Consider the following 282,683-nt stretch of genomic DNA (forward strand, 5'->3'; position numbering starts at 1 on the left):
AGAACGGATATTAGGTAGAAGATTGTTAAAGCAGCTAGCAATGATGTTTTTAAAATAATTGTTAGATGTTGTATGCATATTGTTAGATGTTGTATGCATATTGTTAGATGTTGTATGCATATTGTTAGATGTTGTATGCATATTGTTAGATATTGTATGCATATTGTTAGATGTTGTATGCATATAGTTAGATGTTGTATGCATATTGTTAGATGTTGTATGCATATTGTTAGATGTTGTATGCATATTGTTAGATGTTGTATGCATATTGTTAGATGTTGTATGCATATTGTTAGATGTTGTATGCATATTGTTAGATGTTGTATGCATATAGTTAGATGTTGTATGCATATTGTTAGATGTTGTATGCATATTGTTAGATGTTGTATGCATATTGTTAGATGTTGTATGCATATTGTTAGATGTTGTATGCATATTGTTAGATGTTGTATGCATATTGTTAGATGTTGTATGCATATTGTTAGATGTTGTATGCATATTGTTAGATGTTGTATGCATATTGTTAGATGTTGTATGCATATTGTTTGTATTATGTGAGTTAGTTGAGTGGAAAGTCTGTAGCCGTCATGTAAAAGATGAAAACATAAACCATGAAAATTATTGGAGCCTGTAATTTACGTAAAATTAAGATTTATTTAAATAAACTTAAACAAGCAGTTGTTCCATTATACCAAAAAAAGTTTCCAGGCTTAGATATAGTCTTATCATTAAGGCTTGATAAGGTATTTCAGAGTACACCCTCTTCCTTCCTATACATTAAGTCAGAAAGTATGCTTGCTTCTGAATATCCTAAAAAAACAACATTTGCTAATTGTTTTTATTAATTCTATTCCAGTTGCTTTGATATAATCAAAATATTGTGAAAACATATACCCTATTATATGATAACATATTATAATATAGTATGTTATGTTGTATTATAATATATTATAATATATGTTTTAATATTGTATATATATCTTATTATAATATATTATAATATATAATATATTATAATATATTATATTATAATATATAATATATCATATTATAACATATTATATTATAATATATAACATAATATATCATATTATAACATATTATATTATAATATATAATATAATATATATAATATATCATATTATAACATATCATATTATATTATATAATATAATATATATAATATGTTATGTTGTATTATAATAAATCGTATCATGTCATATCGTTTTATATTATACGAAATTATATTGTATTATAACATAATATAGAATAACACAAATTGCAGCAGAAATATTATATTAAATTAGATAATTTATTGAAACAGAACATATTTACCATTTTATGAGCTAATAAAAATTATCGTGGATCATGTCATATGCAAGTCCTGGGCTTGAGTCAGATAAAATGTTTTTATTGGTTGCGAACTATTATCACAAAAGCCTAAATTAAAAATGTATTTATATGTGGAAAATAATATATGGATATATAGCGATGCACTTAATTGATATTCTCGAAAAGAAAAATATTTGTGCAAAGCATTTTAATATGCAAATACGATAAAGTTATATGCATGTTTTAGTTTTCTTAAAAACTGAGACTCAATAGTTTAAAAAAAAATTTCATGTTAATATTATAAAAAAATTTAAAACTACTGTGCGCAAGCTATGTGGCACTGTACACTATTTGCGTAAAGCAACAAGCTTGCATAAAATGCCTTGAGTATATGCACTGGTTACAAAGTTTGCCTTCACAACTTTCTCTTTGCATGTTATTTAGTTAAACGACCGCACCTTGTAGTCATGTAATAAATTGCCTCTGATACGTTATATGGATTATTTTGCATAAGCCGTCTGGTCGATATCCACAGCAGACATTGGCTGAATGGCTGTTGTTAACGCTAGCGACATTGCAAAAATAAAACATTGCCAAGATGTTGGATATTTTCAAAGTGAAGGTCAGATGGAGTGTTTGTAGGATGATTCAATGGCTAGGATGCATCAAACTGCTACAGCTGCCAGATCAGAGCCCAAATATGAGCATAATTTAAAAGCTTGTACAAAGAGGCAGCCTTCTGATCAGCGCAGGGAACTTGTTAGCCAGGCTGACTGTGCCTCATTGTTGTGTAAAACCCTACGAAACTGATAAATGCTGCCAACCTGGTACAAAAGTGAATGATCAGCCAAAGGTGAGGCAAATCATGTAAAAACACTAAAAAAAAGAAAATGCTGCCAGAAGTGCTGCCAGAAGTGTGGTCACCAAATGCTTCTCTCTAGTGCTTATTTGAAGGTTGGAGCTGATCAGTAGGGACTCACTCAACTATCCAGTAGCTGCTCTGTGCTACAGTTAACACTGCTCTGTACTACAGTTAACACTGCTTTGGGCTGCAGTTAACACTACTCTGTGCTACAGTTAACACTGCTTTGTACTACAGTTAACACTGCTTTGGGCTACAATTCACGCTGCTCTGTGCTACAGTTAACACTGCTCTGGGCTGCAGTTAATACTACTCTGTGCTACCATTAACACTGCTCTGTGCTACAGTTAACACTACTTTGTGCTACAGTTAACACTGCTCTGCACTACAGTTAACACTACTCTATGCTACAGTTAACACTGCTCTGGACTACAGTTAACACTACTCTGTGCTACAGTTAACACTGCTCTGTACTACAGTTAACACTACTCTATGCTACAGTTAATACTGCTCTGCACTACAGTTAACACTGCTCTGTGCTACAGTTAACACTGCTCTGTGCTACAGTTAACACAGCTCTGTACTACAGTTAACACTACTCTTTGCTACAGTTAACACTGCTCTGTGCTACAGTCAACATTGCTCTATGCTACAGTTAACATTGCTCTGTACTACAGTTGATTTTGATGTCATTCTTGTTTATAATTGCTGGCAATTTATTATTTCTGCTATTTTCATTTTTTACAAAGTTATAAACCCTAATTGATTGAAGACAATACAATTGATTTATTAAATATTTAAAGTTTCATTAATATGGTCTAGTGACATCCTCAAACCATTTCGCTTAAAGTCTTTTCTCTTATCAAGATAGTTAAAAGCTGAAATAGAACCCTGTTCCAAATATAGACAGGGAACCCTCAAGAAAAGTCTTTCAAACATTACTTATTATTTCCTCCTGTTCATTTAAAGTGACTGAAATTTTTTTCCCGACTCATGTGAGCAGAACCTAAATAGTCTAAAAAAATGAAGGCTGATTTTGGACCGAGCAGAAATTCGAAGTTGGCTTGTATAATAGCGATGCAGGAGGCCGAGCCATGCACCACAGGCAACAGCTACTGGCTCAAGTTAGTCTTAGACAAGTTTTTATAAACGTACAAGACAATGTTTTTATAAACGTGCAAATACATGCTATCTGTAGTTTACTGTACTCCGTGCAGCAGCATGAAGGGAAATGAGCTGTGATACATTCTGACATCTTTCTTTTACAGATCCATTGTAGATCTATTCAGTTTTACTCACAAAAGATCAGATCCCATGATTGCTTTCCACTGAGTTTCAATGCTTCGAACTGCTTCGGAGTTGCTTCCACTCCAAACCATAGAAACAGTAAAAGCCAAATGCATTCGATACTATTTGCTGTGCTTAATTTGTGTGAAAACATTTGCTGTGAGAAAGTAAGTCTTGTTTTGAAAAATACATCTTGGAAAAATCTATACAGAGGGACTTTGAATCTTTAAAATGGTAGGATATGAATTCATCAGAAGTGGGCAACTCCGAATGCATTCAAAGCATGAAAATGCGGTGCATAGCGTAGCTCACCTGCCAGTTATTGAAACTTTTGAAAAGGTGAATGAAAATGTAACAGCTACACAGTCAGTCAGTCAGTTAGTCAGTCAGTCAGTCAGCCTGTATAACCTGAGCATACAATTGACTTACAGTAAGGTACTGTAACAGGTGTGAGATTCTACGTTTTTAATAATTAATTCACAGCTTCCTCAAGACAGAGAGTGTATTAAGTAGCTATCTTAACAAGGACTTTTAAAGTTTTCTTGCGTAAATCTAATGCTAATGATAGACAGAACAAGCTTGTTCTCAAAAATCCGTATTAAACTTTCAAAACTGATCAAACAGCTTGGCAGCAACTTACCTATTTTAACAATGATACAATTTTGCTCTTGCTGCCATTAAATGGATTTTATATTCTATGCCCAGAATATTTGTATTTATCCTTGTACACAAAATTTTGACAAACTTCTTTTTCTATTCTGCAACACCAACATATCATACCCACCATTGCATGTTTAAGTTTATGAACTTTATGTTACTACAACTTTCAATTCACTCTTCACTATTTCAACTCCTCGGCTTCTCGATTACAAACTTTTCAAACATTTTTGTTTGACTTACTCAATAATTCCTGATTTCTGTCTTTCTATTTTTTCAATGTAACGGAAAACATTATTTTGTTGATGATTATAAATGCCAATAAAAAGTTATACATATATACATACAGTTATGGATAAAGTTATGTATATATGTATATATATACATATATATGTATGTATATATGTACGTATATATGTACGTATATATGTATGTATATACATACATATATACATACATATATACATACATATATACGTACATATATACGTACATATATACATACATATATACCTATATATATACATACATATATACATACATATATACATACATATATACGTACATATATACGTACATATATACATACATATATACATACATATATACGTATGTATATACATACATATATACGTATATACAAACGTTAAGGAGGTTAAGGAGTAATTTTGATAATGTTTCCATATATAGTTTTGTTTATATTTCTTATCAACAGACAACAACGGTAAGAATAACAACAGTGTCTAACTTTTGTTCTGTGCTAGGTGAACACCCAGCGTTGCACTAGTAATAAGAAACAGCTTATAAACAGTGGCAGGTAGTGTAGTTGCCATTGGCCAAGTTAACTAATTAGCCAATGACAAAATTAGCAAATTGGCTAATTTGAGTAACTTAAGCTAGCAACTTAAGCTCGCTTATATCACTAAACTTACTATAACAAGAGCGGTAAAGCCGTGAAGCCAGCAAAAAATTAGGTTAAATAATTCTACATCTTTTCCCCCAGCTTACCAGGCTCGAAAGCTCAACAATTAATCACAGAGAACTGTCACAGAGTACAGGACAAAGTGAGATTTACTGCTGGGAAGAATGATATTATCATCAGCCTGCAGTTACTATCGGGAAATAAAGCATTAAAAGACAACTCCAAGAGTTAGCAGTGTTACTACTTTTCAACAATTATGTCAGCATATTCAACAATTTTTGTACCGTGCCATGGTGGTAACGACAGACCCACCTTTCTAAAGTTCTAGAAACCCTCAACACATGAGCATCACATTAAACTCACAGTGTCACACATCATTGTCACATGTCAGAGTGTCCCATGTCCCAGTGTAACTTTGTACTATTATAGCAATCTAGTTATAGTCCAGTTGTAGTTCAGTTGTAATCCAGTTATAGTCCAGTTATACCAATAAAGGTTTAATGAAAAATCTACCTCGTACCGGATTTAAACTCACTACTTCCTTGTCTGCCTGCAGTCCTCTTGGCCAAGTAGCTACATAGCTATACAATGGAATAATGCTGCACATACTCATTACACCAGTAAAAACACGCATGCTTGAAGTGCCTGTGAAGATACTATTGGTTACAACGACCATGCTTGAAGATCATGATGGATTGCGTAAGAGATCATAACGCAAAACGTACAAGCACATTGTATGAGCACAATTATAAGCCGAGCTATTATTATAGAAAGTAAATTTACTAGCTTATAAGCTAATTATAGTTAGCTTAGGTTAATAGCTTAAGTTACCCAAAGTAATTGAAAAATTAGCTAATAACAACTTCATTACCTGCCACTGTTTATAAGCTGCTTTTATTACCGGTGCAATGCCAGGCATTCATCTAGTACTAGAATAAAAGCCATGTCCATTTGTTTGCCTGTCAGAAGTCATGGTCAGAGAATGGAAAAAAATAACTTAAGATTACATCCTTCGGCATTTGATCTCAGAACTTTCAGCATGGTAGATCACCACTCTAACAACTGCACCAATCAACTATCCATCAGATTTTTGAAATAACGATATGTATAGTTATTCCACCTGAGGCTTTTTTACGACACACTAGACTGCCAGGGTACTACAGATAGACTGCAAAATGCTATACAATTATAAGAATGCTAGTAATTAAAATCAAACAGAAGATTGTACAGATTATTGTATCATGCGATAAATTCAAATGCTACTAACTGCACCTTCAAATAGATCTTTACAATCAGATTACAGCTAGATTCAAAATCTGGAAAAATATCTTATAAGATTTTTCAATATAAATAATATTTATTTTTTGTTTCATATAAAAAAGACATATTTTAAAATATTATATATTTTATTTAATATTTTTTCAACTGCACATAAAAAAGCGTGTTTTATAATTTTAATTATTTTCTAGATATGCTAAAAATTAAATTTCATATTAAAAATAATCTATCATAATATTCAATGAACCACGTGCAAGTTGTACATTTCATCATCGCTGCTGATCATATTTGAAAAAGTCTCCAATATACGACGAGCTGCTGAAATACTTTTTGTAGTTTCTGAGCAAATAAATAGTAATAGATAAATACAAAACACTTAAACCATACGTGGAGTTCATCACTAAAACATAATAATGGTGGAATGTAAGTACCACAACAAATATCTCCCACTGACTACGCAGCTTAAAACAAGTTAATATCAGAAATTACTAACCGAACATTTTAACATTTACACTCTAACACTTTAGCATAGCAAATATTTACCTCTGTGAGTATATCTATGGACCTTATGCGGAGCTATGACTATCTAGACATAACAACTGGGCTGCTAGAATCACTGTTTATTTCTACTAAGAATGGCTGCAATCCTTTTCCTTTGAGCACTATCCATCGACTTGAGTTCTTGCAGCGGCTTACTCTGCGCATTGTCTTTATGAAAATTTAAAGTTTTACTGTTTCCATTAATGATTTTTGAAGGGGCTCTTTTGTCACTTCCAGCGCTGCTACTGGTTGAAGCCGTGCTGTTAGATGGCCTACGAGCAGAGTTCTGGTTTGATTTCTTAAACAGCATCAGCTCTTCCTTACTAGCTGACTGGACACTTGACAGGCTGGCAGCGGGAGATGACGGTCGAGCCGCTGACTCTCTCAGAGATGTAGTCTTAGCTGGGAGGCTTGCAGGTAGTTTAGGACTAGGATTTCTTGAGCTGGGATAACCTGCTGTAAAACAAACAAAATATTTTAGTTTGAATGACAGCTTACTATCCATGAAGTACATATTACCGATAGCAAAGTAGCTTTTGTAGACCACAATTCTTTGACAATCTTAATAATGGATGACATAAAAACCGACCCCTAATCATTAAGTTTTTATACAGTGATGTGGATGTTTCCATCCATGTGTAGTGTATCATACAGTGATAATGATAGGGTATCATACAGTGATGGTGTACTGTATCATACAGTGATGGTGTAGTGTATCATACAGTGATGGTGTAGTGTATCATACAGTGATGGTGTAGTGTATCATACAGTGATGGTGTAGTGTATCATACAGTGATAATGATAGGGTATCATACAGTGATGGTGTAGTGTATCATACAGTGATGGTGTAGTGTATCATAGTACTTGTGTGCAACAGAGCTGAAGAGCTACGCTGGGCTCTATTATAGGGCTCTATAGTAGAGCGATAGTCATGTGAATGTGAGGGTACTATGATAATGGTGAAGATTAAAAAATAACAACTAATATATTACTAATTAATTATTTTTCATAACATTTGCTTAACATTACTTATAATATAATATTGAATACAACCATATAATATTTTTTATGATATAACAAAAATAATAATTATTATTATTATTAATTTTTATATTAGAATTAACATTTTTATTTACTAGATTTCTTGGCTTCATTTAGCAGATTGTAATACTTAGAATTCCTTAGTTTAAACTTTGTCTTGCAGTGCATTGGAACTTTAATGAAACTATTGTTGGCCCACAATCTCCACACCTTTACATACAAATCTAACATTTTGCCTTTTATTATTTGAGACTTTGTAAGCATTGTGCTCAACCATTGGTAGCCAAGGAACGTTTCAGTTTTGGGTTTGGTCCACACAACCTTCTCTTCTGCCATTTTCAGTTTCAAGTAAAAACAGATAAATTAGAGCGATTCAACAACAAATGATTCTACAAAATAATCAGCAGAAAAGGAAGACCTAAATGTGATGCCATTGGCCGCTTTCATGGTATAAAGATGTCACATCACACGGGTGTTTTGCTTTCAAACAGCGACACTGAATGACAACAGAATGAGAGACACAAGCGTCTCTATCATGGCATTACAGCGCCACATAGGGGTGTATCGCTACGCTATCTTTGTATGAAAGGTGGGTAAAAGTCACCCATACAACTACAAGCAAGGCTATAATTTGTAACACATTTTTGTATTATTCAACCAAACAAAAATGTTTTTAAAAGTCAAAGGCCATGCAGAAATGAAAAAATCTCCTGCGCTAGAAAAGAAAGCAGCGACAATATTGTACAGATGTTCAGAGAAGTCAAATCATGCATCGATTGAGTCATATGAAAAATAATAGAATCTATAACCATGCACTGACCTCTGACCTCTATAATGCACTGACCTCTATAATGCACTGACCTTCATCTACATTCCACACTTTTAAAAATTTTCTATGAATTCATTAACTTGATTTTTAAAATCTATTTTGTCTATTTTCATATTTTTAGTTATTCCTTTAAAGGTTGACTTGCAATAAAATTCACATTACAGTTATTTGGTATCAAAAGGTTCACCATGTCTTACTCTGTTGTGTTGTAGGTGAAAAATATGTGGAAATGGGATTACAAGCTCGTAAAAGCTCAAAAACGAACAGTTAATCGCAGCCATCAGGAAAACGCCATAATTTGGAATCTCTTTATTGCGATGACGTTCTCAAGCATTTTGGTTATTGTCTTGTCACGTGATGTTCTCACGTGAATTGAAAGGGCAATAAAAAGCTCAATATAAAACCTATCGTAGCACTAGTTTATGACAAACACTTCGAGTTTTACCGAAGACCCCGTATCAAATATAGATGCTCGCTACGTTACAGTTTTGTTTCGGCCTGGTCTAATCATCTAGTCGTAATCTGATCATGTGACCCAATACTTCCTGCCAAACAGCGCGAATAATTTCTGCAGCATTTTTCGACTATCAACAGGCTCTTCATGTTTACCAGAGAATGATATGCACTCCTTCAAGCTAAGGTTAAAAAATTAAATGAATTTTTGCGCTAGGTTTTAAGATAGCAGTGCTCAAAATGACAGCATTACAATGATGATGAACTTCAGGAAATTTACTAAGGAAATCGGAATGAGCTAAAGTGGCAAACAACCTGACTAACCCATAGTCTTTACTATAATAAGAGTCGTGTTCGCTGTCTGAAGCCGGGTTAGGTTAGAAAAAGATTGCAATTGTATGTGATTTGAACTCGCGACATTTAACTTATTAGACCAATAGTCTACCACAGGAATAATTGTACACATAGTTATTACGCCTGACAATCTCCCACAGCACTATAGACTGACAGAGTTCTACTAGCATATTAAAAGAGAATCAAACAAGAGTACAGCTGTAGTGATCATAATAATGGGACCGCCTGGTAATTCCATAATAATCTTTTTCATTTATAACATAAACTTCCTTTTCCTATAATCTCGGACCATACATATTATATATATTATATATATTATACATATTATATATATTTGAAAAGAAAATTTTTTAGACATTCTGTCTACCAGCAGAGGTGAGCTCTAGTAATAAAATCGAATTAATGGGCACCCATTATATCCTATCAGGTCAGTCTAGGCTTATGGTGTCATACCAAATACCAGAATGCTAGAAATACTCTAAAGGAACTTAAAAGCATCACTAATTAACTTTTATAGAGCTATGTTCTAAAATTATGTCAAATTAAGTTGAGTTTTCCACAAAGTAACAAACAATTTGTTTTGGATTTTTGTACCGCTTTAGGCCAAAAATGGCATATTGCACCAAAATCAAACCAATAAAGCAAATATCAGTTAGTCTTACATAATATTCTTATCCAGTGCATTCTTAGCTTTCCATTGATGTGCATATTGTCATAATTCGCGTAGTACCCACGGAACAGTATATGAATTAACAACAAAAAAAGTGTTTATGTCAAGTGGTCTCATAATTGCGATCACCACTGTAAATATGCAAGACACCTGACGGTTTCTTGAGAATGAGAAGTTGTTCTCTCGCTTCTCCCAATGCATCAATCAGCTCCATCCTCTCTTCACACTCCCTGCTCACTGTATCCTGTAAGACTCTCAACTACAATATAGATGCTGAAAGTTTATAAAAAGTAACATGCCCTAAAATATGCAAGCTGCAAGAGGGGAGCCGTGTAAGATCAATCATGGATTTGTAACATTTATGTAAATAGCAGCGCTACTTTACTGCAAGAAAACACAAGCTAATATATACTCGCTTGTGTCATCTCAATTACACTATGCATCGGGGAGCAAACTATCAAATAAATGCATTATCTACAGCGTTCCACGCTGCCGCAGCGTCATCCACAGTGTTCCACACTGTCACAGAATCATTCACAGTGTTCCACACTGCCGTAGCGTCATCCACAGTGTTCCACACTGCCGTAGCGCCATCTACAGTGTTCCACGCTGCCGCAGCATCATTCACAGTGTTCCAAACTGCCGTAGCGTCATCCAGTGTTCCACGCTGCCGTAGCCTCATCCACAGTGTTCCACACTGCTGTAACGCTGTTCACAGTGTCCCAGGCAGTTGCATCGTCAATAAAGTAGGAATGAACCTAGGCACCATCTTTTGATATCTCGGTTCTCTCCTCAATGTATAAGTATAGTTTTCATCTTGGCGATGTACTTGTGAATGGCACAGACACCATCCCACAGGCTTAAGCGATCAACTATAAGGCGAGTATGGAGCCAGTGAAGAACTTGTTAGAAACAAAATACATGTACCAGACTTCATCAAGTTCATGTTCTCTCTAATGCTCCACCATATATATCTTCTGGCACAAATTGAAGCCCATAAAGGGTGGTTGAAACTGTCCAATGGCAGCTCGGCAGCAAAAGCATACCCTATGTACTAGCGATGGATTTAAAAAAATCACCTACTTTTTCTCAGTCTGTGATACCGAGGTCGTAAGGTTAATGATGAGGTCATAAGGTTAGCCACATTAATTTATCAGTGTTTACTTTATTTGAAAAGTTTAAACCTAAGATAAAGCATGAGAGAATTTGGAATGAATGAATGGAATTTGGAGTCTGTCAGAAGAAGAGTCTGTCAGAGGAAGAGTCTGTCAGAAGAAGAGTCTGTCAGAGGAAGAGTCTGTCAGAAGAAGAGTCTGTCAGAAGAAGAGTCTGTCAGAGGAAGAGTCTGTCAGAGGAAGAGTCTGTCAGAAGAAGAGTCTGTCAGAAGAAGAGTCTGTCAGAAGAAGTCTGGTGGTTAAAGATAATTAAAGATAAACTTATACAAATTGTAATAGATTTCATCAGAAATTATCAGTATTTTTCTATCAATTGATGTTTGAGGTGATCTGTCTGCCAGGATGTTTATAGATTAAAATCGACAAAATTTCATCACGGTTACAACACTCAGATTCAGCGAAAGTGTGGTTATAACATCTGTAGTTGCAAAGAGATCGACAGAACAGAGACGTGCAACGTTGCAACTTTAACTCAATAGCCATTATCAGTTACAGCAACAATAGTGACTAGTGACGTCATTTCATACGTATTTTCTTTTGAGGGTTTTAACCGCGATCAAGTTTTGTCAATTTTAATCTTGAAACATTCTTGTTTCAAGATTAAAATTGACAAAACTTGATCGTGGTTAAAATGCTAAGATTCAAGATGCGATTGTGACATTTATAGTGGCATTTTGGCAAAGAGACTGAATAGAGACGCGTAACACTACAAGTTGAACAGAATGGCCAATATCAAGAATAAAAAAGACAGGCAGAAGGGATACTAGTCATTTCGGCATGTATTTTTCTTCTAAACATTTTAACCACAATAAATTTTGTCGAATTTAACCTTGAAACATCCTGGCAGTCAGACCATCTCAAACACACAAAAAAAGCAAATGATTGAAAAATACTGATATTTTCTGATGAATCTACTAAAATTTGTGTAAGCCAACCAGCTTCCTTTGTCATCCTTAACAACCTTTGTAAATGCCTCCACGAAGAACCTGGATGATGAATGAAAATTATACACAAAACATAGATAGAAGAAATAAAAAAGCCCATTGGTTAGGTTGGCACCAATGTGGCATACTTGAGTATTTTGTGCCATGTGAATGACCAGTAAAATGCTAAACAAACCTGTTCTTTGAAGCTCACAATTTCAGCCTCCTGCGAACGTATTTTATCACTGCTATCTTCCAATGACCTCTCCTTGTCACTCAACTGGGACTTCAAACTCAACATATACTCCTTGTCTCCAGGATCAAGTTTGCCTGTATACAATTAATTAGCAAAACATTAAAATATTTTTTGTGAGAAAAGATACCTACATGTAGGTATAATTGGCTGCCAATTGGGTACCAGTGGCTGCTAGACTTATTTTAATATTTCTATATTAGTGATTAAATTCTTATATTTTAATAACTAAAAATTCCCCTGTCATACAGCCCACGACCAAAGTGATATTGGAAAAAAGAAAGGGTACTGATGGTTGAGAAATGCAATATTAGCAGTCAAATGGCACTGCAGTGCAATAGGATAACTGCAATGGTAGCTGTAATGTACTGGGTGTGGGTGTTATTATATACAACAAACAGCAATAATGAAAGGAAAAGATTATATGTTAATATCTCTCCCCCTGCAATAGGAGAAATGCCATATTGGCCAATATTAGAAGTAAAATGCACTGATATTATTAGAATAACCAATATTATTAATATAGTAATAATATAAAACCAATGCACAATTTTGTTTACATTTCAAAACGTCATAGCTAACAATATCACGAAGTTGTGATATTTATATAGATTTTTAGAAAATCTATTTAAAAAATGTTTGGTCATGACAAACAGCAATGATGAAAGGAAAAGATTATATGTTTATATCTCTCCCCCTGCAATAGGAGAAATGCAATATTAGAAGTAAAATGCACTGATATTATTAGAATAACCAATATTATTAATATAGTAATACAGTAATAATAGAAAACCAATACACAATTTTGTTTACATTTAAAAACGTCATAGCTAACAATACCAAGAAGTATCAAGAAGAATATCTAAACTTATAATTAAATATCGTAATCTCATAAGAATCGTTAGAAAAAAATATCATCGTCATTTCCTTTACTTACGCTGCATTGGACATCAGTTAGAATACCAAAGTACTCAAAATTGTCTAAAATGTCAAGTTACTTTGAAATCCGCAAAAATGAAACGATTTCAGTACTCCTACGTTAATTACAGAAACCTTCGGCAATTCGACAATGCTATAGACTGGTGAAAAGTGCACGTTATTTTTTCGTGAAATGCGCCCGACTTAATCGTTCTATTCTCTGTCGCTCGGTGTTTCAATTTCCGGTCTTAACTTTTTATAAAAGTGAGGCTTAGCAAGTTTTAATAACGATTTTCGTCCAAATAAATCTGTCTATTTTGTGTATAATGCGATCAGATGAGTAAGTTTTAAGATAATAACGACGGTTTACAAAGGCTTGGTAACATATTTAAATAGGCTTATATGTGTTTTGTATCATTATTATACTTTAACGATTCTACAAAACGATAGTTAAATTTGTTGATGAAACTTCGAGACAAAGGTTCATCTCATTGTTGATGAATAATTTTCGGAAGTTGTGTGCACATGTGCATTTATCATAAATCTCCCAACCAATCGCTTCGCTCGTGTTTGGTCGTGGGACTAACATATTTGAAGTTGTTTTCTGATGTAACAGCTTATTCTGTCTTCTTTGAACTATACAAGCGTCCAGGGTAAGCAAAGAACAGTAACATAACAGTAATTTATTAGGAGCAAAGATAGCCTCTGCTGTCTATAGTCCACCTACAAACTATAACTATAGGGTATAACTGAAAGTTATAGTTACTATTACCATGGAACCAAAGCTATTATAATAGCTGACACACTTGTAACAGTTGTTAGTATCATTGCAGCAACTACTATCAGGACTGTAAAGATTGCATGAAATAATGTCACACATTTAGAATCTGTAAAAATTACATGTTGTTTGTTTTAGGCCACATATAAAGCCCATATTTCACACTATTTCTGCCGAGGTTAATGATGAGCCATGCTGTAATTGGGCAAGGCGTTACCCAATCAATTGAGATATTTTGTAATTTTTATTACCTCCTTACGTACCATGAGCCGTGTAGTGCGGTTGGGCACAGTAGTACTATAGTATAGTAGTACTATAGTAGTACTATACTTTAGTAATACTATAATAATATTAGCAATACTAGTAGTATATCAGAAAGTGAAGTGAGTGAAAGAGACACTGAGACCAAAGCCGGTAGTAGCAGTACAGAAGCTAACCATGCTGAACAAATTTAATTAAAAGCTTTTATTTTGGTTTCAGCGAGTAGGTATTATAAACCTTGCTTGTATATGTCACTTGCTTTTAGCATTTTATATATTATTATTACTTATTTTATGAATTTGCAGATTTGTCTTATCGTGTTTAATCACTCTGAGGCCATAACAAGCAGTAAAAGCTCCAACTCAGTAAAAATGACCAAAAACTCAAATCTGTACAAATAATTCTTGAGTGAATGTAAAAGTTTACTCTAGCCCCACTTACCTAGCCTGTGCTCCAAGTTGGCAATTATACTTTTAAGGTTTTCTATTTCTGATCTCAGTCTGGCCTCAGTTCCCAGAGCATCAGCCTTAGCAGTTTCAACTTGCCGCTTTAATGCTTCTAGCTCCGATTGGTTAGCGGCCTGAGATCGCAATTGACTTTTCAACTAAAACAAAGGAGTAAATAATGTGAGCGAATATTAAGGCGGCCTGAAAATCACCTCCGACAGTAGGTTTTTAAATACACGATTTCCATATGAGCTCTTACTACAGAAAATTGAATCATCCAGAGGATATCAAGCAGACAGTATTTAATTAATTACTGTGAAACTGTCCAGTTCGTATCAAGAAGGGCACATTAGGTATCCTTATGTACAACTAATGCTTCCTCTACAGCTAAAAGTGTCATCTACTTTCTTTGACTAAATTGCCACTAACAGAGTATTTATAGCCAACCTTCGATGTTATCACGGATAGTCATCCTTCACCTTGTCAGCAAAGCTTTTATCCACATTTACAAAAAGGGTAATGTTGTATAAAGAAATGTTAATATTTTTTTAACATCTATTTTAATCTGCTTACATGAACTATTTTATTATTTGTACCTTCAGATTTTCACACGGGTGAAGGATTGCCAAGCTGCTTTTACATACTTCGCGAGGGAGTATAAAAGTGTGCAAGGCCAACTCACCCTTGCTATTTCTGACAAGCATTGCAGGTGAGTATAGAAGTGTGCAAGGTCAACTAAACACTGCTAAATCTGACCCACATTGCAGGTGAGTATAGAAGTGTGCAAGGCCAACTCACCACTGCTATTTCTGATACACATTGCAGGTGAGTATCGGAGTGTGCAGAGCCAACTCACCACTGCTATTTCTGACACACATTGCAAGTGAGTATAAAAGTGTGCAAAGCCAGCTCACCCTTGCTATTTCTGACAAGCATTGCAGGTGAGTATAAAAGTGTGCAAGGTCAACTAAACACTGCTAAATCTGACCCACATTGCAGGTGAGTATAGAAGTGTGCAAGGCCAACTCACCACTGCTATTTCGGATACACATTGCAGGTGAGTATAGGAGTGTGCAGAGCCAACTCACCACTGCTATTTCTGACACACATTGCAAGTGAGTATAAAAGTGTGCAAAGCCAGCTCACCCTTGCTATTTCTGACAAGCATTGCAGGTGAGTATAAAAGTGTGCAAGGTCAACTAAACACTGCTAAATCTGACCCACATTGCAGGTGAGTATAGAAGTGTGCAAGGCCAACTCACCACTGCTATTTCGGATACACATTGCAGGTGAGTATAGGAGTGTGCAGAGCCAACTCACCACTGCTATTTCTGACACACATTGCAGGTGAGTATAAAAGTGTGCAAGGCCAACTCACCACGCTATTTCTGACACACATTGCAGGTGAGTATAGGAGTGTGCAGAGCCAACTCACCACTGCTATTTCTGACACACATTGCAGGTGAGTATAGGAGTGTGCGGAGCCAACTCACCACTGCTATTTCTGACACACATTGCAGGTGAGTATAGGAGTGTGCAAGGCCAACTCAACATTGCTATTTCTGACACACAATGCATGTGAGTATAGAAGTGTGCAGGGCCAACTCACCCTTGCTATTTCTGACTTTGAGTCATTACTGAGACTATCAACGAGTTTTTGATGTTTCTGCTTTTCAATTTCCATTTCCATGACAAAATTCTCTTTCATACCAGACTCTAACGCTGACAGTTCAGCCCGGTGCTTGTTCCGCTCTTTCTCAAGTGTCTCTTCCATCTAAATGAATAACGCTCAAGATCAGGGATCGGCACTCTGAAGGTTCTTTGTGAACTAATCAAATTCTATTGAAACTTGAGAATTATAAAGTATAATGGGACATTACGCCTATATAAATAAATATTAACTAAGAATACTTATAGTTATCGTTACTACAACGCTGTTTCCTAGAAGTCTTGAGCTCACTCGACAAGAAACAGTGTTGTATTAACTATAACTATAAGTATTCTGATTTATACTGAGAGACAATAATCATATAACACTCTAGTAACGTTTCCTTTAGTATTGAACTGCTCTCTTCCTAACACCACTAACTTAAAACCATTTATATATATATTTATATTATATATAAATATATATATTTATATGTGTATGGACATTTCATATAAACCTCCAAACAGCGAAATAAAGTTGCTAAAATTTCAGTGTGTAGGTAGGCTACTAATCTCTTGCACAAGTTCTTAAAAACTAAATTTTCAAAATTGTACAAACTTTTCAAAACGTTAATCTTAAATAAAAAAATTGTAATAAATAATGTCTGTGAGTTGCCATCTTGAATTCTTACAAATACAGTTAGTAAAGAACTCAGAAGACAAATTTCGCTATATAGAGAGCTTTATCGATTTTAAATATGCTCAAATATGTAAAATATAGTTTATTTAAAAATTCATCAACTAAATTATTGTAGCTTTTTTCATTAATTTTACTGTACAGAACAATTTCAACGTTTTCAAATAAAAAATTCACCCTGCGCTTCCTGATTCACACATTTCATTGCTTGTACTATAAATTTTAATAACTAGGAACTTTTTATTATATTTCAAACAAACAAAATGAAAACTAATATGCAATAATGCATTTTCATCAAATATAGCTGAACATAACAACTGTTTTGAGATTCATAAATTGTCATACTTTTTCATAAATTTATTGCTACGAACTTATGTTAGTTGCTTGCTATTAGTATTGATTGTAAGTCATTTTCTGTGTCTTCTGTCTTGCAGAACTCGATTATCTTAAATCAGAGACCCCTGACCCTACCTCCATCAGCAACCGTAGAGTTACAAATAAACATCAGCTCATATAGTAGATTGTATACATTCACCTATTCTTAGAGAACGTGAAACAGGAAATTATTAGACAAAAATACTAGCGAACCTTCTTTGGCCATTTGTCAGCTTCAGCAACCTTTCGCTTGAAGCTCTCCCTGAGATCCTCAATCCGATTCTGGTGGGCGGTGATCATCTGCTGCCTGGCATCAAATAGAAGCATAAAAAGTGCACCACACAAGTTGCCTATGTTTCACATTTGATTAACTAGCAGAATGCCTAATTTAAATATATATTTTCCACATACAGTGTGACCTCTGCTTACGAAAAACTACATATAAAATTTCTTATAACTTTCTACAATTTATTGCAACATGTTTTTACGTAGAAATATTGCTCGACTTATGAAAGAGGTTTCTAGATACGAACTGAAAGGCCTTTTGTATTTCGGCTTGTTTCATTTGTTTGAAAAGCAAAACAAAAATAAACAATGAATAAGAAAAAAGAAAGAAATTTCAATTTTATTGCGTGTGCTCCATTTGAATTTACTGTGTATGTTTTGAATTTAGCGTGTGTTCATTTTCGTATACTACATTTTCTCTAAGCTGTCAACCGCTGGCTGTCTCCTCCCACTGTTGTATAATTTGAAGTTATCATATACCGCATACTGAGTAAGACTTCATTGGTTTTTAGCAGTTCAAATTCTGTCTTTTCTGTATGATGACACAGTTTTTCAGTTTGTAGTGATGTAAATAAATCTTTCTACTTACATTCTTAAAACATTTATTCAAAGAGAAACAAAGCCAAGGAACAGTACAACACACCTTTTCTGAGTGCTGTCCTACCCCTCCCCACTGATTTCACTTAGCCTCGTCTAGATGAGGCTAAGTCTAGATGGCCAACGCCAAAGAAAAACAAAGCATGCATAGTTTTTATTCGTTATTTCACAGTTCTAATTTTTTTCCATGTGTACTTTTTAAATTACTAAGTAAATATTTAGATAATTCTAACATTTATTAGATTTTTAACCCTTACGCGTATTAATAATTCATACAAATATTATGTCTGAGTTTTATGGGAGATTGGAATGGATTAAGGCATTTATATGGTAAAATGCATTTCTACTTACAAAATTTCCTACTTACTAAATAGTTTCCGGAATGAATTAATTTTGCAATAGGAAGTTCTACAGAAGTAAGATCGGAGATGGTGTATATGACTCGCTCATTTGTCTAACAATTATGAAGATAATAGACTGTAATGATGTTGAGCGTGCAACCTTAGCAATAACTGAATTTGTCTTCCCCTTCCGTAGCAACACAAACTTAAGAATTATCATTATTAATACCACTATTGTTGTTCAAGCTTGATTTTAGAACTCACTAGAAATATATGTGATTTATATATAAATCTCACTGTTTGTCTGTCTGTCTGTCATCTGCTCAATTATAACTAACATCTATATAGTTACACAGTTGCAGTTAAAATCACCTTCATAGTGAATTTGAACTCACAAAACTCAAACCACAAGTCTGCTAACAAGCACTACAAGGCTGCCGTTCTTATCACACCCATCGCTCTTACCATATATGGTACATCCTTTTCGTGATTGCACATGCCAGATGTGCAATTTTTATTATTCATTAATATAACCTTTTGCGTTAAAAAAAAGACAATTTTTTATTATTATCTATTTTTTCAATTTCAAACTTTCAAATGTGCCGTTTCAATTTCGAGTGTGCCCGGTTTCTCCTGAAGGCGTTAGCTAAATCTATGAAGTAGCTACATAACTAGATAAATATTATACTTCTCACATATCCAGACATGTAAAGATCGTGTATTTAATTGAGTAAACAGTAATGATTAATGGTTATACTTGTTTTTCCTTTTTAAACTCAAGTTCTAGAGTGATAACTCATCAAGTTTTTGTTAGTAAAAGATTTGAGTTTAGTCAGCATCGACCCAAACACTTAACAGAAAAGAGCAAGAAAGGATATAAATTGTGCTCTGACCTTTCAACCTTATAAGCCTCCAAGTCAGCCAACACCCTGTCTAGTTTACTACGCATATCTTCAGATTCACCTGCAACAAGACAACAAGATAAATGCTACAGAAATGGTGAAGAGCAGGCGGTAGACACATGCAATGTCTACTTGACCCGAACTACTATTCTGGACATCGAACAAACTTAATATGTCATTCATATTTAAATTAATTACTAGTATTTATTTTATTACATTTATTTATCTATGCTAATTGTTGTGGCAGGATATTAATCTAGCTATTAATCTATGTTAACCTATTAATGCATTAGCTAGCTGTTAATCTAGCTGTTAATCTAGCGGTTAATATATTAATCTATTAGCTAGCAATAAATCCAGCTATGATAATCTATTTATCTATTAGCTTGCTGTTAATCTAGATATGCTATCCTAACCAGAAGTTTGACATACGAATAAAAAGATGCTGGTATGTTGAGGCAATGGTTCGTAATAGGGTTCGTTAGGGTATCTTGGGTATCGTTAGGGTATCTTGGGTATCGTTAGGGTATCGTTAGGGTATCTTGGGTATTGTTAGGGTATCGTTAGGGTATCTTGGGTATTGTTAGGGTATCGTTAGGGTATCTTGAGTATTGTTAGGGTAATAATGGTTCGTTAGGGATCGCTTGTCTATCAGTTGTTGCTGAGATATACTTGACTCACATTATATTTGTTTATATCGTTACTACCTGTATGTGTATGTAGTCTGCACTTAAATATTTAAAGTTGAATGTACTTATATATTATTATACACATTTAATTACAGCAATTGTAACCTCGACCAAAAGCACTAGAGTCTGACTGAAAACACACAGTTATTTCATAAGTTATGTTGCAAGGATGTTTCAAGATTAACAAAACTGACAAAACTTCTTGATTGTGGTTCAAACACTGAGACTGTGGTTCAAACACTGAGATTGTGGTTCAAACACTGAGATTATTGTAGCTATTATAACATTTATAGTTGCAAAGAGACTGACAGAATAGAGACAGATAACACTGCAACTTGAACGCAATAGCAAATATAAACTATACCAATGATATCAACTATAGCAATGATAGCAACTATAGCAATGATAGCAACTATAGCAATGATATCAACTATAGCAATGATATCAACTATAGCAATGATATCAACTATAGCAATGATATCAACTATAGCAATGATATCAACTATAACAATGATATCAACTATAGCAATGATATCAACTATAGCAATGATATCAACTATAGCAATGATATCAACTATAGCAATGATATCAACTAGTGAGGTCTTTTCAGCACATATTGTACTTCAGAGCGTTTCAACCGCGATCAAGTTTTGTTGATTTTAATCTTTGATCTTTTAATCTTAAAACATCCTGGCTGTCAGATCACCTCAAACATCAAAAACCATCGCAAATGATAGACAAATACTGATACTTTCTGATAAAATCTACTAAAATTCTACGTATGTTCATATTTAAAACACTCTTATCAACGATGTAAAAATGTGCGAGAGCTATTTTATTACTCAAAACCTTCCTGCTGTCCTTCCTTCCATAACTTATCTATGCAGCCTGATTACTGTAAATATTACTTTGACAACTCTACAAATAACACATTGACAGCAATATTAAGCAATGAAATACCTGTAGTGTCATGGTGAAGGACCTCCATAACTGAACTTCCAAACTAACTATACTGGCTCTTACTAACTCTATAGCAATTACGAAAGAATAGGTCATTTACCTTTCGACCTCGCCGCTGCCCTTTCCTTGTCCACTTTCTCTTGTATGACCGATTCATTCTCCCTTAGTATTTGAGAGTAGAGCTGTTTAAGCTTGCCTAATTCCTCTTCGCTTCTCTCAAGCTCATTATCGAGGCGAGCAACACGCCTTTCGTACGCCTCCTCATTAACTTTCATCTGTTTTCCTATGCCATCCAACTCCTCGCTCTTCATTCTGGAGATGAGCAAAGGTGAAAGCATTCAGATCTCGTTATATAGGATGAAGAATGTTTACAGCAAAAATATATTTGCTATTTTTTAATCTGATGGAGCATACTAAAGTGATCTAGATATTATTATGATCTCTGCTGCACGAACTACACCAAATACGGTAATATGGTGAGGTCCAATTCAACTAAAATTCATGTACTGTACTGTATGGTCTATGTATATTATTTGATTGTTCTCAGCTCTATTATTACAGTCAAACCTCTTAGCATTACAGTAGAACCTCTTAGCATTACAGTCAAAACTCTTAGCATTACAGTAGAACCTCTTAGCATTACAGTCAAAACTCTTAGCATTACAGTAAAACCTCTTAGCATTACAGTAAAACCTCTTAGCATTACAGTCAAACTTCTTAGCCTGACAGTCAAACCTATTTGCATTACAGTCAAACCTCTCAGTCATACTTGCCAATTAGTTGAGAAAAAAACGCATGAGATTGACGGTAAATGTAGTAGTTGAATCTGAAGCCTAGATTTCTTTGTGAAGTTTTTTTTCTTCATTAGTACCTACATAGGAGGCCCTCCCACAATTTTATCCAATGTTTAGGTACTCTATTATCAATGTGAGGTCATGGTCGTTTGCCAACGATATGTCACAGTTCCATGTATAATCTTTGTTTATTGATGAAAAACTGTAGAGCAAATTGTTAGACATCAGTGCTGCTAAATCTAAATAGCCCAGGTTTTATGGCAAGCATACGGTTTAATAGTGGTCGGTTTCATTGTTGCTAACTTCGTATGATGATGAGGGCTCACAACTAGCAAACAAAGGGAAAACGACAAGTAAAAAAATTAAACCACTACTTTTATTGAAAAAGCTGGAGGAAAACGGGAGATTTTGTGCAAAAGGGAGACTGACTTAAAAAACTGGAGGGCCCGGCCAAACCGGGAGACTTGGCAAGTATGCTCTCAGTATTATAGTCAAATCTCTTATAATTACAGTCAAACCTCTTAGCATTACAGTCAAATCTTGACTTACGATTACCAAGAAATCTTAATATACAGTCATACCCCAACATACTAGAAAATCAAGACACGAGCTAAGTTTCGAGTAAGTTTGCCTTGAGGTACGAGAAACCTTTGAGATACGAGCATACGAGCCGGTTCTTGATGGCCAATAGATTGCCAGGTACATGAGAGGCCACTTTCGAGGACAGCATCGCTTGGTCTTTCTCGTCGAATCAGTTTGAAAAAAAGTTTTTTAAAAAGGTTGGCTAGAAGTTATAGTGAAAGAGAGGCAAAAAGCGTCCAGCTGAAAACAGACAATACAAAATTAAGACTGACACAATTAAAGTTAAATTTAATAAAAGATTAAAACTTAGCCTTAAGTGTGTGTTTAGTACGCTCAATTCATTTAAGTTAAATTCAAAGTTTGTGTTACGTAGTGTCACAAAAGTCTAGTGTACCGGACAAGTTGCTGTCAAGTCTCTCTCACACCGCCATTAGCCACTACATCTGTCTCCAAGGTAAGAACTCCATACAGTACTGTACATAGTAATGTTATATTTTATTGCAGATCATAATGACTAAATAAGTATTTGTTACTTTGTTACTACCGGTTATTGTTAGTAATTATTGTTAGTAGTTATTGTTAGTAGTTATTGTTAGTAATTATTGTTAGTAATTATTGTTAGTAATTATTGTTAGTAATTATTGTTAGTAGTTATTGTTAGTAGTTATTGTTAGTAGTTATTGTTAGTAGTTATTGTTAGTAGTTATTGTTAGTAGTTATTGTTAGTAGTTATTGTTAGTGTTGCTGTTAGCTAGTAGTTGTTGTGACAATGATATGAAGGGACAAAAGCTTGAAATTCCTGAAAGTAGAGAGCCTGGCCATGATAGAATTTATAGCAAAAATAGTTTGTCAAAACTACAAAAGCAAACACTATATAAAAAGTTATGTATTGTAAATTTTCTGTAGTCCAAGTTAGACTAGCTCCATGTCTCTACATTCTCCCCACGCCCCATTAGTCTCCTATAGTGCCAAGGCTACATCTAGATTTGCAAGTTGTTAATGTAGAAGAAAGATAACAACATAAGCCTCTCTTTACTAGCTCTGTTTCTTATGAACAATTTTAAAATTTTACATTCTGATTCTACATAGCTTCATATAATTTATATAATATGTATTTTTCGAAATGATATATATATATAACTACGTAAATGGCTTATCATTACTGTTTTATTTAAGCTAGAGAATGAAGTAAACAAAATACAGACTATGCTTATAAAATATCTGAGCCAAAAAAGGAGCGTTTTGCCATGAAAAGGAGCGTTTTGACATCTAATGCGAGGAATGAGCCATATCTATGACATATATAAGCCATATATATGTCATATATAAGCCATATATATGTCATAGATAAGCCATATCTATGACATATATAAGCCATATATATGTCATATATAAGCCATATCTATGACATATATAAGCCATATATATGTCATATATAAGCCATATATATGTCATAGATAAGCCATATATATGACATATATAAGCCATATATATGTCATAGATATGTCAAAGTTTGGCTAGTGGTACAGAATTCACAAGCTCAGATCATCACTTCTCATTTAGCTTTCTAACTTTGAAGAACCTGAGGCTACGAGTTAAGAATTTATATTTAGTAAAATCGATCTATGGTGAGGATCCGTAGAAAGGTACCGCAGAAGCAATTAAATGCCATGTGCAACAGAGTACAAGAAAAATACATTTTAAAAGCACAAAAGTGGGTGCGCTGACATCACATCTGATTGTTGATTGCCGTGAATTTCATGGTACTTTCTGTCTTATTTCACAATCATGTACTCCAACCCATAGCTTAGCATACAGCTATTCATAAACTACTAACCGATGACTTTGTTTTACGCTTTCCATTTCTGAGGACATACTCGTCAGTTTAATTTTCAATGTCTGCATTTCTTCTCTCTCATCTAAAAGAGCAGTGGATATGAAACTTAAAAGTTCATGTACTTTTAATGGTTAGCTATTTAAAAAGGACTTGTTCGTAACATGCTCTTCACAAAGATTCTTTGATTTCATCTTTTCGAGACATTTCAATTAATTAACGCATTCATCACACAACATATCACTGCTTTCATTCAGTTTGCTATATAAAAAGTCAACCATAGAGCTAACTAAATACTAACCACAGAGCTAACTAGATACCAATCATAGAGTTAACTAGATACCAATCATAGAGCTAACTAGATAACAATCATAGAGCTAACTAGATACCAATTATAGAGCTAACTAGATACCAATCATAGAGCTAACTAGATATCAATCATAGAGCTAACTAGATACTATTCATAGAGCTAACTAGATAACAATCATAGAGCTAACTAAATACCAATCATAGAGCTAACTAGATAACAATCATAGAGCTAACTAGATACCAATCATAGAACCAACTAGATACCAATCACTGGGTTGACTATATATCAATCATGGAGCTATCTAGATACCAATCATAGAGCTAACTAGATACCAATCATACAGCTATCTAGATACCAATCATAGAGCTAACTAGATACCAATCATAGAGCTAACCATATATCAAGCATAGAGCTAACTAAATACCAATCATAGAGCTAACTAGATATCAATCATAGAGCTAACTATATGTCAATCATAGAGCTAACTAGATACCAATCATAGAGCAAGATACCACGCATAAAGCAGACAGCTTTGTCTTTCTCTTTCTCCAGTTCAGATATTCGAACCAATAGCTTCTTGTTCTCTGAGTTTGCAAGTTTCTCAGTATTAAGCTGGTCTGAGAGAGTACTTATTGTAGAGTCACGTAGCAAGACATCTTGCCTAAGTTGACTCACTCTTTCTTCTAGCTCCTTTTCCTCTAAAGCAACCATATCAAACTCAGCGATTTATGATTATATCTCATATGAGTCATACCTCAACACACAAGAAATTTGAGGTACGACGAAAATTTCAAGCAATTCTTTGCCTTGAGACGTGAGACAAATTTGAAACTGTTGTTGATGTGACCGCTAGGTGGCCGAGTATGCAAGAGGCTGCTTACCGCTCACAAGCATCACTAGGTGTCGCTCATCGGGTAGGTTTGAGAAAGTTTTAAAAACGTGAAAGTGAAAGCAAGGCAAATAAAGCTAAAGGCAATTAGGAAGAAGACAATAAACAACAGCGGAGACAAAATTAGAATTAATTTTAATGCAAGATTAAAACTTCTTCTTAAATGTGCTAAAAGTAAGCTAAATTTAAAGCTTATGCTGTGTTCCATAACGTCCCAAAAGTGTTGCACACTAAATGTGTTGCTGTTCGCCTCTGCCTTGAAAATACGAAACCCATACAGTACTGAACATATAATGTTGCATTTTATTGCAGATCGTAACCACTAAGTAATAATACAATGCAATAATACTGCAAATGGCCCAATTACTCATCTCAGACTAGATTTTAATAGCCATTTGCCGAATGGACATTTTGCCATTTTCCGTTGATGTTTGAAATCTTTTTAGCCAGGTTTTTAAAGAACACAAACCTTTAAAAAATTAACTAAAATGATAACGAAATGCATATGAGTAGAAAAAGCTAAAGTGTGAGCATTTAGTTCATAGGGCCTAGATATAAATCTCAGTGTTTGCTCTATAAAAATAAAGTTTTCATGAAACTGAAAGCAAAAGTGCTAAAGCTAAGCAGTCAGCATGCGAGTGGAAAAATACAAACTACAAATAAAACTTTTACTCAACCTTGGAGGCTGTGTAACATGCCTATCATAGCCTGAGTACCAGCTCTATCATAGCCTGAGTATCATCTATATCATAGCCTGAGTATCATCTCTATCATAGCCTGAGTAACACCTCTATCATAGCCTGAGTATCGTCTCTATCATAGCCTGAGTGTCATCTCTATTATAGCCTGAGTAACACCTCTATCATAGCCTGAATACCATCTCTATCATAGCCGCAGTATCACATCTATCATAACCTGAGTATCATCTTTATCATAGCCTGAGTATAATCTCTATTGTAGCCTGAGTACCATCTCTATCATAGCCTGAGTATCGTCTCTATCATAGCCTGGGTAACACCTCTATCATAGCCTGAATATCATCTTTATCATAGCCTGAGTATCATCTCTATCGTAGCCTGAGTACCACCTCTATCATAGCCTGAGTATCGTCTCTATCATAGCCTGAGTAACACCTCTATCATAGCCTGAATACTATCTCTATCATAGCCCGAGTATCACATCTATCATAGCTTGAGTAACATCTCTATCATAGCCTGAGTATCATCTCTATTATAGCCTGAGTGTCATCTCTATCATAGCCTGAGTAACATCTCTATCGTTGCCGATTTGTGATATGTCAAATTTGTGATTATGAACTTGAAGGCAGAAAGCTCAGCAATAAAATAAATAACTACGAAACAGTCAATAGACTAACTCAGAATTAGACTGCCGCAACACACCCTTGCACATCTGACAGTCTGCATACTTTCAAAGCTTGAAACAATGTCAAACCATGATTATAATTAATGGATAGTTCAATTCTTTTTGAATACTTATACCAACTTTTAGTTGAAGCACCAAATATTGAATCATTTGACGAAAAGCGTTTCGAAATTATGCTAATACACCTACATATATACATCTGCCCTACTATGATATCGTACTTCATGATTTCTAAGAGAAAAGAAGTGCCTACTGAAAAGTAAATAAGAAATCAAAAATGATAACAAGTTGATTAGCAAATAGAACCTCAAGCCTAGACTCACTGAGTATGACTCACTGTGTATGACTCACTGTGTAAGACTCACTGTGTATGACTCACTGTATATGACTCACTGTGTAAGACTCACTGTGTGAGACTTACTGTGTAAGACTCACTGTGTATGACCCACTGTGTATGACTCACTGTGTAAGACTCACTGTGTAAGACTCACTGTGTATGACTCACTGCGTATGACTCAATGCGTATGACTCACTGTGTAAGACTCACTGTGTGAGACTCAATGTGTAAGACTCACTGTGTATGACTCACTGTGTAAGACTCACTGTGTATGACTCACTGTATATGACTCACTGTGTAAGACTCACTGTGTAAGACTCACTGTGTGAGACTCACTGTGTAAGACTCACTGTGTATGACTCACTGTGTAAGACTCACTGTGTAAGACTCACTGTGTGAGACTCACTGTGTAAGACTCACTGTGTATGACTCACTGTGTATGACTCACCGTATATGACTCACTGTGTATGACTCACTGTGTATGACTCACTGTGTATGACTCACTGTATATGACTCACTGTGTGAGACTCACTGTGTAAGACTCACTGTGTATGACTCACTGCGTATGACTCAATGCGTATGACTCACTGTGTAAGACTCACTGTGTGAGACTCACTGTGTGAGACTCACTGTGTAAGACTCACTGTGTATGACTCACTGTGTAAGACTCACTGTGTAAGACTCACTGTGTGAGACTCACTGTGTAAGACTCACTGTGTATGACTCACTGTGTATGACTCACCGTATATGACTCACTGTGTAAGACTCACTGTGTATGACTCACTGCGTAAGACTCACTGCGTAAGACTCACTGCGTAAGACTCACTACGCAAGACTCACTGCGTATGACTCACTGTGTAAGACTCACTGTGTATGACTCACTGTGTAGGACTCACTGTGTATGACTCACTGTAAAAGACTCACTGTGTAAGACTCACTGCATAAGACTCACTGTGTATGACTCACTGTGTAAAACTCACTGTGTAAGACTCACTGTGTAAGACTCACTGTGTAAGACTCACTGTGTAAGACTCACTGTGTATGACTCACTGTGTAAGACTCACTGTGTAAGACTCACTGTGTAAGACTCACTGTGTAAGACTCACTGTGTAAGACTCACTGTGTGAGACTCACTGTGTAAGACTCACTGTGTATGACTCACTGTGTATGAATCACTGTATATGACTCACTGTGTATGACTCACTGTGTATGACTCACTGTGTATGACTCACTGTGTATGACTCACTGTATATGACTCACTGTGTGAGACTCACTGTGTAAGACTCACTGTGTATGACTCACTGCGTATGACTCAATGCGTATGACTCACTGTGTAAGACTCACTGCGTAAGACTCACTGCGTAAGACTCACTGTGTAAGACTCACTGTGTATGACTCACTGCGTAAGACTCACTGCGTAAGACTCACTGCGTAAGACTCACTACGCAAGACTCACTGCGTATGACTCACTGTGTAAGACTCACTGTGTATGACTCACTGTGTAGGACTCACTGTGTATGACTCACTGTAAAAGACTCACTGTGTAAGACTCACTGCATAAGACTCACTGTGTATGACTCACTGTGTAAAACTCACTGTGTAAGACTCACTGTGTAAGACTCACTGTGTAAGACTCACTGTGTAAGACTCACTGTGTATGAATCACTGTGTATGACTCACTGTGTAAGACTCACTGTGTAAGACTCACTGTGTATGACTCACTGTGTAAGACTCGCTGTGTAAGACTCGCTGTGTAAGACTCACTGTGTAAGACTCACTGTGTATGACTCAATGTGTATGACTCATTGTGTAAGACTCACTGTTTAAAAGTTGATCTACAGAAGACTGCATAGTCCTGTGCACGAGTTGAATAGAACTGGTCGAGTCAGATATATAGTTACTCATATCGCTTTTAGTTGATGCTATGGCTTCTTTCTGTTGCTTCAGTGTTACGAGAAACTCTGCTAAGACTTGACGAAGATGAGAGTTGTCTTCCCTATCAAAATGAGATGCATATACGTTAAAACTGAATATTGACAACACCAGTTATGAGACGGCCAGTGGATCAACAACAGACTAAAAAATAAACAATTTTCCTAATTATTTGAGGTCTTAACACGGTATTCTTCGAACACAAAGTTCCTGAGATTATCTAAACCTCTAAAAATATTTGAGATTAACTAAACCTGTAATCAAGACTCCCTGAGATTATCTAAACCTGTAATCAAGAGTTTCTGAGATTATCTAAACCTGTAATCAAAAGTGTCTGAGATTATCTAAACTTGTAATCACAAGTCCCTGAGATTATCTAGGCCTCTAAAAGTGTCTGAGATTACCTAAACCTGTAATCACAAGTCCCTGAGATTATCTAGGCCTCTAAAAATCTCTGAGATTATCTAAACCTGTAATCACGTCCCTGAAATTATCTAGGCCTTTACTCGATACAACTTGAAAGAGATAACGCCTTTGTTCTAGCGAATTCTCATAAGTTTAAAGTCTGATGACATACCTCACTTATGATATGACTTACCTCATAGATATACATTGACTCTCTTTAGATTTGAGAACATCCGCCAACTCTGATTTTTCAGCTTGGAGGCTTATATAGTCTGTATCTTTCTTTTCTAACTCTGCTTGCAACATAGCCACCCTTGAACATAAATGCTTATGTGATACTATGAAGAGTATCTACTTCGTTCGTGAAGACCAGCAAAATAAAAAAAGTAAAAAATACAAGTAAACTCACAATTTGTCTCTTTCTTGCAGCTGTGATTGCAGGAGATCATTTGAACTTTGTGCAGTGGACAGAGATGACTGTAATTTCTTTTCCCTCTCTTCACTACCTATATATATATACTACATATATATACACTCAATGCATATACATATATAAATGTAGTGTATAGATATACTACATAAATATACCCTACATATATATATTATATATATAGATAGATATAGATATATAATATATATATGCAGTGTATATATACTACATATATATACACTGCATATATATATTATATATATATATAGATGGAAATATATATATATATAATATATATGCAGTGTATATACACTGCATATATATATATATATATATATATATATATATATTATATACATGTATATATATTATATATATAGATAGATATAGATATACTAATATGTCTAATGGAAATCTTCTGACTAAAAAAGTGCTCCATGCCATAAAGGCAGTGCATATAGAATAGTTTACAAGAAGATAAGAATTTTGACTATCATATTTACAATACTAATAGTTTCGTGTTAAAATTATATACATATATATTATATATATATATATGTGTGTAGTGTATATATATAGTGTATATATATATATACACTACATACATATAGTAGCATATACATATATCACAGTGGCAAGTAATATATATGCATATATATACATGTATATATATACAAACTGATGGTGGTATAAAAAGACACAACTCGCCTGTTTGGTCTCTTACCTCGCAACACCGCTAATTCGGATTCAACCTTAGCCAGCTTCTCCTCTAGTGCCTTAATCTCATTGTGAATCAGATAACTGACTCCACAAAACTGACAGACCGTGTCATCTCTTTCCATAGATTGAATTTCTTCTGGCAGCGGATGCTCTGGTTTATAATGATCCATACTTTAAGATATTAACGCCTGCAACCAATATTTATAGCCAAATATAACTTCAGAGGTCAAGTGGTTAGATGCCACAACTGTGGTCTTAAAACACAATGATGAATAGTTTGTACCTTGCTAGGTTGAAGTAAAGGCTGTTTGAATTTAAGAACTAATACTTATTCACTGACACCATATTGTATTATTACCTACTAGTATTTGCAACACTCACTCATTCAACTGGTTCATTTTATTAAAAGCGTTTGCTTGTACTGACAAAACAAAGATGCTTCCTCATACAGCTGCTACTGTACACTACCTGTCTGTGTGGTTCTGGCTTAGCAGAAGTGAGCGGGTGCCACGTTTTTTGTGTAATTATATAATTAAAAGGATTGCAACACATCACTGAACTATAATTAATGTTTTCAAGCTTATAATAGTTTGAATGTTGTAACCAAATATAAATTATGCTCATATAACAAAAAAGCTTATGAATTCTGCGACAATCCCTAAATTGAATTTTGAATTAAAGAGGTATTTTATAAAAGCCCTATGTTGATTTGACATTTATTGATAATTAGTCAAATGGCAGCAGTGCACTGGTATTGAAAAAACCGCTTTTAAACAGTCATATGTAATGTAGTTGCCTGCTATTTGCCATGAGCCTGGCACATCGCCAATGACTAATTTAAGCCGTGAGAGCAAGCTTCATTAATGTTGCCTAACACAGAGTGCTATGTGAATTTTAACCGACTTAATTACTCATATCGCCTAATGAAATCATTGCATATCGCGTAGCTTAATTGGTTAGATTGGTAGATGGTTCCTATGGTTCCAAGATCGAATCCAGCATGAAGCAGATATTTCTTTCCTAAATTTTAATAGCTACAGCTAAACATACCAGACTTTACATACCTAAACATACCAGACTTTACATACCTAAACAACCACCGACTTTGAGATATATATATATACGGAAATGTAACACATTTTTTATTGTAATTGGTGCCATCCTTGTTTGACTTTAGTATAAAAGTTAATCTTTTTTCGAGAAAGTCTCACACATCCTGTTAAATTTGGGTTCTTGTTTGCATGAGTTGAACATACCAGTAACTAAAAATTGATATGACAGCGGACTACAAGGCCATCCACAAAAGCAACTGAAACTGCTAAAATCTTCCAACCAATCTTCCATCTTCCAAGCATGACAATCTTTTTTAAGGCCTTCAAGCTTCTTGGGTACACCTCATAAATGACTTTACTAGCGACGTGTTGTGTATTTGTCTTCTCAAGCCATAATACATGCGGGATTGCATTGCTTTTTATGAACACCTGCAAGGGTATGAATGTTGAAGTGCTTGTGAATATGTAGATTTAATGCTGTCTTCTCAACAACTGCTGAGTGCGCACAAGTTCTCATCCCACGCTAGAAAGATCTGCCTGTCTGCAGCCACATCAATCTATCTGCAAAAACCTATCTCTATGATCTGCCCATGAAACTTGTCTGGCTTCTCCGTCATCGCCGATGCTTTAAAGGTAGGTGGAAGTTCCTCTTCTGAATTCTGATGTGATTTCTCCTCAACATTTCCATGAACATACAGCGTAGAAGAAGTGGCCACAAAATTTATGCTGGGTGCCTCTGCCTTAACCTTGACACCGCAATTATAATTATTAGCTAAAGACTCAGCATAACTGAAACAAATGGAAGAGAATGGAGCACAGACAAAGGAAACAGGTGTCCTAATGATCTAATTGGCTGATTCTTGTCTTCAATCTGTATCGTTTATCTAGCTTGCTGCAAGGGTATATGACAAAGGTTCATCCTTTTCACTTCTAATCTTAGGAGCGAACCTCTCTAATTTTTTTGATCAGGGTTTGTGGATGGTTGTGGCCATTTCCTCCGTACTCTACAATTGCTCATCAAGTCTCTCATCTAAAACTACGTTTGACATGGTGTGAGTTAACATTGACTTAGCGATTGCTTTGTCAGTTTTCTCTCTCTAAAACAGCCATCCTTTCAAATTGATCTTTAACCAGCCTCGGCTCTTTTGTCAGTTCTAATGACATCGAGTACAACACCTTAGCCAATTCTGTCGGCTGCCAAGGTTGCTTCCTCCAAGCTCAGATCATCTACTTGGGTACTGAATGTCTCTAGCCATTGGTGGCCTTATTGGTTGATGGTCAGTTAATTGATAGCTCTTTGTTGTAGTGAAAGTTTGTTCAAGATATTGTGCCTGGATCAACAGTAGGTGCCATTAAAGACCACAGCAGTCTACAGCTGATTAAAAATGTTACAAGTGTATTTCATTTTCAGCAGCATACCCCGACTACGGTAGCATAAAAAACCTCTGCCCTCTGTTATCCAATGATGGAAACCTTCAATATAAACTGTGTAGCTCTCCTCTTGCTTCAGACTAGGACAATTCAATTATATGCAACAACTTTCTGTTTACATTAGCGACTGATTCGAATCTACCAGTCTTGGACCATTTTCTCTAAGCAGGATTCTAATTGTACCAGCAACAACTTCATCATTTCACCCACTCAATGCACAGACTTCAGTAACCTGCTTGATAAACAAGTTGATGTCTCCATACTTATCAAAGAGTAGTAGTTTGAGGTCTACTCAACCACCTACAAATATGGTATAACCATTGCCTATGCTCAACATCACATCTTTGCAACAAATCGGTTGGTCAAGAATTGGGGAGAACAAAGAATGAATTTCCGAGGTCATCTTTTGGTGACGAATATTTGCAGTCACAAGCAGATAGTCAGCCCTGCGATTCCGACACATATTTCTGGGGCATCTCATCATTCAAAGTTGTCCCATCAATGTGTTTCGATGTGTTCGAGCTCAACATTTCTTCTGCTTGCGCCTGCTTGGAAGTTATCACCAAATAGGCAGTAATGGATAAAATGGGTTCATCATCTTCAAAAGTAGATTAGTATACATTTTGATATTTTGCCTTCAGCCACATCTCATTCAAAACTTGATCAACAAGTATTAGATTTTACATAAAGCTAAACTTCTATCGCAACAGGAATAAAAAATCCCTTCATTGCCACCGATGAAGTGGAAGTCAGCTTTGACTAGCCACTTTCAAATGGGCTTTGCATACCATTTGTCTTATAATAAATAAGTAATAGCTCTCGAGCACAACTGTGAGAGCAGCATATAATGTGGCTAGTTGTTTGGTATGGCCATTTATTGATAAACATTTACAGTAAACTAAGAACAGGCAGATAACAATTGAATACAGTCTAATGCAACTGCAATCAAATGTAATGCTGAGATAAGTAGACAATAATAACTTTAAAGGAAAACAGTCCCAACATCGACAAGTCCGAACCTAGACAAGTCCCAATCTCGACAGAGGTTGGTCCGAATCTAGACAAAGGTTGGTCCGAACATCGACAAAAGCTGATGCAGTTTTACAATAATTTAATCTTCAACAAATAATAAATGTCTTTTTGCCGTTATATCCTCACGTCAAGAAATAACAATCAAAGCTACTCACTGAAGTTTAGATTTCAAATAAAACATTTTGCTAGCTTAACAGTCAACCATATTTATGATTGTTACTTGTTTTAGCATTCGTTCTATATTTAGGTTGGGCAAAATATTGTTAGGCCTACAAAAGCTGGAGAGTGCTGCATCAAATGGATCACAAGATATTTTTGCACAAATAAATCTTTTACATATAAATCGCTCATTTATTATGAAAATAGTAGATGGTAAAATAGTAAAACTGCTGTCGAGATTGGACCAACCGTTGTCGATATTCAAACTCGTCGAGTTTCAAACCAGTCGAGGTTCGGACTATAAACCCAAACAGAACCCAAACAGTTACACATGTAAATGTACACAGGTGAAGAGATAAGATCGTATTTTTTTTCTTTTCAACAAATTCCAATGCAGTTTCTTGCTCTTTGTTTTTTCACTACACTATTTGCCTTTCTCTTCACTCGTTGTTCAAGCCAGACGTTTTCTCCTCATTAGTGCTTCGGCCCAGCACACTAGAGCATCGCAGCTTACATAGGCAAGTGTTGTGCTCTAATCTATTAGCTTTCCTTGCAGGTTAGATCACGTATAAACAGGCTATTTACTGAAAATCTGAGCTTTAAATATTTATCGCGTTATACAGATGTTGCAACTTTTATTAAAAAATCAATTACACATACATCTATTATTCTATCGCTCAAAAAAGAAAGAACTCAGTATCGTTCGCTATCACCAGCAAAAATGTGAGTGAGTTAAAAATGATAAAAAGAAACAATTTAATTGATAAAACTCACAAAATCGTCAAAGGTCTGAGTAGGACTACAACAACAAATATCAACCAACGTTACGGTAATGAATATTAGAAGAGAGTTATTAATGCTCGAATTATCGCATTCGATACGCTTTCGTCTGAACTGAATTTCTATGGAGATGAACGCTGAGGGCATAGTACACAAACACACACTTAATATATTGTGTGAATGTTTTCGCTACTACTTGCCCGTATTAATAATAACAAAAACTTAATCTAAGGTCATTATTTATGCGCATGCGTTAACAAATGAAGTTTTTTCTACCGGAAATATATATAAATCGCACTAAAATATTAGCCGAAAATTCAGCGTCCGACTAGTTCAACGCACATTTTTAGATTATAACTTTGTCATAACACGTTTAATTTGCCATTGCACCGCCTAATTTGTTGGCATACTCTGGTTTTAATAAGAACCTGGTTTTAACAAGATACTGGTTTTAAAGCGGTAGGTTATTTGTTTACATAAATCAAATTACGCGCTGATAATTATAGCAAATTGTTTAGCGATATTCTGCTGTGATCCTCAGGGCTGATACTCTGAAAGAAACACCCACCTGGATAGGCCCAGACTTGGATATTGTACCCCCAATCACCTGGTTGGTCAATTGGAATTTGGATAATGTACCCCCAATCACCTGGTTGGTCAATTTGAAATACACCCCCTAAACACTGGGAGTTCCCTAGAGGGCGCCTAGGTTCCAGGCTGCGCTAAACATCTAATATGATTCATGTATTAATAAAGCAAAAACAAGCTACAAACAAAATTCCCAATTTTATTTAATTACGTTTTTATTTCGGATTTTTTGTTGGTTTAGTATTGCAAAAACGATCGTTTTTCTTCTGAAAACGGCTTATTTTTTGTTTCTAACATAGACCAATATATTGTAGTTTACTATTGGTAAAAAAATTAAACAAAAAGACAATTAGATAACCATAAATCAATTTATAAAAACCGTTCGTGTGGTGACATAATAGTCGCTCTGTTTACTAGCGTCAGTATCGCAAAACGACAAAAATGTTGCTATGCCTGCAAAAGGGTTAATAAAACTTATTCCAAACACGAACCATCAGATCATCATTTCATTTACAAAAGAAAACATAATAATACCAATAACAGAAATATCATATCATTCATTCTGAGTATACTGCTAAAGGGTTGCTAAGATGATGCAGTGTCGACTGTCTCTTTTCCCTTCCTTTTCCGTCAGCAAGCATGCAAGTTTTAATGCAATCTGCATTAAAATGAAGACTGTGGACTTTTGGTGCAATTTATTGGTATTACTTTGGCTGAATAAAACCTTAATGAGCATGGGCCCTTTTACTAGCTTGGTTGTGGAAACCCCCCCTAAAGTAGCAAATTCCCTGACAGTGCCCCATGGTCTGAAAACCCCCCTGAAACGTGATTTTGGGCCGAACCTAATGGGCCTTTTGAGGGGGAGTATCAGCCCTGGGCTGTGATCTACATGGCATTTACTATTGCTAGCTACAATTATCTGCTAGTATAGTGCTAGTTGTAGTGTGGTTTTATATTGTTAATATGTGATAAAACTGCCACCAATGTAATGCAGTACACTTGGGAAAAAGGAAAATTATTGCTGGCATAGCGTAAGTGTATGCAATGATATACAGCCATGTATAGTAACATGAATTATAGTAGTAGCATTCAGTAGTTTAAAAGGAGTTGAGTAGGCAATCAGTATTAGAACATGTTAAAAGTATCTTTTTCATCACATGGACTTTATGAATAACTGCCTAATAGGCAGAAGTGCAAGAATTTTCAAAAAATTGTTATGACTTTTAGTCATAGTTATCAAGTTATAGCTGCAAGTTTTTTTATTCAAATTTATTAAAAAAGGCTAGGCCCATTATCATGTTTATATATTATCAATATCCTGGGTAGTATTGCTCAACTGCAGTTCAAAATTTGAATACTTTGCAAACAGTTACACATCCCGAAATAGATTACATGTCGATGCAAATAATCAGTGATACACCAACAAATAAAATGTAGGATCAAGCAAGTGATAGCATTTGCTAGCAAAGGTCATGAGCTAGAGGCGTAACAAGGAAAACAACCGAGGGACATAGCAAAGTGCCAAAAAGAAGGCCTAGTAAGAGTAGTACATTAATTATCTAACTGTAAGGACGGCTGTAATTTACCAATAAGCACCAGCTCATCAGGCAGCCATAAAACTCCATGATAATAATTTATCTAATGACAGCATTCAAGGAGCTCAACCAAGACTGATGAAATGAAAAATAAGTACTAGCTTAATTTATTCCTGACTGAATCATAATTTCTGCTTGGGTTTTGAACTACTGTCAGAAACAATTGCTAAATCTGAAGTTGTTATTACTAAAAGTTAATTGATACTTGCTATTTAACATTCGGATCCAAAGAGTCTTGCACCTCATAATGTCAATCATTATTAACATTGAGTAAAAAGCAACCTCATTCCCTATTAGAACAGGGATATTGGTACAGTTAATTTCAGCAAAGATTTGGCAGTGGCTTTGGGCTTGTGAATAAAAGTAAAAAGCTCATTGATGTATGGCCTTATAAGTCAATTTTCCTTATACCATTAAAGGTTGACTTGCAACAAAATTCACATTACAGTTTTTTGATATCAAAAGATTCTCCTTGTCTTACTCTGTTGTGTTGTAGGTGCAAAATATGCGGGAATGTGATTACAAGCTCTTGAAAGCTCAAAAACGGACAGTTAATCGCTATAGACACCGCCGTAGTTTGGATTCTCTTTCCAAAACGACTCAAATGTGACGTAATTGTGGTAGATGGTTTCTGTTTACACTTTCCTGCAACCTTATTCGTCGAAATATTTTCACAAATATACTTCATGCATTCAATAAAACTATGTCTATTGTTCTTACGTGTCTATTTTATCGTCATAGTGATGCTGTCACTTTTAGCACTGATATCTTATAACTTACCGTAAAAATTCGTTAAACTTTTTAACCTTAGCTCGTAGAAGTGCATATCACTGTCTGATAATCATGACGAGCCTGTTGGTCACCTGTGATAATCGAAAAGTGCTGCAAAAATTATTTTCGAAGTATTGGGTCACATGATCAGATTATGACTTGACGATTAGTTCAAGCCGAAACAAAACTGTAAAGTAGCGAGCATCTATATTTGATACGGGGTCTTCGATGAAACCCGAAGTGTTTGTCATAAACTAGTGCTACGGTAAGTTTGTATTGAGCTTTTTATTCGCCTTTCAATTTACGTGAGAACATCACGTGACAAGACAATAACCAAACTATCATAACTACGTCAGAGAAATAAAGAGATTCCAATCTACGGCGGCTTTTCGTTTTTGGAGCTTTTAAGAGCTTGTAATCACATTTCCACATATTTGGCACCTACAACACGACAGAGTAAGACATGGTGAATCTTTTGATACCAAATAACTGTAATGAGAATTTTGTTGCAAGTCAACCTTTAACATTTTTGTATCTATAGTTAAATGGGAAAATTAAACAAAAAGGATAGTCAGTGTCAATATCACTAGATATAGCTTTTACAATTACTATTAATATCACATGAGATCACTATCAATAAAAACTGCATTAATTTTAGTTCTAGCCAAATGTTACATTCTCCCTGACATCCGTTGCCATCTGTTAAAGATCAACTTGCACTAAGTTTTTTGTAGATTTTGTCAGAGAGTATTCTTCTATCATTTGTGATTGTTTTTAATGTTTGACACAATCACACATGGTAGAAGATTACCGATATTTTCTGATAAAATCCCAAGTTTGTGTATGTTCATTTTTAAGGCTTCTCAATTTCAAACTAATCTTTAAGCCCGGTTGTGCAAGGGTGCAATAGTCCCTCACTACAAAAAAAATGAAGAATTACTGTTGTAGATTTAAGGATTTTACCATTTAATTGCTGACAAAAGCTACAACTAATAGTTAACAGGGTGGTAGAGACATTCTCATTGCTGAGTCAGTGAAGCCCGTGCAAGTGTAAACTGCTGTAGTACTGATTGTCTTAGCATCACTACTGTTGCTGGAAATGAACAGTTCATGCAGAGAGTGACAAGTATTAGAAATTGCTTACACACCTTTTAAGGAGCTCTTTATTGCTTCAATTAGAATTAATAAATTGTTCAAAATATTTTTTGAGGCCCTCTAGAAAACTCTTTTATCAATTATGATCACATAGTTTCTGTTAGTGGGTGAACTGCAAGCTTCTTAATCTCTGTCTGCATTTTAATATCTTCAATATCTAGGTTCATAACATGGAGGTGAGCTGAGTAAATATAACACTCTCAAGTACAAACCCACCAAGATCAACGTCATCTACTTGAGTAAAAATATGTTTTTTTTGTTCATGATTTTATAGGCTAGTTACAAAGATACAACCCTGAAAATGCCCTATGTTCAAATATGCCTCTATATGGGATAGATGTCTGAATATGCCTCTATATGGGATAGATGTCTGAGGTTGAGGTATCTTAGATTAGTTTAAGCATTTGAAGACAGTATATCAAATATGGTAAAGGATTTCCCTATAAGGTTCATTATATAGATGCATTATAAAAGAAAAAGGGTTCTCCAAAGTACGGAACTCTCTTTTGTCTTACATCGCAGTGCTGTTCTGTTTGCAGTGACGGACGCAGCACTTTTTAGACGTAATTCCTAATTGGCATGCCCACAGATAAACAAGAATCTTCAATATGGGTGTGCCGAAGTTTTACAGATGGATTAGCGAGCGATACCCTTGTCTAAGTGAGACGGTAAAAGACCACCAGGTGAGCTCACCATTCGTGTTCTTCAGATGACAAGGTTGTTATATTGATAGTTGATAATGGAACCATAAAGAGATTAATAAAAAAAGGGTAAATGGCCTGTCATCTGTTGGTGTACACATTAAGTTGCGGACTCCACTAAACTTGTGCTAAATACATATCGTAAAACCTCTAATTGAACGTCATAGCGCTCCATTTTTCAACCCTTCAATGGTGGTGGTCAATTAGAGGTGGCGTTCAAATATAGGCTGGCGGTCTATTTTTCAAATACATGTAGCTCGTCAGAATTTTCGGAAAATAAATTTAGCCCTATTACGGGCGAAGCAAAAGTCGCCTATATTATGACCTCTTATTCCGGTGGACCGATATGAAACATTTGCAATGCAATAAATCTTATAAATAAATAAACAAATAAATAAACTTATCACAAACGTGTCAAAGATGTTTTAATAAATATGCATCAAAAAACCGACAAATATTTCTACCAGTTGGTATCTATTGCTTGAAATTGACCTGCAATTATATTATAGCCTGTGTCCTTTGCAATTTGTTGGCATTCTCAATTTTATTTTATTCCAAAGTTGAAGATATATTTTATTTTATACCTATATATAAACAATCTTGCATAAAAGCTCATTGCACTCACTGATGTGTTTGCTAGTTTGCAGCCGAAACTAGCTTTGTACGTGCATTAGAAGTGGAGTTGTGAGCATCGATCCATTGTAAGCAGTGTTAATATAGCCGCAAAATGCTATTAATTAACATGTTATAAATCTGCATATTTATAAGTTATACAACAATAACCTATAAAATGATACAAGTAACAAATATATATTAATGAAAAAGTGACATAAACGAACCACACTTATATCACATGCAGAAACAAAATTTAACGTTTTTAAAACAAAATATTTTTCCATCGTTTGCTCAGATAGCTGTGTTCTGATTGTTGCTTTCGATGAAATTTTTCGGCAGAGCAAAACTTTCACGTGTTGCATTTAGCACTGATGCAGTGCTAAATGCAGTGCTAAATGTTTGCTCGCTAAACGTATAACGTTTGGTCCAAAACTTGTGAACCGGTTTTTATATGCATGACCTTCGTAGTATTAGGACGGCCATAAACAAGGAACTACTATTAGCCTGAGATAGTAAGTAGTTATTTCTACGGCGTTGCTTTCAAAGTTCCATTTACCATCGTTAATTTAAACTGTTTTGTATATATGTAGGCTACTTCGAAGTAGAAAGACCGCGTTAGACAGAGAGCTACCACTAGCCTCAGAGCTCGAAAAAGCTCAGGCTTGCCGTTATGATTATTTCTATGACATTGTTCTCAAAGTTATAACGAAAAAAAATGAAAAGCTTTCGAGTTGGACAATGAGAGAATTAATTGTTATTGATATATACGACTCATTATTATTAATACGATTTTGTGGACACTTTTCTATTGATCAGTTGATATTATGAGCTCGAAAACATCAAACAATATCAAAATGGTGGTCAAATGGAGGTAGCGTTCAATTGGAGAGTGGCGCTCTATTTTTCAACCCTTCTAACAGGGTGGCGGTCAATTGGAGGTGGCATTCAAATAGAGGTGGCATTCAATTACAGGTAAAATCACTACTAGGGCCTATAATAATATTTTTGTATAGCTAGTTTCCAGTAAATATTAGATTGGAATGGCATTTACACAAAACCAATTAAATTAAAAAAAATGTGTATTACATGTATTATATATTGGAATCAGATTTACAATTTTAAGAAAAGAAAGTTAATAATCCTTGTAACTCCTTGTAAATCAATGCAAAAAGAATAATCATTACATGCAAGGAATTTACTAAAATGCGTCTATATATTACTATGCGGAATCAGAATGGTTTAATTGTAGCTGCATCACCCAAAGCCTGACAAGTTTTTTTTGGTATTTGGGCAATGTGTTTGCACCATGTATTGCTCTTGTTCCACCCAGCTAATGTTGATAAATTTTTATTTGTGTTAAGGTTTTATTTGGACTCTTTCATAGCTGGTTGTCAAAGAAATAGTCATAAATTTGTGAGTTCTAAAATTTTAAAATTTCTAAAATTGTACCTCAATTTCCACATTATATGTACTTAAGTAACATCTGCTTCCAAATTTGCAAAATTTCTAAAACTCATATAAAGACTCATTGAGCATTCAAACATTCCAATAACTGATACAAATTTATTGGATACAAAACTTGTATTGTTTCAAAGTATTGAAAGAAATACAAGTTTTGCTATACTTTGTTTCAATTCTATAACTGAATAGTCTGATGTCATAGCAAAAACACTCTTCATGCAGCTAAGCAAGTTATTAGGAATATCCTTCGTTTTTTCGTGACATCATTTTATCGTTGTCTGCCATCTTTATGGACAACTTCTATCGTTGAAAACACGAAGCTTCTGCAATTAATTATTGCAAACAATGCTTTTGTTTGCAAATTTTTTATTTTAGTATCATATAAACACCGAAAAATACTATTAATCAAGAGAATGTTGATCGTTTTCTACAAAGATGGCGGCTTTTTCGTGAGTGCATGTGCAAACAGGGTGATGACGTAAAAAAAAACGATGGATTGCATATGTTCTAAAAGAACTATACTTCTCTGAGGAGAGCTTTTCAATTGGTTCTTTTAAATACAGATACCCGAGTTTGATAATCTCTATCTGGATATGAATGGAATTGTTCATGTTTGCTCGCATCCAGATGACTCCAACCCGCACTTTCGAATTACAGAGGAGAAAATATTTGCTGACATTTTCCATTATCTGGAGGTGAGTTCGTTTGGAGTACTTGCAATCTCATTATTACTTATGGTTTTTACAATACACTGTGTTTCCATTCATGATGCAATTAATATGCAAGTTTGTGGCATCAGCAAGATGGAAACAGGAAACAGGACAAGCCCGCAAGTAAAATGAGTTTTGTTACTTGTAAATTTTTATCAAATGTTTCATGCTTGCAAAAGATGGATATAGCCTATGCGAATGATGCGCAAGAAGATGCCGCACAAGCTATTCCATTTTAAACATTTTTACACTTGAGTTATTCCTATTTCGAAAGCGTTCTGCTAAGCGAGACAGGAGTGTGCCCTATGACCTCTGGCATAGAATTCCATACCTTTTTGTTAACAAGCTCAACATGCGAATGAGTCCTTTTGATTACGCTTTCGATTGTAGGCTTTCGTAATGTCTTGAAGGAACGCAGGGTTAGTTCAACACGTATATGTATATTTACATGGTGCACAGGCTTAGTTCAACACATACATGTATATTTACATGGTGCACAAGGTTAGTTCAACACGTATATGTGTATTTACATGGTGCACAGGGTTAGTTCAACACGTATATGTGTACTTACATGGTGCACAGGGTTAGTTCAACACGTATATGTATATTTACTAGGTGCACAGGGTTAGTTCAACACGTATATGTGTATTTACTAGGTGCACAGGGTTAGTTCAAAACATATATGTGTATTTACATGGTGCACAGGGTTAGTTCAACACATATATGTGTATTTACTAGGTGCTGTTCAGGATGATAAAACCTAAGAAAGTTTTCTTCATGGCCATAGATGGAGTTGCTCCACGTGCCAAGATGAACCAGCAGAGGGGAAGACGATTCAGGTGTGATCAGGCATGGTCTTGCTATTTCATTGGATGTATAATTAATAAAAAGATAACATTCCTATGGAGGCTCTGTAACGTGAGATAAGGTTCGCCTAGACTTACCAATAGCCACCACTCGGAAATGTAATGTTGGCCTCGCATGCGAACGTCTTGTTCGCTAGAAGGTTTAATGACCCTGAAAATAGAATATATCTAGTTCAAAGTTGCAGGTTCTTCTGCACAATGTTGCTAGCTAATCTGTTAACTTTGCTAGCTAACGTTGCTTGCTAGTTGCTGCTAAGTGTAGCTGGTCCACAAGCAATAAGGAACAAACAAGCCTAGCTAGCTGCTCGTCTACTGGTGCCTCACAATATTACAAAAGGATTTCATGGAAGAATTCCAAACTTATTTTGTTTCTTCTTTACTGTGGTAGCTTCCTGTCGAAGGTTAGCTGTTGGTTTGTTAGTGTTACAAAGGATTTGTATAACCCTTTCAGCATATCCTCCTCAAGTACATAGCGGTTCCAGTTTGTAGGTCCAAGGCTAGCTAAATGATTGGACAGAGTGTAACATGTAGGATGTAAACTATCAACTGCTATTTGTTTTGGCTTGTGGGACTTGCTGAATATGACTGTTTAATTACATATGAAAACATCGGCTATTATAACGCTGTGAGGCATTGCTGACTAATGGTTGCTATTATTTCAGAACTGCCAATGATGCGGAGGTGATGGAGAGACTAGCCAAGTCTCGCGGTGAGGAGCTACCAAAAGAGGCTAGGTTTGACTCAAATTGTATTACCCCTGGAACAGCCTTCATGGATCGCTTGCACAAACAGCTGCAGTACTTTGTAGTTAGCAAGATTAGCAGTGATGAACTATGGCGCGGAGTCACAGTCTATTTGTCTGGCCACGAGGTTAGTAAGCTAGTCATCCAGCTGGCTCTTCCTTTCATATCTACTGCGTTTCCATGCTTCGAATTGGTTCGGAGTTGCTTCCACTTGAATCGTAAAAAGGGTAAAATCCGAGCGCATTCAATGCCATTTCGTTTTGGTAAATTTGTGTGTAGGCGTTTGCTGTAAGAGTACTATTCAACGTCATAGAGAATCTCACTGCTAATCCAAATCAATAATACTCTGCTAAGCTCTCCTCAGTAGAGGTAAAAAAATTCTTCTTAGACTTAACTTTTCAAGCTTCAAAAAGGTTCCTTACTAGAAGTGACTGTTGTTCATGTAACCTTTGAAATAATAACTGTATACCAAGTAGTAAATTTTGTTGATATTCTGTAATATAGAGCACAGCAATAAAGAAAATAAATAAAATTGTTATCAGGCATCCTGGCTTAGTTTGTGCAACTAGTTGACTACGCATGAATTGTGAAGGAACCCAAATGTGAGTCTACTTTACCAAGTTTTGTTGTGAGTGATACATCACGGATCTTGGAAAAAGATATATAGTGCAACTCCGAATCATTGAAACGGTAGGACATGAATTCATCGGTAGTGGGTAACTCCAAACTTATTCGAAGCATAAAGTGAGTTGGGTGTTGCTACACAGAGATGCTGAACAGTTACTTGGTCAGTATTCACATGATCCGGATAGTGTGTCAAGCTTGTCGGAAGCGTGATAAATTTTTAGTTAGCACTTACAGAGGTTTTCAAAAATGAGGCCCAAGCCATATAAAATGTAGTTCTTTTCACCTTATGACATCCATTCCAGATACACAGCTTGTTACTCCCTATCATATTCAACATTATTGTCTGTAGAACCAAATGTTTCTCTAATACATTTGTGATGACAGTAGAGCTGTTTGACTGGGGTTTTTAAAGTTAAGAATCGTTTGTATAAACAAGCTTTGTTATATATTTGTTACACCATTTTCTTTGTGTAAAGGTTATCTAGATTTATCGATTTATTTATCGTTTAAAGTAAATTAAAAATAAATAGCAGCAATAGTATGTTTATATTCTCTCAAGCGACGCAGCACACCCTCGCTCACAACCGCTACATGTTAACTCTGGACACTAGCAACCTAGTTACCATTATATTATGGCCTTCTATGAGTTAACTGTTGATCGGGTTGATCAAGTTGAGATACAGGGTTGTTGAGGCCAGTTTTACCGTTGCGGTACTGATTCACACCATATTATCGTATGTCGACGTTAATCACACAATAATTCGGTGACCGTCTGGGATGACAATGTTCACACTGTCACAAACTCATCTGCATTTACATCAATGAATAGTCTCGGCATAGCTTATTCATTATACAATGCACACTCGAAAATGATGAAACAGTAGTCCTGCAGCAACTGTGATGGAATAAAATATAGATCTAGCAATCTGCGACAACCAATCACAATCGCCGAAGCAGTACATATTGCACAGGCTGTCCAAGATACTCAGGGAACTATCGGGAAAGTTTGACAGCTGCAATCTTTTTCGATGTATCCATGTTTCCATGACGATGCCATTGATTTACCGCGCACATAGTCGATGAATAACCTTGTCTAGAAGACAACTCCGATATAGTGTGAAGCAGCCTTTCCTGGGGTGTAACTTTATATCCGGTATGCATAGTTTGTACACGTAGCTATGAATATTATTGCTTACAGACTCCGGGAGAGGGTGAGCATAAGATTATGGACTTCATACGCAGTGAAATGGCCAGGCCTGATTTTGATACGAATACGCGCCACTGCTTATATGGACTTGATGCTGACCTGGTAATGCTCGGACTCACCACTCACCAGCCCCACTTTGCCCTTCTCAGAGAGGAAGTGAGATTTGGTAAACAGACCCAAAAGCGGTGAGACTGGACAACTACATCTTCTCTAATTATGCGTTCTCCGCTACTCTTTAGCACACTTAAAAGTGTTCTATAGATGATTTTCAAAAGTAATTCGCTATTTAATATTTTTGTTAGTAATTTAGTCTGATATGATGCAGGCTGAAAAGTTGGACACTGACAGGGGCCGTAAGCGTGGGGCGAGCGAGTAGCCTAACTAATTATTATTAGACTAATATCCTGGCAGTCCGGTGCACTGTGGGAGATTGTTAGGTGTAATAATAAAGCGCACATTTATCCCGGAATCGGCAATGTGGTCGAGTAGCACAGATGCTAGAGTGCTAAGGCGAAAGTCGGAATTCAAATCACAGGCGATGCAATATTTTTCACAACATCCACCGGTGGCTACGGACAGATATGGCTCTTATTATAGTAAAGATTGAAATAGCGAGCTGCTCAGCTAGACAAAATTATGTATACTTTCATCATCAGTTATATTCACACCTAGTTTATTATTATTGCTATTTGCTTAACATATAATTTACGGTGTTAATAAATGTTCCATTTTTATTATATGTTCAAGAATGCCTTGAATGTTTATAAGTTTTATTACATGTAATGTGATCCCCCAGTCTGTGACAGTGAATAGTGAAGTCAGCCAACGGAGTGAGCTAGCTCATCGTGCGCCTGGCTCTATTCCTAGCTTTACTCAAGGAACAACTGTTGAGAAGGAAACAAGGAGTTGTTTACTCCTTTTTTGTAACTTCTTGGCGTAAGGTTTTATTATTTTCCTTGTGTGGCTTTTCATTAGGCCCAAGGGCTTTCATGAGCCCCGGGAGCTTTCATAAGCCCCTGGGGCGCATAGATCTTCTGGCACTTTTATATGGTTAATCATTGAAGCTTATTATACATAATCATGTACAAGCTGTTGAGTATTATGGCTGCTTCAAGCTCCTCATAATATCAACTCACTTACAGTATAATGAATTTAGCGGAATGCCTGGCGTTGCGCGGGCATTAAAAATCAGTTTGTAAACAGTGATAGCAATGCCACACTTATAAACTCGGCTTATAAACAACGCCACGCGCCATTAGCCTGGCACATTGCCAATGGCTAATTGAAGTGAGCTCTTACTAATACATAGAATGACGTTGCGCCGTAATGGAGAGCGGTAGCGTATTTTCACCCACATAGCGACATATATCGCCCACTGAATCCATCGATCTCACTGTAGCTAAGTTGGTAAAGCATATGTCTGGCTAATGGGAGGTTCTGAGATCAAATCTTCTGCGATTCTTCATTCCAATATTTTAATAGCTATAGTTGGAACACATATAGACCTACTGAATTACACACAGATACGCACACAGAATTTGAGATTTATATCGTTATCTATAAATATATATTTATAGATAACAATGTAAATATATATAACGATAGAAATATTAGACACCTTTCACATTTATATATACATGTATATATATAGAGATGAAGGTAAAAGGTGTCTAAAATTTATAAATAGTATTATATGTATACACCTACATTTATATACCACAAAAGTTTAGTCTATGGTTTCATTTTATAGTTAATGTGTGTCAATGGAATCATACACCTCCAACAACAAACATACTGTGTACCTCAGACTAAAGCCTTCATGAAGCTTATCCTAAGTTACATTGTGGAGTTGTATACAAAGGCTATGCAGAGAATTTCTATGAGTATTTTTACTGTTTCCAAGTTTTTCTACTGTCTCTGAGAGGATGTAATAATAAACATGTAATAATAGTAAGCATAATAATAATTATCATATCATAATATTTATTATATAATAACCTATCCTACAATAGTTACTAAATTTCCTGACCTTAGTACTCCACTCGAACAGCGTTGTAACTAAAATGCTTTACTTGTAGCTTCATATCTTGCAGATATCAAGTTTTTATCTTTGTCTAATTTAATAACGGACTCATTTTTCAAAGGGAACCGATAACACAACATACTTTCTATTCCATGACACCAAAATACTACATCCACTACTGTATGTTTCAGTTTATAAACTTTCTGTTACTACAACCTTCAATTCGCTATCCTACTTCTCTACAATACTATTAGATTACCAACTTTTAAAACATCTGTTCAACACACTCAATAATTCCGGATTTTTGTCCATTTTTTGGCATATACCGAAACACGCCATTTGGTTGATGGCTACTAACATGGCCGATATACATGCAATAAGATAACCCTAAGATATAACCCTAAGATATAACCCTAAGATATAACCCTAAGATATAACCCTAAGATATAACCCTAAGATGACAAGAGTGGGTAATATAAAGTTGTTACTATCAATGGTGGTCACAAAATATTTTTGTAAACGTTAATTGGTAATGTAATTCTACTACGGTAATGCAATGAATATGTTCTATAATTTTTTGTTCAACCCCCTCAACCCTACATCTTCCTACACCCCCTCAACTCCTACACTCCCTCAAACCCTACACGCCCCTCACATCCTACACCCCCTCACATCCTACACCCCCTCACATCCTACACCCCCTCAACCCCTACACCCCCTCAACCCCTACACCCCCTCAACTCCTACACCCCCTCAACCCCTACACCCACTCAACTCCTACACCCCCTCAACTCCTACACCCCCTCAACCCCTACACCCCCTCAACCCCTACACCCACTCAACCCCTACACCCCCTCAACTCCTACACCCCCTCAACCCCTACACCCCCTCAACTCCTACACCCCCTCAACTCCTACACTCCCTCAACTCCTACACCCCCTCAGCCCCTACACGCCCTAAACCCCTACACCCCCTCAACTCCTACACCCCCTCAACTCCTACACCCTCTCAACCCCTACACCCCCTCAACTCCTACACCTCCTCAACTCCTACACTCCCTCAACTCCTACACTCCCTCAACTCCTACACCCCCTCAGCCCCTACACGCCCTCAACCCCTACACCCACTCAACTCCTTCACCCCCTCAACCCCTACACCCCCTCAACCCCTACACCCCCTCAACCCTTACACCCCTCAACCCCCTACACCCATTTTAACCTCTCTAATAGATTCTAAGTATTGACGCTCAACATGATTGCTCTACCATCAACTTTCATGTTGTCATTCCGTTTTCACATATTCACCCTGTAAAGGTTCATGTGAAAAACATGTTTCATATGTTTTATGTTCTTCTTGTTGTTTTTGCAGATCCAATACAGTAGAGGAAACAACATTTCACCTGCTGCACATATCAATTCTGCGGGAGTACCTTGACCTTGAGTTTGCCAGTTTGAAAATAGTGAGTTAACTAGCTATTGCTATAGCCTTTTTCTACCACAAGGATCGAAGGTACAATCATACCTCAACATATGAGCTTAATGCAATCCCTGGACTGAGCTTGTATGTCAATTCTTTCATATCTCAAATCAATTTTTATCCATATAAAATAATTAATTACAAATTAATCCATTATCACTCTCTGAAAAAAACCTAAAACTGAATAGTACTATGGAAAAACAGGTTTTTAGTTGTTCCAATTCACTACCTACACTCACAAAGTAACAATTATCTATTTGGCGGTTATAATCTGTAATAAAATGTAACATTACAATGTACAGTACTGTATGAAGCTTTTACCCTCGGGACATACGGTAGCAGCTAACAGCGGTGTGAGAGAAACTTGACTTCAACACATTTGACACATCGACACATTTGACGCATCGACACATTTGACCATAAACTTTTGTGACACTGTGTAACAGAACAAAATAAGTTATAATATTACGTTTGGCCACTAAACTTTATTCTAACTTGGTTTTTATTTTCAGTTTTTACTTTCTTTTACCGACTCAGCTCTCTTTTCCTCACTTTCACCTTCACTTTTAGACAGTATTTTTAAAATGTTTTCAAACTGTTACGATTAAAAGGACTGAGTGGTGCAGTTCTCGTAAGCGGCCTCTCGCGTACTTGGCCATCTAGCGGCCGTATCGAGGACCGTCTTGTATGGTTGTATATCAAACTTGTCTCGTACCTTCAAGCAAAGTCTGTTCGGAATTTTCCAAATACGTCAAATTTCTCGTAAGTTTAGACACTGGCATGTCGAGGTATGACTGTATACTGCAAGCACTGAGAGCTTTACCCGCTTTATGGAAGCATCGAAAGGAGACAATTCTCATTCTTCATTCTTATTTGTTCTTTTGTTTAGTTATTAATTGCTGATCTCCCGTGTGAGGGAAATAATGAAATTTACAGTTGTGATTTTATTGTGAATTTTAAATTTATAGCAGTAGCAGGTGCTGCTGGAATCAAACATAACAGAGGTAACTTCTGGCAAGGTTATGATTTATGAAATGCTGTAGAGGCGGCTGAGTGATGAGCTTAAGTTACTGACAATGTTCCTTTTATCATGGTTTATATTGTATGTTCAAGTTTCACCTACACTCATGGTGCTTGGGATTGAAATAGGTGTCAATGAACTCTTGTTCTTCATAAACTATTAATTTGAGAATTGACTTTTACAATGCTTGCTTGTTTAGTCTTGTTTAGGACAGTCTGTAACGAGTAAGCATATTTTTGTTTACAAAAGGAGGCTTTTATTCCATTTTAAATTCGTGTGTTATTTTGAACCTACATGTAGATTTGTCATGTGCACAATCCAATAATATCTGATGGTACTTGACTGTTTCAATATGTGTTAGCAATAGCTGATATTGTCTTGCAAGGATATGCACGAATTTGAATACGACTTGGAGAGAATAGTAGATGATTGGGTGTTGATGGGATTCCTTGTTGGCAATGACTTCATTCCTCACCTTCCTAACCTACACATTGCCCAGGATGCCTTGCCAACCATCTGGGCCACCTACAAGGCCACACTTCCTAAACTAGGTGGATACTTAAATGACAAAGGCCAGATTAATATGCACCGACTGGAGATATTCTTGAAAAAGTTATCAGAGGTATGATTCATTAGTTTCAGAAAGACCTAGTATGTAGTACAGTGACTCCTGTTAGTATCACTGCTCGCTAATCTGTTGGCATTACAGGACCTCTAGCTCATGCTTTATACAGGAAGTTGTAAATAATGTTAAATGTAATTACATGTATAAATGGTAGCCGATATTCTACTCAGCAAATAATAGTCCATGTTTGATGATGTACATGGTGTTGTAACGTATCGCTCTGAGTCCCTGTTCATTAACTGGGGACGGTAGGTTACTAGTCACAGTAGGTTACTAGTCACAGTAGGTTACTAGTGACAGTAGGTTACAAGTGACAGTAGGTTACTAGTGACAGTAGGTTACTAGTGACAGTAGGTTACAAGTGACAGTAGGTTACTAATGACGGTAGGTTACTAGCGAAGGCTGTATCCGTAGGTTACTGTTACTTGCATAAGCAGGTGCTGAGTTTAACACCAACTATGGCTAATTTGTTGCAGTGGGAGTCGGATAGATTCTCAGATGGCTATGCTGATATGAAATGGATGGATGGCAAAACGTCCTCCAAAGGCCGGAAGAGCAGAAACCACAGGAAGGGTAATACAGTTTTTCAGGAGGCTATGGATGACTTAGAGGATTTCGAAGAAGGAAATCTTATTGATGGTATGTATGTGCCAGTCAAGATTCACCTGTATTACAACAGCATCTGGAGTGGTAGCTTGCAGCGCAATTTCGTAGGCACAGAAACTGGTATGGCGGGTTATTGGCTAGCGTTCCTTAAACTTAGGAGACAAAACTATTGTTGCTATGTTATTGTATTTTAAATTATTGCGGTAACCAACTGGTTACCCAAGAGGAAGTTCCTCACAATTATGCTGGCTCACTTTTTGCGATGACAACAGACTTTTCTGTTATCTTTATCTGCCCACTTACTATGCATTGCAACGTGATGGTGATACTGGTTAATCTGTATATGTCTCAAAGTTTGTGTGTATTCCGTAAATCGGTGTGTCCAGCTATAGATATTAAAATCTCGGAATACGGATTTTTGGAATCAAAAGTCCGTATCGCGTAAGATTTAATCTCGGAACCTCCCATTCTCGAGGCAATATGCTAAATTATTGAGCTACACAAGATTAATGGATTTATTGGGCGATGGGAGTCTCATGTCGATTAAAATACAAATAGCGACCCTACATTAAATTACAGTGGAACATCGGTAAAGTTTGCTCTCACGGCCGTCATTAGTGAGTTTAGCAATAGAGATACTAGCTTACTCAAATTAGACATTGGCAATGTGCAAGACGAATGGCAAGTGGCAGGCAACTACATTACCTGCAACTGTTTATAAGCTGTTTTTAATATCCCGCAACGTCAGGCATTCGACTATATATATAGATATGTGCATATAGTTAGTATGATGACCAATTAGTGGTAGTTTCTGACCGCGGATGATTTTGTCTTGTCGTGGCTTTCTTACCAATTGTCAGCTGTACAAAAAGTAATATGTATTCTATTGTTACTTTTCACCCTTAGATTGGCACTGACACACATGGAATAGTGATTCAACTCGCTGAAATTATTGACTTCTGTCACAATGATTCGGAATAAACTCTTTTCATAAAACTAATTCAGTGAAACCTCTATTTAGGAATATTTCATTATATGAAACATCTTTTGATAGAAACTTTGCTTCGTCTTACGAAAGACATTTTTAGACACGAAAGGCTGAAAGGTCTTTCGTACTTTGGCCCATTTGTTAGTCTCGTGCCTTGGTCCATTTTCTTCCTATATGTATGACTTATAACATCACTCACTTCATTTCCTTTGCTAGCGAAAGTCAGTAAATGACAAGTGTTTTGTTTAAGTTTTTGTATAATATGGAGTTGTTATATACCACATACATGGTATGACAACTTTTATTTCTGGCAATTTAAATTTTGTACTTTTTTATCATGGTAGTTTTTTAGTTCTTGCTTTTTAAAAAACGCGAACATTTGTTCTGAACAAAACCTTACAAACATTACAAACCGACATCTGCCAACCGCCATCCTCCAACTTCCCGTGGTCTTAGCCTTGTCTAGCTAAAGGTAAACAATCAAACATAATGTTCATCGTTTTCTTTCATTATTTTTTTGTGTTTTTTCTATTTATTATGTAGTAATATAATTCTAACATGTATGTAATAGTTGATTTAACCATTACATGTATTTATATTTTATATAAATGTTCTCTGTTTTATGGATGCTTAGAGCAGGTTAGGGCATTTATATAGCAAAATTGGTTCTACTTGCAAAATTTACTATTTATAAAACGGCTTTTGGATCAAATTGCTTTCGTAAGTAGAGGTTCTACTGTAGTTGTTTTTGCTTGCTGTTATCATGTGTAACCCAAGAAGAACATGCATATTATTTCACCATAATTGTTGCCAGAAATAGATCTGCCAAAAGCCTTTGTTCCCGAAAAACTGGAGGCTGAAAACACCATGGCATATGAGTTTAGGAAATACAAGTCTTCCTACTACTTTGATAAGATGGATCTGCAAGCTACCCCGTAAGCACCTTTCTCTTTAAAATTTGCCTTTTAATGATGAAGTTGCTCAAAATTTTAGTAGATTGTATCGGAAAGTGTCAGTATTTTTCTATCATTTGTGATTATTTTTAATGTTTGAGGTGATCTGACTGTCAGGATATTTCAAGATTAACAAAACTGACAAAACTTGATTGTGGTTCAAACACTGAGATTGTGGTTCAAACACTGAGATTGTGGTTCAAACACTGAGATTGTGGTTCAAACACTGAGATTGTGGTTCAAACACTGAGATTGTGGTTCAAACACTGAGATTGTGGTTCAAACACTGAGATTAAGTGAAAGTGCGATTATGACATCTATAGTTGCAAGGAAACCGACGAAATAGAGATGCGTAATGCTGCAACTTGAACACAATATCAACTATCTCATTAATAGCAACCTGTGACGTCATTTTGCACGAATTTTCCTTCTAAACATTTTAACAGCGGATCAAGTTTTGTCGATTTTAATCTTAAAACATCCTGGCAGTCAGATCACCTCAAACAACAAAAACAATTGGAAATAACAGATGTAATAATTGTTTAAAATTTGCTTGTTTCAAATAATCTTTGTTTAAAATTTGCTGGCACAAAATATTACAGCAAATTGTACAGATGTAATAGCAGGGCAACATTAGTGAAACCAAACATCATGCAAAGGCATGCTATTGTGTAAGAGGAAGGTGTCAAAAGCACCACAACTTCACTTACATAATTATGAGAAAAAGAACATTTCCACTAAATTAATCTCTTATGTACTGACTCCATCTAGAGCCAGCTCAGTCTGCATGCATGCCGCAGTCAAGACATAAACAACCATTTTGTTAGCTCTCTATAAAACTCTCCGAATGGAGCTCAATATGTAAAATCTGGTTATGCTGATTGATTTGTCATTTGTTATAAATAGTTTGTTAAAAGGTCAGAGGTAGTACTAGACTACTAGTGTAGGAAAGAAAAGGGAGGAGCAACGAACACAAGTATAATAGTCATAAGGCCTCAGTCATTTTACAGTATGTTAGTTTTATGTCTTTTAGTGGATAGTTGCTTGTTTAGTTTTGTCTGCCTTTAGTGACGTGTTGGCTCAGCAAGCGGAAGACTACGTTCTTGGGCTACAGTGGATTCTCCACTATTACTACACAGGTGTGCCTTCATGGAGTTGGTACTTCCCTCATCATTACGCTCCATTTCTCAGTGACATCCACAGCTTTAGTCATATCGAGTTTGACCTCAAGCTTGGCACCCCTTTCCTTCCCTTTCAGCAACTGATGGCTGTCTTGCCAGCGGCTAGCAAAGATCTTCTCCCAGAAGCTTACCAGGTCTGCAAACGTATCTTTATTTTGTTTTTGGTTTTTATTGTAGTCTGAGTTGTTTGGTGATTTGTTTTGTGAAAGATGAAGTAGGATGATCACTAATATGTCTTGCTTTGGTTGTTTCTTGCGAGTAAATTGATGTACAGAAGTCTTATTGAATCAACAAATACTGATTGCTATGGTTGAGACTAGACCCTCCAACTTTTCCACATATTTAGTTTGTATATCTAGAGTCGGCGATAAGGTTAAAATATATTACATTTTATCTAATGCTCGAATCATTTAAAGGAATTTTTTAAATAGTACTTTTGTAGAAGTTTGTTGGACAACTGTTTATAGAGCAAGGTTTTGCAAACTGTTGTTTCAAATTTGTACTTGAAAAGTATAAACGCAAGTTAACATTAACTTGCATTAACATTTCCTACAGAGCTATATTGAGTTGGCTAACACTTCAATCAGTTTAAAATGATCTGTTGGGCTTTGAGCGAAATGTTACTTGAATCATGCTGTTACCTCGACATCGCGTGCTTCAAAAACGCTGCAAAGTCACAGAAATCATAAAGTACCCACTGATCAAAAAATTTTACCGTTGCTAGGACTGACACGCGTACTCATTGCTGTCAAAGGTTGTCAGCAGTTTGATGCTAGCAGTCGATTAAAGCGCTAGCTAGAGTGTACATCATCAAATAAAAGCCATCGTTTGCAGTAAACAATTCCTTTACACTGTCTCTGCTGTTAGATCCTCAGTCTTTGGTAATTGTAGCCTCTGATGCTGAGTGAGACGTCTCCCATCATTGATTTTTATCCGCGTGAGTTTGAAACGGATCTCAATGGTAAGCAACAAGACTGGGAGGCCATCGTACTAATACCTTTCATAAAGGAACCTCGGCTGATAGCAGCTATGAAATCCAGGGAGCACAAGCTCACAGCAGAGGAAGTCGCTCGGAATGTCCATGGGCCATGTCTCATTTTTAGGTAATACTAGCGGAATGTTCAGCGTTGCACAGGTGTTAAAAATCATCTTATAAATAATGAGCAGTAATGTAGTTGCCTGCTACTTGCTATTAGCCTGGCACATTGCCAATGGATAATTTTAGTAAGCTTACTAATAAGAGCTACCTACGTTATGCCATGAATTTGCGTCGTGACTAGAAGCGGTCGTCTATTCGCTCCCACATAGCGACATATATTGCCCAGCGAATATATCAAATTTTCTGCTTTACGGATTCGTTATTCCAAGATTTTAATAGCTATAACTGGACACGCATATACACATATATATATACACAGACAAACTTTGAGAAATATATAGACGCGGTTGTTTGCCGAGCAAGCTCATTTACAAAATTAGTATTGAGGTCATACTAACACTTCGTTGTACTGATAAATGATCTGAATTGTCTGACCGGTGAGTAGTCGAGGTTAGATGGCTGATAAGGCAAATGGTAGTCGCATTGCAGCCATCTAACCTTGAAGTGCACTCTCTTCTTAAGCAACATGGCTACGCAAAAACAACAGATTTGTTGAAAGAAAAGAGAATCATCATCATGGCTAACTATTAACTTACAGATGTTCTTAACTAGTTATCCAGATGTTAATAACCTGTTACCGTGATGTTACCAACTAGTTATCAATATGCTAACAAATAGTTATCTAAATGTTGGAGATTTTGTCATTCGTGAGACTGAGGGTTAAGGAAATCTAAGCTATTGTAAGAGTGAATATAAAAAGGGTGTGAGACCTTTACATCACAAGGCATTTACATACAGTATGTCATATTAGGAATTCATATGGGTAGATGTTGGGAGAGTGAGAGTTGTGCCCACACTGCTGTGATTGATAGTGATGTCATTTTTCAGCTACTCTGAAGACTCGCAAGGAAGTTACAAGTCATTCTCACCAGGATACCCTCTGATCGCTCATAACCACTCCTCGTGAGTCTTTTCAAGCTATTGTGTAGTGACGTTGACATCCGCTTTCAGATATGCTAATATGCATAGATTACGTATCTTGACTAGTCACTAAATATTTCCAAAACTAGTTTGAAACAATACATCTGGCTCAAGTTTCATTCATGTATTAATCATGGGGGAGGGGGTTATCCTGGTGTCCGAGATATGGGCTGGTGTCTGAGGTATGAGCTGGTGTCTGAGGTGTGAACTGGTGTCTGAGGCTTGAGCTGGTGACTGAGGCTTGAGCTGGTGACTGAGGCATAGACCTATTAACTATACTTTAATAGTTAATAGTATAGTATATAGGTCTGTGGAGTGGGGTATGAGGTCAGTTTGTGAAGGGGAGGCAACTACTTGACCCACCATGACATGGTTGCTACGGAATATCGATGCTCATGGTTGTTAAGGTCATAAGCCGCTGCTACTGATCATACTTGCATGTGTAGCAGTGCTCCTATTAGGCATAGTTGGGCTGGGTATCTGATAACCCCTAGTGGACGCGGTGAAGACTATACCGAGTCAATTACAGCCTTCCTGCTTCTGTATGCTGTCTCGTTGTAGTGCACATATAGCATATCTGTATGGACAAATACCATTTGTAGGGTTGCAACAAAGAACTGGCAGGATTTTGTTGTGTCACTGGAGCAGCTGCGGGCGGGCGCTCATCATAATCATAAACCTATCCTCTACTACCCAGGATTCCCTACATTTGCTCATATCGAAATCAAGTCGTATCTGCAGAAGATGGGAGTAATAGTTTTCCAGCAAGCCTCGAGAAATGAGAACAGAATTGTACAGATTTTGGATGATATGGACATAGTGGGTTTCTATTGGTTGCTCTGGGTGCATTAGGCTGGGTTTCCCATCTAGGTATCACCAGAGTAGACAAGTGCTGCAAGTACTTGCATATCATTGAACTGTACAAAATGTAATTTCATTGGTTGAGCTGGTCATACATGTAGGTTTATATATGCTAGTGCTGTCTCTCTTTTTATGTCTCTTTCGATGTCTCTCTCTCTCTCTCTATGTCTCTTTCGATCTCTCTCTTTCGATGTCTCTCCATCTTCCTCTCCATCTTCCACTCCATCTTCCTCTCCATCTTCCTCTCCATTTTCCTCTCCACCTTCCTCTCCACCTTCCTCTCCATCTTCCTCTCCATCTTCCTCTCTATCTTGAGGAACAAAATGAACTATTAGCTCATTTTGTTTCTTGCTTGCATTAAAACTAAATTTGGATTTGTTTCCACTTTGTCATGTGTAATCACTCCTGACTGTATATTTGTTACAATTCCTTCTGCAATGGCTCATGTAACCCTCCATAGAGAAATTTTGGCAGGTTTTTATTTGTTTAAGTTCTCATATGTAGAAGAGTTAACTTAATTTGTTATATTTAACACATTTGGTTTAAAAAATTGGAAGTGAATTTCCATATTTTGGGAACATGCAACAACAACGGTTTGATATGGTTTGCAATGTAATCAATAAGCATGAGTCTTCTAGAAATAAACTATTCCTGTACTGTACCAAAAATAACTATTACATGCCTTTTGCAAATATTTACAACTCATTGCTATTATACCTTGAAGCCATCCAAAGGGTTTTTCACTAAACGTTAATTGGAAACACATAAATTGTTGATCTACCAATTTTCTAGGATGACATAGATCTGGTGAAGCTGGGTGAGTCTCTGCTGGGGAAAAGCATCTGGGTGAACTGGCCACACATGTTCGAAGCTAGAGTGTACTCTTTAGAAACAGATGAGGAAAAGGTTGAGCTCGGAGGAAAAGATGGGGCTGAGGTCGTCAAAACTGCAAGCAACGACAACGCGCAGGCAATATTCCGTAGCTTGTCCGAGTCCATCGCTAGCAAGTAAGCGCCTAGTTGTGATCTGCTCAACTGCCATGGCTTGACAGGTGACAGCAGGTAGCTTATTGGAGTTTCGTGTCTGTTAGTGTCATTTCTTGAGCAGTTTGGGCAAACCGCTCAAGAAATGACACCAAAATTGATGGAGTTAGTGCTGTTAGTTAGCTTTCAAGGAGGCCCAACACTAAAGCCTAGTCCTGTATGTATGTACTAGCAGGTCGCATGGTCCTAGACTATATAACAAGCTTTTCATCTGTCGTGAAATCACTGAGAAGGAAACTTTACTTCCTTCTCAGTAAGTAAAGAATCCTTTTGAAGTAAATATTCTTTTGATGCTTTCAGCTTGTAGAAATCAAGGAAAAACAGTAATCAAATAGAGTGAATAGTTCTTATTTCACTCTCTCTAAAACTGTGATGTTAATCGAAGAAACATTGTTGTTGTACTACAGCTAATTCGGTATATGGTGTTTGTTTTTATGGATAGAAAAACAAAGTTTTACTATAAAGCTCTTGTTAGAAGAACCTTTGTCTATGTCTGAGCTTTCATTACCTTCAGAACTTCAATCAGTGTCATCAGAAACTAATGTTCTGTCTGGGACCAGTTTTTATCTCTCGGCCCTCCAGATTTGTTAGTTCAATCCGCTTTCTAATTATACTGTATCACTCACAAAGCTATGGAATTACACTGAAAAGTATCACTCACAAAGCTATGGAATTACACTGAAAGCGTATCACTCACAAAGCTATGGAATTACACTGAAAACAAATCACTCACAAAGCTATGGAATTACACTGAAAATGTATCACTCACAAAGCTATGGAATTACACTGAAAACGTATCACTCACAAAGCCGCCAAATTTTCGTAGTTCTAGCTAAACCGGAAGTGGAGAAAACAAAGCGAAACTGCGCAGTTGAGATTTCTCAGGGGTTCTGGTAAGAAGGCAACTCCTTCAATTATCTCCGCTCCAGTCTATATAGTGTTAAACGAGTTGATTTAGTTCAGCATGAAAGGTATTTGTGATAGACTAGTTGACAATAAGCTTGCTTGCCGTCTACGCATAGCGTATGCTTTCACAAAGTCTCCATCTCCATCGTCTACATCATACGTCAAGGATACATGTGATGGTGCATAGAACAGTGCTATAAATGTTCATACAACATGTAGGTTGACATATTGTTATCATATAGCTAACGATCTATAGCAAAACTGTGTGTCAATGCTATGGGATGGAGCTAGGCCTATTCTCTAAAACCACATTCTACATGTATGTCGTGAATCTTTTCCCGTAGCAGGTCATTTTTTTCTCCTTAATTGGTTAGAGTTCACTGGCAATCTAAGGTAATATATGTGATTTTTTGTACAGAGTGCAGTGATACTACATGAATTAGCTTAGGATTGCGATCACAGTGGCAATCGTGCGCATGTTGCAAAGTTTGCTTGCTAGCTTTGATTGCGATTCTCATTAAATGGAGCATTGTCTATAATGATATGTTAAAAGATTAACATGCCACTTGAACATGTCGATTATAATTTGGGCCCTTAGAAGAATAACCAAGCCAATCTCTGTTGCTGTAGATCAGTTCCATGAGGAGGCAACTCGTCTTATGGTTCACTTTTTAAAGGGTAATATGTGACCCATTTTGTGACATCTCATTGGTAGACCATCATTACTAGTGCTGCACAATGTCTTTACATGTACATTTGATTATTTGATGTCTAAATATATCGAACATTGGAGTTGTCTTCTTTCGATATATTTAGTGTTAGGCTTTAATATAAACAATATAAAAAAATATTAGTTAGTATCGGTTATTAAACAGGAGTTGTCCCCTCTTTACCATAAGGAGAATGGACAACTCAAGTTTTGCAAAATGAAATAAGCCGATATTTTGATAGAATATCGGCTTAGATATTCATATCAATTGGAAAACTGACCAAATATAAAATCATCCACTGTCATATATCGTCACATCGAATTATACCGTTTTATCATGAATCACCAATCATTACTATTCCCTCACCTGTCGTGATAGGATGGAAAAGAGACGCGGTGTTGACATTGGTCCCACATTTGTTCTCGTCCATGCTCAGCCAATCACTGGAAGGAAGTACAACTACCTAAAGGGCGGAAGAGTCACTGTTGATAAAGAGTGGCAAACAACAACAGAAACCTTTGCCTTGCAGGCTTGCGTCAGAAACGAAAAGATGTCTATGGTAGCCTACTTCTTTCTCCTTTGGCGAACAATTGAGTCTATGATTTTAGTTGTACCTACAGGCTAGATAACTCATGTTTGACATAAACATGCCGATCTTTGAAGGCAAACATTAAAGTTTTAAAGACTTGAGCAAGTAAAAACACCTTGATTCAGATTTTTGTCAAGATAAAATATAGCTTTATTTCTTAGCTGCTGCCTTGTTCATCGAAGGGCAAATAGTGAACCTTAGCAATTACCTTATTCTATGCTTTTGATTTATGCAATATTTATGTAAGACTGACTAGAAGACAAAATTGCCTATGGAACCTTTGCTATTGCTCGTCTTACACTTGTTCCTCTGTTCGCACAATTCTGATATTAAAAATCGTCTGGTGATGGCGTCTAACCTACCAGATAATTGTTTGTTGGCTTACATTGTGACTACGATAACAACACCAATATGCTATTGACCTTTGCAGCTGCTCATTTGCAAACACGCTGAAATAAATACATAATATTTATATAAGTAATAAAAATTTAATACATATATGTAATTTTTATGTAATATATAAAAGTTTATGCCTTCATTTTTGGCTATTTGTCATGAGAGTTCACGTTTGACTCTATAAACATCGGATATGCCATATGCAGTAAAACCTCTATCTGAACGCCATGGCGCTCTATTTTTCAACCCTTCCCTTAAGGTGACACTTTATTCGCGGTGACATTCAAATAAAGGGTGGCGTTGTACTTTCAAACACCTCATCAGAATGCTGAAAAGATGAATTTAACCCTTTACGGGCGAATCGAATGTTGCCTATAGGTTGTACTTTCTTTTGGGCGCTGCGACATTAACCCTATTGGATGCAAGAAATTTGCCAACTAACCTCCAACTTGTCATAAACCTTTAAATAAATATACACGAGGAAGATGATACATGTCTCACTACCAGTCGATATCTATTGCTTACAATTAACCTGCGGTGATCTTATAGCCTGTGTTGCAATTAACCTGCGGTGATCTTATAGCCTGTGTTGCAATTTGTTGGAGATTTAGCGTTTTCATTTCTTTTAATAACTATATATAATAAGATTGCATAAAAGCTCATTGCACTCATCAATATGTGTGCTACAGTGTGCAGCCAACACTGGCTTTTATGTGCAATAGAAGTGGAGTTACTAGCGTCGATCTGTTAGCTGAGTTCAGATTACCGCACTCATGCTATCAAATAACATGCTAGAAATATGCTATAAGTCTGCAAATTTTTGAATTTTATAATAATAAGAATTTATTAAGTGCTAGAAGTATATATTCAAGAACAAGTGACATCAAACCATAATTATAATACATGCAGCAACAAAAGTTAACATTTTAAACCAAAAATATTAGCATCATTTGCTCAGCCAGTTTCATACTGATTGTTGCTTCTGTTTGAAACCATTTCATGTTTTTTGACTGTTCAATACCTTCCACAATGTCTTCTGACCTCAGCCCATCTTCTGAACAGCTGAGCTGGTCGATATTAGCGTTCAAGCAATTTTTTAGCAGAGCAAAACTTTTCCGCGATGACATTGTGAATTGAACCTTCTAGCGCTAATAAAGAGAAACTGCATGTAATCAAAATAGCCTCAAATGTTAGCCTCTAAATATCTAGTAGCACATTTTTCAAAAAGGTGTGAAAACCTTTTCCCACATACATACATCAAAGTATCAAAACCACATTAAAAAGACCATTTCCTATCAAATCTACTACAATTTTGTCTAAGTTCACCTTTAAAAGGTTAGATGAGAGTTGGAAGTCATACCTTTCTATTAAAATATTCATGAGATGTTGCTTAGGCAGTTTAAATGCAAAGCTATCCTAATGTTAAACTTTTAAATAAGAAATAATTTTAGAAATACTTTGTTTTTGGTATAACTTAATATGATATTGCTTCAAGATAACAAACTCTAGAGAAGTTGTTGTGGTTGATTTATGTTTACAGGGTGCTGTTGAGGCGCCTATTACAGCCCAACTTACTCTACAGGAAGTGTTTCCAACAGGCAGCACTGTTTACATGCTTGCTCACCCCTACTACGGATGCCAGGCTACGGTGCTCGAACAGCCTGATGGTAGAGTGAAAGTCAAGGTCATTCAGCTGGCTGAGCCAGATCTCAAGCCAGCCATAAGCTTCAAGGTATGCAGGCTACCAGCTTCTGGATTCCCCATCTACATACTATCAGAAAGTATGTACCATCCGTGGGGGTCTGTGTCAATTGACATACACCTGACGGAGGAGGCAATAGACTAGAACTGACAGTACATGCACCTTGTTGCTGTAAGGGTCAGAACCTCTTACCGCCATAGGTTGTCCGTGTGTAGAGCTGACATTTTATAAAAATGCTAGCTCGAATGGCTAGCAACAGCCAACAGCAATGCTAGCAACAGCATATACCTTTGATATGTCGGTTGGTCAGTGTTTACGCGTCTGTCATTTTTGGTACATGTACGTAGATGTTTTTATGGGTGGTTATGTATAAATTTTGTGTTTCACAGGAGTCGTCACGTTACATGAAAGCATATGAACTCGCTCAACATCTCGGAGTGAGCAGCCATTTTATATCGAGGATTACCGGCACCCTGTTCATTATGAATGGCCGGGAAAGCCTTAATGTCGGACTTGATCTCAAGAATAACAAAAAGGATGAGGAGGTAGTATTTTCCAATAGATTCGAGAGAGTTTGGATGTTATTTCTATGTATGGAGCTAATTTCTCATTATCTCTGGGAATTTATCTTCTCAACTCTTGCATTTTGATAAACTAATAAACTGGTAGTGTGAGAAATAAGTTGCTGTTTTCTAAAAGCCATTTAAATATTTCTACAGCCTGTTTCTGAAGGCCAAGTCTGGTGGTTACAGCTGCAATCAAAACCGTTATGTTCGAATATCCGCTAAATTATTTATCAGGAATTTTAAATGCATTTGAGGTTATTAGTAAAAGTAAGAAGAGTTTTTTAGATTAAATGCTTTTTTACAAAGTACTCATACATAAATATATTGTTAAACGAATTTTTTGATGGGCTATTTTGCTTTCATGTGAGCAAATCTGCAGTTTTTAGGATTTGTAAAGACCTCACGAAGCTAAGGCAAAACCTTTAAGTTAGAGGAGAATACGAGGCTCTGTTATCTTGGCTAGACATGGTTGAGTCCAACAGCAAAGGAACCTTAATGACTGGAGACATGCCCATTTGCAGAGAGCAATTTAAGGGGGGATGGCATTCCTGCCACCATCAGAGACCTTTCTTGGGAACTGAACCCCAATCTTTTATTTGCAGGTCACGCATTCTACACTACTAGGCCTATCATAAGTACTTCAAAGTGTTGAAGTCAGCCAATTCTGATAAACAAATCTAATTTTTAACCTTGTTTGTTTTTAGTGCCCAGGCTTTACGAGGAAAGAAGGGGCTGACTGGCTTTACTCTCAGGCTACGGAAAATGTAATTTACGAATACTTGGAGAAGTTCCCACATTTCTGCCAGTATGTTCATGAGAATCTCAACAAAGATAAGATCTCAGCCGAAAGCGCCTTTGCTGGTAGCAGGTAAGAGCTGGTTACATGTTTTGATATAGTCTGCGCGTGCTGCTATCTCATGCTGTCTGTCATTCAAATCACAAGTCTGCTAACAAGCACCACAAGGCTGCCGCTCTTATCACACCCATCGCTCTTACCATATATGGTACATCCTTTTCACGATTGCACATTCTAATTGTTCAATTTTTATTATTCATTAATATAGTGCGCCCTTTGATGACTCCTGTTATGCGATTTTTGGTGTGGAATTAGTATGGAATAGGATGTTTTTCCGTCCTCAACATACGAGGCGATAAAATTTTAGCTGATGACAAAGTCGAAGCTTAGCTTAGTAAAATACACACTAAAATATAGCATCAAGTGTGTGTTTAGTAGCTAAATTCATTCAAGTTAAATTCAAGGTTTATTTATCTGTCTGTTTATGTTATACGTCTGTCTCGAAAGTAAAAACTCCAGATACTGCATACCATAACTCTTAAACACACTAAAGTTACTGCAGGTAAAAACAGTATAGTTACTAAAGTTACTGCAGGTAACAACAGTATAGTTACTAAAGTTACTGCAGGTAAAAACAGTATAGTTACTAAAGTTACTGCAGGTAACAACAGTATAGTTACTAAAGTTACTGCAGGTAACAACAGTATAGTTACTAAAGTTACTGCAGGTAACAACAGTATAGTTACTAAAGTTACTGCAGGTAACAACAGTATAGTTACTAAAGTTACTGCAGGTGACAACAGTATAGTTACTAAAGTTACTGCAGGTAACAACAGTATAGTTACCAAGGTTAGCATGTTGTTTTCTTACTGATTTTTAATATATACAGTAAGTATATGAAATTTTGATGACTTTTACCAGGGGTGTTTGCATTAGATATTTACTATGGGTTTCTAGACACCAATATACAAAATTTTCACTATCATTTAACATTTACATCGAAGCATTTTTACAGCTGTTTTATTTTTTCTCTTAATTTATTTCACATGCTCAAAGCACTTTTTCATGATACGAAGTTTAAAAGTTACAGTTGTTTGAAAATGTTTGAAAACCTTTACAGTTGTTTTATTTTTTCTCCCAATTAATTTGAACTGCACAAAACACTTCTTTAATTGTAAGATATATGAAAGTTAGGATGGTAACTGTTGTCATTTGTTCAATAAAAATACATTTTCTGTGCAAAGATCTTTTATTCTCTGGTCAGTGCCAGGCATTCACCTAGTAAATATATAAAATAATCACTCTCAGTAAAACTATTGATCAATGAAATCTCCCAAAGACCCTTGATCCACAATTAGTGAACCCTCTGTAGTTGTAATGAGTCTGACACGACCGGTCCTTGCTAAGAAGAAATGGCTAGAAAAGAAATTGAGTTTTTACAAAGCGAAACTATACTCGCAAACGAACTGTAAACATATTTTCTATTGGCTCCAGTGCATGCCGATAATTGTTTCTTTTCATTTGAGTACGGCTACGATAGGTAAATAAATTAACTACTCACTAATCAGAAGTGTTTTGTACAAATCCTACTTAAGCCGCACCATGTGGCTCTTGGTCATACGTATACACTGCCAAGCCGCACTATGCAGCTTACGGTAAATTTTTTCAACATATGGATTTATCTCCCCTCATTAAAATGGCTTGTTTTGCAGAGACCAGACTACTGCAGATCTCGTTCTGTACCTCAAGTCTCTCCCCACATTCAACTGTCCACGAGCCAAATGTGGTAATGAGTTCCTCGAGGCGGCAACTATAAAGGTGATTGAGCAGCAGGTGGAGATGTGCAAAGCCAAACCAAGCCGGCAGCATACTATGATAGTTAAGCCTTCTCTCATTTACAAGGTATAATTGATTACTTGTAGCTATGCTAAGTTTCTATACATCGACAGTAGCAGCACCAGCACACCTCCTTATGATGTTGCAATGTCATCGTGAAAACAGCCGTGTCTCTCATTCTGTCGTGATTCAGTGTCGCTGTTTAGAAGCGAAACACACGTGCATTGCGCCATTTTGATGCCATGGAAACGGTCTTAGCGACCAACGGCTTCAAACATTTGCTTGCGTATAGGTCTTGCTTTTCTGTTGTGTCATCTGCAGACATATACCTAGAAATAATTGTTCTACTATACCGCTCTATGGAAACATGATCTGTTTGTTGATCGCATAGCCCATCAGCACTGATGCACTCCGTTGTGGCTACACTAGCACTGTATAGAGACTTAGTAATAGTATCCTACTCTTAATACACTCCTCTTTTAAACTTTTTTATTTTTAAAACATTTTATTATCACTAAACCTTATCATCTGTCTGAGGCAAACTCTACTAGTAATTATAACAGTGGTGCCGCAACAACAGCACTAGTTAATGCTACTATGCTAAGCATGGCCTATGGGTATTAGATGACTGACCACAAACTGGAAATTTCTGTATAATTATGGAAATATATTCATGGTATTCATATCATAAGCTAATAGCCAGGTGGTACCAATATAAGTTGGAGTATTATATTGCTGGCAGGTTTCTATAGTTTTTAATAGCTGTGCTGCCAAGGTATTGAAAATCAGCTTATAAACAATGAGAGGTAATGAGAGTTGCTGCCACTTGCTATTAGCCTGGCACATTGCCAATGGATAATTTAGGTAAGCTTACTAATAAGAGCTACCTCTTCTCATGATGCTGCGTCGTAATGGAAAGCGTATTTGCTCCTATATAGCGACGTATATCGCCGAGCTAGCTCATCAAACTTGTGTGGCTGAATTGGTAATGCGTTGGACTGGTGAATGAGAGAGTCCAAGATCAAATCTTTTGCGGTACAGATTTTTTATTCCAAGATTTTAATAGCTATAGATGGACATATACAAGGACAACAGATACACACACCAACTTTGAGCAATATATATATACATAAATAAATAATTATAGAACGATAGACACAACCTTTAGAAAGCAAATGGATATAACAAATATAAAAATATAACAATGTTTTTGTATAGGTACTAAGGCAAGCCGTTGTACAACCTTTCTGGCGGAATGAATGATTTGCATGAGAAAGAATTAAGAATTGTCCTTCGAAAAAGATAACTGTAGTTTTTATAATTGAAATAATTCATATCTTAGGCTCGTTTACAGTAATAATGGTGTTTGGCAGTTATCGATTAATTACAATGTTTCATGAAGCCAGGTTGTGCAAACAGCCGGCATCTGATCAACTGCCTATTTACACCTAACTGACTAGCTTGACCTTTTTGAATTCATGATTTGTTCAGTATCACGACATCGAATGCACTCGCAGGCATTGCTTTTGTGGCAGCAACGTTAACTCATAAATAACCAAATATATTCACTGCTTAGTCCAGTAAGTAGACTGCACTGTTATTGACACTTCGTCATCACAAACCAGTCGGAGTGATGTACTTCTTAATTTTTGACCATGTTGCCGGTTTTTTAATGTTTTACTATTGAAACATGGATGACATTTTCAAAGTTGAAAAATTGGTCTTTACTATGTAGAAGTGCAAGTTGTGTAAAAATTTTGTAAACACATCTTCAGACTTTCTGTTTGTCAGCTATTTGGCTCTGTATTCCCCACCATTCCTCTATATTCTCTCTTATACTACAATAGCTCAGCAATGTTCTATTTATTTCAGCAATATTCCCTCATATCAACCATGATGCCAGACGTCGATGCTAACTTTCAGCTATTTGACAGGGTGGTCAATGTTCGCGTTGGCTACACAGTGCCCCACGGACTTCATGGCACTGTAATTGGTATCATCAGAGCGTCTGACGCTAGGGACACACAGATAGAAATTATGTTTGATTCAATGTTTTCGTGCGGACTCACGACCAGGTTGGCTTCACGAATACTTCATTTTTGTCCATAAAAATTTATCATTGCAAATCACTGCTGAAGGAGACTAGATTAATCTGATATTCGAGCCTGTTATTAGTCTGTGTGAGCTTTCATCACAAGCTGACATAATAGAGTTCTTTTGTCTTGTTTCAAGTCAGGGTCAGCAGATAGTAATATGTACTTATACATGTGTGTTGTATACCTTATTTCTTCCTTAATATACGTAGATGATGTTAATGATGATGTTAATGATATGTAGCCTACTTGTACCTTAATATATGTAGATCAACGTTTTGTAGCCTACTTGTACCTTGATATTTGTAGGTCGATGTTTTGTAGCATACTTTCTCCATATTTAAACCTTTGTTTAAAATGATTTTCCACACTATCTGAAAATAAGCTGTAAAGTAGACTCGCTGTATCGAAAGTCTCGGTGTATCTGAAGTCTCGATGTATCTGAAGTCTCGACGTATCTGAAGTCTCGATGTATCTGAAGTCTCGGCGTATCTGAAGTCTCGGCGTATCTGAAGTCTCGATATATCTGAAGTCTTGACGTATCTGAAGTTTCGACATATCTAAAGTTTCGACGTATCTGAAGTCTCGGCGTATCTAAAGTCTCGACGTATCTGAAGTCTCGACGTATCTGAAGTCTCGACGTATCTGAAGTCTCGACGTATCTGAAGTCTCGACGTATCTGAGGTCTCGACGTATCTGAAGTCTCGACGTATCTGAAGTCTCGACGTATCTGAAGTCTCGACGTATCTGAAGTCTCGACGTATCTGAAGTCTCGACGTATCTGAAGTCTCGACGTATCTGAAGTCTCGACGTATCTGAAGTCTCGATGTATTATCAAAACTCAAACCATGATCTTTATGTGTCATCTGAAAAAATGGTTACTAACCATATTTTCCTCGCTGAGAAGAGTTTTAACAGCTAATATATGATTGTTGTGTTTCATGCGAGCCGATAGAGTATGTAGAGAGTAACTTATTGTCTGTCTTTTTTATGCAACGCGTAATTTGTATTAGAAACCATAAGGGTCCTTCCTATTTCAAGCTCACTTCTTTTCTATGACCAAGCTTTGTTTATTTGGTAATAAATCATTAATATTGTTTTCTGCACAGATGTTCTCCTGGCAAAGGCTACCGCTGTCCCCCACACAGTCTCATTAACATTTCATATGGCAGCAGAATTGCTGCTGCAAAGGGTTTCACATCAAGCAACGCAAAGAGGTCGGTAGCATCTGACAAGCCGACTCGCGGATCACCACCGTTCAGGCAGCAGACGAGTTACTCATCAAAGGTTGCTACCCAGAGCAATCCTGCTGAGAAGAATTCAGTGAGTCAGCGCTAGTTGGTGCACTAATATCAGTTTGCTGCGTTAATATTGGCTTATGTGCTAACTTTGGTTTACATATATAAATATACAATATATACAATATGTATATACAATATATATATATTGTATATACATATACAATATATGTGTATGAATGAATATGTATATATATATATACACATACAGTGGAACCTCGGTTCTCAAACATAATCCGTTCCAGAAGGTTGTTTAAAACCGAGTTGTTCGAGATCCGAAACAATTATTTCCATTAGAAGTAATGTATGTAAATTTTAATCCATTCCAAGCTGAGAAAGCAACTTCGGTAAAGTATTTTTTTTAACATTTTGCACTATAAACAGTACTGTATATTACATACTATGAATAAAAACAGGTAGATATAGATCGTGTTTAATTTTAATAAAAAAATTTCTATCCAAGATGATTAAAAAAGAAAACAAAAAGTAAACATTTTGTATGTTTCGCTTTTAAAACATAAAAAACATTTTAAGTTAAGATACAATATCAAAAATTGCAAAAATGGATAATGAAACAGCAAAAATGCAGCAGATCAGTTGCATCAAAAATCGTGTGAAAAAGAAAATATAAACCGCAATGGCACATTTACTTCACATCTTTGAAGGAGAATCTTCATCCAAAACAATTTAGGGTAACTCAACTAGAAGAGTTGTCTCCCTAGCAAATCTCTTCGGTAAAGGGACGGCGTCCCAGACGGTTTCTTCCATTTTGTAAAGAATTTATAAAGCGTAACTTGATTTTCCCTTGGTTAACGAATGTTTCCATACTGTTTCCAAAGCTATTCCGAATGTTTAGTTCCAATGCGCATGCTCCGGCTTGGTCGACAACCGAATTTACGTTCGAGATCCAAGACGAACAAATCTCAAATTCTTTGGTCGAAAACCAAATTGGTTGAGAACTGAGGTTTCACTGTATATGCGTTGTTATATGCGATACATATATATATTTATGTACCGTAAAACCTCTAATTGAACGCCATGGCGCTCTACTTTTCAACCCTTGCTCTATAGTGGCGTTCAATTAGAGGCTGGCGGTGTATTTTTCATTCAAATGGTTTGTCAGTATTTTTGAAGGATAAATTTGGCCTAGGCGAAATTACTGGCGAAGCGAATAGTATATTTGCTTATATTTTGCTCTCTTTTTCCGTTGAAGCAATGTTAAACCTTTTGGATGCAATAAATCTTCTAACTTACCTCCAACTCGTCAAAGATCTCTAAATAAATATGCATCAAGAAACTGAAAAACATCCCTACCAGTTGATATCTATTGCTCGCAATTGACCTGCGATGATATGATAACCTGTGTCCTTTTTTGCAATTTGTTGGCGTTTTCAATTTTTATTTCTTTCTAAATTTGAAGACATATTTTTATTTTATATCCTTATTTAACAATGTTGCATAAAAGTTAATTGCACTCATTGATATGTTTGCTACAGTTTGCAGCCAAAACTGGCTTTTTATGTGCAATAAAAGTCGAGTTAAGAACATCGATCCATTGTAAGCCGTGTTAAGATAGCCACAAGGATGGTATTAAATAACATGCTCTAAATCTGCATCCTTATAAGTTATATAATGACAATCTATCATATAATACAATTATATATTCATAAACAAGTGACTTAAACAAACCATACTTATATTACATGCAGAAACAAAAATTTACGTTTTTAACACAAAAATATTTGCATCATTTGCTCGGATAGCTGTGTTCTGATTGTTGCTTTCAGGCGTCTTCTAGCTGTCCAATACCTTCCAAAATATCTTCTGGTCTCAACTTTTCTTCTACACTGCTGAACTCGTCAATATTAGGGTCCAAACAATTTTTTGGGAGAGAAAAACTTTTATGCGTTGCATTTAACACAAATGCAACACGTAAAAGTTCGTCGCTAAACGTAACCTTTTGTCCAAAACTTGCAAACCATTTTTTATATGCTTGTTTTTTGAAGTATTAAGACTGTGTTAAACAAAGGACTACTATTAGCCTGAGACAGTAAATATTTCTATGGCGTTGGTTTCAAGGTTCATCTACCAACGTAAATTTGAACTGTTTTCTATATAGGTACATGATTATTGCTATGGTGTTGCTTTCAATGTTTTAACGAAGAAAAGCAAAAAGCTCTGGAGTTGGACGACGAGAGAATTGATTGTTATTAATGTAAATGATTCATTATTAATAGGATTTTGTAGACACTTTTCTACTGATCAGTTGATATTGTGGGTTCATAAAGATCAAAGATAGTCAAAGTGGTGTTCAAATGGAGGTGTTGTTCAATTAGAGGTTTTACGGTATATATAGTTAGTTATATAATAGTTTATATATTCAGTTCATATATACAACTGAATGAATGTGGTATGGTTGTAGCACGTGTTGAATCTGGTTTGCTCAGATTTAAAGATGTGCTTTTAATTATATTGTAAACCATAGGAAACAATGTTGTCGTACAACAAATGTTAGTCACTCTATAACCTGTTTTATATGTTAAACTTTATATCTTATATAAACTTATTTGTGAGAAACCATCTTCTCATCGTATGTATATGAACATAACTTCATAACTTCCTGATGACATAACCATACAATGGTACCCTATGCCTGTATATGTTATATACAGCAACTTACGACATAATCAAACAATGGTACCATATGCCTGTATATGTTATATACAGCAACTTATGACATAACCAAACAATGGTATCCTATGTCTGTTAACTGCTTTTGGTCATATTTTACACTTCATTTCTTACACTTCATTTTGTAGTCAAGCAATGCTAACTCAAAACAGCACACACAGTTTACCGTGTTGAAAAGGCCAGAGCCAGCCAAAGGAAATTGTAGTGCATCAAGAGGAGTGCGAACAGATCCGTCTAGCGATGTCAAACAAGCTGCCCAACCGGGAAGGAACGACTCCGTGAATACCTCAAGAGGATCACCCGATTCCCGTAAGATGAATAGAGCTTCTCCATCAACATTCAAAGAAGCCACCATTCGAACTAATAAGGCCAATCAAAAATCTCCATCTAGAAAACCTAGAGATAGTCCTGCTGCCACTGCTCACGGGTCAAAAACGACTGATATACTGATGACACCTGGAGAGTTTGTCTTGCCCAAAGCTCAAAAGGTTGATGGGAGGCGAATTTCTACAGAGGTTAGAGCATTCATCATTTCCGTTTGGAGAATGAGATTTGCTGAATGTTTACAAGTACAGTCAAACATGGATAACTCGCCGATAGCTCTAACACAGTGTTAACTCTAATGGATTTGTCCATTGCCACGCCATGTTAAATTGCTCGATACAACTCGAACTTAGCATCATTAACTGGAACAGTTTTTTGCCCAACGACTACCGAGAGGGTTCTTATCACTGTAGGATATCACTTAATATAAAGATAAACATCAACTTTTAGTAGTTCTTAGGCGTCGTTATTACCACCATCGGCAAAATATTTTCGGTAACGTCTTTTCTACAGGTTTGGAAAAGGCCAAATTTCACCAAACATCCGCTTTGCGGTGGCCCATTTAAAGCAAGAGAAAGCGCGGAAACTTTCGGATAAACAAAGTAAAATCGGCAAAATTGCTCAGAGGAAAAAGATGCATTTTTCAGAGCGTTTTAACCGCGATCAGGTTTGCCAATTTTACTCCTAAAACATCCTGGTAGTCACATCACCTAAAACAACAAACAAATATCAAGTGATAGAAAAATATATATTCTTTCTGATAAAAAATTTTTAAACTTTAAATGAGAGGCCCTTTAACTTGCAACAAGCAATCTATGCTTTTGATTTATATATAGTTTGGAGATGTATATGTATCTTCTGATAAATACGTGCACTTGTGACTGCTCTGATAACTTGAACGCTCTGATAACTCGAACACTTTCGTTCGGTCTCGTGAAGTTTGAGTTACCCATGTTTGACTTTGTTATCATATATACTGTATATCTATAATATATACAGTATATGGTATGCATGATATATATATATATATATATATATATATATATATATATACTAGCTGCATTACCCGCCTACAGGAATAGATTCACGTGTAGCATAAAGTCTATTGAGAGTTGTCTTTCATACTGTATAACAACTTCAAATGTGCAGTCTACTAAAATTGTTGCCCTGATGTACGTATTATTATGTCAATTGTCTACTGAAATTGTTGCCCTGAATATGCATACACATATACATGTCAACAATGTTGGGGAAAACAATGGAAATCTGCAATGTGTTTTACAGCTAGATGCGTGTAAAATCTAGTAAATATTCTTGATTCGTGTGTCTAGATTCATGCATCCGTTCATACCCGTCTATATTTGCAATTGATGATCGCGCACTCTGCCGCCGAGCTCCCGCCTTGGCTGACCAGTCTTTACCTGTCGAGCAGTTGACCATTGCGCTCTTGCACTCGCCTCGCAATCAACCGCCTCGCAATCAATCGGCCCGCCTCGCAATCAATCGCCTCGCACTCGCCTCGCAATCAATCGCCTCACACTCGCAATCAATCGCCTCGCAATCAATCGCCTCGTACTCGCAATCAATCGCCTCGCACTCGCAATCAATCACCTCGCACTCGCAATCAATCGCCTTGCAATCAATCCCTTCGCAATCAATCGCCTCGCACTCGCAATCAATCGCCTCGCACTCGCAATCAATCGCCTCGCAATCAATCGCCTCGCAATCAATCGCCTCGCACTCGCAATCAATCGCCTCGCAATCAATCACCTCGCAATCAATCGCCTAACACTCAATCGCTTCGCAATCAATCGCTTCGCACTCGTCAACTCATTCATCCGGAAAGCCGCGCCTGGATACTCTCGCTACACTCTGGGCGAAAAGGTCTTTCCCACGCATCCCCGAGTGATGCCACGGTCACAAACCGCTAGCTGCATTACTCGTCCACGGGAACAGATTCATGTACAGCAAGAGGTTTATCGAGAGTTGTCTTTCATACTGTAAAACAACTCCAAATATGCAGTCGACTGAATTTTTTTGCCCCGCTCACACTATGCATACACATATGCAGTCATATATGTCAATAATGTTGGGAGAACAATGAAAATCTGCAATACATTTTATGGCTAGTCTACAATGCATGTCTCAAACCACTCAAATCGGCATTGCCCTATTTGTGTACAGAGAACTGATAATGAAATTGACATTGCTAGGCAAACTAGTTCTTCAAACTGGCAGTATTGAAAAGTTTTGCATCTTTTAAAAATTATACAAAATATTTTGCTATCGCCAGCATTTATTGAATGGAGACTTCTACATTCTTAAAACACTAATCATAGCTCACCAGCTTTTCGTCTATAGCTTGTGTTTTGACATGGTATATACAAACAGTAATGAGGTTGTGTCGATAAAATTTATATGTGTAACAGCACAGACAGTATGATGTCAAGGCAGATACAGCATTAGCACCTTACAATAATAAAACATAGCGCTAACATGATAGCCTTTGTATGAGATACAATAAGGAAAACAAATGCATGAAAATATATATATACTAAAAAATATGTTAGAAAATGCTGCATGTGGTACAGCAGAACATGAAGAACATAACATTAACACAATGTTAGTTCAACGCAACACTTGCAGATAGACAACATTTTTGTTTTTCTGTCGGGTGTATGAACAAACAGTTTTCGGCTTGTGCCTACTTTTGAGCAGGCGACATACAGCTGGTCATGGCTAAAGCAGGGTGACAGTAAGTCGATAGCAGCTGCTCTCTTGCTTTTCACCATCGCCTATCGCAACCCTCGGAGTACTCGTGCAAGTTCTGTAGTAGCTGTAGTTCTGTGTACTCGTAGCTGGAAAAAAGTAAAAGTAACTCGGCTGCGGAAGGAAATGAACATGTTTACTATCACTAACAGTGGCAAATCCAACGTTTTTAACCCTTTTACTGAAGTAGACTCATTTATGCGTTTTCTATGGTCGACCGCAAAGACGCATCTTTGCGATTTTAGCAGCAATTGCTAGTAACTGAAGTTTCTTATTCGTTGACAACATAACCAACAGTCTTTAGGACTTTTATGGTAGTGACAGTGTTGTCCTAAGGATTTCTTTATAAAATTAGCCTAAAGTTTAATACTTTAATCTTTGTTTGGAGATTTCCAACTTGAAAACAAACATTTTTCTGTAAGTTCATGAAAGGCATCCAAGTTAGAAAACAAATAACAACTTATGTTGATGACATTATAACCGATTCAGAGTTTTGTGATTACAGTTAATTAAAATAGCAATAGCAGCACTGACTCTGATGATGGTGAAAGTAATGGTTTTGTAAGAATAAGGAACATTGTAGAGGATCGTTTTAGCTTTGTAGCTTCACATCGCTTTATCAATGCACAAAGTATAGATAAATGAATTTTTTGCACAGCAGTACTTGTTAAAATGTTGGCAAAATGAAATATATAACCAAAGCAAACGTTCTAGAAGGAGTTTGAAATTGAAAAAAATATTGTATACATATTAAGCAATATTGGCAAAATGGCTGGCAGTAGGCCGATAGCTAAATTTGTACATGAACGCAAGTGAAGTGAAAGTGTGGCGATTCATAGACAACACAACATTGTATAAGAAGTACTTACCTTTTTGATGTGTAAATTTAGTAGGTGAGAACTGCGTTTTTCCGACGTTTACGTGATTTTCGTGGTACACGTTGGCAGTAAATATTATTGGCATGTAAATCACTACTCATTAATTTATTTTATTTAATGAGTAGTACATTTGTATAGCTGTATAGACACCTTTGTATAGGCCGCAGAACTCAGGACGGTGCTTTTTAACACGGCAGCAACTTTGATGTTTTAAAAGCGTGCTAACTGGAGATTTTGGTTAATGCGCTCTAGCGGTGAAAGAAAAACAACAGAATCGCCGCACTTCTATATAAGCCGCTTGGCGCAAATCGTCAGACAAAAGTAACGGCTAATAGTCCGAAATTACGATATTTACTACTCATATTTATTAAGTTGGCTTCATACAACCAAATGGAAAAAGAAAGACCGCTCTCATAAGTTATTTACTGTCAATACTCAATTACTCATAGCGTATTCAATCAGTTCGCTTCGTACGACCGAAATTCGAACGACGATAAAAGGAGAGACCGCTCTATAAGGCGGACAGACAGACAACGATTGCTGTTTATATAGTAGATATATGATATATATCATATATACGATGTATATATAAATATATATCTTATATGTATGAGATATATACGATGTATATATATATATATCATATATATATTGATCATATATATTAAAGTTATATATAAATACATGTATATATATATGATACCATATACCGGTAAGCGTTTTCCTGTTTAGTTTAGACCTTCACAGTCTTGCTGGCCACGCTGTCCTCTCAAATTACCGATAAGGATGGTTAATAGATTTACATGAAAAGCTCCAACCTGACAGTATTACTTGCTCATTACTCTGAGAGATCTTCCTTTTCTTTGATGTCCCCAGCCCAAATGTGGCTGATTTCCTATGGAATCAGCAGTATTGTTTCTACTTGTGACAGAAAACAGACCACGCACAGCTCTGGCACAAGATGAAAGCTGGCAAAGGAGGCAAGGGTAAGATGGACTCGTCTGACGCTGCTGGCTATCATAGCGCTGCTACTAGCTTTAGCTTGAGCCATGCTGTCGCCGCGTTGAGGAATGTGCAACCTCCGTCCAACCATTCAAGTAATTGGCTAACAGTTGGTTGCATGCCGCTTGTCTCGCTGTTCTAACATGCTCTTGCTCATCCAGGTGTTCTGCATCTGTGTATTTCTGCTTGGTAGATTTTGTCATCACTGGGATAGCATTGCGTTTATTTGGCATGTTTGGATCACAGCGAGTCATCGTTGTAACACATAGCTATAATACATTAGTGTGAAGTTTGCCTGTTCTGTAATGTGGTTTGAAGCTACATTTAGTTTTGCCCTATGTAGTTTCATTTTTCTCGTGATCAATGTTGAGCTTTTGTGATGTGATAATGCTGTGATGTTGTGGTGCCATGACACTGTGATGCTGTGGTACTGTGATGTTGTGGTGCTATGATGCTGTGATGCTGTGGTACTGTGATGTGATAATGATGTGATGTTGTGGTGCCATGACACTGTGATGATGTGATGTTGTGGTGCCATGACACTGTGATATTGTGGTACTGTGATGTTGTGGTTCCATGACACTGTGATGTTGTGGTATTGTGATGTTGTGGTGCTGTGACACTGTGATGTTGTGGTACTGTGATGTTGTGATGCCATGACACTGTGATGTTGTGGTACTGTGATGTTGTGGTGCCATGACACTGATGTTGTGGTACTGTGAAGTTGTGGTTCCATGACACTGTGATATTGTGGTACTGTGATGTTGTGGTGCCATGACACTGATGCTGTGGTACTGTGATGTTGTGGTGCCATGACACTGTGATGCTGTGGTACTGTGATGTTGTGGTGCTATGATGCTGTGATGCTGTGGTACTGTGATGTGATAATGATGTGATGTTGTGGTGCCATGACACTGTGATGATGTGATGTTGTGGTGCCATGACACTGTGATATTGTGGTACTGTGATGTTGTGGTTCCATGACACTGTGATGTTGTGGTATTGTGATGTTGTGGTGCTGTGACACTGTGATGTTGTGGTACTGTGATGTTGTGATGCCATGACACTGTGATGTTGTGGTACTGTGATGTTGTGGTGCCATGACACTGATGTTGTGGTACTGTGAAGTTGTGGTTCCATGACACTGTGATATTGTGGTACTGTGATGTTGTGGTGCCATGACACTGATGCTGTGGTACTGTGATGTTGTGGTGCCATGACACTGTGATGCTGTGGTACTGTGATGTTGTGGTGCCATGACACTGTGATGCTGTGGTACTGTGATCTTGTGATGCTGTGGTACTGTGATGTTGTGGTACTGTGATGCTGTGGTACTGTGATCTCATGATGCTGTGGTACTGTGATCTCATGATGCTGTGGTACTGTGATCTCATGATGCTGTGGTACTGTGATGCTGTGGTACTGTGATCTTGTTGTGCTGTGGTACTGTGATGCTGTGTTATTGTGATGCCGTGGTACTGTGATGCTGTGGTACTGTGATCTTGTGGTACTGTGATGTCATGGTGCTGTGGTACTGTGATCTTGTGGTGCTGTGGTACTGTGATCTTGTGATGCCGTGGTACTGTGATCTTGTGATGCCGTGGTACTGTGATGCGACGGTACGGTGATGCCGTGGTACTGTGATGTTTTTAGACTGGGGCGCTGTGATGTTTTGATGCTGTAATGTAATGTTGTTCTTGTGTGAATGATGCTGGCTATTGGGTGTCAAGTAGTTTTGTGACCAGCCAGAATCGAAAAGGAAGACACTCACAGACTTGGCTTTCTATGGCGCTCGAACTAGACAATCTGATTATAAACCTTGATAGGTTTTGACACAGGGACTGGGAGCTGCTTGATCATAGTTTAAATTTGTTAACTCATGATGACATGTCGACAGGCGGTAGTCAGCCCGAGAGGAATGTACAGGTAGAGAGAATCTCATCTGCCCCAGCTACACAGCTAGCCACACATTCAGCTACACAGGTCCTATCACCTAAGGTTGGTAAGCTAAAAGACCCTTCTTCTTTCCAGTGTCTTGGCTTTAGGTGCGTTTGCTAATACTGTGTCGCTCTCTAATGCTTCCTCGTTACGTTACTGTTGTAGAATGGAAACAACTCTTTTACATTTCCTCAATAGTATGATGTTCTAATCAGTTATTGATCTTTGGTTCTAATTGGTCAGCGGTCTTTTTTCTAATTGGTTGGGTGCTCTTTGCCTTGACCTTGTTAGTAAGAGGAAATAGCTCAAGATTTTGTGTTTTTTCGAGTTAAATATGTTTATAATTGTAGGCGGGAGAAAAGATAGACCTACAGTCTCTATTTAGTAAAACAGACCCAGATTCTAAGTTTAAATCAGATTCTAAGTCTAAAACTAAACCAGTCAAGTCTTGCAAAGTTGATGGTAAACAAGTAAGCAAGGAACTATATAACGCTGGCAAGCATAAATCACAACCGGCTCTTACTTTGAAACAGAACTCAAACAAAGTAAGTGTTGATTGTTCTACATATCTTTACCCTTGATATAAATTATTCGTATCTAAAGGACGGAGCATGAGAATTCTTACTGCTTCCTTGCTACATACTACTTTATTACATTGTTAGATAATTATGTTGAAATGCTGATGATCATGGATTTTTTAAGTACTGAGTTTGCCGTACTTCCTATATCCAAAAAAGAGTTTGTGTTCTTTGCAGCTATAAATGAGAGATCTTGTGTCATGCTGTGTATAAGATGTATAAACATGTTTTATAAAAGTCAAGCGGAAACTAAACTATTATTAAACTTGTTTGACTTTCGAGCTATTAAAATAGTGAATTAATTTTACAATAGTTAAATACTATTGCTCGTGTTGATAAACAGCATCACGTAATGAAAAATTAAGTAGATTGACCTGATTATTTTTGAAATAATATTTGTTTTTCTGGCAAACATTAGGCTATCTTAAACTAAGTTTTAAAAAGTGTTGGGCAGCAAAAGGAAGGGAATTGCACTGCGCAGTGAATAATGTTTTTAGTTGGGCAAGTAGATAGCTGGCTACATACTGTATATGTAGTTATAACAAAATTACTTCATGTTTGTCATTGACCTCTATTACGAGTAGCTCCATGATTGTGTGATTGTTTACAGTAAAGCTGTCTGGTTCATAGTTATTGTTTTAAGTATGTATAATTTATAAGCAGTTAAAAACACAGAAGTCGTATATATTGAAGAAAAAGTCAATGCTGTAATAAGGAAATTTGTTCCATGACTTGGCTATCAGATTGATCACATCTGGTTTTGTTGTTGAATCTTTATCCTACCTATGACCAACAGTGAAAAACCCATTTTGATCTCTACTCAGTAAATTGCATGCTAGCCACTAAATCCAGCATCGACTTCAACCTATCATTTTTAAGAAGTCAGTTTTCATTATAGATAACTTCACGGTCTCCGACTGCCACGGATAAGGAGGGTGGAGATGTGACAGCTAACCAGTCAGATGGCAGCTTCGACTTTCAATCGCTTGTCGCTGCGATCGAGCAGAACTTGCCTCCACCAGGTAGAGGGGACAACTCAAACACCAAAAAAGACCAGGTCTGCTTGAAAATGATCCTATTTGCTTTAATCTTTGCATTTACTTTACACCCTACATTTGTTGTTTTTAATTTTTGTTTTTAAAAGGCTTTCGATTTTAGATTGGAGACAGTATTACTGATGCTCAAATAGAAGGTGCTCAAGTTACATTTGCTACTTCTCAATTGTCACAGCAATGTCAAGTGCCACAGCAAAGTCAAGTGCTACAGCAATGTCAAGTGCTACAGCAATGTCAAGTACCACAGCAAAGTCAAATGCCACAGCAATGTCAAGTGCTACCGCAAAGCCCAGTGCCACAGCAAAGTCAAGCGCTACAGCAATGTCAAGTGCTACCGCAAAGCCAAGCCCTACAGCTAAGTCATGTATCACTGCACAACCAGGTGTCCCAGCAAGCCCAAATCCCACAGCAAAACAAAGTACTGCAAAGCCAAGTACTACACCACAATCAAATACCACAGCACAACCAAATACTTACACAAAACAAAGACCCACAGCAGGTGGTTGTGCAACAAATGCAAAACCTTCCGCTACAGCATTCACTACAGTTCCATCCACAGCAGACGGTGCAGTCCGGAGTATATCCTTATTCTGGAAGTGCTCAGTCGGTAATAGCTAGGCCAGTTGTTCAGGCCCAACCCAGTCCTGATGCTGCTCTTCTGCAGTGGACCATCTCCATGAGATTGCCTCCGCCGCAGTACAGTTGGACACAATCTGTGGTAGGAATTACTGTGCAGTTGCAATAGCCTGCCTTCTCCAACTCGCAAATTACTGTACAAATTAGTCAGAGAGGTTGATTACAAACCATCCAACTGCAGTTTTTTAATGTATGAGATCTGAATCTATCAGAGCTTGAACACAAAATTCACTTTCTAATATTCAACCATTGATTAGCCTTTAATATTTTGACACCACTAAAAATAAAAGATGATTTTGATGAAAAGTTTTCATTAGAACAAAACACAAGCTATTGCTACACATTTGTTATCGCACGAAAATATGAGGAAATAAGGCTTGAGTACAAGTTTCTACTGATAAGGCAACTTCTACTCGAGTTGCCTTATCATTATCATCATTGCCTCAAGTACTCATTCTTTTTCTGCCAGGTCTTTTGGCCAATAATGTCCAATATATATGCGTCTATAACACGCCTCTTAAAACCAAGTGATGACTGATTCAAAGTTAAGCATTTTAGGTGCTTTTTTAACATTTCACTTTTATATTTTTTTACAGGATGGATGTTTCTACCAGGTCACTGTCAATGTAGGAGGCAAGTCGTTCCGAGGTAACATCTTTAAAGACAAGATTATGGCTCTCCATGATGCTGCTCGGCAGGTCATATTCAGCATATATCACAGCCAGGCTGGGCTTCAGCATGCCAACCTAGGTGAGAAGATTAGTTGTTTGCATGGATAGTTTAGTTCGGAGTTGTCATATCGCAGGCATCTCTTCAATGAGTATCCAATCATGTTTCAACATTCGTGCATGGCAGTCCACTATAATTATATACAGTGAAACTTGGATAACTCGCCCTCGGATAACTCGAAAACACGGTTAACTCAACGTATTTGTTTGGTCCGTTCCCATGCAATGATAAATGGCTTTAGATAACTCGACCGAAACTCCGTTAACCCGAACAGTTTTTCGCCAAACAGCTACCGAGACGGTTGTTACTATCGCTTTAGAATATTACTTTATTCCAAACCATAGAGATAAACATCGAATTTTAGTAGTTCTTAGGCCTCGTTATTACTAACATCGGCAAAATATTTTCATTAACGACTTTTCTAAAGGTTTGCAAAAATCAAATTTTACCAAACATCCGCTTAGCGATAACCCTCCGAAAGCAAGAAAAGCGAGGTAAAATTTGGATAAATTTAAAGTAAAATCGGCAAAATTGATAATGGGTTTTTAATAGTAAAGCAGTTTATAATAACTGACTTACTGCAAAATTGATCTTGGTTAAAACACTCGGTAGAAAAATACGTATGTATTTTTTCTGAGCGTTTTAACCGCGATCAAGTTTTGCCAATTTTATTTGAGAACGTCCTGGCAGTCATATCACCTAAAGCAACAAACAAATCTCAAGTGATAGAAAAATATCTATACTTTCTGATTAAAAATATTTAAAACTTCACTTGAGAGGCCCTTTAACTTGCAACAAGCAATCTATGCTTTTGATTTATATATAGTTTGTATATGTACATGTATCTACTGATTAATACGTGCACTTATGACTGTCCTGATAACTTGAACGCTCTAATAACTCGAACACTTTTGCTCGGTCCCTTGAAGTTTGAGTTATCCAAGTTTCCCTGTATATATTTATATTACTTTATTGGTAATAATTTTATTTCAAATAGAAATGTTTGTCAAATTTTGCCATGCAACAAGAAAACCAAAAAAATAGGGCAACGGTAAGCCGCTAAAATCAAATAAATGGCTTGACAAAAAGGTTTAAAAGACCTTTTTCTGTTAACAGAACGTATATTAGATGGAAAATTGTTAAAGCAACTAGCAATGATATTTTTAAAATGGTGGTTAGACGTTGCATGGAATTTGTTCATATTACATAAGTTGAAATGAGTTGAAAACCTTCAACTGTAAAAAATGAGGACACAATGAAAAATGTTGAAACTTTCAGTTGAAGTTAAATAATTTTAGCATGGGTAAAGTAAGAAGATGCAAAGATTTGAAAAGATCATTTGTTTGAATAAGATATGCTGGAATATGAAGATGATGTAATAAAAGTTTATTACCATGTCTACTATAAGTGTAGAGCACTTTGATATTTCGTATTTGGTTATTTTAGGTTAATTTTTACTAAAAACATGCTCATGAACTAGATTCATGTTAACGAAAGGTTTTGACAAACCAAACTTGCTGAGGGAGTATTAGTATTTTTTTATTCATAGCTGTGGGAGCTGACTATAAAATGATAGCATTTCCTGCTTTGAATTTGCTTTATTGTAGCCTTTGCTCCGGCTCAACCACCGAATAATTTATCTCATCTTGCCCTGGCCCCGGTAAACTGCTTACCAACTGAGGCTGCCTCTTCCTTTGTTCCCCTGCAGGTATGACACTCATATTCACCATGTTTCCATGATACGGTCAATCCGCAAGTTTGCATCGGCAAGATGAAATTGGCAAACTCCGCGAGTTTTGTTACACGCAAGTTGTCATCGAATGTTTCATGTTTGGGAAAGATGGAAATGGCGCTTTCGAATGATGCATAATAAACGCTGGGCGAGCTATTCCATTTAAAACATTTTTTGCACTTCAGTCGTTCCTATTTATAAGCGAGACAGAGTGCTTTGCTATGACCTCTAGCATAGCATTCTATATCCTTTTTAACAAAATGGCTACGTTAATCCGCAACATGTGACTGTCCATTGAAATACTCCATCGCATGCTAAATCGATGTGCGCACAACTCCAAATTCGCATCATACGCACAGTGGAAACATAGTGATTATATACCTGGTCTACTAAGGTATTGTGTGTACTTGCAGGACTTGGTAATGTCATTAGTTACTAGCAGCGAGAATTTATGTTCATATCGGGCTGTGATAATTTGGAAAGGGTAAAAATAATAAACGCTGTGAGCTTGCATGGCAGACCATCTTGATTAAACTGGTTGGTATTTTAACTGGCAACTTAACATGAGATTCTTTTGATATAGAGATCAAGACAACTACATGTAGAAGCTGTTTTGGATTTTGGCACCCAATTACCAAAGACTATGAGTAGCAGCCTTAACAAAAGATTACTAAACATTTCTGAAGGTTGAGAATTTTTGGTCATGACTGTTTCACAAATCTATGTACAGTAGAGGCTCCTATAACTACAGTAGGCGCTTCTATAACGTCTACCTTCTATAAAGTGAAGTCCAGATAACGTAAAGGATTTACGTGACGTTTTTCCGTTTTGGAAAGGAATTCCAACCTACGGCGTTTTCGTAATGGCTGCGATTAACTGTTCATTTTTGAGCTTTTAAGAGCTTGTAATCACATTCCCACATATTTTGCACCTACAACACAACAGAGTAAGACATGGTGAATCTTATGATACCAAATAACTGTAATGTGAATTTTGTTGTAAGTCAACCTTTAAAGAAGGTAATACAATGACAACGCTGATAAACATTGTCTTAGTACATTTCAAACTGTTCCAACATACAACAGTTTGAACATTTTCTTAGTAAAAAAAATGTTATCGACAGCTTCATTTCAATCGAGTAATTGCATTAGCAGCATAAATTCTTGTTGCAGCATTTGAGTGTAACCAGTACTAAATGGCAAATCTGTGAGCAAAGTCAAATTTAGTTTTGGCTTAAATTGTAATTTGAAAATATTAATTATATTACGGATTCAGTATAAAAATATGCTTACCTTTCAAAGTGGTTAAAGTTTTCATTCTAATGCTTATTTAAACCCTTTGTCATGCTCGTATTTAGAGGAATGATAGCAGTAAATATAAGTTAAAATACTGAATTTGTCTAAACTTGTACTAGTTACTTTGTCTTAAAAACTGGAGAGCTTTTTAACTAACAGTAAGAGAGACTCGACTATGAAGTAAGGACTGACTGGTTTTTTAGTAGATTTCTCCAGCTGCGCTACAAGGTAGTGTCACACGCTTGCATCAATCCTTTGCTTAGATTAGAATTCTATATAGCTTGATATGTCCATTATATAGGTATTGTTTCCTAGATTTCTTAATGACATTACTGAAGATGTGTGTGTAAAATAGCCTAGTAGATGCGCTAGACTCGGGAGTTCGCTTTTGGCTAACCAAGCCTTTCAGATTATGAACTGGTTTCTGTCAAGGTCACACACCGGATCGTGATTAACAATTTGTCTGCTTCACCTGTCTTGCTTCTATGTATTATTCAGCTGTTACATTCACTACGAAATTGCAAGTACATGTACATGTAGTTGATCCATGGCTACAGATTTGTATCACCGTAATTGCAGTGAAATACATCACTCAGTATACGGTGTGATTTAATCTAAGGGTAATATTTCGAGCTAGTTAATAGACAAATCAATAGTGGTTTTTGATTGCTAATGATCTTAGATTAAACCGGTAAGACTAGTGGCTGACATGCCGGTAAGACTAGTGGCTGACATGCCGCCTAGATGTGGTCAATAACTACACCCTTGCTGTTCAAGGTGCTAATATTCCACAAAACAATCTCAAATTGTTAGGATTATATAGATCCTCTGCTCTAGATAATAAAATGCAGTGTAATGGTCATAAAAGTTTTTAAAACTCAGATCTTAGGTCACATAAATTTGTATATTTTTCATTTCACAGCCTCTTTTTAACCTCTAAATTTCCAATAATTTGATTGTGATTGTCGACATGTTTTCATAAATAGAGAAAATGTTTGCAATGCTAAAATATCTTGTTGTTCAATCTGACCTCTCATTATCAATTTGTTACACTTTACCAACAAATAGTGATATTTATTATCCATTACATGTATTTAACATCTTAGGTGACGCGGCAAAGGGCTCAGCAATCTGAGGAGCAGCAGACCTCAGAACCAATGACTCCTGCAGAAACCATAACCGATTACGAGGATGCAAGTAGCAACATATGTTCAACATCCCCGGAGCAACTGGTTTCTGCTCAAGAAATGCTGATCAAGAAGAAAACTAAGAAGACAAGTTTAAATAAAAAAAAGGCTAAATCAAGACTGGCGGCTAACTTTGGTCAAACTGACATGACTTGAATGGTTGCTGCAGTATAAAATATTCGCTGATTTTTACTGTAGGCTAGTGAATTATAAACTAGAATATGCAAATTCCTTAAAGAGCTGTAGTGTAACATCACTCCTGTCCATTAGGTTTCTTGTAAACAAGCCTAGCTCGATTCTCAACTGATCAGCAATTGCTTCCACTCATTTGATGGTAAACAATTTTATATCCCACTTTTAACGTTTAGAAGGGTTTAGTATTGTGTAAATATACTAGATATTTGGAATCAGTGTTGGCATAAAGCTGAATAAATAAATGGCATTAAAAATATCACAATATAAATATGCACACTAACATGCCTCTCAGCCAGTCAGTTTCACACAGTTGAGAAGTTTGGAAACAGGTGGAAAACGAGGTGTATAAACTCTGAAATAAAAATATAATCTGCAGGCTTGCATTGATTGAGCTTTAAAGACGAATTCGGAATGAAGTAACAAAATCAGGGGCTTTGGAAATGACATGTTCAAATTCGGCAAACGAGAGGGTGTCATCATCATCCAAGTCAGCCTCGGAATAAATATTCTCAATGAGAGTTTTCATGTCATCTGCAGACAACTTCTGAGACTCATTCTCATCACCTCCTGTCAGGCGGTTTATCACCTGTGATACAGTTATCAAAAGTAGTAACAACTAAAAGCAAACAGCAGTGATTGCGTGAGCCTTATCTTTGGCATGAGTGTCTGTATAAGAGCATTACATCAGGCCTTATGCAAAACAAGGAAGAAAATACATTCACACTAGGGACATGTTGCAAAGCTATTGTACATGTATATGAATGTCCGCTGAGGTAAATGATTGCATATGCTGTGAGAGAAGCGCAGACGCGCATAGTAATTATTGCAGCATATATTTTGTTGACATGGAAGCAAGCAGAAGCCACGATGATAGTCCGCGATATAGCCTTCTCATTATACAGCGCAGTCGCGGATACGATAAAATACTAGTCCAGCAGCGACTGTCATGTTAGAAAAAAAAGATCGACCAATCCCCGACAGCCAATCACCATTGCCGAATGGTTGTCGTGGATGCTTGGCAAACTATCGGGAACGTTTCACAGCTTTCTTTCCCGATGTATCCGTGTTGCTTCGACGATGCCATCAGTTTATGGTGCACATAGTCGATGACTAATCACAGACTATCACCTACCTACGGCGATGTAGTGTGAACCGGCCTTAAACCATAACTGCCACGTACAACTTATATTGTATTATCTAGATAAATCAGACACGCTGATTCCAATTCTGTACTCAAAATAAAGACTGGTCCGCTAACTTTCAAAGTTGTACGTGACAGTTATGGTTTAACATGACAAGCTGCTATATTAACCATTGCATTCAATCAACTAAGCTCCAGCGGCTGGCAGTAATAGTTGAATGGCATCTTACATTACAGACTAGCATATTATTTGAATGCAGTGACATTATACTGTATTTAATGCCTACAAATGTAACCGTTAGTAGGATTGCCATGCTGACTGCAACGTCTAGCGTCATTGTAACAAACCTGTTCAAGATCGGAATTTGAAAGCATGTCATCATCATCAAAGTCATATATCCTAAAGGCATATTCCACTTTAACATTTTTAGGGGCATGGTCACTGAAGACTGACATCATATCCAAAAAATCCTCGAATGTCATGTTGCCAGTGCCATCAGTCGAGAACACTTTGCACATTCGATCACCAAATGGGTTTTCCTGAGAAAAGATGCGAAATACCTTTTTTCAAACTAGCCAAAGAGCATATTAGGTGACATGAGAGTGGTGTGTGTTGTCTGGCTGTACAAGGCAGTGACTTGAACTTCAGTAGATTCCGAATGTGAGCTTATAATTTATACCCTTGATAACATTCTGGTTACAAGTAGATCCAAGCCTTGAAATGAGTAGCTAGCGTAGTTGTGTAGATTTCAAACACTCGTTCAAGCAGATTATTTTGTGGTTGATTTGTATCATACAAACACATAACTGACAAAAGTGATCATTGCGAAATTTGTGACAATTTTGAGCAAAGAAAATTCATACCAATGCAAACCATGAGATAAAAGATTCATGAGTCCGACACTGTTGGATAAATATGGATGGTTGATCTGCATTCAAGCCAACAAATAATATATTGTTAACCATAAGATATCTCCAAACTTTACTCAGAAAATAACAGATTCGAAATATGTACGAAATAAATTTTCGTCGAATGGGCATGGTGATGCCCCCGGCGAACATTAGACTTCACTTATAAGGTCATCAAATTGAAAATCATGATGTGACCTTATGTATCATAACAAAACATGACAAAAGGGCAGAGGAGCTCTTCTGCGAGTCAATGGCTAGCTAGCTAGAGATAGTGTTTCAATAAAAAAGAACACCCAACAGAAGGCAATGGCAAACCACTGTTCAAACCTGAAACATCATGGTTATAGGAAGGGAAAGAGCCATGATCGCCTACATCCTCACAGGACATGGTACACAAAAGAGACCGTATAGGTCACCATAATGTCAAGTAAACAATATGGTCAGCATCCGTTGCAATGATTATAAGATGAGATTAAAAAAAGTAAATAAATAATGAAATTTGTGAATAATTTAAAAAAATACATTTTGGTGACTGTATAAAATGTCGGTTAATTAACTTACCTTCAATTCATCCAATTGTAGAATTCTATCCATCGGAACTTTCAAACTGATATCAAATGTAGGACCTTGCTGATTGGGGATAACTTCCCGGAACCGCTTGTGAACATGAAGAATTTCTTTTTTGGTAAAATATGTAAGTTCTTGGTAGTCCTCAAGAGCTTGTTCATCAAGAACGCTGTTACTGGCTCCCATCTTCGCCATTGACAAAAATAAATTACATTATAACAGTCAAGTCGTATCATGAGCACACAAGGATTAAAATATATGGAACGCATTGCATGAGTAAAATAGAAACAATCATGGCACAAAGAAAGTTCAAATATTAAGGTCCAAAATACCATCAATGTTAACTATAAATAAAGACCAACAGTATGAACTATAAAAAAATTATTGATTACAAGATTGCGAATTATTCTCGGTATAAAGTTATTTAAAAAAGTATCTTAACTAGTATCTTTACTGACTCTGTCTGCTCATTAGAATTCTTCAGAATGAAGAAAAACACCATTCCTTCTCTGAAGCATATGATGAAATCAACCAAGACAGAGAAATATGACAATAACAACAAGAAGAGCCTCCAGAGGAGAACTTAACTTTGAAACAACAAACAAAAATATCTACCACAATAGATTTTTGCCTCGAACATTTCGAGACATCAGAGGGCACACAACCAAAACTCAATAATCCTAAGCAGCAGTGTGCTCATACCTGCCAACTCTCACGCATTGGGCGTGAGACTCACGCAATCACCCCAAAGGAAAAATGAAAATGCGTGAGAAATGCATGAGATTTTGCCCCAATTTCCACAATTTTATATATACTATCATTGATACATCAATTGCCCCAAAACCAAATCTCACACATTGCCCCACTCTTGGGTTGGCAGGTCTGACTGTGTGCTGCTCTCCAAATTATACCCCGACTTAAAACAAACCCAATAAATAAAGGCTTTCCTTTGGATTTAAATTAAATCGCTAGGAAGTTCTACCTCGTCTGAGGTAAGAGACAGGTAGGAGTAGGAATAGCTACAGACTTTCCCCTAGCGTTTGTCTGTGTTCAAGGATGGTTGTCTTTAAAACAAATGTAACTACAATCCTTTAATTCTCCAAGAGATTGGTGGCTTGATTTTCAATAGTATATAAAGTTTCAACCCTTTAAATTTATTTACGTTCTTTCAAATATACAAGGCCCAATTGCTCTTTTCTTGAGTGACTCTGTTCTTTCCCTTCAAATTACATACTCATAAAACGTGTTGCCTCGCTCTGGAGCATCTTAAGTAGTTGCACATATTCCTCCACTCTTAATTTACACATCACAACGACTTATTTCATCTTCGGTCAGCATAGGTTCTTATATGCGACCAATTTTATTTCAGGTGGTGCTGAACTAAAAGTTCGTTTAATCATTCCGAGAGTCCGAGCAGCTTCTGAATACTCTTTAGCAACATACACAATTAAATTAGAGGTTCTAATTACTCTTAAATGATTGATATTATTGACCGTATTTAAAATTACATTTTTCAATCCATATTGTAGACTGAGTAGTAAAGATTATTACGAAACACTTATATATACATTGTTGAAGGTTTTCAAACTGTAAAATTAGAAAGAAAACTAAAACAGATAAAACTGTCAAATCACTACAAATATAAAGAAAATAGTTGTTATTTAAGTCTTTAATTGAACACAATGTGTATCACAACGCAACAAATTATCGACTCGAAAAATCGTCCAAAAGTTGTCCGTACTAAAGCCTCAATAATTCTATCGGATATGACCTAACCGTACTGTGAGGTCATTTGATTAGGTTGTGGAGTTTTTCTACGCTACTTCCAATGCAAATTATTCCAAGCTAAGTGTGTGCAACAGACAGTTGCATTTGTGAATTTGACATTAAAAATTTTAAGTCATTTTATAAATTGACATATCCTTATAAAAATAATTAAAATTTTGTGGACCTCATTACTTACGTTTGTAAGTTATTTAGCCTGCGCTCTCATAATTTATACTACTTCAAAAATGCACGACAGTTGCTGCATTCAGATACGGGGTAAACTATCATTGAGCCAAATCTACAAAAGGCTTTATTAGAAACCGCTTGGTGATTTCGAAGTACTGCCTTTCTACAAAGCTGAATTCAACTGGTAATCAAAGATAATGTCTACTCATTTATTCAAACATATATATTATTTGTTGTTACTATTGAGCATATGACTTAACACCTTTATAGCAAACCCTTTACCGTGTCTGAAACTTTGTCTGTCATACTATTTTATCAACTCCCAAACCTTATAGGCCTAACAAAAGTGACAATCTAACCACAGATACAAACCTCAGTAGACATACCACATTAAAGCTCCACATGGGGCGACTGTAATTAACGTGAAGAAAAAGCATTTTAAATCTCATATATTTTTATCAAACAATAATTTAATAATATGTAAAGCATAATGTTCGAGCTGCCATCCACGCTCGGTAGTTTCGTAACTTTTTCTTTTAGAAACTGTGGCCAAGTAACCAGCGCATAATGGCTCCCAACATTGATTGGGAGGCCATCATGGCTGCTAATGCTGAGGAAATTCAAGAGTCTGAAGATGAAAAGCTAGTCGCGGACTGGTGTGACAAACTATCTGCGGTAAGTGACAAGTAATACGTGCATGATAATGCCTCTGCACCTACCAGATCAATTCATCATTAGCTATATAAAGTTGAGATATTTACATTAGTTATGTTAATGCATATATAAATGCTAACCAATTTTTATCATTGTTTCACAAATTTGTGATACGTTTTTCTAGATGGACGTGTCTGAAGTTACAGAGGAAGAAAAAATTCGAAAAGCATTTATTTTAGTGCAAACTTTAATGTCACGTAAAGCTATGGAAGCAGATTTGTACAAAGAGGAAAATGAAGATTTGGTAAAAACAGTGAAAGAGCTTGAAACAAAAGGTAAGTTGCTGGTTAAGTAACTTACCTTTTGTTAAGGTAAGTTGCTGGAATGAACTTATTGCCACTTATTCTATGAATCTCTCCCACGAACCATCACTATTAGAGGAGAGCAAGAAATGGCGTTGGCGAAGAAGAACTAATTGTGTCGTGAAGTGATGGAGGGCAGCTATCCAAAGCTGGTGTTTGGTGAGCATGGTGCATGGTTCATGAGAAAGATTCATAGAAAAGATTAATTTATGTATCGAGAGTGCAGTTGAGAGTTTGTGAAGGTGGTGATATACAACCCATTATGAGAGGTAGAGCTATGTTAGTAACTTTATTCATACAACAGATATGACATGCAGGCTGAAATTTGATGTTCATTAATCTAGAAGTAAATTCTAGATGTAGCCTAGTCTCAGAATTAACAAAAATTCAAAATATCTACATAGAAGGATACCTTAATCTGATATTTCAGTCTTCATGTCGTATCAGCATTATCAATCAAAGGATATAGTTTATCATTGAATGGCCAACAAATAAACTCTTCATAGGAAGGTTGATAAATAAATCAAAACAATTTTTGCATTTAACCATGTGAATTTCAGAACGGCAGCAGAAGAATGAAATCCATGTCCTTGACCAGGAACTCGTCAAGTTAAAGGTATGATATAAAATATTTGCTTATTTACAACGTAAGCTAAAGTATAAACAAAAGTTTTTTGTATTGTCGGGCCATAAATTACTTTGTGTTAGTTTCTCATGTATATTTTAGAAATTGACCGGTGACGCTCCAGGAGGGAACATAGATCATATGAGAATTATTCGTCAAGAACTAGATGATACGGAAAGAGAACGGGATATGATGAAGTCAGAGCTGACTGAGAAAGAACGAATGTTAGAGAGAGAGAGAACCAACAATGATCAGGTTTGACTTCGCACCATCCCATTCAATTAACTTTTTATATCAATTCACTACCTGCTAGAAATGCCTATGTTATGGACCCATGCTAGGGATGCCTATGTTATGGACCTATGCTATGGACCCATGCTATGGACCTATGCTAGGGATGCCTATGCTGTAAACCCATGCTAGGGATGTCTATGCTATGGACTCATGCTAGGGATGCCTATGGTAGGGATGCCTATGCTATGGACCCATGCTAGGGATGCCTATGCTATGGACCTATGCTAGGGATGCCTATGGTAGGGATGCCTATGCTATGGACCCATGCTAGGGATGCCTATACTATGGACCCATGCTATGAACCCATGCTAGGGATGCCTATGTTATGGACCCATGCTAGGGATGCCTATGGTAGGGATGCCTATGCTATGGATCCATGCTAGGGATGCCTATACTATGGACCCATGCTATGAACCCATGCTAGGGATGCCTATGCTATGGATGCCTATGTTATGAACCCATGCTAGGGATGTCTATGCTATGGACTCATGCTAGGGATGCCTATGGTAGGGATGCCTATGCTATGGACCCATGCTAGGGATGCCTATGCTATGGACCTATGCTAGGGATGCCTTTGGTAGGGATGCCTATGCTATGGATCCATGCTAGGGATGCCTATACTATGGACCCATGCTATGAACCCATGCTAGGGATGCCTATGCTATGGATGCCTATGTTATGAACCCATGCTAGGGATGCCTATGCTAGGGATGCCTATGTTATGGACCCATGCTAGGGATTCCTATGCTAGGGATGCCTATGCTAGGGATGCCTATGTTATGGACCTATGCTAGGGATGCCTATGCTATGGACCTAACTAGAATTTTTAGCAAGTACAATGTTAAAGACATCTCTTAACAATAAATAGACAAATTAGTAGTACAGAGGCTATGCTTAGGGTTATGCTGCCTCGGTCTATCACCTTTTGTAAAACGGTCTCATGATGCTGATAATAACTTTCATGGTTTGTTATTTAGCATTCGCATAATTTGTTATGGAGACTGTTTGGCCGGGCTGTTGGAATCACAAGCGTTACAAGACAATGTATTTTTGGATGATTTCCAACCGCTTCTTCAGAATAAACATTGTTTGGTTACAGTTTCAACAAAAGATAAAAAGGCTGGAAGAGGAGTGTGCCAGAAATGAGCATCTTCAACGAGATGTAAGATAAATTACTGAAACAAACATATTGTTGTACATAGATATTTTTTCAATTATAATAGTATTGTAAAAGTAGCTTTTAAACTTTCACTATGGCAGTTGTTATTGAGTGAGTTGCAGCGGGTTGGAGCCCAAGCTGGTTAAGTTAAACAAACATTTGAGCAACTCTTTTGGTGGTTCATCGAGAAGAATTGATAGCGTCTGGCATCTTTCAACTATGATATGACATCATTTAGGGAAGTTTAAAAAAAATCACTGATTCATGACTAAATGGAGGCCAATCTTTACTCTCAATGTGAGTTTATATCTAAATGGAGGTGAGTTAGTATTCTCTACGTATGTTATTATCTAAAACATAGCCTATATAATAATTCACATAACTCAATAAATTAGTATGCCTTGTTCTTTTACTAATGTAAAATTGTATGTATTGTTTCATGCGCGTGATTACAGGTTGAAATGCAGAGGAATGATATAAATATGTACATTCAAAGACTAAAAACTGTAACGGATGCTGGTGACAGTCGGAGCCACGACGATCTCCAGCTGCGAGAGAAACTGCAGGCTAAGACCAAGGAGCTTCTCGAGCTCAATGATGAATATCTGGTGAGTCTGACTCACCCGATAGACTCACCATAGTACAATCACTGCTGGTGTTTAGTCGTGAGGCTCAAGTACTACTTGATTAGTTCACTTAACTTCTGCTCAGATCTGTTTGGAAATAGAGTATGAAAAAGATGATGCTTCATTCTACTACTAGATCCTAACTTGTGTTCGCCACTCTCTTTTCTCAGCTCTGAGGTCTCCTTCCATTTCTCATTTCATTCTCTTCCTCATATTATCATCGCTCAGTTCCTAGCTCACATGTTCAAACACTGAAGTTGTTTTCCTTTAAGTTTACCTTTTTGATCACTTTTGTATCTCATTTTTCCTTTTATCTATTATATGACTGATGCTGAGGCAGTGTTGAGTGTAGTATTATCTTGGGAGACTTGGATTGGCTTATGTGCATGGGGAGGGGAGGTGCTACTCCACCTGGTGTGAATGGGGAGGGAAGGTGCTACCTATCCTGGTGAGGAGGGGAGGTGCTACCCTTCTGGTGGGGAGGGGAGGTGCTACTCCGCCTGGTGTGAATGGAGAGGGGAGCTGTTACTTATCCTGGTGGGGAGGGGAGGTGCTACTCATCTTGGTGTGAATGGGGAGGGGAGGTGCTACCTATCCTGGTGGGGAGGGGAGGTGCTACCCATTTTGGTGGGCATGGAGAGGGGAGGTGCTACTCATCCTGGTGGGCATGGGGAGGGGAGGTGCTACCCATCCTGATGAGAATGGGAAAAAAAGCGCTACCCTATGCAGTCAACAGTGAAGTAAGTTATTAAAAAGGAGTTGTCAAAATCATATTAAGTTATGGATTGTGTTGGGTACTCAATCTCCTCACAGCTTCAGACACAAAATATAAAACTGAGCCTACAATGAAGACAGTCTTTAAACTATGTACTTTTTACTTATGAGTGTAAAATTAACTTGAGAGTTGCTGCCTCTAGAACCTGATCACCCGCAATCGAGACCTAGAAGACAAGCAGCGAGATATGGAGCAGAAGTACAATGCTGCCATTCTTGATATGAACCGCATCACAGAGGACTTTATCAAGCAGAGTGATGTCATCAAAGGAAATGATGCCGTTCTGGACAGTCTTCAACGGGAGAATGAGTTGCTTAAAATGCAGGTGAGAAAAGATTGTTTTGTTTAAAGTTTGTTTTTTTAAATAATTTTTGTATATAATATTCTACACTATTAATATAAATTATTTATATCTTAAATGAATTATATATTTAAAGTAGGTATAGAGCTGTACACTAGAGGGTGAAACAAAGCCTGTGTTACAGGTTTTTAAAGTAGGTATAGAACTGTGCACTAGAGGGTGAAACAAAGCCTGTGTTACAGGTTTTTAAAGTAGGTATAGAACTGTGCACTAGAGGGTGAAACAAAGCCTGTGTTACAGGTTTTTAAAGTAGGTATAGAACTGTGCACTAGATGATGAAACAAAGCCTGTGTTACAGGTTTTTAAAGTAGGTATAGAACTGTGCACTAGAGGGTGAAACAAAGCCTGTGTTGCAGGTTTTTAAAGTAGGTATAGAACTGTGCACTAGAGGGTGAAACAAAGCCTGTGTTGCAGGTTTTTAAAGTAGGTATAGAACTGTGCACTAGAGGGTGAAACAAAGCCTGTGTTACAGGTTTTTAAAGTAGGTATAGAACTGTGCACTAGAGGGTGAAACAAAGCCTGTGTTACAGATTTTTAAAGTAGGTATAGAACTGTGCACTAGAGGGTGAAACAAAGCCTGTGTTACAGGTTTTTAAAGTAGGTATAGAACTGTGCACTAGATGGTGAAACAAAGCCTGTGTTACAGGTTTTTAAAGTAGGTATAGAACTGTGCACTAGAGGGTGAAACAAAGCCTGTATTACAGGTTTTTAAAGTAGGTATAGAACTGTGCACTAGAGGGTGAAACAAAGCCTGTGTTACAGGTTTTTAAAGTAGGTATAGAACTGTGCACTAGAGGGTGAAACAAAGCCTGTGTTACAGGTTTTTAAAGTAGGTATAGAACTGTGCACTAGAGGGTGAAACAAAGCCTGTGTTACAGGTTTTTAAAGTAGGTATAGAACTGTGCACTAGAGGGTGAAACAAAGCCTGTGTTACAGGTTTTTAAAGTAGGTATAGAACTGTGCACTAGATGGTGAAACAAAGCCTGTGTTACAGGTTTTTAAAGTAGGTATAGAACTGTGCACTAGAGGGTGAAACAAAGCCTGTGTTACAGGTTTTTAAAGTAGGTATAGAACTGTGCACTAGAGGGTGAAACAAAGCCTGTGTTACAGGTTTTTAATGTAGGTATAGAACTGTGCACTAGAGGGTGAAACAAAGCCTGTGTTACAGGTTTTTAAAGAGTTACTCTCATCAAATTTAAAAAAGTTTTATCACAAAGTTTAGATATTTATCTATCATTTAAGGTTTTGTTGTTGTTTTATGTGATCTGACTGCCAGGATGTTTCAAGGTTAAAATTGGCAGAACTTGATCGCGGTTTAAACGCTCAGAAGAGAAAGGCCTTTTCAAAAATGATGTCAGTAGTCGTTTTTCCTGTCGTCCCTCTTGTTATGACATCAGCTATCACATTTAAGTTGCAGTGTTTCGAGTCTCTATTGATATGTATTATATTTTGTATTTGCTGTAATTGTTGGAATAATTCTTCAAATCTAACTTCAGATACATTTCTATAAATGTTTTAAATAAATTAAAGATAGTTGGTTAGAAGTTGTCCTATCTTTTTCTTCTAAATGCTGTGTAATCACGTAAGTACTTGATGCCAATGAGACTGTATATTTATCACTTATAGACAATATGTATGACTAACTACTGATCTTAGTTTTGGAGAAGTCTAGGCACATATTTTCCTTTTGAACATTTTAACCGCAATCAAGTATTACTGAGTTTAAATTTTAAAACTTTCTGGCAGTCAGATCTCTTTAAACAACGAACAGAATCTCAAATGGTAGAAAAATATCTTTTTTGATAAAATTTTTTAAAATTTCAAGTGAGAACCCTGTAAATGATATCAGATGTTTTCTTATATACCTCTACAGTAAATTGAACAATTCTATTACACTCTCAAAGTATTACATAACAGTATTGAGTACATTTTGTATCATTTAGCAACATGAAAGTGGGCATGCTGGCTGTCAGACTGCTGGATGTCAGGCTGGTTATCCGAGGCGTTAGGCACTGTTTCCATGATCTTAGTATTATCACGAAATTGTTGCATTCTTTATTACTCTTAGGTAAGCTAACATGGTTTGCACCGCTAAATAAAAAAAACTTAATTCACGATTAATTCAAATTATCATTTATTATGTATAAAAGTATATCTCAAAATAAATATAGGAACTAATAATAATTAAAACTAAATAATAGGAACTAATAGAAATTAATAATGTAGGAAACTTTAAGTAACTTTAAATAATTAAAAACAATAAATATTATATTAAACCCAGTGATTTATTCACACTGCTTCTACTCTGAAAGATCTAAAATTATTATCTGATGAGAGTCGACCTACGTATATCTGCGTGAAAAACATTTGTAGTGATCAACTAACAGCTAAGCACTTTTTATATTATATATTATGTATACATACCATTAAAGCTCTAATTGATTGCCACTCCTATTTGACCACCACTATAGGAGAAAGGTTGAAAAATAGAGCGCCTTGGCGTTCAAGCAGAGGTTTTACGGTATATATTATATATTATCATATACACATGTATAGCATCTTATACTAAGTTGGTGTCAGTCCTTAATTTATTAGGACAAGGTGTCTGCTGATATACTATATAAGAGGATGCAAATACTAGGAAGGCGGACTTTGTAATATGTAAATAGCTGTAATCACCAAACCTAAAGATGTAATATTTTGCGTATCTTCAGTCGACTGCCAATAGCATTGCATCACATCATGATTGTAATATCTAGTCGTACTTAACAATAGACAATTCCAGATTGAAGTTTAATCAACGATGGATTATTTTTATTGCTTTATTTAAGCGTAGACGATAAACAAAACTTTCCGACTGGAGGTCAATCATTTCGGTCTTGTGATCATAACAAGAAGATAACTCCAACACATACGTATATACATAAATTGTATTAGATTTACTTTACACAGTACTACAATGATGTCACCACGTTGCTCAAGAACAGACAAATATTATGTGGATAATTTGAAGGCCTTGTGTAAATCCAATTTTGTGTTGGATTTGAATTTTAAAGAAAGTTACCTGCATTTGAGGCACAGCCCTACGCTTAGCATTCTACTTTCAGCTCCCGTGTGTGATAATCAGTTAGTTCTGCTGCAGGAAACATGCAAACGCCTCACGAATATTGCAAGAAAACTAGACATTAATATCTTGCTGAGAGCAAGAACAACAACAGCCTCACTAGACCAATATATCCAAAGAGAATTTTAGGTTTGCTCAGTTTAGTTGTAGCACAAACTCTAACAAAGCTGATATTTATTATAGAGAATAAGTTGTGGAGTTGGTCCTGTTCAGTTATATAGCTAGTCAGAATCTTTGCTAGATGACAGTCCATAGGTAATCATTTTATCAGGTTAAAGACATGACGGACCAGGTGAAATCTAAAGGTGATGCTGAAGATGAAATTATGGTGGCTGTAAACAACAAGGTCGAAGAATGGAAGGTTAGTTTGTTACACTCTGCTACGACTGTCTATTATGCTTATGAACATTTCCTTGATATGCCATTCTCTTTCTGAAGTCAGCATTCAGTGATTTTCTCTTAGTTATTTTCTTCCTGTAGCGACATGGAGTTAACACTTTGCCCTAGTCGTTCTCTTCCTGTAGATAGCATTAAGTAATTCTATTGTCTTGGTTGTTCTCTTCCTGTAGTGAGCATTAAGTAATTCTATTGCCTTAGTTGTTCTTTTCCTGTAGACAGCATTAAGTAATTCTGTTGCTTTATTTATTTTCTTCCTGTAGTCAGCATTCAGTAATTCTTTTTCATGGCTGATGCTTTTTGCTAAGTTTTAAAATGTAACCGAGTCACCACGTAGCTATGTGAATGGTCCCTGGTGTTTAAAGCAATGGTTTATGCAAGAATTTACCTTCAAAGAGTTATCTATCCTTGCTGATTATAGCGGTAACAATAACAACGATAAGCTATTAACATGGGTTGGGGAGCACAACTCTATCAGTGTTTACTTTTATGCATGCTTTCTATGTATGAAACTATTATTATAAGCATAGCTTGCAGAGAGTTGTTACCAGCCATATGAAACATGGGCAGTTTTGTGGTGAAATATCTTTAGATAGCTTACCTACCATGCTTTTTCCTGTGAGTGTGTACATACATGTAACTTATTTCATGTATCTGAAATAGTTGAGAGATGGCCTTTAATCAAACTGTCAGCTGAGCAAGTAAGTAGTCAGACTTCTACAGTTTTAATCATTTTATTTTCTGTTCATGTAGAAAGTGCTAGCTAAGAAGGATGCCGAGCTTCTAGAGTACAGGGAACAGGTGTTGCAACAAAAAGAGCAGATAATTGCGATGTCTATGGATAGTGAGAGAACGAAGTTGTCTGCTCTTGAACAGGTAGACAACATTGTGTTTGCAATCAGTTGTTGATTGTGTTTGCTTAGGTTGGTATTGAGTAGGAGCAATAGAATGTATGTAGTTGTAGGGTAGAAATAGTATGTTTAGTTGCAGCTTATATACAGGTCTATATAGGTATATATACAGCTTATATACAGCTTATATAGGTCTTCAAGGATGAACTTACGGTGTTTTTCTATAATTTCTATTGTGTTTTGATGTTTGAGAAGATCAGATTCCCGGGATGTTTCAAGATTAAAATTGATAGAACTTAATTGCATTGAAAACACTCAGATCAAGCGAAAGTGCGATTATGACGTCTACAATTGCAAAGAGACCAAGATATCAGAGACGCGTAATGCTGCTCTGATATTAGCCGATATCGACTAGAATAACAACTATTGACGTCATTTTGCACAGAATTTCCTTCTGAGCGTTTTAATCGCGATCAAAATTGATTGATTTTTAATCTAGAAACATCCTGGCAATCAGATTTTTGCAATAAAATTTAAAAAATTTTGTGTAAACTCATCTTTAAACATCTAGTATAAATCAAGTACACTTTGGCCAGAGTTATCTGCTCCTTTTTTTAATAAGGACCAGAGTTATCTGCTCCTAGACTAATAAAAACAAGTTTAATGTTGAAATGCTTACTAGGCATCCATTACAATCTTCTGTGAAAACATTGTTAGTTTTTGATAAACATTCCCGATGTTTTATCATGTCAGAGTTTAAATGTCAGAGTTTAAATGTCAGAGTTGACAGACTTTTGTAATGGAGTTTTGGTTTTGTAAAAAACTTAAATTTTGGGAAACTTCAAACATCATTAATATTAACCATTAATATTGAGCCAGAAGTCCAGAAGTCATGTATGTTATACCAAGGCATTGAGGAGAGACATAAGTCATGTATGTTATACCAGGGTATTGAGGAGAGATACATAAGTCATGTATGTTATACCGGGGTATTGAGGAGAGAGACATAAGTCATGCATGTTATACCAGGGTATTGAGGAGAGAGACATAAGTCATGTATGTTATACCAGGGTATTGAGGAGAGAGACATAAGTCATGTATGTTATACCGGGGTATTGAGGAGAGAGACATAAGTCATGTATGTTATACTAGGGTATTGAGGAGAGAGACATAAGTCATGTATGTTATACCAGGGTATTGAGGAGAGAGACATAAGTCATGTATGTTATACCAGGGTATTGAGGAGAGATACATAAGTCATGTATGTTATACCAGGGTATTGAGGAGAGAGACATAAGTCATGTATGTTATACCAGGATATTGAGGAGAGAGACATAAGTCATGTATGTTATACCGGGGTATTGAGGAGAGAGACATAAGTCATGTATGTTATACCAGGGTATTGAGGAGAGAGACATAAGTCATGTATGTTATACTAGGGTATTGAGGAGAGACATAAGTCATGTATGTTATACCAGGGTATTGAGGAGAGAGACATAAGTCATGTATTTTGTACCAGGGTATTGAGGAGAGAGATATAAGTAATGTATGTTATACCAGGGTATTGAGGAGAGAGACATAAGTCATGTATGTTATACTAGGGTATTGAGGAGAGACATAAGTCATGTATGTTATACCAGGGTATTGAGGAGAGAGACATAAGTCATGTATTTTGTACCAGGGTATTGAGGAGAGAGACATAAGTCATGTGTTTTGTACTAGGGCATTGAGGAGAGAGATACACAGATACAAGTGCTCACCAAGAAGCTGAATGATGCAACCCAGGAAATGGAAGCTGACAATGTTGTAATGGAGAATCTTAGAGCTCAGCTCAAAAAAGGTAGAAGAAGATTCCATTAGTAGATTCTAGAAAAAAGCCAGCTTTAACAATACAGTTTGTTTTTCAGTTCAGCAATAGAAGTATTAAGTTATCAGTTTGCTAATAAAACTAATCTCTGACTATGTGTCTCTAAATGATTATTATATTAGCCTGAGATTTTCTAGGTGTTACCTGTAATCATCTCATAGATGTTTGAATATCAATTTGAATGTTGTATGTGTTGAAGAGTTTTCTGGGCCAGGTGCATCTGATGTGCACATAAGAAAGATCAAGGAACTCAATGCTATTGTCAAAGATAATGAAGACCGGTTGAGAATTTCTGATAAAAGGTTGCAGCAGGTGAGTGAATTCTTTTATTTGTGCATTCATTTCTGCCCTCTGCGCACTCTGCCCTCTGGACACTCTGCGCTCTGCCCTCTGCACACTCAATTGACAACCTGTTTATTTCTCATTCTGTCTATTTTCATTGCCACTGTTTATCTGTTTTAATGTAAAGGTGAAGGGCAATAAAATATCTCGTTACTCACTTTTACTTTTTTACATGTACTGTATATCCTCGAATATATATGTACTGTGTATCCTCGCATATATATGTACTGTATATCCTCGCATATATATGTACTGTATATCCTCGCATATATATGTACTGTATATCCTCGCATATTTATGTACTGTATATCCTCGCATATATATGTACTGTATATCCTCACATATATATGTACTGTGTATCCTCGCATATATATGTACTGTATATCCTCGCATATATATGTACTGTATATCCTCGCATATATATGTACTGTATATCCTCGCATATTTATGTACTGTATATCCTCGCGTATATATGTACTGTGTATCCTCGCATTTATATGTACTGTATATCCTCGCATGTATATGTACTGTATATCCTCGCATATATATGTACTGTATATCTTCGCATATATGTACTGTATATCCTCGCATATATATGTACTGTATATCCTCGCATATATATAAGCTAACTCTAAAAACCGAACTAAAACGCCGAATTTTATAGAAACATTTGCTTATAAGTAGCAGAAGAGGATTACCACATTGCGTACCACGAGCCGTGTGGAGTGGCTCAGCATAGCATCTGCGTATGGCCAAAAGCCACTCAAAATGTTTCTAATTAGTGAGTAGTTGATTAATTATTTTATTGTGTCTGTACATAAATGAAAGGAAAAAGCCATCTTCCTTCATAAAGCCAATAACAATATGTTTACTGCCCAACTTGAGCTGAGTTCCTCTTTGCAAAAACTTCATTTTCCGTCGCAATTTCTTTTTCGCGGATGATCAGTCGTGTCAGACGCATTACAACTACGGAGGTTTCACCAATTGTAGATCAATAGACTGCTGATCTGTATCTATTAAGCTATAGTACTACTGATGGTGACTATTTATTTTTAGAACTAATAATATTGTCGTAAGCTGTAGTAATAGTGATAACACATCTGACTCGAGACACGTTCAACTTGTTACCCACGGTAGTAAGAGAGGACAAAAAGTAACTTGCTGCCAGCTGCAGGGTTAGCATGGTTAGAGTTGTGGAAATTAAACTAGCATAGTGAATTTTGTTTGCGCGCTTGTATAAGCCAAACCATTATTTTGGTAACTTTTTGCATTTTAAACGTTGTTTTCTGTCGCTTGTATGGACCTTCTAAACAAATGCCGTATACAGTACATGTAGTTTTTGCACAGCTTTTGATAATGCATTTGTGTTAATACTATTACATCTCATTTAATGTTTATGTCATTAAGTTCCGGAACTGTGAATTATCTTATCACTATTCTACTATTACTTTATGAGTATATGAATTAGAGTGTATTACTGTGAGAATTATTGCTACTTTTTGACATGTTAAAAAAATCTAGGAACATTCGAATTACATATGTTGATGTTTAACTCAGTCAATGAACATTAAAATATCTCCTCAAAGTAAACTTGGTTAATAAAAGCTGTCGGCTGATAGACAGACAACTGAACGATATCTCATTTCATGCTGGTGACTGATTATTGTTACTTGTTACCTGGTATAAGGTAATGCTATATATAAGTCATATATGACTGCTCAACATAGACTTCCTCCTCAGGTGTGGATCTACTTGATGACACTGCTATCTTCAAAACAGTGTATGACATGTTCGGATGGAAGTTGTTCGCCTTGTAGCCTGGTCTAGTCTATTGCTGTCTCTGACAGCGGTTGTCTCCCACCAGCGGCCTGAGAGTTTTGAGCACCTGCCTCAAGAATTTAGCTGTTCCGAATAGCACACTTTTCTGCAACTCACTTGTGTTGATTGTTGCCGGTGTTTGGACAAACCATGGTTGGAACTGTAGTTGGCTGTACATGGCAGCACTTTTCAACCTCCTCCTCAAGTGGGAGATATTTCTCCACTTTTTCTTTTCTCTGCTGGTCATGTTTTAGTTATTTGGTACCGCTATATTTATTATAGTAGCCCTCTTGTTCTCCTCGTTCATGGCTACAATATTCATAGTTCTTTTATTCCTTTGAGGTTCACTCTAAAAGTAGCAGTGCATGAAGTACGTCTTATCAGTTCATGTCCATTTCATCCATTTTAGACCAGATAGGTGGCAAATATAGCGGCTCCTTCCACACTGTAAAATGTACAGTAAAGAAGGAGTTGTCATCATACAAAGAGTGTTTAAAAGTACAAATACACAGTTATTGAAAGCTGTTATTATAGTACATCTACGTTGTTAACGTTCCCTCATAGTCTTATATATAAATTTCTTCTAGATTTGTGTAACTTTTTGTTTTGATTGTTCTTTAGCTTGCAGGATTCTAAGTTCAAATATAAAAAATAAAGTTTTTACATTACGTACCGTCTGCTTCTTTTTGTCATAAAATTTGTTTCCTTATCAACATTTAATCAGTAATATTGATATCCTTACTGTATTCTCTTCACAACTTGTGTGGGTTTCCTTTTGATTTTCAAACCTAAAGGGTCGTTCAGCACTTATGATTTTGTGGTTTAGATGTATTTATTTGTCTAGGCGGAGCAAGATGCGAAGGAGAAGGAAAGGCAAATGAATGAGGTGATGGAGAGACTCAACGGCTATGAGAATAAAATTATAGGGCTACCTGAGGCTGTGGCAGAAATAAAAGAAGGCAAGTTGCAGATACAGATTCGAGACAGGTTGGTTATTTTTCAAAGTGTTTTACATTCATGTAGATGGATTAATAGAAATCAACTGTCAGCCATGTAGACAGAGTATTTATTATAAATTAACTTCTTTTATATCTGATTTAACAGATTAGCTCGTTAAGGAATTAATAGTTTACTACATTTGTAGTTGCTATTATCTGTTTCCTTTTTCTATTATTTTGGTTTTATTATTTCCTTAGGTAAGGTTCCACATTTGGATCCATGAATCCACATTTGAGTCAAAGCTAGTTGAGTTTTTAAAAAAAAATGGCTCATGTTACTCCACCAGGTCTTTGAATTTTATTTTTGCTTCCCAAATGTAAATGGGAGGGTCCCAACATAACTCTGGTAGTAATATTATATTATTTTTATGATGTGCACATTTGTGTAGCATTTACGGAATTGTAGAGCTGTTGTAAGGAGTTATGATGTAACATCCTGTGTTCAATCAATGATATACAGTCCCCCAAGGATAGGCGACGGCTATCATATGGGCGGGGTTTAATGATCGCGCTCTGTTAGGATTGTGCTAGCCTGGGTTTTGGAGTGAACACAATTCCCGGGGGCGGTCTCGTTGCCTTGTTAGGTTTCGAAAAACATGACTCGCTGTTATTGTGTCATTAGCTCATTCAGTCAGTAGGCCCCGCAATTCACAATAGCAAACCTTGAATTTCTACAATGTAAGGGTAACACCTAACTAAAAAAAATGGATCCATAGAAAATAAAACATTTCAAATTATCAACATTTACTAATTTTGAAATTGGTAGGTTTCGTAGTATATGCTTAAAGTTAAATAGCATTTACCCAAAATCACCCGAACAACAGACTTTTTTTCCTAGTTTTTGATTAATATTTTGCCTACCCTAATATAAAATGACAAAGTCTTTCATCGTTGTCACATTGTTTTACTTGCCCAATAAGATTGGACAGCAGTCAAAGCTGTGGAGTGTAGTTTTTATACTCAAAATCTAAATATAACACCGAATTTGAGCTATTTTACGATTGCGACTATTAATATCGTGATTGCTTGTGAATGGCAAATGACTGATCATAACGGTGACAATATTGGGCAACTATATTTATTTGACAACAAAATGAAACCAACAGATCAGTAAAATAACCACTATTGTTCATAATATTTGTAAATTTACAAGGGGCTTTATTCAGCATATTTGTTTGTTTGGGTGCCGTGTTCGGGTTCATCGCAACAGATCTCGATCATTAAGCCCCGCTCATATGATGCCCGTCGCCTATCCTTGTGGGGGCTGTATATCATTGGTTGAATATAGTCGAGTGGTAGAGCTGTTGTAAGGAGTTGTAACATTCTGTGTTGAATATAGGCAAGTGGTAGAGCTGTTGTGAGGAGTGGTAACATCTTATGTTGAATATAGGCAAGTGGTAGAGCTGTTGTAAGGAGTCGTAACATTCTGTGTTGAATATAGGCAAGTGGTAGAGCTGACCCAGAATGTCAACGGTCTTGGCAAGCCTTCTGTGTTGAATGTAGGCAAGTGGTAGAGCTGACCCAAAATGTCAATGGTCTTGGCAAACAGATTGATGACTTGGCTGATGAGAATGATGAGTTGAGAGACAGGCTAGGCCTTGACCCTAAGGAACCCATTGACCTCACAGACTTCAGAAGCCGTAAGCTCTGATTGCATAGCTAAACGTTTCTTGACTGTTTGTTGCATAGACCTGTTAACTATACTATTACTATAACTATCAAGTATAGTTAATAGGTCTATGGTTTGTTGTATGAAGTCGGCAGCTGAGGTTATCATGATAGTCCGCGCATAGTTGACTTTGGACAAAAGGAGAGTTTAATTAAATGCATGCCTGTTAGTAAGCACAGTCTCGTGTATCTTGCTTGCGTAACCCTGTTATCACCTGCGTTATTGTTATCTCTGTTATCTCGTTATTGCCTGCGTAACATAAATAGGTGTCTACTTGTTTCTGCTGATTGTTATCCAGGTACATATTGTTGTAGATTGCTCTGAACTTCTGTGAACTTGCAATGTTTGCAATGGAGTGAAATGCAAAAATATTCACTGTCTATGATGTTTGTTGATTTGTGGCCTCTATAAGTAGCTAGTTGTTATATTGCAATCGACCAATCTATTGGTTTGTATTTTCATTTTGTTCTTCACTATTTGTTTACTTTTAGCTACATATTCCTTATTGATTATACATTTTAATTTTTTCATAAAGCTTGTTGGAAAATGCTTCTAACACTTACCTTGGAAACCGTAATCAATTCCTAGCCAGTCATGCAGAGTTTGTTTGCGATTAATTTGTTAACGAATGTGAAATAAAATGAAAATGAAACGAAACTGCGCGATGGGAAATGATGTGAAACGGAAGTGCACTATGTATTTTTCCTTTTTAAATAATCCTAGAAAGGCAACTCCAAGTACATTCATATAAGTACAAAAGATAGCCTTTTTCATGAGCTAATTTTTCTATATCCCTTGATGTAATAATTATGTGCTCCATGTAATCTCATTTGATGTTCATATGCTCCTCATTATCTCATATGGTAGGTTATAGTCCAATGAAATTCCCTTTAGGTAAAATAGTAAAGAAAGAGGAAGAGCGAGCTGTGAACCAGGTCCTTCAGAAGGAGGTGGAGAAACTGGAGGAAGAGAGACTTGATCTGAAGAAGCAGATCAGAAAGCTCGCTCAGAGCACTGGACAGAGGTGGGTCAAGGCTAAAGGCTGGAATGTCTTACATCTTATTGGTTTGTGGTTCCAAGATGAGGTTATAACCGGTGAAAGTATCAATTGCTAAGTTTCCATACAGCAAAAGTCTAGTGACACCTGGGTGACAAAGGGCTACACTGAGCCGACAAGCTGATCATGTTTCCATAGAGCGGTATAGCAGAGCAGTGTTTGTACAATGCTTTATGTTAAGGCATATGTCTGCATATGAAGTATCAGGAGAGCAAGACCTCCATGCATAAGTGTGACACCACTAAAGTCGTTTCCATGACACAAATAAGACGCATAGTCTGAGTGTTCCATTTCCAAACAGCAGCACGTATGGGGGTTTGGGTCACTACGCTATCACTGTATAGAAACTTAGTATATACCTTATAAGATCAATGCTGGTTGAAGTTATAGCTAGGACAACCGTACTCACTGTACAGGACTACCAAAACTTGAATAGACGAAAGAAAAATTGTGGTTCCAGGAAACTTTGTTTGTATAACTTTGTCCATGAATCAACTAACTTTTATACCTCTTGCTCTCTGTCAATCTGCCTGTCAATCTGTCTGTCAATCTGTCTGTCAATCTGCCTGTCAATCTGTCTATCAATCTGCCTGTCAATCTGTCTGTCAATCTGTCTATCAATCTGCCTGTCAATCTGTCTGTCAATCTGTCTGTCAATCTGTCTGTCAATCTGTCTGTCAATCTGTCTATCAATCTGCCTGTCAATCTGTCTGTCAATCTGTCTGTCAATCTGCGTGGTAGTTATTATCATTCAGTTTGTAATATAGGAAAATGATGAGTTCATAGTGTGGCATGTAATTGACTTACAGATATAACTTACATGTATATATCTTATATATAGCTTATATATACATATATATATATATACTAGGTGAATGCCCGGCTATTAATATAGGTAATGGATAGTTACCTAATGAATTTGAGTAATTTTCCTGAAAATCTACATTTTTATTAAAATCCTTACTGAAACCAATGATATACAGTCCCCAAGGATAGCCGACGGCGCTCATATGGGCGGGGTTTAATGATGAAGCTCTGTTGGGATTAACCCGAACACGGCACCCGAACAAACAAATATGCTGAATAAAGCATCTTGTAAATTTACGAATATTATGAACTATAGTGGTTATTTTACTTATCTGTTGAATTCATTTTGTTGTCAAATAAATATAGTATCCCAATATTGTCACCGTTATGATCAGTCAGTTGCCATTCTCAAGCATTCGTGATATTAATAGTCACAATCGTAAAATAGCTCAAATTCGGTTTTGCATTTAGATTTTGAGTATGAAAACTACACTGCACAGCTTTGCCTGCTGTCCCATCTTATTGGCAAGGTAAAACAATGTGATACCGATGAAAGACTTTGTCATTTTATATTAGGGGTGGCAAAATATTAATCAAAAACTAGAAAAAAAATGCCGTTGTTCGGGTAATTATATTCAACTTTAGGCATATACTACGACCTTTACTAATTTTAAAATTACTAAAAGTAGGTAATTTGAAATGTTTTATTTTGAATAGATACATTATTTTGGTTAGGTATTACCCCTACATTGCAGAAATTCAATGTTTGCTATTGTGACCCGCGGGGTCTACTGGCTGAATAGGCTAATGAAACGATAACAGCGATTCGTGTTTCCTAAAACCTAACAAGGCAACGCGACCGCCCTGCGAGAGTTGTGTTTGCTCCGAAACCCAGGCTAGCACAATCCTAATAGAGCTCCATCATTAAACCCCGCCCATATGATAGCCGTCCGCTATCCTTGGGGGGCTGTATATCATTGCTGAAACAATACCCGTGTTTTGGGCCAGCTCACATGTCATAATCATTACACGTAACAGTCGTAACAGCTAGTTATCAACCCCTAGCAAGCGCTCTAAGCGTGAGTATCTTAACCAATATTAGGACTATTTGCCCGATGAATCCATTGTATTCCGTTTAGCTTAATAAATAAAGATCCGGAGGTCTCGAGATCAAATCTTGTGCCCTGCAGATTTTTTATTACTAAATTTCAATTGCTATAACGTGACACAAGGTTTAAAAAAAAACACTAAGATTTATATATATATATAGATTCAGAGAATATTAGAGAGTGGAACCAAGTACCCTACGATTGACTCTAGAAAATTAGTCATAAAAGAGCTTTATTAATAATCGTCCATCCTAGAGTTGTCCACCTTTGCAAAAATGTTGGCTCAATTATGTTAAACTTCAGCTCCAAGACATGGGCATTTCTTCTTCGCCGCCATCATACTTTCATTTTCTGTTGACAAAAACCTATCACTAGTAATTTGTTACTGATTTTTTCTACTGTGATCCCAACTGCATGCTCTACATTTACTACACGATCCCAACCGCATGCTCTACATTTATTCTTGCTAAAGTTTGTTTTAAAAGCTGTTAGGAGTTATCCATTCATACAATTAGTGCTCGCAACATGTTATATTTAATGACAATCCTTTACTGGTGGGAATAAAGGTTTATTCATTTGAATAACAGGGCTGTAGCTTTGGGACTTAGCACAGATGATGTGCATGCTATTGATGAGTACACAGAGACCCTTAAGAAAAAGAGGTCTCCATATGACGTGAGCCAGTTGAAAAAAGATGCGGAAACAGATGAACTTAAAGTTCGGGTAAATTGAGTAAGAATTCCCAGTTGACCCGCTGACCCGTGTTATTAACTATTTAAAGTGAGTTCTTTAGGTGAATTGTCATTTGGCATTATTAAGGTTCTGTGGCAACTCTATGGTGAATGCAAATACTGATGGAAATCTATGCAAGCACAACTCCTCACAGATGCCCATTCATGTTAGTTAGTCAGTGAGTTGAAGGAATTAGAGACACTTGAACTTTGCATTGCTCCGATTATGTATGACTAGTACCCTGGCTGTCTTGAGCGCAGTGAGAGAGAGTAAAGTGTGTCAATAAAGTACAGAGCATAAGTATGTGCACAATAATTCTACATCATGGAAAGTGAATGATTGGTGCTGGTGGTGCAGGTGGGGGTTGGGGTGGTGATGCTGGTGGTGCAGGTAATGCTGGTGGTGCAGGTGGTGCTGGTGGTGCAGAATGTTGCAGGTTTGAATCCTGTAAGCTACAATCCTTTTTTCCAACCTCCAAAGATGGCTTCAGACAGTTGGACACATCTCTTATTATAGTAAATATGTAAAAGCTTGTTTCTAGGATTGCTTGTATGAGTAATGGACAATTCCTACAATCGTAAGAGAGGGTTGTAAGCCATTACCTATAAGTAACCTTAGCCTGGCTTTATTGAAGACAGTTTTACAAGGAAATCACATCCTACACTACAGATACTGCTAGAGCTGATCAGTCCAGATCATTTCTGAAACTGTGATTTTCAAAGGTGTAGTTCATATGTTGTCTTAATTGTGTAGCAGGAGAGCATGTAGCTGGTGACAGTGTTGGCAGCATGTGGCAATGAGTTATGAAGGAAGAGGTGACAGTGTTGGCAGCATGTGGCAATGAGTTTTGAAGGAAGAGGTGACAGTGTTGGCAGCATGTGGCAATGAGTTATGAAGGAAGAGGTGACAGTGTTGGCAGCATTTAGCAATGAGTCGTGAAGGAAGAGGTGACAGTGTTGGCAGCATTTAGCAATGAGTCGTGAAGGAAAAGGTGACAGTGTTGGCAGCATTTAGCAATGAGTCGTGAAGGAAGAGGTGACAGTGTTGGCAGCATTTAGCAATGAGTCGTGAAGGAAGAGGTGACAGTGTTGGCAGCATTTAGCAATGAGTCGTGAAGGAAGAGGTGACAGTGTTGGCAGCATTTAGCAATGAGTCGTGAAGGAAGAGGTGACAGTGTTGGCAGCATTTAGCAATGAGTTTTGAAGGAAAAGGTTACAGTGTTGGCAGCATGTGGCAATGAGTTATGAAGGAAGAGGTGACAGTGTTGGCAGCATTTAGCAATGAGTCGTGAAGGAAGAGGTGACAGTGTTGGCAGCATGTGGCAATGAGTTTTGAAGGAAGAGGTGACAGTGTTGGCAGCATTTAGCAATGAGTCGTGAAGGAAGAGGTGACAGTGTTGGCAGCATTTAGCAATGAGTCGTGAAGGAAGAGGTGACAGTGTTGGCAGCATGTGGCAATGAGTTTTGAAGGAAGAGGTGACAGTGTTGGCAGCATTTAGCAATGAGTCGTGAAGGAAGAGGTGACAGTGTTGGCCTCATTTAGCAATGAGTTTTGAAGGAAGAGGTGACAGTGTTGGCAGCATTTAGCAATGAGTTATGAAGGAAGAGGTGACAGTGTTGGCAGCATTTAGCAATGAGTCGTGAAGGAAGAGGTGACAGTAGTATTTTGAGCTGAAAGTGGTTGTAACTTATTTTCACATTGTGCTCACTTCAGGCTCTGCAGTTGGCGCAGGAAACAGAAAAATATCAGAAAGACATGGACAGGATTCGACAGACAAATGCTGAGCTCAACATGAGAATTAAGAAGGTAGACGAGGAGAACAAACAGCTAGAGCAGAGTTTAGCTGAAGTCTTGAAGTCCATACGAGAAAAAGGAGCAGGTATATATTTTATATTTTGACAGCATATTATCATTTATTCTGCAGCAGATGTACCAAGTTCTCCAGTATGGTTGTGGCACTTTAGGAATCTTTCCCAAGGTCTCTTCAGAGCTGACCTTTAATTTCAGCTGAGGTTAAAGGTCAGCTCTGAAGAAACCTGAGAAGCCTTTTGATTTCCTTCAGATTGGCTTTACTAAACAGTAAAGTCAGCAGATATTTTACAAGGAAGGAAACACCTGTGTAATCAGTACACATGCCATAGGCTCGAGCGGTTCACATTAAAATTCTTGGTCTTTTTAAAATCTTATGATTTCATTGTTGTTTTACCTCTAAGTTTTTGTTGAAAGTTGCTCAAACTTCTATTATTCTATAATATATAAAAAGTTCATTGTTTAGTGGGTGGTCTCATGATTTTTAATTGGTGGAAGTAATGGCGCAGGAGCAGTACGTACTGCTGGTCTGTTCTGTTGCCTTCCACGTCATGTATTCATCACCACAGCTGCTCATGTGTAGAAAAGTTAAACAAATGCCAGGGCAACGGCTATCATCCAATGAACAACATTAAAATAGTTCATTGTTGTATAAATTGTACTGCATTCAATTGTTTTAAATTCAAGTTCAATTTCAACTCGTCATTACCACTATTACTCCAGAGGCGTATCATGTACTTTTAGATGGTGCGCAGTCGGTGAATGTACAGAGCCCTACTCTCGAGAGAATGTTAGCTGTATGTATACGTGTTTTCTATTTTATATCATATTCCACTTGTCATTATATTTATTGTACATGAACGCAAAGGTTGGTAAGCACTATATAGCCGTACGACGGTAAATCATCCACTAATTTGGTGATCGTCTCTAATAACAATGTTTACACTATCACAAACCTAACCGCGTTTACACCAACGAATAGTTCGTGTTAATGTTTTCGTTATTCGATGTGGTTGCGGAAATGATGGAACACTAGTCCCCCAGCAACTGTCATGAGAGATCATGGAGATCAAGTAATCTGTGACAACCAATCACCATCACCGAAGTGGTGCACATTGCACAGGCTGATACTCGGCGAACTATCGGGAAAGTTTGATGACTGCAGTTCTTTCTGACGTATCAGGCTGCCTTGATGATGCCTTCAACTTATCGCGATGGACATTGCCGACATTGGGAAGACAACTCCAACATACAGCGATATAGTTTAAACCAATCTTAAGTTAGTCTCTTCTGATTCTTATGCGATAAGAATGTACGAATACCACAAATCTTTGATATTAACTTTTCTTGGTTTATTAGCATTTATGTTTTTACTTAATTACAAAACCAAAGGTTTTATTCAATTCAAATCAGGTAGTTGATTGTTCAATTTCCTAAACAAGAGCAAAACAGAGGCTTGTGAGTTGAGTTGCCCCATTGTAAAAATTATATTACAACCATATATGTGCTCTGGCAGGCAAATGTTGTTTGCGACATTTTGTGAACGAGCCCCACCAATGAGATAATGTATCACAAAGTGAACAACAAGCCCAGCCAATGAGATAATGCATCACAAAGTGAACAACAAGCCCAGCCAATGAGATAATGCATCACAAAGTGAACAATAAGCCCAGCCAAAGAGATAATGAATCACAAAGTGAACAACAAGCCTAGCCAATGAGATAATGTATCACAAAGTGAACAATAGGCCCAGCCAATGAGATAATGTGTCGCAAAATGGACAACGAGCCCAGTTAATGAGATAATGTGCCACAAATTGCAGTCATTTTAGTAATCCATAATATATATGTGTTTTGTTGCTAGGCAATAGAAGCGAAGCAGATAACAGGAAGCTATGACGCTGCTTTGCACCTGAAGGCTCAAGTTGACAACTTGACAGGTAGAAATGATGAGCTTCGCAGAGAGCTGAGGGAAGCACGTGTGGAAGGAACCAGGGCTAAGCTAGAACTAGAACGTGCTACCAGCAAGGTTGGTCTCCGCTGTTCTCCACAATACCTGCGGTAGTTAGACACGAGTTAATCTGTATGGTGGAGCTACAAGACAGGCTTGTGTCTGCTGGTATTAGGTGGCTCACTGGTCTCTGGCTCAAAACTTACACATACTGGAATTTCCTATTTTACTAACTAATTGGAGTTGCTTTTTTTTTTATTGCTTAGCTTAACTCTATTGCTACCAGATTAATTTTTTTACCGGAACATAATTATATATTCAATCAAACCTAATATTTAAAGAGAGTGTATAAATCGTTATAACTTGTGAGCCAACCAGTGTATAAAAAAGATTTTTTTATAATAACTTAAGCATAAAATTTGACATTAGTTAATGCCATAGAAATGCCACAAATGTGTTGCTGAATGAGCTCAGACACTTTTTCAGTCCTTTTTGCTATGACCGGGGGCATATCAGAGTCAGACGATTTATCAATATTATTACAGCTTACGGCATTATTATTACGGCAAAAAATAAAATAATCACTCTCAGTAGTACTATTGTTTAATAAAATCACCACATACATGTAGTTCATAGATATAAAATCAGTGAAACTCCATAGCTGTTATGCGTCTGACACGACTGGTCATTGCTAAAATAGAAATTGTGAAAAAAAATAAAGTGTTTGCAAAATGAAACTGCGCTCAGGATGAGCTATAAAAATATTTTCTATTGGCTCAACGCATGCAGATATTTGTGTCCTTTCATTTAAACATGATAGGCTAATTAATTAACTTCTCACTAATCAGAAGTGTTTTGTATGAAGCCTACTAAAGTCGCACGACAAGGCTCCATGGCCATAGCGCTACGCCGCACCGACAAGCAGATCATGTTTCTATAGGGCGCTATAGTAGAGCGATGGTTGTGCATCGCCGGTGGTGTGAAGATCTATGCACACATACAATTGTGACGCCGTTAGTCGCTTAGGCAGTTTCCATTGCACAAAGATGTCACATCGCGCAGGTGTTCCGCTTTCAAACAGAAACACTGAATCACGACAGAATTAGAGTGACACAGATGGTTCCTTGATGGCATTGCAGCATCATATGAGAATGTGTCGCTACATTATCACTGTATGGACACTTAGAAATCATTCTCGCAGCTGGAGTTTTCTTTTCTTTCAAGAGCATGAAAAATATCAAAAAAGCATGAATCATGAACAACAAGCATGAACCAGAGTTTTTGATTCATGTTTTTTAAACTTGAACCAGAGTTGAAGACTATTGTTGTTACAATCGTAACGTAATGCAAAGTTTTCCACATAAGGAGCCATGTTTAGCCTCGTCTTTCCTCACCAATGTTTTTCCTCACTCCCTGAAGTTCTCGGCTATTTCTGCAGGTTGATAAACTGGAGGAGGATCTTAATGTAGTGAGAGTTGCTGGAGGGATGGGCATGCTTTTCCAAACACTGACGCTGCCAGAAGGCATGGCTGTCTCTAGCGCTGATGTAATAGCCAGTCTCAACGAGCATCTCGTTCAGACTCTGCATGTGAGTTTCTTGTTGGTTTTAAATTTCTATGATATAATTCAAATGTCTATGGCGTAATTGACTTGTGTCATACGAGTAACTGGTACAGTTCAGATATCTATGATGTAACTCAGATGTCTATGATGTAACTCAGATGTCTATGATGTGATTTGGGTATCTATGATATAATTATTTGTATCATACGAATAACCGCTACACGTCAGATGTCTAGACATTTATTTTCATATCAACATTATTATATGCTTCTTTGACATCTGCGTTTTGTTTTGCGTTTTTGCATCTTAAGTTGTTATTAAATTCTTCTTATAGTCAATGGCAACCTGCTATTGCCTTTCTTTGTAGTGTGTTTGCTAAACCATGACAGGAACAAATATGATGCAGTTTGAATCTGTTTAGCTTCTGATCATGTGCTTTACTTTTCAAGGAACTGAACGAGCGAGAGGCGATGCTAGGTAAGTTGGAGGAAGGGCTAGAGGCGTACAAGGGAAGGTACGCTGTCGTGCGACACCAACTTGGACTCGTCTATAAGCAATTCCATGAAGAGAAAACCGAATGGCAGAAGGATAAGGAAGCAGTTGATAAAAAGATGGCAGAAATCTCAGGAGCTATGGCTGAAGACAAGGTCAAAGTTCAAGAGTATGATGTGAGTACCTTTTGTGGGTCAACGATTGTTTTTAGTGACTGTTATGCTCATTCTGAAGTATTACAATGGAATTGAGTGTTAGTATTTGCTGCTAGCCAATAGCACAGCAATGATGTTCGCTGTTAGCCAATAGCACGGCATTTATGTTTTTGTTAGCCAATAGTACAGCATTTATGTTTTTATTAGCCAATAGTACAGCAAGTATTCACTTTTAGCCAATAGTGCAGCAATAGTGTTTGCTGTTAGTTAATCGGTAATGTTGACACACTTTGCGTTTAAACTAATGATGACAAGGATAATTATTTACTCTCATAAGGAATGACTAATGTTCTCTCAGAGATACTCTCTGGCAGTCGGTTGCCAGCCCAGCTTCTGAGCCTGAATATCCTTAGTAACATTTTTTCTATTTTCTCTTATATTTACCTGGTCTGTTCAGCAGAGTATTAAATGACTCTCTATAACACAAATCCTACCATAAATTCAGTACATATTTTCACTCACAAACCTAACTTGGTCTTCTAGAGCTGTACATACCTTCACTCATATACCTAACTTGGTCTTCTGTATCTGTACATATCTTCACTTATATACCTAACTTGGTCTTCTGTATCTGTACATATCTTCACTTATATACCTAACTTGATCTTCTGTATCTGTACATATCTTCACTCATATACCTAACTTGGTCTTCTGTATCTGTACATATCTTCATTCATAAACCTAACTTGGTTTTCTGTATCTGTACATATCTTCACTGATATACCTAACTTTATCATCTGTATCTGTACATATCTTCACTGATATACCTAACTTGATCATCTGTATCTGTATATATCTTCACTCATATACCTAACTTGGTCTTCTGTATCTGTACATGTCTTCACTCATATGCCTAACTTGGTCTTCTGTATCTGTACATACCTTCACTCGTATACTTAACTCGGTCTTCTGTATCCGTACATATCTTCACTCATATACCTAACTTGATCATCTGTATCTGTACATATCTTCACTCATATACCTAACTTGGTCTTCTGTATCTGTACATATCTTCACTCATATGCCTAACTTGGTCTTCTGTATCTGTACATATCTTCACTCATATACCTAACTTGGTCTTCTGTATCTGTACATGTCTTCACTCATATACCTAACTCGGTCTTCTGTATCCGTACATATCTTCACTCATATACTTAACTTGATCTTCTGTATCTGTACATGTCTTCACTCACGAATTTGGTACGTTGGTGATTATTGATCTTATCACATTTTGTGCATGGCTACATAATTGAAACATTCAACCACACTGTTAACACAAATGGCAGTCAGAAATGCAGGATTACCAATGTTGTACCCCATTTAGTTATCAAAAATGTAACAACTAAACTAAAACGCTTAGTTGACAGAGGCGATTCATTCATATGAACTACAACATTAGTGAGTGTTTGTTGCTAACTTGCACGACTGCTTTGTCTACCCCTCAGAAATTGTATCTTTGACTATTCCCTATTATAGAGGCTTCGCGAGACGCTGGCACAAGATGATTCTGAGGTGAGACGACGGCTTGCCGAAATGTCCCGAAAGGCAACTGTTTTAAGGGTCAATGAAAAAGCTCTGACACGACGCTACACGATGATGCAGGACATCGAGAGCAGTCTCAGAAGAGAGAACACCAAACTCAAGAATGAGATCATCTCTATGGAGACAGCAGTTACAGAGCGGCTTGGCTACCTTCAGCGATACAAGGTATGTAGATGATTTACGTCATCTTTTTAATTCACCATGTATTTTTGTAATATAGCATTTAATTTATTTTATATTTATGCATATAATAGCCTACATACCTTATTGCATATTTATTGTATTTGTATTATCTTTACAAAATTGTTTGTCATTTGGGCATTTACATTGTATTTTTGCCATATAGCATTCAATTCCTTTTATATTCATGCATGTATTTATTTAACCATATTGCATAAGCATTGTAATTTAATAGTTATATTAGCTTTTAAAAGTGTTTGTCATTTAAATATTCGCAATGTATTTTTGTAATATAGCATTTAACTTATTTTATATTCGCACACATATTTATTTAACTATATTGCGTATTTATTGTATTTTCACATATACTATCTTTACAAAAATGGTGTGCTAAGTGGGTAGGAAATTATTTGTTCATTCAAATTGCTTTTCAAGTTTATACATGGCAGCTGAACAGTTTTCTAAATCATATTCCTAGACCCCATCATTAATTGGTGCTCTGTACAGGAAATGGCATCGTTTAAAATAGCGACACTTCAGAAAACTCGTGAGGAGTCGGTTCCACTTGGTGAGTTAGAGACGGCCAACAAACAGTACCAAGAGCTAACAGAAAAATATCGGGACCTGCTGGACAGAAGCAACAATATGATAGCTAAAAATGAGCACTCGGCTACTCTCGAGGTGAGTTCCGTCTTGCGTTTTACAGAAATGGTAGTTAGTGATTATAGTGCACCTAGCTTTTTGAGAACTGGTTTACTAGTCTACCTTTCATCTGTAAACATGTGTTTACCCCAAGACGATTTATCAGAGGTGCTTTTATACCAAAAAGGTCGTTTTGGTATAAAACAAAAAATAGTTGTGAAAACGGCGTTGTCCCAGTTGCCAATACAAGATTGGTGAAATCCTGTATAGTATGTTTGTCAGTTTTTGATGTCCGTTATTGACAGAGTACATCATGGATTCCACCAATCATATCTCACAATAGCATCAAAAATACAACGGCGATATATTCTGTTCTCCCAAAGGATCAGTCAAAAACATCATTAATTGCATTTACGCCAGCACGATTTAAAATCAATACTAATAAGTAATTACTAATTACTATAATTGTTACGCATACATGTACAAGGCATGTAGCAACAGAGTGAGTTTCTTTTGTGTTTATGGTGATAAGGAGTCAAAATGGAACGGCTAGCAATGATATAGATATTGTATTTCATTGGCTAAAAAAGGGTGACCCATTTTGTATAGTCATAGTTTGTTGGTCTGGTGTAAAGTCTTTGGAAAAACGTATTTCAAATCATAAACGGACTGGGGACCCGACAAACACAACTTCCGCAAATCATCCTGGTATAAACGCTCTTTGAATGTGAATAGGCAACACCACGCTTACTTGCTAAAATATAGTGTCATTTAGGGACCAAGCTGTTATACTTGGATTTTTAGTTATGGAATGTTTAAAGTGGTTGCGTTCTGCAGACATTCATATCATCCAGCTTTGTCACTTATGCTAGGCTAGTAGTTTAGGTTCTGATGAAAGCAAAGAGGAATGGGTTGACACTGGTATATGTTTATAGATGGAGGTGAAAAGACTGCAGCACGAAAGGGAGGGACTCGCCAGAGAACTCGAGATTGAGAAGGAGAAGACACATGCGTATCAGTCTTCATTTGAACAACTGCAGAGACAAGGCATCCACATGACAGCACCTCTCGATCATCAGGTAGGTTTTCGGTTATAACATAAGGTCTAAGACGACATCACGCTTCTCTTAGTTGCCCTTTTTGTAGCATGGTCTATGTTCTAGTTGCTTTGGCAGCATTATAAAATTTGTTATAACATTATTGCTATAGCATAATCCTCATTATAGCTGCAACTGCTATTTTTTACTAAAGCTGCATTGCTATATCATGATCTCTGCACGACTGCTTTTTGTATAGTAATATTTGTTATAGCTGTCATGCTATACCAGGATTACTGTTGTATATTACTGTTTCCATGGTACGTATTATGTGGATTTGGAATTGTGTGCACGTTGAGTTATCATGTGATAAGTGTTTTAAGAGACATTTGCATGTGGCAGATTAATGCGGGTGCTTTGTTGAAAAGATAGAGAATTCTATGCCAGAGGTCGTAGTTGCACAGTTGAACTGGTCAAATCAAAATAGGAACGACTGAACTCTGGAAATATTTAAAATGGAATAGCTTGTCGGCATTTTCTTGCGCATTATCGCATGTGCTGTTTTCATTTTTCCTAAGCATGAAATATTTGACAAAAATTCGTGAGTGACAAATCTCGCTTGTTTTGCGGGTTTTTGTCATTCTGATCTTGTGGATAATGCAAACTCGTGGGTTAACCACATCATGAAAGCATAGTACATATATGTCTCTAATATAATATAATATTTTATCGCTGTCTATGCTATAGCATTATCTCTACTATATTTGCCTGTGTTGTGGCATTATCTCTTCTATAGCCATGCATAGCTTGAAGAGATAGAAATCAGCCATCCCAGAAAACTCCTAGTTGTGGTGGCACTTGTGTCTATCAAACTCATAACAGTTCATTTAATTAACAGACAGCCAGACAGCCCGATAATCTGAGAAAATACATGCAAATGCATCGGGTATCGTTTTTGTATATTTTTGGTTAAAAATGGTGACCCATTTTGTCTATTCAGAGTTTGAGTTGGTTTAGTAAACAGTCTTTGTAAAGAAGTATCTCAAGCCATAAACAGACTAGAAACCGTACCAAATCTCTCAGTGGAAACACAACTCCTACAAATCGTCCTGGTGTGAACACACCTTAAATGGGAATAGGCAACATCATGTTTATGAGAGGAGAAGTTTCTACATGTGAATAGGCAAACACCATGCTTATTAAAGGAAAATTTTGTGTACGTGAATAAAAAACAAAGTCAAATTTACTAGGTGAAATATTGATGCCATTTAGCGACTGAGCTATTATAGTAGTGTTTTTAGTTGTGGAGCATGAAGATGGAAAGATGTATGCTGTAGTGACAGCCCAAAGCATGGCATCTGTAATCTTCTCATTATCAAATTGACCATAGCCTCAGCTCTCTCACAGGCTATGACACAGGCCAAGAAGCTTGCTACACTCGAGATGAAGGAACTCAATGAAAGACAGCGAGCAGAGCATGCAGTGCGCATGTACGAGCAGCGGAAGGAGATGATTGCCGAGCTGGAAAGTCGTAACAGCGAGTTGGAACAGAAGTTTGCCGAGGTTACTCAGATGAATCTCGAGGCGCAGCGAGTGGAGAGACAACTCCGAGATGAACTCTCAAGTATGTGTCTAGTGTATGTTATGAGAGTGATAAAAAATTTGTCAAACGTGATTGTTCAAATTTTTTAATTATTTTGCTACAAAATGCCAATATAGCGACTTCCCTTACTACTTATACAAACAGGTTGATCACAGATTATATAGTTAACTGGTCCACCCAAATATTTAGGATATTGGGTAATCATTTTGCCACAAAACACAAACCAGTTAGTTTTCTTTTTACTCGGAATTCACAGCGTAATATCGCCGTTTACAATTTTTTCAATTTTTGGATAAAAAAATTATAGGAACGACCTAAATTTCTGCTAGTGAAATTCTTCCACATTGAGCCTCAGATATTTCTGGTAAATATATTTAAAAAAAGAGAATAAGAGTCTTAATTTTAGTGAAACTGAAAAAAATAGCATTTTTATTTTGCGGTTGGTTTCACTAAACTAAAAAAAAAATTAAACATGGCTTTTGTTTGTCAAATTGATTGATTCTCGTGCAAAGTTTTCTGCTGAATCCAATAAAACGTTACATCAAAGCTCTTTGAGACAAACTCTAGTTTTTACAGCAAAAATATTGAGTAAGCGTCAGAAAAAACTTTTCGGCATGAATTAATTGTGTCAAACCAAGCAAAAATTTTGCAGTGAGAGTTCACAAATTTATAAATCAACTGCTTTTGAGAATTGACGGCCAAATCAATTTTCATTTCTTTAGTGTTTTATTTTCTCATGTTGATTTTGAAGGCCTTGTTCCGAATTGTTTAAATTCAATCATTTCTTATCCTATGAGTATTAATCATTTAATTGGATCGATAAAAGACCAACAATTTTTGTCTATAGACTGTGTTCTCAAATCGGTTAGCGACGCTGATCGGGAACACATATCAGCTCTGGAAGCATCAGAGAACTCATTGAAAATAGAGAGCTCACGACTAAAGGAGATTGCTGATGTAGCCATGAATCAGGCCTCCGCCATGGAGCAGCAGAAAGTCAGTCAGGAGAAGGAGTTGCTTTCTCTCAGGCAGCAACTCATAGACATCCAAGCTCAGAGTGATGAAAAGAAGGTTATTGGTTAGTGTTCCCTATTGCTCTCATTTTATTGGTTACCATCCACCATATGTCTCATTTTATTGGTTACTATTCACTATTGGTCTCATTTTATTGGTTACCGCTCACTATTGGTCTAAACTTATTGATCAGTTTAAATTTGAGCTTTCATTTTATTGGTTTGGGTTTACCAATGCTCTCATTGGCTAGCGGTCACTAATGCTTTTATCTCGTTAGTTAGTGTTCACCTGCTTTCTCTTCTAATTTCACCCAACTTTGCTTCAAGCTACCATAGTAGCCCTTTTCCACGTGTTTATAATGAGTAAGTAGGTTTAGTTTTCTATGGCGAAAGCTATACTAGTGAACTCCAGCGACATTTATGATATTGTAGCCACTAAATTAGATGGTTTATTGCAAGCTTTTGCGTAGATCTGTATGCTTGGCTTGAATGGCCTGAATGATCAAAGAAATTGTTGCCTGTTATTTATTGTTGCCTGTCGAGGAAGTCAGCCTGGCCTTTTACTCAACGACACCAATTTGCACGAGCATAGCTCGTAGTTGACGTTCCATAATTGTGTTTACATGAATATAATATATGCGCTATAAGAGATACAAGTAATTCATGTAGAAGTGCAGATCCTTCTGCTTTTAATGGAGTCGCTACGCCCTTTATATATGTGGGATCAATAGGCCTCGCCCTTAGCTGTAAGCCCAGTCACTCATCAAACTGTCCCAGTTATACTCTGACTTGGTGTTTCTCTGGGTTGGCTATCGCACTGGCCAGGCTGTAAGTCAGCTGTCTTCCACCACAATAGCATCTAGTGAAACGTCAAAGACTTTTCTTCACTAGTCAGTTATAAATGTGCGGCAGGACACGGTGGCCACTAATCAGTCACTTGAAGCACTTGTAGCAGTGTGTCATATTTTTATACACGATTGTATCAAAGAAGTGCGTTTTTTGTAGGTAAGTTGCACAGACACATTGTGCAGCTGCAGGTCTCTGAAGGAACAGCTGTTAAAAAACTTGAGGATTCCCTTAAAAAGATATCTAAACTACAGGCTCAGATGCTGAGACTGGAACAGAGGCTAGATGAGAAGGAACAGGCTCTGTTACATCACCGCGCAGAGAGTGCCAATAAGAGCCGGCACCTGAGGTACTTCTAAAAACTGCTCCTAATGGTTGTTAGTAGTTTCTCTCCTTGTCAGTTGTGTGTTTGTTTTGATTTATCCTCTCTTGTTTCATCTGATATTACAATGAGCATTTAGTGAAAGCTTGATTTTGCTATGTCATTAAGGAGGACCATACATGAGCTGAGAAGAATGTTTAGCGGCGCTGTGCCACTCTCCAAACAAGAGAAATTTGCGAAGGCTATGGTTCAGCTACAGGAGGATAAGGAAAGTTTTGGCCAGCAGCTAAAACAGGTTTGCCCTTCGACCATTTCAGGTCTAATTGTTTATGTATATTTTAGGGCAAAAAGACTGCGGTAATGTAGAGCCTTGATGCTAAATTCATACAAACCTTCCAACTCATTACGAGAGTATATAAATCTCAGTGTTTGTCGAGTGTCTGTTGGTCCATTTGTTGGTCTGTCATTTGTGTGTCCAGTTATAGTGATAAGTTTTTCAGGTCTGCAGACAAGCTTGCTAAACCACTAGACTAAGTGTCCAGCCAGCCGTAGCGATGAACAATAGTGCACATCATACTACACCTGCCAATCCTCAATGCCAATTGGTTAATATACTCGCGCTTCAGCTTAGCACGCTTAAAAAGCACGACGCAATTTTTTTTCTTTACACTGGCTTAAAGGCTGACTTGCAACAAAATTCACATTACAGTTATTTGATATCAAAAGATTCACCATATCTTACTCTGTTGTGTTGTAGGTGCAAAATATGTGGAAATGTGATTACAAGCTCTTAAAAGCTCAAAAACGAACAGTTAATCACAACCATTACGAAAGCGCCATAGATTGGAATCTCTTTCCAAAGCAGCTCAAATAGGATGTAGTTGAACAAGATGGCTTCTGTTTACACTTTCATGCAACTTTATTCGTCGAAATATTTTTACAAATATACTTCACGGATTCAATGAAACCATGTCTATTGTCCTTACGCCTCTATTTCATCATGATTGTAACGCTGTCACTTTGAGCACTGATATTTCAAAACCTACGGTAAAAATTCGTTTATTTTTTTTATCAAAGGATGATATGCATTCTTTTGAGCTAAGGTTAAAAAATTAAACAAATTTTTACAGTAGGTTTTGAGCCTGTTGGTCACATGTGATGGTCGAAAAATGCTGCAGAACTTGTTCGGGCTATTTGGCAAGATGTACGGGTCACATGATCAGATTACGACTAGATGATTAGACCAAGCTGAAACAAAACTGTAACATAGCGAGCATCTATATTTGATACGGGCTTTTTGGTAAAACCCGAAGTGTTTGCCATAAACTAGTGCTACGAGACGTTTTATATTGAGTCTTTTATTGGCCTTTCAATTCACGTGATAATACCACGTGTCGAAACAATAACCAAGTTGGCTTGAGTACGTCAGCAAAATAAAAAAGATTTTAGTCTGCGACGCTTTCGTAATGGCTGGAATTAATCGTTCGTTTTTGAGCTTTTAAGAGCTTGTAATCACATTTCTACATATTTTGAACCTACAACACAGCAGAGTAAGACATGGTGAATCTTTTAATACCAAATAACTGTAATGTAATTTTTGTTGCAAACAAACCTTGAAGTTATAATAACAGCTCTTATTATAGTAAAATTAACTAGCTACTAAGTTACTCAAACTCATTGGGTAAAGAAACTTGACCAATTAAAAATACATTATCTATGCTTTTTATTATTTTTTATTATTTCTGCGCAATGCCAGGCAATCAGCTTGTTGAACTAAATAAATGAGGCACTATTAACATACCTCTTTTGCAAGGAATAAGTGTTATTATGATTAACTTTACTTATGACTACTAGCGATTCAGTTGCTGAATCACTATTATAAATAAAGTCGTGGCAATCTTGCATGAATGGCCTGGTAACATTGTGAGAAAAGAAACATCAACTTTTTTTTACATAAGCAAATAAAGCGCAAGTGAAGATCAAACCAGAAGGTATTTCTCAAAACATCCGTTATTACACAATCTTTTATTTTGGGCAGAAAATCACTTATATAATTAAGCATGGATGCAACTGCAGCATTTTTACTTGATTACTGATTACACGGTGTAAGTCTGGTCTGAAAGTAAAGGAGTACTAGGTGCAAGTTATGTTTGATCAACTTCTATCATATGTTGCTATCTATGCATCTGTTGCTAGCAATATGTTGCTATGCATCTGTTGCTAGCAACAGAATAAATCGCTATCACCAATTCATCTTACAGCTTTTGTTTCTTACGCTATGTGAAGGGTCTTTTGAACCGATCATTTGACAGAGGTTGCTCGGCATGCTGTGAAAGCGTTGGTGGATCTTATTCAGTGTCATTTCTTCTCCATTGTTTCTTGGCACTATATCATCTCTTTTTGCTTTGCATTTTTGCACCAGTGCAGTTTACAAAAGCTTAACAAATCATCTGATGCGTTTGTTAATATCGACCATGTTTTCTGATATGGTTAAAATAGCAGCAACGTAATGCAAAAATATAAAAAATGAAACTTTATTGTAAACAGTAGCTCACTGGGTGATGTATGGTTGCTCGCAGGTAACTGATGATCGTGTCGCTGTGGAAGACAAACTGGCTTGTCTCAAGGTGCAGTATGCGTCTCTCCAAGAGCTCATATCAACTCTCAAGGATGGGAAAGGTGCCAACAAGATAGTGGAGTGGCACGGTAAGATGGAGGAGCTGAGGCTAGAAGAACTCAAGAAGACAAGGCAGATACAGCGGCTAGCTGATCAGGTATCTATTGCAATCTACTAGCAACTTATATTGACTAGCCATTGTCATCATTACCTAGCCTCAACCTTTTCCTGTGGTCAAGTGTGCAAGGCTTTTACTGTGACATAAAGTACTCTTATCTATATAATATATATATCTAGATGCATTGTATATATACATAGGACATATAGGACTCGTGTTATCAGTCCGAGTCCATTTCATCCGTTTTGTACCAGTAGCCCATTTTTCGCTGCCTTGTTCTGGTTCAGCTACAGGCAGCGCAGACCTTGTTTGACCGGGCGACGTCCGAGCCGGCATTGCTTTGGTTATTGCACTCATCATAGAGGTTGTAAACATTATACAAGCAAGGCTCTTGTCTAAGGACCACCAGAAGGGTGCAGTTGTTGGGGTTTGAACCTAGGACCTAATGATCACTGTCCATATACTTTACCAACTGCACTATCTGTCCTGTATTATATATATATATATATATATATATATATATATATATATATATATATATATATATATATATATATATATATATATATATATATATATATATACAGATATACCGCAGTCTCCATGGCCACTTCAGATAAGTTGCTAGCTGAATTTCAATCGGCTGCTCTTACAACGGACCTACGCCCTGATGATGAGGAAATTGACTGGCACACGAAACCTCTTCATGGTGCTTACCACCAACAAATATCTAAGGTTGGCGATCTTCACCAGACATATCTGTGGCTGAACAAAGGAAACCTAACGGCCAATACAGAGTCGCTAATCATGGCAGCCCAGGAGCAAGTGCTCCCAACAAGGCAACTCCAAACAAAAATCTATCACACTAGAGACGATCCTAGATGCAGACTGTGCAAAGACGCACCTGAGACCATCCAACACATCATCAGTGGATGCAAGCAGCTAGCAGGAAATGCATACACTGAGCGGCATAACCATGTCGCAGGTGTTGTGTATAGAAGTCTATGTGATGAGTATGGCCTTAATAAACCACAACACTGGTGGGAAACTCCTGGTAAGGTCAATGAAAATGGCCGCGCTAAGATCCTCTGGGTCTTCTACATCCGGACTGACAAGCATGTCCTAGCAAACCAACCAGATATAGTGATGGTGGACAAGGAGAACAAGAGAGCTACTATAATAGATATAGCAGTACCCAATGACTACAATGTAGACAGCAAAGAAAAAGAAAAGGTAGAGAAATATCTCCCTCTTGGAGAAGAGATTGAAAAATGTTGGAATGTAAGAACAACTGTAATCCCAGTAGTCATTGGGGCACTGGGCGCAATAACACCGGCACATAAAATGTGGCTTGCCCAAATACCAACAGCAATCAACTCAGGTTAGTTGCAGAAAAGTGCCCTACTGGGAACAGCTAAGATCTTGAGGCGAGTGCTCAAACTCCCAGGTCTCTGGTAGGAGACCTGAGTTAGAGCAGAAACTACCACCCATACGGGTTAACCGGGGTGAGGAAACAATTTTTTATATATATATATTATATTTATATATATTTCTCAAAGTCCGTGTGTTGGAATTTCGTCTGTTGGAAATCCGGCTATAACTATTATTAGAACAGCTGAGCTGGACAACAATACAGACTCAAAGTCATGGCTTACCGTCATTGGAAGCTTAACCTTATTAACTAGCTTAGTGGAGTTTTCCATTGGCAATATGCCAGGCTGCTAGCTTGAAAGTTACAGTTGTTTGACAAAGTTTTAAAACCTTTACAGTTGTTTTTATTTTTCTCTTAATTTATTTCAACTACACAAAACACTTCTCTCATGATATGTACTTTGAAAGTTATAATGGCAAATGTTGTTATATGTTAAATACAAATCAGTTTTCTGTCCAAAGACTCTTCTATTACACGGGCAACGCCAGGTGGCACAGCTAGTACTAATATATATACTAATATATCTAGTGGAAATCTTCTGACTAAAATAGTGCTCAATGCCGTAAAGGCAGTGCATATAGAATAATTTTAAAAAAGATAAGAATTTTGACTATTATATTTACACTACTAATAGTTTCGTGTTAATATATGTATATATATATATATGTACATGTATATCTTTGTTTGCTGTTCCGTTTGTTCTCTATAATTAAATATAATATACATGTATATACATTTCGCATAAGTATATATAAATACATGTATAGAATGCATGTGCATTACAAAGAACAGCATGCAAGAGACTGCCAACTATCCCTGGCTTTTTTAGCTTATCTGGCCTACTTATATATGCTTCTTCTTTTGCTTGGCTCCGCCTCCTGTACTCTCGGTTGGTCTTGCGTACGTGACTCGGCTCCAGTATATAAGTCATGTGACCGGTTTAGCCGAGCCAAGTATAGCCGAGATAGCTGAGCCAACCTTGGTCCTGTCAGCTGAGCTGATTATAGCCGTGACAATTGTACTCAGCAAACTGAGTAGTTTTTGCTTGACTGATAGAGTATGCAGACAGTTGTTGACCTCTTTGCCCAAACACTCAGTGCTCGTGTTCTGCTGGTTTCCTCCACAATTGCTTATTTATACCTTTGCTTTGTTTGCTTTGAAAGTACTAGAATAAAAAATAGAAACTAGAAATTGAAGATGTATTTCTCACTCAGCCGCTACAACCAGATTTGTCTGTTTGTAGGCCTATAAAATGCATGCGTATACTAACATGATGCACGCATAGATTTATATAACACATTTATAGATTTATAAAATATATATGCCTTTTTTTTACTTTTTTTCCATAGTTATTTGTTGAGCTCTAATTAGTTTCAATCTTTTTATAAATAAAACACACTGTTGTAATCATATGAGGATACGTATGCTGCCTCTAGTATATTAGCAATCTAAATATATACATGTATATAAATAATATATTTGTGTCATCAAACAGACTTTGTCATTTCAGATACAGAATTTTACTTGATAGCAATTGATGCTCACTGGTGTCATTTTGGTTCAATATCTCTGTTACTCCTACAGAATTCATTCATGCAAGGCGCAGTTCGGCAGCATGAGGTCACCATCAGCAACTTGGAAGAAGAACAGGTCAAAATGAATAGGCATTATGAGGAAAGACAACTCCAATGGGAGCAACGCGAGATGGAAATGGAGAGAATTATCAACAAGTTGGAGAACCAGCAGCAGGAAATTGCTGGTGCAGCATCCAAGGTATTTTACAGTTTTCTCTATGTCTATGGGGTATTTTACACTTTCCTCTATGTCTATGGGGTATTTTACAGTTTTCTCTATGTCTAAGGGGTATTTTATAGTTTTCTCTATGTCTATGGGGTATTTTACACTTTCTACTATGTGATATGTTACATTTTCCTCTATGTCTTTGGGATATGTTAAAGTTTTTTTATGTTCATGAGGTATTTAAACTTTCCTCTGTTTGAGGTGTGTTACACTTTCTTGAATGTGTGTAAGAAAACATGTTTAAATGTATATATGATATGTCGCATATGCCCTAATATAGGGTATATACAGTTGCATATGCCCTAATATAGGGTGTATACAGTCGCATATGCCCTAATATAGGGTATATACAGTCGCATATGCCCTAATATAGGGTATATACAGTATGTTAACTTGCAACAGACCAATTTAGTATTTTGTTTATACACTATTTTTTTGTGATTTTTAACTGTTTTCAGTTGTCATGATTACTTACAAGGTGTGCTATTCCTGCTTAAGTGCTTGCAAGGTGTGTTATGCTCTCCTGAAGTTCTTACAATATTTATTATGTTCACCTGGAGTGGTTGCTAGGTTTATTATGTTCACCTGGAGTGGTTGCTAGGTTTATTATGGTCACCTGGTGTGGTTGCTAGGTTTATTACGTTCACCTGGTGTGGTTGTTAGATTTGTTATGTTCACCTGGTGTGGTTGCTAGGTTTATTATATTCACCTAGAGTGGTTGCAAGGTTTATTATGTTCACCTGCAGTGGTTGCAAGGTTTATCATGGAGCGCTAAACTGTTTCTAGAGTGCATTACCTATTATTTATTTAATTTATTTTAGTATTATTCATCCTATTTTTATGCACTTTTATTTTTTCCGCATAAATTCAAGTAGGGAGTCTTGTTTTTATCTCTTGCGGAAAATATTTCATTTTGACCTGTTTTAATGAGCTGTTAATATTGTTTAAGTTTGAAGAGGCTACTGGCACTCTCCCAGACATCACCCTTCCCATATCCGATCAGCTCGAACAGGCTATAGCTACTATTAAGAACAATGTCAGAGTCATCATAGAGACCCAAACTGAGTCCAGGAGTATAAAATCAGTATGTTTTCCTATGTTTTTATTTGAGTACATCATGTGAACCAGTGTGTATATATAAGGTAGAGCTGCTCTACTGACGAGCTATAGTATGCACATGTCTAGGTATTATATGTGTAGTTCATTCGCATTCTTAACATTCACATCCTTAAAATGTCTTAGAGATAGTTTTCAAATTTGTTTAAACCAGCCATTGGCAGTCTATGTTAAATTTTTAATGTAATGAAAACTCTTATTTCCAAGTTATACGTCCAACACGTCAATCAATGTTACGAAAAGATTCCTTAACGATGTGTTCATGTTCCCGGTATATAACAACAAGTCTTGCAAAGGACTCAGTTATGTTATTGACATCACCTATCGACTACTTTTTACATTTACTTTCAGCCCATTTTTAAAAAATTTTGACAAAAATTGGAAAATTGCATTAAATGGTTCGACTAAATATTGTTTGTAACAACTTTCATACTGTTTAGGTTGGACAATAAAATAGTTTGGATGAATTCTGCTCTTTATAGAAACTTGCCGATCTTGAAGTGAAACTAAAAGATGCTGAGCATCATTTACTGTCACGAGACAGGCTGATAGCAGAGTTGAGATTGAGGATGCCCGCCACGGCTGAGAGAGACGCTGCGATAGCCAAGGCTACAGCCAATTCTCAGTACCAGGAGGAGCAGTATGAAACAAAACAGGCCCTGCGAGTCGCTCAGAGCACTATTGGCAGCCTCCAAGTAATCGTCTTAGTGATCGTCTTATGTGTTTTGAAGAAATCCATTTTAATTTTTATCAGTTTTTGTTGTGAAGTTGTTATCGCACTTCACTAGTTGTATTGGAGTTGCTCTCTCATGTCAAAGGAAGTTTTAAAGTTAACTTTTGTAGAAGGAAATTAAAATGCAGTCCAAATATATAATCATCTTTATCAGTAATTAATAGTCAAATTTGATGTCATAGAATTATACATTTGGAATAAATATAATTTTTGTACTTTTTCACATTATTCAGTAATGAAAAGGGAAAACAGAAGAATATAGCATCAGCTGTTAGTCTGTTTTTTTACACCTCAGTCGTGTCAACTGTATGTCCCATTATATACAGGTTATTATATACAGGTTATTATATATTATATACAGGTTAGTATATATTATTATATACAGGTTATTATATATTATATACATGTTATTATATATTATATACAGGTTATTATATATTATATACAGGTTATTATATATTATATACAGGTTATTATATACAGGTTATTATTTATTATATACAGGCTATTATTTATTATATACAGGCTATTATATACAGGTTATTATATACAGGTTATTATATATTATATACAGGTTATTATATCTAGGTTATTATATATTATATACAGGTTAGTATATATTATATTCAGGTTATTATATACAGGTTATTATATATTATATACAAGTTATTATATATTATATACAGGTTATTATATATTATATACAGGCTATTATATACAGGTTATTATATACAGGTTATTATATATTATATACAGGTTATTATATCTAGGTTATTATATATTATATACAGGTTAGTTTATATTATACACAGGTTAGTATATATTATATACAGGTTATTATATACAGGTCATTATATATTATATACAAGTTATTATATACAGGTTAGTATATATTATATACAGGTTATTATATATTATATACAGGTTAGTATATATTATATACAGGTTACTATATATTATATACAGGTTAGATGGTGTAACTGAAACATTTTAGAATTGCACTTGCCCAACTTTTCAAATCATGCATATATTCTAGTGACAGCTTATTAGTGTCCTATGCATAGATGCTTGTGTGTTTAAAAGGCAAGAATAACTCAGAAAGAGGAGACAATTTCCAAGCTACAGAGCTTGCTGCAACAGGCCAGAGATGAGATGTTTGACATGTGCAACAAGCATGAGACAGACATGAAACTGGTTATGGATAGACTTCACATCAAGTCTGACGATGCGTTTGCTAAGTTCAGGCAGACAGCCATGTTCAATGCTAACCAACCACCTCCGGGAGCTCCAAGTAGCAAACAGGTTAGTTGGATGGATCATGTGAGTGGTTGGCAGTTATTGGCTAGATTTTTTACTTAACAGTTTAGTCTTGTCTGAGCGATGCGTCCAAAATTGAGTTTAATGTCTCCTTTTAATTTCTATCAGCGTAATTCATAATTTTTTAAGTTTAATGTTTTTAAATGTAGATAGAGAGAACAAATTTGATTGTCATCTTTAGCTGTTACATAGCAAGTTTTTGATTGGTCCACCAATTGATAGCAGGTTTGTGATTGGCCTACCAGTTGGTAGCAGGTTTCTTATTTGCCCACCTATCACTAGTAGGTTTCTGATCAGACCAAAGTAAAATGATTTTTTAGTTTTTGTTACAATAGATCTTAGACAGGGTCTTGCATATTTCAGCAAGTGGTCTCAATGTTTAGGATCTATATTTTGTTGCCCAAGGGGTCCATTTCGTTATTAAAATTCTTTTGCGAAAATCTTTAAGGTCATAATTAAAATTTGCTTCCTTTGAGATCACACACAATCCATTGTGACATTGTAAACAGTGGACTAGATGTTTTACTGCAATCTTCATGGTCAGTGTTTGTCAGTAATACATAAGCTTTTTTAATGGTGTTTATTATCCTGTTTCTCTTAGCAAATGTCTTCTAAAAACTGGTTTTTAGAAATATCTCCTAGTAACTGTTTCCTTGTAAATTTCTGCCAGCAACCGTTTTTGTGCAAAAGTTTCCTAGCAACTAGCTATTTCCCCGCAACTGTCTCCTAGCAACCATTTCCTTGCAAATGTTTCCTAATAAACAATTCTTAAAATACCATAAGTCTTCATGCTCAAGCCGCGCGGCTTGTCGTTGGGCGCGGTTTCTGGTTCAAGGTCATAGACCGCGGCTAAAGGCCATTCTTTTAAAACTTACTTGAGGCTCAGGGCGGCTTCTCGATAAATGCGGTCTCTGCTCAGCTCCCGCGCTATAACCATAGAATTACATTCATGATACACTTTTATGTACGGGGTTTTGGTGACCTACCCAATTATTTTCAAGGTCATGTTTGTGGAATACTTTAGACTAAAGAAGAATTTATCGCTCTGAGTCGATGAATTCGTGACATCTGAGTGAGAGACAAGTGGTTGGGAGCGTGTTAATACCTGCTGACATCGAAGCAGAATCTATGGACCGAACTGAGTGCAAAACTCACCACATCAAACAAATTGCTGCAAGCCACAGGCGTTCAGTTATTTCACATCGTTATCAGCAGCAAGACTGAACTCATTAACTTGATACAATGTCTACTGGTGCTTCCATGTCTACTAGTGCTAAACCTTCACGGAAAACCTACAGTGTAGCTTATAAGCCCTAACAGTGCAATAAAAATCTAACTCAGACATGGCAAGTAAGTTCTTGATGCAAGGGTTCAGGAATTTTTATGTGAACTTGGAAGTAAAAGAAAAAATTTTCACATGTACTGATGTAGCCTGTTTTCTTATTCAAGAGGACGGGGTATAGCGAAACCTGTCTCAACACTCTCTCTCTCTCGAAGGGGTCAAGGACGACAAAACTTCAGTCGTTAGCCGCGGTCTGTGGGCATATGCGGTTTGTTGGTAAGGGTGGCTAGATACCACAGATGGCTTGTTAAAGGGTTTCCTTCTTAAGTCATCTGTTTGTGAGCACAAGTCGCGCGGCTTGAGCATGAGGACTTACGGTACGTCTTTTAGTAGATCGTTTTCTTGCAAAGATCTCGTAATAAGTGATGCTAGTGACAAACTCTTTATTAATTCTGCATAGCTCACAAGGCTTAATGAGCTGGAGGATACCGTGGTACAACAGGACAACCAGATAGCTTCTTTGAGTGAAAGAATCCGTTCACTCCAAGCAGATGTTGAGTGCTGGAGGCAGCGTGAGGAACACACCACTGTGACTGCGAGCAGGGAGAAAGAGAGACTCATTGAAGGTGCTTACATGTAACTGCCCAATAAGTAGTAGTTATTGTGGTAGTTATTGATAGTCTCCAGTAAATATAATTAATCACGCAGCTGCAATTTTAAATTAGTCACGATAGAGTAGTTGTAGTTTTTTTTAAATATTTAGTTCTTGACTAGCCAAATGTCCAGCGGTGCATGGGTATTAAAACAGCTTATAAACAGTGGCAGGTTATGTAGTTGCTATTGGCTAGTTTGAGTAAGTTAGTATCCGTATTGCTAAACTTAGTAATAAGAGCTGTGAGATCAAGCTTTAGTGACTTAACACAGAGTCGATATGCATATTCTAACCCAGATAATGTGTGTCTGTCCAAGAATTCATTACATCTTGTATAGCTTAAAGGGTTAGCTTGTCACCTTGTGAACGGGAGGTTCAGAGATCAAATCCTTTGGATACAGATCTTTTCATTGCTAGATTATAATCGCGATAGCTGAACATGATAATAGCATAAAATGTCAAAAAGACAAAAATACAAACACTGAGATTTATATATATAAATTAGTAATGTACCCTGATTGTTCATCTACAGTAGGTAGTTGTTGATTAATAGAAAATATTTTTTGTCGATGATTAGGACATTGTATACAACAGTGTGAAATGCTAAGGCTAATGGATGCAGCTTCTCACACTATATAAGCTAAGGCTAATGTTAATGGACGCTTCCTCTTACGCTTATGGAACGTAAGAATGTTACAAACGTTGTTTTGCATACTCAGAGCACCATGTGCTTGTGCAAAAGCTCGATCAGGAAAATGATGAACTGAGAGGAAAGTTGGCAGCTGCCAAAGAGCAGGCGAACAACCTAACTGCTGACTTGAAAACAGAAAAAGATTTGGCCAATCGTGGTCCGACTGCAGCGGCAAAGGAACAGATGCAGCGACTTAAGAATCTGGTGCAAGAGAAGGATGAGGAGCTGGAGGTTAGTATTTATTAAGTTTATTTGATGTCATATATAACCTAATATACTGTTTAATATATATATATATACTAGCTGAATACCCGCACATTGTACGGGTAATAAAAAAGTTTTTGCACAGAAAAATCATTTTTATTTAACATACATTTACCATTCTAACTTTTAAATGAAGGCGCTTATTTATTTATACATTTGATTGGTTTAATATTTAGCCAGTGTGTTCAAACTGGCTAACACCTGCTTGTCATTTTCACTCCACCAAAAGGTAGACAGATGGCTCATTACACATTTTTAGGGTGGCGGCTCTCCAGTAGGCTTATCAATCACCAAAACTCTACACAATACGTAATTCTACAGATTTTGATTGTTGTACACATAGCTTATTTTATGAAAATAGAACTCCCATAAAACTTTATATCATGAGAAAGGTGTTTGGTGCAGTGCAAAAAATGTACAGAAAAAATAAGACAACAGTAAAGGTGTTTAAATGTAAAATAATTAGTAAGTAATGGCTAGATAAAGTCTGTTCTACTACAATGATTGCGATAAAAATATTTAATATTGATACAATTAATACAAACTGAGAAAACAATATAAAAAATCATGAATATTTTGAATTAATAATAACAATGAGTGTAAAGAAGTGTGTGTATAAAAAGATTACTGTTGCTGTAGAAGTCATTACTGTTGCTGTAGAAGTCATTACTGTTGCTGTAGAAGTCATTACTGTTGCTGTAGAAGTCATCAAAGTTTTAAATGCAGCGATGCCGGTAAAAATGGGGTATCAGAATTAAATACATCACTGAAGCACACGAGGGTAAACATTCTTCTCTATCTCACCGAGCAGAAAGAAAATGTGAATCGCAAATCTGTTTGAAGGAAAACATATGTAAGATAAAACGTGTGTAAGATAAAACGTGTGTAAGATAAAACGTGTGTAAGATAAAACGTGTGTAAGATAAAACGTGTGTAAGATAAAACGTGTGTGAGATAAAACGTGTGTAAGATAAAACGTGTGTAAGATAAAACGTGTGTAAGATAAAACGTGTGTAAGATAAAACGTGTGTAAGATAAAACGTGTGTAAGATAAAACGTGTGTAAGATAAAACGTGTGTAAGATAAAACGTGTGTAAGATAAAACGTGTGTAAGATAAAACGTGTGTAAGATAAAACATGTGTAAGATAATGCACAAACAAATACTGTAATGAGCATTCAAAATGAACGCGTGTAATAAACTCCATAGAAAATTGTGCATGTTTATGTGCTATATCCATATTAGATTGAAAATTGGCAATATTTTTAATATGTACAATTTTTTGGCAATATACATGTTCATGCAAACAACAATGTTTTGCAGGAAATTCATGAAAGTTGGTTATAAACAAAATTAATTTCAATTGAAATAAATAAAGAAATGACGTAAAAACGATAAATAAAGAAACGAAGCAGTTTTATTTGTATTCAATAATTGCAGTAAGCTAAGAGCCAAGCGTGCTATTTTTGCAAGCGCTGCCTAAGAATGTGCCCAAGTCATTTCTACTCTGGCAAGATTAACGTTAGCGTGTAATAATGGTGAAGATAATAATGGACATGATATGGATAAGCTCGTTTCCAAAACTGGAGTCACCGAGTTCAAATCTAGCGTGAAGTGTATCTATCTCTCCTGAAACTTTATTGCTGCAACTGGATAGTCGAACAACAACAAACACTGAGACTCACATATGTATATCTAGTATATATACCTACATGTGTCATCAAGCCTTGTTTTTTTCTTTCATTTGTTTATTTTGGGAAAAATTCATAAAAACCATGGAACCATGCTGCTGAGGTTGGCTACTAAAAAATGCTTTGATGATATCCGTCAGCTTGTACCTTGAGCTGCATACAATCCCATCTGATAAGTTTTAGTGAACAAGTGCTCACACTTTTGAAGTGAGATTGTTTCCTTTGCTACAATTAGTAGATGAAAAGTAGATAACTCCCGCTAATGCTTCCCTGTCAGATAATCCAGTTGCACTAAATTTGATTTTTAATGTATCAAATTATTGGAGATATCTTCCATTATTATAAAATTGAACTCAAAATGGCTTATGACTAACATGGTATTCATTTTATGTCATGATATTATCTAATACTTATTCATCTATGTATATGCTGTTCTGTTTAGTTTCTTTTTCTTTCTTTTGTCAACAAAAAACATCATTTTGTTGATGATTACTAATACCATTAAAAGGTTATACATACATATATATATATATATATATACATATATAGATACATACATATATAGATATATACATATATATATATACATAGATACATACATATTTACATACATACATACATATATACATGCATACATATATACAGACATACTTTTTTACATACATACGTATATACATGCATACATCTATACAGACATACATGTTTACATACATACATATATGCAGACACACATATATACAGACATACATATTTACATACATACATATATAGATACATACATATATACATGCTTTCATATATACATATATACAGACATACATATATACAGACATACATATATACATACATATGTACATACATACATATATAGATACATATATACATCATACATTACTACTTGATGGTAACAATATTGACCTGTATCTTTCTAATAATTCAACCTTCTTTGTCATTATATTGGTGCAATATTAAGTTGACTTATCTTCCCATGAGGTAAGACAACTCCAACAGATCGTTTCAGTATGATTATTTCTGTAATACTATTTGCCATATACGACTCAACTTACTCTCTTTTCTAATCGGCTCGATTTTAGATCGGCCGATCTTATTTTTCCAACAGTTTCTACTACACTTTTTCTATAACTTATTTTCATTACTTTGTTGTTTTTACTGTCTCATGAGCTCATTCTCTTGTGTACAACTGAGTTTATTTATTGCAAAAAGATGTATGTTAAAATGTTCAATTATTTTAATAGCATATAATTATTTTATTTTTAAATTGTCTGCTAGCCTTTCTAGGTATGGTCTCTCATTCACATTCACCATTTGTCATTATTGGAAACTGTCTTCTGTGCTATTCGCTATAAAGTTAGGTAGGGTATACCAGGTGCCATAAAGTTAGGTAGGGTATACCAGGTGCTATAAAGTTAGGTAGGGTATACCAGGTGCTATAAAGTTAGGTAGGGCATACCAGGTGCTATAAAGTTAGGTAGGGTATACCAGGTGCTATAAAGTTAGGTAGGGTATACCAGGTGCTATGAAGTTAGGTAGGGTATACCAGGTGCTATAAAGTTAGGTAGGGTATACTAGGTGCTATAAAGTTAGGTAGGGTATACCAGGTGCTTACCTACTTTGTAGCTTTTCTCTTCATTTTTCTTAAAATTTAAAATGATTCATGAGTCACCCAAATGTCTAGAATTAAAATTAGGTATCAGGTATTGCATTTATTGCATCTATGTTGCTCGTATCCCTGATGACTCGGCCACACTGACACCAATCTTCTAGATTGACACGGTCTGTCTCTCAGTTAAATCCGGTACTTAGAGGCAATCTTTGTCTTTAATGAGATTTCCTGTTCTATTTTAGCGCATGACTTCAGCTTTAAGAGAGCTGAGGGCTGATCTGGTGCAGCAGGCAGAGGAGGCGGTCAAGGTCAATGCTTCTAACGCAGCGCAAGACTGGAATATCCAGAAGTTAATAGACAAGAGAACCCGCGAACTCAGGGATCGAATCAATGAACTTGAGTCAGCACTTGAGAAGGTAAGCATATATAGCCAATTATCATTACACCGCTCTCACTGTTGTAATTATATATTTTGTAGAAAATGGAAAGACAGACATCGCTTTTACGATAGTAAATCTATTTTTTGCTTCACTTTCACACAATATTTTTGTTTTTTTTCTTTTCAGCGTAAACCTTGCTGTCTAGAGAAAAGTGAAAAAATTGATTTAAATTGACATTGAAGGTGTACATACAAGTGAATTGCTATGAATTCTCGATTAGTGTATTTTAAACTGCTCACAACTTTGAAGTTATCTGACTACCTCTTACAATAGACACACCAGATGCGGAATGAAAAGACGCTGCATATTGTTTTTATAACAGTATTTGGCTGGTTTTTAATACAGTGGAACCTTAATGCTCGACTATAATTCGTCGCTAATAATGCTTGACTATAATTTGTTCAGATATGGTGGTCGAGCACTGATTTGTTCGAAAGCAGAATCCTGTTTTAAATCTACTTTTACCCTTAAGAGAAATACTAAACAAGAATAAATACCTACACGTGTACATGATAAAACATAAATGTAACAAAAAAGTAGAAAACTTTCAAAAAAGGCTAACGAATTCTGAGTGTTTTACTCCGCTAACGGTTCAAGTTGAATAGACTTGTTGCAAACACTCGTAAGGGTCCAAGGAGTCCGTTCGACTTGATTTGGAACTTTTCATTGTCACTCAGATGTCGCTATCGAAAATATGATTAAAGTCAGATACATTTTCTACTGAATCTTTTGGATGAGTGACGAATTGTTTTAGTGAGGAGAAGTCCAGCACCGAGGTTCCACTCTACTCCAATAATCTATATTAAACTTAAATATTTACGGATTAATTTTCCTGTCACTACATATATTTGAACTAGAGTTTATTTCGGATATCATGCGATGTCATGCTAATTTCTCCATGCAACAGTAGGCCATAGCTTATTGCCTTAGCTCGCTGAGCTTAAGCTATTAGCCCATGTTTGTCATGCTTATAGACGAAGGGTGAACCTTAGCTCGCTGTACCTGGGCTATTAGCCATGTTTGTCATGCTTATAGACGAAGGGTGAACCTTAGCTCGCTGTCCTTAGGCTATTAGCCATGTTTGTCATGCTTATAGGCGAAGGGTGAACCTTAGCTCGCTGTTCTTAGGCTATCAGCCATGTTTGTCTTGCTTATAGACGAAGGGTGAACCTTAGCTCGCTGTCCTTAAGCTATTAGCCATGTTTGTCATGCTTATACACTAAGGGTGAACCTTAGCTCGCTGTACTTAGGCTATTAGCTATGTTTGTCATGCTTATAGACGAAGGGGGAAGGAAAGAGGAAGCTAGACAAAGAAGCGAGTTTGCACATTGAGAATGAAGAGCTCAAAGATGATCTGGCCAGGAAGGAGTCCTCTATCAATAGGCTTAAGGCTAGTAAACGAAAACTAGAGGAGGACAATGAAGCTCTCGAACGAAGACTTGATCAGCAGACTTCTCAGAAGGTAAAGTGGGTTCCGCTATTGCTCAAGTCAAAGTTTCAAATATAAGACATGTTTTAGGGTAGATCCAGTTGGACAGTTCGAGAGGTGGTGTGAATTGGTGTGTAGATTTCGAACATTATTAGTTTTGGATAAGCTTCATTCAAATACATGAAAGGGTTTTTCTGCCGTGTCATACTAACTCTCTAGGTGAAATTGCTGTTGCTGTTCTGGCACTAGTTATAGAAGGTCTTGTTGTGCTCACAGCCCGGAGCACAACAAGCAACATGTTTCAAATTAAATGTTGCTACATACATTGTACAGCAGCTGTATACATTGTACAGCAGCTATATACATTGTACAGCAGCTGTATACATTGTACAGCAGCTATATACATTGTACAGCAGCTATATACATTGTACAGCAGCTATATACATTGTACAGCAGCTATATACATTGTACAGCAGCTATATACATTGCACAGCAGCTATATACATTGTACAGCAGCTATATACATTGTACAACAGCTATATACATTGTACAACAGCTATATACATTGTACAGCAGCTATATACATTGTACAGCACCTATATACATTGTACAGCAGCTATATACATTGTACAGCAGCTATATACATTGTACAGCAGCTATATACATTGTACAACAGCTATATACATTGTACAACAGCTATATACATTGTACAGCAGCTATATACATTGTACAGCACCTATATACATTGTACAGCAGCTATATACATTGTACAGCAGCTATATACATTGTACAGCATCTATATACATTGTACAGCAGCTATATACATCGTACAGCAGCTATATACATATAGCGATCAAGTATAACTACGTACAACATCTGTGATACATGCCGTACGAAGGATGAGCAAATGTCGCAATCAACAGACCTAGAGAAAATGAACCACGTCTGTTTGTATTTGTATCAGTCGCGTGACATAAAGTTGACTTGGGTGTTTTAGAAGCTGGCAGGAACTGGCAGAGAAGAGGTTGAATCATTGAAGAGTCGTATAAAATCTTTAGAACAGCAGCTATCCGCGAGCAAGCTGAGGCTAAATAGAGCTGAGAAACCGAGTGAAGATATGATTCAACAGACGATCGTATCAAAGCAGGTAAAGACAACTTCTGTGTTTATTATCAATCACCCATCTTAAACCCTACCTTATGATTTTCTCTGATAGATATAGTCATTAATTGTCTAGCTCTCTAGTAACCTATAATTTGCTATTGATAATTTCATACATTTTTAGAGCAGTTCCCTTGGCAAATGGGAGGAGACTAAGAAGCAGCAGAAAATGTTGGAAAAAGTGAAGGCCAAACTTGCAGTCTCCGAGGTAGAATGTGAGAAATTGAAAGCAAGCAACGAAGTGATGAGAAATGCTCTTGATCGGTATATCCTATATTTAATGTAGCCTCAACTCACTTTTGCAGTACCTATCTTCAACTCTCTTCTTGCAGCACCTATCCTCAACTCTGTTCTTGCAGCACCTATCCTCAACTCTCTTCCTGCAGTACCTATCCTCAACTCTCTTCCTGCAGTACCTATCCTCAACTCTCTTCCTGCAGTACCTATCCTAAACTCTCTTCCTGCAGCACCTATCCTCAACTCTCTTCTTGCAGCACCTATCCTCAACTCTCTTCCTGCAGTACCTATCCTCAACTCTCTTCCTGCAGCACCTATCCTCAACTCCCTTCTTGCAGCACCTATCCTCAACTCTCTTCCTGCAGTACCTATCCTCAACTCTCTTCCTGCAGCACCTATCCTCAACTCTCTTCTTGCAGCACCTATCCTCAACTCTTTTTCTGCAGGACCTATCCTCAACTCTCTTCCTGCAGTACCTATCCTCAACTCTTTTCCTGCAGCACCTATCTTCAACTCTCTTCCTGCAGCACCTATCCTCAACTCTCTTCTTGCAGTATCTATCCTCAACTCCTTTCTTGCAGTACCTATCCTCAACTCTCTTCCTGCAGCACCTATCCTCAACTCTCTTCCTGCAGTACCTATCCTCAACTCTCTTCCTGCAGTACCTATCCTCAACTCTCTTCTTGCAGCACCTATCCTCAACTCTCTTCTTGCAGCACCTATCCTCAACTCTCTTCCTGCAGCACCTATCCTCAACTCTCTTCCTGCAGCACCTATCCTCAACTCTCTTCCTGCAGTACCTATCCTCAACTCTCTTCTTGCAGCACCTATCCTCAACTCTCTTCTTGCAGTACCTATCCTCAACTCTCTTCCTGCAGCACCTATCCTCAACTCTCTCCCTGCAGCACCTATCCTCAACTCTTCCTGCAGTACCTATCCTCAACTCTCTACTTGCAGTACCTATCCTCAACTCTCTTCTTGCAGCACCTATCCTCAACTCTTTTTCTGCAGGACCTATCCTCAACTCTCTTCTTGCAGTACCTATCCTCAACTCTTTTCCTGCAGCACCTATCCTCAACTCTCTTCCTGCAGCACCTATCCTTAACTCTCTTCTTGCAGCACCTATCCTCAACTCTCTTCTTGCAGCACCTATCCTCAACTCTCTTCCTGCAGTACCTATCCTCAACTCTCTTCTTGCAGTACCTATCCTCAACTCTCTTCCTGCAGTACCTATCCTCAACTCTCTTCTTGCAGCACCTATCCTCAACTCTCTTCCTGCAGTACCTATCCTCAACTCTCTTCCTGCAGTACCTATCCTCAACTCTCTTCCTGCAGTACCTATCCTCAACTCTCTTCTTGCTGTACCTATCCTCAACTCTCTTCCTGCAGCACCTATCCTCAACTCTCTTCTTGCAGTACCTATCCTCAACTCTCTTCCTGCAGTACCTATCCTCAACTCACTTCCTGCAGTACCTATCCTCAACTCTCTTCTTGCAGCACCTATCCTCAACTCTCTTCTTGCAGCACCTATCCTCAACTCTCTTCTTGCAGTACCTATCCTCAACTCTCTTCCTGCAGCACCTATCCTCAACTCCCTTCTTGCAGCACCTATCCTCAACTCTCTTCTTGCAGCACCTATCCTCAACTCACTTCCTGCAGTACCTATCCTCAACTCTCTTCTTGCAGCACCTATCCTCAACTCTCTTCCTGCAGCACCTATCCTCAACTCTCTTCTTGCTGTACCTATCCTCAACTCTCTTCCTGCAGCACCTATCCTCAACTCCCTTCTTGCAGCACCTATCCTCAACTCTCTTCCTGCAGCACTTATCCTCAACTCTCTTCCTGCAGTACCTATCCTCAACTCTCTACTTGCAGTACCTATCCTCAACTCTCTTCTTGCAGCACCTATCCTCAACTCTTTTTCTGCAGGACCTATCCTCAACTCTCTTCCTGCAGTACCTATCCTCAACTCTTTTCCTGCAGCACCTATCTTCAACTCTCTTCCTGCAGCACCTATCCTCAACTCTCTTCTTGCAGTATCTATCCTCAACTCCTTTCTTGCAGTACCTATCCTCAACTCTCTTCCTGCAGCACCTATCCTCAACTCTTTTCCTGCAGTACCTATCCTCAACTCTCTTCCTGCAGTACCTATCCTCAACTCTTTTCCTGCAGCACCTATCCTCAACTCTCTTCCTGCAGCACCTATCCTCAACTCTCTTCCTGCAGCACCTATCCTCAACTCTCTTCCTGCAGCACCTATCCTCAACTCTCTTCCTGCAGTACCTATCCTCAACTCTTTTCCTGCAGCACCTATCCTCAACTCTCTTCCTGCAGCACCTATCCTCAACTGTCTTCCTGCAGTACCTATCCTCAACTCTCTACATGCAGTACCTATCCTCAACTCTTTTCCTGCAGTACCTATCCTCAACTCTCTTCCTGCAGCACCTATCCTCAACTCCCTTCTTGCAGCACCTATCCTCAACTCTCTTCTTGCAGCACCTATCCTCAACTCTCTTCTTGCAGTACCTATCCTCAACTCTCTTCCTGCAGCACCTATCCTCAACTCCCTTCTTGCAGCACCTATCCTCAACTCTCTTCCTGCAGCACCTATCCTCAACTCTCTTCTTGCAGCACCTATCCTCAACTCTCTTCCTGCAGTACCTATCCTCAACTCTCTTCCTGCAGTACCTATCCTCAACTCTCTTCCTGCAGTACCTATCCTCAACTCTCTTCCTGCAGCACCTATCCTCAACTCTCTTCCTGCAGTACCTATCCTCAACTCTCTTCTTGCAGAACCTATCCTCAACTCTCTTCTTGCAGCACCTATCCTCAACTCTCTTCTTGCAGTACCTATCTTCAACTCTCTTCCTGCAGCACCTATCCTCAACTCCCTTCTTGCAGCACTTATCCTCAACTCTCTTCCTGCAGCACCTATCCTCAACTCTCTTCTTGCAGCACCTATCCTCAACTCTTTTCCTGCAGTACCTATCCTCAACTCTTTTCCTGCAGTACCTATCCTCAACTCTCTTCCTGCAGTACCTATCCTCAACTCTCTTCCTGCAGTACCTATCCTCAACTCTCTTCTTGCAGCACCTATCCTCAACTCTCTTTTTGCAGCACCTATCCTCAACTCTCTTCTTGCAGTACCTATCCTCAACTCTCTTCCTGCAGCACCTATCCTCAACTCCCTTCTTTCAGCACCTATCCTCAACTCTCTTCCTGCAGCACCTATCCTCAACTCTCTTCTTGCAGCACCTATCCTCAACTCTCTTCCTGCAGTACCTATCCTCAACTCTCTTCCTGCAGCACCTATCTTCAACTCTCTTCCTGCAGTACCTATCCTCAACTCTCTTCCTGCAGCACCTATCCTCAACTCTCTTCCTGCAGTACCTATCCTCAACTCTCTTCTTGCAGTACCTATCCTCCACTCTCTTCCTGCAGTACCTATCCTCAACTCTCTTCTTGCAGTACCTATCCTCAACTCTCTTCCTGCAGCACCTATCCTCAACTCTCCTCTAGCAGTACCTATCCACATTTCACTTCCAACTGCATGCATGCTCAAATTTTTTCTATCAGTCCGCATCTTTAACTTTCGTCCAGCAATATTTATCCTCAACTTTTTTTCAGCAGCATGTGTATCTAAAATTTTTCCATCAGCGTGTTAACGACTCTCTTTCAGCAGTATGTGTTTTCTATTTTCTTTTAGTAGCCCGTGTCTTTGACTTTCTCATAACAGCATGTGTGCACAACTCTTTTCCACAGCATGCTTTCTTAGCTCTCTTCCAATACCATGTGTGTTCAACTCTCTACTATGTTCATATAGTCTCATCATTCCTCAACAGCACGTGGGCTGTTGAAGAATCAACTTAGAGTAACTTAAGCTGTCTGTTTAAAACAAAACATAATTATGTGTTCAGTGCTTTTTGTAATGTTTTTGTAATGATTAAGGCGTTGGCTAAGTGGCTACAAGCTGACATCAGTTTTTTTCAAGTGTTTGAATGTCGATGTTCATGTTGCATAGTGAGTGACTAGGTACCAGTTAATAGAAGGTGAATTATTCATGTGTCCTTCTATTGTTATAACAGTTTATTCTGATCAAGCGTATGAAACAGTAAGAATAGAGATTATTGCTTACAGGGTTACTAAGGCTAAAGATGCTTTGGAGAAGAAGGCTTACAAGAATGCCCCTCCTATGAGTGCCGGCAAAGCTGCTAATCTTAATGAACAAGAGCTAAGAAATCAAAATGAACTTTTGCAAACTGAGGTCAGTTAGTCAACCATCTCTATATAACTTCAGAGCTATATTGTCATGTGTCATTTACCTCAATTCGGAATTAACCAGCTACATGATGTAGTAACTGCTTACTGTCTTCAGATCGGTGACTTACGGCAGCAGCTACTCATGACCAGAGATGTCGCCTACGAAGAGGTTCAAATGAGGAATCGTCAGCTCACTGACAAACTAGAGCAGCTCGAAGCCTTCATACAGCAGAAGAAGGCCAAAGAAGAAAACAAGGTAACAGCGAGAAATGATTTTTCTCATCCAACTGGTAATTCATTTGTGGGTCACTAGTAAAAGGCTCTTAAGATTGAGTAAAGTCATGTAAGTGTGGACGACTGTTATAAAACTGTGCTATGATTCATAGGATGGGCTTATCTTCTTGTTAACATTTTATCAAAAATGTAATAAAATGAAATACTGGGTAAACAAGGAGCACAAAGTTCAATATGACACAGTGGAATCTTGAAGGCTTTACTACATTTACCTTTATTATATTCATCTATATTACATTTACTTTTATTATATTCATCTATATTACATTTACCTTTATTATATTCATCTATATTACATTTACCTTTATTATATTCATCTATATTATATTTACCTTTATTATATTCATCTATATTACATTTATCTTTATTATATTCATCTATATTACATTTACCTTTATTATATTCATCTATATTACATTTACATTTATTATACTCATCTATATTACATTTACCTTTATTATATTCGTCTATACTACATTTACCTTTATTATATTTATCTATATTACATTTACCTTTATTATATTCGTCTATACTACATTTACCTTTATTATATTCATCTATATTACATTTACCTTTATTATATTCATCTATATTATATTTACCTTTATTATATTCATCTATATTACATTTACCTTTATTATATTCGTCTATACTACATTTACCTTTATTTTATTCATCTATATTATATTTACCTTTATTATATTCATCTATACTACATTTACCTTTATTATATTCATCTATATTACATTTACCTTTATTATATTTATCTATATTACATTTACCTTTATTATATTCATCTACATTACATTTACCTTTATTATATTCATCTATATTATATTTACCTTTATTATATTCATCTATATTATATTTACCTTTATTATATTCATCTATATTATATTTACATTTATTATATTCGTCTATACTACATTTACCTTTATTTTATTCGTCTACGCATATTATATTTACCTTTATTATATTCATCTATACTACATACATTTAGGTACATTTCATTTGTGTACCTGGATGAGTTCCATCAACACCACACTCTACCAGGTTTTATCAACCTTGCACCGACTTTTGATGCTGCCATATTCGTAAACCGTTTCTCTTTTCCTTTCTTTCTACGGCAGCCTCCCTATAATTTCCAATACAACAACCGAGGCCTGATGACGCGTTTTCAAGTTTACATTGTTTGAATGTGAAGTAGAATATCTTATTTGAGTCGTGTCTGTCTGTCTGTCTGTCTGTCTGTGTTAGCAATCAGACATTGTGTAAAACGTTAACCTACTCTCGTTCAAATCACCTTACCTTCATTCACTCCTATTTCAGTTAATGCCTGATGACGACTATCCTCAAGTCATTGCAAGAGAGCAGAAATTACAAGCAGATGTTCGCAAGCTCTCCGAAGAGAATCTGTCTCTGAGATTTGAAGCGACGCAACTCCAACAGGAGGTTCCACGATTAAAGGTAGACCTTGTTTCTATGAATTGGTGTATGGTGGTACTTATTGATTGATAGTATATTTAGTTAGTGTTTGAGCAGCTGGAGCACCCTTGTATCAGTGTTATATCACACCCCTAGTGTTCTCAAATGGCAACCAAAACACAGTTAAACAAAGACAGCACAAGAATATAAAGCTACAAAGATTTGTTTGAGACGCATAAGTGAAGGATGATGTAGCACTCGTGTTTGCTAGGATTCTGATGTGCATGAATTTTGGCATAACATGCTTCTTATTTACTCGTAGTTATGTGGCTATTTTTGTTTGAGGCTTTTAGGATAATGTTTTTATAATAAAATGTTTTTTCAATACCATTAACCATAAAATGGCTTATCGTTTAGGCTTTATCACTGACTTACATGCAGCTCTGTTTTCCCCTCTTCTCTTGCCATCTGTTTGTGTCTAGTTCTTTCAAGTTCATGTTATGCTTAGCTAGATTCTTGTATCTCAGTCTGGGTCTGTCCTGGTTCCTCTTTCTTTCGTAGAGCTGGGAATATAATGGTTGTTTTGGTACTCACTCATAACCCATCCTGCACACTTAGTCCATTAGCCTGTCTTGACAAACTGTTGGTTTTGCGGAGTTGTCCCCCGTCGAGCGGGCGAGCAACACATTAGCTTGTCACAAGACGTACTGCACCTGATGCATCAGCTGCACTTATAAGGAGTTGTTCTCTTCCGTCTCTGCAGCTTGGTTGCGATATTATGTCGGCCGCTCCATTGATAATCATAACTGATTTCGCGCAAAAATTTATGTAAAAAAAAAGGTTACAATGTTTAACCAGCGACCAGTCTCTGCATTAAACTTTAGAAGAACTTGAGAACTTAGGCAACAACAGCGACTAAACATGTCGTTATTTGTGCGCTCAGTCAGTTTAATTTCTATTTTTGTATCAGTCAGTTTTATTTGTTCTTATGGATTTTATTTTCAATTTATTTTATTCTCAAGTTCTACTAAATTTTGCAGCTGAATTGTAAGCAACCAACAGTCTTTGGTTAAACGTTGTAATTTTATTTTTTATACATACATCTTTGCGCGAAATCAGTTATGATTACCAGTGGAGCGACCGACATAACATCGCAACTAAGCCGCATAGACGGAAGAGAACAACTCCCTATGAGTGCAACTAATGCATCAGGTGCAGTACGTCTTGTGACAAGCTGTTGTTGCTCACCCGCTTGACGGGGGACAACTCCGCAAAAACAACAGTTTGTCAAGACAGGCTAATTGTCCATCTGTGTTAGGCCTTTTTGCAATCAAGATGCCTATAATGATGGGAGGCCCACTCATCTTTTGATTTTGGTAATCAATATTAATCAATAAATAATCAATACAGGAGAAGATACAGAGTCAAAAGATGTATATAGAAGCGATGAAAGCGGACCGAGACAGGGATACTGCTGGTTCAGTAAGATCTCTAGGCTCCTGGGTGTCGTCTGCCAATTCACAGGCATCCATGATCAGAAAGGTTAGTCATAGTGTTGTATTTGATTGATGTTTGTTATTAATCATGTGACTCGTGTTAGTTGATAGAAGTGGCTGTGTTTGTACGGGTGCTGCTATAGGTCATTACCCATATAAATTTGGAGTAATAGTAATATTCTCAAGCTTCGTATTTGACAGAATCATCTTGTAGAGATAGATTAATGGTTTCATGAGAGATTTGAGCCATATCTTCAACTTTAACCTTTTGACAGTCTATCACTTTCTTTCCTTTGAAGCTTGATAGATTTACTTTGTTACCATCATTAGTAGTTCTATTAACCCTCTGACTAAATCAGAAAAAAATCTGTAACATTGGCTGTAATCTTAGAAATACGCACTGTGTAAAGAACATTGTGCATCTCTTTAGTCCTTTGTCAAACTCTTTAGATAGGTGAGAGTGGTCGATCTACTAAAGACTTGGAGAAGACAATTTCATTGCTGAAGAAAGTCGTGGAGAAAAAGCAAGCTGAGATAGAAAGGCTTAAATTGGCGCCGGGTGTTGTCAGCAACGAGCAGTTTCTCAACCTGGAAAAGGAGAATGAGGGGTTGAGGGAGCAACTGAATGAATTGAGGTAATCTCCCAACACCTACAGCATGACACTTACAACATGACACTTACAGTATGACACTTACAACATTACACTTACAGCATGACACTTACAGCAAGAAACTTACAACATTACACTTACAGCATGACACTTACAGCATGACACTTACAGCAGGAAACTTACAACATTACACTTACAGCATGACACTTACAGTATGACACTTACAGCATGACACTTACAGCATGACACTTACAACATGACACTTACAACATGACACTTACAGTATGATACTTACAGTATGACACTCACAACATTACACTTACAGCATGACACTTACAGCAGGAAACTTACAACATTGCTCTTACAGTATGACACTTACAGCATGACACTTACAGTATGACACTTACAGCAGGAAACTTACAACATTGCTCTTACAGTATGACACTTACATTATGACACTTACAGTATGACACTTACCGCAGGAAACTATTAGCAGGACAATTATATTGAAATATTTTTGGACCCAAGTACATATATGCAACATGATGCTTCTTCGTCTTTGTTTCGTTAGGGCAAATTTGTTCGGCTCACGAAATCAACAATAATTTATCTTGAACTTAAAATTTGGCGATTGGTGTACTGATTATATACGTTATTAAGAGATACACGTCACTGAACTGGCCATGGCGAGGTATCCGTTAACCGGTATATCTGGTATTCGTTATAATAAACATGATTCGCTAACATAAATGCTAAAATTTCTGTTAAAAGTTTGAAGTTTACTCAAATACATACTAAAATTTCCTTCACGTATGTGTTTATTAAATTCATTGAAGCTAAATTCATTTAAGTTAAATTCAGCGTTTATGTTACACACTAACTAATTAAACACTTATGTTACACGTCTGTCTTGAAGGTAAGAATTCTTCACGTAGTACATTGTAATGTTATCTTGCAGATCATAACCACAAAATGCACTAAAGTCATTGTAGGTACCTATAGTTACCAAGGTCAACATAGTATTGTGGTACTATTTTTAATGATGATGATTTTTAGCAGGAGGTGATTGCATTAGATAATGACTATGGGTTTCTACACTGCTCTATGTACGTCTATAGCCTACGATATTTTCGCATGCCAGTTTTCGCACGCCAACACTGAAACGAACTAAATCATATAATTGTATACCAAATAATTTTTGATTGTAATTTTAGCGAAATAGACTATATTTAGCCATTACTTGCTAATGATTTCACATTTACATTTAAACACCTTTATATTTTTATTTTTCCTTCTAATTTATTTCAACGAAATACTTCTTTCAAGTTATGAAATTTTAAACTTACAGTTGTTTGAAAACCTTTACAGTTGTTTTATTTATTTTTAATTCAGTTGTCCCGCACAAAACCTTTTTCTCTTGGTATGAAGTTTGAAAGTTACAGTTGTTTGACAAAGTTTGAAAACCTTTACATTTGCTTTTATTTTCTCTCAATTTATTTCAACTACACTTCTCTCATGATATGTAGTTTGAAAGTTAGAATGGCAAATGTTGTTATATGTTAAATACATATCAATTTTCTGTCTAAGGTCTTTATTATTACCCGGGCAACGCCGGGTGGCACAGCTAGTTTACGATATTCTTGAATTACTGGTTATTAGGGCAAAAGGTTTTATTAAATTGTCTCCCACTGGCTATGCAAGCGCTGCATTTCCCACTCTCAAATTAAGATTGGTTGTTCATTTTTGGGATGTTGTTTACATAGTAACTATAGTAACTATAGTAACTATTGGTAGTAATTGAGCTATCGGTAGTATTTTTGTTTCAGTACCAGCATGTTTGTACAGTTTCGTGCATTAACATTACCAATTGAGGGGTTTTGAGGGGGTGTGGTGTGAGGCCCTCCATTACAATAGGATTTAGTTTATACACTCTACACATAAACTCTATAAGTTGCTCACTAGGACTATTGCCCATGTTAGTGGCGGCTGTTTCCTTACTCATGTTTGTATTGAGGCTGGTATCACTGCGATTGCTGATATCATCATACATGTATCTGGGTTGCTGCATATGTTTCAATTTGGTTGACTGCTTCTTTTGCCATTGTATTTAAACGAAGCAATGTTTATATGATCAGCAGGTTCGCTTCGGCTGAATTGCAACATACCTACCGTGAAACTTCTATTTGAACGCCATAGTGCTCTATTTTTCAACCCTTCTCCCATCTTGGCGGTCAAATAGAGGTGATGTTCATATAAAGGTGGCATTCAAATAGAGGTTTTACGGTAGGTAGCTGGGAGTGCTAAATCTAACTCCTTTAATGCGTGTCCACCGTCGATTGTACTCTACAGGTCAAAGATGGGGGCCACACTAACAGAGAGATATGAGATGAAAGATAAGAGTACGAAGAGGCTGACTCATGACTTTGAAAAGCTAAGAAAAGACTTAAGAAAGGTTTGCTCATTTATTGTGAAGTTTTTGGCAGACATGACATCTTTGGTTTAGCAAGTTTTCGCAAGTGAACGATGGTCAGCGCTGACGAGCTCTGCTGGACAATGGTCAGTGCTGACATTCTTTCCTGAACAATGGTCAGCGCTGACTAGCTCTCTTGGACACTGGTCAGTGCTGACATTCTTTCCTGAACAATGGTCAGCGCTGACATTCTTTGCTGAACAGTGGTCAGCACTGACTAGCTCTGCTGGACACTGGTCAGTGCTGACATTCTTTCCTGAACAATGGTCAGCGCTGACTAGCTCTGCTGGACAGTGGTCAGCGCCGACATTCTTTGCTGAGCAGTGGTCAGTGCTGACATTCTTTCCTGAACAGTGGTCAGTGCTGACATTCTTTCCTGAACAGCGGTCAGCGCTGACATTTTTTGCTAAACAGTAGTCAGCGCCGACATTCTTTCCTGAACATTGGTCAGCGCTGAAATTTTTTGCTAAACAGTGGTCAGTGCCGACATTTTTTCCTGAACAGTGGTCAGTGCTGACATTCTTTCCTGAACAGTGATCAGCGCTGACATTTTTTGCTAAACAGTGGTCAGCGCTGACATTCTTTGCTGAACAGTGGTCAGTGCTGACATTCTTTCCTGAACAGTGGTCAGCGCTGAAATTTTTTGCTAAACAGTGGTCAGTGCCGACATTTTTTCCTGAACAGTGGTCAGTGCTGACATTCTTTCCTGAACAGTGGTCAGCGCTGACATTCTTTCCTGAACAGTGGTCAGCGCTGACATTCTTTGCTGAACAGTGGTCAGTGCTGACATTCTTTCCTGAACAGTGGTCAGCGCTGACATTCTTTCCTGAACAGTGGTCAGCGCTGAAATTTTTTGCTAAACAGTGGTCAGCGCTGACATTCTTTGCTGAACAGTGGTCAGTGCTGACATTCTTTCCTGAACAGTGGTCAGTGCTGACATTCTTTCCTGAACAGCGGTCAGCGCTGACATTTTTTGCTAAACAGTAGTCAGCGCCGACATTCTTTCCTGAACATTGGTCAGCGCTGAAATTTTTTGCTAAACAGTGGTCAGTGCCGACATTTTTTCCTGAACAGTGGTCAGTGCTGACATTCTTTCCTGAACAGTGATCAGCGCTGACATTCTTTCCTGAACAGTGGTCAGCGCTGAAATTTTTTGCTAAACAGTGGTCAGCACCGACATTCTTTCCTGAACAGTGGTCAGCGCTGACATTTTTTGCTAAACAGTGGTCAGCGCCGACATTCTTTCCTGAACAGTGGTCGGCGCTTACATTTTTTCCTGAACAGTGGTCAGCGCTGACATTCTTTGCTGAACAGTGGTCAGCGCTGACATTCTTTCCTGAACAGTGGTCAGCGCTGACATTCTTTGCTGAACAGTGGTCAGCACTGACATTCTTTGCTGAATAGTGGTCGGTGCTGACATTCTTTGCTGAAGGAGTCAGCGCTGACGTTCTTTGCTGAACAGTGGTCAGCGCTGAAATTCTTTGCTGGGCAGTGGTCAGCACTGACATTCTTTGCTGAATAGTGGTCGGTGCTGACATTCTTTGCTGAAGGAGTCAGCGCTGACGTTCTTTGCTGAACAGTGGTCAGCGCTGATATTCTTTGCTGAACAGTGGTCAGCGCTGACATCCTTTGCTGAACAGTGGTCAGTGCTGACATTCTTTGCTGGGCAGTGGTCAGCGCTGACATTCTTTGCTGAACAGTGGTCAGCGCTGACATTCTTTGCTGGGCAGTGGTCAGCGCTGACATTCTTTGCTGGGCAGTGGTCAGCACTGACATTCTTTGCTGAACAGTGGTCAGCGCTGACATTCTTTGCTGGGCAGTGGTCAGCACTGACTGTAATTAAAGATTTGCTGTCGCTTGCCGCTTTGTAATACTGTTCCTTTTTAGACATCAACTCTTATCAATCAGTGTATCAATATCATCAATATCAACTGATTAGTAACTGATGGAGTACCAACTGTCATTGATAACTAGCAGCGCATGCCTCTGACTAAATGTAACTGCAATGTTGAAATTAAAGCTTCATGATTTCCAAACATCACCAGATGATTCGATATTGCAAAAAGATCATTCGCGATATGTCGCAATATTATTATGTAAAAAACTTGTTAATTTTTGTTAATATTTGTTGTGTGTTTTAACATAAAATGGAAGGGTTTTGTGTTTGCGATAATCACAAACATTTATTTCATGACTGCCCATATGCATGGAATGCCATAGAATGAGCTTATTTTAAAACTAGAAAGCCCGTGCAGTTTATTTCTCGTATCGCTCATTCTGAAAGTTGTCAGGTGTAAGATGAATTGCTAATACACGATTATGTTGCTTATCTCTTTAAATGGTGACAGTTTTCAAATCGTTTACCTAAAAAGTTGCCACCAAACAATTTAATCGCCAGATTGTGAAGCTCTAGGTGGAAAACCTCCGGTAACAATTGCCACTGAGGATGTTGAATATGCTTGACAATACATCACAGTCACCTGACAACTTGTCTTTCTTTTTCTAACGGCACTAGACAATTGGGTCATGATCACAGAAACCATGGTTAAGTCGGGATTGTAAGATTTGGAGTTATCTACATTAGCAGAAAGAAAATTCCCACAGTTATTTTGCAAAAAAATTTTTGATTCTAGCTTATTTACAGCAGATTTTATGGTCAATAAACTAAATGCGCGTTTATCATTAGTGCGAAAACATAGTTCCGAGAAAACTGGTGTTAAAGTTTGAGAAACGAAAACCAATGCACAATTTTGTTTACATTTCAAAACGTCATAGCAACCAATATCAAGAGGTTGTGATATTCATCTAGATTTCTGTGTTTCTATTCAAAAAATTATGCTTAATTCAAAAATCTAAACAGATCTTAGCTGGTTGTCACAGGAATAGCTGTATATTTATAAGAAAATGTATTACTTAATTTTGTAGATATTTAAAACGGCTTGGCAGTACCGCGATATCGGGCACAATCAAATCATCAGCAAAATCTTTAAAAAAGTAACAACAATAACATATTGCACATTATCGGTCACTATATACTTTGATCTTGGAAATTCGAATAATTATTCTTATAATTAAATCTGATAATAATCCTATAAAATCGAATAATTATTCTTATGATTAAATAATGTAATAATCTTTTAAGAATTGTTAGAAAATTATCATCGTAATTCCCTTCACTTTTACTGCTATTGACATCAGTTGGAACACCAAAGTACTGATTATAAGTGTCCAAAATGTCAGAGTTATCTTTAAAATCGGCAAAAAAGAAACGATTATATTTATCAGACGCCATTTTTCAGTACTTCCTGTTTAGCTTAGCAACGGTTTTAAGAGGGTTTTTCCGAGGGTTGGAGACTTCTATTGGCTAAACTGGCTTCAGATTCAGAAAGATCACTCTTTGATTGGTCCAGATGCACAGTTACAAAAATCGTTACCAATATTATAAATTCAGTTGGTGCAACTTCAAAGTCGGATAACTCAACTTCGTGATTTGCGACTTAACCATGGTTTCTGTGACCGCGACACAATTATTGCTTGGTTTAGTAATTCCAAACATTTTATTATTATACCAACTACTATTTTTATGACAAAAGCTGGGGTAAAGAGTAAGTTTGATCTTGTCTTGTATTAGGAACAAGAATCGAGTGAAAAACTACAAGTTGCCCTCAACAGCGCTCGACTGACATCAGAACAGCGCGCCAAAACCATAGAACAGCTGAAAGCTGAGCTTGACAAAGCCATGGCGGTGGGCTCGTCAGATGCTGCCATTGATCAGAAAGCTTGGAAGGCAACAGCCATCACTCGCATGTCCGAAGAGAAAGTCGGAAGGCTAACAGCGGAAATGGAGACAAAGGTGAGAAGCTTGCCTGAGGTCAGCTGGTGTAATATTTACGCTTGGTTAGATCTCGCAAGTATTGTTTGACCAGCCGTGGCCTAGTCGTCTAGACTGCCTGCAAACAACTAGTTGAGGGTTCAATTCTCAAAACAGGCCACTGGTGGTGACAGGAATGACATTCAACCTAAAATTGATCTCTGCAACTGGGCATGTCTCCAGTCGGAGAGGTTCCTTTGCTACTGACTCAGACAAGTCCAGCCAACATAACAGAGCCTTGTTTGTGTAATAATTCTCTAAAAAGCACACACAGCCTCTGATTGCTGTAAGCTAAGCAGACATCATGCTTCCCTCGTCGAGAGATTACACAGATTATTTGATCAAACTGATCCTGGTTGGTTTCATCCAAAAGTTCTTTCTAACATTGTGGTTTACCGCCGTCAAAGTTCTTCACCGTAATTCTATGACAAGTTTTAATGTATTTTTTATCAGAGTAAATAGAAGATCCACATTCTGTGACAGAAACTCACTAGCACTCATAATATGCTTCTAGACCAAAGCTCTGGCCGATCTGAAAGTGTTGCTGAGGGACTCGGCTGTTAGAGAAAAGGAATTGATGAACAGCAAAGAAGAGTTGGAGCGAAAGATCTCCATTTTAGAGAGATTTCCACCAGGGTCTAAACTTACAGATTCTGAGGTAAGTGAAAAGGGGGGATTGTTTACTGCTCTTAAAACTGAAAATCGGTCAGTAACTGGGACTACTCTGACTTCACACTTGAAATTTAGATACATACTAGTAATAATAACACTGGTAATAAGACCAAACACATGCCTCGCGTTACGTACATACAGCTCTATCTATATTAGGGATGGTATTTGTTGTTTGAAAAGGTGTTATCGACTATTGTTGGAGTTGTCTCACTGATAGCGATAGTATCGAATTATCAATGAGCAGACGGAGTTCACCGATAGTTATCGCCTAACTTGGCAGCTGGTAAAACTATCGTATTATTGTGTCTGAAAAGATCGAGGATTGTGGGAAGGGATAGGAAAAGGTGTTCGAGTTATCAGAGCGTTAAGTTATCAGAGCATTGTGACAATTCCATGTATTTATTAGTAGATAAATGTACATATACAAACTATAAATAAATCAAGTGCATAGATGGCCTGTTGCAAATTAAAAGGCTTTTGTGTCAAGTTTTAAAAAAAATTCATCAGAAAGTATAGACTTTTCTATCACTTGAGATTGGTTTGTTGTTTTATGCGATGTGATTGCCAAGACGTTTTCAGATTAAAATTGGCAAAATTTGATCGCTGTTGAAATGCTTAGAAGAAAATACATCTTCTTTTGAGCGTTTTAACCAAGATCAAGTTTGTCGATTTTTCATTCAAAGGTTAGCTCACTTTTCCTTGCTTTCGGAGGGCCATCGGTAAGCGGACGTTTGGCAAAATTTTTAGGAGAAACATTTAGAAAAGTCGTTAACGAAAATATTTTGCCGATGATGGTAATAACGGCGTCTAGGAACTACTAAAAGTGGAGGTTTATCTCTATGGCATGGAATAAAGTGATATTCTAAAGTGATAACAACCGTCGCAGCAGCCGTTGGGCAAGAAACTGTTCGAGTTAACCAAGTTGAGGTCGGAGTTAACTAAGCAATTTATCATTGCATGGGAATGGACCAAACAAATCCGTTCGAGTTAACCGTGTCCGAGTTTGACTATATCTGCAAAACTATCGGGTTATATCATTTTTTATTATTCGATAACGATATATTAGTTTCGATGTTTCGATAGGCTAAAAAATGACAACATATTCATATCGAGAAGACAACTCGCAATCGACTATCGAGCTATCATGCAACCCTAATCTACATGTATATACACATACTGGTGTTACAGTTCTATCTATATACACATACTGGTGTTACAGCTCTATCTATATACACATACCGGTGTTACAGTTCTATCGATATACACATACCGGTGTTACAGTTCTATCTATATACACATACCGGTGTTACAGTTCTATCTATATACACATACCGGTGTTACAGCTCTATCTATATACACATACTGGTGTTACAGCTCTATCTATATACACATACCGGTGTTACAGCTCTATCTATATACACATACTGGTGTTACAGCTCTATCTATATACACATACTGGTGTTACAGCTCTATCTATATACACATACCGGTGTTACAGTTCTATCTATATACACATACTGGTGTTACAGCTCTATCTATATACACATACCGGTGTTACAGTTCTATCTATATACACATACTGGTGTTACAGCTCTATCTATATACACATACCGGTGTTACAGTTCTATCTATATACACATACCGGTGTTACAGCTCTATCTATATACACATACCGGTGTTACAGCTCTATCTATATACACATACTGGTGTTACAGCTCTATCTATATACACATACTGGTGTTACAGCTCTATCTATATACACATACCGGTGTTACAGCTCTATCTATATACACATACTGGTGTTACAGCTCTATCTATATACACATACTGGTGTTACAGCTCTATCTATATACACATACCGGTGTTACAGTTCTATCTATATACACATACTGGTGTTACAGCTCTATCTATATACACATACCGGTGTTACAGTTCTATCTATATACACATACCGGTGTTACAGCTCTTTTTATATACACATACCGGTGTTACAGCTCTATCTATATACACATACCGGTGTTACAGTTCTATCTATATACACATACCGGTGTTACAGCTCTATCTATATACACATACCGGTGTTACAGCTCTATCTATATACACATACCGGTGTTACAGTTCTATCTATATACACATACCGGTGTTACAGTTCTATCTATATACACATACCGGTGTTACAGTTCTATCTATATACACATACCGGTGTTACAGTTCTATCTATATACACATACTGGTGTTACAGTTCTATCTATATACACATACCGGTGTTACAGTTCTATCTATATACACATACCGGTGTTGCAGCTCTATCTATGTACACATACCGGTGTTACAGCTCTATCTATGTACACATACCGGTGTTACAGTTCTATCTATATACACATACTGGTGTTACAGTTCTATCTATGTACACATACCGGTGTTACAGCTCTATCTATATACACATACCGGTGTTACAGTTCTATCTATATACACATACCGGTGTTACAGTTCTATCTATATACACATACCGGTGTTACAGTTCTATCTATATACACATACTGGTGTTACAGTTCTATCTATATACACATACTGGTGTTACAGTTCTATCTATATACACATACCGGTGTTACAGTTCTATCTATATACACATACCGGTGTTACAGTTCTATCTATATACACATACTGGTGTTACAGTTCTATCTATATACACATACCGGTGTTACAGTTCTATCTATATACACATACCGGTGTTGCAGCTCTATCTATGTACACATACCGGTGTTACAGCTCTATCTATGTACACATACCGGTGTTACAGTTCTATCTATATACACATACTGGTGTTACAGCTCTATCTATATACACATACCGGTGTTACAGTTCTATCTATATACACATACCGGTGTTACAGCTCTATCTATATACACATACTGGTGTTACAGCTCTATCTATATACACATACCGGTGTTACAGTTCTATCTATATACACATACCGGTGTTGCAGCTCTATCTATGTACACATACCGGTGTTACAGCTCTATCTATGTACACATACCGGTGTTACAGTTCTATCTATATACACATACCGGTGTTACAGCTCTTTTTATATACACGTACTGGCCTTATTTTGGCTGTATTTCCTGCTAGAGTGAATATATTGTTCATATCCAGGTAGTTATGTTAGTTCCTTTTGACATATCTATTGTTTTTCCTAGGTGATGGCACAGTTACAGCAAATGAAACTACTAAATCACAGGCTAGAAGAAGAGAAGGCGGAGCTTCTCAATGATGTACGAAAGTTAAAAGGTCACTCAGTTGCTGGCAGCTTTGTAAGTCATTTTGCTAATATTAAACTGTGTACAGATATTATACAGATATTAAACTGTGTACAGATATTATACAGATATTATAGTGTGTACAGATATTATACAGATATTAAACTGTGTACAGATATTATACAAATATTATAGTGTGTACAGATATTATACAGATATTATAGTGTGTACAGCTGTATAGGTTAGTAGTCTATACGCTCCAATGGTTGAGTGATTGAAGTTCACGTTTCAGCTTATACATGGTGTAAATTCAGTGCATAAGTTATATGGTGCCACAATTCGCCAAAATACAATATATATATATATACTAGCTGTGCTACCCGGCGTTGCCCATGTTATAAAAAAGTCTGAACAGAAAATTGATTTGTATTTAACATATCACAACACTTACTATTCCAACTTTCAAACTACATATCATGAGAGAAGTCTTTTGTGCAGTTTAAATAAATTAAGAGAAAAATGAAAACAACTGTAAAGGTTTTAAAACTTTGTCAAACAACTGTAACTTTCAAGCTGTTAGCCTGGCACATTGCCAATGGAAAATTGCAGTAAGCTGCTAGGCCTCTAATGACGGTACTCCATGATATTGCGTCAGCATTGTTGTCCAGCTGCAGTTATTCTAATAATAGCTATAGCCGGAATGCAGACAGACATACGACATACACACAGACATACTTTGAGAAATATATATATAGATATAATATATTAATTGTAATTAATATATATATCATTAATGTGATTAATATATTTATTAGTATTATACATAATAATATATATAGTATTAACAATAACACTATGTATTAATATCTGTAGCATTTTAATGTATATTAGTATTTTATATTTATTATATGTATTAATATTATATATTAATTTATAGATATATATTAATATATATAGCATTATGATGTATATTAATATTTTTTATGTTTTCTATATTAATATTATATAATATTATATTGTATATTAGTTTATATATATTAATATTTATATATATATATTCAGGGTCATTAAAAGCAGGTGCAAAAGCATGTAAAAGAGAACTGTACACTGAAAACCTAAAAAATAATTAGTGGTGTATAGAATAATAGAAAAAAATATTAGGAGTAAAGTGAATTTTCAGTAAAAGCACTACAAATCTGTTTCGTGCAATGCACTCTTCAGGTGCGGATTGACTAAAAAAATACATACACTTAGACATATGTCTAAGTGTATGTATATTTGTATGTATGTATATATATAAGCGTATGTATATACCGTATATGCTATAATACAATGGTTATATTGTTAGTTATAATGGAGGGCTCGAATGGCGAATGGGCTTGTAGGTATATGTAGATTACGCATGTTACATCAAGTTCGTAATGATAACCAGTCAATATACTGCTTTCTAGCATGTGTATACTTAGTGGTACAGTCAATATGTGGCTTTCTAGCACATCCATAGTTGGTGGTACATGTACTACAATCCTTTTAGGATGAGGGTGTGACCGAGAAGGCAAGAAAATATGATTCGGCACTGAGAGACCAGGCGGTACTAAGTACTAGGCTACACACTGCTGAGCAGGAAATGGAGAAATGCAAGTCTGAGAATGCCAAGGTTAGACATGCTGGTCTTGAAGGCTTGCTTCAGCTGAACCTTAATTTGGCATATATATAGATGCCTGCCCTCCTGCCCCTCCTCCCCAGCTGGGGTGGAGGGGCAGGCCACACCAATCATTTTTTGCCTGCCCCATGTAGGTACCTATTTCATAACTCGGTGCACACGGTAACAAATGTGCTGTAAAAGCAGTCCTGAAGGCAAAGATCTAATGCAATTTTGATCTTTATTAATGTATTTAAAACAGTAGTATAAAAGTTCATCAGACAAATTAATGTTTGCTACATTTTGCAGTGAAAACTGGTTTTATATGCAACAGAACTTGAGTTATGAACTTCTTTTCGTCATGAGCACCATTTTGATAACTTGCTCTAGGCTTATTAAATGATATGCTCCAAATCTGCAACTTTATAAAATAAAATAATAGTCTATTGAATCTCTAAAATAAATATATAAACTTATGCGACGTGTGCAATCAATGTCTATCATAATTGTAGGAACCGAAATCAAACCATTTGAATAAACTTATTTCGTATCATTACGTCTATCAGTCTCCCAGTCTCACTCCTTCTCTGTGTTTCCAAGTTTATGTTTACTGTTTTTTAACTTAGCATCTTTTCCACGGCTAAACCAGTCAATATCAGCATCAAAATTAAATTTTTAGCTAAGTTCGTATATATTTTGACCATCTCAAATAGTTTTATAAACGAACTGTTATAAACTGGCACAGCTACGCATGAGTGCTAAGCACAGATAATAGCTCTATTGTAGTAGCACAGGCTATATAATGTGGACCAAAGCTGAAAATCAGTTGCTATAATGAAAACTTCTGAACTAGTTAAGGGATTTTAATAAGGTCTATATAATCCTAAATGTTTGGGTTTCATTTTGAGCACACGAGAGGACAACTCAAATTTTTACCCCAGCCTAGAACTTTTCTTCCCTAGATCACAATTTCTGGAAAGAACCCTGCTTTCGCTGCATTGAGCTATTTTAGGCACTTACAGTTGTATTGTGTTAGCAGAGATGTCATTTTCTACATGGAAATGCTATGTGTACTGTAGGTACATCAGTACTGTGTACAATGATGTAGGTGCTTTCAGATTTTATACACCTGCCCTGGAAGGATACGGAAGATAAATAATAGCAAGGTCTCTATTACTGAACTTATTGTTAGATATACTGCCATAGATATATGTACTTTGCTATCGCATATGTTGGGTTTTATGTTATTTGATATTACTATGTTATTACATACTCCGAATACAGCCATCAGTATATGTTTATAAGGAAAGCTGCCTATAAACCAGCCTATAATGCAATTGATTTTTCACAAAACAAGACTAGAAGCGATGCAGCTAAAGGTTTAAAATATTTGGTGTTGTCTTCCCATCATATAAAGGATCTTATAGAGACGGCTGAACAGTTCAAAACCTTTGGCTAAATATGTTGATCATCGGTATATTTTGTTGCATAGTTGACGGCTAAATGTTAGCTGCACATCCCTACAGCCTAAAGCCTGGTTTGCATATACAGAGTAAGCACCACTGGCAGGATCTCGTTGTGTATCGCCAGTCCAGTGTAGTTATCGGCAGTCAATGCAAGAGTTCAACGCTGTTCGACTTTTGCAAGGCGCCGCAAGCAAAACGTTCCCGAAATGTACGTCATGGATGAAGGTCAGCATTTTCGAAGCGGCATGACAAGAGTGCATTTTTATGCAATCATCAGCGATGCAACTTTATGTGAACATAGCTGTTGAGCCGAACACCCAAGGGTTTTGCTGCGCGATCAGGTGACCAGTGTCTCACAGCTGATATGGGAACCATGCTTTAGGTTCATAATAGCTATGCTTAGAGGTTAGAAAAAAAAAGATTGTATCACATGGGAATTGAACTCAGGCACTCGGCTAAGAAGCCAGGCGCGTTACCACCTGCTCTACTCAACCACCTTGCTGTGTTAGGAATAATTGTGCAGATATTTATTACCTGTGAATATCTATCATGGCGCACTCGTCTGCCAGGGTGATAGGAACAATAATAACGAGAATACTATCAATAAGAATCTGTGATATTCGACTCAGCTAGTTGGTAATGATCGTAGTTTATTAAATACAAAAGTATTAAACTGCTAGTTGCACCTTCTAATCCTACAAGTTGTTTCCCACCGCACTTGATTGATAAACTTTTGTATGAAGTAAGATATTCTTATCATCATTTCAATTTTGTCTTACTTTTGGGTATTGAAAACCTCCAATATGTTAGTTTGAACACGCCCTGTAAATCAATTGAGCACATTCATCTCAGACGTATCTTCATGACTGTCTGTTGTCGGCATCAGCTTGTCTGTAATTTGTACACTCTTGTAGCTGAAGAGAGAACTAGCCAATTTTGGGCCAGAGTTTTTTGAAGAGATCGAAGACCTTAAGTACAACTACCAGGAGTCAGAGATACAGAACGCTCAGCTCAAAGAGAAACTAAGAGGATTCGGAGCTTCTTTATGATGAGATCGTAAATCCTTGTGCTAATCGGAAATCAGTCAACAAATTTCAGGCCAATCATATTCAAGGCATTTAACAATTCGGCCAATCAGAAACTGACTTTCATTCGCTCCGCATTCCATCCTTTTATTTATGTTATATATGGTCGTAGTAAGTTATTTTAAAGATAGGTGACTGTCTATAGAAATTCTTCCTTGAGCTTGCTGTCTTACTTTGCAATGTTTTTAGTAAGTAGTTATAATGTGCTCTCTCTTATTTTTAGTACCTCAGGCTAAAGCCTAAGTACCGCGTGCTTGTTTTTAATGTTCTTTTTTATACTGAATTATTCTATCTAAATATTGAAATATAAGAGATTATAACTGCATATGGACATGTTCCAGTAACAACCTGCAGCATGTAATGAGTTACTGTTGGCATACACAACAGCTTGAGTCAAAGGTCTTACTTGAATCACAAGGAAGTACATGCAGGTACATGTACTTCTTATTAAGTATGTGTAGGTAAACAAGCTGACCATTGAGGCCTTGGTCCCTAGGTCACCAAAAGAACATTGAATTACATAACTATGTCTATGTGTGACTTGATTAGACCCATCTCTCTCTCTCTCTCTTGCAGTCTGTCGAGGTGGCTGAGATCTGTTTGAACCACAAACTACTTCAAGCATAAAATAACCACAAGTCATTTTCATAAACAAGTTTCTTCTTTTACTGACAATTTATTGAAGCCATCAACTTTGTGAAGTAGGCCTACTCCTTTAAATTATTGAGTGTTAAAATGGCAATTATTTTTTCATGTTGAAAGCAATTAATTTTTAGCAGACAATGCGTCAAGCGCTACAACTAAATACCGGTTTATCTACCGCTACTTTTTGAACTTTGACCCTTGAGTCTTCATAGAGGAAGGCTAAGGACTCACCACATCGAGGGATTTTCATATTTTTAAACTCTATGCATTTTACATCCGTACGTACAACCAACAATATGTGCAATGGTTGTAAAGCCATTGTTACGCTGAATGTAAGAGATAGCATTCCTTCCCTGAGCATCGCTGTTCAAGGTGAGATTATTATCTAAATGTTGCTCATAAAGTTATAAGAACCTTGGCTGGTTATGGTTCTACTACACGCGAGAATCTTGTAAATATTTGTGGAAATATAATTCAATGGGTTAAAAACATTTCTACAATCTAGTTCGATGTCTGTGGATTCAATATTATATCAAATACCTCCACATTAAACTGTATGGTATGTATTAAGATTGTTTTCGTGTCTGGTTCTCAAACATTTCTGTTCTGGTAATTAGCAGGCTTTCTCTGCATGGCTTTTGCTGTCGGTAAAACGGTTAAAATTCCATTCTGAGCGCTCAGCAGCTACAGAGACCAAACTGCACTTTAATAAATGGCGCCAAAAAAAAAGAAAAAAGATGATGTCGTACCAGAGTTGGGAGAAGGCAGCAAAATAACAGCTCTGCCTAAGTTTGTCTCGAGACATCTGGAAGTGAAGGATGACAAGACAGGAGCCATTAGACTCTGGTTTGCATCAAATAATCTCAGGGTAGGCTTTCTGTTTTGTATCTAGGGTAACAGAAAGTGGAGTATTGTTAGAATTACTTATGCATATGGCTTATGTAGTGTTGTGAGCGGCTGGAAATAGTCTAGAGTGAGACTTTTTAAGGCCTCTCTTGAAAACAGATGAGCTTTAGCAAAATTATTAAAGAACAAACCACCGTAGTTCCCTGGCATCATTTACTCATAAATTATGATTGTAAATATAGCTAGACAAAGTCATTTCTAGCAAATCTGTGCATTCACCTTCAGATTATACCGGAACATGTGTACAAGAATGAAGAATTAGTCAAATTTCTTGACGAATTGATTGTTACCAACGGGTATGTGAAGAAGATGCAGCCATACATAGACCTTTGTGAGAACCTGACAAAACTTGTCATTCATGACAACCTCTTGAAAAAGTTTCCTCCAGCATTTAAAGACCTTCAGAAGCTCAACTATTTGGATTTTGGAGGAAACCAAATCAAGAAGTACCCTGGTACTGTTTTCCTGTTTTCTTGTCATTCTCTATTTTACTATGTCATCCTGTTGTCTGTGAAGTGTGTGAGATTGTGATTTGAGAGGAACTCTTTTAGTGTGTTCTGCATGATAACTTGTGTGATAACTTCCTTTCTAACAATATCTTTATAGGGTGGACGCTAGTCCCAGCCTCCACGGATAGTTTAGTTTGTATCCAGATAGATAATGCAATCATTTTAGGTATTAGTTAGACTAGCTCTTGTCTTCATACGCTTGTAGAAATTGTTCTTGGAGTTTCAACCACAACTCTCAAATCTGAATATTATCCATAAAAAGTGATGTTTACGCATCTCGTAATCTCCATTTCATACTGTTTTTTTACGTTTTCAACCAATCTTTTGCATATTGTCAAATTTTTAATTTTTTAGCTGATTTTTTACAAATACGGTTAATTTAACAGAAGTATATAAATAAACACAGGCATTTTTTACACAAATTGGTTTTTCTAGTTGTTTCACCTCAGTGGCTCAAGTCGTTATTATCTCTTTTGTCTCTATTTTCTCTATTTTTGCTTTATTAAAAAATTGGTGCTCGCGAAAACTGTTTGTAAAAAATTAACTAAAGTCTAATTATGGTAGCCAAAGCTCGAGCTTAACTGCTTCCAAGAAGCACCATAGACACTTCTAAAGGACACCATAGATACTTCTAAAGGACACCATAGATACTTCTAAAGTACATCATAGATACTTCTAAAGGACACCATAGATACTTCTAAAGGACACCATAATACTTCTAAAGGACACTATAGATAATTCTAAAGGACACCATAATACTTCTAAAGGACATCATAGATACTTCTAAAGGACCCCATAGATACTTCTAAAGTACACCATAGATACTTCTAAAGGACACCATAAATACTTCTAAAGGACACCATAGATACTTCTAAAGGACGCCATAATACTTCTAAAGGACATCATAGATACTTCTAAAGGACACCATAATACTTCTAAAGGACATCATAGATACTTCTAAAGGACACCATAGATAATTCTAAAGGACACCATAAATACTTCTAAAGTACACCATAGATACTTCTAAAGGACACCATAAATACTTCTAAAGGACATCATAAATACTTCTAAAGGACACCATAAATACTTCTAAAGGACACCATAGATGCTTCTAAAGGACCCCATAGATACTTCTAAAGGACATCATAGATACTTCTAAAGGACATCATAGATACTTCTAAAGGACATCATAGATACTTCTAAAGGACACCATAGATGCTTCTAAAGGACCCCATAGATACTTCTAAAGGACATCATAGATACTTCTAAAGGACATCATAGATACTTCTAAAGGACATCATAGATACTTCTAAAGGACACCATAAATGCTTCTAAAGGACCCCATAGATACTTTTAAAGGACACCATAGATACTTCTAAAGGACATCATAGATACTTCTAAAGGACACCATAGATACTTCTAAAGGACACCATAGATACTTCTAAAGGACAACATAGATACTTCTAAAAGACATCATAGATACTACATCATCTTCGCAGAGTCTAACGATTGTTCACAGCTAGTTTCAGCAATTTCTTCATCCTAAATCACTGGTTCATGTCGTATTTGCTACTTCCACCTCATAGATGGCAGTATTAGCTATTGTCTGTCAAGAATATCACATGTTCTATACTTGAATAAAAAAATTTTGTCTGAAAATGTTCTAAGAAAACACAAGCAACTGAAATCATCTAACATCATTAGATAATCAGCGAGTGTGTGTGTGCTTGTCTGTATTATAATAGACTTCCAAACAGTTGTGTGAAACTACTTGAAATTTAATTCTTTGGTAAGTAAAAGAAAGTAATAATATTTTTTTAAATTGTAACTTTTTTAAAACTTAATCTCGTTTAACTGAAAATATATTCCATAATCAAGCTGTCATTTTGAATTCTCGAGATTTCTTGACACTCAGTATATCACAGTAAAGAACATGTGATATTCTTGACAGACCATTAATTGATTTTAAAATATGTTCCCATATTCGTAAAATCTATCGACTTTGTTTTTCTATTTTTCTTGTTGTAGTTGACAGTTTTATCGCTTTTAGCCAACAATTAAAGCGCTGTAGTTCATGATTCACAACTTTTATTTACTGAAGTCGTAAACCTATACATTCAGGCTTATTAATAATGCTTTGTTACTGCTATTTTAGCCTCCTAGTGGGACATACACAGACGTGTTACAAGTAGCATGCCTTCTAGTTGAACATACACATACATTTTACAAGTAGCATGCTTTCTAGTTGCACATACACAAACATGTTACAAGTAGCATGCCTTCTAGTTGAACATACACAGATATGTTACAAGTAGCATGCCTCCTAGTTGAACATACACAGACATGTTACAAGTAGCATGCCTCCTAGTTGAACATACACAGACATGTTACAAACAGCATGCCTCCTAGTTGAACATACACAGACATGTTACAAACAGCATGCCTCCTAGTTGAACATACACAGATATGTTACAAGTAGCATGCCTCCTAGTTGAACATACACAGACATGTTACAAACAGCATGCCTCCTAGTTGAACATACACAGATATGTTACAAACAGCATGTCTCCTAGTTGAACATACACAGATATGTTACAAGTAGTGCATTTATTTCACACCCATATCTTTTACCTTATCTTAGACTTTTACCATATCTATATATTGATAGTGAGGAAACAAAAAGCAGCATGTGAACAGTTCTTTTCACTAGAAACAAGATGTACCTAAAACACTCTGCATTCAGTAGCAATTCTTTAAATAAATTAACTCAGTACCGCTAGGTGTTTGTCTATTGACTACTACAACATCTTTCTCTATGTTCTTATTTGTGGGAAACTCATAAAATACACATAGTCATATTAATAAAACTTGTATATATATTTGCAAAGGTAGTTTTTCATCATCTCTGGTCTAAGTGGTGATTTATAGATCTAGCAAAATACAGATTTGCCTCGTCATGCAAGCGGTATGATCAAGCAGTGTACATGCGATGTTGATACATTTATCATATGAAGCAGATTAACACAAAGGTTTGCAGAAAGAAAAAGAAATAAAGAGAATAAGTTTAAGACAGCATTAGCTTAGGCAGCGACTGGTATTTCAGCTAGTAGCTGTATATTTAATACATTCATATCTTTTAGGAACTTCTAAAGTCAAGACGCTTGAGACGATCATTGCAGACCATAACAACATCAAAAAGATTCCCGGAAAAACTTTCACACCGGACTCTCTCTTCAGTATAAATATATCCAACAACTCCATAAAACACTTACCAAAAACTTTATATAAACGACCAATAGGATTTCTCAATGCCAGGTAGACCAATTGACTCACTATTACCATCGCCGATCGCGCGTTACTGCTCAAGTGCCATTATCTAAATGTTTTGTTAGCTGTAAACAACTGCAAGAGGTTTAATTACTATACAGTAAGTAATTTTAGGGCAAGGCTAACTTCGCTGATTCTAGTTTATATTGCAAGCATGGGACAAGCTGTGTTCAAACTTGAGATACTGCACCATCAGAGATTATGAGACCAGCTCACATTTTAAGAGACATTTGCTGGTAATGATGATTTGCTGCCTAAATCTTGCCAGAAACCACTACAAACCACATACCATTAAATGCAGAATTTTTTTTTTAATTAATATGGAGTGAGTTTGCAAAAAGCAGTAATTGACAATTAATTATTTTCAATGAAAATGCAGATGCAACTTTATTTGGCTGGTACAAGGAAAAGTTTCTGTATCTAATGATGTCCAATATGTGGTAATTAAATGGATAAACATTGCTCTAGCAAGGACGTCAAAATAAGCAAATGTGTGAATTATTGAGTGGTCTCATAATTTCTGGTAGCGGTGTAATTAGCATTGATGCCATAGACACAAGCAGCTTCCCCAAAAGTTCGCCTACTAGCAATGTGAATATTTAATAAACTTATCAACTTTATCTAGCTACAACAAACTTGAGACGCTTCCCAAGCTGCCCGCAAAAGGGGAGTTGCACCTCAACTACTTAGACGTATCCCACTGCCTCATCAGGGTGTTACCTTATGGCCTAGATCGACTCAACTGCCTTTCTCATCTCAACTTAAGCTACAACAAGGTAGGCACACGCTCATAAAGCCCATGCTGTCTGTTTTTCTCAAACTTGTCCAACTTTTCTCATCTATCAAGTGAATTGATTTTATTAGTTTTTGACCTTTTGACCTTTCTACAGATTTATTCCCACTATTGGTCTATTGATTATTACCTTTGTTTAGGCTAAGTGAGCTTCTTTAACAATAGAGGTAAAATTATGAACACCAGCTAATGCCATGTTTTCTTCTAAATGGAAAAATTTTTTAAGCGCACTCAACTTGACTTACAATGCTGTCAAAAATTATGAGACAACCCAATAATTCAGACCTTTGTTCATCTTGAACTCTGGCTGGACCAATGATAATCCATTTAATTACTACATATTGCACATCAGTAGATGTAGAAATTGACTCAAATTACTCCTTGTTCTAGCAAATAAAGCAAAACCCTTTAGTCTCATTTAATAGCAGAAGGGATGGATTTGTGTCATCATGTTATCTCTTCAGTGTCTGATCACATATTTTGGAGTAAAATAGGGTCACTAATTATTACTAGAGCTCTTCAAATTTTGTCGAAATAGTATCATAAAATTAATAATGTAGTACGAAATAGTAGTACGAAATTAATTAGTTGAGAATAAACTAAGCAAATAACTAGGTTATCTTTTGATTTTTGTCAAGGTCAGTCGCATACACTTTTGATTGAAAAATATTAATTACCAATTGTTGCTTATTGGAAACTCACTTCATATTAATCGTTAGTGAATTCTGTATCTAATGATACATGGTTTGTAGTGGTTTCTGTATCTAATGGTACATGGTTTGTACTGGTTTCTGTATCTAATGGTAAATGGTTTGTAGTGGTTTCTGTATCTATTGGTACATGGTTTGTAGTAGTTTCTGTATCTAATGGTACATGGTTTGTACTGGTTTCTGAATCTAATGGCAAATGGTGTGTAGTGGTTTCTGTATCTATTGGTACATGGTTTGTAGTAGTTTCTGTATCTAATGGTACATGGTTTGTACTGGTTTCTGAATCTAATGGTAAATGGTTTGTAGTGGTTTCTGTATCTATTGGTACATGGTTTGCAGTGGTTTCTGTATCTATTGGTACATGGTTTGTAGTAGTTTCTGTATCTAATGGTACATGGTTTGTACTGGTTTCTGAATCTAATGGTAAATGGTTTGTAGTGGTTTCTGTATCTATTGGTACATGGTTTGCAGTGGTTTCTGTATCTATTGGTACATGGTTTGTAGTAGTTTCTGTATCTAATGGTACATGGTTTGTACTGGTTTCTGAATCTAATGGCAAATGGTTTGTAGTGGTTTCTGTATCTATTGGTACATGGTTTGTACTGGTTTCTGAATCTAATGGTAAATGGTTTGTAGTGGTTTCTGTATCTATTGGTACATGGTTTGTAGTAGTTTCTGTATCTAATGGTACATGGTTTGTACTGGTTTCTGAATCTAATGGTAAATGGTTTGTAGTGGTTTCTGTATCTATTGGTACATGGTTTGTAGTAGTTTCTGTATCTAATGGTACATGGTTTGTACTGGTTTCTGAATCTAATGGTAAATGGTTTGTAGTAGTTTCTGCATCTAATGGTACATGGTTTGTAGTAGTTTCTGTATCTATTGGTACATGGTTTGTACTGGTTTCTGTATCTAATGGTAAATGGTTTGTAGTGGTTTCTGTATCTATTGGTACATGGTTTGTAGTAGTTTCTGTATCTAATGGTACATGGTTTGTACTGGTTTCTGAATCTAATGGCAAATGGTGTGTAGTGGTTTCTGTATCTATTGGTACATGGTTTGTAGTAGTTTCTGTATCTAATGGTACATGGTTTGTACTGGTTTCTGAATCTAATGGTAAATGGTTTGTAGTGGTTTCTGTATCTATTGGTACATGGTTTGCAGTGGTTTCTGTATCTATTGGTACATGGTTTGTAGTAGTTTCTGTATCTAATGGTACATGGTTTGTACTGGTTTCTGAATCTAATGGTAAATGGTTTGTAGTGGTTTCTGTATCTATTGGTACATGGTTTGCAGTGGTTTCTGTATCTATTGGTACATGGTTTGTAGTAGTTTCTGTATCTAATGGTACATGGTTTGTACTGGTTTCTGAATCTAATGGCAAATGGTTTGTAGTGGTTTCTGTATCTATTGGTACATGGTTTGTACTGGTTTTTGAATCTAATGGTAAATGGTTTGTAGTGGTTTCTGTATCTATTGGTACATGGTTTGTAGTAGTTTCTGTATCTAATGGTACATGGTTTGTACTGGTTTCTGAATCTAATGGTAAATGGTTTGTAGTGGTTTCTGTATCTATTGGTACATGGTTTGTAGTAGTTTCTGTATCTAATGGTACATGGTTTGTACTGGTTTCTGAATCTAATGGTAAATGGTTTGTAGTGGTTTCTGTATCTATTGGTACATGGTTTGTAGTAGTTTCTGTATCTAATGGTACATGGTTTGTAGTGGGTTCTGTATCTATTGGTACATGGTTTGTAGTAGTGTCTGTATCTAATGGTACATGGTTTGTGGTGGTTCTGTATCTATTGGTAAATGGTTTGTAGAGGTTTCTGTATCTAATGGTAAATGGTTTGTAGTGGTTTCTGTATCTATTGGTATGTGGTTTGTACTGGTTTCTGCATCTAATGGTAAATGGTTTGTACTGGTTTCTGTATTTAATGGTACATGGTTTGTAGTAGTTTCTGTATCTAATGGTAAATGGTTTGTAGTAGTTTCTGTATCTAATGGTACATGGTTTGTACTGGTTTCTGTATCTAATGGTACATGATTTGTAGTAGTTTCTGTATCTAATGGTACATGGTTTGTACTGGTTTCTGCATCTAATGGTACATGGTTTGTACTGGTTTCTGTATCTAGTGGTACATGGTTTGTGGTGGTTCTGTATCTATTGGTACATGGTTTGTAGTAGTTTCTGTATCTAATGGTACATGGTTTGTAGTGGTTTCTGTATCTATTAGTACATGGTTTGTAGTAGTGTCTGTATCTAATGGTACATAGTTTGTACTGGTTTCTGAATTTAATGGTAAATGGTTTGTAGTGGTTTCTGTATCTATTGGTACATGGCTTGTAGTAGTTTCTGTATCTAATGGTACATGGTTTGTAGTGGGTTCTGTATCTATTGGTACATGGTTTGTAGTAGTGTCTGTATCTAATGGTACATGGTTTGTGGTGGTTCTGTATCTAATGGTAAATGGTTTGTAGTGGTTTCTGTATCTATTGGTACATGGTTTGTAGTAGTGTCTGTATCTAATGGTACATGGTTTGTAGTGGTTTTTGTATCTAATGGTACTTGGTTTGTGGTGGTTCTGTATTTAATGGTATGTGGTTTGTAGTGGTTTCTGGCAAGATTAAGGCAGCAAATCAACATTACCAGAAAATGTCTTTTAGAATGTGAGATCGACTCCTAATTTCTGATGGCGCTGTATGTGTCAATAACCAATAAACAGCCTAGCCAGTTAGGTCATATATGCTGCGTTTCTATGCTTCGAAGGAGTTCGGAGTTGCTTCCACTCCAAATTTGAGCTGATCTCACAATTTCTATCACTGTCCTTTAGTTTCATGATATTTACAGGGTTATGTTGATATTGATTTTCTACTTGGCTATTATAGTGATAGCTGTTCTTTATTTGTTAATGTCTATACCTTGCATGCTACTCACTTTATGCTAGCTACACCATTATTTTTTGATAGCCATACTAATATATGTTTCATACTAGCTATATCAGTAGCTGTTTGTTGCTATATAGCTATGCTGGTAATAAGTACTTTAAGTGGGCCTTATTTTCAAACTTTGATTAATTTTTTGAATTGAATTCTGCTTTTCATCAAATAAGACAATTGTGAAAAAATACACCCTAGAAATCATTGATGAAGGCTCTATGTGCACAATAATTTGACTAATTGAGGTACAGAGCTAAGTTGGCAGGCAGTGAGCAGACTGCTGATCACATACAGGAAATAACTTATTGACGTTTGCTTTATCTATTCAAGTTTATAGTTGATGTGATGGTAACCACAATTTTACAAGTGATTTCATGGCGTTTCTTCTTTAATCTCAGACTTGGCAAGTGAACATGTATAGGAATGTAAAAAGTTGTTATTTTACTGTGTTAGTTTTTGCTCAACTTATGAACTACATTACCAAATTAACTTCCAAAACAACTCCATTCATACTTAAATTAGCATATTAAATCATATTAGAATTAAATTATGCATTAAATTAACAAACTAATTAGTAAAATAATTGCATTAACAATTAAATTAATAAACTAATTAGTGAATACATTAAAATATATGTTCAATACCAACCTATTTTGACAATTTAACATACATTAAAATATATATTAAATTGCCAAAATAGGTTGTTAAATAAGCACATTATTGACTGAATTAGTGAATTATTTTTTGTCAAATTGAATTATTCATTGAATTGACAAAAACTGCATTTATAACTAATTAAAAATTATTATAAAGAATTAAAAATTATTTGCAGAAAAAACTGCACTAATCATTAAATTACCTAAATTTTTTACATTAAATTAAATTGCCAACTAACAATTATTATTTGATGCAAAATTTAATGCATTATTAATACACATAAATTAACCACAACCCCGCAGAGTGCACACCCATCAGGATATTACTAACCAAGTGTAGAAGTTGTCTGCCATGGCTTGCTGGAGTTATCAACCTTTAACTGTTTCTACAGGGAAGCCCTTGCTCAAATATACAAGCTTTGCTCATTACTAGCTGTTTGTTTTTTATTTTGGTCTAGTTATCAACCCTTTGCTATGATCCCGCAACAGGAGAAGACGAATCTACAGTCAGCTTTTTCCCTCACTTTCTCACATATCTGAATGTGTCACATAACAGCGTATTAGATATAGACAATACCTTGCTCCGCCTCAAAGGACTCATGGTAGGTAAAGACAACTCTAGCAGAACAGAATTTAATAGGCTGGCTCGGTAATAAATACATGTATGTGAATCTTTATAGGTTGTTACAGGTCTTGGATCTATCTCATAATGAAATCATAGATATACCAAATGACATCCACAAGCTAATATGCCTCGAGGAGCTTTATCTAAACAGCAATGCTCTAAGATCCGTGCCAACAAATATCTTCAAGTATGGTAACATTCTATGCTTTTACTAATCGTCTCTATTGCAATAATCTAAGCAGGAAGAGATAATTACTAGGTTAATGAGAATTATGTAATCCCAAAAAATATGAAATGCTATAAAATTAAAGTTGACAAACTCAATAAGAAAACAGAGCAAATATACTGACTTTGATGTTTTCAAAGAAAAGCAGATGCAATAGTGAGTCAATTTACAACATTTGCATTAAACAAAAAAAAGCTAGAGTGACATTCCTTGTCCCTTGTACCTCATTCATTGTCTCTTGTACCTCATTCATTGTCTCTTGTACCTCATTCATTGTCTCTTGTACCTCAATCATTGTCTCCTGTACCTCATTCCTTGTACCTCATTCATTGTCCCTTGTACCTCATTCATTACGCTAGCAGTCCTGTATGCTGTGAGATATCATCTTGAAGTGTAATAATTATGTCCATAACTATTACATGATGCTATAAGGTTTTCGATTGGCCAGTAGTTTGTGCGTCGGGCCGCCTAGCAGAACATCGGAATTCTACTTCCATGCAATAAAGTTATCTTCTAACCCTCCAACCATGGCTTCAGACAGTCGGACGGACACGGCTCTTGTTATAGCAAATACTACTGAATGCCTGGCGTTGCCCATTTCAGGCAACACCAGTGTTGCCCATTTTATTACCATATTATAATATTATTATTATTTTATTATATTATTTTAAATTTACTCAATAAATTTGAATAACTTACCTGATAAGCTAATAGGTTAGCAATCTTAATCGTTACTATAATAAGAGATGTGTTTGAAGCCAGCTTAATAATCGTTACGTTATTTGTAACAATCAACCGTGCTAGTAATAACCAATAGGAATTTCCCAGCGTGAGTATTTCACCGTGAGATTTAATTTAAGTGTGAGATTTAATTTAAGCGCGAGTATTTTAACCAATGTAGTAAGCGTGACCTTGGATTAATCTATTGTGTCGCAAGTAGACAGTGTGGCTAAATGGGTAAGCTTCACAATTGTTCAAATCCAGCATGAAGTACATTATCGCTATAACTGGATAGACGAACAGGCACTGAGATATATACAAGTATATAGGTTGTAGATTATAGTAATTAATAAGGACTATTATTCTATTTAGGAATTTCAGATAAGAATTTTCTTGGAAAATTCCTATTGGAGACTAAATTTTTCCAACATCCAGCCATGACTTCAGACAGACAGACAGACAGACAGACAGACGAACGGACAGACAGATATACAGATCTGGCTCTCATTATAGTAAATATGAGTACCCTGACAGTTCAATGCCCCGTGAGAGATTGTCAGGTGTAATAAATAACTGCACAGTTATGCTGAAGTGTAGCAAGGCAATTGATTGGCATAGATCGTAGTGTTGATTTACTGAGTCAAAGGTTGGGAGTTCAAATCCTATTGAAAGAAATCATTTTTTATCTCTCCAGGCGTGACTCTGGACAGACGGACATGGCTCTTATTATAGTAAGGATATATATAATGACACTTTTAGGCTGTCCAGACTAAAAGTGTTGGATTTGTCTGACAATTCGATTACGGAGATTGCTGGAGTAGAAAAGCTCCCTGCTTGCAAGACTTTACGTGCCTCTCACAATAACATCACTCACCTTCCTTCTGATATGAGGTGAGATAACTTTTCTAGCCCAATATGCTCAGCCTTTTACCAATGTCAGCAGAATGTTTAATTTCTCTACAAGATCTAATCAATGTCATCAATACAGTTTGAACACTGCAATAGGTATGCATTTGTTAGCTACTCTAAATTACACATGTTTTAGTGGAGCAACTTCATATTTATGTTTGTATAGCAACTTTGAAGACTTCTTTTTGCCCAGTTAAGACGGCATATGAACAAGTAACTGCTTTGCTTTATTCTTTCGTACAAATAGAACATAAATTATATAATTTGATAAAATCAACTTTTGAAAAATGTTTTACTATGAAGTCAAATTAATTCTTACCAAGTTCTAAGTTTGGCTTGTGTTTCCCTGAAGCTAACAAAGAACTAGGGCTAACAAGATAAACGTGCTCATAGAATGTCCATGTATTTCAGGGGTATGAACAGTCTCATAGAAATTGATTTGTCACACAATCAGCTCAGAGAAATTCCTGCTAGCCTCGGGCGAGTTGGATCTCTCAAGGATATCAACCTTTCTAACAACTACATCAGTCTAGTTCCTGAAGAACTAGGGCTAGCACAAATACTAAATAAATTAGACCTAAGGTATGTTAGGAATGTATATACCGGTATGCGGACAGCCACTAATGTTTACCTGCTGACTGCAGCTCTTCTATATACTCAGTCAATTGTTACATTTCAGTTAATCACCTCATTAATTCATTTAAGATTTTACAGTCATTTATTAATGTTTTTGTTTAATAGTACATTTGAAGTATATATAATTTATGATAAAGTTTCATATGAACTTGTAACAGCGAATCATTTTGGAAATGTTATGGGCGATATGTGACTAAAATTTGTTTGGGAAAATATCCAAAGATTTCTTATTTATATTTCTTTATTATATTTTATTTTTATCCAGAAAGGTATTTTTATGTTAGAATAAATTATATCATTTTTTGCTGTTGTTTGACATGGCATTGCCTTTATATAGTATCATTTCATATTATATCATTATGTCATAAATCATAATACATTTTACAATTGTGTATTATATATGTAGCATAGTATTGTATATTACACCTTATTATATAACAATATATCATATTTTTAAATTATACCTATATATTATATTGTTATAATATTAAACATTTTGTGTTATACTATACAAGCAGTCTCGTGCGCCGTAAGAGATCAACACATGTAATCAGTATGTGCACAAGTATTCCATGATTTTTACATTATATACATTATATTATATGCATCTGTACATTATACTGTTATATTATTGAATATGTTACATAATATATTATAATATTCTTAACCTGTTGCATTTTATTGCACTACATTATATTTTATAACATTATAATACGTTAAGTTATATGTTTATATTATGTTTTAATGGCATGTGATATTATAACATATTATCTCATATTATACTAATATATTATAGTGTGTTTTGTTATATGATATTTTATCAAGTGGTTTAATTTATAGTTTATTACATATTATATTATGCTACATTATAGTATCATTTTATGATAGCATATTATATTACAAGAATGTCATAGATACAATTAGTGGAAAGTTAACATTTGATTGATTATTTATTGGACGCATTTGCTGCAGTTACAATGAAATAGCGCAGCTTCCTTGGGACTTGAGGAAGTGGCGAATGCTGACCCACCTTAACCTCAATCACAATGAGCTCACATTCCTTCACCGCAACTTTCATGCCATGTTTAACCAACTGGAAGTACTTGAGGTGGGCATTAAACCTATAAATAATGTATTAATCAAATGTTAATACATCTATATATAATATATAGTTATATATAAATCTCAGTGTTTGTCATTTGTCTGTTAGCGTTTTCAGTTATAGCGGATAAAGTTTTAGGAATAAAATTTGCTACAAACAGGGTTTGAACTCACAACCTGCAGGTATGCGAACAGGCGTGCTAAACCATTAGGCCACTCAACTACATTGTTAGACAATGGAATAATTGAGCACATACTCATTACACCTGCCAATACTTAAAGCTAATTGGTTAAAATACTCACACTTCATCTAGCATGCTTAAAGAGCATGACGCAATCATTTTTCCTTACACTGGCTCAAGTTATAATGACGGCTCTTATTATAGTAAGATTAACTAGCTCAAGTTACTAAAATTCATTGAGAAAAGAAACTTAGCAACAATTAGAAATAAACTTTTCATGTCAAACATTTTTTATTACTTATGCAAACCGGGCATTCATCTAGCATAAATAATATATTATTTAGGTCTGTGTCTAACTTGATCAATCATAGACGAGCAGTTGTATCTTTTATTATCTACATATTTGTTGCATCAGCTGAGAGACAACCTTCTCAATGAGATGTCTGTACCAGTGATGACGAGAGAACTCATTATGGCAAACAACTCACCTCATCACATTGAAAAAGTCTTAAACAAGAACTTGGTTCGGCTTGAGAAACTCTCCTTGTCAGGTAGGGGCCAGTTTTCATTCTAACAAAGTAAGCCATGCAAGAATTGCAAGCTGCAAAAACATGGATTCCACGGTTAAGGATTGTTTACTAATCTGTGTAGGACTTGAAACTGATGAATATTACCTTAACTTCAAAACTGGCAATAAATTAGGCCATTTGAGAGCCGATTCTAACACCGATTATTTTTACATACTATTACTCTATCTTATATCAATTCACGCCTCCTCCAATTCACGCTCATTCACGCCTCCTTGTGATGAATAAAGGTAATTTATTATTAAAGGTAAACGAAACATTTTCATGCTTGCATGGACAATAATGCTGGACAATAATGCTAATATATGTCATAAGATGCTTAGTATAAAAATATTGCCTAGGAAAAGCACAAACATGGCTTCTGAGTTGTTTTGTATCTATATACATGTACTAGCGGCACCACCCCGCGTTGCCCGGGTAATAAAAAAGTCTTTGGACAGAAAATTGATTTGTAATTAACATATAACAACATTTGCCCTTCTAACTTTCAAACTACACATCATGAGAGAAGTGTTTTGTGTAGTTGAAATAAATTGAGAGAAATATAAAAACAACTGTAAAGGTTTTAAAACTGTCAAACAACTGTACCTTTCAAGCTGTTAGCCTGGCATATTGCCAATGGAAAGTCCAATTAAGCTAGCTAAGGCTTTAAAGGTTGACTTGCAACAAAATTCACATTGCAGTTATTTGGTATCAAAAGGTTCACCATGTCTTACTCTGTGGTGTTGTAGGTGCCAAATATGGGGAAATGTGATTACAAGCTCTTAAGAGCTCAAAAACGAAAAGCCGCCGTAGATTGGAATCTCTTTATTTTGATGACGTAACCACGAAATTTGGTTATCGTCTTGTCACGTGATGTTCTCATGTGAATTGAAAGACCAATAAAAAGCTCAATATAAAACTTATCGTAGTACTAGTTTATGACAAACACTTCGGGTTTTACCGAAGACCCCGTATCAAATATAGATGCTCGCTACTTTACAGTTTTGTATCGGCCTGGTCTAATCGGCAAGTCGTAATCTGATCATGTGACACAATACTTCGCAAATAATTTCTGCAGCACTTTTCGATTATCACAAGTGACCAACAGGCTCATCATGATTATCAGACAATGATATGTACTCCTTCAAGCTAAAGCTAAAAAATTAAACGAATTTTTATGGTAAGTTATAAGATATCACTACTAAAAGTGACAGCATTACGATGACGATAAAACAGACGCGTAAGAACAATAGACATAGTTTTATTGAATGTGTGAGGTATATTTGTGAAAATATTTCGACGAATAAGGTTGCAAGAAAGTGTAAACAGAAACCATCTCCCACAACTACATCACATTTGAGCCGTTTTGGAAAGGGAATCCAAACTACGACGGTCTCGTGTGGCTGCGATTTTCTGTTCGTTTTTGAGCTTTTAAGAGCTTGTAATCACCTTTCCACATATTTTGCACCTACAACACAACAGAGTAAGACATGGTGAATCTTTTCATATCAAATAACTGTAATGTGAATTTTGTTGCAAGTCAACTTTTAAGGGTTTAGGCTAAGGCATTAAGGCTAGGCTTGTAATGACCACACTCCATGACGTTACATTACTTCAGCATTGTCCAACTCCACTGTTCTAATAATAGCTATAGCCTGAATGCGTACATTACACACATACCTTTAGAAATATATACATGTATATAGAAAATATAACTCTAAGTGTTTGTTTAATGTTTACTGTTTTGCCGTCTGTATGTCCAGTTATAATGATTAAGTTTTAATAATGAAAAACCACTTGACACTGGAGTTGAACTCGGCAACCATGATTCTGCAGGCAGGCGTACTATCCACTACACCACACTACGCCTACTTGCAATATTATGGAATAATTGTGCACATACTTATTATGCACGCCAATCTTTAATGGCGGTTGGCTATAATATGCGTGCTTCATGCTTCAGCTAGCACAAGTGAACTACTATAAAAAATTTGTGCTCAGACTTCCCCAAAACGCTATGAGTATATGTATAATATATATGTACGTATATATATAGCATAAACATGATCAAACTTACAGCACACACAGAAATAAACAAACACCTTCTTTTAAAAGTTAGATGGTAAATAAATTATAATTTTCTGTGCTAAAACCTTTTTTATTACCGTGCAAAGCCAGGCATTCATCTAGTTTACGATATAAAAGACGTTCTGAGTACCTTTATTGACTATTCAATTTTATTGATAACACCTAATTTAGTTTAAACATCTGTCAAAGAACTGACCATCCGCACTGAATTAATTTCTTTTTCTCTCACATTCGACTAACTTAGTTAATTCTGTGAAGACTCATGATAAAGAGTCATGAAACCTGATCGTAAATAAATAATTTATTCTTGTTTTTCTATCATAGGCTTAGAACTAGCTGACCTACCTTCCAACCTCAGTACCAAATACAGACTCATGCTTTACCTCGATATTTCCAAGAATCAATTGACTACAGTTCCTGAGGCTATGATACACATCATGAAACTATTGCAGTACTTTGACTGCAGCTACAATGAGATCAAGGACATTCCAACCAACCTCCAAGACCTTCGTGTAAAGATTTTGATTCTGTTATATGTGTTCTTGTATCACCATTCTAGGAGATAACTTACTTAGATCAAATTTATATATTTTATTATTCGTGTATCGTATATGAGTAACAAGCACAGCTCATTTATGTTTGTATAATAGGGAACACCAGTCCTGACCCCGGCCTATTTTGCAGCATACCAGTTTGAAACTTGCTAAATTATTTTGCTTGCAATTCATTTGTTCTGTTTGCTATTTTCACACTGGATAATACATAGTATGGTTGTTATAACTTCTCTTAAAGCTGAAAATAAGTACTTTGTAGCGCATTTTATCTATTGTCAAAGCTGAAATTGTAAAAAATTTTCATCAGAGGGTACTTACCTTGATTGTATTGAAGACAGCCTTTCTATTTCTCTGAGTAAACATTTTGTCTTTTGCTCCAAAAATGTATTGCTCGGATATCTAAACTAACCTTGAAGTGAACTTGTTTAAGATCAACGAGCCTTCAGCAATAGCATCCTGTTGTGAAAAACACATTTGATGGTAATTGATTTGGCGTAATTTAATACTCATTCTTAAAACTTGACACATGGAAGTGGAACTTGGTGCCTCTTTTTAAAGTTCACTTATCGTAGCTCACTCACTTGGTTGTAATTCACACTAATTCATTTATCTCCCTTCTATCCTCGTTTTTATTTTTCAAATTTTGTTTGGTCCCTTTCATTCTGTTTCTCTCTCCCCCTCTCTCACTTTCCTCCTCTCCCACTCTCTCACTTTTCTCCTCTCACCCTCTCTCACTTTTCTCCTCTCCCCCTCTCTCACTTTCCTCCTCTCCCCCTCTCTCACTTTCCTCCTCTCCCCCTCTCTCACTTTCCTCCTCTCCCCCCTCTTCTCCTCTCTCACTTTCCTCCTCTCCCTCTCTCTGACTCTATCACTCACTTTCTCACTCCCTCTTTCCCTCTCTCTGACTCAATCACTCACTTTCTCACTCCCTCTTTCCCTTTTTCCCTCTTTCCCTCTTTTCCTCTTTCCCTTTTTCCCTCTTTCCCTCTTTCCCTCTCCCTCTCCCTCTCTATCTCACTCTCTATCTCACTCTCTATCTCACTCTCTCTCCCTTTCCCTCTCTCTCTCTCTCTCTCCCTCTCCCTCTCTCTCCCTCTCTCTCCCTCTCTCTCCCTCCCCCTCTCCCCCTCTCTCCCTCTCTCCCTCTCTCCCTCTATCTCCCTCTCTCACTCCTTCTCTCACTCTATCTCCCTCTCTCACTCCTTCTCTCACTCTCTCTCCCTCACTCACTCATCCTCTCACTCACTCATCCTCTCACTCTCTCTCTCTCCTTCCCTCTCTCTCTCACTCACTCCCACTCACTCTTTCACTCACTTTCTCTCTCACTCACTTTCTCACTCACTCTCTCATTCACTCTCTCACTCACTCTTTCACTCACTCTCCCACTCACTCTCTCATTCACTCTCTCACTCACTCACTCTCTCTCTCTCACTCTCTCATTCACTTTCTCACTCACTTACTCACTCTCTCACTCACTCTCTCACTCACTCTCTCATCACTCTTTCACTCACTCTCTCATCACTCTAGCCTATCTTTTTGTCTTTCTGATCTTAGCATGCCTTATTCAAAGTCCACCTTTAAAAAGAAATGTTGAATGCATCCTCGCGGCATGAGATTTACAATGCTCGCCATGGTTTCCTTTCTATTCTCTTTGCAGCATCTGGCGCATTTTGACTGTTCTCACAACCAAATATCTGTTCTCCCTGATGAGATACTGCGATGCCCTTTAACTCACCTCAACATATCCAACAACAGGATCAAAGAGCTCAAGATTCCAACAAAGCGCACAGATATGGATATGATCAAACCATTTCCTATCACACACCTTGACATATCAGGTTCTCTATGGTTCATCATGACCTAGACTTCTTTAGTCCAGATATTTAGTAGGCTTGAACTACTCTTAACTCACTCACACATATAATATTCCTTGTTTAGCATCATCTATTTACAATTGTGACCATAGGTGAACATAGGTGACTATAGGTGAATGTAGGTGACTATAGGTGAATGTAGGTGACTATAGGTGAACATAGGTGACTATAGGTGAACATAGGTGACCATAGGGGCTATAGATAAATGTAGGTGGCTATAGGTAAACATAGGTGACTATAGGTGAACATACACGTAGGTGACTATAGGTGAACATAGGGGACGATAGGTGAACATATGAGACTATAGGTGAATGCCGGTGACTATAGGTGAACATAGGTGACTATAGGTGAATGTAGGTGACTAATAGGTGAACATAGGTGACTATAGGTGAACATAGGTGAATGTAGGTGACTATAGGTGAACATAGGGAGTATAGATAAATGTAGGTGACTATAGGTGAATGCACGTGGCCATATGTGAGCATAGGTGACTATAGTGACCATAGGGACTACAGGTAAATGTAGGTGACTATAGGTGAACATAGGTGACTATAGGTGAACATAGGTGACTATAGGTGAATGTAGGTGACTATAGGTGAACATAGGTGACTATAGGTGAACATAAGTGACTATAGGTCAACATAGGGGACTATAGGTCAACATAGGGGACTATAGGTCAACATAGGGGAATATAGGTGAACATAGAAGACTATAGATGAATGTAGGTGGCCATATGTGAGCATAGGTGGCTATATGTGCCCATAGGTGGCCATAGGCGACCAAAGATGACCATAGGTGGTCATGAACTCAATGTCCTTGCAACAAGCTAGCTACTATTAAATTGATAAACACTTTCTGTGCCTAAAGCTATGAATTATATTAACAGCGTCTACGCATACATGTCCCTATATTTTAAAAGATTCTCGATATCAATGTCTGAGCTTTTTTCATTATACTGCAAAATGTTATTCTTGAGATGATTTTAAGGCTAGCCTGTCTTGACAAACTGTTGTTTTTGTGGAGTTGTCTCCCGTCGAGCAACACAACAGCTTGTCACAAGACGTACTGCACCTGATGCATCAGCTGCACTTATAGGGAGTTGTTCTCTTCCGTCTATGCAGCATGGTTGCGATATTATGTCGGTCGCTCCATTGGTAATCATAACGGATTTCGCGCAAAAATTATGTAGCAAAAAATAAGATTACAACGTTTAACCAGCGACCAGTCTCTGCGGTAAACTTTAGTAGAACTTGAGAACGTAGGCAACAACAGCGACTAAACATGTCGTTATTTGTGCGCTCAGTTAGTTTAATTTCTATTTTTGTATCAGTCAGTTTTATTTGTTCTTATGGATTTTATTTCCAATTTATTTTATTCTCAAGTTCTACTAAAGTTTACAACAGAGTTGTAAACAGAGTTGACAGAGTTGTAAACAACTAACAGTCTTTGGTTAAACGTTGTAAACTTATTTTTTTCTACATAAATTTTGCGCGAAATCCGTTATGATTACCAATGGAGCGACCGACATAATATCGCAACCAAGCCGCATAGACGGAAGAGAACAACTCCCTATAAGTGCAGCTAATGCATCAGGTGCAGTACGTCTTGTGACAAGCTGTTGTGTTGCTCGACGGGCGACAACTCTGCAAAAACAACAGTTTGTCAAGACAGGCTATTTTAAGGCTGATTACCAGGACTTCCTGTCCTACATTGTGCCTCCAGATCCTGCCGCTTTCAGCAATATGCATCAGTGATCATAATTATGGCATCGCTTAAAATATATGCTATTTATTATTAAATACAGTTTGTTAAGTATTTGTTAGATGAAGTATGACAATATGCATATCAATAGACATCTAAGGATGTTCTATACATGAATATTATTATATATCAACTGATATTTAACCTTTTTATCCTGGTTTTGGTGAAACACAGCGGTATCTGCACATTATGACAAATAATACAATAAAAACTAAGTTTATATTTGTTGAAAATGGTTTTTAGACATAGGTACACATGTAACTATTCGTAAGTACATTGGTGACCTTGGGAGTATTAGCAGCATCTTAATATATAGTTGGTCAGCCCTTATTATCAATCACAGAATATGACAAAATGGGTGCCCAATAAAATAGAGTATACTTCTTAAGAATATTGTTGGTGGCAGACAGAGTGTTTACAAAACTTACTTATCAAATATATAGAGTATGTATGGTCTAAGATAATAAAGTGAGTTTACGCCATAGATAGCAAAGAGCACACAAAAATACTTGGTTGTCCCATAATTACGATCAGATCAACACTGTTTACCTAAACAGGGTTTGCTACATAAGACAAATTAGGTCAAAACATAGTTCTGAACTTTTATGTAATTCTATAAAGAGAGTTGCATTTACCATTAGATAAATTGGTTTTCAGTAAGTTGTTTACCAAAAAAGGTATATCAAAACAACTATTTCAATCACAGTAAGTATTCCAATCACAGTAAGTATTCCAATCACAGTAAGTATTCCAATCACAGTAAGTATTCCAATCACAGTAAGTATTCCAATCACAGTAAGTATTCAAGATAAATTTTCATAATGTGTGAGTAACCCTTAGCAGAGGGTGTTGTTGCACGAGCAGCAGCCTTGTGAGCTGGACATGTCCAAGTTCTTTGGCAAGGGAACCTTTATTACTGGGGTCTTGGTCAGTTGCAGAGAACAACTTATGGTTGTTTGGCCTTTTTATCACCACCAGTTGTCTTTTTTGGGAGTTTAACCCCACACTTTTAGTAGGTATGTAAAACCTATAAAATCCTTATAGTAGTTATTCGCTGTATTTTAGTCAACCAATTTGAGGAGTTCCAGAGGTCTCACTTACACCTATTTGCTAGTTTGACTAGCCTTAGCGCTCACGGTAACTACATGACCTGGATACACCCAGATTTAACTAGCCTCTATCGTCTCCAGTATCTGAATCTCTCTGAGAATGATCTGATATACCTGCCCTCTGACATGAACAAACTTACAGAACTAAAAGGTTTGATCTATTTGCTAAGTTTCCATATAGTGATAGCGTAGTGCCACCTTCCAACCCCCCATGTGGCGCTGTAGTACCATGATGGAAACAGCTGTGTATCTCATTCTGTCCTGATTCAGTGTCACTGTTTGGAAGTGAAACACCCAGATGATGTGCCATCTATGTGCCTTAGAAACAGCCTTAGGAAGAACAGGAAATAGGAGTGTAACAAGTCATTTGAAATTAAAATGGTACATTTAAAAATTACATATTAAAAATAGGTAATAGACTTTGAAATGGTTTTTTAAAAAATTCCAAAAAAACCAACGCAAAAGATATTATTAATTAATAATAAAAAGTACATACTTACTTTGTAACCTGCAATCATGATAAGAATAGATCAAGAGTTTGAAATGATAAAAACGGTATAGTCTAGTTGTTATGCAATCTTGTTAGTGGACTTGCCAATGAAATTCAAAGTTCAAATCCTCATAAAAAGGATTATTCCATACTAAAACTTTATCGCTATAATTGACCAGAAGAACGACGACAGACACTCAATTTTATAGTGAAAGGTTTTTTGCCCAGGAAGTTTATTTTAATCATTAAATTAATTAATCATTTATTAATTTTAAGCTGTATACCATCTCATCATCTGACTAGAGTAGTCACTTTATGTATACATATATACTAGCTGAATGCCCGGCATTGTACGAGTAATAAAACAGTTTTTGCACAAAAAGTTTATTTTTAATCGACATACAACATTTACCATTCTAATTTTTAGATGAAGGCGTTTGTTTATTTCTCTGTGTCTGGCCAATACATAATTCAGGTATTTGAAAGCTCGAGGCACAGCTAATACAGATTGTTGAAAAGCATTTCTTACTTCTTATGCTACACATTTGTCCAAGATTTATAAACAGCTTATGAACGGTGGCATATAATGTAGTTGCCATTGGCTAAGTTACTTTACCTAATCCATTTGAGTAACTTAAGCTAGTAACTTAAGCTAATATTTGAATCGTTACTATAATAAGAGCCGTGGCTGTCTGAAGCCAGTAACGATGAGAAAAAGAATTGGACCCACACATTAAGATGCGGGGATGGTAAGCCAAGGGCACTACCAGTAAGCCATGCAGCCACCTTGCCACGCTATGGAATAATTGTACATACAATTGTTACACATCCTGATATCTCACGACACATGGGACCACAAGCGTGCTAGCTAGCGCTGCAACCGCTGCCAGCGTGCGTATTTTGACCAATCTCTATTAACTGGACACATGAGAAACACTTGATTTTGTATCTACAAATTACTTTCTTGGCGGTAATTGCATTTCAAACAGAAATGTTTTACAATTTATGTCATACAAGAATCATAAAAAAGGGCATCGGTTAGTCAATAAAATCAAATGGATGGTTTTACATATAGTGTTTAAAATATTTTTCTCCGTTAAGAGAACACACATTACATGTAGGGAGAACATTGTGAAAGAAGCTAGCTATAATATTTTCAAAATTATGAGATGCAATTAGAGATGCAATTTGTTCATATCAGGTGAGTTGAAATAAGTTGAAAACCTGTAGTTGTGATATAAAGAAATGAAGACGCAACCCATGACAGATCGTAAAAACCTATAATTTATGTAGAATAGATATTTAGCGTGGGTAAAGTAAGATATAAAAATTTGGAAAGATCATTCATTGGAATAATATATGCTGGAATATGAATTTTAAACTCTAAATTAGTCGAAAAGTTTGTTGTGAAGCCTTTGTAGCCTTAGAGGTAAGCTGATCGCTCAACTGAGGGAAGCGGGTGACTGTAATGGCAGTGGAATTAAAAATATTGTAACTAAAAGCCAATCAAACTGTAAATTGTTGAAATTGTCATTTTCCATCAATTAGGGAGAGACAATGCTCTAGATGGCCTCAAAATTAAGCCTTAGCTTTCACCAAATGTTTTGTGAATAGAGTCGAGCATTTTTCGCATCTCAATCACTGATTCTAACAAAATTTGCTAGGAGCTCAGCTATTCCAAAGATAACAGTAGACCAATTCACAAATTAATGCAATTCAGAAGCTTGACACTGTTTTGTATTATTTTGTGTAATTTTATAATCAGTTGAATTTATTGTTGGACATGAAGATATATTTTAAAAGTTACATTTGTGAGTAAAAGTTCTGCTTATTCGTTGTTTTTGATATTTTCTCACTCAGCAGGGTTCTTCACAGGGTCTACACATTATCTTAGCAGCTTACCTGCGCAATGAATGGGCATAGAATAAAATAGCCTAATATCTACTGCTTATACCTGCATAATGATAAACCAAAATAAACCAAATATGTACTACTTTTACCTGCACAACAAATCAGCACTCTAAAATATTCCACATATCTGCTACTTTTACCTGCATTCCACACCAGCATAGTCTAAAATAGTCCTAACATCTGCAACTTTTACCTGCACAATGCATCAGCATAGTTTGAAATTGTCATAATATGTGCCACTTTTACCTGCTCAATACATCAGCGTAGTCTAATATAAGTACTATACTGTAAAATTATCAGCTGATAGAGGCTATAGTTATTGACCTGTTCTTATTGTTTATGCCCCCACACTATCAACCCGCCTGTTCTCCCTTCCCAGAGCTCTACCTCAAGGACAACCTGCTTCCTTCGCTGTCGCCGTCCATCTGCAGAATGAGTTGGCTCTCTAGCCTTGATATATCTCATAACATGATTTCATCGTTTCCTGTTGAATGGGAGTCCATGCGTTTAAACCATAACATTGGTAAGCAGACAGTCTAACAAGTGTGTCAGGGCCAAGCATATAAAATAGTATGTTGAGATGACAACTCCTTGCTGTTGGTGGTATACTTACACATGTATGTGAAAATTGAATTGTATAAGATAGTTGGGGAGCTCACAGACTATACTCGCTTTATGTATAATATTTTGCTCGTTGATATATAGATAGGCATTAATTTAATTATTACCATTATTATATCTTTATAGCATTATTATACCATGAAATAAAAATAAAATAGAGAGTAGTAAAGTAAAATTACGTGTAAAATAAATCCGTTTTGCATAACTCTGTTCTATAATGTGGGTTGGCAAGATGTTGGTGTCTGGTATAAGGTGTAGTGGTTTCTTTAGGGAAATATAATGGATGGTCAGTCTGATAGGAGATATGATTTAAGTATTTTAGACAGTAGATATCTAATAACATACTTAGCTCCTCAGTATTAAGAGCATAGACCTATTAACTATACTTAATATAATAGTATAACTATAATAGTATAGTTAATAGGTCTATGAATAAGAGCATTTAAACGCTGGTTATTACTGTTAATAACAGCATAAAAATTTCAGATTGCCTGAAATCAACTTCAAACAAACATTTAAAAGTAATATTTGTATTTGGTCTCGAATTCAAACTTACACCAAAACAAAATAGATGAAAGATATTTATATTTTGTTTATAAAAATAGATTCTGCCAAAGTTGGGTATATGTTCACTCAGTTGGTCTGTTGCCAGAAGATAGATATATTTTCTGATTTATTTAGAGAAGCACTACGACTTCCAGCGAAAGGAGAAGAGAGAGCCCCGCAGGCCATACGATGAGAACGATGTCATCCACATAATGACTGGTGTCGACCCGTCTCAAAAGGCTGAAAAACAAAAGAAGCCAAAAAGCAAACAGAAGAAAAGCAAAATAAAATAGCCTGAGATTCTATATGAGCATCTTAAAAAAATCAAAATATTTCATTTGCAACACTTAATTTTTATGTGCAAACTTTTAAAATCAGATTCCATTTAAATTCCTTAAGGTTTTTACTTCAAGTCTTGGGCTTGCATAAAAATAAACTCGATATCACAATTGACTGATCTCACTCACTAACAAAGCAAACAAGCGCGGCCTAAAGTAGGCGCTAGCGAAATTTTAATTTGAAGCATCGTTATAACAAAATATTAATTGAATCATCTATGAAAAATAATTCATTTTCAAAGTTGACCAAGGCATCTAAAGCCAATTCATATTCGATCTGATCTTGACCTTTGAGCGCATGGGCCTTTACAAAAGGCACGCCATTGTTTCATTCTGACAAAGTTTCTTATCTCAACATATTTGTTGTTTCTTAACCAGATACCATAAGTATTTATATACCAGTAGAATGCTGAGACTCTAACTCATCTAGTTTCAATAAAAATTGCAACTTCTCCATTTGGTGAGCAAGAGAGAAATATTATTCTATTGCATGTTCAAGTACAAAAGGCCTATATCTCTTTATTGTTATTCAAATTTTAAGAAGATTGATAGAAGTCACTCGCAGTTGAATTAGCCCATTAAATACTAAAACTAATTACTGGTAACTGGCCCCAGCAGCCATTTTTAGGGCCAGCATTTTACGAAGAGTTGCTCAAACCTCTAAAAAATGGCCAAAAATGAATATTACCAGGTAGTCTCCAGTCAGAAAAGTGTTTTTACAAAAAATACAACAATTGGTGAGACTTACAAATAAGCTTTGTTAAATGCTGTCTAACTTGACAAAAAATGATCAAACCAAACTCATTAGATTAACAGTATAATGAGAGGAATGAGATGAGGAATTAGGAATGAGAATATATGTACTGTATAAAGTTTTGGGAATTTATCCGTAAACAGCGTTAGCTATTCAAACACAAAACTGAAAAATTATGCATTGCTTATTGTGTGTCTCAAATATTTTGTCCAGTCCTGTAACCTTAGCATACCCGAAGGACATTTCATACATGTACGTTGTATTTGTTTTGAATCCTAGCGTCCAGACCGGGGTTGTTGTTTGCCTACTAAAGCATTGCCTAACTGCAGCTGAGGTATGGCTCATCGTATCTCTCACCGTTTATTGGCTCGATGTTTCATAAGCTAATTTCATTGGTCGCGTAATATCCTTCAGTTTACTCAGCTAGATAAGCAGCGCTTACTAATTCACGCGCTCCAAGCTGAACGGATACAACAAAGGATTCTCGACTGAAAGTAGTTCACGAGTCTGTTGGATTTAACAACTCGTTGAAAGGTTAGTGGCAGAGTTTTATGTTCGAGACATAATATACCAGTTACATGTTTATTCTATTTGTGGCCTGCTCAATCGAACTACGCTAGTAAAGCTTTGTTCGTGTCATTGTAACGATAAATGAGCTTTCAGCCATAACTCAGGATTCGTGTCGCTAGTAGTTTGAGCGGTGCTCATACCTGCCAACTCTCACGCATTGGGCGTGAGACTCACGTAATCACCCCAAAGAAAAAATGAAAATGCGTGAGATTTTTGCCCCAATTTCCACAATTTTCTATATACTATCATCGATACATCAAGTGCCCCAAAACCAAATCTCACGCATTGCCCCACACTTGGGTTGGCAGGTCTGGCGGTGCTTCTGATTGCATCATAAAAGTTTATTCTGTAGCCAAGAGCTGCGTAAGTGATAAACTAAACACGGTTTGCTAAAGAAAGCTATATTTTACTTCATTAGTATACCACAGCCTACAAGATTAAATTACGTAAAAGTTCACGCGGAACAGGCTTTTTGCTAAATACGAAATATTTAATGGTTGTGAGTTGCTATAGCTAAGCTGACGGTCACACGTTGTTTGCTCGAGTCATTATTGGTAAGGTTCACATTCTCGCATTAATCACAGCCAAAACCCAAACAATGAAAAGGTCTACAATATGTATGGTTCAATATTTGGCTTTCTGTTAAAACAAATTCTACCGTTGAAGACTTCATTTTTTTACAGCTCAAAAAGAGACATCTGGTATAAAGATACAGCAATGAAGTTGTTGCTATCGTGTCTAGTGGTAGTAGTAATAGTAGGAGTTAGCAGCTCAGACAAGTTGGAGAACAATGAACTCTCTGTGCGACTGAATACAACAGACAAGGTTGGTATTCACCTTTAACCCACTCACTAATTAGTACCTGAATAGTTTAGAATAGTCGATTGAGGCACAAAGAAATTGTTGCATTGTATTAGGGGTGTTGTCAAGCAGGATTACTAGGTGATTATTAGACTTTGGCTTAGGTGTGTGCCTTTGAAGACGTATATGAACTGATTAAATGATAGGTTTGTTCATGTCAATCATACAATGTAGGTACTTTTCTATTGTTAGAGTAAGAAATGAGTATTAACTATACGATCAACAAGTGCTGTAGCCAATGACTTCTGTCGGAAGATAAACAAACCTTCTATACACTAACAATACCCGCCTTCCAGCTCCATTACTAAATACACTTTGTTATTGTATTTGTACTCATATACAATTACAGATATATTTTGATATGACACATACTTGAAATGATATACACAAAATGATATGGTCAATTTCACATATATACTTGTAGTGATATACAACATGATAGGGTCATTTGTACACATATACTTGTTGTGATATACAACATGATATGGTCAACTCTACACATACTTGTAGTGTGGTTAGCTGGGCACTAGCAAACACTAGCAAGCAGTTGTCTCTTTGCTGCTTGCCTGACTGACTTTGCTGGCGCTGCTCATCTTCTTTTCATCTCATCAATCACCTTGGATGGGAAGTGGTGTTTAATTATAAAACATTCCAGGCAATCGTCATGGTTTCCGCAATTTAATTGAATTGAATAATTGAGAAGATGCACGAGTGGCCAACCATTATCTTAGGGCTCCCTGAATATGAGAGAATACTTGCAGAGGCTCTGTTCTTATCATATATCATGGCTCTATGGTCATCATATATCATGGCTCTATGCAGAGGCTCTGTTCTTATCATATATCATGGCTCTATGCAGAGACTCTGTTCTTATCATATATCATGACTCTATGGTCATCATATATCATGGCTCTATGCAGAGGCTCTGTTCTTATCATATACCATGGGTCTATGCAGAGGCTCTGTTCTTATCATATATCATGGCTCTATGCAGAGGCTCTGTTCTTATCATATGTCATGGCTCTATGCTTATCATATATCATGGCTCTATGCTTATCATCTATCATGGCTCTATGCTTATCATATATCATGGCTCTATGCTTATCATCTATCATGGCTCTATGCTTATCATCTATCATGGCTCTATGCTTATCATCTATCATGGCTCTATGCTTATCATCTATCATGGCTCTATGCTTATCATCTATCATGGCTCTATGCTTATCATCTATCATGGCTCTATGCTTATCATCTATCATGGCTCTATGCTTATCATCTATCATGGCTCTATGCTTATCATCTATCATGGCTCTATGCTTATCATCTATCATGGCTCTATGCTTATCATCTATCATGGCTCTATGCTTATAACAAAGTGAAGTTTGCTTGTGATCGTGCTCAGAACTTTAAACATGTCTGCCATGCTGTTCGACATTATCTAAAAGGGCACCTGTGAGAGTGGCTCATTGTCTGCTGTGATTATCACTTCTACTAGAGTACTGGAGTCAGCGGTAGTTTTTTAAGCGTAATTTCATGTAGCATTTCATAAACACGTCGAAGTGATGTGTAAGCTAGGCTTGCTAATGTCACCAGTGCTTGATCAGGATGGCATGTGAGCTGAAAACACATTTGGCATGTCACAGCAAGAATGATTTCATGATCCCTTGATGTGTGAAAACAGTTGTCAGGGAAGTGATGCATTCATCTGTTTGAGGTGTGAAAAATTGGAGTCACAGACCTGTCAGATAGTTGAAATTATAGACTTGCAGGTTAGTTGGAGTTACAGACCTGTCAGATTGTTGAAATTATAGACTTGCGGGTTAGTTGGAGTTACAGACCTGTCAGATTGTTGAAATTATAGACTTGCGGGTTAGTTGGAGTTACAGACCTGTCAGATTGTTGAAATTATAGACTTGCAGGTTAGTTGGGTGACAGACCTGTCAGATAGTTTAAATTTTAGACTTATGGGGAGAAGTTAGAGTTACAGACCTGTCATATGGTTGAAATTATAGACTTGCAGATTAGTTGGGGTTACAGACCTGTCATATAGTTGAAATTATAGACTTGCGGGTTAGTTGGGTAACAGACCTGTCAGATAGTTTAAATTTTAGACTTATGGGGAGAAGTTAGAGTTACAGACCTGTCATATAGTTGAAATTATAGACTTGCAGATTAGTTGGGGTCACAGACCTGTCATATAGTTGAAATTATAAACTTGCGGGTTAGTTGGGGTTACAGACCTGTCAGATAGTTGAAATTATAGACTTGCGGGTTAGTTGGCCGTACAGACTTGTGAACTATGATTGAGTTAATGTGAGATGTCAACTATCACTAGTGTTACACGCTACGAATTTTTGAGCTTCGAAGGTGTGGTTTTAATCGTAGGAATAAGGAGGACGAGTTTACATGATACACAGGAGTGGTCGCACAACTCGCAATTATTCGTAGCTGACGAGTTTACGTGCTACGAAGAAATTGTCGCACAACTTAGCGTTTACTATATTAGTCTGTTTCGCTTTTATCTACAACGGGGTGCATAATTTATATCGTGGCTGACACTCCTAAAATGCGTCTAATGTCAATGTCAAAGCGTGTAAGAAATTTTTCTTTAAATTTCAGAGTTAATATCTTTTATTTCGGAGATAATATTTTTAAAACATATATTAAAACAGAGCTGCATAGGGATGCTGTAAGGATGTCACTAATGAAGACGATGAAAATCCAACCTCCGATCGCAAAGATTTGTGCAATAATACGAGTATTGATGTTTACATCATATGAAGTACTCCGTAGTTGATACTGTTTTCAAAAATACTCCCCTTGAAACGGAGGTTTGAATCGCTTCGAAGAATTAAAGATTAGACATTTTAAACCATTTACATGCTACGAAGATGAAAAATAGCGTGTAACACTAGTGTATGGTTGACCTGTCTTTCACCATATTTACTAACAATGGTAATTAGCAATTTCTTTGTCAGTGAGCTCTCCCTGACCACCATCATTACTCCTCTTCTCAACAGCGTGTTTAGAAGTAATGAAATCACTGAGGCATAAATCAGTTCATATTCAAAACTGTCAAGGGGACTTGTTGTGAACGCTTTCATCCGTGCAATATTTACCATCATTTCCACACAGGTTATGGAACATATCTACAAAGAGCGGCTTGCATCTATTAGGCTATGTTTGACAGCGGCGTTTCAAAGCTACTTATTAATAGTGACCATTCTGGTGCCACATACTTTTTGAGCAACACGAAAGAAAGCAACTGTATCTAAAAAGATTTACGTTGAGACTGTTTTGGTATTTCCCAATCAATATGGTCTGTGCATACCTTCAGTTTACAGCCTAACAATTGACCTCATGCTGCCACAGGGCCTGACAATTGACCTCATGCTGCCACAGGGCCTGTGACACCTTTCACAACACTTCTACCAGTTTGTTGTGCCTTTTAATGGCAAACATATTTCTCCTTAGAAGGGTTATTCGCATCAAATTGAAAAAAAGATTTTCAGAACGTGTAGACAATTTTCTATCATTTGAGGTTTTGTTGTTTTAAGTGATCTGACTGTCAGGATGTTTCAAGATTTAAATCAACAAAACTTAATCGTGGTTAAAACACTCAGAAGAAAATACGTGCAAAATGCTGTCACTAGTCACTATAGTTGCTATAGCCGGTATCAACTATTGTGTTCTAGTTGCAGCATTTATTTATTTATTTGCAGCGTTACGTGTCTCCATTCTGTTGGTCTTTTTGCAACTATAGACTTCATAATCGTACTTTCACTGTTTCTGAGCGTTTTAATCGTGATCAAGTTTAGTCGATTGTATCTTTAAACATCCTGGCAGTTAGCATCAAAAACAACCACAAATGATAAAAAATATTGATACATTCTGATGAAAATCTGCTCAAATTTCGTGAAAGTTCATCCTTTAACTGGTCACGCTGAAAGTGCTGCGATGACCGCGATATTAAGTAGCCTTATTAGCCACAATTAGCATCTCGGACATAGCTGCAAAAAAGCTGCTGTATCTTACCTCCTATTTACAGACCATTAAATAAATATACTATCGAAAGCTGAAAAAATTGTCTACAAGCTGATACATTTTGCATGCAGTTAACATTTGAAGATCCTATAATCTGAGTTGCAATTAGTTGGAACTTTTTGGAATTATTTTAACTTGCTAACTTTGAATGTATTTTTGAATTTTAACGTTATACTAGTTGAAGGCCCAGAGTTGCACGTCTAATCAAATAATTACTCAATGTATTTGGTTAACTTAAGCTAGTAACTCTAGCTAGTCTAAATATTTACTATAATAAGAGCTGGTGAAGCCAGTTTAATCTTACTGGTTACATGAACCTGACAATAGTATTTTCGCAAGCGCTGTATAAGTATGTGTACAATTATTCCATTGTATCGCAAGTAGGCCGCGTAGCTTATTGGCCAGCTCACATGTCTTGAGAACTGCTGGTTTCGAGTTCAAATACAGTGCGAAGCGAATTTTTTGTGCCTTTAACTTTGTTGCTATAATTGGACACGTGAACGACAGGCAGACAGTCATTTGCCTTTTGTGAAATGATGCATCATTCTGTGTGAGGGGTGAAATTTTGGAACCACAAACCTGTCAGATAAGGTGAAATTATAGACTCATGGGAATTAGTGAAAGTTACAGACCTGTCATATAGTTGAAATTATAGACTTGCGGGGTAGTTTGAAGTTACAGACCTGTCAGACATTTCAAATTATAAACTTTTGGGGCAGTTGGGGTTACAGACCCCAAAAATTGTTGAATTATAGATAGATAGTGGAAATCATATGCATATGAACTAGGATTGACTTGAAGTGAAACGTGTCAACTATGATTGACTTATCTTTCACCATATTTACTAACAATAGTATTTAGCAATTTTTTTGTCAGTGAGCTCTGTCTGACTGCCATCATTACTCCTCTTCCCATCATTACTGCTCTTTCCGACAGTGTGTTTAGACAACAGTGTGTTTACCTACACCTTGTTGTAGGTCAAAGTGATCGTTGTTGTTTGATGTAAAATTAAAGTGTTTCCTCTGACTGCTATGACCTACTGCTATAATCATGTCGGTATGAATAACTGAACTATACCCATTTGATTTTGTTTTTATTTTATCTTTGGATTTATAACATATTTTCTTTGTGATTGATGAGTATGTTCAATTTTTACGATTGCTGTATTACTACTTGTTTAGCGGAAGAAACAAAGCAGTGCATGCTGGGTAGACAAATGCATACAAGAGTAGACAACTCCCAGAAAATCCAAAGCTACAGTAGTCTACACAGAACTATTTCACAATGGAGAACTATCATATTATTATCATTTTTTATATAAATTAAAGTTTTCTTTAAAAACGGTTCTGTTGTGATCTAGGATAGGAGGGAGGGTTTGGCTCACTGTAAAAAGGGTGACGTGGTAATTCATTGGTTAAAAATGGCGACCCATTTTGTTTAATCGGAGTTTGATTTGGATTGTATAAATTCTTTGTTTATGATTTGAAGTAAGTTTGGACTAGAAGCCTTTGAACTCCTATGAAGACCCAACACCAATAAATTGTCCTGGTGTATATGCGCCTTAAGACCACCTGAATTAGCTACAGGCACTCCTGGTGATGACTGACTTAGTAGCAATTATGCTGCATGATGTTCTGATAGCAACCGAGGCCAAGCAACCTAGTTGTTTAGAACAGGTTGCGGTTCAATTCACAACTATTCAATGGAATTTCACCATTCTTCCCTCTTTCCTATTCTTCCCTCTTTCCTATTCTTCCCTTGCTAGTATTTTTACAGTAAAAATTTGTGTAAAAGAATTTCAATGCACGCTGAATTTATACTACATCAAATTTTTCTAGTAATGAAATAAATGGCAACGTTGTCTTCCTTTATGCTAAACACTAGCCGAACGCCTGGCGTTGCGTTGCACGGGTAATAGAATAATTACTTAAAATGAATTTGAGATACTTATCTGGAAAGCTAGATTTTTACTAAAATGTTTACTAAAACAGTAGTCGCATTTTGGGCCTACATAACAGTCAACAGCGCTAGTTATTAACCTCAAGCAAGCGCTTTAAGCATGAATAACTTAACCAATGTAATGACTATTGGTCCAGTGAATTAATTGAATTCCATTTAGCTTAATGTGTAAGTTCCGCCGTCACTGGACTTAAAGGCCCCGAAATCAAATCCAGTGCTTGGTGGATTTTTCATTGCGAGTTTTAATTGCTATAACTGGACACAGGGTTTAACAAAAAGTTAAAAAGACGCTAATATTTATTGATAAAAAAATATCTGCCTAACTAGATTATTTATTATTTGATGTCATTATGAATGAGCATAAATAACTAATAGATTATAAAAATCAGGTTTGGTTAATTTATCCCTCAGTGATATCAGATGTGATAGGTTTTGCTTTACATAAATGTTTTTAAAAGACGTCAAATGATTCCTCAAAATATTTTTTATGTATGTTGTATGGTTTGAGTAACACAGAGGGACGGTAAATCGGCAAAAAATCTAATTGATGTCACAGAATGATGAGGGGAAGTGGTGTTAATACTTTTGACCATGACTGTATCGATAGTAGCTCTTTATCATTAATGGTCAGCCATTTTTGCAGCAGCTAGGAGCAGATGACTGGGACAAGACGAAGGATGAACTGATCAAATCTAATGATCTGAAAGTGGCACATCCGAAAAACCTAAAGGAAATAAAAAAGTTTGTAGTTCTTTGCTTTTTAAAAGTATAAATAAAGGTGTTATAACAACAGTAAGAATATTAATAGCAAGAGGCTTATCAATTTGAGTTATCTTCTTTCCTAACTGTTGTGAGACAATGAAAGCATGGAAAGCTGGCATACCGCTGCTTGCTAATTCAACCAATTATAAACTTATTATTCTACTGCTAGCTAATTCAACCAATTATAAACCTGGAAAAGCTCAAATCCTATACAACACTGACTTTGGTCTCTCTATGAAAATTACTTAGTAGCAGACCAATGGTCTTTGATGCAGCAATATACATAAGGCTACATCATTACAGTCATACCCCGACATATGAGCATAATACGTTCCGAGACCGAGATTGTATGTCAAGTCTCTCATATCCCAAATCAATATTTCCTATATAAAATAACTAAATACAAATTAATCCTTTCCACCCTTAAAAAAATCACCTAAACAAGATATCGTGACGGCAAAACATGTTTTTAAATTTTCATTGTTCTGATTAGATATTTGTTACTTTGTTTTACACTCACCAAGTAACAAATATCTATCCAGTGATTCTAGATATCTAGTGGTTATGATCTGCAATAAAATGTAACATTACTATGTACAATACTGTATGGAGTTCTTACCTTCGAGACAGACCATAGTGGCATACGGCGGTGTGAGAGAGGCGGAATGACAACACGTTTAGTATACTACACCTTTGTGACGCTAACATAACATGAACTTTAAATTTAACATAGATGAATATAGCTTACTATACACATTTAAAAAGTTTAATTTTACTCTAAACCTAATTCTAATTTTGTCGTGTTTATTTTTTATGATCTTCCGGCTTGGCTCTTTTTGCTCGCTTTCACTATCATTTTAGCCGGCCTTTTAAAAATCTTTTCAAACTGATTCGATGAGAAAGGCCGAGTGATGCTGTTCTTGTGAGCAGGTCACCTCGTGGCTGCATTCAGAACTGTCTTTATCTCAAATTTGTCTTGTATCTCAAAGCGAAAATTTGCTTGAAATTGTTTTCATTTCTCCAACTTCTTGTGTGGTGGGAGACTCGTATGTCGAGGTATGACTGTATAAAACTTTTAGACTGAGAAGGGCTCACACAGGTTTTATAGCTCATAGAGGAACTGTAGACATATGGTTACTATTGTTTCTCTATTAAATGGAAATAATAACTTAGTGTCAGCAGGTGCTCTAATTAAATATGTCTATTGGAAGGTGTATAATATAATATCTACATTGTATTGTTTTGTATCCTTATTTTGTTCATTTGTTGAAGTAGGAGCCATGTGAAAGTCTGTCAGCCACATGATTGTTGTTGTCACACGAGATTGATTACTTCTTGTTAATTTCTCAATTCAGACTCGCGCAGGATGACAGGATTGAACTAAAGAGAATGAAAGCAAGAGCTCGACAGCTCAAGCAAGGTAAACTTTAGCTCAAACATATCTCAACCGAAAAACTGAGGCTAAGATTGTAGAGGTCATGTACAGTCTAACAAACAAAGCGTGGACAGTGTCTCCATTAGTTGGGTTTCTTTGGTACTTTCATGACATCTTGTACAATGGACATACCAGGCTGTCTCTGAATGTAAGCTTTTGAAAGATACCATATTTTAGGACAATCAATTTCGAAGAAATGCATAAAATATTTTTCTACAAATAGAATGCATAAACATAGAATGCCTGACGAGTGTCAGGTCAGTGACTGTGTCAGTCATTTGGTGTGTATATTTATAGGTTGGAGAGTTGCGATTTCAGTTGATATTCGATTCGCTAGAATCGCGTCAATTGTATAACCTTAACCTGTTATACATGCTTTAAACGCTTGCTGAAAACACTGCGTCACATGCAACTGTTGTTTTAGTTCAAATAATATATCAGACGTATTATTTTACACGCGCCTTTTGTTTAAATTTAAACATGCTGACTAACAGAAGGCATGAGAAACATTACACCTCTTTAATTTTCTGTCTTTTGAAAAACGGACACGAATTCAAACTCAGATTATTTGGTGATGCGAAAGTTTAGACAATAAGAACTTCTACATAGTTAAGTTATTGTCAAAACCAATTATGTATTTGTCTCTCTTGTCATGCCTTGTTTGTGGTAGGATGTTATAATGCTGTTGACTGCATACTTCACTGCCCCAGTTTATAATGCTAAGATATGTGTACGCAGGTTGTCGTCGAATTGCAGACTATACGAATTTTTTGTCTGGCTGACTTCACGATCCCGCGACTACAGGTTATAATATCTGTATAATATATACTTACATGCGTTTAACATTAGTAGGGTAGTGAGTAGATGCGTCAGGCCTGGCAGTGCAGTGCATGTATAATTATTTTATGTTTTATGACAATAAAAACCTATACATGCATGTTGCCCGAATCTAACATATGCTAACAGCAAACAATGTCAAGAATGTTCGCTACGAAACAAAAAGAACACTTCTTTGAAAATATACTGTGTTCTGACTTTGTAAATTGCATTTTGCATGATTTAAAAATTTTTCTAAATAAATTATATGTAGATTATACACTGGTTTTACTTTAACCCACTACGTATTTTAAAAGTAAACGGATGTCTAGTCTAGGGTCTAGTCTAAAGTATAGTCTCGGGTCTAGAGTCTAGTCTAGGTTCTAGTCTCGGCTTGTAGCGCAGCAGAAAATGTGAGGTTTTCCTTCCAATACCTTTGGTAGTATTTGAAAAACAAAAGATCTGCTTATGCTAAACTTTGTGGATTTGGAGGCCATTGCAATAGAACTACATCACTGCTCATAAGCAATAAAGTCAAACACTGAGGGAGACTTCACGGCAACATCTTCGGTACACTATATATTTGTGATGCTACATGACATAAGCTTTAAATATAACTTTATGGATTTAGCTTAATAAACACACATGCTTTAAATCAGTTTTAATCTTACATTAATCCTAATTTGATCTTTGTTTTCATTATTTTATTATGTTTTTCCAGTTTGGCGCTTTTTCTCTCGTCTTGATCCAACAAGAAAGATTAAGCGATGCTGTTCTCGAAAGCGGCCTTTCGCATATTCGGCCACCTAATGGGCGCACCGAGAACGGTCTCGTATGCTTGCATCTCAAATTTGTGTCATCATATGTTGTGGCACTCGTATGTTGAGGTTTGGCTGTAATGCATTATTGCTCACCAAGGCATATCAACCTGTCATGTCAAACATTTGCAATAATGACATCCTTGTCGTTTTCAGTTGGTTTAAATTCAACTTTCAACTTTCTCAATTGTGTAAGGCTTTGGCTATGCCAAGTTAGTAGTATGGTCGTAATTGTTGCTGCTTATATTATGCTTACGTCTTTAATGCTTCATTCCAGAAATGGCCAACAGTATGGATTCGAAAACAGAGATGAAAGCCCTCAAGAAGGAGTTCAAAAAGCTAAAGAAAAATTTGTCTTCCAAGAAAGCTGACCTGTCTGGATTAAAAGAGGAAATGAAAGAGAAAAAACTTGCAAAAAAAGTAAGTACAGTCAAACTTGTATTTACAAGTAGGAAACATTTTCTGGTAAAAATTTTGCTTCGACTTATGAAAGATATTTTTTAGATACAAAAGGCCTTTCATACCTTACCCTGTCTGCTTCTCGTGGGTACGACTTAGCACCTTACTCAGTTTCCCTTGCTAGCAAAAGTCAGTTAATGACAAGTGTTTTTTATTCATTGTTTAATTTGGAGTTATCATGTATTGCATACATTGTTGGGACAAATTTCATTTTTAGCTATTCAAGCTTTGTGTTTTCAATATGATGACAGTTTTTTAGTTTGTGCCAATGTAAACTATATTTACGTTTTTAAAAACATTTTTTCTGAGCAAAACCAAACCAAGATAACACTGCAAACCCACCTTTTCTGACCGGCATCTTCCAACCCCTCGTGGTCTTTTCTTAGTCTCGTGTGGACCGCCAAAGTAAACAAACAATCAAACACAACGTTCATAGCTTTTATTAGTTATTTCTGTTTTTTTTGCTTTGTACTTATTCTATTTATATATATAGATAATATAATTCTAACATGCATTTGTTACAAGTTTTAACATTTACATGTTTTATAATTTATCCGAATGTTATATCTGAGTTTTGTGTTGATGCTTGTCGTGGGTATTATTATTGGGCGGTTATATGGAAAAATTGATTTTTACTTATAAAACGGTTTCAAAAACGAATCATTTTTGTAAGAAGACATTCCACTGTATTTGGGATATACGTTGCCTTATCACTCTATATCTGCTCTTTCTCTTGGATATATGAAGACGTATCAACATCCTCAATGAGTGAGATGTTTCAATTTGAGCTTATGTAAGTTTGTTCTCTAAGCCACTGCAAATACTGTTGACATAAAATTAGTTTCATTTAAACTAGTATTAATAAGGGTGTATAAGTCGATGACTTCGTTGGCCATACACCTAACAAGTCGGCCAAATCATGTCTTCCAGTAAAAACACTAAAATACAATCGAGACTGATTTTAGAGAAAAAAAATTGGTTCAACTAAAAAGACAGAATAGTTTGAGAGAGGATAATGAAACCTACTCAAGTCCAATAGGATAAATTATTGTGCCAGACTAGACTAAGGTGTGACAAAGCAATTAACAGTGCAAACAAAGTCCAACATAGCGCATGATAGATTGTATGAAAATGTTTTATGAAAAAGTTGACACAAATTGAGGAGTGTCAGTCAGCTTGATTAGTCTGGTCAGAGTTCTTATCAGTGTGGCAGGTGTTGGCAGTTCTTGGCAGGTGTTAAGCGTAGCAAGCTCAGGCAAACAAGTACTGTAATAACCCAAGTATAATGCACTATTTTTCATCCAAATTTCAACATCTAAAATTTGGGGAGTATTATCCTTGAGTATGTGGAAAATCCCAATTTGCAAAATACACTTCTGTGAAAGGAGAAATCAAATTATGTAAAAAAATTTGATACATTTGTGGTTTTTATCAATCAGTATAATGCAAGGAGGGAAGTTGCTGGAGTCGAAAGATCTGCTCATGTACCGTATTTTCAGTGCTCTAAGACACTGGATCATAAGGCGCAGTATCCATTAGTATGTTAATTTCTGTCATAGTTTACAAGGAAAAGTACTTGGGGTTATAAGGCGTGCCAAGTAAACCAGAGACTATGTTGAATAAGCCCAAGTTTATTCAAATGATTGACAATATCTCTCAACGATGTTTAGTTGTAGGCTAATAAAAATACAAAACCGCTGTTCAGTTGAAACACAAAAATACAACATGGGCTGCCCTCACTTTTTTCACAAAAAGAGAAAAAAAGTGAGGGCTGCCCTCACTTTCTTCACAAAAAGTGAAACTCTGTTTCCAAAAAATTCTTATTTTAATACAAAAATCAAAAACTGTTGCGCAGTTGTGACAAACACGCGCACACAAAATTGGGAAAGCCACTTTCTTTTCTTGTTCATTTCTCGTCCACGTATTCTTCAAACTTTATCTTTAGTGTCCGAGTTGAATGCCAAGTAGGCCTGAATCCCTCTCATTGTTATCAGAGTCAGTCTTACCGCTGTCATAAGCCTGTTCAGTAAAGACTCAAATGACACTATAGACTGATACCTTAGCCTAGAAGCGTCAGCCCTTCAGCAGATAGTGAGCGACTTACTTGCTCGGCGTATGAGATAAAATCTAAAAACTTACAGAAGCGTTATACTTGGGTGATTACAGTACCTTGTCATGTTAAAGAGGCTCTTGGTTCTTAAAATTGACTCTGTATGATAAGGAAGAATAACATCATTTATTTGCTTTGATTAGCTCTAGCTGAGACTGAATTGAGACCTCAACTCTGATCCTGGCCTATACTCAGGTGAACACAACTCCTCAATGGCAGACAAATTTAATTTTTTCATAGCCAACCATTTTCATTATACTAATAGTAAAAACGTTGCATTGATCACAATTTGTGAAAGAAGAAAAGGTTCTGTAAACATATCTTAAGTTCTGTGTTGAAAGGTCAACATTGCTTGGTGACTACCATATTTAAACACGAACATCTTTGTCCTGCAGGACAAGCAAGGAAAAGGCTCAAGAAATAATTTTAAGACGCACTCAAAGAAAGGTAGGAGTTTATTGTGTTCGGTTTTATGTAGATAGTTGGCTGACTAATGTCCCTAGTTGATGAATACATCTCACATCGTCTGTATCATATAGTGGCTGGAGTTGGCTAGGATGCGCCAACAGTTGATTTTGATGGAAGCAAATGCTTGTTGCAAATTATCAGTGAAATCTGCACTCTGGCTCGAAAAGTTTTTGAGTTGTCTAGATGCCTAGCTATAGAAGATGACGATAATAATAATACTATAATGATATTACTATGATAATATTACTATAATAATACTAATAATAATACTATAACAGTAATACTGTAATGATACTATTATAATAATTAGAATAATAATACTGTAATAAGAATAATTAGAATGATAATACTATAATAATACTATAATAATACTATAATAGGACATGTTAATTGATTATTTAATGTTCATGATCAATTTTAGGAGATTCACTAAGTTAATGAGTTGACAATGTATTTATAGAGTCACGTGTAGTACTGTAATGTATTTATAGAGTCACGTGTGGTACTGTAATGTATTTATAGAGTCACGTGTGGTACTGTAATGTATTTATAGAGTCACGTGTGGTACTGTAATGTATTTATAGAGTCACATGTGGTACTGTAATGTATTAATAGAGTCACATGTGGTACTGTAATGTATTTATAGAGTCACATGTGGTACTGTAATGTATTTATAGAGTCACATGTGGTACTGTAATGTATTTATAGAGTCACATGTGGTACTGTAATGTATTTATAGAGTCACACGTGGTACTGTAATGTATTTATAGAGTCACGTGTGGTACTGTAATGTATTTATAGAGTCACACGTGGTACTGTAATGTATTTATAGAGTCACACGTGGTACTGTAATGTATTTATAGAGTCACATGTGGTACTGTAATGTATTTATAGAGTCACATGTGGTACTGTAATGTATTTATAGAGTCACATGTGGTACTGTAATGTATTTATAGAGTCACATGTGGTACTGTAATGTATTTATAGAGTCACATGTGGTACTGTAATGTATTTATAGAGTCACATGTGGTACTGTAATGTATTTATAGAGTCACGTGTGGTACTGTAATGTATTTATAGAGTCACATGTGGTACTGTAATGTATTAATAGAGTCACATGTGGTACTGTAATGTATTTATAGAGTCACGTGTGGTACTGTAATGTATTTATAGAGTCACATGTGGTACTGTAATGTATTTATAGAGTCACATGTGGTACTTCCCCAAAGAAAGGTGAACTAAAACTATAAATCAAATGCAAATAAAGTCTAAAGAAAGCTGAATGTCTAAGATATTTAGGATGACTCACTATAAACATACCATGTTACACACTACAAAAGCCTCAGCAAGTAACTGTTCTCTCATTTGTCCTTGACTTTTAATTAAAACAATCTATAATAGGTGCTACTTTATAACAAATGGTGTCTAGAGAACTGACAGCAATTTAGAATGATATTCAATTACAACAAAATGGCACTTTTTGATTAGTTTTAAAATTAAAATGGTCGAAATCGGATATTGAAATTTGTAATAGATGAAGTTAATACAAGTTTGTTGTGTCTGAACGCCTGTAAGTTGAGAACAATTCCTCTTATCATGCCTTTACCTGTTGGCCTTGCTTTTGCAAAGCTACTTAGAAAATCAAATATTTACACAATCTATTTGTAAATAAGCCCTCTATCAAGGATCTTTGGCGTTTTTTAGGCGAAGAGAAGGCATCCGAGGATTTGCTATTTATGATTCAGAACAAACAGCTCAATCTAATACAACCTTCCACAGCAAAGCCTGACACAAGCACTGCTGACGTTGTGACCATGGTAGGCAGAGACACCATGTTACCCGTTACAAGCTTTATATCAATAACTGTTTTAAAAAATACAGTCTCATTTACAAGTTTAAGATATGAAGTTCATATGAAGAAGTTGAATATAAGCGGAAGGAAAACATGCTCTATAGTAATAAGATATTGAAAGGTGGGAAAGCTAGTTGTCCAGAGAAATTAGGTGCTAAAGTAAGGAACGTTATGCAAACATATTTTCTCACTAGCCGGGTGACAAAGAGAAGACTTCTATTTCCCACTGCTATGGCTCTGATAATAGTTCATTACATGCCAGGTGTCGTGTCTATGGAATTCTTCGTTATTCATAAGCTTACAAGAAGAGCGTAATGTTTAAAAACATGGTTTATAAATAATGGTGATGGAAACCTATTGAAAATTTTGAATGCTGCTATTAAAAATTTGAAACTGCAAAAATTCGAAGTAGTTTTCGGTTTGAATTTATGCTCCCAGCATTTTCGGAGAAAGACAATTCCAATTTTGCTAAGTTTCCATTGAAATGTTTAGTATTTTGATATATATTTAGTGATGACATAGTTTTATGCTGTTTTTTATGTTTTGATTATGAAGGAGCACGAGAATATATTTTACACATGAAATAATCACCAACTTTTCCGTGTTATTTTTATCCATATCCTTTAAAATAGTTGCTTAAGTTGACCCTGGTTTATTTTACTTTCCTCGAAGCCCTAACAAAGATCTGCCATCATCCTTATATGAGTTGAGTTATTTCGATCTAATTTCATGCTTTTTTCACTATGTAATCATCAAACTGCAAATTACTAAATTCAACAGCATTCCTGAGTCACCCATATTGGTATTTCACATATTGGTATTTCACATATTAGTGTTTCACATATCGGTGTTTCACATGTTGGTGTTTCACATGTTGGTGTTTCACATATTATTGTTTCACATATTGGTGTTTCACATGTTGGTGTTTCACATATTAGTGTTTCGTATATTAGTGTTTCGTATATTGGTGTTTCACATATTGTTGTTTCACATATTGATGTTTCACATATTGGTGTTTCACACATTAGTGTCTCACATATTAGTGTTTCGTATATTAGTGTTTCACATATTGTTGTTTCACATGTTGGTGTTTCACACATTAGTGTCTCACATATTAGCGTTTCGTATATTGGTGTTGCGCATATTAGTGTTTCACCTATTGGTGTTTCACATATTAGTGTTTCATATATTAGTGTGTTACATATTAGTGTATTACATATTAGTTTTTCTGTTATCTGTGCATTATAGAAACTTGGACGTTCAAAGTCAAGAAAAAATAAAAAGAAAGGAGACAAGAAAGCCAAAAACAAGGTCGGTACACATCTTACCATTATAACTATGATTGTTCTTATTACTTCTTCCATTTGCCATTATTGTTGTTGTTATCGCTGTTGCTATAATTGCGGTTTGATTAATGCTTATTATTATACCATTGTCATCGGGATCCAATTATTATTGTGCAACCTTTAACCTGCTAGTCAAACTGGGAGTTATTTTTACAGTAAGATGATTTTGTAGTCAGGCAATTTCAATGCTATGATAGTTTATCCCTTTGCGTTAGCCAGTGCTTTAATAAACAAAACAGCTCAAGTTAAGTTGTAGCCAGGAAATTAGGTTCAGGTTTATATATGGTGTAACACTACCATTCCGACTACAATATATGGTGCAACACTACCATTCCGACTACAATATATGGTGTAACACTACCATTCCAACTACAATATATGGTGCAACACTACCATTCCGACTACAATATATGATGTAACACTACCATTCCGACTACATTATATGGTGTAACACTACCATTCCGACTACATTATATGGTGTAACGCTACCATTCCGACTACAATATATGGTGTAACGCTACCATTCCGACTACAATATATGGTGTAACACTACCATTGCGACTACATTATATGGTGCAACACTACCATTCCAACTACAATATATGGTGTAACACTACCATTTCGACTACAATATATGGTGTAACACTACCATTTCGACTACAATATATGGTGTAACATTACCATTCCGACTACATTATATGGTGCAACGCTACCATTCCGACTACAATATATGGTGTAACACTACCATTCCGACTACATTTTGCTCAATATTTTACCTTCCGCCTATGCAATGATCTCTCGATGCCTTAGTTGAGTTTCAGAGGTTATATATTCGGAGGCCAATGGTAGAGCTCAATGTTCTTATGTTTTTACTTGGGCACCTTTGAGTTGAGTCAGAAGTGTCGCAATCCTTTCTATTAAAGTCTTGCCACTATGACCACTCACTGCCACAGCATCTTACTGGCGTGACATACCGCCTGTCATTATAACTTACCATCACGGCTTTTTATTACCATAAACATCTGTTCATTTTATAGCAAATGGTTTATTAGGCTACCAAACTAAAGATGAACCATATTTTGTGTAATGAAATTGGCCTCATCGCAAACTAACTTACCAACAGTTATTCTGAGTGGAGAGTTTTTTTTTAGCATCTCTATGAACCCAACGATTGCTCGCAGTAAATGTTTAATGTTCATTTTTTGAGTACTTTCTAAAGGCATTTCCTTCATTATTCGCCTGATAACTCCTTCTTCATTATTTTTCCAATAATGTTTTCTCCCTTTATTATCGGTCCATTAAAAGGTAACAATGGATGAATTTCTAAAACCTTTCAAGCCAAGTCAATAAAACTTTGTCTAAATCATGGTCTGGTAGTTGTGGAAGCGGATTTTCGGTACCTAAAACTATTACTATAACTGGACACACAAATTACAGACAGACAAACGTTACGATTCATATGTATAGATATGCATGTGTTGTTCGAGCTCCATTAAAACAACCATTTACTAGTACCATACAAGGTCAAGAGGTCAAGAGAACTGATTAAATGGTGGTTTATTATATCGACGCAAATTTTTTGATTCATGACAAGTTTGTATTTGGGCCTCGTCTGCGTTTTTAGACCACCATAAATAGTTTAAAATCAAGGTAAATTGTAGTGAAGCGCTTGAAATTACCAGGCTACATTGAATATTTTTCAGGGTGATGACCTGCTCAACATGGTACAGTCTGATCAGCCACAGCAGCATGATGTCGAACTTGTTCATAAGATTTCATGCAATACAGATGCTGACTGCGAGTCTGGAGGTATATTTGTATCTTGTGCCCCTGTCTAATATACACTGGTCTATCATGCATTCTGTATATCATGCATTCCTATCTGTTACATACTATACTGCAGGATTGTAAAAAAGTTGGCTATATGATTGCATCAAAGTTGATATATTTTTCTTCACAGAGAGTTGTATCGCTAACAAGAGAGGCCACAAGCATTGTAAATCACTCCATGGTACTAATAAGCCTGCAGGAAAGAAATGTCACTCATCTCAGCAGTGTGCTGGAGGTAAGCTCCAAATTCTGGTGTTAGCAAGTGGAGATAACAGCTGGTCTGCCACTACTTAAATATATACACTTTTTGCTAATAGTTAACCCTTTAGCTGGAGAAATGATAAAAATGTCGTTTATTGATTGCGTGGGGCAACGACATTTATGTCGCTTTCGGTAGACATTTATAAAGCTGTCGCCTAGTAACGTTAAACAAAGGACATGAACGCTAGTAAGTTTTAAATATCATCAACAAGATATTAGTCGATGAATTGCAATATGAAACGATTATCTGAGAGGCGTTGCTTTATGCTAAAAGCTAGATAAATCGCGCCTCCTTGGAAAAGAATAAAAGTTAGAAAAACCAGTCAACATGGACTTGACGTTCAGAACGGTAAAATAAAAAATTTATTTGATCCTGCGATCGTTAGTGATTTTTTGTCCGATCAGAATAAAAATAATTCAGATGATAGAAGTGATGTACTTTTTGGACTTGGACTATACTTGGAATTTACAGAGAAAAACGATTGTTATGGTAGCTCGCACGGCTACGTTATAGCATTGAACTCTACCAAAAGGAATGCTTCCAAGCATTTCATACAGGACAATTGTAGGTTGTAGTTTTTTTGTAGCAGTAGATATGTAAACGAATGTTTGTGTGCAAAATATTTTGTTCATAGAAATAAATTCAAGTTTGAGCTATGCGTGTTCATAAAATACCGATTTTATTGAATTTTCAAAAATAAATTACACAACTTCCGGGTGTTATTGCGGGGCTTTAACCCAGCCAAAGGGTTAATAGCGTAAGTATTTAAAAGATTAATTATGGCAGTATGCAAATCATTGGAAAGCTATGTATGTACTCCCCTTATTCTTAATATGAATATTATTAAATATCAACTAGTATTTAACTTTTTATCCTGGTTTTGGTGTAACATAGCGGTACCTGCACATTATGACAAAACAATTCAATAAACAAAATTCTAACAAACATTCCAATAAAAACTAAGTTCATATTCGTTGATTAAATTGGCCTTATTTAACCCTTTCAGTCCTAATTATTTTCCAGTTGACGGCCTGCCAGGCCTAATAAAATTTTCACAATCGTTGTTTAATAAAGTGAGTTGGATTAGATTGAGCATAAATTATGTTGCGTTCAAGATAATTGAAAATGGTTTTAGCAACTTGTTGGTAAGATTCTTAGCTGCAATATGATATTAATATATGCTCATCAAGTTAGCTTCTATGAGATGTTATTGATGAGATTCAAAGCGATATGTTTTGCAAATCGAAAGTCTATGTTTGGTTGTTACTACCAGTCAATCTTTTGGTTGATAACACTTCAATTACAAATAAGAATGACAGAAAAATGTGTTAAGAGCAGGTTACAAAAGGTTTTTGGAGTTCTAACCAGTAGAACTGAAGTTATCAGCCGATATGCAATATCATGGCATAATAAAGCTTCTGATTCATAGTTGAATTAATTGGTATATTATGTCTATATATTATAATTACATTCTATATAGACAATATTTACACTCTAATGACTGCAAACAACCATTATTACAGTTATGATAATAAGACACACAAGATGCAAACAACCTGAGTACAAAACTGATATCATCTAGAAATGCATGAAAATGAGTAAAAAGAATGTGTATCAAAAGAAGTATAAAAAAATGTTCATCAAAAAAGGTATAGAATAAATGTTCATAAACTATAACTATCTGTTGCTGGTAATCACTGACAGGTGTAGACGCTCTTGGCATACCATCATTGCCACTAGTAAAATAATCATCACTTACATTTCCAACCTCACTTACAAGTAACAGCATAACGATAATAAAAATTATTATATAAAAATCTATATCTTGCACAACAATATTTAGAAGTAAATGCATTTACTATGTCATTTGTGTCTACTAAAATTATGAAAAAATTTATCGACTAGAAAAAAGTTGTTTCGAAATAAAAAAATATAATAATTCAATAATTCTACTGTAGTACATTTGAAACTTACCTTGTGCTGCTGATAATTATCATTTTGTTGTTGTGAATCGTTTTCACTGCTGAATTGTTCACCTGAACTTATAACTACGTTAGATTGACTCAGAAATCTAGCAACGACTTTCGGTAAATGTATTCAAAATGGCGACCTCCAGAGTTGAAGAAGTTGAAATCTAACACGGAATTTGCCTGGTAAAATGTTTTTATCCAACCACAATTCTGGTTTCAAAATAAAAATCAGGCTGTTATCTTTCGGAATAAATCTTCAAAAAACAATATACATAAGGGAGTATCAATAAAGTTACTCAGATTGCGTCCCGAAATAGGTGGGCTCAGGCCCAAGTGAACACAACTTCTCCCGAAATAGTTGGGATCAGGAGTGAAAGGGTTAACATGGTTTTCGTACAAGGTGTACATGTAAATATTTGTAAGTAAATTGGTGACCTTTGGAGTATTAGTATCATCTTATATATAGTTGACCAGCCCTTATAGCCAGTCACAGAATAGGATAAAATGGTTGCCCAATAAATAGTGTATATTTCTTGAGAATATTGTTGGTGGCTGACGGTGTGTCTACAAAACTTATCAAATATATAGAGTATGTATAGTCTGAGATTATAAAGTGAGTTTATTCCATAAATGGCATAGGACATGAAAAAAAAATACTAGATGGTCTGATAATTACAATGAACATTCTACAAGTGACAGGTGACTAGTTGGTCTGATAATTACAATGAGCACGTAGAAGTGACAGGTGACTAGGTGATCTGATAATTACAATGAACATGTAAAAGTGACAGGTGACTAGGTGGTCTAATAATTACAAGGAACACTGTAGAAGTGACGGGTGACTAGGTGTTCTGATAATTACAATGAACACTGTAGAAGTGACAGGTGACTAGGTGGTCTGATAATTACAATGAACAGTGTAGAAGGGACAGGTGACTAGGTGGTCTGATAATTACAATGAACATGTAGAAGGGACAGGTGACTAGGTGGTCTGATAATTACAATGAACAGTGTAGAAGTGACAGGTGACTAGGTGGTCTGATAATTACAATGAACAGTGTAGAAGTGACAGGTGACTAGGTGGTCTGATAATTACAATGAACACTGTAGAAGTGACAGGTGACTAGGTGGTCTGATAATTACAATGAACACTGTAGAAGTGACAGGTGACTAGGAGGTCTGATAATTACAATGAACACTGTAGAAGTGACAGGTGACTAGGTGGTCTGATAATTACAATGAACAGTGTAGAAGTGACAGGTGACTAGGTGTTCTGATAATTACAGTGAACAGTGTAGAAGTGACAGCTGACTAGGTGGTCTGATAATTACAATGAACACTGTAGAAGTGACAGGTGACTAGGTGGTCTGATAATTACAATGAACATGTAGAAGTGACAGGTGACTAGGTGATCTGATAATTACAATGAACACTGTAGAAGTGACAGGTGACTAGGTGGTCTGATAATTACAATGAACAGTGTAGAAGTGACAGGTGACTAGGTGTTCTGATAATTACAATGAACAGTGTAGAAGTGACAGCTGACTAGGTGGTCTGATAATTACAATGAACACTGTAGAAGTGACAGGTGACTAGGTGGTCTGATAATTACAATGAACATGTAGAAGTGACAGGTGACTAGGTGATCTGATAATTACAATGAACACTGTAGAAGTGACAGGTGACTAGGTGGTCTGATAATTACAATGAACATTTAGAAGGGACAGGTGACTAGGTGATCTGATAATTACAATGAACAGTGTAGAAGTGACAGGTGACTAGGTGGTCTGATAATTACAATGAACAGTGTAGAAGTGACAGGTGACTAGGTGGTCTGATAATTACAATGAACACTGTAGAAGTGACAGGTGACTAGGTGGTCTGATAATTACAATGAACACTGTAGAAGTGACAAGTGACTAGGTGGTCTAATAATTACAATGAACAGTGTAGAAGTGACAGGTGACTAGGTGGTCTGATAATTACAATGAACAGTGTAGAAGTGACAGGTGACTAGGAGGTCTGATAATTACAATGAACACTGTAAAAGTGACAGGTGACTAGGTGGTCTGATAATTACAATGAACACTGTAGAAGTGACAGGTGACTAGGTGGTCTGATAATTACAATGAACAGTGTAGAAGGAACAGGTGACTAGGTGGTCCTATAATTACAATGAACACTGTAGAAGTGACAGGTGACTAGGTGGTCTAATAATTACAATGAACAGTGTAGAAGTGACAGGTGACTAGGTGGTCTGATAATTACAATGAACAGTGTAGAAGTGACAGGTGACTAGGAGGTCTGATAATTACAATGAACACTGTAAAAGTGACAGGTGACTAGGTGGTCTGATAATTACAATGAACACTGTAGAAGTGACAGGTGACTAGGTGGTCTGATAATTACAATGAACACTGTGGAAGTGACAGGTGACTAGGAGGTCTGATAATTACAATGAACAGTGTAGAAGGGACAGGTGACTAGGTGTTCTGATAATTACAATGAACACTGTAGAAGTGACAGGTGACTAGGTGTTCTGATAATTACAATGAACAGTGTAGAAGTGACAGGTGACTAGGTGGTCTGATAATTACAATGAACAGTGTAGAAGTGACAGGTGACTAGGTGGTGTGATAATTACAATGAACAGTGTAGAAGTGACAGGTGACTAGGTGATCTGATAATTACAATGAACACTGTAGAAGTGACAGGTGACTAGGTGGTCTGATAATTACAATGAACAGTGTAGAAGTGACAGGTGACTAGGTGGTCTGATAATTACAATGAACACTGTAGAAGTGACAGGTGACTAGGTGGTCTGATAATTACAATGAACACTGTAGAAGTGACAGCTGACTAGGTGGTCTGATAATTACAATGAACACTGTAGAAGTGACAGCTGACTAGGTGGTCTGATAATTACAATGAACAGTGTAGAAGTGACAGGTGACTAGGTGGTCTGATAATTACAATCAACACTGTAAAAGTGACAGCTGACTAGGTGGTCTGATAATTACAATGAACACTGTAGAAGTGACAGGTGACTAGGTGGTCTGATAATTACAATGAACAGTGTAGAAGTGACAGGTGACTAGGAGGTCTGATAATTACAATGAACACTGTAGAAGTGACAGGTGACTAGGTGGTCTGATAATTACAATGAACAGTGTAGAAGTGACAGGTGACTAGGTGGTCTGATAATTACAATGAACACTGTAGAAGTGACAAGTGACTAGGTGTTCTGATAATTACAATGAACATGTAGAAGTGACAGGTGACTAGGTGGTCTGATAATTACAATGAACAGTGTAGAAGTGACAGGTGACTAGGTGGTCTGATAATTACAATGAACACTGTAGAAGTGACAGGTGACTAGGTGGTCTAATAATTACAATGAACACTGTAGAAGTGACAAGTGACTAGGTGGTCTGATAATTACAATGAACACTGTAGAAGTGACAGGTGACTAGGTGGTCTAATAATTACAATGAACATGTAGAAGGGACAGGTGACTAGGTGATCTGATAATTACAATGAACAGTGTAGAAGTGACAGGTGACTAGGTGATCTGATAATTACAATGAACAGTGTAGAAGTGACAGGTGACTAGGTGGTCTGATAATTACAATGAACAGTGTAGAAGTGACAGCTGACTAGGTGGTCTGATAATTACAATGAACACTGTAGAAGTGACAGGTGACTAGGTGGTCTGATAATTACAATGAACAGTGTAGAAGTGACAGGTGACTAGGTGGTCTGATAATTACAATGAACACTGTAGAAGTGACAGGTGACTAGGTGGTCTGATAATTACAATGAACACTGTAGAAGTGACAGCTGACTAGGTGGTCTGATAATTACAATGAACACTGTAGAAGGGACAGGTGACTAGGTGGTCTGATAATTACAATGAACACTGTAGAAGTGACAGGTGACTAGGTGGTCTGATAATTACAATGAACACTGTAGAAGTGACAGCTGACTAGGTGGTCTGATAATTACAATGAACAGTGTAGAAGTGACAGGTGACTAGGTGGTCTGATAATTACAATGAACACTGTAGAAGTGACAGGTGACTAGGTGGTCTGATAATTACAATGAACACTGTAGAAGTGACAGCTGACTAGGTGGTCTGATAATTACAATGAACACTGTAGAAGTGACAGCTGACTAGGTGGTCTGATAATTACAATGAACAGTGTAGAAGTGACAGGTGACTAGGAGGTCTGATAATTACAATGAACAGTGTAGAAGGGACAGGTGACTAGGTGGTCTGATAATTACAATGAACAGTGTAGAAGTGACAGGTGACTAGGTGGTCTGATAATTACAATGAACAGTGTAGAAGTGACAGGTGACTAGGTGGTCTGATAATTACAATGAACACTGTAGAAGTGACAGGTGACTAGGTGGTCTGATAATTACAATGAACACTGTAGAAGTGACAGGTGACTAGGTGGTCTGATAATTACAATGAACAGTGTAGAAGTGACAGGTGACTAGGTGATCTGATAATTACAATGAACAGTGTAGAAGTGACAGGTGACTAGGTGTTCTGATAATCACAATGAACAGTGTAGAAGTGACAGGTGACTAGGTGGTCTGATAATTACAATGAACATTTAGAAGGGACAGGTGACTAGGTGGTCTGATAATTACAATGAACACTGTAGAAGTGACAGGTGACTAGGTGTTCTGATAATTACAATGAACAGTGTAGAAGTGACAGGTGACTAGGTCTGATAATTACAATGAACACTGTAGAAGTGACAGGTGACTAGGTGGTCTGATAATTACAATGAACACTGTAGAAGTGACAGGTGACTAGGTGGTCTGATAATTACAATGAACACTGTAGAAGTGACAGGTGACTAGGTGGTCTGATAATTACAATGAACACTGTAGAAGTGACAGGTGACTAGGTGGTCTGATAATTACAATGAACACTGTAGAAGTGACAGGTGACTAGGTGGTCTGATAATTACAATGAACACTGTAGAAGGGACAGGTGACTAGGTGGTCTGATAATTACAATGAACAGTGTAGAAGTGACAGGTGACTAGGAGGTCTGATAATTACAATGAACACTGTAGAAGTGACAGGTGACTAGGTGTTCTGATAATTACAATGAACATGTAGAAGTGACAGGTGACTAGGTGGTCTGATAATTACAATGAACACTGTAGAAGTGACAGGTGACTAGGTGGTCTGATAATTACAATGAACAGTGTAGAAGTGACAGGTGACTAGGAGGTCTGATAATTACAATGAACACTGTAGAAGTGACAGGTGATTAGGTGTTCTGATAATTACAATGAACATGTAGAAGTGACAGGTGACTAGGTGGTCTGATAATTACAATGAACAGTGTAGAAGTGACAGGTGACTAGGAGGTCTGATAATTACAATGAACACTGTAGAAGTGACAGGTGACTAGGTGTTCTGATAATTACAATGAACATGTAGAAGTGACAGGTGACTAGGTGGTCTGATAATTACAATGAACAGTGTAGAAGTGACAGGTGACTAGGTGGTCTAATAATTACAATGAACACTGTAGAAGTGACAAGTGACTAGGTGGTCTGATAATTACAATGAACACTGTAGAAGTGACAGGTGACTAGGTGGTCTGATAATTACAATGAACACTGTAGAAGTGACAGGTGACTAGGTGGTCTGATAATTACAATGAACAGTGTAGAAGTGACAGGTGACTAGGTGTTCTGATAATTACAATGAACAGTGTAGAAGTGACAGCTGACTAGGTGGTCTGATAATTACAATGAACACTGTAGAAGTGACAGGTGACTAGGTGGTCTGATAATTACAATGAACATGTAGAAGTGACAGGTGACTAGGTGATCTGATAATTACAATGAACACTGTAGAAGTGACAGGTGACTAGGTGGTCTGATAATTACAATGAACATTTAGACGGGACAGGTGACTAGGTGATCTGATAATTACAATGAACAGTGTAGAAGTGACAGGTGACTAGGTGGTCTAATAATTACAATGAACATTGTAGAAGTGACAAGTGACTAGGTGGTCTAATAATTACAATGAACACTGTAGAAGTGACAAGTGACTAGGTGGTCTAATAATTACAATGAACAGTGTAGAAGTGACAGGTGACTAGGTGGTCTGATAATTACAATGAACAGTGTAGAAGTGACAGGTGACTAGGAGGTCTGATAATTACAATGAACACTGTAAAAGTGACAGGTGACTAGGTGGTCTGATAATTACAATGAACACTGTAGAAGTGACAGGTGACTAGGTGGTCTGATAATTACAATGAACAGTGTAGAAGGAACAGGTGACTAGGTGGTCCTATAATTACAATGAACACTGTAGAAGTGACAGGTGACTAGGTGGTCTAATAATTACAATGAACAGTGTAGAAGTGACAGGTGACTAGGTGGTCTGATAATTACAATGAACAGTGTAGAAGTGACAGGTGACTAGGAGGTCTGATAATTACAATGAACACTGTAAAAGTGACAGGTGACTAGGTGGTCTGATAATTACAATGAACACTGTAGAAGTGACAGGTGACTAGGTGGTCTGATAATTACAATGAACACTGTAGAAGTGACAGGTGACTAGGAGGTCTGATAATTACAATGAACAGTGTAGAAGGGACAGGTGACTAGGTGTTCTGATAATTACAATGAACACTGTAGAAGTGACAGGTGACTAGGTGTTCTGATAATTACAATGAACAGTGTAGAAGTGACAGGTGACTAGGTGGTCTGATAATTACAATGAACATTTAGAAGGGACAGGTGACTAGGTGTTCTGATAATTACAATGAACAGTGTAGAAGTGACAGGTGACTAGGTGTTCTGATAATTACAATGAACACTGTAGAAGTGACAGGTGACTAGGTGGTCTGATAATTACAATGAACAGTGTAGAAGTGACAGGTGACTAGGTGGTCTGATAATTACAATGAACAGTGTAGAAGTGACAGGTGACTAGGTGGTCTGATAATTACAATGAACAGTGTAGAAGTGACAGGTGACTAGGAGGTCTGATAATTACAATGAACACTGTAAAAGTGACAGGTGACTAGGTGGTCTGATAATTACAATGAACACTGTAGAAGTGACAGGTGACTAGGTGGTCTGATAATTACAATGAACACTGTAGAAGTGACAGGTGACTAGGAGGTCTGATAATTACAATGAACAGTGTAGAAGGGACAGGTGACTAGGTGTTCTGATAATTACAATGAACACTGTAGAAGTGACAGGTGACTAGGTGTTCTGATAATTACAATGAACAGTGTAGAAGTGACAGGTGACTAGGTGGTCTGATAATTACAATGAACATTTAGAAGGGACAGGTGACTAGGTGTTCTGATAATTACAATGAACAGTGTAGAAGTGACAGGTGACTAGGTGGTCTGATAATTACAATGAACACTGTAGAAGTGACAGGTGACTAGGTGGTCTGATAATTACAATGAACAGTGTAGAAGTGACAGGTGACTAGGTGGTCTGATAATTACAATGAACAGTGTAGAAGTGACAGGTGACTAGGTGGTGTGATAATTACAATGAACAGTGTAGAAGTGACAGGTGACTAGGTGATCTGATAATTACAATGAACACTGTAGAAGTGACAGGTGACTAGGTGGTCTGATAATTACAATGAACAGTGTAGAAGTGACAGGTGACTAGGTGGTCTGATAATTACAATGAACACTGTAGAAGTGACAGGTGACTAGGTGGTCTGATAATTACAATGAACACTGTAGAAGTGACAGCTGACTAGGTGGTCTGATAATTACAATGAACACTGTAGAAGTGACAGCTGACTAGGTGGTCTGATAATTACAATGAACAGTGTAGAAGTGACAGGTGACTAGGTGGTCTGATAATTACAATCAACACTGTAAAAGTGACAGCTGACTAGGTGGTCTGATAATTACAATGAACACTGTAGAAGTGACAGGTGACTAGGTGGTCTGATAATTACAATGAACAGTGTAGAAGTGACAGGTGACTAGGAGGTCTGATAATTACAATGAACACTGTAGAAGTGACAGGTGACTAGGTGGTCTGATAATTACAATGAACAGTGTAGAAGTGACAGGTGACTAGGTGGTCTGATAATTACAATGAACACTGTAGAAGTGACAGGTGACTAGGTGTTCTGATAATTACAATGAACATGTAGAAGTGACAGGTGACTAGGTGGTCTGATAATTACAATGAACAGTGTAGAAGTGACAGGTGACTAGGTGGTCTGATAATTACAATGAACACTGTAGAAGTGACAGGTGACTAGGTGGTCTAATAATTACAATGAACACTGTAGAAGTGACAAGTGACTAGGTGGTCTGATAATTACAATGAACACTGTAGAAGTGACAGGTGACTAGGTGGTCTAATAATTACAATGAACATGTAGAAGGGACAGGTGACTAGGTGATCTGATAATTACAATGAACAGTGTAGAAGTGACAGGTGACTAGGTGATCTGATAATTACAATGAACAGTGTAGAAGTGACAGGTGACTAGGTGGTCTGATAATTACAATGAACAGTGTAGAAGTGACAGCTGACTAGGTGGTCTGATAATTACAATGAACACTGTAGAAGTGACAGGTGACTAGGTGGTCTGATAATTACAATGAACAGTGTAGAAGTGACAGGTGACTAGGTGGTCTGATAATTACAATGAACACTGTAGAAGTGACAGGTGACTAGGTGGTCTGATAATTACAATGAACACTGTAGAAGTGACAGCTGACTAGGTGGTCTGATAATTACAATGAACACTGTAGAAGGGACAGGTGACTAGGTGGTCTGATAATTACAATGAACACTGTAGAAGTGACAGGTGACTAGGTGGTCTGATAATTACAATGAACACTGTAGAAGTGACAGCTGACTAGGTGGTCTGATAATTACAATGAACAGTGTAGAAGTGACAGGTGACTAGGTGGTCTGATAATTACAATGAACACTGTAGAAGTGACAGGTGACTAGGTGGTCTGATAATTACAATGAACACTGTAGAAGTGACAGCTGACTAGGTGGTCTGATAATTACAATGAACACTGTAGAAGTGACAGCTGACTAGGTGGTCTGATAATTACAATGAACAGTGTAGAAGTGACAGGTGACTAGGAGGTCTGATAATTACAATGAACAGTGTAGAAGGGACAGGTGACTAGGTGGTCTGATAATTACAATGAACAGTGTAGAAGTGACAGGTGACTAGGTGGTCTGATAATTACAATGAACAGTGTAGAAGTGACAGGTGACTAGGTGGTCTGATAATTACAATGAACACTGTAGAAGTGACAGGTGACTAGGTGGTCTGATAATTACAATGAACAGTGTAGAAGTGACAGGTGACTAGGTGGTCTGATAATTACAATGAACACTGTAGAAGTGACAGGTGACTAGGTGGTCTGATAATTACAATGAACACTGTAGAAGTGACAGGTGACTAGGTGGTCTGATAATTACAATGAACAGTGTAGAAGTGACAGGTGACTAGGTGATCTGATAATTACAATGAACAGTGTAGAAGTGACAGGTGACTAGGTGTTCTGATAATCACAATGAACAGTGTAGAAGTGACAGGTGACTAGGTGGTCTGATAATTACAATGAACATTTAGAAGGGACAGGTGACTAGGTGGTCTGATAATTACAATGAACACTGTAGAAGTGACAGGTGACTAGGTGTTCTGATAATTACAATGAACAGTGTAGAAGTGACAGGTGACTAGGTCTGATAATTACAATGAACACTGTAGAAGTGACAGGTGACTAGGTGGTCTGATAATTACAATGAACACTGTAGAAGTGACAGGTGACTAGGTGGTCTGATAATTACAATGAACACTGTAGAAGTGACAGGTGACTAGGTGGTCTGATAATTACAATGAACAGTGTAGAAGTGACAGGTGACTAGGAGGTCTGATAATTACAATGAACACTGTAGAAGTGACAGGTGATTAGGTGTTCTGATAATTACAATGAACATGTAGAAGTGACAGGTGACTAGGTGGTCTGATAATTACAATGAACAGTGTAGAAGTGACAGGTGACTAGGAGGTCTGATAATTACAATGAACACTGTAGAAGTGACAGGTGACTAGGTGTTCTGATAATTACAATGAACATGTAGAAGTGACAGGTGACTAGGTGGTCTGATAATTACAATGAACAGTGTAGAAGTGACAGGTGACTAGGTGGTCTAATAATTACAATGAACACTGTAGAAGTGACAAGTGACTAGGTGGTCTGATAATTACAATGAACACTGTAGAAGTGACAGGTGACTAGGTGGTCTGATAATTACAATGAACACTATAGAAGTGACAGGTGACTAGGTGGTCTGATAATTACAATGAACAGTGTAGAAGTGACAGGTGACTAGGTGTTCTGATAATTACAATGAACAGTGTAGAAGTGACAGCTGACTAGGTGGTCTGATAATTACAATGAACACTGTAGAAGTGACAGGTGACTAGGTGGTCTGATAATTACAATGAACATGTAGAAGTGACAGGTGACTAGGTGATCTGATAATTACAATGAACACTGTAGAAGTGACAGGTGACTAGGTGGTCTGATAATTACAATGAACATTTAGACGGGACAGGTGACTAGGTGATCTGATAATTACAATGAACAGTGTAGAAGTGACAGGTGACTAGGTGGTCTAATAATTACAATGAACATTGTAGAAGTGACAGGTGACTAGGTGGTCTAATAATTACAATGAACACTGTAGAAGTGACAAGTGACTAGGTGGTCTAATAATTACAATGAACAGTGTAGAAGTGACAGGTGACTAGGTGGTCTGATAATTACAATGAACAGTGTAGAAGTGACAGGTGACTAGGAGGTCTGATAATTACAATGAACACTGTAAAAGTGACAGGTGACTAGGTGGTCTGATAATTACAATGAACACTGTAGAAGTGACAGGTGACTAGGTGGTCTGATAATTACAATGAACAGTGTAGAAGGAACAGGTGACTAGGTGGTCCTATAATTACAATGAACACTGTAGAAGTGACAGGTGACTAGGTGGTCTGATAATTACAATGAACAGTGTAGAAGTGACAGGTGACTAGGTGGTCTGATAATTACAATGAACAGTGTAGAAGTGACAGGTGACTAGGAGGTCTGATAATTACAATGAACACTGTAAAAGTGACAGGTGACTAGGTGGTCTGATAATTACAATGAACACTGTAGAAGTGACAGGTGACTAGGTGGTCTGATAATTACAATGAACACTGTAGAAGTGACAGGTGACTAGGTGTTCTGATAATTACAATGAACAGTGTAGAAGTGACAGGTGACTAGGTGTTCTGATAATTACAATGAACACTGTAGAAGTGACAGGTGACTAGGTGGTCTGATAATTACAATGAACAGTGTAGAAGTGACAGGTGACTAGGTGGTCTGATAATTACAATGAACAGTGTAGAAGTGACAGGTGACTAGGTGGTGTGATAATTACAATGAACAGTGTAGAAGTGACAGGTGACTAGGTGATCTGATAATTACAATGAACACTGTAGAAGTGACAGGTGACTAGGTGGTCTGATAATTACAATGAACAGTGTAGAAGTGACAGGTGACTCGGTGGTCTGATAATTACAATGAACACTGTAGAAGTGACAGGTGACTAGGTGGTCTGATAATTACAATGAACACTGTAGAAGTGACAGCTGACTAGGTGGTCTGATAATTACAATGAACACTGTAGAAGTGACAGCTGACTAGGTGGTCTGATAATTACAATGAACAGTGTAGAAGTGACAGGTGACTAGGTGGTCTGATAATTACAATCAACACTGTAAAAGTGACAGCTGACTAGGTGGTCTGATAATTACAATGAACACTGTAGAAGTGACAGGTGACTAGGTGGTCTGATAATTACAATGAACAGTGTAGAAGTGACAGGTGACTAGGAGGTCTGATAATTACAATGAACACTGTAGAAGTGACAGGTGACTAGGTGGTCTGATAATTACAATGAACAGTGTAGAAGTGACAGGTGACTAGGAGGTCTGATAATTACAATGAACACTGTAGAAGTGACAGGTGACTAGGTGTTCTGATAATTACAATGAACATGTAGAAGTGACAGGTGACTAGGTGGTCTGATAATTACAATGAACAGTGTAGAAGTGACAGGTGACTAGGAGGTCTGATAATTACAATGAACACTGTAGAAGTGACAGGTGACTAGGTGTTCTGATAATTACAATGAACATGTAGAAGTGACAGGTGACTAGGTGGTCTGATAATTACAATGAACAGTGTAGAAGTGACAGGTGACTAGGTGGTCTAATAATTACAATGAACACTGTAGAAGTGACAAGTGACTAGGTGGTCTGATAATTACAATGAACAGTGTAGAAGTGACAGGTGACTAGGTGGTCTGATAATTACAATGAACACTGTAGAAGTGACAGGTGACTAGGTGGTCTGATAATTACAATGAACAGTGTAGAAGTGACAGGTGACTAGGTGTTCTGATAATTACAATGAACAGTGTAGAAGTGACAGCTGACTAGGTGGTCTGATAATTACAATGAACACTGTAGAAGTGACAGGTGACTAGGTGGTCTGATAATTACAATGAACATGTAGAAGTGACAGGTGACTAGGTGATCTGATAATTACAATGAACACTGTAGAAGTGACAGGTGACTAGGTGGTCTGATAATTACAATGAACATTTAGAAGGGACAGGTGACTAGGTGATCTGATAATTACAATGAACAGTGTAGAAGTGACAGGTGACTAGGTGGTCTGATAATTACAATGAACAGTGTAGAAGTGACAGGTGACTAGGTGGTCTAATAATTACAATGAACACTGTAGAAGTGACAAGTGACTAGGTGGTCTAATAATTACAATGAACAGTGTAGAAGTGACAGGTGACTAGGTGGTCTGATAATTACAATGAACAGTGTAGAAGTGACAGGTGACTAGGAGGTCTGATAATTACAATGAACACTGTAAAAGTGACAGGTGACTAGGTGGTCTGATAATTACAATGAACACTGTAGAAGTGACAGGTGACTAGGTGGTCTGATAATTACAATGAACAGTGTAGAAGGAACAGGTGACTAGGTGGTCCTATAATTATAATGAACACTGTAGAAGTGACAGGTGACTAGGTGGTCTAATAATTACAATGAACAGTGTAGAAGTGACAGGTGACTAGGTGGTCTGATAATTACAATGAACAGTGTAGAAGTGACAGGTGACTAGGAGGTCTGATAATTACAATGAACACTGTAAAAGTGACAGGTGACTAGATGGTCTGATAATTACAATGAACACTGTAGAAGTGACAGGTGACTAGGTGGTCTGATAATTACAATGAACACTGTAGAAGTGACAGGTGACTAGGAGGTCTGATAATTACAATGAACAGTGTAGAAGGGACAGGTGACTAGGTGTTCTGATAATTACAATGAACACTGTAGAAGTGACAGGTGACTAGGTGTTCTGATAATTACAATGAACAGTGTAGAAGTGACAGGTGACTAGGTGGTCTGATAATTACAATGAACATTTAGAAGGGACAGGTGACTAGGTGTTCTGATAATTACAATGAACAGTGTAGAAGTGACAGGTGACTAGGTGTTCTGATAATTACAATGAACACTGTAGAAGTGACAGGTGACTAGGTGGTCTGATAATTACAATGAACAGTGTAGAAGTGACAGGTGACTAGGTGGTCTGATAATTACAATGAACAGTGTAGAAGTGACAGGTGACTAGGTGGTGTGATAATTACAATGAACAGTGTAGAAGTGACAGGTGACTAGGTGATCTGATAATTACAATGAACACTGTAGAAGTGACAGGTGACTAGGTGGTCTGATAATTACAATGAACAGTGTAGAAGTGACAGGTGACTCGGTGGTCTGATAATTACAATGAACACTGTAGAAGTGACAGGTGACTAGGTGGTCTGATAATTACAATGAACACTGTAGAAGTGACAGCTGACTAGGTGGTCTGATAATTACAATGAACACTGTAGAAGTGACAGCTGACTAGGTGGTCTGATAATTACAATGAACAGTGTAGAAGTGACAGGTGACTAGGTGGTCTGATAATTACAATCAACACTGTAAAAGTGACAGCTGACTAGGTGGTCTGATAATTACAATGAACACTGTAGAAGTGACAGGTGACTAGGTGGTCTGATAATTACAATGAACAGTGTAGAAGTGACAGGTGACTAGGAGGTCTGATAATTACAATGAACACTGTAGAAGTGACAGGTGACTAGGTGGTCTGATAATTACAATGAACAGTGTAGAAGTGACAGGTGACTAGGAGGTCTGATAATTACAATGAACACTGTCGAAGTGACAAGTGACTAGGTGTTCTGATAATTACAATGAACATGTAGAAGTGACAGGTGACTAGGTGGTCTGATAATTACAATGAGCAGTGTAGAAGTGACAGGTGACTAGGAGGTCTGATAATTACAATGAACACTGTAGAAGTGACAGGTGACTAGGTGTTCTGATAATTACAATGAACACTGTAGAAGTGACAGGTGACTAGGAGGTCTGATAATTACAATGAACAGTGTAGAAGTGACAGGTGACTAGGTGGTCTGATAATTACAATGAACATGTAGAAGTGACAGGTGACTAGGTGGTCTGATAATTACAATGAACAGTGTAGAAGTGACAGGTGACTAGGTGGTCTGATAATTACAATGAACACTGTAGAAGTGACAGGTGACTAGGTGGCCTAATAATTACAATGAACACTGTAGAAGTGACAAGTGACTAGGTGGTCTGATAATTACAATGAACACTGTAGAAGTGACAGGTGACTAGGTGGTCTAATAATTACAATGAACACTGTAGAAGTGACAGGTGACTAGGTGGTCTAATAATTACAATGAACATGTAGAAGGGACAGGTGACTAGGTGATCTGATAATTACAATGAACAGTGTAGAAGTGACAGGTGACTAGGTGATCTGATAATTACAATGAACAGTGTAGAAGTGACAGGTGACTAGGTGGTCTGATAATTACAATGAACAGTGTAGAAGTGACAGCTGACTAGGTGGTCTGACAATTACAATGAACAGTGTAGAAGTGACAGGTGACTAGGTGGTCTGATAATTACAATGAACAGTGTAGAAGTGACAGCTGACTAGGTGGTCTGATAATTACAATGAACACTGTAGAAGTGACAGCTGACTAGGTGGTCTGATAATTACAATGAACAGTGTAGAAGTGACAGGTGACTAGGAGGTCTGATAATTACAATGAACAGTGTAGAAGGGACAGGTGACTAGGTGGTCTGATAATTACAATGAACAGTGTAGAAGTGACAGGTGACTAGGTGGTCTGATAATTACAATGAACAGTGTAGAAGTGACAGGTGACTAGGTGGTCTGATAATTACAATGAACACTGTAGAAGTGACAGGTGACTAGGTGGTCTGATAATTACAATGAACAGTGTAGAAGTGACAGGTGACTAGGTGGTCTGATAATTACAATGAACACTGTAGAAGTGACAGGTGACTAGGTGGTCTGATAATTACAATGAACACTGTAGAAGTGACAGGTGACTAGGTGGTCTGATAATTACAATGAACAGTGTAGAAGTGACAGGTGACTAGGTGATCTGATAATTACAATGAACAGTGTAGAAGTGACAGGTGACTAGGTGGTCTGATAATTACAATGAACAGTGTAGAAGTGACAGGTGACTAGGTGGTCTGATAATTACAATGAACAGTGTAGAAGTGACAGGTGACTAGGTGATCTGATAATTACAATGAACAGTGTAGAAGTGACAGGTGACTAGGTGGTCTGATAATTACAATGAACACTGTAGAAGTGACAGGTGACTTGGTGTTCTGATAATTACAATGAACATGTAGAAGTGACAGGTGACTAGGTGGTCTGATAATTACAATGAACACTGTAGAAGTGACAGGTGACTAGGTGTTCTGATAATTACAATGAACACTGTAGAAGTGACAGGTGACTAGGTGGTCTGATAATTACAATGAACACTGTAGAAGTGACAGGTGACTAGGAGGTCTGATAATTACAATGAACAGTGTAGAAGTGACAGGTGACTAGGTGGTCTGATAATTACAATGAACAGTGTAGAAGGGACAGGTGACTAGGTGGTCTGATAATTACAATGAACATGTAGAAGGGACAGGTGACTAGGTGGTCTGATAATTACAATGAACAGTGTAGAAGTGACAGGTGACTAGGTGGTCTGATAATTACAATGAACACTGTAGAAGTGACAGGTGACTAGGAGGTCTGATAATTACAATGAACACTGTAGAAGTGACAGGTGACTAGGTGGTCTGATAATTACAATGAACAGTGTAGAAGTGACAGGTGACTAGGTGGTCTGATAATTACAATGAACACTGTAGAAGTGACAGGTGACTAGGTGGTCTGATAATTACAATGAACAGTGTAGAAGTGACAAGAGGCTTAGAAACAGTAGTGGGTTTTGGATGTGACCTAGTCTGAAGATTTTTAGTTTTATCAAGCAACGGCTTCCGAACAAGCAAGGCATGGAGTTCATTTTTACTTCATATAATCTAATGACTGCATTTAAGGCAAATATTGCTCTTTCTTAACAACAGGTTTACAGTGCTTTGTCACGCTGACCAATGAGCAGCAGCACCACAAAAAGCATCCACGCAGAGGAAAGGGTATTTGCGCTGACCCTGGGACTACAGATACAAGCAAGGGCAAGTTCTTACCTTTGAAAGAAAAGGTCAAGCAATAGAGCCTGCTCGATTGTCTCCTCGAGATGATATACACTGTTTGGCATTTTTCTAAATTTTGTAGCACCCCTCAATATACATCACACCAATAGTTGTTCATACTATACCCATTCATGCTAGCAGTACTCCTCTAATGCGGGTTCTGTATTCTGTTTATCTATATATATGATATCTTTGCAAGCAAGTATATAGACTTTTGTTGAAGGATTTTGTTCATGTTTTCATTAGCTACACCTGATATGTAAAGTGTACGTGGGGTGCTATGCTTGATCCTGTACACAACGATACAAGGTTTTATTATAATCAGCTTCCAAATATACTTCTCTACAGTCAAATAGGATTGTCGCTTGTTTACTTACCTCAATCTACTTCTCTACACAGTCAAATAGGATTGTCGCTTGTTCACTTACCTCAATATACTTCTCTACACAGTCAAATAGGATTGTCGCTTGTTCACTTACCTCAATCTGCCTGTGACAGCTAGAAAGAGTTTAGTTTTCTATTTACTTGTTCCGTGAGCTTCGACAAAAGGTTTAAATATCTGTCATCAGCATTCCGTGCTGTCATTTATCTGCAGCCACAAACACACAATATGGTCACGGAAAGTATTTAGTTCAGGAATTGTACGAGTACCATGTGTCACAGAAACCTTAACATAACCTTAGGTTACGTTAATAAGTATAACCATCGTAACTGTTAATATTATGTGGAGCTTCCGAAATGTTGTAGCCATTGGAATAGGATAAAACTTTGTGAAGTGGATGAGATCGTTACATGTACACATGATGATTGTAAGTGCAATGGCACAAGCTAGGCAACTTTTTATTCGTAACTAGTAATTCTGGCAGTTTCGAGTGCTTCGAGAGATCAAGTGTGCCAATAAAGCACCAAGTATGTGCACAATAATTCTAACATTGTGGAAGGAGACCAATCGATGGTCGAGAGTTCAAACCCTGTACGATGCAATTTTTTCACGACATCCCATCGTGGCTTCTGAAAGACGGACACGGGTCTTATTACAATAAAGGTTGTAGACCCACAAAGGCCTGATGTTAAGTTAATAGTACCAAGCAGACCCGACAGAAAAAATGCTCCAATCATTACATTAGGAACATAAATCATCTTATAAAGCGGTCATGTGATGGTAATAATTTGTTGCTGATGCTAGTCATGGCAGTTACCCTAGCAAAACTTACCCTATTTTGTGTGCACATGCACAAATAGAGTAATCAAACATGAAAATTTTTATTAAAAAGTAGTAATCAGTCGAAATTACACAGAAACATTCAAATTGCCTTTCATAGTGTTACTGCTACTAATAGAGCAATCATTTTATGAAAAGTCAGTTAACGTCACACTGACATAGTTCAAGAAATTTTGACAATCATTTTTTTGAAATTACACCACTGGTTGAGACAACTATTTACTTCAATGTTGGGCCGCATGAATATTATCTAATAAAGTGGTAGTTAACTGTATATTATCTACTAAAGTTGAAAGTTAACTGTATATTATTTACAAAAGTTGATCGTTAATTATATATTATTTAGTAAAGATGATAGTTAACTATATATTATCTACCAAAGTTGGTAGTTAACTGTATTTTATCTAATAAAGTGGTAGTTAACTGTATATTATCTACTAAAGTTGATAGTTAACTGTATATTATTTACTAAAGTTGATAGTTAACTGCATATTATCTAGTAAAGTTGGTAGTTAACTGTATATTATCTACTAAAGTTGATAGTTAACTGTATATTATTTACAAAAGTTGATCGTTAATTATATATTATTTAGTAAAGATGATAGTTAACTATATATTATCTACCAAAGTTGGTAGTTAACTGTATATTATCTAGTAAAGTTGGTAGTTAACTGTATATTATCTAGTAAAGTTGATAGTTAACTGTATATTATCTACTAAAGTTGGTAGTTAACTGTATATTATCTAGTAAAGTTGGTAGTTAACTGTATATTATTTACTAAAGTTGATAGTTAACTGTATATTATTTAGTAAAGTTGGTAGTTAACTGTATATTATCTACTAAAGTTGATAGTTAACTGCATATTATCTACTAAAGTTGGTAGTTAACTGTATATTATCTAGTAAAGTTGATAGTTAACTGTATATTATCTACTAAAGTTGGTAGTTAACTGTATATTATCTAGTAAAGTTGGTAGTTAACTGTATATTATCTACTAAAGTTGATAGTTAACTGTATATCATTTAGTAAAGTTGGTAGTTAACTGTATATTATCTACTAAAGTTGATAGTTAACTGCATATTATCTACTAAAGTTGGTAGTTAACTGTATATTATCTACTAAAGTTGGTAGTTAACTGTATATTATCTACTAAAGTTGGTAGTTAACTGTATATTATCTAGTAAAGTTGATAGTTAACTGTATATTATTTACTAAAGTTGGTAGATCATAATCCTTAAACAGTTCATATAAAAAATACACCTACATAAACCAAATTACAAACAAAATAGATATGTAATCCATATTTTTCTTCATTCCTTTTGGCAGTTGTATATTTCCTTACTTTTTGAATATTATACTGGTAGATGTTTGCTAGTTTTCATGTCACTCTCGCTCTGCAATGAGTCTGTCTGATCCATTTCAACATATACATGTATTACTTTGGAGTGTAGCCTGCGGTTTCAGATATGGTCTCTATGCGCCACTTTGTTTCTTTTCATCTCTTCTTTTTTGAAATACATTCCAGAATACTGGATGACAGGGGACGCTTTTTAGAAATCCAAGGAGCCCAGTCTGATTTACTTGCGCTCTTCTGTCTAAACCTCGTTGTCACTAATGGAAACGGGAATCCCATGAGAATACTTCTACTGGGTTTTCCTCGACTGCACAGGAGGTGGCACCACAGACCTGGGTGTTGGTATAGGCCCAGACCTTGTTATTTCAGGCTGCCTTGATAGGGTGTAGGTCTACTCTCTGCGATCCTCTTCCAAACTTTGGCCAACTGCTATATAGCCGCCCTAAATGACTCAGAATTCTCTAACTCGGAAACTGCTGCCTCACGCTTGGCTTTCAGCCTAACCATTTTCTCTTCATACTTTTTTGTACCGTCTCTTCCTTTTTCTCTTTCTCAGTCTCTGCTATCTCTCTCTCATAACCATCTCTGTTCAACATTTCATCGCTTGACACCCTAGCTAAAAAAGCAGACTTTCCCCATTGCTGATACTGGTCCAGCTACTTCCTTAGCACTCTCACTCACCTTGGCATGGTATCTTCCATTTGGCATGTCAATGGCCCTAACCTTGTAGTGTGACTTCGATTGCACTTTCACCACCTTTCTTAGTTCTTTTTAGGAGGAGCACTACTGGCAGCATGGTAGGGTGGTCCAAAGAACACTGTTTGGTCCATCTGCCCGTGACAGATACTGCTGCCTCTCTACACACTGCTTTTCCTATCATGCCCATTAGACCTTTTTACCTCATTGGTTCCTTCTACTGTCATCTCTTGTCTGCTAATTTCTATATCACTGTCCTTGCACTAGCTTTCGCTATACCTTTCTATTATTTCACTACCTCTAGTTGCCACTCCTTTGTTTCCACCAGTTCCCAAATCTTGACCTGTAGAGCCTTTTTCAACATCGCCTCTCTGGCAGACTTATTTGTGAGGTTTTGCAGCTTGAAATTATCTGAAACATAACAACTTAACCCAGCAGTAATGAGTTTCAATAAAAACAACCTTAATACCTCTAAACTCCCCAACAGGCTCAAACTTGCTCTTGCATATTTACAACAGCCAATAATTTCAACTGATTCAACTCAATTATACCATGAAAGCTCATTCTCAATCTTTTTACCACATAAACCTCAGCTTCCATAGTTTTGTGTTTATTTTCCAAATTAACTATCGTCACTTCTACAGTTTTCAACTCAATATTATTTACCTTTTTAAAGCTATTAATGGCTTCTTTAACTACAACTTCAACCTATTGCCTGTTTTTTACCATCGACACCTCAGCCCCTATATGACACCCTCAGACACCTCAGCCCCTATATGACACCCTCAGACACCTCAGCCCCTATATGACACCCTCAGACACCTCAGCCCCTATATGACACCCTCAGACACCTCAGCCCCTATATGACACCCTCAGATACCTCAGCACCTATATGACACCCTCAGATACCTCAGCCCCTATATGACACCCTCAGACACCTCAGCCCCTATATGACACCCTCAGATACCTCAGCCCCTATATGACACCCTCAGATACCTCAGCACCTATATGACACCCTCAGACACCTCAGCCCCTATATGACACCCTCAGACACCTCAGCCCCTATATGACACCCTCAGACACCTCAGCCCCTATATGACACCCTCAGACACCTCAGCCCCTATATGACACCCTCAGACACCTCAGCCCCTATATGACACCCTCAGACACCTCAGCCCCTATATGACACCCTCAGACACCTCAGCCCCTATATGACACCCTCAGATACCTCAGCACCTATATGACACCCTCAGATACCTCAGCCCCTATATGACACCCTCAGATACCTCAGCCCCTATATGACACCCTCAGACACCTCAGCCCCTATATGACACCCTCAGACACCTCAGCCCCTATATGACACCCTCAGACACCTCAGCCCCTATATGACACCCTCAGACACCTCAGCCCCTATATGACACCCTCAGATACCTCAGCCCCTATATGACACCCTCAGATACCTCAGCACCTATATGACACCCTCAGACACCTCAGCCCCTATATGACACCCTCAGACACCTCAGCCCTTATATCAAACGTAAACTCAACATTCTCTTCATTGAGTTATAAATAATGCACAATTCTCCGGCCTAGTTATTAGTCTTTACCATATCTATCCCTATCTGCTGCTGTCCTCCCTATTGTTATGGCTCTTAAGAAATGAATTTCTATCAGTTCCGCAGTACCTTTCATGATGCCTATCTGTGTTTTGTCTCTCATGCATGTCTATTATAATAATACTGTAGTCTCTGACTCTACTCCACTTATCCCTTACATCACGAGAGAATTCTCTGCCTCTATGCCTCTATGCCTTTCTCTACTGCTATGGTTACCTCCTTACCTACTTATGCTACCTTGACTTGTCGAAACTCATTTCTCCTTATCTCCGCAGTCTTGGAATAAATGACCTCGTAGCCCACATAAAAACATTTAATAGTAGAACAACTCTTCATCTCATGGTTACTACGCTTGAAATTGTAGCAACTCTGTCTCTACTATATTCTTTACTACCTGCTCCATATCTTGCCTCATATCCTCTATATATGCCTCCACATCTCTCTCCTTGCTATTGTCTCTATACCCTCCTCTACTGTCCCTGTCCTCACTATATTCTCCACTCCGTGCCCCAATACCATCTTGCTCATTACTGTTTTTTCTATAATACTTTATACTGCCACTAGAATTACTCTTAGGAAAATATCTACCTTTTGGATCGTACCTTTTATCACTACCCGCAGGGTACTGTGCACGACTGCATTCCTTTGACACCTTCGCAACCTCTTTGCTTTCACTTCTTAAGCCACCTGCACCAATATCTGTTCTCAAGAACCTGTCTAAATTATTTGCCCTCTCACGAGCCCTCAATGCCTCATTCAACATATTCCATGTCAAATCTGAATTCCTTATCAAGTCTCTACTCACTTCTCTATCTCTCACACCGTTAACTGCCACAATTAGAGTAAACCTTTTTAGCATACCATCGCATATCTGCTCAAACCTTGCACCTTTCAACACTTCTCTACCCCTATGTCCGATAGTTCTCCGTAATGACACTAATTTAGCTCTATCCTTATAATAGGTGGTGCTGCATGATAAAACAATATTGCACGATAGGTGTCGATTTTGTGTGGGACAATATCATTTTGGGGCACTTTGTAGGTCGATTCTGTAATCGGGTATATCCACGTTTGCGATACCATGTCAAGACAATAAATATATGTGTTTAATTAGTACAACCAACATCGGTTATTGCCGGCTTTCGTGACTAAATATCGGCACAGCACTAGTTCCTGAAAACCTATTTGTGAGCTCGCGGGTTTCCTTTCTCTTTAAGAATCTTCTAGAAATGGACTGGCGAGGTAAAAAATGTTTCATAAAAGTTTCTAAATAAAGTTAGAGAGAAAAGACAACTCCTAATCTTTTTGTGATTGGGCACGATTACTCTCTTTGCATTTCTGTTTTGGTTGAATGTCACAATAATCTATATCGAGAGAGCATAACTCCAAAGTTTTGATAATGAATGAAATAGATAGCTCACAGGGCCAATATATTGCCAATATATCCAGAAATCATGTCCGCTTTATGATGTGGCGGATTGGGGGATAAAATGTGAGATGAAGTTTGAAAACACTTATATCCAGAATGTTCACTGTATTTTTTCAACAAGTTTTAATATATGGAAACCTTATTTGGAAATACTCAGTAAGATGCTATTCAGACTGTACGAGAATGAAGTCTCACACCTAACACACCTAAAATAATAAAACAGAGTAATGCAAAGGGGTGAGCTTCTATATTGGTGGTAATGATAATACTATTGTTTGTGATATGATTTCTGGTTAAGGTTTGGTTTGGATGAAAATTAGATTGTGAGTAGTTCAGTAGCTGTTTGCATTTTAATGTTCTATTCTATCAAAGGTCCGCTCATAGGAAACTACAATAATAACAAAAAGAAAGTATTACTAACAGAACGTATACAGAAGTGTTAACTAAGAAATGAGACTTGAGATGTACTCACATGCATCTATCTTATTAACATCCCTTTTACTTTAAATTGAAAAAAACAGGGATTTAAAAAAAGATTCTGAGAATAGTATCTAAGAGTACTGTTTAGCTGACACTGTCGACATATGTCCAATACTAGTACATCTCACAGTTTCTGAACTTAAGAGGTAACTTGATAGATGGGGAAACTTTACTTGAACACAGTTACAGGCTTACTGATTGGCTGGCTAGAATTCTCATGTTGATCATCATAATTATAATCATAAGCTGTGTCATATATGGTAGATCCTGGAGCATTTTCTGATCTAGTAATGGTATTTTCTTGAGCCACTGGCAATCGATCGACATTGAGTGTGTCATAAGATTTACTACAATAATAACAAAAAAAAGTGTTACTAACAGAAAGTATAGCAAAGTGTTAACTAACAAATAAGACTTGAGTTGTACTCACATGCATCTTATCAACAATAATGAAAAGTATTTCCAAAAACCGATCAATAAAATTGATTGAATGAAAGATATAAGATTTAAGAAAATGGTTCTTTAGATTTATAATATTTTACACTTATGTTCCATTCAAACATGTGGATCGGACAGCTGTGAATAAAAATGCACGGCCCGCTGACATTCTCACTGAGCTTTTGACGTGTAAGCAAGAAACCATTATCATTCATAAGACATCATTTATAAATTCTGTGTGTACAGTTAATTAAAAGCGCGAGTCACAGCCATGGACTATTCTATACCCATAAACATACTGGTATCATTTCTTGGAGTGAGTTTTGCCTAAAGAAATGGTTCTTTCCACACAGAATGGTAAACTGTGTGGGGCAGAGTGGTTCTTCTTGGTTTCCTGCTCATAGGCATGTTCAGCAGCCTTCCTATGGAAACCTCCATGTTGGCTCATCGTTGTGTCGAGTGGCCTTTTTCTTCTGGCCACTTCTGAAGGCTGCACTCTAATTTTAGTCCTATAATTATTATGATATTTGTTCTTTTTCATGTGAAATATGTTTTGCGTTATGTCTTACAAGGCGTAAATCTGATGAGACCTTGATTAATCACAAAACTTGATCAAGAATATCTGATGAGGAGTGTCTCACACCAGCCAAACCATTAGTCCCAAAACTGGGGGGTGGGCCTAATAGTTAGGCATGTATCAAGCAGCTATCAATATTGAATACCGTGTGAGGCATTCTTGTACATTAATGTATAACTGACTGACTTGTTACCTAAACTATGGTAATACTACACCCTACAAATTACCAAAGCTTTATCTTAGAAGAATAGAAATGATGAAAGCCTGAGGACATACAATTTTGACTTGCACTGGAGCAGCAACAGGACGGGACCAGTCCAGAATCACTAAATTCTTTATACTGGGAATAGACTGGAATTTTTAATTTTTCTGTTCCAAATCCTGGACAAGGACAGGGAATTATGATCAGCACAGGACTACTCTTCTGGGACTGGGCACAACCTAGCCTGGGCATGACCCACACAAGAGAGGGACGGCCTATCTCCCCCGTGTGGGCCATGCTCAGGCTAGGCACAACCCTAAAATTCACCTCTTTTGCGTAAAACTGTATCCTTCTCCTAAAGACAGTGATCAGGAGAGCGATTTTCTGACTCGCTGTACAGGCCTTCCACCATTCAATGAAGGTCTCAAAGGCCAGACCATACATAGCCGCCTCATAGTAGTTTTCAAGTTTATCCGACACATCCTTGTGGAATGCATCAATAGCTGCTTGCCTTAAAAAAACTCAATAATATGTGCAAGATGTGCATATCATAAACAGTAATATCTCCCAGTATTATGTAATCTTGTCTTTTAACTATTAAATCATCATTGTTCACACAGAGTATGTACTTCAGCATGAATCATAAAATGTACAATCATTTGAGAAGCAGAAATCATTACTGGATAAACTGAACAGGGGAGTAAACACACCACTGAAGTAATGAAGCAAGAAGCAGAAGGTGGTAAGTTTGTTGAACAGAGAACATAGGACAAGGAGCTTCTGACGTGATTTGGTCAAATCAATCACCACAGTGGCATATAATAACCATCAGATATGTTATGCCATGATGATTGCTGTCATGTCATAACAGGCATGTGTGACAAAATAGCTTATAAATGAAAAACATGTATAAATATGATGATCATGTGCCTTGTCTCGGGACCTACCATTTCTGGCGCTGTAGTTCAGAAACCTTTGGTATCACTTCCACTTCTGAATAACTGTTCTCACTAGAATGATAGAAACGAAACAATTGTTCACAAAATGTAACATATCAAGCCACCTAATGAATTTTAATGTTTGAGTATTACCCACATATGATCAAACTTTCTATTGTATAACACAAGTAGGTTCTAGTTGAAAAACATTATTTATACTTTCATACTGCAAGTGGTTCGAATGAATTCTTGGTCTCAAAAAACTTCCCATCTTTAGTAATAGTAAGTTTTATGGCTGGATTTTGTTAGTCATACATGACCACTCCATTTTACGAAGCGTTGATGGTTAATACTAGTTAATACCTTTTAACAATCTCTTCATATCTAAGATGTTCTTCTACTTCTGCATAAATCGTTTCATTATCTATGAGAGTATTGTGGTGGAGCGGCTCCAACCAGCCTTTCTGACCTGTAAAATAGTTTAGTATGTTTTATAAGATTTTACTGTGAATACCAAATTATACCGGTAGTCAAACTTTACATGTAACAAGGCTAAGCAAACTCCTCATCCATTGACTCCTTATCATTTTAAACAGTAATTAGTCCTATGGTATTACCAGTTGAAAGCCAAAAAAAATCCTCCCTTTGGTGCTGGAGTGGCTTATAGTGGTGTTTATTTGTTCCATGTTCAAATGCGCTCTCCATCACAGCCCACAGGTGCTTACGGAGGCTTCCTGTGTTGCCATAAGTGCAGCTACACAAACCTAGGTCAGCTTGAACGAATCTCTTGGTCTTCCCTATGACAACCTCATACTGGTCACCCACCTTCTGCAAAGACCAAGTAAGTTATATATACATAAAAAACCGTAAGGTCATTATTGCAGCAGAACTTACTATACTTGAGGAACGCTTAATGGAAATATCCGAACTTAAAAATTGCACTCCAGTTATCATGGGAGACTTCAATTGTGATCTACTACCCAGTGCCTCAGACCAAAGCAAGAGAAAAAGATATTGGAACTTGGAACGACTAAATTTAAGACAAAATATCACAAACCCCACGAGGATAACACTCAATGGCAAAACTATCATTAACTTCATCATCACACGTGAGAACCTGTCCCCACTGAAGGTAGATGTTATCCCAAACAACAACAGCGATCCCAACATAATTTTTATAGAGATAAAACTATCCCTGCGTTGTAAGCCTCATGAAACAGTAAGTTTTTGCTCCACGAAAAACTTCAACTAAGAGAATTTTTCAAACGATCTCTATCTAAGCGATAGGACTGCATGCCTTCAAGAAATCCGGCACAAGACATCTCCCATGTAACTCAACTTACCCTATTCTAAAATTACGTCCAATAACAGAAATTGAACTAATCCACCTCATCTACCACCTGCTACTCACATGCTTTATTATTGCTGATGAGGTTGCAGGTCGTTTCCTTCTGTGTCTCAGCTCTGTCCTCCCCTGGGCAATATCAAGAAGTCTCTTACAAATTGATATTTCAAATTTTGTGATCAGATACTCAGTCAAATGGACACAATTAAATGCTCTAGCTCAAAGAAGTACTGTGTCCTTGAGAGGTCTAAATGCTGCCTCTACAAAATTGTTAGTGTTGTTACCTTAAAGACTGAACATAGATGTTAAGTATAAAAGAAATAACTCGGCAGCACAGGCCCACATAAAATTGTACAAGAGGCAATATATAATAAAGCTATAAGGCCATACAATTGGGGTATAAACTAGACAAATGAAGGACAATAACATTTCATGCAATCTCTTATCGTACATAATATCAATCGCAGACTCATGCCAAGCATTGAACTTTGTGGCATACACTATATGTATGACATGCAATACAACACCACATTCAATTGACCATAGCCCATGGATACACCTAAAAAACTAAGGAGGTGAAGAGCAGAAGCAAGGAACAGTGAACAGTGAATTGCATGCAACAAGCTTATTTTAATAGCCACCTCTTGTGAGACTGCTCTGGCGGAAGCACAAAGCCCAAAGACTTCACATGTCATGTAACGCCCAGAGAAAATTGGCATAATTTGGGTATTTTGCCAGACACGAATGGTCACTCTCATAGCTATAAATCATTAAGGACGCTGTCAATGGCTGTGTTTCAAATCATCAAATATACATTTGAAGTATGCCAGATAAATTACAAAGAATTACACCTAGCCTAACTATTAGTCCCCAGCCCCCCTGTGGTTTGGGGAATAATAGTTAGGCTAAAATTACACCAAATAAACATTATAACCTCTACATAGCAACACCAAGGATTACCAAAAATTAGTGTTGATATTCTGCTTTTGTTATTTTCATTATCTATAATACAGGGTAATCATTGCTGCTCCATTTAGTACTCTCGCTCCAAAATATCAGTAAGTATATGAAAATTGCTTTCTGAATAATAGAAATATCAAATACATAGCATTATAAATTATACATTTCCATGTATTCAGATTCACTATCGCTGTAGAGAAGCCCACGAAACAGTTCCATCCAAGAGTTATGATCTCTCAAGTAAATCTTGTTGTGGCTGTTCCACAGCCATCTCCACACCGCTTACTGTATGTGGAATGTGCAAAGCAGCACTCGACTTTCTGGAAACGCAGTGTTAATGGCCGCATGTTCTGCTTTTGAGTCATCAACCATAAACAACCTTGGTCCAACTAGGCCTAAAATTGTGGAATGATGGGTGTTGATCATACCAAACAAGAAGAAGGGCAGAGATGGGTTTCTTGTCACCAAAACACTGATTGCCAAGAAAAGTTTTTAAGTGATTTGTGAAATGCATTGTTCTGGGTACTACCAAGTTCACTCATTAACCACTAAGCGGAATGGGGATTTTTTTCACCCGTCTCTCAGCCTACATTGTTTTCTCGAGTACCAACATTCAATGAATTATAGTTTCAGATGAATTATCTTTAAAAAAATAACAATGACAAACCTCTCTTATAGAAGCCAGAACTGCCAGCAAGCTGTTTGATCTGGTCTAATCCCACATTTTCACTTTCACTTGCGGTCAGAAGTGCACCTGCAATAAAATCACAATATGTTTAGTTTGGGTTTTTCGATGTTCTAGCATTTCAAAACCTTCATGGCTTTTTGCAACTATAGCATGCATTGTATTGAACAACAACATCAAATCAGATTGTTATTAGTGAATGAAGAATTACATTGTATTTAAATTTTATTCATAGCTAAAGGGACAACAACTCCTCCATGGTAATGGGTTAGACAACTCCTCCATGGCAGTGGGTTAGACAACTCCTCCATGGCAATGGGTTAGACAACTCCTCCATGGCAGTGGGTTAGACAACTCCTCCATGGCAATGGGTTAGACAACTCCTCCATGGCAGTGGGTTAGACAACTCCTCCATGGCAATGGGTTAGACAACTCCTCCATGGCAGTGGGTTAGACAACTCCTCCATGGCAATGGGTTAGACAACTCCTCCATGGCAGTGGGTTAGACAACTCCTCCATGGCAATGGGTTAGAAGTAAAAAGAGGCGGGTCTGGTGACCGTCCATTCCACCACTGGCATCTAAAAACACTATTTCTGCAGACTCTCTGCAACAGATTATGTGCCATGCATGTTGTTTTCACTGCCAGTTTGAACATAAAGGCGCTTTTAAATGATAAATAGCAATAAATGACACTGAATGACAATTAATAGAAGAATATAATCAGGGGTTGGGGTCACCAAATCCTAAGTCCTGTCTAGTAAGTACATGCTGTACATGACTATACTTATGTCATGCCACAGTAATGTTTAGAAACTGACCTCAACTTGTGTGAGCGCTCCATCAGTCAAGTTATTAGAAAAACAACCATTTGGCCGCTCTCTGTTAGACCTGTCAAAAACTTGACATCCTCATTCTCCAATTTTGTTTGTAGAGCCTCTCATCTCTGCGGTCGTCTTTTGAAATTCACCATATTTGATCTTTTTCAGTTTGTTATCAAGTCTAAAAAGCAAAACATGAGAATTGCTAGCAATTTGAATGATTACCAAATGATTTGTGGGTCAGACAATGTATGCAGAGGGTATAAACAATGTTCAACTGGCCTCTCCTTTACACAAATTATATACCTTGAGCAGAACTTGGATGATGGGATGATTGACCTGTTCGCAAGTTGACAACATCCTCTTCAACAGTCATTTTCAAATGACTTAAAGCTGAGATCGGAGAATGTTCGTCAACAAAAAGCTGTTCTAGTGCTCTAGTGGTTTCTTCAGAGACACGATTCTTTCCATATGAAACAGCAAAAGCTGTTTGATGGTTGTGGGCCAAATTGAGCTTAACTACTGCTTTACTACATTCCCTTGAAACAGAAAATATTTATTTCTATCAACTAATCTGATGAATTCAGTTCAACAGTCGCTTAACAAATTACAAAATTCTTTTAGAGGCATAGAATCAGGGATAACAATATTTTATTTAATTGTTATGTTACCAATTGATTTTGATAGCCGATTCTGGTTTGAAATACGGGCATTACCTCAAAAAGTATTTCCAAAAGCAATTTATAAGAGAGATTCGCTATTTTCTAAGTTACATGTTTCCCTTTGGCTTTAAATTTATTGCGAGTGTGGTTGGACATCCAGTGTTTTTTATGTTGGAATATTTTCGCTTCCTCTTCTGCTTACTTTTGCAGCTATGCTTGTTATGGTACTGTGTTTGATGCTGACAAACAACTCTAAGCTGAAAAAAGTAAGTAATATATTAGATCCACAGAACACGAACATGACAGTGTATACCATGTTTGCACCAATCCAATGCCCTTGAGGTTCTTATTTCACAACTGTATAGTGTGTCGGACTCGGGTCTTGTGTCTTTCGAGAGTGGTGAGGTTAGAAAACGCTTTGATCTGTTCTTGAGTCACAACCAGAGCTTCTGGTTATACCTTGTAGGCTGGTGATAAACCTGGTTTAACAATACTAGAGTATTTCCATTCCTATTATACTTGTGCTAACTTACACAAAACAGGAGTCTTTCTGTAGGCTTCCTGATTTCCTTTGTGCGCCATCTGTTGTTTGTCTGAAACGAGGCCTTCCAAGCCAAGAGATCGTATTTTGATTTTAGCTTCTTCATGGAGAAGACAAAGGTCGTCTTGGAGGTTATTCTGACTATCTCATGCTTTAGAAGGAGATAGGCAAAACCTTCAGGTGGAATATTTCAAGAACAAAAGGTATCATCAAATACCTTCATTGGTGAACACATCACAATCATACTCAGGCCATGATTGATAGCAAAGATACACTATATAGTTGCTTCATCATTACTAGTTTGACCAATGTAGTAAGTAGCTGGCGGCAAATGTCCACTAACTGCCCCCAAAATAATGTAATGGGGCAAATAAAATGCATAGATTTTGGGGGATTTTGACATACAAGGTGTCATATTAAAGCAAAGTACATTCTAAAACATACCTGCCAACTCTCACGCATTCGGCGTGAGACTCACGCAATCACCCCAAAAAAACTGAAAAAGCGTAAAATTTTTAGCCCCAATTTCCACAATTTTATATATCCTATCATTGATACATCAATTGCCCCAAAACAAAATCTCAAGCATTGCCCCACTCTTGGGTTGGAAGGCCTGTTCTAAAAGGTGAGATCATTTAGTAAGTGCTGCATGTATTTTGGACAGAGTAGGCTTGGCTTAAAAGACTGATTCGTAATATAATATGCTTGGCAAGAATATGATATTTATTCTGTGAAGCGATTGTGTTAGAAAAGGTTTTCCTTGGCTTGTCTTTGGTATGAGCAAGCAAAGGAGAGTTCAGTATTCAGTTAGTTAACACAAAGTGCAAGTAGAGTAAGTAGTTTGTGATTGATTTTGTTACAATGTAGTTATATACAAAATTAAAAATCAAAGGATTATATCTCTGTTCTAATTTTCCCTTGACTCAACTAAAGATCAAAGAACTGACAGACAGATAGACCTGCCAACCCTGGAATGGGGAAAGGAGTGAGAGTTTATTTTGGGAACAATGAAAACGCGAGGATTTGATAAGTGGGGTAAATTTTCATAGCGTACAAAAACACCACAGTGAAAGATGGTACCTATAAATCCATATAGAAATCACATGTTGTGGAGGTTATTGATAGATGAGAATGCCACAAATATGTTTATACATAGTTGTTTATTAGTAGTAAGTATATGATTACTACTTGAAGATTGGGGCAAAAAAACAGGTTTGCTTGGGTAAAAGAGGCAATTGCGTGACATGGGCGTGAGATGCGAGAGGCATGGGGCAATTGCATGAGTCTCACGCCCAATGCGTGAGAGTTGGCAGGTATGCAGACAGACCAGACAGGACAGAGTTTCTTGAGCCTTTTTTTCAGTTCATGCCTTACTTTAAAAATGCTGTCCCATTCTGATACTCCCACTTCTTGGTGACTGACTGCTAGTTTTTCACAATGATATGTGTGGTCAGTGCTCATGGTATGATAGGTCTCTAATGCAAGCTTGCTGGAAGAATCTTTTCTCCAAGATGGGGAAGCCGCAAGTTTAGTGTTGCGATAACAATTGAACTTGGCAGGTAAACGCAACATTCCTACCTCCCGCGCGCGTTCTCATTTGGGGCGCTAATTTCCTCTCGCCACCGGATCAAACGTCTCTCTAACAAAAAGAATAAGTGGATCTGTGTTGGCTTACTGCTTTTCGGCCAGTTAGTGGTCGATCTCTAAACTATGAGCGCAAAAGTATTGAAGAGCTGTGCGCCATTTGCTGGTATTTGCGGTTTGCCAATGGCAGAGGAGATAATGAGCAGAAGAGTATACTTAGTTCGTAATGGAGAGAGCTCGTTTCTTGTGATTTAGTTGACTCGCTGATTGCCGCGAAATATAAGATATTTGCTCAAGTAATGAACTTGTACGTAAGTTACCGTTATCTGGAAACTATATATATACAATAGGAACCTGGTATAATCGTTTAACAGAATCAGAATGAGTGATGATGAAGAGAGTCTGGCAGGCAAAGGAGAAAGCAATAAGAAGGGATGGTGAGCAAATAGTGTTGTAGATACTAAAAGTCTATCTCTGTAGGGTATCTCCGGTGGCGTGCTTAGCTTGTGTAGATAAAATGGTTCAATTTTAGAAAACTAGAGGAAAAGTTAAATAAACTGTGAAACTTTATTGCTTCAATTAAAAATAAATTTTTTGTTGTTTTAGTGTCTATAATATGTCATATGTTGTTGCATCTAGTAAAATATTAGGAGTTGGTTTATGTGAGCTGATGAATAGTAACTTTAAGATCTTGAGAAGGATTTTACTGAAGGTGTGCAATTCTTTCAGTTCTTCTCTGTGTTCAAGGGATTTCTAGTTGCTACTTATCGAAAAAGGAAATATAATTAAGTCTACTAAAGTCATATATGTTTTTGCATTAAAGCGTTATGATTAATTTTCTCTAATAGTCCAATTAACTAAGTATTTTAGATTAGGGTACCATATCTCTGACGTGTATCCATTATAGGTAAGCAAATACCAAATAAGCAGTTCACTTAGCTAGAGAGGAAGTGTCTTTGAAGGTCAAAAGGGGTGGCATTTAATTCCTGAACAGTATTGTTTATAAGTCCAGTAAAGTCTAAAAATATAGCTTGATATGGTATGCTTAATATAACAATCGATCAACTGATATTGTTATTGTTTAAAGAAATGTTTGACTTATGTGGGAACTACATTTATTATTATATCTCCTAAAAAAGTGTGCAGCAAACTTGTAGACAACCAGTTTTATCCTAAAATTTTATCCTATACTAGTTGAGCACATTTGTAAATGCTCAGAGACATTCTCAAACAGTTTGAGGGAGTAGCTTGTTGTGAGCAATGATATACAGCCCCCCATATCTACATATGGGGGGCTGTATATCATTGGTCTTATATACCCACTGATAATAAGTTTCCATTGTGTTCTATGTCTACTGTAAATAGCGATGACATACTCGGTGTTGTGCGAGCACACCTATTGTGAATAGGTATCAGATACCCTGTGTTGTAGACATGCTGTCAATTGCTACAAGTATTACTTTGCGTTACCCATACATTGTTCCTTTGCATTGTATGTGGACAATGAACATATACCACATACTCTGTTTTGTTGTACACCTATTGTTATTAATGAGTATCCAATAGTTTTTTACTTACAAAATGTTGCTTTTGTGTGTTGAAAACTTGAAACACTATTGTGAATAGTTATCACATACTTTGTATTGTTTTACACCTACTACTGTTTAGTAATAAGTTACCAACTGCTGCAGTAAGTACAACATACATAGTAGTTTTGTGTTACCAATGATATACAGCCCCAATTTGGGCTGTATATCATTGGTGTTACAAAATAAAGGGAGCTCCTTTATTTTCCGAAACCTGTTAAACTTATTGTTTAGCCCAATACATGGGGCCAGGCACACATTTTTGGTTTAATTTTCAAACTTATTTTTCTAAAATTAGAAGTCGTAACAAGAATTATAGTGTCCGCTATAAGAAAAACAACAATCAATTAACACCATAAGACAATATTAGTAGCATTGAATTTCAATTCAGCTCACGTTTTTGCAGTGATAGCGTTTACATGTTTCTATAACAAATAGGATGACCAGCAAATCAGCTAAGGAAACGCTGTAATAGGAAACGAGCTTTTTCCATCAAGAACTGCCTGTATACTCTTCTATTCCTCATTATCTCCCATGTCATTGGCAAATCGCAAGTGACAAATACTGGCAAATTGCGCACCGGTCTTCCATACGAAACCATAATAAACGAAAAACGCAGGAACGTATGGTAACTTTTACAACGGGCCCACTTTCTCGGCAATAAACACAGCGTGACATAACTACGTGTAGGTGTACTCAGCGCAAGTGGCTGTGAGCCACTTCGAATTTAGCGCGCAATAGCTGCAATTTTCAAGTTCACTTTACGCATCGTTAGTTTAGCTTTGCTAAAAAACTAAAAGCGTGAATAATTTAAACGTTTTACCTTTTAATGGATTTTATCCTTTTAAGCAGCTTGTGAGCACCAAACGTAATGTAGTGCAGTAGTGGTGAAATGTTTGTCAATTTTGAAACTTTCTTGAAAAGATTTTTCTGAAATGCTTTTAATTTTTATTTCTACTCAAAAAGGAAGCAATAGTTTCGTGGTCATTAGTAGATAAAGAGAAACTAAGTTATACATAACTAAGCCGAATCCACACACAACATCAGTGTTGAGTTTGCTTTGTCATCTTATTCTATTTTGACTATGTGTAGCTGGTGGACTTTTGCTTAGCTTGTGTAAACTAATTTAATTATTACTGGTACAGGTACTAGTGAAGGTGTTACGCTATTGTAAGTAATACTGATATTTACCAGTAAGAGTTGTTTCTTTATTCCATTAGTCAAACAATTAAAATACACAACTAACAGAATTCTAAACAATAATATTAATGACAAAAGGTTTAAATAGCCAATAAAAGTCACACCCTTACTCGAACGGTCGTCCATGTTCGTTGCTTGGTCTCCTAAGGCCTTAGCAAGCCTGCCAACCCAAGAGTGGGGGCAATGCTTGAGATTTAGTTTTGGGGTAATTGATGTATCAATGATAGTATATATAAAATTGTGGAAATTGGAGCAAAAATGTCACGCATTTCTCATTCATTTTCTTTGGTGTGATTGCGTGAGTCTCACGCCCAATGTGTGAGAGTTGGCAGGCTTGGTCTTTAGATATAAAGGCAGTTGAAATAGTGAAGTAGAAGAGACTTGACTGATGATGGTAAAGGAGGCGCCTTAGTTAATGAAAAGATAGTGGTTCTAGAGGCAGGGAAAAGAGAGAGGGAGACTCCAGAGGCAGAAGAACGCACCTCAGTAGGCAGGGGAAAGAGGGAGCCTCATCAGGCCCTTGGGAAGCAAAAGATAGAGAGCGATGCTAAATCGTAGAGCTGTTCTCTTTGATAGATGTTTCGTTAACCTGTAAGAAGATGTTTGGGCACTCGGGTTTTTTTCTTTATGTAGCAGAGGCTTAGCAATGAGTAGACTTGTCTCAAGTACATCATGAAAGTAATGATTGATTTAAAATGATCAGTAACTCCAATTGTTTTGGTCATGTCTGGTAGAGTTCGAATTTCTTTTTGATGGTTTTTCTGACACATCAATTGATGTTTCTTTTATCATGGGCCACTTCCACAGGAGGTTTTTAAGCTACTTGTAGATGAATATATGATGACTGTCTATTTTGCTGGTCCTCTGATGTATTAGGTGTCATGTTCGTTGCCCTTTTGCTTAGCTTATGGGAAGTAATTTGGTTATTACTGGTCCAGGTACTGATGAAAGTGTTAAGTTATTGTAAACAATACTGATATTTACCAGTAAAAGTTACCTTTTTATTCTGTAAGTCAAGCAATTAAAATACACAACTAGCAAAATTCTAAAATGATAATATTGATGACAAAAGGTTAGAATAGCTAATTAAAGTTATTCCCTTACTCAAATGGTCATCCATGTTCGTTTGCTCGGTCCCATACAGCTGTGAGTCTCGACAGTCAAACGAGAGTCATGATAGTCTATAGGCAGGGAGTTTTAGCAGGTGGTGGGGGAAAAGAGACTCGACAGGCAGGAGAGAGAGGCTTCTCAGCAGACAGAGAGAAAAATGCTTAAGCAGATTTTCGAAAAAGAGGCTGAGTCATTGGAGCTGTTCTCTTTTATAAATGTCTTGCATGTGAGAAAGCTAGCCTGTGGGGAATAGTTTGAGTGTTGAGGTTCTATGATTTAGGTCAGGGCGGCGAAGATATCTTGTTTGCGTAAATATTCAGCTGGTGTATGTGATTTAAACATTTATGGTGGAGCTTGTGTGTATATGTATATTCATGCATATACACAGAAACAATAAAGCAGAAGTAACACTATACAGTAACAAAAAATGGGGTCAGTCTGCTTCAAAGACTAGTAAACTAGCTGGATAACAGATCTCATCCTTCATAATCTTGACCGAATTATACTTAAAGAATTTTTGCCATATTCTTTGTTAATAGAGAAAGTAATATTTGTACAATTAGACCTCAGACTTCCGTGAGAGTTTTGTTGTTCAGTCTGCCTGATGATATAGTTCTATAAAATGGTGGAGCTGAGTCCGGCTAATATCTTTACTATGAACTCTCTGTGAAAGAAACTGCGACAAATTTCCAAAGTATGCAAATTCAATAACTTTGGCCATCAGCGATGCAAAAGACTCAAGAAGCTTAGCAAATAATTCTAGTTGCCTTGTTTTGGCTGTCTTATTGGATAATGGTTTGCTGGCTAAAGTAAGTAAAGTTTTGCAGTATTTTAGTCTACTTATTACAATAGATACATAAATTAACTTAGCATCCTCTATTGAAATAAGATGCCTAATTTTTCTGAGAGCAAAGAGGAGTTGCTTTGCTTGTCACAAGTTTTAGTGTACTATCAATTGAGCGATTGGAAGAGATAATTGCCTGAGGTTTTCTATGCAAAGACCCTAACTATTTGACTTGTAGTAACATATACAATCTTTTCTATTCTAACTTTTAAACTTCATATCATGAGAAAAGGCTTTTTTGTGCAGTTTAAATGAACAAGGATAAAAAATAAAACAGCTAGATGTTTCTAAACCTTGTCAAACAACTGTAACTTTTATATTTCATACAATGAAAGAAGTGTTTTGTTTGAATAAATTAGGAGGAAAAATAAAACTGTAAATGTGTTTAAATGTCGGCGTGAAATCATTAGCACGTAATGGCAAGATATAGTCTGTTTTGCTACGATTACAATGAAAAATTATTTGTTACAATTGTATGATTTTAGTTCGTTTCAGTGTTTGCATCATAAGGCGAAAATATCTTATAGAGTGGTATAGAAACCCTAAGTAATTATCTAATATTATAATTCAAACACCTGGTAAAAATCGTCATCATCATTGAACAATAGTAACAAAACAATATATTAACCTTTGTAACGATAGGTACCTACAATAACTTTAGTGCATTTTGTGGTTGTGACCTGCAAGAAAATGTAACATTACAATATACTAAGCGCAGTACAGAGAGTTCTTAACTTTGAGACAGACATGTAACATAAAGGCTGAGTCTAACTTGAATGAATTTAGCTTACTAAACACATACTTGAAGGAAGTTTTAGTATGTATTTTAGTAAACTTCAAATTTTTAACTGAAGTTTTATCACTTATCTGTTTGCAAGTCTGTTTTTATCATAACGGATAATACTGAACTGAGCTAGCGAGCAACGTATATCTCTTTCTGGCATTGTGGGAGATATTTCGGTAAATAGCATAATGACATTTTGTTATTTCATCGTAATCAGCACAACAGTCACCAAATTTTAATTTCGAGAGAAATTTTTGTTGATATCGTATGGCGGGAAAACAAATTCGCCCTACTCGAAAAAGCATCGTGTTTCATAGTCAAGCGAAAAATATTTCATAATTATAGGGGCATCATAACCTGTTGGTACAATGTATCAATTAATACTTCATTTAGCGTGTGCCATTGAGAAAAGGCTATACGGTATATGACAAGAGCAATTAAATTATAGGAACTCCACAGCTTTGTGGTTAGATGCGAGCGAGTATATAAAATTGCGGTCGCAATCTTTGTGAGTTCAAAACCAGCAAGAAGCGAGCTTTGCAATCTAAGATTTTAATAGCTATAACTAGATAAACAGATAGCTGAACCGACAAACGATGACAAACTGAGATTTATATATATATATAGATCATCATTTATGGCTTTTCAAATGACAGTCAAAAATGTCATTACTGAATTACTAATTGGTGTCTTAGGCAACTACTTTTTTACCATAGCTTCCCGGTTGTTTTTTCTTAAATAATCACGGTATACACAATTGTTCTGCGTTCACACATGCATCAATGAATTTGATGCACATGGTGATGCATCAGGTGAATTTGCTTTGTCAACTTAATCTATTTTCGACTATGTTAGGTTTGTGTTTGTTTTCTTGTTCTTTTCTTTTTTCGTTTTTCTTTTAAGTCGTGGAAACTAATTGATTATTGTTCACTCGGACACTAGTGAAGGTACTAAGCTATAAGCAATACCATTTTTACCTGGAAAGGATACACATTTATTTGTACAAGTCCAACATCTTGGAGACACAAACTTACTAAACTCCAAGCCAATAATGATAATGACAAATGTTAAAAATAGCCAATAAAAGTCATACCCTTACGCGAACAGTCCATGCTGTTTCGCTCAGTGCCGCATGTCTGCTAGTCCCAACAGTCAAAAGAGAGTCATGACAGTCAAAATACATGTAGAAGAGACAGAATCATTGAGGCTGTTTATCTTGTATAGATGTCTCTGTTAGCCTCTGGGAGGGTGTTTAGATGTCTCTGTTAGACTCTGAGAGAGTGTTAAGATGTCTCTGTTAGCCCCTGAGAAGGTGTTTAGATGTCTCTGTTAGCCTCTGAGGTGTTTAGATGTCTCTTTTAGCCTCTGAGAGGGTGTTTAGATGTCTCTGTTATCCTCTGAGAGGGTGTTTAGATGTCTCTATTGGCCTCTGAGAGGGTGTTTAGATGTCTCTGTTAGCCTCTGAGAGGGTGTTTAGATGTCTCTGTTAACCTCTGAGAGGGTTTTTAGATGCTCTTTCAATAGATGCTTATCCTTAAATCTTAGGTACTCTTTTTGCTAGATGTTCTTTTCTTTGTGTTGTAGAGGATTAGCATGTGTGCAAAATCGTCTTGAGTACATAATGGAAATGTGCTAGTAGAAGGTGATGATTAATTCCTGTTGTTATGGTCGTGTATGGCTGAGGATGGTGAAGCTGTGTACGTGTAATTGCCTCTAATATTGTTTTGTAGTTTTTTGTTCCACCGGTTAATATATCTTCACGGGTCTCATTTTGGAATCCAGTTATATTGACGTTTCCTTACAGCACTACTTAAACCACCCATAGGTTATAGAACTAAAAGACATAGTTCTAATTAAATGGTACATGCCAGATTATAAAATGCGCATCTCTTATGCAGTTTTGATCAACCTGTGCTCAAATAAATGCTGCATAATTAAACGATTGTTTTTAGGTTTTGATTCGCAATGGAGTCTGAGTCAGATGATGATGCTCTCAGTTTCAATGCTGATTTAATTACGGAGCAACAAGAGATGTGTAAGTAGTTGTATCTTGTACAAGAGAAGTGTAAGTAGTTGTATCTTATACAAGAGATGTGTAAGTAGTTGTATCTTGTACAAGAGATGTGTAAGTAGTTGTATCTTGTACAAGAGATGTGTAAGTAGTTGTATCTTGTACAAGAGATGTGTAAGTACAGTCAAACATGGATAACTCGTCCACGGATAGCTCGAACACATGGTTAATTCGAACAATTCCTTTGGTCCGTTCCCACGTAATGATAAATTGCTATAGATAACTCGAACTCAACACTGTTAATTCGAACTGTTTTTTTGCCCAACAGCTACCGAAACGGTTGTTTTCGCTGTAGAAAATCACTTTATTCAAAGCCATAGAGGTAAACTTCATCTTTTCGTAATTCATAAGCGTCGTTATTACCACCATCGGCAAAATATTTTTGTCAACGACTTTTCTAAAGTTTGGTGAAATTTGATTTATACTGCGATACGATGAATAGCACGAGCTAGCCGGGTCACGCACGCAAGAATTTTCGCCACGCACATACAAAACAAAAATCGCATGTTGTTTTGTATGTGCGTGGCGAAACTCCTTGAGTGCGTGACTCGGCTAGCCCGTGATGAATAGTTTTCCGACGTTGATTCCGTGTTGAATCAACGTCGGAATGTTGAATGTTTAAAACGTCTTAAAAAATGTTGTAATTAAACGTATACGTTGTCTGAGCTACAAAAAACTATTCATCGTTTGACCTAAACACAGAATACGTGTGTACATTCAATAAGTATCTATTAAAAAAGCGTGAGTGATATAGAATGTACCGTAAAACCTCGTAAAACTTCTAATTGAACTGCCTCGGAGTGTTGCTCTTAACGAATCCCAGGTAAAGTAAGGTAATCTGCATAAACTTCAAGAAAAATCGGCAAAATTGATCGTGGGTACAACCCCAAAAGAAAAAAATGTCTTTTCTTTTGAGCATTTCAACAACAATCAAGTTTTGCCAATGTCAATCTGAAAAACGTCCTGGCAATAACATCACCTCAAACAACAAACCAATCTCAAGTGATAGAAAAATCTCTATACTTTTTCATGAAAACGTTTTAAACTTTACATTAGAAGCATTTAATTTGAAACAAGCCATTTGTGCTTTTGATTTATATTATAGTTTGTATATGTACATGTATCTACTAATAAATAAGTAAATATATGGACTTGTGACAGTGCTCTGATAACTTGAATGCTCTGATAATTCGAACACTTTTGCTCGGTCCCTTGAAGTTCGAGTTATCCATGTTTGACTGTAGTTGTATCTTATACAAGAGATGTGTAAGTAGTTGTATCTTGTACAAGAGATGTGTAAGTAGTTGTATCTTATACAAGAGATGTGTGAGTAGTTGTATCTTATACAAGAGATGTGTAAGTAGTTGTATCTTATACAAGAGATGTGTAAGTAGTTGTATCTTATACAAGAGATGTGTGAGTAGTTGTATCTTGTACAAGAGATGTGTGAGTAGTTGTATCTTGTACAAGAGATGTGTAAGTAGTTGTATCTTGTACAAGAGATGTGTAAGTAGTTGTATCTTATACAAGAGATGTGTAAGTAGTTGTATCTTGTACAAGAGATGTGTAAGTAGTTGTATCTTATACAAGAGATGTGTAAGTAGTTGTATCTTATACAAGAGATGTGTAAGTAGTTGTATCTTATACAAGAGATGTGTGAGTAGTTGTATCTTGTACAAGAGATGTGTGAGTAGTTGTATCTTGTACAAGAGATGTGTAAGTAGTTGTATCTTGTACAAGAGATGTGTAAGTAGTTGTATCTTATACAAGAGATGTGTAAGTAGTTGTATCTTGTACAAGAGATGTGTAAGTAGTTGTATCTTATACAAGAGATGTGTAAGTAGTTGTATCTTATACAAGAGATGTGTGAGTAGTTGTATCTTGTACAAGAGATGTGTAAGTAGTTGTATCTTATACAAGAGATGTGTAAGTAGTTGTATCTTATACAAGAGATGTGTAAGTAGTTGTATCTTATACAAGAGATGTGTAAGTAGTTGTATCTTGTACAAGAGATGTGTAAGTAGTTGTATCTTGTACAAGAGATGTGTAAGTAGTTGTATCTTATACAAGAGATGTGTAAGTAGTTGTATCTTGTACAACTGTTAATTGCCGTTGGCTTGATGTCAAGTTTATATCTGTTGAAGCCTAGCTACTCTTGAATGTGCAAATCTACTACTGCGCCTTTTTATAATTTGCGTCTGATTTCATATAGAAACAAGGAATAACCACGGATAAGGGTGCCAAAGATTATATGGAAACTTTTTACTTTGTGGCCCCCTTTCCAAAATATTAAACTTTTGTTTCTTTACCAAGCAAATGAAAAAAGTTATTCACTAATGGTTGCAGAAATACAATAAACATTTATTAAAAAAATGAAAATAAGTTTGACATTGGTTTTTTAAGATCTGTAACTATAAGTTCAAGAGTCATCTATTAGCTTACAATTCTTTGTAATTCCATGAATCTTTGTAAATCGGGTAGAACTTTATAACTTAGAACTAAACAGCTCGCTAAGAGCTACAGTAATATTGTATTCTTAACCATCAATAACAATTTGTGGAATGCTGACTGGTAACCTTTAACAAAAAGTTGTGAACTCACAGTGTCTATGTTTACTCTTCAGACCAATTGGGTAGAGCGAGTGAACACTATTTTTGAATATATAAAATGTTTGTTAATTTATAATCTTACATGATTGAACAGATGTTCTTGCTTTTAGGCTTGAGTATCAAAAAGCTTTTTGTACAATATACATATAGGTTTGTTTTAAACTAGACCTGTACTGGTTTTATACATTGGAAGGAAAAATTTCATTTAACCTTATTTACAATGAGATGACCTCCAGTCCCTTTCTCATATAGCATGGACTCACTTTTTCTTAAAAAGTAAATTAGCGAATTAAAGCTTGTGGGCATTTCCCCATTATTGTGTCAAACAAGGGTTAGCTAAAATTAAAAATGTATTTAAACTTCCGGCTTTTCCATCCTAACAAAAAATCCATGTCTAAAATGAATATGAATTATTTTTCTGAATAATTTTAGTCATTTTGGAAAATAATTTGCTTAAGATAAAGCCTGATTTTGAGCCCTATTACATGCATTGCATCTGTTTATTCCATCTGTCATATTCATTCATATCATTGGCTATCGCAGCCACTTCTGATTCTCAGGACCTCTTTGCACAAGAGACGCAACCTGTAAGCAACTCTGATGCAACATCTCGACCGTTTGTAGGTAAGGTTCATGTCATACGTGTGAGTGTGGTTATTAATACCATATATACACTGTAAATAAGTTAAAAACTCAAGCATGCTGTTTCAGCTACCAACCCAAACTGTTTTATGCAAGTGTTTTAGTACTCGTATGCCTTGTTGGAGTCAAGTAATCTCAAAACCCAGTGGTTCCTCATTGCGATCAGTGTGTCTCGGTCGCCGCCGAGGCGGGAATTGACGGCGCGTCTATTTTATTATCTGAAACTTATTCTCAAAGATTCGAGAAACAGTTTGAATGTTGTTTCTTTGTATAGCTTTTATGTCTGAAAAGTGATCATGTCAATTTACTTGCATTTTCATCAACTAATCTGGTGAGCAAAGTTGCCATTTACATATCGTTGCAGTTTTTTTCTAAATATAAAATTTGGTAATAATGACTGAGATGAGGATGTTGTTTGAGCAGCTGATAAATTACTTAGTTGCATGTTAGATTTTAATGAAAGTTGCCATTTTGCATCAAAAATGTTTTTTATAAATTTCTGGTCTGGTCTTTCGCACTGGTCTTCTTGGTATCTAGGGTTTTAGTTGAATCATAACAACAATAAGAAGGTAAGAAGCTGTATTAATTTACCAACTGCCATGTTTCGAGCAATTTTAGGCATCTTGTTGGAGACTTGAGCCAAATCTTTACTTAAGGAACAGATAGCTCATTTAGGATTGCTAACAAGTGGCATTTATCATGAATTTCATGGCAACTATGTATGGTTACTGGGTTTCTATGGTTACTGGGTTTTTATGGTTACAGGGTTTCTATGGTTACTGGGTTTCTATGGTTACAACTACGTATGGTTACTGGGTTTTTATGGTTACAACTATGTATGGTTACTGGGTTTCATGTCAATAGTAAGCTTGTAAATTCAATGGCATATGTTATAGAATCGCAGAGCGAGGATAATGATATGCTCTTTGAAATGCTAACTCAACCCAATTCTGAGATGATTTGTAAAGCTAAGGCTAATGCATTGTCATCCTCCGCAGCGGAAGGTAAACATGAACTGTTAGTAGTAATTAGAGCTGAAGGTTATTAGGAAATTCTAGTATGTTTTTACATGAAAAACTACTTGTTTGACCAGGAAAATTGGCACAATGATGACAAATGCCTTCGATTTTCAAAGTCTTACTTCACTTACATGCAGTCAGCTGCGCTTACGTAGTATTTATAAACGTGTTTGGAGGGCCACTCTTGTCAAGTTTTAAAGGTTTACTCGCAACAAAATTCACATTACATTTATTTAATATCAAAAGATTCATCATGTCTTACTTCACTGTGTTGTAAGTACAAAATATGTGGAAATGTGATTACAAGCTCATAAAAGCTCAAAAACGAACAGTTAATCGCAGCCATCACGAAAACGCCGTAGTTTGGAATCTCTTTATTTCGATGACGTTCTCAAACATTGCGGTTATTGTTTTGACATGTTATTGTATTGATGTTATCACGTGAATTTAAAGTCCAATAAAAGGCTCAATATAAAACGTCTCATAGCACTAGTTTATGACAAACACTTCGGGCTCTACCGGAAAACCTGTATCAAATATAGATGCTCGCTACTTTACAGTTTCGTTTCAGTCTTGTCTAATCATTTATTCGTAATCTGATCATGTGACCCATACTTCCTGCCAAGTGGCATGAACAATTTCTGCAGCATTTTTCGACTATCACAGGTGACCAACAGGCTTGTCATGTTTATCAGAGAATGATATGTACTACTTCGAGCTAAGGTTACAAAATTTAACAAATTTTTACAGTAGGTTTTGAGATATCAGTTCTCAAAGTGACAGCATTACAGTGATGATGAAACAGACGCGTAAGAACAATAGACATGGTTTTATTGAATGCGTGAAGTATATTCATGAAAATATTTTGATGAATGAGCTTGCCTGAAAGTGTAAACAGAAACCACCTCTCACAACTACGTCCCATTTGAGCCGTTTTAGAAAGATATTCCGGTCTACAACATTTTCGTGATGGCTGCGATGAACTGTTCGGTTTTGAGTTTTTAAGAGCTTGTAATCACAATTCCACATATTTTGCACATGTTTTATCAGAAACTGTAGATGTTTTTCTATCATTTGAAATGCTGTTTGTTGTTTTAGGTGATCTGACCACCAGGATGTTTCAAGATTAAAATCGACAAAACATGATAACAGTCAAAACGCTTCGAAGAAAAATACATGCCCAGACTTATAATCCTGGTAGTCAGATCCTCAAAACAGCCAACAAAATCTCAAATAATACAAAATATATTCTCTGTTACAGTCTTTTAAAATTTGATTTGACTGACTCTTCAGATCTTACGAGCTTCCTGTTTACTATAAATTTGTTAGCCCATTAATTAAAACTTGGTCAATTTGAGTGGCAAGCTCCGGTAATATGTTTAATCACCTGTGTTCCAATGTATCAGTGCACACCTGGTATTCCAGTAGGAGTATCAGCAGTTAATTTGCAATGGCTAATAAACACTAGAATGAGATCTCTGACAATCCCTCATGTAGTTGTTACTAATGTTGAAATTTGTTGTCATTCATACCTCCTTAAAAGTTGGTGCACGGCATTTGAACATGCCCACAATGGAAGTTCAGGCAAATAATCATTTCTGCTAGTCATACCGCACTCGCATCACTTCCCCTTTTCACTGGTTCTTCTACCCGAAGCCTGAAATAGGCCGATATGAATATTTTTCATTTCAAGATTTATATTTCAAGATACCTTCATATATTACTAGAGAATAGTTAATTGCAGTTATGACTCTTGTGATAGCCACATAATCAGCAGTTTGTTCACTTTCAGTACATTCAGATCTCTTCCCTTTTCTGACCTTAACAATGTTAGGTGATCCTCTCTATCACGTGTTTACGTGCCCGCCTAGATGTGTTAGATACATGTATGTATTGAGCTATATTAATACAGTAGTTTGCTGTATACCTGTTGCCCCTTTCACCACATGTATTTTAGATTGCTCGGGAGTGGTTGACGGGTCAGAAGAAGATGCAACTGATGATGGGCTAGTTAACAGGAAGCCGGCTGAGATATGTTATAGAGGTGTTGGTGAGTCCCCCTTCTATAGAACATGTAGTATGGTTGTTGGTTGCTAAACAAATTCTAGTCAAAACGTATGGAGTATTACTTCTCATTTATGTAATGGGGGGATGAGCAGTAGCAAGTTGTATCTCTAACATTAACAGTAGCAAGTTGTATCTCTAACATTAACAGTAGCAAATTGTATCTCTAACACTAACAGTAGCAAGTTGTATCTCTAACATTAACAGTAGCAAGTTGTATCTCTAACACTAACAGTAGCAAGTTGTATCTCTAACATTAACAGTAGCAAGTTGTATCTCTAACACTAACAGTAGCAAGTTGCATCTCTAACACTAACAGTAGCAAGTTGTATCTCTAACATTAACAGTAGCAAGTTGTATCTCTAACACTAACAGTAGCAAGTTGTATCTCTAACATTAACAGTAGCAAGTTGTATCTCTAACACTAACAGTAGCAAGTTGCATCTCTAACACTAACAGTAGCAAGTTGTATCTCTAACATTAACAGTAGCAAGTTGTATCTCTAACATGAATGTATCCATTTCTGTAGATAGCGATGACTCTGTTGATGATGTGTTTAACATTCCAGCATCACGGAAGAGTCTTACCTCTCTGAGCTCTTCTCTTTCGTTCGACGGTAAGATTGGCAAAACGTTGGGAGTTTTATAGCCCTGGTTCGCTCGCGATGTGAGACTGACGCACTATGGATAATATGTATTCTTTCATTCCTCTTTTACTCATTGAAACTTAAGTTTTCCGATAAAATAATTGGTTAATCTTGGGTACTTTCAGTAAGCTGATTGGGTTTGTCTTCTCTTACTAATAATCTAAGTAAAGCAAAATTTTAAGCATGGCTTGTCAAAGATTGTAAGGCCGCCAGTTGATAAATACGTTTTCAACCAATCATGTTCAAGGAAAATAGGTTTGTCAACTGATTAATATCTTGTGAACCAATCAGATTCACTAATTTCCATGACTAACTTACATGTTGTGTCTCTGTTTGTTGATTAGAGTTGATTAAATCTTCTACATTCCTCTAGTGAATAAATTAACTACGTACAAGTTTCGCTTGCGCATAATCGTTCACATATGTCGTTGCACAGCCTCTGCAGACACGCAGATACTAAACAGAAGCGAGGAGGTAACTCCCCCTGTGAAGAAGAAGCGTCTAACTCTGCTTCTTACCAAAGACACTCCTACTCGTGACTCGCCATTCACCTCCTGCAACCCATTTGATGGCAAGCAAGATACGCCTACAAATAGGCAATATGTTCATCATTCACATTTTAATAAACTATATATCGTTTTTTTGGCCAGTAATTTTCTGTGTTAGGCAGCCTGCAGAACGCGCATGATATACATCATTGTCGGTTTAGACAGATCATTCCGGTAAACGTGCGAAGCTGATTTGAATGTCAACATTTGGCACTCCAAAAAGTCTAATAGCTTTTAGAGGTTGTATAACACTGCAGGTGAATAGAGGTTGTATAACACTGCAGGTGAATAGAGGTTGTATAACACTGCAGGTGAATAGAGGTTGTATAACACTGCAGGTGAATAGAGGTTGTATAACACTGCAGGTGAATAGATGTTGTATAACACTGCAGGTGAATAGAGGTTGTATAAGACTGCAGGTGAATAGAGGTTGTATAACACTGCAGGTGAATAGAGGTTGTATAACACTGCAAGAGAAAGATTTGTCCTGAATACAGGTATTGCTTGGTGTATGTTACAGCTAATTGTCATAAGAGGCAGATCAGTGCTTTGGGAGGAGTGCACACCGTCTGTAATCATGTGGAATGTTATTAACTCGACTCAAATATGTGATGTATTTTTATCACAATTTAAAGGTACATGAAGGCTAATGGTCCTTGAAACCTCACTCGGTTAGTCATAATTTTAAACACTTGGAAATTACAATTTAATTAACACTTTGAAGTCTTGTGCCCTGGTCCAAGATAATTTGATGAATCGGTTTACTTCCTTATTCTACCCTCCAAGTTTCGCTTGGTTCTTCGCAATTCCAGTTTACGTAGGATTACAAGGTTTTGATCGCTTTGTGCGCAATACGTTTTGAGTATAATCTCAGTGTTTGAAATTGTATGGACCATTAGTTCTTGAGCTATCGCTGAAATACCGAGGGCACTTCTAACCGACCGAGGAATGAAAATTAATAGTTAACAGAACATTAGTTGCTAATGAAACATGTATTGAAATTCTTGGTGATGGAGTCTCTAAAATAGACAAAGCTAAAAAGCCTCTTTTCATCAGCAACAAGAGCTTTATACTTGAACATATTGTTTGTCTACTCATAAAAGATATACACACTCTATTAGACTCAGTGTACTACAATCATTATGTTTCTTCAGATATCTCTGAAATATTTCTCTCTGAATTTGAAAGAGTGTGATGAAACCTTTTACTATATTTTTATTTATCTTTTTTCGTTGAGTTCTACAAGCTTGTAGATCCAATATGATATTCAGTATAAAATGAGTTGTGTTATTCTGAGTACTTTCACAGTTGATTGAATGTTGTTAATATGGTCTAGGATCAGGGGACCTATTTGTATATACAAGCTTAGGTTTCATAGTGTTAGAGAATTTGATAGGATGAGGGGACAGATAGGATCAGGGGACTTGTTTGTGTATACAAGGTTAGGTTTCATAGCGGTAAAGAATTTTATCGATGTCCATATGCTGCCCAATCCGGCTACAATTGGTGTAAGCATCAAGTTTTATTTCACAAAAATTTGAATGATATTAGTATAATGGTTTGATTGATTTTGCACTTTCGGTAATTGACTTATTTTAGAAATTAAAATTTAACCAATCAAGTCCCACACGAAAGCTCAGATTAAGCAGGTACTGTTAGGCACTGCTATCAACCTGCAGCCTGTTTGTCAATATCCCTTGTACAAATTTAGGTCAAGGCTATTAATGTAATTATTTGTTTTTTCCATTCATATTATAAGAATTTTGCCTTCTCTTATTCAATTCATGCTACTCCAAATAGAATTTAGAAAAAAATGGAAAGTGAAGCAAAACATATCTACATTTTTTTTGTATAGTAATTGCTATGAAAGGCTAATTTTCTGTACAGATGCTGGTTATCTTCCTAGGATTGTCTTCTCAGTGTCTTCTGTCTGAAACAGGTGTTGTTGCGTCTATTCACCATCCTACTCAAACTATTGTGGACGACAGCATAAATGAATCTCACCGAGCAGGTAGATATGCACTCCTTTTAAAATTTTGCTCTTAGAAAACAATCCACTAGTGTTTGGCCTTTTCACTATTGGTTGAACCAGGTCGTCAACGCTTGTGGATTGTGACTTACATTTGGCACTGGATGAATATGGCACCTCCAATCAAGCCTAAATTTTGCTTTTAAAAGTCTTTGAGCTCATGCTGCCTGATCCAATTATTAGAATGTTGCTTTTGTGAAGTTCATTGTATTTTATATTAATTTAATTTACAATATTGACAAAAAATTAGTATTAGTTTTCATTGCAATCTGAGGTGTGGTTAGGCAAAAGGAGCCTAAGGGACTGACATTTTTGTTTTTTACATCATATGTTAGAGAGAATTATCTGCTGACTAGACATATATAATATGTTAGGGCAACAATTGCACCTCTGATAGCCACTGTCGAACTCCTTTGTTTTCGAGTATAAGGCTGCCAAGGTTTTAAGTTGAGAAAAATGCGAAGGCAATTTAGCATTCACCTAGCAACCAGTAATTGTATTAGCTCCGTGTGTGAAAAGAAAATCATTCGTAGCCAAATCAGACCATGCTGAATTTAAAAATCACAATTTTAACTGTCTGCAGCAAAAGGAGACAGTTTAAATTTGGATTGTGATCCATAAAAAAGTTCACATTAAAATGTCAGTATTATTTCACTCACTACGTGATGACACTCGAACAAAGCTGCAAGGTGACAGACTGAATTAGTTACATAGTTATATAGACCATATTTGACACTATTTTACGTGATTTTGAATGATAAAAAATGCTTGCGATATTGATCAGTTAGTTTACCACACGGATGAATGTGGCACGTGAAGTTTGGTGTTATTGTATCCAGTCTCTATAGGGCAGCGACAGTTGGATGATATATCGCTAGGATGAGTGGAGTGGCTTGAGTTGCCAGTTAGCCCTGTCACTGTTCTGTGAGGCCTCCTGGTTGAATAACATCTGTTTCAATCCATTTTTCGATGTTATAGCACTAAGAAAAATAACCCCAAGCATGAAAAAGTAAAAATTCTCAAGTAAAAATAATTTGGAAGATAAAAATAAATTGCCCGCCACTCTCCATAGCAATGCCCTTACCAGCTTTTTTGGAGGTTTAAATGTTAAACTCAACATTTTCTTTGCACGCAACCTTAGAAGGCATGTCAAAGTAGGGGCTGATGTACAAATGAGCTCCTACCCTCCAAAACAATTTATTTTGTAAGCTTCCAATAACTCAAATAGTATCTCATAACTTGGTTTAGGAAAACTAACCCTTAGGTTCCTTTTCCCTAAGCACATCTCATTGCGGTATAATGTGGTAACATGCATGTTGTCTTTTTGAAGATGGGGAGGATTTTGAGAGTTGTCCATCCACTCAGATAGTTGTAAATGACAGTATGGAGCAGGAACCAAAAGGTAAATCTATCTTTTGTTGCCGTAAGGCTACTTTTCATCAATTGCTTAAAGGTTAACTGACTGCACTATTTTTATTGCACTCACAGGTAATAACTGGTAGATAACATTACAGCTTGATGTTTAAATAATATTTTGTGTAATTTTGACAAAATATCTGGTTTTATTAATATTTGCAAGTCATGACAATAGACAAAAAGATTCACCATTCTTGTAAAATATCAATCGGAAACAGCCATGATGCTATATAATTATATACTGTATGTATAATTCTATTAACGGTACTTGTTTTTTCAATTAGACTATCTAAAAAATGTCTCTTCAAATTCTTTGTTTATAAAAGCAGAACATACATAAACAGGTTTTATACAGATGTCTTTGGAGATTAGCTAATTTTTATGGATACTTTTTAAATTTGTTATTTATGTTAAAGAACAACTTTTTGATAGCGCGATTAACAATATGCGCTCACAAGTCAATTGATGTAATTCTATGAACATCACTCAAAAGCTAATGCGGGACATAAATACAGCATAGACTTTTTCGGTGATTGCGAAATCCAATTCGAACTCACCTAATGATGATCTGCCACATTGGGTAACGAAAGCATTGGGGAAATGTATTAGCGGGGCGGGCAACAGAAGTGCTTTCACTTTGCAGTCACACATTGGCCAATCATAGTTGGCATCATATTTAATAATGACGACGCTTTGTCAAAAAGTGTCATTTCAAAGCTTGGAGTTTGCATTGCAAATGATTTTGTCTCTTAAACCAGTTTTTTGTTCTAGCATCAAAATCGTTGCTGAAAAATAAAATATATAATTGGATATAAATTATATATATTATATATATATATATAAATTATGATATATGATTGGTATAAATTGATTTACTTTTAAAATTCTGTTTACTGATCTTTAACACTGCCCAGAATAATAAAATCTACTTCCATGGCTTCGAGTGCCTCTCTTCACGCACTTGTTTCTAGTAGTCGTGCCAAAGTAGCAATGATGGCAATAGACTAAACAACTGTCATATCGCTGTCTATTTTAAGCCTTACAGGGGTAAGTGACATTTATGTCGCCTAAATTTTGCACTCTCCCACGGGCAGAGTGACATTAAATTTACTAGTGTATACATGTTTTTTAAAATCAGTTTTACATATATGTTGAAATATGAGACAGAGTTATACTTATGACTATTTTGAGAAAGACAAACTGTATTAGACTTATTACTTATTTTGATCATGTTACCATTGATTTTTGGGTTGAACAAATTATACAAAATAACATCTCAGAGCAACTATTCTTTTAGAAATAGTTGCTCTGAGATGGTTTTGACATAAAAAATGGACCGATTATATAGGCCACTTATATATGCCACTTATATAGGCCACTTATATAGGCCACTTGTATAGGCCACTTGTATAGGCCACTTATATAGGCCACTTATATAGGTCAATAGCAAGAAATATTTCGAGATTTGAAGATTTTATGCCGAGACGAACTATTCAATTTCATCACTGCACATTTGCCCACTGTTTTTGAGATGGTTCATATGTTTTTAGATGATTTATTTGCTGCTGAGACCCAACCTTGTATGAGTGGAGCATCCAAACATCATGACGCAGGTCAGCTGGATATTATATTATGTCTGTGTCCTTTTTAGGTTCATTAATGGTTTGCTTGAAAGTAGGTAATCATCTGCATCTTTGTGAAAGCTTGTTTCATGTCGTTTTGTGTTATTCAGAGTTATTCAGTTATTCATTCTATACACTGTATAACTATATCTATGGTTTATTTATACATTCATCTGCAGCCAAGTCAATAAATTTGCAAGTCCGTAATCAAACATATATCAGAGTTTAAACTTTACAATTTGGACTGACTTGGCTGTTAAAAAACCAAAGCTGCTCGGAAGTTCTATCCAGGTTCAAAGTTTATCGTCGATCTGAAGATGTTGTACATTGAATTAGGAGGCATTCACTCTTTGGTGGAGTATTGTGGCTTAGCAATGGTAAAAGCTCGATAGATGATGCAGTTTATGAGTGAATTTGAATGGTAGTCAGTAAGGTTATGTCTGATTATTCTGTCTAGTCTGAAAAATAAAGCATGAAAATGCTATTGTGGCCGGTATCTTCAAGTACCCAACATTATTGATCAAGAGTAATCCAGCTTGTTACTCATCCAAGAGTAAACCAATATGGTGCTTGTTCAACAGGAACCAAATGTCGTACTAATTAAAGAGCAACCAAATGTGGCATTAATCGGAAAACATTCTTTTCTCTATATATGTACATGTAGTCATTTTTCTTTTTACAGAAAAGGAACATGAGGGACGTGAATGGTCGCCCGAAGATTTTTATGTTGCTGAGACTCAGTCAGTCAATGAGCTAGTGCCAGGTACGTTTATAGATAGCTGCCAGATGAATTCATCAACCGCTATATGCGTAGTTGAAAGAAGTAAATCCATAATATCACGGTGCTCTATCTTCAAAATGAAGTTCGTTTACTCTAAAAACCTTTCAACAACTCACTTATAACTTGAGAATTAATATATGAAAGTCGTATAACAATATTAAAGGTTTTTTTAATAGAAGGTATCATCACCCACACATGAGGCATCGTAACATCCAAATGATTTAAACATGGAAGCCTGGGCCTGAGATAATTCGTAAATATATTTGTTCCACTTGATCTTATGCATGAGTAAACACAAATTCATCCTTTTGCTTTTTTTATGTACTTCTAGTTTACGAAAAGTTATGAAATTTGGGTGGTTTTGTGTCGTATAGGATTTTAGTATAATTCCAAAGTTTCAAGTAGATTAGACTATTAGCTTTTCAGATATAGCAAAAATACTGATGACACTTTTATCTGAGCGATAAATTAAAAATGGCTGTCAACAGAACACAAGTTTTGTTTGCGATTCAGTACTCCTGGCTTTGGCTTATGTAGAATTGCGAATTTTCGATGCTTTTCTGCAGAATATGTTTTAAGTGTAATTCAAGTTTCAAATTGGTTGGACTATTATTTATCGAGATATTGCCGCAATAAGGAGAACACTTCTAACAGACCGAGAAAGGAAGAATGGCCGCTGATAGAACATTCGTTTTCTTTTGTATTTCCAGCTCACGTAGCATTACAAAACTTTGATTGCTTCATGGGGCATATACTGTCAGCATAATTCAGAAGCTTCAAGTCGATAGAACTATTAGTTCTTGAGAAATTGCCGAAATAACAAAGATTCTTCTACGTAACTGAAAAGAAATGATAAATTGCTGTCATCAAAATGTTAGTTTCTAAGGATATACTGGTTGAAATTTGTAGTAATGAAGATAAAAAATTAACAACAGAGCTTCTCCTCAGCAATACGAGCTTTACATTAGAGCTATTTGTTTTTCTATTCATAAAATACACACACTCTATCAGACTCGGCTTACATCAACCATTATGTTTCTTCAGTTACCTCTAAGGCTCTAAAACATGGCATCTTTGAAAGAGTGTGGAAAGAGCTATTTGCTATATTCTATATTTTGTTTTTTCTCTTTAGTTCTACATGCTTGGAGTTTCAGTACGAAATTCAGTTTTAAAGAATTGTGCTTTTCTACACACATTCACAGGAGATTGATAGTAGTTAATCCAGTCTAGATCAGGGGGCTTGTTTGTGTGTCCAATGCTAGGCTTGAAAGCTTTAATAATTGTGAGAGTGGTCTTGTTAACACTACGCTTTCTAAACTCACACTAAGTTGGTTCATGGGCACCCATATCTATGTATATGTGTCTGCAATAGTATAGCCCGTAATCATTTCATAGGGTGAAACTTTTAAATCTTTCAAGGTATCTTGTTGGAGCCAGTGACAAATTTAGTTGGGCGATGATAATGGAGGAGATAGTACAGTCGTCACTAAAATCACAGATTAAAAGCTGAAATATAGAAATATGACACATGTAGTTTGTCATGTATATTCTCTTGTTTTGTGGTTGTTGCTTTTTGTATTGTGTACTACCTTGTAGATACTCCTATTGGAGATGACCTTGATGGCACAGTGGGTAAATCAAGTGTTTGCAAACCATCAAGACAGCGTTCTCCCAGTGTTGCATGCCTTCCGTTGTTTGATGAGTTGCAACAATTAGGCATGTCAGGTAGAAGTTCTGGTATGAGTGGCAAGGCAAGAGTTCAGGTTACTTCTGTTGAATTTGAGAAAGATTTGTCCTTTCCAAGATCAACACTTGAGAAAAACATTACATCTGATACAGCTGTTGGTAGCATGCATGATGAGTCTGACCAATTAAAAAGCAAGGATGATGTGGCAAGTAAAACAATGGATACAGCTTTACAATTGAAGCTTTCTGATTCTATCAATAGCTCAAACAAATGCAAACAAAGTGAAAGCGATAACGTGATCACTGACCTAAACCAAAGCTGTCCAGATGACGTAGTCTGTAGCCATAATTTGACCGACAGAAAAGACCAACAGGAATCTTTATTAGAGGCAACTTATGAAAGACAGGAGGAGATTCATATTCCTCAACTTAACTTGAGTAGATGGTCTCCAACTCAACAGATTGTAGAAAACAAGAGAATTACAAAGAAAAAGCCACAGAAAAGGCAAAAAGTCAAATCATCAAATTTTAGTGCCAAGGTAAAACCTTCTAAAGGTGAGGTTCAAAACATCAAATCAGCCACTGATGAGTCATCTGGTAAATTTACACGAAATGCAGAATCACGTCTGCGAGGATCTTCAAAAAATAGCAAACATGTGGAGATATTGGAGCATGCTGAGTTGGATATGCAAAGAATTCCTTCGCAGTCGCTACAGAAAACATTTATTTTATCTGGTCAGCATCTCATCTCAGGTTGTCTATTGGAACCACAAAATACAAGTTGTGCAAAAGAATGTAATGCGGCTGATAAAACGCTATCTCCATCCACAAGAAAAAACCCTGTTCGACAGACTAAAGGCAAAAAGACCAAAGAGGTTATTTCTGCAAGGAAGAAAACCCCTTTGGGTTCCGTGGTGATGATAGCTAAAGATATTAGGACTTCATTGTCAACTAATCATGGTAAATCTACAAATACCCAGCAGTACACTAAAATTGAAACAAGGCAAAATAAATCTAGGCTACATTCACCAACATCTTTTGACTTGTCAAAGCATAAGAAGCCTGGAAAGCATAAGAAGCCTGGAAAGCAAAAGTCTGCAAGGATATCCCCAGATGTGCAAATAAGCAAATGTGATTCCTTGTCAGAGCTCACTGTTTGCAAAATGACCAAACAAAATCAACAAAAAATTATGAAAAGTGTCAAACATTCCACACCACCTGAAAATACTAACACTCCGTTGCGTGCTGCTGGTAGATCGATGGAAGAAAAAACATTCCCATGCTCGAAAACGATAACGTCATCCAAATTATGTAAAACCCATTCTACTGCTTCAACTTCATCCAGTAATTCACAAGAGCGAAGTGAAGATGTCGATTTAGAGGTACAGACATCTCATATAACTGGAACTGACTTTTTCTCTCCACCAATAAAACCTAAACATTTTAAGCTTGAGAAACAAAAGCAGTTAACAAAATGGACAGCTACCAAGTTCTTGAGATCATATAATGATGGCGATGCTTCTTCGAAAGATGCCTCAGGTGAGGCAGTGAAGCAAATTGAAAATGAAGCACCAAACGACAGCAACTCAATTCTATCAAGTGAAGACCACAGTGATCGAAAAACTAACTCTCATAAATTAACCAAAAAAGAGCAAGCAAAGCTTAGAGCTGAAGCGAAATCCAGCCTTAATAAAGACAGCACAACTTCACAACCAAAAAGTTCTGTTAGATTGTCTGAACGAAATAAGCTAGCAGAAATTGAGTGTAAAATTGAAAGCACATTTAGTAGATCAACGAGACAAAAGCGAAAAATGAAAGAAAATGATGAATCTTTGCAGTCAATCTCAAAAGAATCATCTTTGTTGTTAGATTCTTGTGATTCAAAGAAACAAAGCTCAAGATTTAATCTGAAAGCCTCAAAGACGTCCAGGTACCATGAAGATAGTTTTGGACAATGTTCTTCAGCATCTGTTAGTCTGAAGCCAAACAAAAAAAATCAAGCTAATGAGATGCTAAAAAAGAAAGGGTGCCAAACAAACAAAGACTTATCTGATGTTCAACCAAAAAAGTCAAAACTTCGTAAGGCTTTTTCATCATCGCCAATCAACTCGATTTCATGCTCATCTGTTTCATGCCCAGTGCTTGTTCAAAATGCAAAGGATCCAAAGCAGCTAGCAAATGTTGAGACACCTACTTTGAGTAAAGCCATCACACGAAAGTCGCCATCTACAACTCGCAGAGTAACAAAAAGAAAACAGTCCCAGGTTGAGCTTTTTGACGGGGAAACAAGGAGAAAGCCACTAGCTGATACCTCTGCAAGAAGAACTCGTCAAGGTTTGTAGCGGATGCTGCCACATTTTTGTTGAGTTATAAAAAGGATCGTTAACAGTCCATAGTAGAAATAAGAGGTTAGAAGTAGGTGATATCACAAAGTAGGGCTCCATTGCTAACCCAACAGTAACAGTATTTTAAGCCACAATAAATTACCTTTATTTAAAGTATGAACCAGGCACAGCAATAGATTCATTTTAAAATTGTTCATCTAAATTCATAAGGATAGATAATTTTTTGTCTGCTATTATGATTATTATAATATTTAAAAATCTTGCCCACAAAAACGTATAACATTGCAAGAGTGTTCCAAGAAGAGCTTTTTATTACAGCCAATATGCCATATTTTGTATCGAATGTCGAAGGGTTCTACTTAGTATGTTTGTTTGTAAGATGAGACACACCAGTGGGTTGGCGTAATCATACCAAACTTGATACAAGACATAAATGTCAGTAGATACAGTTGTTTAGCTAGTACATTTACAATGTGTTGCTCTTGTTTTGGCTGCAAGAGCAAAAAGTTAGCCTTTTTCATTTTTGAAATTGGCCTTTATAATCCCGTATTTACATTCTGCTAGAAGGCCTTTATAATGGCTTGCCATGTACCTATACGAAAACATTGATCACGGAGTTAACAGATCCACTCAAAATTTTGCCACAATGAAATCGGGATATTGGGTTACCATGTTGCCAAAAAATGAACCACTTAGTTTTCTTTTCACTCAGATTTTGCAGCTTAGTAACCCAGAATACAAATTTTTTTATTTTCGGTTTAGGATGGATGAAAAGAGATTTGTAAACTGGTTTAAATGTATTTCTGTTTGTGAAATTTTTCAACATTGGGATTTACATATTTCTGATTACTTTCTTTCCCCATTCTTTGATATTTTTATATTAAAGAATGGGGGTCTGCGTTTTAGTCTAACCGTGCAAACGTTAACATTTTTCGTTTGCAGCCAATTTCACTAAGTTAAAATAACTACATAAGTATCAAGCTTTCTTGTTTGCAAAATGCATTGATTCTTGCGCAGAACTTTCTGCTGATTAAAAAAAACTATATTAAGGCTCCATGACAGACACTCTACGTTTTGCAGCAAAAATATAGAGGGTATGTCAACAAAACATTTTCTTAATGAATTTGCAAAAAAAATTTTGTAGCGAAAGAATTAATTATACAGTGTATTGAAGGTTCAGTCAAACAGTGAAGGGTAAGCTCAATACTTCTATTTGCATAAATTTTTGTCATGCTATTTTATCTTAGTGATATTTAGTTAAGAGGTTGGATGAGTTGTAGCTGATTTGTCAGATGCTCTTCAAACAGAATGTGATGGCCTATATGAGTGCCAAGGAACAATATAGGAAGTAAAATAAAATGAGAAAATCTCTTGCGAACTTGACATTGCAAAATGAAATAACATTATACGTAGAGGTACCTCCGTATATATGGTCAACACTACGATCGATTCGGTTTTCTACAGTTTTTGGCTATTTAGCAGAGTATGTCATAAATAAAATAGAAAGGATCCAATCTTACAGCTGACTTGAGTAGATCTGGTTTGGTTTACTGGCAAGTCAGAAATCAGTAAACTCGTTATCATCGAGGTGGGATAGTTATGCTGACTCTCTTGTCTCTCAATTGAATAAGTTTTGTCTTATCTTCGTAGGAACCAGTCTGGAAGCATCTCCCTATTCCTTTATGTAAATGTTGAATAATTCTCAGTCAATTTTTCCTTTTTGACAATCTTTAAAATATGTGATTTAATATGCAGAAGGTGGCAGTTGATTTTATTCCTCGTCCCTTCTTAGTACCTTCAAGCTGCCGAGCGAGTCAAGTGAAGGTCATGTTCACCGGCATCGCAGATACGACCAACCTAGAAAAGGTAATCAGTACACCATTTTCTCAAATGTCCCAAATCATAAAATTTCCAGTTGCTCTACTTTGCAACCTTGTTTTATTTGATTTTCTATTAAACAGGAATGTATTTTTTCGCTAAATGTTGAAGCTGGCTAGGTGAATGTTGCATGAATTCATTGGGGCTAGAATAATTTAGCTCAGCTTGAAATTTAATCTGTTGCACTATCGCACTCGTCACACTGATTTGTCAGCAGGTTTTAAAATGAAATCCAAACACTAATAAAAGTAATTCAATTTCAAACTACAACTAACTTGCTATAAAATCTCGTAAACAGCACCAGTTGAAATGCCCTTGGAAAATCCTCACTATAATCAGAGCCATGACTATCTGCACCACTCAACCACATTGCCACATCTAAGAATCATTATGCACATACTTATTATACGAGATGATCTCTCACGGAACACAGCGCTGTCAGTGTATATTAAAAGATCTCAGTAAAGATATCTAATCAATCCTACAAGGATTAAAATAAACTTTTCTATGTGTAAATCCCTCTCTTATTGGTCTCTTTTAGCGTGCTTTGCTGATTGGCTACGAGGCTGCAGGTTGTATCATTTTGCAATGCTATATAGAAGATCTAACTGGCGTCTTGCAAATTGTTTGTTAGATCATCTGTATTGTGCTACAGGCTTTTTGATCTAGTTGTATTAAAATAGTATTTTTGCTGGGGAAGACTCAGATTCCGTGGGTTGCGTTTGCTATATTTATATTACCGTCATGTCTATATAGTATCTTATGCGCATATTTGGTACAACATTAATTTAAGTAACGAGTCGTATAAAAGTCACATTTTGACTCCGTTGGAAATTTTGTAGGTTGACTTGATCATAAGTAAAGGTTTGACTCTGATCCAGTATTGTCGCCATTTTATCATTAGTTTGAAATTTGAACAAAAGTTTACTCTATGACTTTTTTGTCGCAACTATAGCAATGAAATACCAAAATGGCAATTGCATTGAGAGAAGGCTAACACTCTTCTCACAACTGGACTTCTTTATTCCAGTCTGTATGATATTCCTCGATCCTGATAAGAGAATATCCCTGGAGCTCTTATTATCCCACATATATTACAGATATTGAGGCAGCTAGGGTGTCAAATATGCACAGACTTGAGTAAATCTACGCATCTCGTAGCAAATGAAGCAAAAAGGACTATAAAGTTTCTGTGCGCTGTTAGTAGAGGCCTTCATATCGTCACATCTAAATGGGTCACGGAGTCCTATAAAGCGTCCGAGCTGCTTGGTGTGTGTTTGATATATATTTATAGCGGAATTATGGTTATATGTTACGGTTACTATCTGGGTAGATGCCCACCTTCGCAACACTACATATCAGAATATCATTTGCTCTGCATTTCTCCAATTGTCTACTGTTTACCAAATAACCTGATGGTTTATACATGTTGTTTACCCAAGTAGAAAAATAGTACTTAAAAAGCTTGTCAAAAAATTATTGTTAGATTTGGTAACCCTCAGATAGTTTATGTAAAATTGCCATTTCTCAGGAATATTTCTAACACATATAATGAATATACTATGCTCATCATATGCTATCAGACTGTAGAGCTGTAAGAAAGTTGAGAACTATGACTACATCATTTGATCATACAATAGTCTGTATACTATTGGCACATGCTATACAATGGCTAACCACAGTTCCTAGCTCTCTTGCAGGCCTAGGGTGCACTCGAACGGAAAATTATAGATCCTATTGGAAAAGCGCTGTTTCCTGTTACAATAAAATTTAGTCGGCTCGCTGAAAACATAGAAACCCAAACTGATGTTTGCGTGTTTGCACTGAAGTTCTATCCATCTACATGTAGTACCGTCTAATAGTCTCCTACTATATCCAATTCTACCATCCAACTAAACCTTTCCAGTATCCATGAATGTATATACTCCGGACCATAGGGCTCGTTAGCTATAGTTAGGGTATAGTTGCGGTGTAGTATGCTTTTAATTTTGTTAGAGAGATGGAATAATAAATGTTGTTTTTCACTCATCATTCCCACTTTCTTTCTCTTAAACTCAACCCTTAGCTTCGGAGTCCCTGGTTGGGTGCAGGGAAGGTGCATTAGTTTATAATCATTGTCAACACAACACGTAGTATTTATGTAATAATGACAGCACAAGAAATCAGTGAGTCAAGTCAGAAACTCACTCAATCGGCAACATCGCTTTTCTAATAGGATCTATAATTTTCCCACTCGAACACCACCATACGTAATGCTTGAAAAGACGACATTTCAAGTATGTCCTGTTGTATACTTGTGTCTATCTGCTCACGGTTAATAGCATTATGTAAATGCAAAACAGACCTTGGCTCTTCAGCTTTTATTAGCGGAAGGTGGCTCTCTTATTATCCAAAGATAAATCAATAAAATCAAACATTTTCAAGATCCTACACTTCGTCGAGTGTGGAAATATAATAGACATGTTTATATCAATCGTTGGCCAATCCATCTTTTATTTGGATTTTTGCACATAACATCTTCTTGTATTACCAATATTTGGCATATATGACATGAAACATGGTAAATTTACATAATATTATTAATGCAAAATGTTGATCTTTGGCAGAGTTTAAATTGATTTTTAAACGTCGATGCACAATTTTTGATATGAATTGCTCTCGATGCGTGAATTAAAACAATCGGTTGCAGTTGGTTATTGCAGTTTATGTCAATCCTTCATCTGTGTTGTAGATGCTTGTGACTTTTCACTAACTGACAGAAAGTCAGAGAAATTGCATAAGTTTAACCTTAAGTCATCCTTGGAAAAAGCTCGGAGTAACCGAAAAGGTCTTCTCTCCAACTGCAGAGTATTTGTTACCAAGGCTACACTCCCACCTGTAGGAGAGATGAAAGGTTTGTGTTTGTAGCCTGGAATAAGGAGATGTTTAAGAAAAGTTTAAATGTAATCACTGTTTTAACTTAACAACCTACAAAATATTCTACTAGAGCTTTTGTTTGGACTATGGGCAGCTTTCAGTTTAGAGCTCAAGTTTATTCCTTCAAAATCCGTCATGAAGGATTATCATCTCCTGAGAGACTGTCATCTCCTGGGAGACTGTCATCTCATGAGAGACTGTCATCTCATGAAAGACTATCATTTCATGAGAGACTGTCATCTCAAAAAAGACTATCATCTCTTGAGAGACTGTCATCTCATGAAAGACTGTCATCTCCTGAGAGACTATCATCTCATAAAAGACTGTCATCTCCTGAGAGACTATCATCTCATGAGAGACTGTCATCTCATGAAAGACTGTCATCTCCTGAGAGAATATCATCTCCTGAGAGACTATCTTTTCATGAAAATAAATTCATAGTCTGACGATGACACTTCTTATACTAAGACTACATTCCACGTATAAAAGTTGCTGTTCCTTGAATGAAACCTATTAAAACTCTGCGTTAAATGCATCTTTTAAATAATGTAGCCCCTCAGCAGTTTGTGTATTCTATTCATTGGTGTAAAAGTACTAAATATGAATTCTATTCATGAAATGTAAATATGGTATTATTGTTGATTTTCTAATTATTGCTCTTAACTTTTGCGAGTTTTAATAAGTCATTATTGTTTTCGATTCTCCGCCATTCTCACTGCAGAATGATGGTAATTATGTCTAGTAATTAACAAAATAGATGTATTTCTCACAGACATCTACAAAATAGTTACTTCTGGTAAGCCTTGTGTCATGACTATGTATATAAGTATATTTATTTTATACACAAAAATACCTTTCTGCTGTTCCATGGTGAGTTCTTCTCATTGAATTTTATATTTTAAATCTTTTGAAGCATTTTAATGATGTCAAACGCAACGGCAAAAATGAAGGTGTGTTTGAATTGTTCTAGATAATTGATGTTTTGGAGTGCTTTTTTATTTTTGTAAAGACAGCCAAAAATGCCTTGTCAAAATAAGGGCTCAAACCGATTTGTACAACTCTAAGTTTAGTTTGTTTACAACAATTACAATCGCCGTTACAGAGTTGGTGTCCGCAGCTGGAGGAAAGATCTGTAACACACTCCCAAACGTTACTTCAAATAACCTTTACGTAGTTTCGTGTGTAGAAGATGCTGATGAATATAGGATGTTGTTGGATGAAGGCTATACTGTGGTCAACAAGGAGTTCCTCCTTTCCGGAATTCTCCGGCAGTCTCTAGATATAGATAGTTGTCGTCTCAAATGAAGTCAAACCTGAGGATAACTGAGTACAATGTTTCCTTATTAAAGTCATGCTGATGGGTTGGCTTGTTACTCATCTCAGAATTAAATGAATTGTACTATACTGCAGTAGTAAGAATGTGGGCCAATCTAAATGCTTAATTAAATCATCGACTATCAACAAGTATAAGAAAATAAGCAAGCAGTATTTCATTACGAATGTCCACATCTTATATACTGCCTGACTATGGTTAGAAATTTTATTACTTATGCTATCTTCAGGTAGAGCATGTATCCAATCTTCACTGCATATATTTTACGTGTTATACATAATATTCAGAGGTTTCTCCTTGTTAGTCAGGTTTTACTTATGTATCAAATGATGGTGGCAGGTCACACTATAATGTTAAATATATTGAAATATATGCCGTTGAAACAACACTCAATTGCACATTACTTTTTGCTCACAGCGTTCAATTCATTTTTGTGGGATTCTGATCATTGAGATTCTATGCTGAAATGTAAAATTGTGTTTTGAAGTGAATAATACATTTCTAAAATTTCATTTTGTCGGAGTTGAAAATCTGTAGTGCGTATTTTTGGGATTCTACAAACCGCACTACTAGTACAGAGAAATTTGCAACACACTGGTGCAGCAAACAGCAGCAAGGTGTGAATATATAGGATATTTGCTAGGTCATTTTGCTCGGAGGGGATTAATCTAGGCTGCCGTCAAGAGATGAATATTCAAGGCATCAGCTCAGTGTTGGAGTTGTCTGATCAATGTAAAGAAAATTTGTGAATAGTTCCACAAAAAACTAGAAGTCGTCATCATGAGTGAAATGGCATACTGTAGCGGTTATCATTAAATAATACATAAAACAAACATCTTCACACAAAAACCAAGAATGTGATGTTCATTCAGAAAACTCCTAAAATCCAAGAACCTAACATAGGAAACCAAGAGGACTAACTTTTCAAGTAGCGCGTGCCTCTTTCAGAAATAGAGAGCTGAGGAGTAAGTTTCTTGTTGTTTTTTTGTGGGTGTATTATTAGTCTTTTTCTATTGTCTTTGTTAGACCCCAGGGTGTAGAATAAGCTCCATTGTCATCATCCATACACTTGCTGCTCTTGATTCAATTGGGTCTTCATATATGAAGAGCACATAGCACATTGCTGTTAGTCAATCGACACAAACTTATTTTAAGCAGATATAGATCTGCTCTTATCACGTGATAACCTGATGTAAGGTGTTATTGAATTATGTTGGTGTGAATCGATCTGTTGATATTGTACTAGGCAGCATTTATTTACATGTTTTCAATAGTTTCAGGCCATTTAAAGTATCCTAAGAAAATACTCCTGCGTGGTCACCAACTTTGCAAACGTGCAGTCACTACCAATTGACTAGGATGTAACCTGACTCATTAAGACATTGGTTAATGTTGTGTGACAGTGAATTAACTGCATATCAACCTCAAGTCTAGAGGAATTTTTTAGAACTTGTAGCTGATTTTTTTAACTATGCTAAAGCTAAATAACTTTTGAGGCATATGCAGGACCACCCAACGTTCTTCTCCTTTGATAATTATGCGTACTAGTACTATCACTCATTCAATCAGTTTGTTTCAAAATTGAGATATGGGCACAATGAATGGGCGGAGTTTGTTGGTCAATCTCAAATCTCATTCTTGCTCCACTTCAACAGTTTGTGCTCATGTTTTTACAAACTTCCTAGTACTATGGCAGTCCAGTGCGCCATGAGAGATCATCATGATGTGTAAGCATTATGTACACAATTATTCAATGGGTATGCAATGTGGTCCAATGGTGCTGTTAGTAGTGTGTTTGGATGCAAAACTTGTGTATCTGAGTTCAGTTCTTGTGCAACATGATCTTTTTTCCTCATACTTTTAGCGTGGCTTTGGACCATAGAGTTATCTCCCCCAACTCTAACTTTATGGGGAAGATAACTCTTTGCTTTGGACAGACAGATGGACACAGGTCTTATTATAGTAAACATTGTAATTAATGCTTTTACCTCATCAGTCATTGTGTTGAGGCTGCGTAAAATTTTGTATAAATGTTCTGTATTAATGCTAACATGCACACCGCCCGAATCGTGCTGGTACATACGTACAAGCTTGACCCAACAATTGTCACCTGCACCACTTGTTTTGAACTTTTCTTTTTGCACTTCATCACATATCATTCCTCAGCTCTGCGCTTCAGATAAAACATGTTAGCTTGGCAACTCTAGCACCTTGGCTGCCTAAAAGAAATCTTATCGGTGAGATGATTTATCAGCGCCAATTTCTGCTGATGGCGGGTTACATCTATGTCTTGACTTGGAAACCGAGAACTATTAATTTCTCTCAAAGCTTAATATATGGCTTCTATATATACAATTTTTAAAGTATGGCCGTCTGTGTGTCATTCCAGTCATAGATATACAGTAACTATAGCGCACGCTGATTATTTTTCTGACGCGGCAACTCGTTACGACGTTCCTGCTAAGAAATATTTTTTGTAAGGTTCAATTACTATGTCTGGGGTCAAGGCCAATTATTCTTGCACAGACAATTACATTGAAATATTTTGGGACCTAGGTATATGCAACGCAATGCTTCTTCGTCTTTATTCATTAAAACTAAGAATTTATCTCGAAATTAAAATTTGCCAATTTTGGTACTGATTATGTATGTTACTAAAATATATACGTTGCATCGACATTTTGTAGTTTAGGCTTACATATTTGCTATTTATTTTACATCTACATTTAGTTCGCTACTAATTTATTCCAGCTGCTCAGAAGACTTTTTCCCAGCTACATTATGTTTTTTGAATTTTGATTTGGTACCTTGCGCTCCACAATCATTAAATACGAACAAAGATTTTGTTCGTTCAAAAAATCTGTTTACGTAATTTTTTTAATTCAAACTAAAACATCGTTGTTTGTATGTTTCTATCAGGGCTCGCTTTGCCCATTATCTTCCACATCTTTCTTTCTAAACCTTACCAATTAGTAATTCGTAAATAATTTCACATTTTACAACAAACATTTGTAAGATTACTGTAAGATTATTTGTTAGATTATCTGTAAGATTTGCTATAAGACTTATCGTGTAAGATTACAAGTATCAGTTATTCCTCACTCTCTTATACTTACATACATTTACATACTTTGAGAAATATACATGTATATACACTATATAGATAGTTGATTTACATTCTCTTATTACATTTATAAATTTCGTATAACTTTTTAAGTTTATAATATAAGGCTTAAAGCTTGTTGCAATATCTTTTTTTATTTTAACTTGCATTTTTTAAACATAATTTGAGTATCGTGTTTGAAGTTTAAACATTATTCATTTTCCTATCACTGTTATTATTAATTAGCTAGTTTTCAATCTTTATTATTAATATTAATTTTTCATTTAACCATTTTGGCAGACATTGTTCTAATAAAATTTCAACTACAAAATACTACCATATTCTGTGATATATTTTTTATTAATCTGTTAAATACATGTATTCTCAGAAGTTACACATTGTCTAATGCCTCCGAAGAAAAGAGCCGGCCCTGCACAAGATCTTTCCTCATGATATAAAGTTTGAAAGTTGTTTGGCAAAGTTTGAAAACCTTTACAGTTGTTTTTATTTTCTCTCTTAATTTATTTCAACTACACAAAACACTTCTCTCATGATATGTAGTTTGAAAGTTATAATGGCAAATGTTGTTATATGTTAAATACAAATCAATTTTCTGTCCGAAGATTTCTTATTACCCCGGCAATGTTGGGTAGCACAGCTAGTACATGTATATAGTAAACACGTACCGTATCATTAAATTGTATCATCAAATGATGACAAGAATTGTCTCTGCAAGATTGTCTTTTTAGCTATCAATTGGCTTATCCATACAGTACATCTGATCCTAGCTGGCCATACCTATGGCAAATACATTATTAAACTGGTTATATATATGAATTATGTTCTTTAATAGGCTTTTGGTAGCCCAAATATGATATGTGAGCCAAATTTCTACCATTTTTTTTAAATTTTGCTGAGTAGCTACAAACTGCACTGCATTTTTGGAATGATACGATTGTTCTTATGCAACAGATTGTGCATAAGAATTGTGCACAATCTGTGCCCAATTATGCCCAGCATTGTGTATTGGCACATGTATGTGCCAATACACAATGCTGGGCTGGAAGTTGTCTTATTTCTGCTGCTCTACTCTGTAGGCCTACCTCATGTCCCAGCGGCTGCTATTGTCCATAATTATAAGAAGTGTATCT

At 36.6% G+C, this 282,683-nt stretch overlaps 7 protein-coding genes and 1 pseudogene across 8 annotated transcripts; 6 read left to right on the forward strand and 2 right to left on the reverse strand.

Annotated features, from left to right (window-relative positions):
* Positions 1-6,529: 6,529 nt before the first annotated feature.
* Positions 6,530-35,634, reverse strand: LOC137404961 (cingulin-like protein 1). Its single transcript, XM_068091189.1, has 15 exons — positions 35,537-35,634; positions 31,093-31,276; positions 30,348-30,444; positions 30,132-30,251; positions 29,422-29,597; positions 25,505-25,690; positions 24,686-24,767; positions 21,573-21,784; positions 19,815-19,884; positions 17,912-18,005; positions 16,589-16,753; positions 14,975-15,137; positions 12,520-12,653; positions 10,376-10,484; positions 6,530-7,334 (listed from the first exon to the last, which is right to left on the reverse strand). Exons 2-15 carry the CDS (start codon positions 31,256-31,258, stop codon positions 6,952-6,954), a joined length of 2,157 nt encoding a protein of 718 aa, XP_067947290.1. The 5' UTR covers positions 31,259-31,276; positions 35,537-35,634; the 3' UTR covers positions 6,530-6,951.
* Positions 35,635-40,010: 4,376 nt separating this feature from the next.
* Positions 40,011-87,305, forward strand: LOC137404962 (5'-3' exoribonuclease 1-like). Its single transcript, XM_068091190.1, has 31 exons — positions 40,011-40,032; positions 40,191-40,334; positions 42,992-43,123; positions 43,877-43,977; positions 44,667-44,874; positions 46,573-46,766; positions 49,973-50,063; positions 51,487-51,723; positions 52,203-52,365; positions 54,135-54,255; positions 55,342-55,588; positions 56,346-56,557; positions 57,442-57,516; positions 58,137-58,353; positions 59,188-59,402; positions 61,433-61,613; positions 63,580-63,771; positions 64,131-64,286; positions 65,012-65,175; positions 66,816-67,005; positions 68,812-69,014; positions 70,142-70,355; positions 73,150-73,536; positions 77,924-77,978; positions 79,892-79,992; positions 80,283-80,477; positions 81,409-81,567; positions 81,669-82,283; positions 82,798-82,951; positions 84,538-84,638; positions 87,064-87,305. The coding sequence occupies exons 2-31, from the start codon at positions 40,260-40,262 to the stop codon at positions 87,298-87,300; spliced, it is 5,592 nt and encodes a 1,863-aa protein (XP_067947291.1). The 5' UTR covers positions 40,011-40,032; positions 40,191-40,259; the 3' UTR covers positions 87,301-87,305.
* Positions 87,306-87,521: 216 nt separating this feature from the next.
* On the reverse strand, positions 87,522-90,177 carry LOC137405459 (calcium and integrin-binding protein 1-like). The gene is made up of 3 exons (XM_068091730.1): positions 89,954-90,177; positions 88,829-89,020; positions 87,522-87,925 (listed from the first exon to the last, which is right to left on the reverse strand). The coding sequence occupies exons 1-3, from the start codon at positions 90,152-90,154 to the stop codon at positions 87,734-87,736; spliced, it is 585 nt and encodes a 194-aa protein (XP_067947831.1). The 5' UTR covers positions 90,155-90,177; the 3' UTR covers positions 87,522-87,733.
* A 2,302-nt stretch (positions 90,178-92,479) lies between these two features.
* LOC137403609 (centrosomal protein of 290 kDa-like) lies at positions 92,480-166,151 on the forward strand. The gene is made up of 49 exons (XM_068089579.1): positions 92,480-92,587; positions 92,751-92,901; positions 93,489-93,544; positions 93,656-93,808; positions 94,947-95,009; positions 95,462-95,614; positions 96,550-96,732; positions 100,164-100,253; positions 101,042-101,164; positions 102,862-102,979; positions 103,206-103,318; positions 106,011-106,153; positions 107,668-107,804; positions 108,728-108,857; positions 111,394-111,529; positions 113,252-113,417; positions 114,071-114,144; positions 115,211-115,375; positions 116,736-116,885; positions 117,310-117,528; positions 119,044-119,274; positions 119,797-119,970; positions 120,867-121,010; positions 122,376-122,592; positions 123,419-123,649; positions 124,590-124,779; positions 124,921-125,047; positions 127,332-127,526; positions 130,504-130,692; positions 131,669-131,803; positions 132,318-132,530; positions 133,652-133,870; positions 135,628-135,793; positions 136,539-136,741; positions 140,331-140,504; positions 141,808-141,999; positions 142,958-143,104; positions 143,243-143,382; positions 147,493-147,619; positions 147,731-147,871; positions 149,239-149,376; positions 150,745-150,876; positions 151,281-151,465; positions 153,791-153,893; positions 157,543-157,764; positions 158,297-158,440; positions 161,652-161,765; positions 163,246-163,368; positions 165,734-166,151. The coding sequence occupies exons 1-49, from the start codon at positions 92,480-92,482 to the stop codon at positions 165,866-165,868; spliced, it is 7,482 nt and encodes a 2,493-aa protein (XP_067945680.1). The 3' UTR covers positions 165,869-166,151.
* A 1,110-nt stretch (positions 166,152-167,261) lies between these two features.
* LOC137404963 (leucine-rich repeat protein SHOC-2-like) lies at positions 167,262-192,605 on the forward strand (annotated as a pseudogene).
* A 1,212-nt stretch (positions 192,606-193,817) lies between these two features.
* On the forward strand, positions 193,818-232,104 carry LOC137404152 (nucleolar protein 58-like). Of its 2 annotated transcripts, none has more exons than XM_068090307.1 (11): positions 193,818-193,938; positions 194,658-194,799; positions 201,482-201,579; positions 202,956-203,020; positions 204,947-205,089; positions 207,634-207,685; positions 209,411-209,523; positions 210,807-210,869; positions 212,608-212,713; positions 212,865-212,969; positions 231,626-232,104. In XM_068090307.1, exons 2-11 carry the CDS (start codon positions 194,692-194,694, stop codon positions 231,769-231,771), a joined length of 999 nt encoding a protein of 332 aa, XP_067946408.1. In that variant the 5' UTR covers positions 193,818-193,938; positions 194,658-194,691; the 3' UTR covers positions 231,772-232,104. The 2 variants fall into 2 exon arrangements, with proteins under 2 accessions (XP_067946408.1, XP_067946409.1); XM_068090308.1 differs by having other exon boundaries at positions 201,485-201,579.
* A 21,767-nt stretch (positions 232,105-253,871) lies between these two features.
* LOC137404964 (uncharacterized) lies at positions 253,872-261,262 on the forward strand. Its single transcript, XM_068091191.1, has 5 exons — positions 253,872-254,521; positions 254,777-254,859; positions 258,048-258,128; positions 259,043-259,150; positions 261,123-261,262. Exons 2-5 carry the CDS (start codon positions 254,790-254,792, stop codon positions 261,260-261,262), a joined length of 399 nt encoding a protein of 132 aa, XP_067947292.1. The 5' UTR covers positions 253,872-254,521; positions 254,777-254,789.
* Positions 261,263-263,820: 2,558 nt separating this feature from the next.
* On the forward strand, positions 263,821-278,811 carry LOC137404965 (uro-adherence factor A-like). The gene is made up of 10 exons (XM_068091192.1): positions 263,821-263,931; positions 264,311-264,434; positions 265,783-265,854; positions 267,419-267,481; positions 268,173-268,253; positions 269,868-272,291; positions 274,095-274,168; positions 275,281-275,449; positions 276,912-277,073; positions 278,199-278,811. Exons 1-10 carry the CDS (start codon positions 263,821-263,823, stop codon positions 278,399-278,401), a joined length of 3,483 nt encoding a protein of 1,160 aa, XP_067947293.1. The 3' UTR covers positions 278,402-278,811.
* The last annotated feature ends 3,872 nt before the right edge of the window (positions 278,812-282,683 follow it).

Source organism: Watersipora subatra, chromosome 9 (genome assembly GCF_963576615.1).
Source record: "Watersipora subatra chromosome 9, tzWatSuba1.1, whole genome shotgun sequence".
NCBI lineage: Eukaryota > Metazoa > Bryozoa > Gymnolaemata > Cheilostomatida > Watersiporidae > Watersipora > Watersipora subatra.

Bases quoted from the DNA above. Each gene is read 5' to 3' on its own strand.
- LOC137404152 (XM_068090307.1), top strand. From the start codon at position 194,692: ATGAAGTTGTTGCTATCGTGTCTAGTGGTAGTAGTAATAGTAGGAGTT. The intron at 205,090-207,633 runs GTAAGTACAGTC...TTTGTCCTGCAG, and splicing joins AGAAAAAACTTGCAAAAAAA to GACAAGCAAGGAAAAGGCTC. The intron at 212,970-231,625 runs GTAAGCTCCAAA...TCTTAACAACAG, and splicing joins ATCTCAGCAGTGTGCTGGAG to GTTTACAGTGCTTTGTCACG.
- LOC137404964 (XM_068091191.1), top strand. From the start codon at position 254,790: ATGGAGTCTGAGTCAGATGATGATGCTCTCAGTTTCAATGCTGATTTA. The intron at 254,860-258,047 runs GTAAGTAGTTGT...TGGCTATCGCAG, and splicing joins TACGGAGCAACAAGAGATGT to CCACTTCTGATTCTCAGGAC. The intron at 258,129-259,042 runs GTAAGGTTCATG...CATATGTTATAG, and splicing joins AACATCTCGACCGTTTGTAG to AATCGCAGAGCGAGGATAAT.
- LOC137404962 (XM_068091190.1), top strand. From the start codon at position 40,260: ATGGGTGTGCCGAAGTTTTACAGATGGATTAGCGAGCGATACCCTTGT. The intron at 64,287-65,011 runs GTAGTATTTTCC...GTTTGTTTTTAG, and splicing joins ATAACAAAAAGGATGAGGAG to TGCCCAGGCTTTACGAGGAA. The intron at 67,006-68,811 runs GTATAATTGATT...TATTTATTTCAG, and splicing joins AGCCTTCTCTCATTTACAAG to CAATATTCCCTCATATCAAC.
- LOC137404961 (XM_068091189.1), bottom strand. From the start codon at position 31,258: ATGGATCATTATAAACCAGAGCATCCGCTGCCAGAAGAAATTCAATCT. The intron at 18,006-19,814 runs GTCAGAGCACAA...ATTTGATGCCAG, and splicing joins GAGGCTTATAAGGTTGAAAG to GCAGCAGATGATCACCGCCC. The intron at 12,654-14,974 runs GTAAGTGGGGCT...AATTGTATACAG, and splicing joins CAACTTGGAGCACAGGCTAG to GCAAACTTGATCCTGGAGAC.
- LOC137404965 (XM_068091192.1), top strand. From the start codon at position 263,821: ATGAGGGGACAGATAGGATCAGGGGACTTGTTTGTGTATACAAGGTTA. The intron at 263,932-264,310 runs GTAAGCATCAAG...TTTTCTGTACAG, and splicing joins CCAATCCGGCTACAATTGGT to ATGCTGGTTATCTTCCTAGG. The intron at 268,254-269,867 runs GTACGTTTATAG...ACTACCTTGTAG, and splicing joins AGTCAATGAGCTAGTGCCAG to ATACTCCTATTGGAGATGAC.
- LOC137403609 (XM_068089579.1), top strand. From the start codon at position 92,480: ATGGCTCCCAACATTGATTGGGAGGCCATCATGGCTGCTAATGCTGAG. The intron at 92,902-93,488 runs GTAAGTTGCTGG...TGTGAATTTCAG, and splicing joins GAAAGAGCTTGAAACAAAAG to AACGGCAGCAGAAGAATGAA. The intron at 100,254-101,041 runs GTTAGTTTGTTA...CTGTTCATGTAG, and splicing joins ACAAGGTCGAAGAATGGAAG to AAAGTGCTAGCTAAGAAGGA.
- LOC137405459 (XM_068091730.1), bottom strand. From the start codon at position 90,154: ATGGCGAAGATGGGAGCCAGTAACAGCGTTCTTGATGAACAAGCTCTT. The intron at 89,021-89,953 runs GTAAGTTAATTA...ATCTTTTCTCAG, and splicing joins TACAATTGGATGAATTGAAG to GAAAACCCATTTGGTGATCG. The intron at 87,926-88,828 runs GTTTGTTACAAT...ACTGTATCACAG, and splicing joins CAAATTCCGATCTTGAACAG to GTGATAAACCGCCTGACAGG.